The sequence below is a fragment of the Rattus norvegicus genome, chromosome 11 (genome assembly GCF_036323735.1).
Source record: "Rattus norvegicus strain BN/NHsdMcwi chromosome 11, GRCr8, whole genome shotgun sequence".
In the NCBI taxonomy this organism is placed as follows: domain Eukaryota; kingdom Metazoa; phylum Chordata; class Mammalia; order Rodentia; family Muridae; genus Rattus; species Rattus norvegicus.
The window spans coordinates 16,051,932-16,340,289 of record NC_086029.1 but is presented as its reverse complement, the minus strand read 5'-3'; the positions used below and the strand labels follow the sequence as shown (position 1 = coordinate 16,340,289).

The 288,358-nt window shown below is 38.9% G+C and overlaps 1 protein-coding gene, 1 long non-coding RNA gene and 2 other non-coding genes across 5 annotated transcripts; 3 read left to right on the top strand and 1 right to left on the bottom strand.

Moving 5' to 3' along the window:
- Positions 1-4,313: 4,313 nt before the first annotated feature.
- Positions 4,314-4,444, top strand: LOC120095754 (small nucleolar RNA SNORA17). The gene has a single exon (XR_005491545.1). It is a non-coding gene; the product is annotated as a small nucleolar RNA SNORA17 (small nucleolar RNA).
- A 61,525-nt stretch (positions 4,445-65,969) lies between these two features.
- On the top strand, positions 65,970-232,021 carry LOC120095588 (uncharacterized). Of its 2 annotated transcripts, none has more exons than XR_010055984.1 (3): positions 65,970-66,507; positions 107,236-107,343; positions 223,331-232,021. It is a non-coding gene; the product is annotated as an uncharacterized LOC120095588 (long non-coding RNA). The 2 variants fall into 2 exon arrangements; XR_005491119.2 differs by lacking the exon at positions 223,331-232,021 and adding an exon at positions 112,444-127,437 and having other exon boundaries at positions 65,974-66,507.
- LOC120095746 (small nucleolar RNA SNORA17) lies at positions 89,756-89,888 on the bottom strand. Its single transcript, XR_005491538.1, has one exon. It is a non-coding gene; the product is annotated as a small nucleolar RNA SNORA17 (small nucleolar RNA).
- Positions 232,022-249,624: 17,603 nt separating the features above from the next.
- Htr1f (5-hydroxytryptamine receptor 1F) lies at positions 249,625-251,024 on the top strand. The gene has a single exon (NM_021857.4). The coding sequence runs from the start codon at positions 249,666-249,668 to the stop codon at positions 250,764-250,766; it is 1,101 nt and encodes a 366-aa protein (NP_068629.2). The 5' UTR covers positions 249,625-249,665; the 3' UTR covers positions 250,767-251,024.
- Positions 251,025-288,358: the final 37,334 nt, after the last annotated feature.

Here is a 288,358-nt window from a genome sequence, read left to right as displayed (position 1 = left end):
AGATGCCTCAACATATAAAAGAGACACGTGCTCCACTATGTTCATCGCAGCCTTATTTATAATAGCCAGAAACTGGAAAGAGCCCAGATGCCCTTCAACAGAGGAATGGATACAGAAAATGTGGTACATCTACACAATGGAATATTACTCAGCTATCAAAAACAATGACTTTATGAAATTCGTAGGCAAATGGTTGGAACTGGAAAATATCATCCTGAGTGAGCTAACCCAATCACAGAAAGACATACATGGTATGCACTCATTGATAAGTGGCTATTAGCCCAAATGCTTGAATTACCCTAGATCCCTAGAACAAACGAAACTCAAGACGGATGATCAAAATGTGAATGCTTCACTCCTTCTTTAAATGAGGAAAAGGAATACCCTTGGCAGGGAAGGGAGAGGCAAAGATTAAAACAGAGACTGAAGGAACACCCATTCAGAGCCTGCCCCACATGTGGCCCATACATATACAGCCACCCAATTAGACAAGGTGGATGAAGCAAAGAAGTGCAGACTGACAGGAGCCGGATGTAGATTGCTCCTGAGAGACACAGCCAGAATACAGCAAATACAGAGGCGAATGCCAGCAGCAAACCACTGAACTGAGAATAGGACCCCGGTTGAAGGAATGAGAGAAAGAACTGGAAGAGCTTGAAGGGGCTCGAGACCCCATATGTACAACAATACCAAGCAACCAGAGCTTCCAGGGACTAAGCCACTACCTAAATACTATACATGGACTGACCCTGGACTCTGACCTCATAGGTAGCAATGAATATCCTAGTAAGAGCACCAGTGGAAGGGGAAGCCCTGGGTCCTGCTAAGACTGAACCCCCAGTGAACTAGACTGTGGGGGGGAGGGCGGCAATGGGGGGAGGGTTGGGAGGGGAACACCCATAAGGAAGGGGAGGGGGGAGGGGGATGTTTGCCCGGAAACCAGGAAAGGGAATAACACTCGAAATGTATATAAGAAATACTCAAGTTAATAAAAAAAAAAGAAAAAATATCTATGGAAAGATAAAATATTAAGGAATACTGATTACTTGCTTGCTTTCAAGTAAGCCAATTGACTTTTGGCAAAGCTGAGATGGTCTCCCCTGCCCCTCAGATAAGATCCTTATATCTAGGTTTCTTTTATTTTTTTCAATTTTCCTTTTTATAATCTTGAATGGAAACTATGTTAGTATTTTTTATTTTGTTTAATTATAAAAAGAAATTAAGGCATATGATTCTACATTATTGCTTATATTAAATGCTTCATATTTAAATGTATTTTCAGTGTTGTGGTCTTGCTTCAAAAATGTTATGAAATTTTTGATAATTCCTTAAAGCATTTACATGTATTTGGGCATCTTTAGGAAGAGTTAACATTTCTAACAGATACTTTCTTCCAAAGTCTTAAGAAGACTACAGAAAATTTCTTCTGCTTCTTACAGCTAGTCTTACAGCCAGCTCAGAGCAAACATTTGGGATTCTCCATCTTTGTATATCCACTAAATTTAATTGTATTTTTTATACAGTAACTATTTACCCATTTATTCTTATTTTCTCTCAAAATTTAACATTAAGTTTATCCTTAAGGTAAACATAGAAACAAACTGATACATTAAAAAAGATATTCTGATGCAAACACACACATACACACACACACACACACACACACACACACACACACACACACACACACACAGGAGCGCAGAACATGCCAAGACTCTTTCTCTCAAAACCACCACAGCTTTGCCAAAAGCAAGCAAGTAATTAGTTCTCCCTCTGATTTTATCTTTTCTATAGATATTTCGACAGTTCTGATATTTAGTTCTGATTCTCTACTGAACGAATACCAAGACAGCCTTGATAGGCCCCAAAATATGGTCATAGTCCTACATAGATATAATGTTAAGCCTTTGAACTGGTGGCACATAGTTTAAAGAAACCATCCAAGTCCCTAGAAACTGCAAAGATCTCCTTGCTTTCTTTAACAAAGGGAAGGTCTTACATGCAGAATCAGCTTGTTTCTACTCAGTGTTTTTCCAAAACATGGTTGAGTGGATTCACTGCCCCAGCCGTGCAGCTTTTGTTTCTTCCTGATAGATGTAATCCCAGAAGCTTCCAGTGCAGTGTCAATATAACCAACTTTCCACAGATATTAATAGTGGTAGAAGTAACTGTGCCCTCTGGAGAGAATAATCCAATCTATTTCTAGCACCTGGAGTCAGTTTTGGAAGACTCAGATTCATAGATAATCATTCTTTCCTCCCCATCTATTCATTTCCAGGAAAAGGGTTCTTTGGTTGGGATGGAGAGACAAAGTCTATAACACTAGCAATTATGTTAACTGCGAGTTGTCAATTCCCATCGTAGATACACAATTTTTGTTGCCAAAGGTAAGTTCTATTTACTGCAAATAAGTTATGATTACTATAAATATATGCAAAATGCATTTTCAGTCACAGTGCATAGTTTAAAATTTTTAAAAAAACATGTGAAGATACCAAAATCTTGAATTTCACTTTGCTTTCAGCACTCATTCTTAAATACTTTTATTAAAAAATAGTATGGGGCCATATGAACATTTTGAAAGTTTTAGATATTACTAAATTATAGTTTAAAAATTAATAGGTACAGCAAATATTTTAATTCACTCCCCTTTATTTTATAGTACAACCAGGTTTAATAAAAGGATGGGGGGTATTTTTATCATCATTCAATTGGAAGGAAGAGAAGAAAATTATGTCTAAGAATATAATGTATGTGGTGGCTTGGATACATATGACCCCCACATGCGTGATTCATGCGTTTGAATGCTTGCCCTTAGGAAATGGCACTATTAGGAGTTGTGAGGAGTTGTGGTCTTATTGAAGGAGGTATGGCCTTGTTAGAGAAAGTGTGTCACTGCTGAGGTGGGGGCCTTGTGTCGTAAATATTCAAGTTATGCCCAGTGTGACACACACATACACAAACATACACAGGGAGAGAGAGAAGAGAGAGAATGAGAGAGAAAAAGAGACAGAGACAGAGATATAGAGAGATAAAGAGAGAGAGAGAGAGAGTCCTCTTCTGCTACCTGCAGATCAAGATGTAAAACTCTCAGTTCCTCTAGCACTATGTCTGCCTGACTGTTGCCATGCTTCCTGTCATGGGATAATGGACTGAATTCCTAAATCTCTAAGCCAGCCCCAGTGAAAGCTTCCTTTGTAAGAATTGCCTTGGTCAAACCCAGACACTATTGCGGATGCCAAAAAGTGCATGCTGACAGGAGCCTGATATAGCTGTCTCCTGAGAGGCTCTGCCAGAGTCTGACAAATACAGAGGCAGAGGCTCACAGCCAACCATTGAACTGAGCACAAGGTCCCCAATGGAGGAGTTAGAGAAAGGACTAAAGGGGTTTGCAACCCATAGGAACAACAACAATACCAACCAACCAGATACCCTGAGCTCCCGGGGACTAAACCACCAACCAAAAAGCATATATGGAGGGACCCATAGCTCCAGCCACATATGGAGCAAAGGATGGCCTTGTTGGGCATCAACGGGAAGAGAGGCTCCTGGTCCTGTGAAGATGTGATGCCCCAGTGTAGGGGAATGCCAAGGCGGGGAGGCAGGCATGGGTGGTTGGGTGGGGGAGTACCCTCATAGAAACAACGGGGGATGAGATAGGGGTTTTCTGGAGGGGAAGCCAGGAAAGGGGATAACATTTGAAATGTAAATAAATAAAATATCCAATTTAAAGAAAAAGAATTGACTTGGTCACAATATCTCTTCACATCAATAAAAACTCCTAAATAGACAAAGTGTAATTTACAGAAAGAGAGAGCAAAAAAAGAAAATGAGATGGAAAAAAATAACCAAAGGAATTATCCCAAAATAAATATGGACATTCTTTTCAGAAGAACTCTATTTTAGTACACAAAGGAGACCATTGTTCCCCAAAAGACCCTGTTCCCACTATGTGACAGCCAGATCCTGATGGCCTTGTTTGGCCCAAAAAGGAAGTCTTCTTTTTCACTAGTGGAAGCTCTCAACACCCTCTGATCTACACCATATTAATTCACTTTGTAATTTCTATCCCACTGGTATTCTCCAGTTGGCAGAGTGATCAAAATTGACCACCTAATGATAATCATTTGCCTAGCATCAGGGACAAAGGAATCCTCTCAATATTCTATGATGTGTAACCCAAGAACCCTGGCTCTGTAACACCATCACTGCCGCTTTGACCACTGAGATGACAACTGATTAATCAGAGTATCATTGCCTCTTTCTGATCTCAGTGGCCTATAGAGAACAGTAAATCCTATGAAGATGTTTCTAATGTCCCTATAGGTGTTGTGGGTGTGCAAGCTCTGTCCCATACGCATCCATAGGTGGCAGAAGGAGAGAAGCTATGTTCATGCTTAGAGTTCTGACCTATGAACATTTGAATAATTAGTAGCTTAGAAGATGAACATCCCCTGAAAAGAGCAACTCCTGACCCAACCACCAGGGGGCCTGGAAAGGAAGCTAGCCTGAGCCAACCACCAGGGGTCCTGGAAAGGAAGCTAGCCTCAGACAACCACCAGGGGGCCTGGAAAGGAAACTAGCCTCAGACAACCACCAGTCTGGTGCCACAGAACCGGGAGCAAGGCAGAAAGACTAGAGGAACCATTCCTGGGACTGTGGACCAAGAGTTCGAGAATGACCCCGAGTTAGGCAACCCTCTCACACTTTGAAAAGCCAGGCAAGGAATGAGCCCTAGATGACTACCAGACTGCTGGTATGGGACTCTAACAGGGAGCTAGCCTGAGATGCCGGTCCGGTGCCATGCATGCCTATGGGGATGGGCAGACCATGCCTAAGATGACCCTTGCCTGAATCCATAATGCATGAGCGGGACATAGCACTCCTTAAACTACTCCTGAGAGACTCCAGGCACCACTAAGAAAGTAGTGGAGAAATGGAAACAGAAGGATGCGGGCACAATGAAGAGAGGCAGAACCGAAGCCCTGAGGGTAGTGAGAAACGCCTGATGTTAGTAGCTGGTGATGCCACCAGGGACCATGGTGGGTCTAGTATGTGCTGCAACCAGGAACCATGTCTGAGTCTGTGGTCCTGCATCAGCAGGGTTCTGTTACCAAAGGCCAGAGGATGTACTTGGTCTGGGCTGCCGGACTGGGGCATGTTGATGTCTGAGGGCTGGCACCACCCCTAGCCTAGGCATTCTGGGAGAGCTGGCTCTGAAAGTTTGAGAGCAGGAGAGCTGATCCTGCCATTAGCCAGCTGCGGTACTTGAGAGTATTGTACACGAGTGCTGAAGTTGTGGGTGAATCAGTTCCAAGCAAGGGGTGGTAGTGTGAACAAGGGAGAGATACCCTCCTCTCTACTCCCCCTTCACCCCCTGAGGAAGTCAGGAGACCTGGCCCTGGGATCATAAGTGCAGGAAAGCTGACCCTTGGCATCTCACCTGTGCAGCAGGGCAGTGCTGGCCCCGATTGCAAGGGTAGCGTGGGGGGTAGGGGGGCGTTGCTAGTGAACAACCCTGAGCTCAGGTACTTTTCAAGCCCAGATCCAGGGCTTTGAACTGACCAACCGCAAGACATACCTCATCAATGAACTGCTGGAGTGTATGAAGACGCAGGTCCCACAGATCCAAAAGTACAGGATATCTGAGAGAAGTCTCAGTGAAATTCTAGTATTGATAGAATAGCAGAAGCTAGAGTACTTGTACCAGATCAACAGGTCATTCCAATGAACATTTGCAAGCAAATGTGGACAAAAGGGTATATTGTGGGACATACTGTGACACACTACAGCTTCCACAATCAGCTCTTTTCCACTATGTTTGCAGTTAGGTTTTAGAGGTGGATGGAGAGTACAAGAGGGGGGAAGATGAGTGGGATTGGGGTACATGATGTGTAATTTACAAAGAACCAGTAAAAAGATTTTTAAAAAGAAAAAAAAAGATGTTTCTACTACTACTGGATCCTTATACATGCCATAGGGCATTAAAAAGGGGCCTTTCTTGGAACTGAATCATAACTTCTGATCTACTTGTGGAATAAGAATTTCCTTCTAGGACTTTACACTGTACAGACTTGCATAAGACTGCTAGAATTAGAAAGTCTGAAGACAAAGCACAGAATTTGTCAACTTTTCACTTTGCCAAGATAATTATTTTCTTAGATTTTGTATATTGCTATTTGTGTGTGTTTGTGTGTGTGTTTGTGTGTGTGTGTGTGTGTGTACACATATTCACACACATGCAGTGCCTGTACATGCTATTGCACACACATATACAATAGTGCTCTTCTGGAAGTCAGAAGACAACTTCTGAAAATCTGTTCTCTTCCTGCTTTGTTGACACAGGATATCTCTTGTTTCTGCACAGAATATTGCAGACTAACTGACTCTGGCTTCTTCCCAATCCCTTGTCTTACCACAGGATTCAAAAGAGTCATAGCATCTGACATTTTTATGGCAGTTCAGGGGTTGACTTCACTGAAGGTCACTGGGCTTGCTCAGCACATTCTTTACCCACCGAGCAATCTTGACAGCCCAATATTTTCTTCTTGAGAATTCAAATGGGTCACTTGATTCTTCTGTTTCAAGCTTTACTTAACAAGGCCCTGAATAATCTGGCATTTCATGTGCCTACCAAAACATCCCAAATCCATCACTTTTACTGTCTCCAGTTCTGCTCTGTGCACATTCTGAGAGCTTCGCCCAAACACATTCCTCCTGTCTCTCTTATTCACTTATTTCTGACACGTTCCCCCATGTCTAGTTTAAACATTTTCCTTTCACGTTCAGTGAAAGTGTCACCTCTATATAGACATCCCTTGATTGCTGTCCAGACTACACACCTATCACCACGAAATGTGCTAATTGCACAATTTGCTTGTCATTAATGGCAGTTAGCATAGCGTGGCCTGTTTTCTGTGCATGCATGAGACATGATTTGATAAATGCCTCTTACTTTATAGTTAAACTTCATGAGAGGAAAGTCAAAGCGAACACATCACATCGACTACTGCATTCTTTTTGTCTCAGGAATAACACCTATTTAATCAATACTAAAAATGATGGTTTGGGATGATTGGATGAAGGAATTATAGTTTTACCAACTGAACTTTGCTATGACTTTAAATTATTTATAAGAATAACTTTGGCACTAAAGAGAATGATTTAATTTTAGCACAGTGAATGTTTTAACACTAAAATTCACATCGATTGAAAAAAACTTAAAGCTTTTCACACATAAACTAAAAGTTCTTCATTACATACCTTAAATGAGTAAAATTTATCTTTTATCTGCACAGAATGATTGTCCCATAAATACAGCATATCCGTTTCACAAGAATATGCCTCCGACACCAGCTTGGAAATGAGCTGGAGTGGTTCTGAGATTGATTTTACATCTGGGAGCCCTGATTCCTGGAGCTGAGGACCACATGTTAAAGAAGCTTCCGAGTTTCAAACGGAGGCTGTCATACTTTAGAACTTATTCTGAACATGTCTGTTCCTACTCCCAAATTCTGCCTATAATTTTCTAGATTTATTTTGTTAGTTGACACTCAAACTTACTGTACTATGGGATGAACATTAGGAGATATATGTTAAGACCTGAGTGTGAATATTTGAAACAATATTTGGCATTTGCATGGAGCACACAAATAGGAAGTGACTAGCTGTATTCCCACGTAGAGGGTCCAAACAAGTAAAATATGTGTGTGTGTGTGTGTGTGTGTGTGTGTGTGTGTGTGTGTGTGTGTGTGTGTATTCCCTAAGACAGGCCCCAAAAGGAGTGGTTGGTGGGTGGTCGATTGTTAGTTGTTGGTTGCTGTTGGTCATAGCATGTTAAGTAGTCATTCACAAAGAAGAAATTAGATATCCTAATGGCAAAGATCAAGTTTGGCCCCAAGGAATTCAATGCTTCTAATCAGCAGGAAGCAGTCTAACAATAATGCTGCCTCTTTCTGACCCCTGGCTTTATTCAGGGATCTTTTTCCTTCCCTTTCTATCTTTCTTTCTGGATGACAGAAAAACAGTGAAGAAGGGTAGGAGAAAGAAGAACCTATAAAGGAACCAAAGATCAGCTACAGTGGTGGTCATTTTTATTATGTTTTATTATTATATTATTTTTATTATCCTAAACACATAAAAAGGCATAATTAAATAATATCTTCTCTGCAATAATTACTGTTCTCTGTTTAATCCTTTGAATGGACTCTAGCTTTGGACCTGGTGTTAATATTTTCAATTAATAATTTATAAATTTAGATACTGACTAAAAAGAATATTAAGAGTCTGCTCCTTATGGGTTTAGACATAACAACCTCCACAGTGTCAATCACTGAGGCTCAAGGAGAGTCAGGTTGGTTTGGAATTTTGAGCCATGTCCTCTCATCATGCTAATGATGAACAATATTTTTTAGTAGATGTGGTTCCATAGACACAAGAGCTGATTGTCATGACAGGCAAATGCCAACAGCCTGCTCTCAAGTTCATATTCTGAATTGTGACTGCACACATGATTTTCTTTTTGGGCATTTATGTTGAATTTTTGTTCTGGAATAGACTTCCCCGTAGATTTTTGCTTTTGTATCTGATTAATAGTCTATATAACCTAACTGTAGACAATTTCATAAACATAATCAAAACAGTTAGGAATGTTGATTTAACTGAAGTCTTTACAAATACTGCCTTAAATAGATACTGAGTGAAACAAACTGTATTCATTTATTGCTTGAATCCATTTTTTTATTTTTGCATTCTTGTATTCATATTATATGTCTTAGAATGTGTCTTAGATAGGGTTACCATTGCTGTGAAAAGACACCATGACCAAGGCAACTCTAATAAAGAGCAAAGCATAATTGGGGCTGGCCTACAGGTTCAGAGGTTCAGTACATTATCATCAAGGCAGGAAGCACGACAATGTCCAGACAGGCATGGTGCTGGGGGAGCTGAGAGTTCTACATCTTGTTCCAAAGCCAAAGATGAGAAGACTGTCTCCATATGTCTAGGAGGGGGTTCTCAAAGCCCACCCCCACAGTAACTCACTTCATCCAACAAGGTCACACCTCCTATTGGCACCAGTCTGGGCCTAGCATATTGAAACCAGCACAGAATATAAAGGGCTATATTAATATACAAATGAATTTCTTAGCCCTGTTGTTATAAGTAAAACACAGGAAAGGCAGATGCACACATTCTCTTCTGTGGTACCCTGCAGCTACTGGAAATTTGAACTATCTCTTTCTTCCAATAAAAATAAAAACAAAAAAGGACTTCAAGCATGGCAAGGATGTATACCGATGGAGTGGACGCTGTCCTGGAATGTTACAAGGACAAAGGTCTCTGTGTAGTTATTTAATGCTCTGAAGTTTACTTTGAAGTGTCTTATAATATGAAGTCCAGGACTCCTCCATTCCTGTGGTACACACTGAGCACAGTCTTTATAAAGAGAAACCTGGGCAGATTTGAAACTGACTGACAGGTCCTGTTTAAACTTTTTGATAATATAATATAATTACATGATTCCCCTTCCCTTTCCCAGTAGTTCTTCCCAATGCTGCAAGCCTTTAATACAGTTCCTCATATTGTGAGGTTAGTCCCAAATCATACCATCATTTTCTCTGCTGCTACATAACTATGATTTTGCTACTGCTATGAATCATAATGTAAATATTCTTGGAGATAGAAGTTTGACAAAGGGTTATGACCCTCTAGTTGAGAAGCAGTGGCACAGGATATCAACTTGGAACTGTTCTTACAGGGACAGCAGCCTCTCCCTACAGCAAACAGGCCATGTTTATCAAGTTCCCACGGAGAACCATTTCCATTTCTCAGCATGTCACTATTGTACAAGGAGAAGTTGGTAGAGAACACATGGAAAAGATTATTAGAGTTCCTGTTTCAATGTCTGCATCATTGGAGTATCTACTCAGTAGCCTTGAAGTCAGATTGAGTGCCTTTCAGCTCCAGTCTGCCCCGCTCTTGGTGAAAATAAAACTTAGGAAGCAAACTTTATAGAAGAGAGCTCAGCGAGGTCCTTTACGGCTGCAACTGTGAATAACTGGCTATGTAGTTCCGCCTATAGGTATTGTGAATGCATTTTCTATGGACATTCTAATCGAGCAAATGACATGTTAATGCTTACTAGGTGCTAGGATTTCTGCATACAAAGAATAAGAGGAAATAACAAACACATTTCTCTTTACACGAAGATCATATCTATTCGGGAAAATATTTTATTAACCAAATGACTTTGGTTATTCTTCCCATTAACCAATAGGAGTAAAAACACATGGTAGTACTAAATTAATTCACAACTTAAGAAAAGCAGACCAAGTAAATCATGAATACTAACTTGAAGACACAATATAATCATGTCAAGAACATAAACATAGGTTTTTTCATTTAATTTTAAATGACCAATCTTTTTTTTTCATCTTTATTAACTTGAGTATTTCTTATTTACATTTTGATTGTTATTCCCCTTCCCAGTTTCCAGGTCAACATCCCCCTAACCCCCCCCTTCCCTTCTCTATGGGTGTTCCCCTCCTCCCCCTCCCCCCCATTACCGCCCTCCCCCCAATAATCACGTTTGCTGGGGGTTCAGTCTTGGCAGGACCAAGGGCTTCCCCTTCCACTGGTGCTCTTAATAGACTATTCATTGCTACCTATGAGGTTGGAGCCCAGGGTCAGTCCATGTATAGTCTTTGGGTAGTGGCTTAGTCCCTGGAAGCTCTGGTTGGTTGGCATTGTTGTTCATATGGGGTCTCGAGCCCCTTCAAGCTCTTTCTCTTTTAATCTGCTAAAATACTTATTAGGTCTATCAGCTACGTTGCAAAAAACTGCATGTTTTAATTTAAATATGCTAACATTTAAGGACCTATATATTAAGGCAAATACTAACATTTCCATAACTTAAAATATACATCATGAATATTTAATTAATTTATACATTATAGTCCTAAAGAAACAGATACTTGAATTTAATGGTTAAAAAACACTGAAAATAAGATCAACAACATGCTTCAAAAAAGGAAAAGAAAAAAGGCTAAACATAAGCAACAGCATTGTGTCACATCATGCACTTCTAAGTTAAGAGAGTACAGAGAGTCGTGTGCGATGATACACATTTGGAAAGCTGAGACAGGAAGATTGAGAGTTCAGGTCATAGTGTGCTATACAGAGAGTTTGAAAGTAGCCAAGTCTATAAGCTAAAGCCTTACTTCCAAAGGAGATAAATAAAAACAATAAGAAGAAAGTAAATACAAACAATTTGTGAATAGCAATATTCCTGATGATAAACATAGAAATCATCTAACTATATTTAACCAAAAAATGAATACCTACAAATATGTAATAATGCATATGCTATGGGAAACCATTAGAGAATAAGGTATTAATTCAGTTTTGGGATACAAATAAGAAAACTTTGGAAGTATTTATTAAATAAAGGGAACTAAATTAAAATAATGTTTGTATGCTTCAGGATAACAACTCAAAGTATGGGACCCAAGATATTTAAGAATAAAGGTATCAGTAAAACACTCATAACAGAAAAATTTTCTAAAGAGCATTAACAATATGCTTCCATCCCTTAGAGGAGGCCTGTACTGGCTAGTTTTGTGTGTCAACTTGACACAAGTTGGAGTTATCACAGAAAAATGAGTCTCAGTTGAGGAAATGCCTCCATGAGACCCAGCTGTAAGGCATTTTCTCAACTAGTGATCAAGGGAGCAGAAACCCAGCCCATTGTGGGTGGTGCCGTCCCTGGGCTGGTGGTCTTGGATTCTATAAGAGAGCAAGCTGAGCAAGCCAAGGTAAGCAAGCCAGTAAGAAACATCCCTCCATGGCCTCTGCATCAGCTCCTGCTTCCTGACCTGCTTGAGTTCCAGTCCTGACTTCCTTGGGTGATGAACAGCGATGTGGAAGTATAAGCTGAATAAACCTTTCCTCCTCAACTTGCTTCTTGGTCATGGTGTTTGTGCAGGAATAGGAACCCTGACTAAGACAAGGCCCATATGTGCAGTCCAGCACTCATAGACCAGGGCAGGACTCCTGTGCAGTCAAGGCCAGCCTGTGCTACACAGGGAGTTTTAAGCCAACTGAGGCTTCAGAGTATGAGCCTGTCTGTGAAACGGCTCAAATCAAAAAGGAAAGAAAAAAAGAAAAGTTAATATAGCTCTAAAGCAAAAATAAAATAACACGACTACCTTTCTGCTTATTTTCAATGTTAATTTAATTGTAGAAAATAACACATGAATGTCGATTCTCCACCGAATACAGGAGCTTTTATATTGAGCTATTCTCATATGTCTGTCTCTAGAGCATGGTGATAAATTAATTATTAATATAGCTGTCTAGTATAAATATTACACATTGACTCCTTGTAGAAGCATTACTTAATGTACACCAATATCATTATTAGAGACCATATTAATTAAGCCCAGACTTAATTTCCAATAATACATAACAGAAAAACAAATTCAAACTCTTAAAGTAAAAAAAAAATCTGTGGAACAACCCAACATATACTAACACTCAAGAAAAATCAGAGCATTAATTATGGCTCTTAAGTACAAAATCATTTTTAAAATACTTTGTATTTTCTCTGTTCACAAAACCTGTCAAGACCTAATATTCAGAAAATTGCATTTATTTTTCTGTTCCTTCATAATCTCAACACACACACACACACACACACACACACACACACACAAACATATATATTCATAGTATCTACATATCTTTCCCTGTTTAAACTATTGTCATTCAAAATGTTCTCTAGGGATAATTCTGTGATTCTTTGGATTTGAAGCAGGTATTTTTTTAGAGGAATCATTGCATTTTAGTGTGAATATTTGGTTGTTATATTCAAATGTCAGAAATTCCCAAAATACTTTTCAGAATGTGACCTGACAGCCACTCAGAATTCATCTCTGTGAGTGCTCTCTTTCGGCAAAAAATAAAAGTAGATAATTGATTGTCTTCTGATATATGAATTGAAGAGAAAGTCTGTCCTGTTATGTTATATAATTTAAACAAATAGTTTGCCATAGATGTTAACTGTCATGTGATATGCAGACCAAACTCTTCAGCTAATGAATGGTACCTATAGCATATTCCTGAACAATAGATGAATTACTTAAGTGTCTAGCATTGAGATCCAAATGCAGTAAGACAAATGGCTCTCTGGGACAAGAAGGCCTTAATGTACAATATAGAAAACAAAATGTGTTAGCCTGTGGGTTGTGGCTTTCTTCCTGTTATGAGGGTGGTGCCAAGAGAGGGGCTCAATCTTCAGAAAGTCACACCTGTGATTTGAGCTACTGCGGGTCAGTGGCAGACACTGAAGCTATTACAAAAGGAATTACAGAAGCTGTAAAACTGTTGACAGCAGAACTCGATTCACGTCCAAGTGAATACGCAAGCGAAGGGTTAACCATTCACATCCCAGTCTGCAGAGACAGCAGGAACGTGAAGCCACAACGTTCTGGCACTTGTTTTGATTTGTATTGTCAATTTTTATTTGACTACTAAACAACCTTTTACTGCCAGGCACAAATGGAATGTTTATACCTCATTTACACGTCACAGGTGAAGTCCCGTCCATGTTTGCACAGTTGCTTGGGTAGGCCTGTTAAATTCAAACCCATGTATGCTATAACCCTTTGCCTAGAAAAGTAACCCCAGCAACAGTGACATCCATCGAGAGCTTGTCAGAAATTCAGAATTCAGACACCCCCATAGACATGTCAGGCAACTATTCTAACAGAGTTCTATAGGAATTGCATGTGTGTTCAATTCAGAAATGTTTTACACTGGGAAAAAAATCAAATGAAACACCACAAACCTCTCTCCTCTGTATGCAATGTATTTGTAAGCACACATGCTCAATTGCTGTGTTCATGCTTCATGTGTTCCCAAAAGGCAGCATCCTGGAAGCATGGCTAGGAACTGGAGGATATCATATTTGTTCTCACCATGAGTCAGGTGTTCCATAATGCCCAAGTCTCATCACCCTTGCTTCAGCAGCGGAGATAATTAATTATAGTGTCATATTTTACATAAAATCAAATGTATTTATCATCTTATTGTACCTTTATCCATTCAACCAATATTTTCTGAAGCTTACAAGAGCATTTTTCAAATGTTAGCTGCTGATAGAAGTAACTGGAGGGTGTGTGGGGCTTCCAACTACTGTGCCCCATTTCTCAACCCTTCTGATTTTTTTTTTATTAACTTGAGTATTTCTTATATACATTTCGAGTGTTATTCCCTTTCCCGGTTTCTGGGCAAACATCCCCCTAATCCCTCCCCCTCCCCTTCTTTATGGCTGTTCCCCTCCCCATCCTGCCCCCATTGCCACCCTCCCCCCAACAATCTAGTTCACTGGGGGTTCAGTCTTAGCAGGACCCAGGGCTTCACCTTCCACTGGTGCTCTTACTAGGATATTCATTGCTACCTATGAGGTCAGAGTCCAAGGTCAGTCCATGTATAGTCTTTAGGTAGTGGCTTAGTCCTTGGAAGCTCTGGTTGCTTGGCATTGTTGTACATATGGGGTCTCGAGCCCCTTCAAGCTCTTCCAGTTCTTTCTCTGATTCCTTCAACGGGGATCCTATTCTCAGTTCAGTGGTTTGCTGCTGGCATTCGCCTCTGTATTTGCTGTATTCTGGCTGTGTCTCTCAGGAGCGATCTACATCCGGCTCCTGTCGGCCTACACTTCTTTACTTCATCCATCTTGTCTAATTGGGTGGCTGCATATGTATGGGCCACATGTGGGGCAGGCTCTGAATGGGTGTTCCTTCTGTGTCTGTTTTAATCTTTGCCTCTCTAATCCCTGCCAAGGGTATTCTTGTTCCCTTTTTAAAGAAGGAGTGAAGCATTCCCATTTTGATCATCCATCTTGAGTTTCATTTGTTCTAGGCATCTAGGGTAATTCAAGCATTTGGGCTAATAGCCACTTATCAATGAGTGCATACCATGTGTGTTTTTCTGTGATTGGGTTACCTCACTCAGGATGATATTTTACATTTCCAACCATTTGCCTACGAATTTCATAAAGTCATTGTTTTTTTGGTTTTTTTTTTTTTTATTAACTTGAGTATTTCTTATATACATTTCGAGTGTTATTCCCTTTCCCGGTTTCCAGGCAAACATCCCCCTCCCCCCTCCCCTTCCTTATGGGTGTTCCCCTCCCAACCCTCCCCCCATTGCCGCCCTCCCCCCATAGACTAGTTCACTGGGGGTTCAGTCTTAGCAGGACCCAGGGCTTCCCCTTCCACTGGTGCTCTTACTAGGATATTCATTGCTACCTATGGGGTCAGAGTCCAGGGTCAGTCCATGTATAGTCTTTAGGTAGTGGCTTAGTCCCTGATAGCTGAGTAATATTCCATTGTGTAGATGTACCACATTTTCTGTATCCATTCCTCTGTTGAAGGGCATCTGGGTTCTTTCCAGTTTCTGGCTATTATAAATAAGGCTGCGATGAACATAGTGGAGCACGTGTCTTTTTTATATGATGGGGCATCTTGTGGGTATATGCCCAAGAGAGGTATAGCTGGGTCCTCAGGTAGTTCAATGTCCAATTTTCTGAGGAACCTCCAGACTGATTTCCAGAATGGTTGTACCAGTCTGCAATCCCACCAACAATGGAGGAGTGTTCCTCTTTCTCCACATCCTCACCAGCATCTGCTGTCACCTGAGTTTTTGATCTTAGCCATTCTCACTGGTGTGAGGTGAAATCTCAGGGTTGTTTTGATTTGCATTTCCCTTATGACTAAAGATGTTGAACATTTCTTTAGGTGTTTCTCAGCCATTCAGCATTCCTCAGCTGTGAATTCTTTGTTTAGCTCTGAACCCCATTTTTAATAGGGTTATTTGTCTCCCTGCGGTCTAACTTCTTGAGTTCTTTGTATATTTTGGATATAAGCTCTCTATCTGTTGTAGGATTGGTAAAGATCTTTTCCCAATCTGTTGGTTGCCGTTTTGTCCTAACCACAGTGTCCCTTGCCTTACAGAAGCTTTGCAGTTTTATGAGATCCCATTTGTCGATTCTTGATCTTAGAGCATAAGCCATTGGTGTTTTGATCAGGAAATTTTTTCCAGTGCTCATGTGTTCCAGATGCTTCCCTAGTTTTTCTCCTATTAGTTTGAGTGTATCTGGTTTGATGTGGAGGTCCTTGATCCACTTGGACTTAAGCTTTGTACAAACCCTTCTGATTCTTAAGGATTCGCAGGTACACAGACTCAGTGACGCTGCCAATCCACAGCCTGTACTTTAGACCCACTGCTCTGAAGGCATTGGGCAATACTGGATGCTCAGAAGATTAAAACTGTGGCTATGATACTATTTTTCTTTACAAACTTAAACACTTAGTGGGTATATATGATAATTACACTAACATGTTTAATATATCTATTACAATCAAGGAACAATGACAAAGGCAGAGGAGATGGCTCAGTGACTAAGGTACTTGCAAATGTAGGCGTAAGGACCTCAGCTCAACCACCATGAACACCACACACACACACACACACACACACACACACACACACACACACACACCGTACATGTAGAAAGCCAGTCATAAGGAAGAGCACTCCCATTGTCTGGAAGTTGGAGAATATTGTGTCATTTTGGCTCTCTGGCCAGCCAGTCCTAGCTGAATCAGGGAGGCCCAGTCCACTACGAAATCATTTTTCAAAAAACAAGAATGACATCTTCTGAACAACAATGCCAGAATTTGACTTCTGGCCCCCACATCCTCCCCACCTCTCTCTAGTACTGTATTTCTAGATAAAAATTGAAGTGGAGCTCAAGCAAAGACAAGGGTGCAGTTGCAGCAAAGTGAGTACAGAATACAGAGCATCAGAATTGTATAGAGAAGAATTTCTTAGAGTAAGATCTGTTATCATAAACTAATGTAGAAAAATATAAACCAGAGAAGGCCTGCTGACTCCAGCAGTTTACAGGAGAGAGAGAGAGAGAGAGAGAGAGAGAGAGAGAGAGAGAGAGAGAGAGAGAGAGAATAAGCTTGAAAATTTTGGTTATAGATAAATACTAGACTGAATTTCACTCTGATGAGTTTTTATTATAAAAATGAAGTTCTCAGTATCATAATAAAGTAAAGATAATACTGGTTCTGTATATTAAAAAGTTTAATCTGTGTTCTTGCACCAAAATATCTATAGCCAACGTGTTCCAGATATGACATTCGAAGCACAGGCTTCCTGGACTCAAAATTTGTTCATACGTCATACTGTAAGTATCAGGAACAGAAAGTCTCGCACAGTCAGCATGAGATCCACTGATGTCACACTCGGATTGTCTGCAAGGACCGCTTTGGCTCACCACACATCAATGGAGGCTGTTTGTGTTCAGGGAAATGTGGCAGACCCTGATTCCTCTCCTCTGCCTGGCTTTTCCCATCTCCGGTGATGATCTCAGAACTCAACACTATTACATACTTGGAGAGCTTGCTGCAACTCCTCCACATATTCCAGCACTCATTTGGATGTAAGTCAGAAAGAGGGTAAACCCAAATCACAGAAACTGTGCTTTTTAATTATCATTCAGATATATGATTAAACTTACCAGAATTCCCTTTGTATATTTCTAATTGGACAGACATGTTTTATGAAAACTTATACAGTGTACCTAATAGAGAAAATAGACAGAAACAGAAGTAAAGGTGGGGAGAGAGGAGAGGAAGAGAAGGGACTAAGAAGAATGGGACCCTTACAAGCAGAAAGGAAGCTGACAACACGTGAACCTGCACAAACAGGTGTCCTCATAAGACGTCCACTCAATCGCCTTAATTTACAACACACTGACATGAACTTTATCCCACTGTCCCTTGCACTCGAGCCTGGAATTTTAATGCTGAGATTTATCTGTTCTAAGTTTTAAAAATGGTTACATGGATCATGGAAAGGTTGATTAGGAACACCACATGCTTAATGTAGCCAGAAAATTCATTCTAAAGACTTACAGAGGAAAAGTGATAGCCATATAAAAAGAAAAAAAATCTGCCTGCAGAGCTGAACTGAGAAACTTTCTCCTAAGAAGCAGAACATAATCTTGTCTAACTCCAAGGCAAGTGGCTACAGTACTGAGAAAAGGCAGTAAAGAGAGGATGTTCTTAGTAAGCACAGAGGCGAGTCTACTCTGAAGTGTGCACTGAGTACTTTGCTCAGCTGACTGAACAAATCTCCTCTAGACTCCTTGATAAGACACTGGCGTTTACATTCAATTTGAATTTCTCCACCAAATACACGTACAATGTCACAGTCTCCTCAAAGTCCAGCGAATCTACAATTACAGGATCTTTTAACACATAACCTGAGAAGCACAGAGATCAGTAAAGGACAGGAGAGAACAAAAGAAACAGCAGATGGCCGGCCTGAGATATCTGAGAAAACAAATTATTTATTTATCAAGTTAAGAAAACTCATATAGTCTAGTTTCTACTGCAGAAGCTCAACAGTCCTAGGAACCTACAGCATTAGACATCTCTGTAACAAAGTAGGTGGGGAAGCAAAACTGTAGGAAGATGTGGGAATCAGTCTTGTCCTGGGTGAGTCCTCTGATAGCTTATCTAGTCCCAAGTAGCCAGCCCTAAACACTTAGAAGCAACTCCAAGTGGAATTAGCATGGTGTGTGTATACTTTCGCATACATATGAACATATCTAACAGCAACAAAGGAGGGGTCGTGAATTTGAGAAGGCACTGGGGAGATGTGGGAGGAATTGAAGGGATGAACCAGGATGTAAACTATGTGATTGAAAACCTCTGCTCTTGAAGGGGCTCGGGACCCCATATGTACAACAATGCCAAGCAACTAGAGCTTCCAGGGACTAAGCCACTACCTAAAGACTGTACATGGACTGACCCTGGACTCTAACCTCATAGGTAGCAATGAATATCCTAGTAAGAGCACCAGTGGAAGGGGAAGCTCTTGGTCCTGCTAAGACTGAACCTCCAGTGAACTAGATTGTTGGGGGGGAGGGCGGCAATCGGGGGAGGATGGGGAGGGGAACACCCATAAAGAAGGGGAGGGGGAGGGGTTAGGGGGATGTTTGCCCAGAAACCGGGAAAGGGAATAACATCCGAAATGTAAATAAGAAATACTCAAGTTAATAAAAAAAATATAAAATTAATACAGAATTGAAAGTTTAAAAAAAAGAAAACCTCTGCTCTGAGAGTCTCAAAGGAAAAATTTTAAACTTAATTAAAATAATAAAATCAATAAAAATTGTACATATAAAAGGAATCGCTATAATCATGCCAGTTAGGTTTACTATGAAGCAAAAAACAAACAAACAAAAACCAAACATGCTATAAAACAAACAGGCTGTAAAATCAGACTGTAGGCTGAATCTAAAAGATGAAGTCCAGCCACGAGTGCTGGTGGTGCACACCTTTGGTCATAGCGCCCAGAAGGCAGAGCCAGGTGGGTATAGGTGAGTTTGACATCAATTTCATCTGCACAGGGAGTTCTAGAACAGCCAGGACTACATAGAAAAACCGTGTTTCAAGGCAAACAAACAAAAAGCTGAATTCCAGTGCCAAACGGTCAGCCCCGAAACCATATGTACAAGAGACATACGGGTTCAACAAGTTATACTTTAGAATGTATATGTATATATAAATGTATATATGCATGCAGTAAGAATTAATGTAAAAAAGCTATGAATTTAAAAATATCAGAGAGGAGTATATTGAAGGGTTTAGAAGGAAAACAGGGAAGGGAGAAATGTTAATTAAATTATAATGTCAAAAAAATTAAGCAGTAAACGTATGTTTAGTATAAACAACCTATATTAAGCTATAATCAATGGTTGGAAATGAAAACAATTGACACAAATAAATAAAATATTAGCAATATTGTCATAATATAAACAATGACATTCCATTGGAGAAGACTGGCTTTCCTTATGAAGTTGAGTGGATAGAGAGGTGGGGAGGATCCAAGAGGAGTTGAAGAAGGGGAAAAACATGATCAAAGCTTATTATATGAAAGAAATACTATGAATAAAAACAGAAAGATGTATTATCAACAATAGAAAGATGTATTGTGTTGCCGCACTCTTCGGTGTGGGCTCCTTCACCCATAACACATGCTGCCAGTATTCTGGACTCAGAGCAGAGGGAACAGGTATGCAGCTGTCTTATGCTCTGGGCTTCTTGTAGAGATTCAGGCTCAGAAATGGCCTGGGGTTCTGGGGTAATGGGGTTCACACAGCTATGTTACACACTGATATCACCCAGCAAGGTTACTTCCTAGGGTACCCATTTGTTCAGGAGATGGAGCAGTTGAACGACCAACTCAAAGCTGACCAAAAGAATCTGCTACTGCCATCACAAAATACACATATTTTGAAACCATACAGAATAGTATGATAGTATTGGAAAGGTTGTTAAAACCGTACAGCAGGGAGAGAGTCTGAGTACTGCACTCATCAGCAGGAAAGCTACTGCTTTGAAGCATGTACGTCCCCTCAGTGAGGAAGAAACCTGTTTTAGAACTTCATTTCTTATCTAGGAATTTTAATAGGTTGATGAATTTGCACATGTTAAATATTTGCCTTAGAGGAAAACCTCAGAGTGATGTGGTAGGACATGTTTTATTAATATTAGTTAAACATGGCCGGATTTGTGTCTTAATCTATTCCACTTAGCTTTGAAGCCTTGCTGCCTGACAAGGTTGAGTGTTAGTATCGCTATGGAAGTGCATAGCAATGACACTTGATTGGAGCACGTGTGTTCAGAGGTTTTAAGGCCCAGCTGTCTAAGAAATAGCATTTAATTTCCCATAAAAAAAAATGGTGTTAAACATTAGCTGGTTAATCCGCAAAGTAATTGCTCTTGTCTTTTCTCAAAGACTTGATATTTCTTATTTCTTTTGCTTCAAACACATTTCAAGATAAGAAAGGGATGTATGTATATAGATACATGATACAGAAATGGTACAAAAAGAAACCAACCACTAAATGTACATGTGGTATATTCATAATATATATGTAATATATTACATATATACATATTTATTGTTAAACACTGTTAGCTATTAATTTTTCTAAATGCCTTAAAATTCCAGCTCATTAAAGTTGGAGAAGCATTTGCAGAATATACTTAATTCTGGTATATTTTTCATGGTCTTTTCTGTTAATGGTTTCTGACTATTTCTCTAATTGCTTTACCCTTTCAGAACAATTTTATGAAAATAATTTCATGCAACAGTAATATTTCTTATTAGAACAGGCTTGGGGTATTATAGTTACATTTCTGTTTGTTTAGGTAAAGGCATGATAATTGTGTGTTTTCCAAATTTATTTTTATTTTTGTGATTGGGCGTGTCTATGCAATTGTGTGCCAGTGTTGTTTCAGTACCTGCAGAGGGCAAAACACTGTAAGTTTCCTTGGAGCTAGACTGAGACGCAATTCTGAGTCACCTGAAATAGGAGCTCGTGTTTACTTCCCATGGAAGAGCAGCAAGTGCTCCTAACTGCTGAGCCATCTTTCCAAACTCCCATGACAATTCCTTAAAGGTCTTTTGTCATGAGTAATAACATCTCTGACATTGCATTTCCCCCTAGTAGTAATGGCAAAAAACAAAAATACTTTCTACGAAAAATGTTACCTTTGAATATTTTCAAAAGTACAAATTATGCAAGTAGGGGAATACTTCCCTTTTCTCACAGGAAAGGGATGAGAACAGTGAAGGCACACCTAGAGTCAGCAAGTGTTTTCAAATAATTTTTACATTGTACCTTGAAGCAGAGACAGTAACCTGTGATTTAGAGCAAATGCCACACGCAGACTTTCCCAATGACAACCCCAGCCAGCAACTCCCAAGCCTGAGACTTGTAAACATCCCACTGACAAAGCTGTCCAGTGAGGATTTAGGAAGTAATACAGACGGGTAGACGCCCTTTCCAACTGGAGGAGTTTGCATCAGGAATCAGAGGTTTGCTCTGCCAAGGCAATGAGCATGTGAAAATAACATACTTTCTACTTAATTTGACTTCTTCCATTGTTTAACGAAACAGTGACTGTGAAATGACTTGTTGTTGTGCCATAAACAGAGAGTGAAGAAAATACAGACCACAGCACAGCCTAAAAGCTCTAATTAACTATCCAACGGCATACTCTTGCTTTAACTGTGACTTTCCTATAGGATTATATTATTCACACATAATTCACGCTATGCTAATCATTAAAATCAAACCATCTAGGGAAGTTGCTAGAATAGGCATAGTAAGAAACCCCAAAATACAGCCACATAGTGAAAGAAAATTTAATTAAAAATAAGAAAAGTAAATACAGAGTCCAGCTTCCCAGGACAGTGGAGAGCAGCAACAGCTGTAAAAGCGGGTAAGGGTTTATAGCAGGTTAGGTTGTACAGCAGAGGGCGGGGCTGTTTGACCACCGGAAAGGCAAGGTTGTTAGGGGACTATTTTGGACCTGTTGAGGTTAGCAGCGTTCAGTCACCCTTTAAAAGATTCTGAGAAATGCTTTCGGTTTCTGTTTCCTGGGAGAAAAAAAATTAAGGTGGAGGCTAAGCTGTTATGGCCAACAGTACTGTCATTTGTGGGCTGGCCTTGTGACCTAACAGTCCCCGTGACTTGAATGCACTATCCCAAAATTTATATGTTGAATTTTAACACAGCAGTTATCGCATTAGGGCACAGAGTCCGGAGCCTGTCGGGAAGTAAAGAGATTATGAGTAGATAGAGCTTCATGATGTTACAGCCCTCATAAAACAGCCCCAAACAATTGCCCTGTCGTCTCTTCCAACTTGTAAGAACACAGTGAGATGTACCATCTGTGAGCCAAGGAGGGGTGCATAACCGGATGGAATTTCCCAGTAAGTTCAAGTTAGATTTCCCACCGCCAGAAAGAGTAAGAAATAAATTTCTGTATGAGCCACCAAGATTATAATGCTTGCTGGACCACCCTAAACCAGAGATTTACTAGGTGGAATAATATCTCCCTCAAAATTTATGTCCACTTAAAATACACAAATGTAGCCTTACTTGGAAATAAAGTCATACAGCTGTAATCAAGCTAAGATGATATCACACTTCCCTAAGCCCGTAGAAAAATCCGTTTCCATTAAAGGAATGGGGTATTTAGATGTGGAGACACAAAACAAGAAGAGAACTCCATATGAATGCAGAGGTAAACATTAAAAGTATGTAAAAGCCAAAAGTTAAATCATTTTAAGCAAAGATTGATTGCAGCTACCCAAAATGAGGAGGAAGGACTGTGTGAAATCTCTTATTCGCAAAGCATTCAGACAAACCAACCCCACTGATACCTCGACTTCAAGCTTCCACCCTCATGAAATAGGAAGGGGGAAGGAGTTATTCTGTTAACTACCCAGTTTATGAGCACCCCACAAAGCTTACACTGGTGAGGTGAGCAGCTTTGATGATGTTGACAAAGCCTCGCCTTTCATGCAAGAGTCAGATTCTCTTCTCTCACCCTCAGAAGAAAAGGCTGGCAGACTGTTCTGTTTTCCCTGTACCTTTCTGTTATTTTTGCTTATTCAGAAAAAAAAAGGATGGTATTAACATATACAAAATCCCCGGAAGTACAAACTAAACCCCATTTTCACCAACACTTCTTCAAATTCTTTCTGATGGGACGTTTTCTTACATTTCTGATAAATTATTTTGAATAGTAGGTAATGTAAACTTTAATGTCCGCACACTTTATAAGAAGATGTAGAATCTGTCATTGTATGTTACAAACTTACATATGTTCAGCTACAAAGGAAAAGATGCAAAAAACAAAAGATGCTTTGTTTTCTCATCACAGTAGATGCAGAAGACTTGCATCCTGGTTCTACCTCACCCACACTCTCCTAAATGCACCAAGGAGGTCAAGACTGAGCCAAGAACAAACAGAAGCTTACAGTATCTCTCCTTGAAAACCCAAACAGGCATCCATGATGCTTTGTAATTGTACTTCAGAGTTTATAGTGGGTGCTATGATATCTGATGAGCTGATATACACAGTCAGACTGGAAAAAGCCCTATGGCATTAGGAAAGGCACCCATTCTGATTGATGTTAATATTTACATTTTAGGGAAGAAACCTGAGGCACCATGGCTATTGTTATTAGATATACATAAAGATAGTTTACAGGCATGTATGTCTCAAATCCATAATTCATGAACCTGATAATAGTGCATTGATTCTCTTTTTAAACAAGTTCATTTCAAAAGGATTTGTATTAGCTCACGTTAACTGTCATCACACAGCTACCTAATAAAAGACTTTTTTAAAAGCTGTCTTATCGAGAAGACGTATAGACATAGGCAAACAATTTTCTTTCTATAGTTAATTTACGAGGGGAAAATACCGTTAACTTCTTAACAAATATCTGGGAACAGTGATGTACACCTTCAATCCCAGAACGTGGGAGACAGAGACAACTGTGTCTCTATAATTTCCAGGTCAGGATGCTATGTACAATGAGATGTAGGCCAGCCAAGGCTATACACGGTGAGACTGTTTTTCTGCCTAGGATGTAACTCCATCATCTAGCAATTGCTTACCAAATGCAAAGCCACGAGTCTGATCTCCAGCACCGTGAAAAATAATTATTTTCTACATATTCAAAATCACTGCTACTTTTATACCTAAGAATTTAAAAAACATAATAGATAACAAATAGCTTTAAAATAAGATTTATATTCTTATTAAATTCTACTCACACAACCTTTAAGCACTGAATATGACTTTCTTTTGTTCTACTTTAAAAGAGAATAAGGATATTAAACATTATTATACTTCTTTTAGATTTCAGGTCGAACATGGGTTCCAATTACACAATCTTAAGAAAGAAAACAGAGGGGTTATCTTATATTTAGGATCTAACTAAGCTAGAGAATTTCAAAATAAGTGATTAGCTGCATGGTTGGTAAGGTAACTTGTATTACAAGTAATAATCATCTCTCTCATCCTCCTCCTTTCTCTCTCTCTCTCTCTCTCTCTCTCTCTCTCTCTCTCTCTCTCTCCCTACTATTGGAGCCATCTCACTTTTGAAATTTAAGGTTAGACTGTGACTGTGTAGTTCACTGAACTCTGAGACCATTCATACCATCAGCGTTTTGCTGAAAAGATTCAGGAAACAGGAAAAAAATTATAAAAACCACCATCCTTGCAACACAGAAGAATAGAAGGATTCTAAGTAAAACCAGTGAAGATAAAGTATGCTTAGAACTCAAGCTTGAGTGTCCATAAATCCTTTGTTGGTGAAGTCCTATAGGAAGTTCTTCGTTGGTCCGTGGTGATAGGCACCAACCACAATGGCCAGCATCATGCCGGGCCATACTTGACCAACCCAAATATAACTCAATGGTAGTTTGGGAGATTTTTGTCTCATATTGCTCTATTTGGATGATTTTTTTCTTTTCCTTCCTCGTCCTTCATTTATATTTTATGGTTTCCAATTTTGTGCTTTTATAAAGAAAGAGAATGAGAGAGAGAGAGAGAGAGAGAGAGAGAGAGAGAGAGAGATTGATTCTCGTGGTTTCTGTTTGTTCTGCTTTGTTTTTTAGGTTTTTTTTTTTCATTTGCCTATTTGCTTTCTAAAGAGAAAATGAATCAAGGCATGGAGTTCATTGGGGAAACTGTGATTAGAAAATATTGTGTGAAAAAAGAGAAGAAACAATGATCAGAAAAAAATTGTTTTTAATAAAATGACTTTGCAGTCTACAGAAATAGCTGCAAGGGATTTGAAGCTCAATCCCTTCTCTGTATAACAGCAAGGAATCTGTGGCCCGGTCTCTCTGTAGTATTCCTTCCACCTCATTCTTCGCTGCCACAGCCCTCGTCAAAAAACCTGTAACTTAACAGTGTATCATTACAATTATTCAAGCGTATTTGGACAAGACGTTTATCCTGAAAAGATAAGTTACCCACAAGCTTTCCCAGTTTCTTTACTGATACTAAATAATTATCTCTTAAAAACGATAATGGTTACAACAGACATGGGTGGATATAGGCTTGGAAAACCCTTTCCAGAACCACAAGTATCCGCCACAATAATACATCCCGGATCGATTCATTAAATCACAATAAGCTGTAATAAACGGGAGTCTGGAGCCAGCCATTTAACAACGTTCTCCCAACTTATCCCTGCTCTACAAGTTTATTAATCCCTCAATTCCTTGCTTCCACTTGGAGTCCTGCAAAAGAAGCCTGGCTCCCTCCTGTGTTTGACACTCTGTGTTTGCCTCTCAAAGCCAGCACTAAAGCAGATAAGTCAGTTTTGTGCTTTGTTTGGGTAACAGAGGTTGGTCCGGCCTTAAAAGTTTTGTTTTCTTTCCTCCGACTGTAACATCCCTGTCTCCCACAGTGCTCCCCTGCGGCTCCATCTGTTCACTGGTACTAGGACCACCATTCGTCTATAGTTCTCCCTTCTCTTTCTCACACTGGTACTAGGACCACCGTTCGTCTATAGTTCTCTTTTCTCTTTCTCACACTGGTACTAGGACCACCGTTCATCTACAGTTCTCCCTTCTCTTTCTCACAGATTTGTAAATGGCCATCTCACAACTTGATCACTGGTGAACAACAACAACAACAACAGCAGCAAAAAGCCTCTTTATATTTTGGACACCATATTCCATAGCAGCCTGTATCTCTCTCTATTCTCATCTTCTCAGATCAATAAGTTTGGAAACCAGTATCCAAATACTTTTATTTTGCAAGATTTTTTTATTATCATTCAAGTAAATGTGCATTTGCCTTTTTAAATTCATTTCTGGTAAAAGAATGATCCTATCTTGGAATAATATAATACTTTGACTAATTTTTAATCAAATCGAATGTTTATTAAATAAAATCAAATATAATAAGCACTTAATGACATAGACATATATTTTAGAAAATATTTGCAAGAGTTTATCATTGAAATGAGAAGAAAAATCAGATTTGGTAGCCAAGTTCTGATTAAACTTTGCATTCCTTGAATTAGAGACCTAATTATGTCTTTGAGAAATAAACTTGGTAAATATGAGGGTGGTAGAGTTAATATTAAAACTATGAGGGAAGCAAAAGAGCTAACTGGAATGATCAAATTTATTCCTTGTTTTTAGAAATAATTAATACTTCCCACATCGTTCCCTTAGATGTAGACAAGAGGGTTTGTGTATGCACTTATGTGAATGCCAGAGGCTAGCCTCCTGCATTGTACATCAGGAGTCATCCACCTAGGTTTTTCAGTCAGACTCTCTCATTCGTCTAGAGCTCACTGAGTAACTGAGATGACTGGCCAGTGATACCCTGAGACATTCTCAACTCCAACTCTCCAACATTGGATTATGAGTAAGCACCACCATGTCTGCCACTTTTTGGCATAGATGCTGCAGATCAATTCAGGTTCTGTGCTTAGAGGCTGAGCACTTTCCTTAGTGAGAAGCCTCTTGAATCCACCAGGAGCCTACATTTTAAGCACGGAAACTTTCTACAAGTCATGAAATGAGTAAGGACACACTCAAAAGTGGAGATATTGGTAGCTCTTGGTCTAGAAGCAGCTGCTCAGCTCACTCTTCAACCTCCATCTTCAGCTCTCTGCCTTCACTCCAGACTTCACCATGTCCATCAGGGAGACTCAGAAATCCTTCAAGACGTCCACCTCCGGTCCCTGGCACTTCAGCAACCGCTCGTGTGAACCCAGTGCCCGCATCAGCTCTTCCACCTTTTCCCCGGGAAGCCTGGGCATCAGCATGGGACTGGTAGGCTTTGGGGGAGCTGGGGTCAGGGGCATCACATGGGTTACCGTGAACCAGAGCCTGCTGAGCCCCTTGAAGCTGGAGATAGACCCCAACATCCAGGCTGCACGCACTGAGGAGAAGGAGCAGATTAAATCCTTATACAACAAGTTCGTCTCCTTCATTGACAAGGTACGCTTCCTGGAGCAGTAGAACAAGATGCTGGAGACCAAAGGGAGGCTGCTGCAGCAGCAGAAGGCTTCGAGGAGCACCGTGGACAGCATGCTTGAGAGCTGTCTCCTTGGTATCAGCCATCTGCCTGGGTCTCACAACCCCCCTCTCATTCCACAGAGTTGCTGAGCCCTTAGGGGAGGGATTTGAAAATTTTGATCACTAGTTATTTGAGACTGTAAACATTTGTCTTTAAGAGAGAGGAAAAATGAAAATTTCTTCTCTGCTATGTGAATCTAAAACTCTAAAAATAAACCAAACCAGAGACTCTACAAACCTACACCAAAATTGGCATTGCATTATTCTTTTCAAAGCTTAAACCATTACTTGAATTTCTATATCAAAAAAAAACCAAAAACAAAAACTTAGGAGTTTGAACTAAGTGATCACTAATGTGCTGTAAATTTCTAAAAGAATAGATGTGCTTTTGAATACTATATGATACTCTAATAGTGTATTTTAAAGTATTGAGGTTATGATTGTGAGGATTTAGCAATGCCATCTTTTTATCATGTTTATTTATGTTCTGCTGCATGCACTCATGTGCATGTGAATGTCAGAGACCAGCTCTATTCTCTCCTACCCTCATTCCCAAGGACTGAACTCAGGTCATCAAGTCTCTTTATCTCCTTGAACCATCTCAATGACCCCAGCAATGCCCTCCTTTAGAAATGCATTGTCCATATTCTTGTTCCCTGAAGATATTCTGAATACATTTTAGTATTTAGTCATAAATCAAGATTAACATCATTCATTAATAGCCTACTGTTCCATAACACTGATCTAATACATGTGATGACTAATTTTGTTAACATGGTTTCATTTAAAAATGCTTAAAATATTAGTGAATCATACCCTTGGTGTGTCTGTGGGGACTGTTACAGACAAGATTAACTGAAGGGGAGCATCTGTCCTGAATGCTGGTGGCACTGTCCAATGGATGCCTGTCCCAGGCAGAAGGAAAGAGAAAATAGAGATGGCAGATGCGTGCTGGAATTTACCTTCCACTGCTTTCCCACCTGCCAAGAAAGCAGCCTTCACTCCTGTGGCCGTAGTCCCATGCTGCCCTTGCTACCATCATGCCCTCGAGTAATGAGCAACTTAAACCCCTAGCCCTTAGGTTGCTTTCTGTTGGGTGTTTGGATATAGAGAAGTAATTTCTACAATAGATCATTTTTTATTTAAAGCCCCAGAAGGATGTCAATACCTTTTCAAATCTAAAAAGTACAAATGTTTGTTTTTTCAAAAAAAAACCTGAGCTAAGCATAGTGTCTCCTGTCTGGTCTCTAAGCACTGAAGAAGCAAGAGATAGAAGTACGGTGAGAAGTCGAAAGTCAGTCCCAGGGTATGAGGCCAACCCCTGTCTCAAAAAATAAACATAAATTTGGAAATATACTTTCCCAAAACTTACCTCAATCATTGTTAAAGTTGTCCATCAGGAGATTGGAGACAGTGGTTAAGAGCACTGGCTGCTCTTAGAGGTTCAATTCCCAGACCCCACAGAGCATCTCAGGTCCCAGGGGATACAGCAACCTCCTTTGTTCTCCACAGGCACAAGGCATGCACATGGTACACAACACACATGCAAGCAAAACACTCATACACATCAAATTAATTAATTAACTTAATTAACTAAACTTACACAAATGACAGTGAGATTCTTGTTGATGGAGCACAAGGGCATCGCCATTTTAAGATCTGAAAAGCCGTGGCCAGGAGACTGAAGTGAGCATGCCTATGTACTCTCCCAGATCACTGTCTGCTCAGCCCCCTCCAAAGATGTGCACAAAATTGTGTGTCCGCAGAGTAAGTGCATTCCCTTGGCTCATTACTAGAATATAGAGCCAGGTTATAAAGTTAAAGGTCTAGAGTCTTCTTTTGGATCTTTGACAGAAAATGAAAGGAAGTAACAAATATTGTATGCTACTTCATTTAAGTCTGCTGGCTCATTATTTAATCATCTTTTCAGACTCATTCAAAGGAGGATAATCCTTCCTAGAACAACAGTTCTGTACACCACTGTCATGGTATCTGAGAGAAAGAGACAAAATATCTACCTAGCATTGATTTGGCAGTCTCTCTTTTTTTCTCACGTTCATTTTGTGTGGAACCCAGCCCACACGATGATGCCACCAGCATTTCACAGTGACCTAAACACTACCTTAGTTTCTACTTCGATGGCCTGTCATTGGAAAGATGAAGAGAACAGATTGGGGGTAGTAAAGAAATGATGCTTTGAATTGTCTGACCAGCATAAGAATGACATTTTCAGATGGAAAATCTCTGTTTTGAGAGTAGTAACTTAGAGTATTTTACTAAGTGTGCAAAACAAGACAGGCAGTTACTAATCTGTGTTTCCATGACATCCTTTTCATGGAATACAAGGTGCCCTCAATGCCTCCCTCAAGCAGGCATTGCTAAGGTCATTGAGATGGTTCAAGGAGATAAGGAGACTTGATGCCCCGAGTTCAATCCTTGGGTCTGAGGTGGTAGAAGGAGAGAACAGAGCTGGCCTCTGACATTCATATGCACATGAGTGCATGCAGCCAAATATAAATAAACATGATAAAAAGATGGCATTGCTAAATCCTCACAATCATAACCTCAATACTTTAAAATACACTATTAGAGTATTCAAAACACATTTATTATTTTAGAAATTTATAGCATGTTACTGATCACTTAGTTTAAACTCTATTCTTTTTAGATGTAGACATTTAAGTTATGTGTTGTTTAAGATTTGAAAAGAATGATGGAATGCCAATTTTTGTGAAGGTTTGTAGATTCTCTGGTTTAGTTTATTTTTAGAGTTTTGGGTAGGTAATGTCGATGAAAGAACCATCTATTTTCTGTCGTGGCTTTGGTTTTATTAACTGAGAATTATAAACAATCATTTAAAGCCTTTGGGTTGTGACTCTGAAGCAGTTTCATTAGAGTAATGGCTTTGCTTATCTGTGTACAATTAAAAAAAACATCAATAAGAACTTTAAAAAATGCTCTGGCCTTCCTACTACAACCCCCACGCACCTAGAACATGCTTTTAATATTTTCTCTGGGAACGAATTAAGGGATCAGCCTCTTAATATATGGAAGTCTCTTAATAAGCTGGAAGTTTTTGTAAAAAGTCATTAACTACCAATAAACGATCCATTACGTCCCCCACTTAAATCTGCCCTTCTATGTCCCCGCCAGCGGGGACCCAGTTATTCAGGGTCCCGAAGAGGCTTTCTACCTGTGAGCCAAAATGGGGGTGAAGAGAAGAAGGAGACCAAGCAAAAGTTCTGTTGTCAAGGTCTCATTTATTGGGATGAACGTTACAGCTTTTAAGGCTTTCAGGTAGGGGGAGTGACCTTTGTGAAATATGAAGGAGGGGGAGATGAGGGTATAGGCAGTGATAGCTGGAGGCAAAGAAGTCAGGCGATGAGGTCAGGTGGTGGAGACACTGGGTGTTGACTGAGTAGATAACTGGTATCTGCTCGAGCTGAGGCATCCCTTGAATGTTATCTTCCTGTGCCGTAAATTCATGGGAGAGGCTTTGTCCAACAATCTTAAGACTTATGGCAGTCATCTTAGGGATGAGTCTCTGTGGCCAAACAGCCCAGAGTCACCTAGCCACTTTGAGCCAAGCAGTTCAAAAAGCAGCTAGGCCCAAATCCAATATGGTTCCGTGCACTTCTAACGTCCTCACTACTTTCTCCTCTTAAACTATTTCTAAACTTCCTGCCATCTTATAACTTACTTCCCTGGAGGACTCCACGCTACTCTCACTAGCCCTTCATGGGATTGCATTTATCAAGCACAGAGAGGTATTTCTCCAGAAGAGTTGGTAGAACCCAAAGGTTTCTTGAATATCAGAGGCAAGGGAGAGGCAGTAGTCAGAAGTTAGCTACTGTTGGGAGTCTCGGTGGGATTTGTTCTTACCAGTGTGAGGCATTTGCCACACAGCTTCTTTATCGACACATTGCCGCCAGCCTAGGTTTTAGGATCAGACTTTTCCCACTTTCCTCAAATGCTAGAGAAACTGCAAGAGATAAATCAGAGTTTTCTAAATAATCCTTTTCAAATTGTCCATTTGTTTTTTTATGTTATTTGCCAATATAGTCCAAATTTTCATCTCATTTCTGATTCATTGTAAAAAGTCTTTTCTACCAGATATTGGTCATGCACTTAAAACTAGAATTGAAGCGTTTTCACTGGAAAATATAATCTTTTCTGTGTTTATGCTTAAAAATTATGCTGGCTGGTCCAACTTGCATCCTGTGGTAATGGATATTGCTTGTTAGCTATAAATGGAGCCCAAAATAAAACCTTAAAGTTGCTTAAAAGATTATGAGGGCCAGTGAGATAGTTCCAAGCTTGCCTGATTTGTAAACACAAGGTTACGAATTTGATGACCAGATGCCACATTTTTTTAAAAAGCCAACTATGATGGCATGTGCCTATCATCCCAACAACGGAAAACAGAAACAAATGGATCCTGGATCTCACTGGCCACCCAGCCTAGCCTATTTGGTGAGTTCTGGTCCTATGAGAAAACCAGCTTAAAAAATAATAAATAAATAAAATGAAAGATGAAACTATACCTCTAGCCTACACACACAAACACAAACACAGACACACAACTATGACACAACCACCAACACAACCACCACCACCAACAGCAACAACAAGCAGACAAAGCAAACAACCAAAAAAAGTATACATTTTTTAAAACAATAGTGATGGAATATAGTGTTACAATGTCAAAAGATTGGGTACACCTATTGAAGAGAAAAAGAGAAAATACTTTTTCTCAACCTTGAGTCTGATAAGCAATAATCTAGTATGATGCCAGAATGATACTAAGGACTGTGGGTTAGATCAGTGACCTCCAAAGAATTGTAGCATATAGGAAGGGATGCGATGCTAAGGCTTAAGCTTCCTGAATACATGCCTGCCCTCAAAAGAGACTCCAGGACTTATTTGTATTCTGTCTTCTCCTCCCCTTCCTACCTCCCCTTCCTCCTCTCCTTACCCATCTCCGTCTCCCTCTCTGTCCCTGTCTTGACACTTGCTCCAGCAGATTTTGTCACCACTCTCACCAAAGACCACCAAGCCAATAGTGCCACCCAATCTCAGAATTGAACCTACAAAGCCAGGATTCAAAGTTCTCTTTACTTCTTAAGTCAACTTTGCTCTCCGAAACTAATGCATTTAGGAATTTCTCAACTAAAGCAATTAGAGAAACGTTCCTGCCGTCAAGAGGTTCAAATTTCAAGCATACACACTGTAAATAAATGTTATTAAATATGGTAGATACATGCCTAAAGGAAAACAATTTTAATTAGTGATAAAGTAACAAATTCTACCTAAGGGAGGCACTGACTCCAAGGTAGTGATGGTCCTACCTATTTTTAATCAAAACACAGAAGTCTTCATGAGAGTTTAAAGATGCAAACAGATGCTATGTTCAGCAAATGTCCTTTACATCCATGTGTATAGAGAATACACATACACATACATATACATCCAACAGTATAGAGAATATCCTGCATATGATAAAAATGAGTAAAAAGTCAGGGATGCTGTGGTACATGCCTGTCATTTCAGCACTTAGACAGTAGAGGCAGAAGAAACAGGAATTCAAGGTATTCTCAATTAACAGCTTATTCAATGGGTACTACATGTGGCCTTGCATTGAATGTAAAGGGGGTTGCAGTATTTTGGTAAGATGACCTAGTCAATTTAGAAACAACTCTCAGCAAATACTGAGATATAGTACCCTCTAGGAGTCACATAAACGTTTCAGAGAAATATGTGATAATAATTCTATCATAGAAAATTTCCCAAACTATAAGAGTAGAAAGATTTTCAAAACGCCAAGACTGAAGAGAGGGCAAGCAGTTTAGAAGTGGCCACTTCCAGAACACATATTTTTAAGATAAGAAGGATGAGCATGCAAGATGGCTCAGTGGGTAAGGTTGCTGGTTACCAAGCCCGAAGACCTGCATTCAAACCCCACAAACTGGGCTGTAAAATGAGAAAACTGATTTTTGTGGATTGTTCCCTGACCTTCACATCTCTGCTGTGGTGCATGCGGACACATGTTCTCTCCACCATGCCCATACACACACAAATTTTTAATGCAAAATAAACAACTTTTAAAACAAGTACAAGCAAAACAAAATTGTAAAGCCTAAAAGCTCAGGAACAGTACGGAGGCTCTGCCTTTTTAAATCAGAGCAGCACCTGCCGCCTGTCCTAACTTTAACCATTCCAGGCTAATAATAAAAGCATTCCTGACTTGAAGGACCTCGTTCTAAAAGACACAAGGCCTCCAAATACTCCAGTTTGTTCTCAGTTTATTTCCACGAGGTACCAATGTTTTCTTTGCCATAAATAAAATTTTGAGCGTCCTTACAGCTCTATTGATTTTGCTCTCCATAATACCTGTAAATAACACATGAAAGCATCGCCGTATGTTTTCACCTTGCACTGACTACCACCATCTGCCGCCATTGAATACGCCCCCCAAGAATAAACTCCTCACTTTCAGTTAAATATCTTAAATTTATGAAGCGTGTTACAAGACCTCACAATTAACACAAGCAGATAAATTCCATACAATCTCCGTTTCCGGAGAACATAAATAATTATTTGGAAATCACATAGGCTCCTATCCATTGGTAAAATCAGAAGAAGAAAAACACATTCAAGCAAGCAAGGGTTCTTTTTTTCTAGTTAGTTATTTTGTTTATTTACATCCCAAATGTTGCCCCCAGTCTATCCCTCCCAGATCTCTGAAGCACCAAGTCTCTACAGGATAAGGCATATCTTTCCCACTGGCACCAGACAAGGCAGTCAGTCTTCTGTTACATATATGCCAGGGGCCTCGGACTAGCCCGTGTATGGTCTGGTAGGTGGCTTAGTTTCTGGGAGCTCTCTTGGGTTCAGGTTAGTTGACACTGTTTATCTTCCTATGGGGTTGCAATTCCCTTCAGCCCCTTCAATCCTTCCCATAATTCTTCCATAGAGCTCCTCTACCTCAGTCCAATGCTGCCTGTAAGTATCTGCATCTTTCTCAGTCAGCTGAAGGCAGAGCTTCTCAGAGGACAACCATGGCAGGCTCCTGCCTGCAGGCACATCATGGCATCTGTAATAGTGTCAGGGTCTGGAGCCCGCCCATGGGATAGATCCCAAGTTGGACCTGTCACTGGTCCTGCATTACTTCAGTCTCTGCTCCATTTTTGTTCCTGCATTTCTTTTAGACAAACAGAAGCAATTCTGGGCAAAAATTTAGAACATAGGCGGTATCCTTATTCCTCCACTGGGTACCTGTCAAACTCCTATAGGTGGTCTCTTCAGGTTCCCTCTCCCCACTGTTGGGCATTTTGGCTAAGGTCACCCACATTGAGTCCTGTGTGCCAATGTTTCATGAAGAAATTGCATAAATTATAAACTGAGTCTTTGCTTTTATGTAATTAAATCATGGCAGTCACAATTCTCACCCATTATTTTTTCTTCTATAATGTCCCATAATCATATATACAAAAATTACAGCTCATGATTCAATGAATACCAGTAAAATGTCTCAGTTTTTACATAGTATGCCAGAGAGGCCTTGAATCCCTTCAAAGTTCAAGGTTACTGAACTTTCCTCATAACAGATCAATATGTTTTATCTTTTAGGAAAATAACAAAGAAAAATGTCACTAAAGTGATTACAGCCTATTGAAAACAAATTATTCTCAGTGAAATAATGGTACCAGGTATGGGTGTCCTGTAAGTGAGACTCACATCCATTCAGAAAGTGCTTGCTTACTCCCATGATGGTTGTGTCACTACTCCCTGTCTTGCCAGCACAAATCATTTCTGTAGCTCTAAAGGTTCGCAATTGATGATCAGGTAGACGGATGCTTTTCTCCTCCAGTAGAATGCTTAGCAACTTCCAAAAATAAAAACTGGTACCAACTTAGTTTCTCCATGTTTTGTTTCTAGTAGGTGGTGCCCTCAGTAATAGGGTCTTACCATCAAATTCTTGACGGTAACCATGAGCATTGTCAATAGCCTAAACATTTAAGGATTTGGGGACTGAAATTCAAAAGAGGAAGCCTATTCTTCAAAGTGGGCTTTTCATATGCTAATCAATAGAATTAATCTGAATGGATACTCATTGTTCACCCAATATAGGATAACTCCATTTTATCTTTTTTAACAAGCATGTTTGTGTATGTGTGTTTATATATGTACATATTTATGAAAGTTTCTACAATATTAGGTTCCTAATGAAAGGTTTTTAGTGTTTTTTATCCCTTCCCATACTCCCTCCCCTACACTGTCCTCCTCCTACTACCCTAACAAACTATAAATATTTTGTAATACATTGCACATATAACTACAACCAGAACCTTTTATGGTACATCTCCCATTTAGCTTATGTGGTTGTTAAAATATAAACTGTACTCTAGAAAACTTTTTAATTTATGCTATCATAGTGTGTCCTCTACTGATATTCTAGTATGCATGTGTCTATTAGGAACAGACTGTACAATACACATAAGAAATCCATTTTGTAATGATGTCCAGTTAGTGAGACTTATTTTCTTACATGCTAAGTGTAAAACTGGAAATGACTGCAGTTCACAGTAGAAATAAAATATCATCAGAGAACTGCCTCTTTTACTTCCCACTATGCCTTCTTTAGCACATTAATTTACTTTATAAATACAATAACAATTTGTCCACAGATATTCTGTCTGCTTTAGACAAAGAGACAGGAAAAGGAGTTGGAAGGGATGCTGGTCACCACTCTGCTCTAGCCGAGAAGCAAAACTCCTGTATACATGATCATGATCATTGGTCCTCATTTGCAACACGGAAGATCAGAGCAAAGAACAGACATCTAGTATTGATTGGGCCTGCACCATTATTTCTCAGGTCTCTGTCAGTTTTTGCTTCAAAGAAAGAAAGAATAAAATTACAAAAAAAAAAAGATATAGAATTTGTGTAGGCAACAGTATCTGTACAAGACTTAAAGCATTCTCTACCATGACTCAAGACTTTTCTGGTTCACTTTTCTGGTTAAAAAGTTTAAGAAGTAGCAGCTTTTCTATAAATTCAAAATGAGGACTATGGTTCCCTTATACTTAGTTAAAACAGATTTTATATGTGTGTGTTTATATGTATACTTATGTGTAATGTGTATATACATAAATAATATTCACCAGTAAGCACTCTCAGATAACAATGGTGGAGAGTTGGTTAACTGAATAGCTGAGTGAATTCGTGTATACATTACTGACTTTCAAAATCAGGAATGCCACGGCACTCTCTGCTATTAATAATATTGAATAACAGATGATAGTTTATAACACACTGTGTAGCAATGATCCTCCTATTCTCTTAATCTTTGAAAAATCTACAAAAAATCAAAAGGTGGGCTCTTCTCTCATAAAGACTATCACAGAGACATTTGTACATATATGTTATTTTTAGCACTCCTCATAATAGTCAAGGTACAAGACCAGCCTAGATGTCACACACCAATAAATGGATAATGAATATATATATATATATATATATGGATGTGGGTGTGTATTATTTAGCAATAAAGAAGTATTCATGCTGCTATCAAGAAAATGTATGCAAATGGAGGTCAACATGTTACATAAAGTAAGCTAGGCCTAGTAGTGAATACACGTACATTCCTGTATAATGGACCCAAGTTAAGTTCCCAGTACCCATACTAAGCACCTCACAACTGCATATAACACCAGCACCAGTGTCACTAGTGTATCCAGTGCTGCCTTCTTTATTCTACTATTTTACTTATTTAGATGATAGACAGATAGATAGATAGACAGATAGATAGATAGACAGATAGAGGTAGATATTAACAAGTAGATATGACTATATATAATGTAATATATAACAAACACATATATAATATATGCATTATGTGTATATAATGAAAGAAGACAGAAAGGAAATGGCCTAAAGAGTAAACAAGAGGAGATAATAGTGGCTAAGAGAGCAAAATAAAACTTGTTTCCTCAAACACACATAGTGTGCACTCATTGATAAGTGGCTATTAGCTCAAATGCTCAAATTACCCTAAATGCACAGAACACATGAAACTCAAGACGGATGACCAAAATGTGGATGCTTTACTCCTTTAAAAGGGGAACAAGAATACCCTTGGCAGGGAATAGGGAGGCAAAGTTTAGAACAGAGACTGAAGGAACACCCATTCAGAGCCTGTCCCACATGTGGCCCATACATATACAGCCACCAAACCAGATAAGACGGATGAAGCAAAGAAGTGCAGGCCGACAGGAACTGGATGTAGATCTCTCCTGAGAGACACAGCCAGAATACAGCAAATACATAGGCGAATGCCATCATTAAACCACTGAACTGAGAACGGGACCCCTGTTAAAGGAATCAGAGAAAGGACTGAACGAGCTTGAAGGGGCTTGAGACCCCATATGAACAACAATGCCAAGCAACCAGAGCTTCCAGGGACTAAGCCACTACCTAAAGACTATACATGGACTGACCCTGGGCTCCAACTGCATACGTAGCAATGAATATCCTAGTAAGAGCACCAGTGGAAGGGGAAGCCTTTGGTCCTGCTAAGACTGAACCCCCAGTGAACGTGATTGTTGTGGGGAGGGTGGTAATGGGGGAGAGGATGGGGAGGGGAACACCCATATAGAACGGGAGGGGGAGGGGTTAGGGGGATGTTGACCTGGAAACCGGGAAAGGGAATAACATTGAAATGTAAATAAGAAATACCCAATGTAATAAAGATGAAGGAAAAAAACAACTTGTTTTCTCTCCTATGCAGATTGAAACACAAATTATGCATATACATGGTCAGCATTAAGAATACTTGAAGAAAGAAATAGGTGTGGGGGCAGAATTGCCAGAGAGTAAATATGAATAGTGTATTACAAAGTTTATTATTTTAATATTCCAGGTAAAATAATTAATGTTTTATAAATTGAAAATGAGTTAAAACTTGGGTAGAGCAATGAAAACCTACAACCTCGGTACTCAGAAGGGAGAAGAAGGAAGACCAAGAGTCCGGAAACATGCTCAGAACTGTGCAGTAAATCCAAGGTCAGCCCAGACTCAAGAAACATTGCCTCAAAACAAAACAAAGCCCCCCAAAAAAATAATCTAATGGCAGCAATAAAATAAAATAAAGGCAAAAGAATAGGCAAAAGAAAGGAAAAAAAATAAAATTCAAACTGTCAAAAGACTGCTAAGTTTGGAGTGTGAGATTAAAGTTTGAAAGAGAAATAAGCATCATCAAAATTCCTAAAGGGGAAAAACCCACATGGGTTCACTGAACTGAGTGTTCTAAAATCTATGAACAGAACCTGCTGGTAAGTGTGCAGACAACAATGTCTAGTGGGAAGGTTCTTAATTACATGGAAGGATAATGCCTGAATTAGACTACACCTTTTTAACCATATTAACTTGCACGAGGCAAGCCAATATTCTCTTTTCCTTATTAATCCTTTGCTTTTTTGCCCAACTCTCTCATTGTTTCATCTTCTGATAAGGGGGTAATTACTGCTTAGGCTGAGAAGAGGCTCCTAGAGTACAAAGCACGAAAATAAAAGATTCTCAGCAGGAAAAATTTCACCAGTTTTTGGAATCTCTGTGAGCCTCTGACATGCTAATAAGAATGCTTTCTTTATGGTAACAATTGCCTACACAACCTTGTAGACTGTGAACACGAAGAGGTTTATTTTGGAGGAGCTAATTTTCAGAGATTTTCATTTTTACATGAAAAACAATTAGAAAAGTTCCCCACCTCCTGTCTTAGTTGTAAGATCCATGAAAAGACGTGCTCATCTGATGGGATTATACTCTTCAAATGTCAGTGCAAGACAGACCTTAGGAGATAATCTAGTAATATCATATATTTGCAAATGCAAACCAGTAAGGCAATGGAAAATTCAATAAAATTATAAAACTTTAAAGGATGGCTGGACCTGAGTAAGCCAGTATCTAAAACTATATTCCCAAGTGGCACAGATGACAATTCACCGAGGTATTCAGTGGTAGGTGTTAATCCACTTTATTTTTACTGTGTATTTTTAGAAAATGCATATCTCTCTTGTCCGGGTTTAACATAATGATCAGTAGTTATGAGAACATAAAAAGTTAAGTCACTTCAAACGCCAGTTTGACTGATTTGCAATTACCTTAACTTGCCTAGTGGCTAACAGTACTATGAATTTTAAAAACGCCCACATTAAGGCAGAGTTGGTGGGGTTTATTGTGCATAAATTATTATTTGCATAAAATTTACATATGAAAGTTTACATAGTTGCTTATTAAATTGCAATGTGCATAATACAGACATTAAACTCATAAAAACTGTTGAAGTTAAGCTACAGCTGCTGACTATCAAAGATACGCCTCTTTGCCTCCACATTAATTGCAAATAACTTCTATCTGCAACTGGAGATTACTGTAGTTTCACAACCACTTAAAACTGGTCCAAATGGCATGTGTGGTTGCCACAGACTAGGTTAAAAAGTTAATATTTCCACTGAAATGTTACGTGCTAATCATCTGAAATTGTATATGATAATCACAAACATTCCTCTACCAATGCCAACTTCTCTAATTGAGCATTAACCCTTTTCTAAATTGTATGGTACTATACAAAGAATAGCACATTAGCGATAGCATGGATCTATGTAATTAGTGATTTACAATTTACTACAAATTAGGTAGACATTGTTTTACCTTTATTCTTTAGACAGATGCCTCTAAATATTTTATTTACAATATTAGCTGACTGCTATCATTTTGGACACATAAAACCGAGTCTGAAATAAGGTATTATTACAAAATCAGAACTGCTAGAGTTATGAAGTCACAGGCTTAGATATTTTTCTAAAAATTCAGTGTTAGATATTTCTCTATTACCGAGAGGGCCATTCTAAATTTTCTGATATAGTATCAAAAACAATAACTTCCTTATTTTAAAGCCTTTTTACTGCTTCAAAATATATTTGAAACAATAGGTTTAAGGAGGAGCAGAAACACATGCTCTCCACAAAGCTGCCTCCTTTGTGCAGGTGCCTCCTTTGTCAGGCAAGTAGGAAAGCAAAGCCACATCGCAGAGGTGCATTGTGTAGAACTAGGCATTGTTATCAGGAGAAAGACACAGTACATTGTAAGAGAGAAAAGCGGAAGTGTAGGGAAAAATCAAAGGTACCTAGAAAAGATCATGTCACCTCATCTCTACAGAGGACGTGAGCTCTGTGGCAAAGCACAGAGATTTCAGTCGTGGGAAGGGAAGAATGCAGGAGGTGAACGAGAAAGTGGTATACTAGGGACACTCACATCTCATAATGAAAACTTTCCTTTGTCTTTTGTGACTGATTAGTTAATATCAGTTTCTTGGTTTCTACTCAACAGTAGAGCCATAGAGGTGTCTGTAGAGAAGCTGGCCACAAGTTGTTCTTCATAAATGTATTGTGTGCAAATGTTTGGCGAAAGGAGTGAGTTTTTACTCACCACAGGAAGAAAGGTCATAGCCATGTTACCACACAAGATGTAGCTCCAGGGCAAGGAATGCTGTGGCCATCTTAATGTTAGCTAGCAATTTCAGGCATCATCCTAAACCAGCTGTTGTGAGTTAAACTGTGGCGTTCCCTGAAGACTGGGAGCTGAGTTACCTAAGCTTTGGGGAGATGGTTGGATGTCAAAAGCTGTGGCTCAGTCAGTGCACTAATGACTTCATAAAAGGCTGAGATTATTCTGGGAGGGAGGAAGCCGTTGATGACAAGGAAGGGAATCTTTGGTTCCCTCTCTATCTCTGCTGTCCACGGCTTCCATCACCCTGCTCTGCCTCACAAGCCCAACAATAAAGTTGAGAACTATGAGTTGAAATGTCTCAAACTGAAAGCCAAAATCTTTCCCTTCTAAACAAAGAGAGCAGAATCCACCTTTAAAAAAAAAATCCTCAAATGATCCTTGTGCATTTTAGTTTGTGAAACACTGGGCTAAATTTTGTCCTCTCCATTTTTGAAAGGCCAACTTATGAGTTCACTAAAAGTTATACACACAATTTGTTGGTGTAACAATCCTCTAGCAAGGATTATAACAAAAGGAAAAAGATGAGGATCACTAGGAAATGAAATGTTGATTGCACAAAAAATGCTTTTGATGAAAACAGGAATGTGGTTTTTAATAAAACAATGAACAAATGATTCTGGAGTTTCCTACATAGTAGACACTGTCCTCAGTTCTGCATATGAATTAATTTACTTAGCATTTATTAATTATTTAGCTTCATTAAGCTACTGCATTGGAAGGAATGCTATTTTAATTGAATAGTTTCAAGCACCAGGACACAAGAAGTTGAATAAATAGACCAAATTAAATCACAAGATGAATTGAGACTATTTTAAAAATCCAAGTTCAGGTAATGGCCTTTCCTACCAGTTCTAACACAAAGGAGCTGAGGTAATTGTTGCATTTTACAGTTCCTTGGCTAAAAATGACTCTTCTTCTAAAAAAAAAAAAAAGAAAAAGAAAAGCAAACAAAAACAAAACAGCAAGAACAAAATTATCCATTTCTTTTCTTCCATATAATTGAGTCTCAAAAAAAAATAAAAGTTAAAGAAAAAGAAAGTGGCTTAGAGATGAATAAATTAGTCACTTGTGTACAGACTAGTCATATCTACCGATGTTAAGACAATCTAAAATAAGAATTATAAATGATTATTTATGGAGCATTAAGGGGGAAAATTCCTGGAAAAAAAGAAAAATTACTTCATCTACAGAACTGTCTTTCACAGTCTTATTTCTATAGTTGCACTGTATGTTACTTTGCTCTTTAAAGAAATGAGCTAGCTCATATAGATCCCCATATTGTATTGGCTCCTCCTATTCCAAATATACTCAGGAGAGACTACAGACTACAGCATTAGCCACCCCAAAGTGTACAAGGTCAGAAATCTTGAGAGTGTAAAAGAGCCTTCCCAACCCACAGACTGCATAGTTAATGTGGTCAGCAAAGTATCCTAATACAATGAGAAGATAGCTTCTAGAAGGAAAAACGTCCCAAGGAATGTCTGGCATTTTGCAGCATCTGGTTCAGCAATGGCCTAAATAGAAACACAAGAGACCAGTTTCAACTTTCCTCCCCCACCTCCACCTGGCAGACTCCAATTTTAGAAAACCCAGAAATAAGCTGCTCGAACACTTCATCCTTTTTTTAGGGGGTGGGAGGGTCCTCGTGCCTTTTTTTTTTTCATGAATGAGCCAACAAAAGTAGTGTGTACACTAGGAATACCGCACATAAGATAAAAAAAGGTATCCAAAGGAGCAGATGCATGGAATGTGACACAAGAAAGCAAGATGATGAAAACAAAAGGAAAGAAATCTTGCTCAATTACTGAATCTAAAGTACTTCTGAAAATGATCAGTGACTTCAGAGAAAGCAAACAACTAGATGGATGAACTTAAAAAAAAAAAAAACATAGGAAGAGGGGGGAGTCCCAAACTCGAGGAACCCGGCCCGCAGCAGCTCTCTGCTCCCAGACCCCGTGGGAGAGAGACCTCACCGCCTGGTCAGGTGGGCACTCCTGAGGCTGCAGAGCGGAAGAGACCACCAACACTGCCCACCCCTGCCCATATCCCTGGCCCAAGAGGCAACTGTATAAGGCCTCTGGGTTCCCGTGGGGGAGGGCCCAAGAGCAGCAGGACCGGTACATTCTGGAAATCAGTCTGGAGGTTCCTCAGAAAATTGGACATTGAACTGCCTGAGGACCCAGCTATACCTCTCTTGGGTATATACCCAAAAGATGCCCCTTTTACTTTCACATTAGAAAGGATTAGAAAGTTTGATTTTGGAGACAGCTATATCAAACTCCTGTCAGCATGTACATCTTTGCCTCTCTATTCCCTGCCAAGGGTATTCTTGTTCCCCTTTTAAAGAAGGAGTGAAGCATTCACGTTTTGATCATCCGTCTTGAGTTTCATTTGTTCTAGGCATCTAGAGTAATTCAAGCATTTGGGCTAATAGCCACTTATCAATGAGTGCATACCATGTGTGTTTTTCTGTGATTGGGTTACATCACTCAGGATGATATTATCCAGTTCCCTCCACTTGCGTACGAATTTCATAAAGTCATTGTTTTTGATAGCTGAGTAATATTCCATTGTGCAGACGTACCACATTTTCTGTATCCATTCCTCTGTTGAAGGGCATCTGGGTTCTTTCCAGCTTCTGGCTATTATAAATAGGGCTGCGATGAACATAGTGGAGCTCGTGTCTGTTTGATATGTTGGGGCATCTTGTGGGTATATGCCCAAGAGAGGTATAGCTGGATCCTCAGGCAGTTCAATGGTTGTTCCAGAATGGTTGAACCAGTCTGCAATCCCACCAACATTGGAGGAGTGTTCCTCTTTCTCCACATCCTCACGAACATCTGCTGTCACCTGAGTTTTTGATCTTAGCCATTCTCACTGGTGTGAGGTGAAATCTCAGGGTTGTTTTGATTTGCATTTCCCTTATGACTAAAGATGTTGAACATTTCTTAAGGTGTTTCTCAGCCATTCGGCATTCCTCAGCTGTGATTTGTTTGTTTAGCTCTGAACCCCATTTTTAATAGGGTTATTTGTCTCCCTTTGGTCTAACTTCTTGAGTTCTTTGTATATTTTGGATATAAGGCCTCTATCTGTTGTAGGATTGGTAAAGATCTTTTCCCAATCTGTTGGTTGCCGTTTTGTCCTAACCACAGTGTCCTTTGCCTTACAGAAGCTTTGCAGTTTTATGAGATCCCATTTGTCGATTCTTGATCTTACAGCATAAGCCATTGGTGTTTTGTTCAGGAAATTTTTTCCAGTGCCCATGTGTTCGAGATGCTGCCCTAGTTTTTCTTCTATTAGTTTGAGTGTATCTGGTTTGATGTGGAGGTCCTTGATCCACTTGGACTTAAGCTTTGTACAGGGTGATAAGCATGGATTGATCTGCATTCTTCTACATGTTGATCTCCAGTTGAACCAGCACCATTTGCTGAAAATGCTATCTTTTTTCCATTGGATGGTTTTGGCTCCTTTGTCAAAAATCAAGTGCCCATAGGTGTGTGGGTTCATTTCTGGGTCCGCAATTCTGTTCCATTGGTCTGTCTGTCTGTCTCTGTACCAATACCATGGAGTTTTTATCACTATTGCTCTGTATTATTTGAGTTCAGGAATAGTGATTCCTCCTGAAATCCTTTTATTGTTGAGGATAATTTTAGCTATCCTGGGTTTTTTTGTTATTCCAGATGTATTTGCAAATTACTCTGTCTAACTCTTTGAAGAATTGGATTGGTATTTTGATGGGGATTGCATTGAATCTGTAGATCGCTTTTGGTAAAATGGCCATTTTTACTATATTAATCCTGCCAATCCATGAGCATGGGAGATCTTTCCATCTTCTGAGGTCTTCTTCAATTTCATTCTTCAGAGTCTTGAAGTTCTCATTGTACAGATGTTTTACTTGCTTGGTTAAAGTCACACCGAGGTACTTTATATTATTTGGGTCTATTATGAAGGGTGTCGTTTCCCTAATTTCTTTCTCAGCTTGTTTGTCTTTTGTGTAGAGGAAGGCTACTGCTTTATTTGAGTTAATTTTATACCCAGCCACTTTGCTGAAGTTGTTTATCAGCTTTAGTAGTTCTCTGGTGGAACTTTTGGGATCACTTAAATAAACTATCATATCATCTGCAGATAGTGATATTTTGACTTCTTCTTTTCTGATCTGTATCCCCTTGACCTCCTTTTGTTGTCTGATTGCTCTGGCTAGAACTTCAAGAACTATATTGAATAAGTAGGGAGAGAGTGGGCAGCCTTGTCTAGTCCCTGATTTTAGTGGGATTGCTTCAAGTTTCTCTCCATTTAGTTTAATGTTAGCAACTGGTTTGCTGTATATGACTTTTACTGTGTTTAGGTATGGGCCTTGAATTCCTATTCTTTCCAGGACTTTTATCATGAAGGGGTGTTGAATTTTGTCAAATGCTTTCTCAGGATCTAATGAAATGATCATGTGGTTTTGTTCTTTCAGTTTATTTATATAATGGATCACGTTGATGGTTTTCCGTATATTAAACCATCCCTGCATGCATGGGATGAAGCCTACTTGATCATGGTGGATGATTGTTTTGATGTGCTCTTGGATTCGGTTTGCCAGAATTTTATTGAGTATTTTTGCGTCGATATTCATAAGGGAAATTGGTCTGAAGTTCTCTTTCTTTGTTGGGTCTTTGTGTGGTTTAGGTATAAGAGTAATTGTGGCTTCGTAGAAGGAATTCGGTAGTGCTCCATCTGTTTCAATTTTGTGGAATAGTTTGGATAATATTGGTATGAGGTCTTCTATGAAGGTCTGATAGAATTCTGCACTAAACCCGTCTGGACCTGGGCTCTTTTTGGTTGGGAGATCTTTAATGACTGCTTCTATTTCCTTAGGAGTTATGGGGTTGTTTAACTGGTTTATCTGTTCCTGATTTAACTGTGGTACCTGGTATCTGGCTAGGAAATTGTCCAATTCCTGCAGAGTTTCAAGTTTTGTTGAATATAGGCTTTTAGAGTAAGATGTGATGATTTTTTTAATTTCCTCTGAATCTGTAGTTATGTTTCCCTTTTCATTTCTGATTTTGTTAATTTGGACACACTCTCTGGGTCCTCTCGTTAGTCTGGCTAAGGGTTTATCTATCTTGTTGATTTTCTCAAAGAACGAACTTTTGGTTCTGTTGATTCTTTCTATGGTCCTTTTTGTTTCTACTTGGTTGATTTCAGCTCTGAGTTTGATTATTTCCTGCCTTCTACTCCTCCTGAGTACATTTGCTTCCTTTTGTTCTAGAGCTTTTAGGTGTGCTGTCAAGCTGCTGACATATGCTCTTTCCTGTTTCTTTCTGCAGGCACTCAGAGCTATGAGTTTTCCTCTTAGCACAGCTTTCATTGTGTCCCATAAGTTTGGGTATGTTGTACCTTCATTTTCATTAAATTCTAAAAAGTTTTTAATTTCTTTCTTTATTTCTTCCTTGACCAGGTTATCATTGGGTAGAGCATTGTTCAATTTCCACGTGTATGTGGGCATTCTTCCCTTATTGTTATTGAAGACCAGTTTTAGGCCGTGGTGGTCTGATAGCACGCATGGGATTATTTCTATCTTTCTGTACCTGTTGAGGCCCGTTTTTCGACCAATTATATGGTCACTTTTGGAGAAAGTACCATGAGGAGCTGAGAAGAAGGTATAGCCTTTTGTTTTAGGATAGAAGGTTAAATATCTGTTAAGTCCATTTGGCTCATGACTTCTCTTAGTCTATGTCTCTGTTTAATTTCTGTTTCCATGATCTGTCCATTGATGAGAGTGGGGTGTTGAAATCTCCTACTATTACTGTGTGAGGTGCAATGTGTGTTTTGAGCTTTAGTAAGGTTTCTTTTACGTATGTAGGTGCCCTTGTATTTGGGGCATAGATATTTAGGATAGAGAGTTCATCTTGGTTGATTTTTCCTTTGATGAATATAAAGTGTCCTTCCTTAACTTTTTTGATGAATTTTAGTTGAAAATTGATTTTATTTGATATTAGAATGGCTACTCCATCTTGCTTCTTCTGACCATTTGCTTGGAAAGTTTTTTTCCAGCCCTTTACTCTGAGGTAGTGTCTGTCTTTGTCTCTGACGTGTGTTTCCTCTAGGCAGCAGAATGCAGGGTCCTCGTTGCGTATCCAGTTTGTTAATCTATGTTTCTTTATTGGGGAGTTGAGGCCATTGATGTTGACAGATATTAAGGAATAGTGATTATTGCTTCCTGTTATATTCATATTTGGATACGAGGTTATGTTTGTGTGCTTTTCTTCTCTTTGTTTTGTTGCGAAGATTAGTTTCTTCCTTCTTCTAGGGTATAGCTTGCCTCCTTATGTTGGGCTTTACATTTATTATCCTTTGTAGTGCTGGATTTGTAGAAAGATATTGTGTAAATTTGGTTTTGTCATGGAATATCTTGGTTTCTCCATTTGTGTTAATTGTGAGTTTTGCAGGATACAGTAACCTTGGCTGGCATTTGTGTTCTCTTAGAGTCTGTGTGACATCTGTCCAGGATCTTCTGGCCTTCATAGTTTCTGACGAAAAGTTTGGTGTGATTCTGATAGGTCTGCCTTTATATGTTACTTGACCTTTTTCCCTTACTGCTTTTAATATTCTTTCTTTATTTTGTGCGTTTGGTGTTTTGACTATTATGTGACGGGAGGTGTTTCTTTTCTGGTCCAATCTATTTGGAGTTCTGTAGGCTTCTTGTATGCCTATGGGTATCTCTTTTTTTAGGTTAGGGAAGTTTTCTTCTATGATTTTGTTGAAGATATTTACTGGTCCTTTGAGCTGGGAGTCTTCACTCTCTTCTATACCTATTATCCCTAGGTTTGATCTTCTCATTGAGTCCTGGATTTCCTGTATGTTTTGGACCAGTAGCTTTTTCTGCTTTACATTATCTTTGACAGTTGAGTCAATGATTTCCATGGAATCTTCTGCTCCTGAGATTTTCTCTTCCATCTCTTGTATTCTGTTGGTGAAGCTCGTATCTACAGCTCCTTGTCTCTTCTTTTGGTTTTCTATATCCAGGGTAGTTTCCATGTGTTTTTTTTCTTGATTGCTTCTATATCCATTTTTAATTCCTTCAACTGTTTGATTGTGTTTTCCTGGAATTCTTTCAGGGATTTTTGTGACTCCTCTCTATGGGCTTCTACTTGTTTATTTATGTTTTCCTGGAATTTTTTCAGGGATTTTTGCGATTCCTCTCTGTACACTTCTACTTTTTATTCATGTTTTCCTGTTTTTCTCTAAGGGAGTTCTTCACGTCTTTCTTGAAGTCCTCCAGCATCATGATCAAATGTGATTTTAAATCTAGGTCTTTCTTTTCTGGTGTGTTTGGATATTCAGTGTTTTGTTTGGTGGGAGAATTGGGCTCCGATGATGCCATGTAGTCTTTCTTGGTTTCTCTTGCTTGGGTTCCTGCGCTTGCCTCTCGCCATCATATTATCTCTAGTGTTACTTTGTTCTGCTATTTCTGGCAGTGGCTAGACTGTCCTAAAAGCCTGTGTTTCAGGAGTGCTGTAGACCTGTTTTCCTGTTTTCTTTCAACCAGTTATGGGGACAGAGTGTTCTGCTTTCGGGCGTGTAGTTTTTCCTATGTACAGGTCTTCAGCTGTTCCTGTGGGCCTGTGTCTGGAGTTCACCAGACAGGTCACTTGCAGCAGAAAAGTTGGTCTTACCTGTCCTGAGGCTCAAGTTTGCTCATGGGGTGTTGCTTATGAGCTCTCTGCGGCGGCAGCAACCAGGAAGATCTGCACTGCACTTTCCTGCTTCCGTGCACCAGGGTTCCAGATGGCGTTTGGTGTTTTCCTCTGGCTTCCGAGATGTGTGCAGAGTGCAGTCTCTTCTGGTTTCCCAGGCGTGTCTTCCTCTCTGAAGGTTTAGCTCTCCCTCCCAAGGGATTTGGGTGCAGAGAACTGTTTATCCCATAGATCACTTCAGGTTCTGGCGGTGCCTCAGATGCAGCGGTCCTGCTGCTCTTGGGCCCTCCTCTATGGGACCACAGAGGCCTTATACAGTTTCCTCTTCAGCCAGGGATGTGGGCAGGGGTGGGCAGTGTTGGTGGTCTCTTCTGCTCTGCAGCCTCAGGAGTGCCTACCTGACCAGGCAGTGAGGTCTCTCTGCCACGGGGTTTGGGAGCAGAGAGCTGCTGTGGGCCTGGATTTGCGGGTTTGGGACTTCCCGGATCCGCAGGTTTGGGACTCCCCCACATTGTTTTAAAGTGCATGATTTGTCCTGTTAGTCAAATTCTGTGTCCCACATTCTGGCTAAGCAATAAAGCATAAAAAGTGAGCATTGCTAATGTGCTCAAGAAAGAGGTTACATATTCTGGGAGGTATAATTATTGACTGAAAGAGTTTATGTTGACAAGACTTTATGTTGTTACTTGTGAAAATCAGCTCTAAAACCCATGGTTATGTACTGTGTCTTCAAGTAAGAAGTAAGGTTTAGTGTTTGTTTAATTACGGCAGGATAACTGAAACTATGATACTCTTCATTGTACATTTCCTCCAGTAAGACAGGTTGTCTTTTCCTCTTAATTCACGCATTTCCAGAACTCCTAGCAACTCAATTTATAATTAATAAATATGTTAAATGGCCAAATACATAATAAATAAGAAAGCAGTGTCCACATTCACATAAGAAAGTTTTCTGACTAATTCAGTGTACTCTAAGTCTGTACGCAAAGGTTTATTTAATAAGTAAACTGGTCTGTAGGCTCACTAAAATGTGTGCTCAAATTAAATACATATCTAGAGAAGGTATAAAAAAGTAAAAGCAAGGGACCATTTGTCCTCGCATGAGGAAGAACTGTTCAAAGCAAGGCCATTAGAATCCCAGCTTCAATTCAACTGGAGGTCAACATGTAGAAGAATGCAGATCAATCCATGCTTATCACCCTGTACAAAGCTTAAGTCCAAGTGGATCAAGGACCTCCACATCAAACCAGATACACTCAAACTAATAGAAGAAAAACTAGGGCAGCATCTGGAACACATGGGCACTGGAAAAAATTTCCTGAACAAAACACCAATGGCTTATGCTCTAAGATCAAGAATCGACAAATGGGATCTCATAAAACTGCAAAACTTCTGTAAGGCAGAGGACACTGTGGTTAGGACAAAACGGCAACCAACAGATTGGGAAAAGATCTTTCCCAATCCTACAACAGATAGAGGCCTTATATCCAAAATATAGAAAGAACTCAAGAAGTAAGACCGCAGGGAAACAAATAACCCTATTAAAAAATGGGGTTCAGAGCTAAACAAAAAATTCACAGCTGAGGAATGCCGAATGGCTGAGAAACACCTAAAGAAATGTTCAACATCTTTAGTCATAAGGGAAATGCAAATCAAAACAACCCTGAGATTTCACCTCACACCAGTGAGAATGGCTAAGATCAAAAACTCAGGTGACAGCAGATGCTGGCGAGGATGTGGAGAAAGAGGAACACTCCTCCATTGTTGGTGGGATTGCAGACTGGTAAAACCATTCTGGAAATCAGTCTGGAGGTTCCTCAGAAAATTGGACATTGAACTGCCTGAGGATCCAGCGATACCTCTCTTGGGCATATACCCAAAAGATGCCTCAACATATAAAAGAGACACGTGCTCCACTATGTTCATCGCAGCCTTATTTATAATAGCCAGAAACTGGAAAGAACCCAGATGCCCTTCAACAGAGGAATGGATACAGAAAATGTGGTACATCTACACAATGGAATATTACACAGCTATCAAAAACAACGAGTTTATGAAATTCGTAGGCAAATGGTTGGAACTGGAAAATATCATCCTGAGTGAGGTAACCCAATCACAGAAAGACATACATGGTATGCACTCATTGATAAGTGGCTATTAGCCCAAATGCTTGAATTACCCTAGATCCCTAGAACAAACGAAACTCAAGACGGATGATCAAAATGTGAATGCTTCACTCCTTCTTTAAATGAGGAAAAAGAATACCCTTGGCAGGGAAGGGAGAGGCAAAGATTAAAACAGAGACTGAAGGAACATCCATTCAGAGCCTGCCCCACATGTGGCCCATACATATACAGCCACCCAATTAGACAAGATGGATGAAGCAAAGAAGTGCAGACCGACAGGAGCCGGATGTAGATCTCTCCTGAGAGACACAGCCAGAATACAGCAAATACAGAGGCGAATGCCAGCAGCAAACCACTGAACTGAGAATAGGTCCCCCGTTGAAGGAATCAGAGAAAGAACTGGAAGAGCTTGAAGGTGCTCGAGACCCCAAAAGTACAACAATGTCAAGCAACCAGAGCTTCCAGGGACTAAGCCACTACCTGAAGACTATACATGGACTGACCCTGGACTCTAACCCCATAGGTAGCAATGAATATCCTAGTAAGAGCACCAGTGGAAGGGGAAGCCCTGGGTCCTGCTAAGACTGAACCCCCAGTGAACTAGACTATGGGGGGAGGGCGGCAATGGGGGGAGGGTTGGGAGGAGAACACCCATAAGGAAGGGGAGGGGGGAGGGGGATGTTTGTCCGGAAACGGGAAAGGGAATAACACTTGAAATGTATATAAGAAATACTCAAGTTAATAAAAAAAAAATACACCTCAAAAAAAAAAAAAAGAAATCCTCAAGTTAATAAAAAAAAAAAAAAAAGAAAGAATCCCAGCTTCAATTCAACTGGAGGACTGGAGGTCAACATGTAGAAGAATGCAGATCAATCTATGCTTATCACCCTGTACAAAGCTTAAGTCCAAGTGGATCAAGGACCTCCACATCAAACCAGATACACTCAAACTAAGAGAAGAAAAAGTGGGGAAGCACCTCGAACATATGGGCACTGGAGAAAATTTCCTGAACAAAACACCAATGGCTTATGCTCTAAGATCAAGAATCGACAAATGGGATCTCATAAAACTGCAAAGCTTCTGTAAGGCAAAGGACACTGTGGTTAGGACAAAACGGCAACCAACAGATTGGGAAAAGATCTTTCCCAATCCTACAATAGATAGAGGCCTTATATCCAAAATATACAAAGAACTCAAGAAGTTAGACCGCAGGGAAACAAATAACCCTATTAAAAAATGGGGTTCAGAGCTAAACAAAGAATTCACAGCTGAGGAATGCCGAATGGCTGAGAAACACCTAAAGAAATGTTCAACATCTTTAGTCATAAGGGAAATGCAAATCAAAACAACCCTGAGATTTCACCTCACACCAGTGAGAATGGCTAAGATCAAAAACTCAGGTGACAGCAGATGCTGGCGAGGATGTGGAGAACGAGGAACTCTCCTCCATTGTTGGTGGGATTGCAGACTGGTACAACCATTCTGGAAATCACTCTGGAGGTTCCTCCGAAAATTGGACATTGAACTACCTGAGGACCCAGCTATACCTCTCTTGGGCATATACCCAAAAGATGCCCCAACATATAAAAAAGACACGTGCTCCACTATGTTCATAGCAGCCTTATTTATAATAGCCAGAAGCTGGAAAGAACCCAGATGCCCTTCAACAGAGGAATGGATACAGAAAATATGGTACATCTACACAATGGAATACTACTGAGCCATCAAAAACAATGACTTTATGAAGTTCATAGGCAAATGGATGGAACTGGAAAATGTCATCCTGGGTGAGATAACCCAATCACAGAAAAACACACATGGTATGCCCTCATTGATAAGTGGCTATTAGCCCAAATGCTTGAATTACCCTAAATACACAGAACTCATAAAACTCAAGATGGACTATCAAAATGGGAATGCTTCACTCCTTCTTTAAAAGGGGAACAAGAATACCCTTGGCAGGGAATAGGGAGGCAAAGATTATAACAGCGGCAGAAGAAACACCCATTCAGAGCCTGCCCCACATGTGGCCCATACATATACAGCCACCCAATTAGACAAGATGGATGAAGCAAAGAAGTGCAGACCGACAGGAACCGGATGTAGATCTCTCTGGAGAGACACAGCCAGAATACAGCAAATACGTAGGTGAATGCCAACAGCAAACCACTGAACTGAGAATGGGACCCCCGTTGAAGGAATCAGAGAAAGGACTGGAAGAGCTTGAAGGGGCTGGAGACCCCATATGAACAACAATGCCAAGCAACCAGAACTTCTAGGGACTAAGCCACTACCTAAAGACTATGCATGGACTGACCCTGGACTCTGACCTCATAGGTAGCAATGAATATCCTAGTAAGAGCACCAGTGGAAGGGGAAGCCCTGGGTCCTGCTAAGACTGAACCCCCAGTGAACGTGATTGTTGCGGGGAGGGCGGTAATAGGGAGAGGATGGGGAGGGGAACACCCATATAGAACGGGAGAGGAAGGGGTTAGGGGGATTTTGGCCAGGAAACCGGGAAAGGGAATAACATTCAAAACGTAAATAAGAAATACTCACGTTAATAAAGAAAAAAAGAAAAAAATTGAACAATCTTATTGCACTGCAAAAAAAAAAAAAAGAATTCCAGCTTCATCCTAATGTTAGCTGTTTCTGTTCCCTGTGGATGGAAAAGACACAGATGCCTCAAGTTTAAAACAACGACCAAGAACAGAATGGTCTTCATTTAGAATGGACTTTATTAAAAGTAGCGGAGAACTTAAGACATGAAAATATTAAGGAATTAAGTTCAAAAGAATTAAAAGTCAAGAACAAGAGGCTAAGCTGATAGAAGTGACACTACAAAAAGAATTGAAGAGGTTGACAAACTGCTTTAAATGTCTTAGATATAGGTAGAAGGTATTACAGTCATCCATGGGTTTAGTATGCTTTCTTTATCTTGTCTTTGTGTTGCTTTGTCAGAGCTCATTTAAAATGGAAAAATGTTATTGGTCTTATGGACATACAAAAGCAGGCTAGAGGCTTAGGACAAAATTTTACCTGTAAGCAAATTTTCATATGTGCTTCTCCATTCTTTATATTGTGATGATTTTCTTGATTTACCTCTATGGAGAAAATTCTCACATAGACAAATGGTTGAAAGTGAAGAGTATTTGATAGCCCCTTGAGATAATTATAAGGTTATTTATAAGGATTTTAATATCCAAAATGTGGCAGAATGTAACAGATAAAACATCACAAGCCAAACAAAAGCCAGAGTGAATACACCAATATAAAATAGACCTTAAGCTAACAAATATAATAACACTCTAACTGAGTTTGCAGTGACTCTATTATATGGGTCAAGAAGAGAGCTCAGTGGGTAAAGTGATTTCTAAGCACACATGGAGTACTGGCTTCAAATTCCAACAACACATGTGAAAAGCCAGACACATAGCACAGTATGTGTGATTCTGGTACACCCAAGAATATGGGAAATGGAGATAGGAGAATCCCCAAAAGCTCCGAGCCTGTACAACACAGCATTCAGCAACAAAAAGACATTGTCTTAAAACCGTCTCTGACCTCCACACGTGCTGTGTATTCACAGTTGTACCCAGTGATACACACACATGCATTCAAACACCTTAGACATACACCTTCACACCAACCACATACACACAAGCCGAGAAAATACATAGACAATAGACAGACAGACATATAGAACACCTGTCATGTAATACATGAAGCAACTGGAGAACATTGTTCAACGTTGAAATAAGCTTCCCCAAAGTACAAATGTCAGTGTTCTCGCCCCCTATGTGAGGATACAACTAAACTGTCTGTTTCAGCGGAGAGAGGACAGACAATATCAGTTACTAGTCACTCAAACTCAGGAATGAGAGATGATTGCTAAATAATATAAAGCATCTGTTTGACAGAAGAAATAAATTTTAAGGGTTTTTTTTAAAGTCTATGACAAAGTTCGCAGTGCAATGAATATAGTTAGCAATATCGCATGATATATTTCCAAATTGCCAAAAGTAAATTTCCAAAACTGTCATCACAGGGAAAAAAGCGTTTGAGGTGATGAATATGTTAATTAACTTGATTTAATACTGCACGAAATTCATGAACTAACATTATTTTTACCATATACATTCTCAATTATAATTCTGCAATTGAAAATAAGCATGGCTTGTAAAGGACAGACCACAGCATTGGAAAAAAAAGTCTTTACAAATTGCATAGCCGATGAAACCCATGCCTAGACTGTATAAAAACTCTTAAAATTTTGTCAAAAGAAAAGAAATGGTACAATTGAAAGTGGGCTAAGGATTTGGACATTTCTCAATGGTTCAGATGTCCAAGTAGTACGTATGCCTTGTCCAAGATGCGGATGTCCAAGAAACAAATGCTCAGGGTCATGTGTCATCAGAGAAACACAAACCAAAACCCCAATGAAGCATCCTCCAAAATAGAGATTCAAAATACAAACAAGAGAGTCAGGTGTGGTGGCACATGTCTGTAATTCCAGCACTTCAGAGGCAGATAGGTTGGTCTCTGGGAGACAGCCTGATCCACAGAGTGAATCCCAGGACAGCCAAGGCTCTACAGAGAGAGCTTTTCTCAAAATAAAAAAAAATCAGACAAGAATGTTTACAAAGACATATAGAAATGAGAGCTTTCATAAAAAATTCAACATAGTACAAATGATTTAACCAAGCTTTGTTGGTTCCTAAACAGTCTAGATGTAGAGTTGTCATGTGAACAGAAATTTTAAATATGAAAACAGTTGATCATGCAAAAAAATGTACATAAGGTTTATTTATATACATTATATAAATATAGATATTTTATATATTACTAATTGAAATAAGAAGGTGAAAACATTTCTATGCCCTTCAACCTAAAATGGCTGAGTAATTTAGGTGTAACCATAGAGTGAAAAAATAAAATTATATAATAAAAAAGGAATGAAGAATGGATCCATGCCTCAAAGTGGATAAAACTAAAATGTGCTAGATGAAAGGAGCCAGTAGCAAAATGGATGATGCCATTCAGGTTATATAAATTGTATGTCATGCACCAACCAATAGAGATAGGAAATAGATTGTAACATCCTGGTACAAGAGAGTAAGGAAGGCATGATCCAGAGTGACTTAACAGTCACTGGATCTGGGATTTCATTGAGAAATGACAAAGATATTGTAAGATTGAGTGTGATGGTGGTTGTGTAACTCTGAGTATACTAAAATCTATTTAACTGTGAATTTTAAATAGGTGCATTTTAGAGTATATGAATTATGACCCAACATATCTGTTAAACAAAACAAAAACTATACCTGAGATACGAGTTTATTATATCAAAGAGCAAAGAAATATGAAATGTGTGAAGAAACAGCACAATTGGGGGTGGGAGTGAGCAACAAGAAATGTTGGCTGGTGATACTACTTTGGAAATTGTATAAGTACTGAAAAAGAAACTTTAATGATGCCTGAGAATATAGCACAGCAGTAGACTATTTGCCTAGCATTCATAAAGATCTGTGTTCGATTCCTGGTACTGAAAAAAATATAATAAAGTAGAAATAAAATAAAATATTGTGACACAGTATCATATACCTTCTCACAGGACTTTAAGTGATGGAGGGGCATGGGGAAATGATACAACTTGGAAATTACTTGCCAGAGAAGGGGAAAGACCTGAGTTAGTCCCCAGCATCCCTGGCATCCACATGCGTGCCGGCTGCAATCTCAGTGCTGAAGAGGCATAGACAGGGGCATCTCTGTCTTTCTCTGTGACGATGTCTGCCAGTGGGTTGTTTTTTATTGAACGTTCTACGGCAACCCGATAATACAATCCAAATTTGATCAGTTGAGCATTGTTTCCATCACTATGGAATGCAAACAGTGTTTATGTTTTGTATAAAATATTTAACAAAAAAGTGAACATTTCTCATTGTATGCAAAACCATGAAAAAAGTAAACATAAATATCTGGTCTTAAGAGCGACAATCAAGTTTGCCAGTGATAACAGCTCTAGCAGTAGTTTCACTACTAAGAAAACAAAATTCCAGAGTAAAGAAAAATAAAACAAGATGTATAGAAAATTCAGGGTTAATGGGAAAAAAGGTGAGGGAAATATCAGAAAATATGCTGTTGAAAGAAACTAATTCTTTGTTCTTCTGTCAGCTTTAAAATGGACACCAAAAAATGTGAATCTGACATACAAGCTGTGTATGTGGTAATGTCATATTATACCATATAATAACACATAATTAGGCTCCAACATTCATCTATTTTTACAGAGAGCTCCTCCCTTTACTTTGACAGGCTAATTAAATATTACATTTCTGTGCGTTTGTCCAGAACGTTCCTAATAAAATGGCAGTCAAGAAATAAAATGACATAAAGCATAAAGGAATGAACTAATACAGGAGTAGATATAACATACCCATATTTCCTGGGCTATGGGCAATGAAAGAAAAGAGATAAATAAGTGGTAGGCAAACTCTCGGTGCCCATGGGATGCTTGACACTAGAAGGTGCAAAGTATTTCAGCAGGCAGATGAAGTGTTTGACCAAATATGTACTAGAGTGATTGTACAAGGAATGAAAAAAGGTGGCTAGGCTTTGTCCATTTCTCGTAGGCAGGGGACAATTTCCTATCCTTACTCCAGTAGAACTTCCAGGAGCAAGCACAAAGTAACGGGATTACACTTTCCAAAGCTATATGATAATGAAGACTGGCGCCTGCAGTTTCCTTAGCCCTGACTATTCTCAGAAAGCTTCCAGAAAAGGTACTGGAAAAGCAAAACTCTGAAGTTAGTTCAGAAGTGAACAGCCCCAGAGTGGGTGTTCTTTCTCTCCATAGAATACCTATGTGGTGGAGTAATGTTTCAAGGCAAGTACACTTGTAGAAAGAAAAAAACTGGGGTTCTGTGCCCCCATTCTGGAGATTAATGGGCATCAAGGAGCACCAGACATCTTGAACACGTAAAGCAGAAAGTCTCCCTAGGGATAATGAGAAGAGGGCTATTTCACACAGTACCATTTAATGACACCAGAGATGGTAAACAGCTTCTAACACGAGATAAATATCATTTTTGAAGACTAGTAAATGCTAGATTTTATCCACTTTGCAATTTAAATATATGTATATTTACTCATGCATGTATCTCAACAATTATTTTGCATCATAATTAGGCAATTACTAAGGGTAAATAAAGTCATTTCTTGAAGCAGCTCAGAGTCTACAGGAAAAACAGTGAAGGCAGAGTCCCCTCCCGATACACAGCCTAATTACAGTGATATGATAAGTCACAGAGCAATAGAATGGATATAATATAAGTATTATTTAAGGAAAGGTTAAATGTCTGAAAGAGTCTATCTCCCAAAGCAGCTTCAAAATCTTTAAACGAAGTCACTAATACACATGCATGTGCACACGTATACTTTATAAAGCAAGAGAGAAAAATGTAATTAAAAACTGTGGAGAAATTATTTCTTTTTGTGAGTGAGTGTGTGTGTGTGTGTGTGTGTGTGTGTGTGTGTGTGTGTGTGTGTGTGTGTGAACCCCACATCCATACATCAAGCATTAATAGTAGAACTCTAGTTTTATCATTGGAGCTCATTCCTAGTAACCTCCAGTTGCAGTAGGCTCTGGGGCTGTTACTGGGAATGTACTTTAAGTATTTTGAATAGGAACCTCCATAGACTCTCATTTGAATGTTTGCCCATAACTGGACACTATCAGGTATGGCCTTGTTGTAAGAAGTGTGTCACTATTGAAGCTGCCTTTGAGATCTCATATGCTCAAGTTATGGTCTGTGTGGAGCAGTCTCTCTCTGCTGCCTGTGGATCAGAACTCTCAGCTTCTTCTCCAACACCATGTCTGCCTGCACACCTCCATATTTGCCTCCATGATGATAGTGAACTAAACCCCTGAAACTGTGACCCAGCCCCACTTAAATGTTTTATAAGAGTTGCCGCGGCCATGTTGTCTCTTCACAACAAAACTCTAAGACAGTGGTTAGAAATTAGTGACTGCTACAAGCAGCAAGGGGCTACATCTTGAGCAACTTTGCCAAGGCTACCGTTGATGCTCTCTCCAAGTCCTACAACTACCTAACCCCTGACCTCTGGAAATAGACTGTGTTCAAATCTCCTTATCAGGAATTCACTCATTATCATGGGAAAATCCACAGCAGGGTCTCTGTTTAGGGAACTCAGGGTCCAGTAGTGGCTACCACATAAGGGTCTTAACACAAGACATAAAGTAAATTAAGTCTGTTTCAAAAAGAAGGAGGAAGATGACAACAAGGAGGAAATAGAAGAGAAGGAGGAGGAGGAGGGGGAGGAGGGGGAGGAGGGGGAGGAGGAGGAGGGGAATTAGAATGGACATTTGAGCAAGTTTCAATAAAAGCCTTCAAGAATTGCACTTATTTAAGCAATAGCAATACATCAACAGCTTTATGAAGTTGTTAATTTGTCTCCTTTTACATTTATGAGCAGCATCTGTATAGAAATATAATAAACATTATTTTAAAATAACCACAGGTTATTTTTCAATCAAGGACATATATTAGTCTTTGAAATACTAAAGATTCTAAACAAATTAGTGCCATATTAAAGATCCAGAATCTCACTTTAAACCTGTTTTCACTCTAGTAAAATTCCATGACTAAACTCTCACTGTACTCAAGCTTATTTTACTACTTATGTTACTATGAGCTGGCAGTGAGTCAGCACCCAGTGTCTCATTTACCTCAACTGTTAGAATCAATTTGGTGTTTATTGGCCTGATCTGACCACATCAGTGTAAAAGCAGAAACTTATTAGCAAGTCGAGATGGAAAGGGAATCTGTGCATGTTAAGTACACATTTTTTATTTTTTATTATTTTTATTTCTCACCATACTCTAATTGATCAAGTACTTGCTGCTACAGATAGATGCATTAAATCCAGATAGATCCAGAGCCCTGCACTTGCTTGCACTGGACTTTCAAAGTTGCTTTTTATGGTGATATTGACAAAAGAAATTAGTGGCCTCAAAGATACATCATTAGCTATTAAAAATTTCTGATGTCATTGCTACTTTTCATCCACAAAAATCATATAGTGCAGTTCCTTACTCTGTATGACTCCATAAACTAGGAGTTACCAGAAATAGATACAATGATGGTAACTTTTGATGATTGAAATTTGAAGGTATTAAATCCCTTCTTTAAATCATCAAACATGTTAATGGATAGATGAAATTAAGAGCCAAATTCAAGTATTTTTTCTGCCATTTTTTTGTTCACAGGCTGATGAAAATAACCCACATAGGGTTCGCATTTAATATGTCAAGAGGACCAACCAAATTTTTTTTACCTCATTGTTTCAATCTCACACACACTTAGACTGGATGTCTCACTGAATCTGGTTAGTTAATTCCATTTTAGTGTGAGTTCCTTCAAGGCTGTTATGCTTAACTTTCTTAGGAATGTCAAAATACAATATAATAAAGGCAATATATAGGAAGCCCACCCCACAACATCGAACTAAATGGAGTAAAATACAAAGCATTTCTAATAAAACCAGAATAAAATAAGGATAACCACTCTCCCAACTACTGTTCGGCATAGTATTTAAATACTTAGGTAGGTGAGGAAGACAAGCAAGTAACACATAAAGGGGATGGAAGTAGCAAGAAAAAGATCAGAGTATCTTTATTTGAAGATGAAGTGACTCTATGTGATTCTATACATAAAGACTCTACATATCACCTTCTACAAATACATACCTTTAACAAAGTAGCAGCACATAAAATTAACATGCAAAAAGCATTCATATAGGCAAATGACAATACTTTAAGAAATAAGTCAAGAAAGCAATGGCATTTGCAATATCCTCCAAATTTTAAGTATACTGTAATAACTCTAAAAGATAAAGTGAAAAAATTATACAATGAAAATACTAAAACACTAAAAAATAAATCAAAGAAGATACCAGAAAATGGAAAGAACTACAATTCTCAGGGCCTGGAAGGATTAAAATTTTAAAAATGGCCATCCTATCAAAAGCATATACAGATTCAGTGCAATCTCCAAGACTATTTCAATGCAATTCTTCACAAAAATTGAAAAGAAATCTTAAATGTCATGTGAAAATAAAAATGACACAGAATAGTAAAAGAACAAACAAAAATCTTGAACAACAACAGAATGTTGAAGGTATCAGTACACCATATTTCAGATTATACAGATTATACAGAGCTAAAAGAAAATAACAGATCGCATCAGTCTGGCATTAAAAGAGTCATTGGTCAATGAAATATAATGTAGGATGCATAATCTTACAGCCACCTGGTTTTGAGAAAGGAGCCAACACTTTGAAGAGAAGATATCATCCTCATCGAAGTTGCTGTTCAAACTGATAACTCCATGTAGAAAGTGAAACAATTCTTATCTCTCACCCTGAATTTTCTTGGATTGAGGACCCCATTATGACACCTGATACTCTTGAGTCTGAGAGTAGAAAGCAAGGCATATGTATGAAATTACTGGCACAGTAAAGGACTTTTTGAGAAAGACTCTCTTAATGAGGACATTAAACACATTAACTAATAAATATAACTTCACAAAGCTAAAAGTTTTTTTCACAGTGGAAGACACTATCATGCAAGTGCAGAGACAGCCTACAGAAAGGGCAAAATTCCTAATCAGCTATGCATCTGTCAGAGGGTTAGTATTTAAACTATGTATGGAACCCAAGAAAATGAACTACTTAGTTTTAAAATGGGCCATAGAACTAAACAAAGAATTTTTAAAAATACGAAATACAAATGGCTGAGAGACATTCTTTTAAGGTCAAAGCCTTAGCCATTGAAGAAATGCAAAATAAAATAACTTGGAGATTTTAGCTCACCCCACTGACATGGCAAAGAGAAGAACAGGGGTAGGGGGAGAGGGAAGAGGAAGAAGTCGCAAATGCTGGAATACTTGTGGGGAGAGGAGAACACTCATCCTCTGCCAGTGGAAGTGAAAACTACTGCAGTCATTATGGGCATTGTTGGGAAAGTTTCTCAGAAAGCTCAATCTACTGACCTGCTTAGAATCAGAGCTGAGCTCCCCTGGCTTAGTTGACCACAATGAGATATGAGAGCATCCTACACATCTTACACTTCCTTTGTATCATATTGTTAATGTCTAGTAGAAGGCATTACTTTGCCTGCCATAGAAATTGTAAAGATTTACTGTAAGAACCAATCCAGCTCATAAACATGAAGTTTTGGTCAATTGTTTACATATAATATACTGAGGAGCATCCTCAGAAATTTTTTTCATGTTTGAGAAAATAAATATTTTATTATAAAGATTATTTCCAACCTAGTCCTCCCTATATTGTAGAAATGTTTATTTAACTGTGTCCAGAAGTCTCACATGTTTATCTTTTACTTTGTCATGGTTTAAATGGGTTTGACTCATAGATTCATGTGTCTGAATGCTTGACCTAAGGTCATGGCACTATGGGGAGATGTGGTCTTTTTGGAGAAAATGTGTCACCATGGGGATTAGCTTTGAGGTCTCCTCCTATGCTCAGGCTCCACATGACATGGACAAAACCTTCTTCTGGCTGCCTGGGGAGGACAGTCTCCTCCTGGTCACCTTCAGATCAAGATGTAGAACTCTAGGCTCCTCTAACACCATGCCTGCCTGCATTTTGGCATGCTTCCTGCCATGATGAAAATGGACTGAACCTCTGAAACTGTAAGCCAGCCCTAATTAAATGTTTTCTTTTATAAGAATCATGTTGGTCATGGTATCTCTTCACAGCAGTAAAACCCTAAGACAGCTTTCTTCTACAATAAAAAGAAGAAAGTAACCACCCAATGGATTTAATGGTATAAAACCATCATACAAACTGGTTTTTTTTTTGTCATAAACTTGGGGAACAGTTTTTTGTGGATTGCTTTTATGTTCATGATGAATTTTCATTTCACTCTACTTTCCCCAAAACAGAAAATGGCATTTAAAATAAACATCCCGAAATTGATCTTCTGATATTGTAGAATTAGTCCATTTATTTTAACTTGGGAGACACAGAAGTCAGGTAAATTTTTCTGCACTTAGGCAACTATAACTCAGGAAAATATTACCCATTCTAAAAAGGTTCCATCACTTATGCCCGCACTGTCTGTGCTAATCGTGCAGGATTTTACAATTATCTCATGGTTGCAGTCAGCTTAATTGAAAGGAATGACAGAGATTAAACTTAGCTTCAATTTGAGATCAATATTACTGAAATAGTGCATTCGGCCTTGGTGAAAATCTCCCTCTGGCAAAGATCAAAAAGCAGCGTGCTGCTCAAAAAGATACATGACCCTCACTTCTCATGTTTAAGATTAAAAATAAATTAATAGTGATGATTTTTGTAGGAGTTTGATACACAGTCTTACTGTGTCACCTAGGTTGTCTTCAAACTTATCTACCACTTACCGTCAACTCCTGAGTGCTAGGCTTAGAGACATGAATCTGCATGCCCTGCAAGTTACATTTATGGGGCTTTGGTCCTACAGAATCTAGGTCCTTGCACTCTGCCAGTGATATAGCTTGTTAGCCCTTGATTTGTTACATAAACCTTCAAGGGGAAAAAAAGTGCTTCCAGAGGCGGTGGCAGGGAGGTCACCATGTTACACGAAACAAGACTCAGAAATTCTGACAGATGTCACATATTTGCTCTGTGAATTAAAAAGATGGAACTCTGGGAAGTAGGAAGGATATGACTTGGAAAAGAGGAGGGATTCGTGAGAGGGCAGGATGGACAAGGTAATGGTGGACATGCGTACAATCAGAGCATTTTACAGACGTGTACAGAACATATGATAAATCCCATTATTTATAGGATTAGTATACAGCAGAAAAAGAACTTATAAAAAGAACTTGTTTGCAGTCCTTTAACCGGTCTTGAACTTAAAACCTGATTCTGATGACATTCTCACAGAGACGCAGGCCTCTCTCCTGTATCGTTCAATATCTGTTGAAGCCATCTAAGGTGCTCCTTCTACATTATCTTCCATTCACCCAGAGAAAACCTGCTGAGAGCTAGGATGATGTTCTCACTGCTAGCGTAAGTATGTGTGCACTGAATAGCAATTGAATCCCTCTAGGGCACAAGGTCCTACTGCAGTGTGCAAGGTGCGGCTTTCATCACAGAACCCAAGCAAATTCATTTCTTGCAGTCGCAGCATCTGAAAACTTAGATCCCTTTTGCATTATGGGTGTGGTCTTTCCTACAGCTTCACTTAATACAGTCTGTTCCAGTGGGCTTGTTATCGAATCCCTGTTTCCAGTTGCATGAGTCCAAGTCTATCATCTGAAAGTATGCTCAAACTTGAGGTCTGCGGCTTTTCACATTTCAAGCTGGTTTCTTTCACCTTCTTAAACTGAAGAAGAAAACCTATTTGATTTGTACATTTTCAGAATCTTTGTATCTCTTGAGGACAATGTCACTACAGAAACAGGAGCAGTTGGAGACATTCTTAACCTGCTTGTTGAGGTAATGTAACCTTGGACTTTATAGCTGTCACCCCCAGGATTTGTTGTACAGTGTGCTGGCAGTAAAGCTAAGATGGTCAATACAATGGCAAGCGAAATGGCTTCCGTCGGCAATGAGTGTTATAAATCTGAACTTCCTCTGGAATTCTTTCCCCCGGATTTCCTAAGTAAGTAGCCACATATTTATATTGACACATAATTATAAGGGACAGGGGCTAGAGCTGTGCGATTTGAAACACAGGGAAGTGAGTGGTAATGTGAAATAAATGCTAGTGTTGATCTGAAATCACCACAATTCAGCTAACATTTACTGAAGACCAGGCATTATGACTATATACAGCATCTCATTTAAATACAGGATGCCAGGGAACAAAGTTGGTGTCACCAACAGAAACAGGCTTGGTTTATAGGGCAGATTTCTAAAAATTCACTTTGGAGCATAGGAAGTGCTGGCATGTGAAAGACAGAAAGTATATCTCTGTGGTAGAGTTTTCCGGGAAAGATCAAGCTACAGTCAGCCCGAGGGTGCAACTCTATCATGATTGGGTCCACCATTGGACAGTGGGTATAGCTCTGCCCAAGAAAGACTGTCCTTATTTGCTCCCAATAGGCACCTGCTTAAATCCTGCAAAATGTCTACCTTACAGGAAACAGTCCTAGTCCAAGGTCAAGATAGGTTTTGGCAATTTCTGGCAGGCTAATGAAACCACCGTAAAGGGGTATGAAATACAAGTCTGAAGAGGAAGGAAGGAAGGAAGGAAGGAAGGGAGGAAGGAAGGAAGGAAGGAAGGAAGGAAGGAAGGGAGGAAGGAAGGAAGGAAGGAAGGAAGAAAGAAAAACAACAGCAAAACAGCAAAGGTCAAATAACCTTTCAAGGTCACATCCTAGGGAAAAGCAGTGGAGATATATTCCAAGGTGTCTCTGGCACAAACCACCTGCACTACTTTAAAAAGAAACTAAATCAACCTTGAACTCAGTACCTTACTTCCTGCCCTCCTTCCTTTGCCCTCAACTCCAATTATTTTCCAAGAAATGCCTACTTTGTGAAATTGTGAGTAAACAGATCTCAGGGGCCACCCAGTAAGGCACTCTCCAAAAACGGTTGCCTGAAATGCCTCCAGGTACCCCTCATCTGATCCCAGCTTTATTTCCACCCATCCATAGAGGTTTTTAAAACGCAAGTGAAGGAAGGAGTCTGTCCAAGGATGAAAAGTTAAGGGAAACAAGATCGTTTTCTTTAAGCTGTTTGCAGAAAGGTGGTTCTCGTCATTTCCAGATTCCCCGAACAGATAATCTCCAAGGTATCAGTGGAGTTAAACGGACGGGACTTTTTCCCTCCCCCTCCATTCTCCAAGCATCAGTCCAAGAGGAGGGAGGGGACGAAAGAAGGACTGGGAGGAGGAAAAGTGGAAGAAGCTAGAAGAGCAGGGTGCTGAGGGGAGCCCCGGGCGTCGGCCCTCGGGTGGACTGGCGGTCTGGAATCCGCCCTGAAGCTGCGCCCCAAGCTGCAGCGCGCATTCAGCTCGCCGCCCAAGAGCAGCCCAGACGCGCTGCTGTGGCCAGGCAGGACCGCGGCGGGCTAGGGACCAGAGCCCCACAGCTTCACTCCGGTAAGTACGCAGAGCTGCCCTGGGGCACTGGAGAGCGCGCGGAGGGCGGTGGGAGGCACCGGATGGAAAAGCCTGGCTAGCCCTAGGGTCGGGGCCCCGGAGGCGGAGGTGGAAGAAGTGGGGGGTATGGGGGTGGTAATGACAATTCCTTACCCCTGCTACTTTGATGGAACCGCACCAAACTGAAACTCGCTGTCTCTGCCGTCTCTGCTTCGCCAGGGCTAACTTTGGGGGAAAGGCAGGATCCTGGGTGGAGCAGGTGGTCTTCAGTGCATGAAGAAACCTGGTCCCAGACCCTGGGGAGAGATGTGGGTTCCAGACTGTGACGCCAACATCCTAGTTAGGGTGCAGGTATCCAGTGAGCTTGCTAAGGTTAGAAGCTAGGATATGCAGAAACCCAACTAGAGGTCATCCAATCCATCACTTGATCATATCTGGAGATGATCAAACACAAAATGGTAAGATTTGTGTAGGAGTTTCGAGAGGGTGTAGACAAGAAAGCATTGATAGTTTTCCAACTTTACTTTCCATGGGTCAGGATAGATGAGGTAAAGCTCCAAGCAGACCCTCACCTTGATCCACAAAGTCCCTAGCTGCTGCAGAGGCTTGCCTAGGAAAGATTTGTTGGTCTTTTCTTGTTTACAGGGAAGGGAAAGAAAGGGGTGGCAGAATGAGGGGCCATGCTCCTGTTCCTGGTGTTTGTATCCAAAGGGGCTAAAAGAACCTCAGCTGCAAGCCAAAGTGAAGGGATCAAAGAAAGGAGAGGAGCATGCATAGGCTCAGAGGTGGGCAGTTGGACTGCCTTCAGTGTAGAATCTGGTTTGGCCACTGGGTAGGAACAGGACTGAAAAGTACTGCCATGCATTTGAGGAAAACACTGAGGTAGAGACTTCGTTTTCTCCTCTAGCTAAATGGTTCGTGAGCACTGCAGTGATTACTAAGGGATGATGATGAGATGAAGGGTGGCAATTTAAGAAAACAGGTAGCCTGCCCAGACCTCAAGTTTTTCTGGAGGACCAAACTCATTGCCATTCACCTGCATTTTAAAGGTGCTGGTGCCCAGACAAAGGAAATAATAATGTTCTCAAATGAATTCTGTTTCTCTCCCGTTTACATATACATCTGAGCCTAGGTTTGGTGATCAACAATATGGTGATGTTCACACTTGATTTGCCCTAAATGTTTGTTTATAGGGAGACAGACTGAACTTGGCTGTCTTCCACTGAAGGAACAACAATCCCACACAGCTGAGGGAGGCTGAGGAAGCAGCTCCTCTCTGGTTTTCATTTACACCCCTGCCCCACTCTGTAAACTTAAGAGCAAACGCTAATATCTCTACTTCCAGCTTTCTCATAAGATGGAGTAGTCCTTGCCTTTGTCCATCTCATTCAAACCTATCTGCCCAAGGTCCCTTCCCTAAGGAAATCTGTTATCTGCTGAGTTCATTCAAAGGTGCTCTACTCATCTTTGTGACCAGTGTTCTTTATAAAGAACTGAGATGCTTCAGGACAAATGTCCTACCTGCCTGGTATTAGTCACAAGTTTCCAGATGTACCAAATAACTTAGTTTCTCATTATTATCAAAACAATTTTAGTAAAATTTCCCATGCACTCCTTAATGTGTCATTTGTTCCAGCTTCACCCATTTAGGCTTATTGCAGAGCTAATGGCTATGTGTGCTACAGAAGCTGCTCCACTCTGACAGATAACAGAGGGCTTTGTTTATTAGGATGGAGATGTAAAGAACAAAGCAGTGTTTGCCCCTTGCTTCCTCAGGGGGCCTATATGTAGCACACTGAACAGGCTCTTTTAATTCTTTAAGATAAATAAAAACACTCAACTGCTTTTACAGGAGTTCTTAGATACATTGTTCTTATACTTACCACCACAGAACTGATCATAACAGTTCATCTCTGTAAGGAAGTGCCTTGTTTTCACATAAATTTGGTGCATGTGATTCTTTCATAGACTTCCAGCATGATAACATCTTCATGGAAAGTACAGAGATATTGGAAGTTCTCTTCTAGTGAAAGTGGTCTCTTCTGAAATGGTTAGCTGTCACTGAAACAATTTCAAGGATGTTTGAAGGACACTCTATGACATTACCACAAAATAAACAATATAAAAATGGCAGACATTTTTTCATTTATTTTATGTGCATGGATGACTGCTCATAATGGGCATGTGGTACTCACAGAGGACTGGAGAGCATCAGTTCCCTGGGACTGGATTGACAGATGGTTGTGAGCTGCCATGTAGGTGTTAGGACTTGAACCTTAAGTCTGGAAGAGCAACCAATGCTCTCAACTGCTGAGCCATTCCTCGAGTCCCTGAACATAATATTTTTAAATCGATGACAGGATTCTCTTCTTCATTGTCAATTTCATGAGTGGGAGCGATGCTTACTGAGCAGAAAAAAAATGTGACACAATGATTGCTACCAGGTCATGTGATCCCTACGGAGGTATCTATAGTCATCCAACATAGACCCACATAGAACCTCGGTCCCTGTGCTAAAAGAGAAATGATGTAGCTACTTGAAAGCATAACAAGAAATGTTTCAGAGCCGTGGGTGGCACACAAGTTAGCCACAATGACATCAATGAGTACCCCTGGTATTTGAGAGCTGAGACTGTTTGGATCCAACAACCCCCCAATTCCTTCAGGGTCTTATCTTCTCAGTTGTGATTTGTAGCCTTTAACACACGGTATAGAATTTACCCTTCCTTTCTATATATGTGGAAAGAAATAAAGTTCTTGTTCTGCTTTGTTTTTCAGCAGAAGTGTTTTACCAGGATACCCTTACTATGACACAAAGCTCATCTGTGGGGAGCTAGAACCCTCACGGAGGTTGTCAGCATTGCTTAGTGTAGTCTTTAGCCAGTGGTAACAACAGACAGTGGTGACAAGCAGTGGGATTTTGGATGTATTCAGAGATGAAAGAATCAAGAATTGATTGACTAATACAGTTGGTAACAGAAGGAAAGGAATCAGAGTTCCTGCTTAGGGGTGTGGGCTCAGCCTCTGTGAGAATGCAGTTGCTGCTGAACCGCATGGGAGACTGGCAGGGACAAAGGAGTTTCTTGTGGTTTATAAGACGTCTTGACAGAGGATTCAAGGGGTAGTTGGGACAGAGCTCAGGGGAAGAGATAGAGTTTGAGATGAAAATGTGAATCACCCATACATAACTGACATCCAAAACACTGAGAATCTATGGGAAAACAAGAAAAGATATTTAGATGATCAAACAATCTAGAACAGTCCAAGACACTGAAGGCTGTAGGAGCAAGGCAAGGCAATTAGCGAGTAGCAATCAGAAGATTCAGGAGAATTTCAGAAATATGTGAGACCAGAGACATCAAAGAAGAAAAGAAAAGTATATTAAGAAGGAAGGAAGTCCAGCGTTGCAGAAGGGTTCAGTGATGTGAGGACAAAGAGTTATTTGAGAATTTAAATGACGCTCAGGTTAGTCAACTTTCCGTGACTTTATCAAAATAACTGAGAAAAATCAATTTTTAGAAGTTTTAGTCCCTGATAGCTGGGCTCTGTTGCTTTGGGTCTGTGATAGCATAGTGTGTTCATCACTGTGGTGGGAGCCCTTTTAGGAATGTGGAAACACGCATGGAAAGAGGCCGGCATCCAATATCCCACTCAAGGAAGGGCTTACCAGTCCTGACCTAATTCCTTCTCAGTCCTGACCTAATTCCTTCTCTGTCCAGTTCCTCAAGCTTGTGCTGCCTCCCAATAGCCCTCAACACATAGACATGTCTTGGGGGACATTCAAGATTAAAACTGTATCTCAGCCTAGCCCATAGAGAGCTTGAGATCAGGCTAGGATACACAGGAAGACTAGCTTTGAAAAAAGCTCTCACACTCTGATACTCTTTACTTTGTTTAATTTTTTTTGAAAATTTCATATATGTGTACTGTGTTTACATTATCCCCACCAATCTCTGTCCCCTTTCCACTTATAGCACTTATAGCAATCCTCATGAGTCATTTCAGTCAAAATTATAATGATTCAATATTGATTCATAACATTGAACAGAAGTTGTAAACCTACTAGCTCTAATTCCAGGAATTTTTCTTTGCATTAAGTTATGTTTAGTTAAATTAATATATTCTCAAAGTTAAGCAAACAATTGAAAAAACATAAGTACCTCTAAATTAAAAAAACCTAATAAATTATGAATATCTACTCCATGAAAAATATCCAACATTTAAAATTATTAAGTCAACTTTTCATGTATTTAAATAAATAGATCTTCCAAATATATTCAACATGAAGAAAAAATCAGACTTTGTGGATGATTACTAACAAAGAAAAATAAGGTTATACATGAAACCTTGTCAACAAATCAAGAGCCAGCAATGGTTTGGTACTTTGTAGGGAGGAAGGGGATGTTTGTGGAAGAATATAATGAAAAAGGGAATATCCGGGAAAGGGGGCTTTTATTTTGTTTTCTTTTGTTTTATTTGCTTTTGTTTTGGGGTTTTTTTTTTCTGTCTCACAAATGTTCAAATAAGTTCCATTTATTTTATGATTTTTTAAAAAAATTCTATCCATTTCAACAGCCCATGAACAGTTCCAGAGTGTGTGTTTTAGTCTCCCTACACTTGTAGTTTCTGTTGCACTCAACTTCTAGTCTTATTTCATTTTATATTGTTTACTTAGTATTTATTTACATCCCAAATGCTGCCCTCCCTCCAGGTCCCATCTCATAGAATCCCTCCCCCATCCCCCATCCCCCATCTCCCATCCCCATCAACCATCCCCTTCACCTAGCTGACTGAAACAGATGTAGATCTGAAACCCACAGCCAAATGTTAAACGGAGGTCAGGGACCATTATATAAGACTTGGAAGAAGGACCAAAGGTCCTGAAGGGAATTGCAGCCCACAGAATAGACAAACAATGTCAACTAACCTGAACTCCAGGGAGCTCCCAGAGCCCAAGCCACCAACTAGAGCATACGTGGCTGGACAGAGCCCCTTACTCCCACCCTAACCCCGGCACATAGGTTGCCTTGTGTGGCCTAGTGGGAGAAGATGCTCCTAACCCTGCAGTAACTTGGTGCTCCAGGTTGAGAAGGTACCCAAGGACTTTTGTTTAGTTCAGTTTTGTTTTCTTTTTGGTTTTGGGGAGTGAACACAGGAACTTGTGCTTGCTAGGCAACCATTCTGCCCCTGAGCACCACATCATGCCTCTGAATTATAGACACAGTTACCCATTCAAAACCCTAAATAAAATTTTATGCATAATTCTGAAACATGTCATTTAAAATAATAAGAGGAAAGAAAAGATGTGGTGGTGGAAAAAAATGAAAACTATATATAGCACAAATCTTTGAAGAGCTTTCAAAAAGTAGATTAAAGGTAGCTGGAGGGAGCCATGGAGGTTTGGTTTTAAAAATGGGAGTCATTAATGCCTAAATTAAATGACAACAGAAGGAATAACACTTTTAAAAATAATAAGAATGAAAAGGACAACGGCCAAGCCGATACCTTTAGCAGGCTGTAGGGGTGATATTCCAGGCATTTGTAAGAAAAAGAGCTACCAGAGCTACCATGGTTAGGAACCATGGTTGAGAGAGGCACCTTCTGGAGACCTGCAGATGTGGACTTGTGCTTTGGCCCGCAGGCCACATGGCCAATCTCACTGTAGCCCAGGTCGTTGGTATAAATTACTGTGATCAGACTCCATAAAGTCTCCACTTCTAATGACATTCCTCCATGAGCCTCTCATCAAGGCTTTTCTTACAGTGGTCAGCACTCCCCAGTGCTGCTGAGCAGCTGGTCAGCAGCTCGCAGGCTCATTAGAGATTTAGTTAGTTTACAAAGTCCTGTGTCCTTCACCCTCAGCAGGATGCTACTTCTGCTGACTGAGAGGACTGAGCTGCCTCAGGCGGCATCTCCTCCACTTCCAGTCCTTGACAGTTCATCTGCTAAGCTGTTTTCCTTCCTCTAAAGCTTCCCCTCTTTCTGTTCCAAGTCCCACAATAATCTTGGAGCAGGCTTCAACCCCCTCCAAACTTTATCCTCTGCTTTATTAGTGATCCCATTGTGTACGTGGATTATTCACATGGGATCTCTCCCATGCTTAAACCACTCAGATAAGCAGAGAAGCTTCACAGGATGCTAAGCCCTTCTTCAGCTACAAGCCTAGCCAGTCTTCTCTTTCTCAGCCAGCTTTGAACACAAGAATCTAATTCACACTGTGCCACCATCTTGCTATTAATTTCTTTCCCACCACTGGCTTACACTCCCACCACCCTCCACAAAACCTTGTCTCCTTGGACTTCTTAATGAAATTGAAGAAAGCTAACCATCAGAAGTTCTCCCACAGGCTCTTCTTGTCCAGCAGAAATGGCACATCTGGATCCACTTCCTACACTGCTTCTCTGCCTCAGTGGTCATGGACTGTAGCTGTCTTCTCTACTCAGTTCTTTTTCTCTTTTGATCAATGATCCTTAAGAATCAAGAGAGCAAACTTTTAAGAAAATCAAAAAGACACAAACAACTATCATTTCTCTTTCCAGAGAATAAAGCTCGCTTCAGGAAATTTCCAATGATGAAAAGGCTCTCTAAACCCATTCTATAGAATAAGAAGGAGTTCTCTCTGACACTGTCTCATTAAAAAATTCTACCAGCTACTACGATTTCACTCACTCTAAATAAAATGGTGATACTAATTATTCTGAATGTGAGAATGAACCCTGACTCAGCATTCCAATGCTGGGCTACGGACATGCATCACCATGTCTGATGTTGTTGTTGTTGTTGATGTTGTTGTTGTTGTTGTTGTTGTAGGTGGTGGTGGTGGTGGTGGTGGTGGTAGGGTGATGTTCAAGACAGGGGTTTCTCTGTGTAACATCCTTGGCTGTCCTGAAGCTTGCTCTGTAGACTAGACTGGCTTCAAACTGAGATATTCTCCTGCTGCTGCCTCTCAAATGCTGGGATTAAAGGTGTGTCCCACCACCACCCCTCTCGCCATGGCTATTTTTAATTGTATATTTCTATCTTTATTATTAATTAATTTTATTTATTTACCTTCCAGCCACCACCACCACCCCATCCCGGTATCCCTCCCACAGTTCCTCATTCCAGTCCTCTTCCCCCTTACTTCTGAGAGGGTGCTCTCCCCTGTCCCCATCCTCCTTCCCAGGGTCCTCGAGTCTCTTGAGGATTTAGGCACATCATTTCCTACTGAGACCAGACCAGGCAGTCCTCAGTAATAGTGTCAGGCCTTGGTACCTCCTCATGAGATGGATCCCAAGTTGGGCCAGTCACTGAGAGACTTTTCTTTAGACTCTTCTCCATTTTTGTCCCTGCAGTTCTTTTAGAAAGGAAAAATTCTGCATCATAAGTTCTGACTGTGGGTTGGTAGCCCTTTCCCTCCATTTGGGGCCCTATCCCCACTGTTGGATATTTTGACTAAGGTCATTCCCATTAAGTCCTGAGAGTCTCTTAAGTCACAGGTCACTGAGAATTCTAGAAGGTCTCCCCACCTCCCACCCCTGGAAGCTAAATATTTCCATCCATTCTCCTGGTCCTCTGGGCTTCTGTTCTGCTGGCCTCTAAACTTGAACCTGCCCCCATTATCCCACCCCTCCACTTTCCAGCTCAGGTACCTGCCTCCCTCTACCTGCCATGATTATTTTGTTTCTAAGTGGGATTCAGGCCTGAAAGGCCATCCTCTGCTGCAAATGCAGCTGGAGCCATCAATTGCTCCATGTGTACTCTTTGGTTGGTGGTTTAGTCCCTGGGAAATCTGGGGGTCTGTTTGGTTGATATTGTTCTTCCTATAGGGCTACAAACCCCTTCAGCTCCTTCAGTCCTTTCTCTAACTCCTCCATTGGGGATCTCGTTCTCAGTCCAATGGTTACCTGTGAGCATCCACCTCTGTATTTGTCAGGCTCTGGCAGAGCCTCTCAAGAGACATCCATATCAGGCTCCTGTCAGCATGTACTTCTTGGCATCCACAACAATGTCTGGGTTTGGTGTCTGTATATGGGCTTGATCCCCATATGTGGCAGTCTCTGGATGGCCTTGCTTCAGTCTCTGCTCCAGTTTGTCTCTATATTTTCTCCTGTGAATATTTTGTTCCCTATTCTAAGAAGGACTGAATAATTCACACTTTGGTCTTCCTTCTTCTAGAACTTCATGTGGTTTGTGAATTGTGTTTGAATATTCCCAGCTTTTGAGCTAATATACACTTATAAGTGAGTGGATACTATATGTGTCCTTTTGTGATAGGGTTACCTCACTCAGGATGATATTTTCTAGTTCCATCCATTTGCCTAAGAATTTCATAAAGTCATTGTTTTTAATAGCTGAGTAGTAGTCCGTTGTGTAAATGTACCATATTTTCTGTATCCATTCCTCTGTTGAAGGACATTTGAGTTGTTTCCACCTTCTGGCTATTATAAAGAAGGCTGCTATGAACATAGTGGAGCATGTGTCTTTGTTGTATGTTGGAGGATCTTTTGGGTATATGACCAGGAGTGATAAAGCTGGGTCCTCAGATAGTACTATGTCTAATTTTCTGAGGAACATCCAAAGTGGTTGTACCAAATTGCAATCAAGGAGTGTTCCTCTTCCTCCTCATCCTCACCAGCAGCTACTGTCACCTGAGTTTTTTTTTTCATGTTTTTTTTATTAACTTGAGTATTTCTTATATACATTTCGAATGTTATTCCCTTTCCCGGTTTCCGGGCAAACATCCCCCTCCCCCCTCCCCTTCCTTATGGGTGTTTTTGAACTTTGCCCTTCTGACTGGTATGAAGTAAAATCTCAGGACTGTTTTGATTTGCAGTTCCCTGACAACTAAGAATGTTGAACATTTCGGTAGGTGCTTTTCAGACATTTAATATTCTTTGGTTAAGAATTCTTTCTTTAGCACTGTACACCAATTTATTTGATTCTCAAGAGATGAATTTCTTGGTTCTTTTTACATATTTGTATATTAGCTTTCTATCAAATGTAGGATTAGTAAACATCTTTTCCCAATCTGTTGGTTGCTGTTTTGTCCTAATGGCAGTACCCTTTGCCTTACAAAAGCTTGGCAATTTTATGAGGTTCCATTTGTTGATTCTTGATTGAAAAGCACATGACATTGGTGTTTTGTTCAGGAAATTTTCCCCATGCCCATGTGTTCGAGGCTGTTCCCCACTTTCTCTTCTATTAGCTTGAGTGTATCTGGTTTTATATGGAGGTTCTTGATCCACTCGTACTTGAGCTTTGTACAAGGAGATAAGAATGGATTGATTTGCATTCTTCTACACGCTGAGTTCCAGTTTAACCAACACCATTTGTTGAAAATGCAGTCTTTTTTCCACTGGATGTTAAGATCAAGTGACCACAGGTGTGTGGATTCATTTCTGGGCCTTCAATTCAATTCCATTGATCTACCTGCCTGTCTCTGTATTAATACCATTTAGTTTTTATCACCATTGCTCTGTAATACTGCTTGAAGTCAGGGATGGTGATTCCCAGAGAAGTTCTTTTATTGTTGAGGATAGTTTTCACTATCCTGGGTTTTTTATCATTCCAAATGAATTTGCAAATTGCTCTTTCTAACTCTATAAAGAATTGAGTTGGAATTTTCATGGGGATTACATTGAATCTGTAGACTGCTTTTCACAAAATGGTCATTTTTACGATATTAATCCTGCCAATCCATGAGCATGGGAGATCTTTCCAACTTCTGAGATCTTCTTCAATTTCTTCAGAGACTTGAAGTTCTTGTTATACAGATCTTTTACTTGCTTGGTTAGTCACACTGAGGTATTTTATGTTATTTGGGGCTACTGTGAAGGATGTCATTTCTCTAATTTCTTTCTCAGTCTGTTTATCCTTTGAGCAGAGGAAGGCTACTGATCTGTTTGACTTAATTTTATACCCAGCCACTTTGCCAAACTTGTTCATTAGACTCAGTAGTTCTCTGGTAGAACTTTTGAGGTCACGTAAGTGTACTGTCCTATCATCTGCAAATAGTGATATTTTGACTTCTTCCTTTCCAATTTGTATCCCTTTGACCTTTTGTTGTCCAATTGCTCTGGCTAGGACTTCAAGTGAGATATTCAATAAGGAGGGAGAAAGTGGGCAGCATTGTCTAGGACTGAATTTTAGTGGAATTGCTTCAAGTTTCTCTCCATGTAGTTTGATGTTGGCTACTATTGGTTTGTTGTATAGTGCTCTTACTACGTCTAGGTATAGGCCTTGAATTCCTGAAATTTACAGGACCTTTACCAAGAAGGGGTGTTGAATTTTGTCAAATGCTTTTTCAGCATCTAATTAGATGATTTCGTGGCTTATTTCTTTGAGTTTGTTTGCATAGTGGATTACATTGATGGATTTTCTTATATTGAACCATGAAGTATACTTGATCATGGTGAATGATTGTTTTGATGTGTTCTTGAATTCAGTTTGCAAGAATTTTATCATCAATATTTATGAGGGAAATTTGTCTGGTTATCTTTCTTCATTGGGTCTTTGTGTGGTTTAGGTATAAGCATAATTATGGCTTCAAAGAACGGATTGGGTAGTTTTCCATCTGTTTCTATTTTGTAGAAGAGATTGAAGAGTATTAGTATAATATTTTCTTTGAAGGTCTGATAGAATTCTGCACTAAACTCATCTGGTCCTAGGCTTTTTTTTGGGGGGGGGGTTGGGAGACTTTTAATGTCTGCTTCTATTTCTTTAGGGGTTATGGGGCTTTTTAGATGGTTTATATGATCGTGCTTTAATTTTGGTACCTGGTATCTGTCTGGAAAATTGTCCATTTCCTCCAGATTTTCCAGTTTTGTTGAATATAGGCTTTCGTAGTAGGACCTGATAAGTTTTTGAATTTCTTCCAATTCTGTTGTTATTTATACCATTTCATTTCTGATTTTGTTAATTTAGATACTGTCTCTTGCTTTCTGGTTAGTCTGATTAAGGGTTTATCTATTTTGTTGATTTTCTCAAAGAACCATCCCCTTGTTTTCTTGATTCTTTGTATAGTTTTCTTTGCTTCTTCTTGGTTAGTTTCAGCCCTGAGTTTATTTCCTGCCATCTACTCCTTTTGGGTGTATTTGCTTCTTTTTGTTCTAGAGATTTCAGGTGTGCTGTCAAGTGGCTAGTGTGTACTCTCTCCAGTTTCTTTTTGGAGGCATACAGAGCTATGAGGGGTTTTGTTTGTTTGTTTGTTTTTGGTCTTCTGGTTTTGTTTTGTTTTTTGGTTTTTTTTTTTTTTTGCTTTCATTATGTCCCATATTTTTGGGTATGATGTACGTTCATTTTCATTAAATTCTAAAAAGTTTTCAATTTATTTCTTTATTTCTTCCTTAACCAAGTTATAATTGAGTAGAGCATTGTTCAGCTTCCATGAGCATGTGGGTTTTCTGTCATTTTTGTTGTCATTGAAGACCAGCCTTAGTCTGTGGTGATCTGATAGAATGCAAGCGATTATTTCAATCTTTTTGGATCTGCTGAGGTCATTTTGTGACCAATTATATGGTCAGTTTTGGAGAAGGTATCATGAGCTGCTGAGAAGAAGGTATATTGTTTTGTTTTAGGATAAAATGTTCTACAGATTTCTGTGAAATCCATTTGGTTCATAACTTCTGTTAGTTTCTCTATGTCTCAGTTTAGTTTCCCTTTCCATGATCTGTCCATTGCTGAAAGTGTGGTGTTGAAGTCTCCCACTATTATTGTGTGAGGTGCAATGTGTGCTTTGAGCTTTAATAATGTTTCTTTTATGAATGTAGATGCTGTTGCATGTGGAGCATAGATGTTGTTCAGAATTGAGAGTTCATCTTGGTAGATATTTCCTTTGATGAATATAAAGTGACCTTCCTCATCTTTTTTGATAACTTTTGATTGAAAGTCGATTTTGTTTGATATCAGAATGGCTATTCCAGCTTGTTTCTTGGGACAATTTGCTTGAAAAAAAATTTGCAGTCTTTTACTCTGAGGTGGGGTCTGACTTTGTCACTAAGGTGTGTTTACTGTATGCAGCAAAACACTGGGTCCTGTTTACATACCCAGTCTGCAGTCTATGTCTTTTTTTTCTGAAATTGAGTCCACTGATGTTAAGAGATATTAAGGAATATTGATTGTTGCTTCTTGTTATTTTTGTTGTTAAAGGTGGAATTAGGTTTGTATGACTATCTTTCTTTGGGTTAATTAATAGAAGATTAATTTCTTGCATTTTCGAAGATGTAGCTTCTCCCTGTGTTGGAGTTTTCCATTTATTATCCTTTGTAGAGCTGAATCTATGGAAACATATTGTGTAAATTTGGATTTGTCGTGCAACATCTTGGTTTCTCTGTGTTGATTGAGAGTTTTGCTGGATATAGTAGCCTGGGCTGGCATTTGTGTTCTCTTAGGGTCTGTTTGACATCTGCCTAGGATCTTCTAACTTTCATAGTCTCTGTTGAGAATTCTGGTGTAATTCTGATAGGTCTGCCTTTATCTGTTACTTTACCTTTACTTCTCCATACTGCTTTTAATATTCTTTCTTTGTTTCATGAGTTTGGTGTTTTGACTATCATGTGATGGGAGGGATTTTTTTCTAATCCTATCTATTTGGAGTTCTATAGGCTTCTTGTATGGTTATGGGCATCTCTTTCTTTAGGTTAGGGAAGTTTTCTTCTATAATTTTATTGAAGATATTTACTGGTACTTTAATTGGGAATCTTTGTTCTCTTCTAAACCTATTATCTTTAGGTTCAGTCTTCTCATTGTGTCCTGGATTTCCTGGATGTTTTGGGTTAGGAGTTTTTGTATTTTGTATTTTCTTTGACTATTGTGTCAATGTTTTCTATGGTATTCCCTACACTTGGGATTCTTTCTTCTATATCTTGTATTCTGTTGATGCTTGTGTTTATGACTCCTGATCTCTTTCCTAGGTTTTCTATCTCTAGGGTTGTTTCCCATTATGATTTCTTTATCATTTCTATTTTTATTTTTTGATCCTGGATGGTTTTGTCCTTCACCTGTTTGGTTGTGTTTTTCTTTAATTCTTTAAGGGATTTTTGTGTTTCTCTTCAAGTGCTTCTACTTGTTTACCTGCATTCTCCTTTTTTTCTTAAAGTCCTCTATCATCGTCATTAGATGTGATTTCAAATCTGCATCTTGCTTTTCTGGTGTGTTGGGGTATCCAGGGCTTGCTGTGGTGGGAGAACTGGGTCTGATGATGCTAAGGGGCCTTGGTTTCTATTGCTTATGTTTTTGCACTTGCCTCTTGCCATCTGTTTATCTCTGGTGTTAGCTGGTCTTGCTGTCTCTAACTGTGGCTGTAAGGCTGTGTTTCAGCACTCCTGGGTCACCAGCTCTCTCCCCATAGGATCTGGGTTCAGAGAACTGTGGCACAGGATCAGCTTCAGAGTGCAGACAGAAAGCAGAAGGATCCTGTCCCAGGTTGCTCCTTGGTTCCTGTGCCTGAGGGCTCTGGGCAGGTCCCTCGGAGCAGAAGTGGTGGTCTTACCTGTGCTCTCAGATGTGTCAGCACTCCTGGGAGACCAGCTCTCCCATGGGGATTTGGATATGAAGAGCTTGGCACAGGGTCAGCTCCAGGTGCAGATGGAAATCCTACACCATTTTTTAATTGGATTATTTGGTTTTTTGGAGGTTACCTTCTTGAGTTCCTTATATAATTTGGATATTAGCTCTCTATAGGATGTAGGGTTAGTAAATATTTTTTAACCAATCTGTAGGTTGTTGATTTGTCTTATTGACTATATATCCTTTCCCTTACAGAAGCTTTTCAATTTCATGAGGTCCCATTTATCAACTCTTGATCTTAGAGCATGAGCCATTGGAGTTCTGTTTAAGAAATCTCCCCTCTATGCCAATGAGTTCAAGGCTCTTTCTCACTTTCTCTTCTATTAGCTTCTATTATATTCAGTGTATCTGGTTTTATGTTGAGGTCTTTGATCCACTTGGACGTAAGCTTTGTGCAAAGTGATAAATATTGATCTATTTCATTCTTTTATATGCAGACCTCCAGTATACCAGCACCATTTATTGAAGATGCATTCTTTTTTCCACTGTATGTTATTGGCTTCTTTGTCAGAGATCATGTTTCCATAAGTATGTGGGTTTATTTCTGGATCTTTGATTCCATTCCATTGATTGACTTGTGTGTCTCTGTATCAATACTATTCAGCTTTTATGCAATCTGTAGTGCAGCTTGAGGCTGGGATGGTGAATCCCCCATAATAATTTTATATTTCTGATAAAGGTATCTCAAGTGCTGATAGAAACTGGTTTATAAGTTTTCATATCTGAGTCTTTCATTGATTATTCTTAATTTCTCCTTAAGCTTAGTAATCTTTTGATATATAAATAAAAATAATATCCCTACCATTGTCATTAATGGAAAACTAATACTACTGAGGATAAAGCATAATAAGAAAAAAAGATATATTACTTCTGTTGGTTTTCTTCATATATTTATTATCGATTAAAAGTCTTGAAATTAAACTTGACTCCTTTTTAGCCTTTAAAAGAAAGATTAACAGAAGAAAAAAACGTTTCACCAAACTGGAAGTGTAGTACAAAAATTAAGAAAATTCAAAAGAGAGTAAGTTCCCAGGTTTCCAACACTGTCCGTGCTGTGACAAGTATTTACACTGAGTAGCACCAAGAGTACATATCTTACATTTGAGTAAAGTGTTCTATCTTCTGTCTTTCTAACAAAGCTCATTAAGTTAAAACCACTGGATATCAAAATATGGACAGACCGATGACCTTCAAGTCCAGCCTATAGGTTCATAATTATACTTCCCTGACTTGTTCAAGCATTTTAGCCACTTATATCTCATAAAAGAGACTCCCAGTTCCCCTCCCTCATTTCCCCATAAATTCATTCACTATTCTACCTCTATGCCCTCTGAATGTGCTCTATTCTCCTAAGCACCCATTACTGAATTTAACTTAGCGTGCCTCGATGCTTTTACCACTGTTTACAGCCACTTTCCTGATTTGTGCCTAGTCCCTTTGAGTTATTTTTCCCATTTCCCCCAAATGAATTTTAGGATTAATTTTGATCCATGCTTATAATATTTATCTGCACTGACTTGCCTGCCTGTCAAGTGTATCTTAAAGACAGCATTCCTCTGCCCTGTAGGGCCCCCTCCATCCCTCCCTCAACTCCATTGCCAATCATGCCAATCTTTTAGTCATTTGCAAGAACTAAGTTGTCTTTTTTCCCTTCCATGAGCACTTCCTTCATCAGCCTTCTGTCTGTGAATCCCTCAAGAGCGTCTGTGCTGTGCTGTTTATATTTTATTGACTTGTGTCTCTTCTCTCCAGCTTGGCCAGTGTGTTCCTGTAGGGAAAGCCTTTTGATCTTAGTGTCTGATGGAATGATTCACTGAGCTTTGCATGAAGAGTGTCAAAGAAAACCTCCTCAGGGATCTATCAACAAATGATGTCACTGACTGTGTCACAGCCACCCTAGGGTGGAAGTGAGTTCTAGAAACCTTCTCACATTTTCTCTTTCTCTGTGCAGTGGAGACGTTATGACATTTCAGCTCTCACAAACTTGTTCATAAAATTAAGAGAAAAAAACCTCAGAAGCTTTGTCACACAATCTTCTGTGCCTAGCATTTCCAAGCCAGATGGCTAGTTCTTTTATATAACAAAACTTTAAGGGAAGGAAATTTCATAAACTCTCAATAACCCATTTTACTATTTGACAGTCTCTATTTCATATATATATATGAAATATATTTATTTTTTATTTCATATATATTGAATGCATTTAATTTTATTTCATATATATGAAATACATTTATTCTTATTTCATATATATGAAGCTGAGATTGTTATAGCAATTCTAATTTTTTATTCTAGTCTTTTTAAAACAGGAATATAAGGTTACTGTTTATTCATGCCCCTCCCCCTCCCCTTCCTTATGGGTGTTGCCCTCCCCATCCTCCCCCCATTGCCGCCCTCACTCCAACAGTCTAGTTCACTGGGGGTTCAGTCTTAGCAGGACCCAGGGCTTCCCCTTCCACTGGTGCTCTTACTAGGATATTCATTGCTACCTATGAGGTCAGAGTCCAGGGTCAGTCCATGTATAGTCTGTGGGTAGTGGCTTAGTCCCTGGAAGCTCTGTTTGCTTGGCATTGTTGTACATATGGGGTCTCGAGCCCCTTCAAGCTCTTCCAGTTCTTTCTCTGATTCCTTCAACGGGGATCCTATTCTCAGTTCAGTGGTTTGTTGCTGGCATTCGCCTCTTGTTTGCTGTATTCTGACTGTGTCTCTCAGGAGCAATCTACATCCGGCTCCTGTCTGCCTGCACTTCTTGGCTTCATCCATCTTGTCTAATTGGGTGGCTGTATATGTATGGGCCACATGTGGGGCAGGCTCTGAATGGGTGTTCCTTCAGTCTCTGTTTTAATCTTTGCCTCTCCTTTCCCTGCCAAGGGTATTCTTGTTCCCCTTTTAAAGAAGGAGTGAAGCATTCACATTTTGATCATCCGTCTTGAGTTTCATTTGTTCTAGGCATCTAGGGCAATTCAAGCATTTGGACTAATAGCCACTTATCAATGAGTGCATACCATGTGTGTCTTTCTGTGATTGGGTTACCTCACTCAGGATGATATTTTCCAGTTCCAACCATTTGCCTACGAATTTCATAAGGTCATTGTTTTTGATAGCTGAGTAATATTCCATTGTGTAGATGTACCACATTTTCTGTATCCATTTCTCTGTTGAAGGGCATCTGGGTTCTTTCCAGCTTCTGGCTATTATAAATAAGACTGCTATGAACATAATGGAGCACGTGTCTTTTTTATATGTTGGGGCATCTTGTGGGTATATGCCCAAGAGAGATATAGCTGGGTCCTCAGGTAGTTCAATGTCCAATTTTCTGAGGAACCTCCAGACTGATTTCCAGAATGGTTTTACCAGTCTGCAATCCCACCAACAATGGAGGAGTGTTCCTCTTTCTCCGCATCCTCGCCAGCATCTGCTGTCACCTGAGTTTTTGATCTTAGCCATTCTCACCAGTGTGAGGTGAAATCTCAGGGTTGTTTTGATTTGTATTTCCCTTATGACTAAAGATGTTGAAAATTTCTTTAGGTGTTTCTCAGCCATTCGACATTCCTCAGCTGTGAATTCTTTGTTTACCTCTGAACCCCATTTTTAATAGGGTTATTTGTCTCCCTGCGGTCTAACTTCTTGAGTTCTTTGTATATTTTGGATATAAGCTCTCTATCTGTTGTAGGATTGGGAAAGATCTTTTCCCAATCTGTTGGTTGCCGTTTTGTCCTAACCACAGTGTCCTTTGCCTTACAGAAGCTTTGCAGTTTTATGAGATCCCATTTGTCGATTCTTGATCTTACAGCATAAGCTATTGGTGTTTTGTTCAGGAAATTTTTTCCAGTGCCCATGTGTTCCAGATGCTTCCCTAGTTTTTCTTCTATTAGTTTGAGTGTATCTGGTTTGATGTGGAGGTCCTTGATCCACTTGGACTTAAGCTTTGTACAGGGTGATAAGCATGGATCGATCTGCTTTCTTCTACATGTTGACCTCCAGTTGAACCAGCACCATTTGCTGAAAATGCTATCTTTTTTCCATTTGATGGTTTTGGCTCCTTTGTCAAAAATCAAGTGCCCATAGGTGTGTGGGTTCATTTCTGGGTCTTCAATTCTGTTCCATTAGTCTGTCTGTCTGTCTCTGTACCAATAGCATGCAGTTTTTATCACTATTGCTCTGTAATACTGCTTGAGTTCAGGGATAGTGATTCCCCCTGAAGTCCTTTTATTGTTGAGGATAGTTTTAGCTATCCTGGATTTTTTGTTATTCCAGATGAATTTGCAAATTGTTCTGTCTAACTCTTTGAAGAATTGGATTGGTATTTTGATGGGGATTGCATTGAATCTGTAGATCGCTTTTGGTAAAATGGCCATTTTTACTATATTAATCCTGCCAATTCATGAGCATGGGAGATCTTTCCATCTTCTGAGGTCTTCTTCAATTTCATTCTTCAGAGTCTTGAAGTTCTTATTGTACAAATCTTTTACTTGCTTGGTTAAAGTCACACCGAGGTACTTTATATTATTTGGGTCTATTATGAAGGGTGTCGTTTCCCTAATTTCTTTCTTGGCTTGTTTCTCTTCTGTGTAGAGGAAGGCTACTGATTTATTTGAGTTAATTTTATACCCAGCCACTTTGCTGAAGTTGTTTATCAGCTTTAGTAGTTCTCTGGTGGAACTTTTGGGATCACTTAAATATACTATCATATCATCTGCAAATGGTGATATTTTGACTTCTTTTCCGATCTGTATCCCCTTGACCTCCTTTTGTTGTCTGATTGCTCTGGCTAGAACTTCAAGAACTATATTGAATAAGTAGGGAGAGAGTGGGCAGCCTTGTCTAGTCCCTGATTTTAGTGGGATTGCTTCGAGTTTCTCTCCATTTAGTTTAATGTTAGCAACTGGTTTGCTGTATATGGCTTTTACTATGTTCAGGTATGGGCCTTGAATTCCTATTCTTTCCAGGACTTTTATCATGAAGGGGTGTTGAATTTTGTCAAATGCTTTCTCAGCGTCTAATGAAATGATCATGTGGTTTTGTTCTTTCAGTTTGTTTATATAATGGATCACGTTGATGGTTTTCCGTATATTAAACCATCCCTGCATGCCTGGGATGAAGCCTACTTGGTCATGGTGGATGATTGTTTTGATGTGCTCTTGGATTCGATTTGCCAGAATTTTATTGAGTATTTTTGCGTCGATATTCATAAGGGAAATTGGTCTGAAGTTCTCTTTCTTTGTTGGGTCTTTGTGTGGTTTAGGTATAAGAGTAATTGTGGCTTCATAGAAGGAATTCGGTAGTGCTACATCTGTTTCAATTTTGTGGAATAGTTTGGATAATATTGGTATGAGGTCTTCTATGAAGGTCTGATAGAATTCTGCACTAAACCCGTCTGGACCTGGGCTCTTTTTGGTTGGGAGATCTTTAATGATTGCTTCTATTTCCTTAGGAGTTATGGGGTTGTTTAACTGGTTTATCTGTTCCTGATTTAACTTTGGTACCTGGTATCTGTCTAGGAAATTGTCCATTTCCTGCAGAGTTTCAAGTTTTGTTGAATATAAGCTTTTATAGTAAGATCTGATGATTTTTTGAATTTCCTCTGAATCTGTAGTTATGTCTCGCTTTTCATTTCTGATTTTGTTAATTTTGACACACTCTCTGTGTCCTCTCATTAGTCTTGCTAAGGGTTTATCTATCTTGTTGTTTTTCTCAAAGAACCAACTTTTGGTTCTGTTGATTCTTTCTATGGTCCTTTTTGTTTCTTCTTGGTTGATTTCAGCTCTGAGTTTGATTATTTCCTGCCTTCTACTCCTCCTGGGTGTATTTCCTTCTTTTTATTCTAGAGCTTTTAGGTGTGCTGTCAAGCTGCTGACATATGCTCTCTCCTGTTTCTTTCTGCAGGCACTCAGAGCTATGAGTTTTCCTCTTAGCACAGCTTTTTATTGTGTCCCATAAGTTTGGGTATGTTCTACCTTCATTTTCATTAAATTCTAAAAAGTCTTTAATTTCTTTCTTTATTTCTTCCTTGACCAGGTTATCATTGAGTAGAGCATTGTTCAATTTCCACGTATATGTGGGCATTCTTCCCTTATTGTTATTGAAGACCAGTTTTAGGCCGTGGTGGTCCAATAGCACGCATGGGATTATTTCTATCTTTCTGTAACTGTTGAGGCCTGTTTTTTGACCAATTATATGGTCAATTTTGGAGAAAGTACCATGAGGAGCTGAGAAGAAGGTATATCCTTTTGCTTTAGGATAGAATGTTCTATAAATATCTGTTAAGTTCATTTGGCTCATGACTTCTCTTAGTCTGTCTACGTCTCTGTTTAATTTCTGTTTCCATGATCTGTCCATTGATGAGAATGGGGTGTTGAAATCTCCTACTATTATTGTGTGAGGTGCAATGTGTGTTTTGAGCTTTAGTAAGGTTTCTTTTACGTATGTAGGTGCCCTTGTATTTGGGGCATAGATATTTAGGATTGAGAGTTCATCTTGGTGGATTTTTCCTTTGATGAATATGAAGTGTCCTTCCTTATCTTTTTTGATGAGTTTTAGTTGGAAATTGATTTTATTTGATATTAGAATGGCTACTCCAGCTTGCTTCTTCTGACCATTTGCTTGGAAAGCTGTTTTCCAGCCTTTCACTCTGAGGTAGTGTCTGTCTTTGTCTCTGAGGTGTGTTTCCTGTAGGCAGCAGAATGCAGGGTCCTCATTGTGTATCCAGTTTGTTAATCTATGTCTTTTTATTGGGGAGTTGAGGCCATTGATGTTGAGAGATATTAAAGAATAGTGATTATTGCTTCCTGTTATATTCATATTTGGATACGAGGTTATGTTTGTGTGCTTTTCTTCTCTTTGTTTTGTTGCCAAGATGATTAGTTTCTTGCATTTTCTAGGGTATAGCTTGCCTCCTTATGTTGGGCTTTACCATTTATTATCCTTTGGAGTGCTGGATTTGTATAAAGATATTGTGTAAATTTGGTTTTGTCATGGAATATCTTGGTTTCTCCATCTATGTTAATTGAGAGTTTTGCAGGATACAGTAACCTGGGCTGGCATTTGTGTTCTCTTAGGGTCTGTGTGACATCTGTCCAGGATCTTCTGGCTTTCATAGCTTCTGGTGAAAAGTCTGGTGTGATTCTGATAGGTCTGCCTTTATGTTACTTGACCTTTTTCCCTTACTGCTTTTAATATTCTTTCTTTATTTTGTGCGTTTTGTGTTTTGACTATTATGTGACGGGAGGTGGTCCAAACTATTTGGAGTTTTGTAGGCTTCTTGTATGCCTATGGGTATCTCTTTTTTTAGGTTAGGGAAGTTTTCTTCTATGATTTTGTTGAAGATATTTACTGGTCCTTTGAGCTGGGAGTCTTTATTCTCTTCTATACCTATTATCCTTAGGTTTGATTTTCTCATTGAGTCCTGGATTTCCTGTATGTTTTGGACCAGTAGCTTTTTCTGCTTTACATTATCTTTGACAGTTGAGTCAATGATTTGTATGGAATCTTCTGCTCCTGAGATTCTCTCTTCCATCTCTTGTATTCTGTTGGTGAAGCTCATATCTACAGCTCCTTGTCTCTTCTTTTGGTTTTCTATATCCAGGGTTGTTTCCATGTGTTCTTTCTTGATTGCGTCTATTTCCATTTTTAATTCCTTCAACTGTTTGATTGTGTTTTCCTGGAATTCTTTCAGGGATTTTTGCGATTCCTCTCTGTAGTCTTCTACTTGTTCTCCAAGGGAGTTCTTCATGTCTTTCTTGAAGTCCTCCAGCATCATGATCAAATATGATTTTGAAACTAGATCTTGCTTTTATGGTGTGTTTAGATATTCCGTGTTTGCTTTGGTGGGAGAATTGGGCTCCGATGATGATAAGGCTACTTTTTTAACAACAATATTTCATCTGTTTGGAAATAATTTTCAACAATATTAAACAACATTTTTCTATTAAGGAACTATTAATATACTTCTTTTACAAATATTTTTCAATGTCACCCAGAAATCTCTGCCAATAGTTAAGTTTGTTTATTGCTTTTTTTGTTTTTATTTGGGTCTATGTTAATTTCACATCATGCACTCCTATCCTACTCATCTCCCGCTCCCCTCATACTATCCTCTACCCTTGCCACCTCCCCCTAACAAATTAAAAAATAGTTGTGTGGAAGAGGCAATGTGTCCCACAGTATATACCCTTCTGTCCATACTTCTCTGTTTGCAGATATTCATTGCAATGACCTGTAGGTGTGGTACCAAGCCTCTTGCTTCTGCTACACTATCAATATTGGACCCTCACTGGGACTCTTCTCAGTTATCCTGTTGCTGCCCTGTGTCATGGAAATCCTATAGTTTTGGATCTGTAGAACCAGCCCCTTCATACACTGCTTAAGTTCATCCAAGGGGCAAGTGTTGGAATATGCCAATTTAAATGCCTGGATCTGGGCCTGCGTGGTATCTGAGCTGGTTAACCTCGCACCTCTCACCCACACATCTTCAGGGCTAGCTCATCGCCAACCCCGGCAACCAGAGCCAGCTCTACCGTGCTGCCCAGGGAAAGGTCATGACCCAATCTTCCGTGTGTTGCAATCAGTGAGGGACAGGGTCAGTTTTTCCACTCTCATGACCCCATGGCAAGTGCTCACACATGCCATAGATGGCCAGGGTGAAGGAGAGGAGAAGGGCCTCTCTCATTCCTTTGTACCACTGCCCAACAGACAAGATCCCTGTGCTCAGGCCTCAGGGCTGGCTCATCTCCAAACCCCACCTCCAGCACTAGCTATGTTGCCCTGTGAGGTAGAGGATCTACTCTCTCAAATACTGCAATAGGTAAGGGGCAGGACCAGCTCTCATGTTCTCATGACTTCCTTCAGGGTCAACTCTTCCCCCTGCCACTGGTACTGAGGGCAAAAACTACGGGAGGATTTCTATACATATACATATACATATACATACACATACACATACACATACACATACACATACACATACACATACACATACATATATACATATACATATGTTATCATGCCACACAGCAGACAAGAGTGCTGCAACTGATAAGAGGCAAGACTAACTCTCTTGTTCTCATGACGGCAAATCTGGGCCTCCTGCCTGCCACAGGTGGTGAGTAGGGAGGAGGATATCTCTATTTCATCCATGCCACCACACAGGAGGTGAGTGGTAAGGGCAGCTCTCCCATGCTTGTATCCTCATTGCCAGTTTATTTTCAACTCCTGCAGTGTGCAAGGGACCCGATCTCCTGAGTACTACCACTGCTTAGGGGTCCCCAGGCAGTAACCCAGACCAGTAATATCCCCTGGCCTTTGGCAGTAATAGACCCCTGGTGCTGTAGGGCCACTGACCCAGATGTGTTCCCTCATGGAAGCCTGGGCCAGGTCCCCACTGTGCTCTGAGATAGCATCAGGCCGTTCCTCGCTACCCTTGAGTCTCCAGTTCTGCCTCTCTTCATTGTACCCACATCCTTCTCTTTCTCTTTCTTTTCCATTTCTCCACCACCCTCTTAGTGGTGCCCAGGACCTCTGAGTGTCTAGGGTCATCTCAGAAATGGCCTCAGCAGTAATTTTGACCCCAGGCAGACCATCTCAGCTGCGGTGTACACCATCAGGCCTATGAAGTGTCAGACTAGTGCTCATCTCAGGCTACTTCTCTGTTAGGTAACCCTGGCACTAGACTAGTGATTGTCTCAGACTAGCTTTTCCATGAAATGTTAGGCTACTAAGCATTCAGTTTGTCACAGATCAGAACACTTGAGTGTAGAAATAACCTCTTTCCTCTCTGCCACCTACTGACACACATGTGACACAGCAGCCACACCTGCAGTGCCTCCACGGGCAAATATTTATTGTTTTTTAATCTTGTAAATAATGTATTAGTGTAGTAGCACACATACTGAGAAATTAATAGAATAAAGGCTGAAGAGAGTACTTTATGTCAGTGGGGATTAGTATATGCACATTTAAAAAAAGACAAGGCTTGTGTGCCACCAATTTATATTTAAATTTATAGTTTATGTTTAAAATGTTCCTTAGAGAATACTATACATATGTTTCGATCTAATACTTTGATATTCGAAGCATTATTAATACATTATAAAATATATAATACATGACTTTGTTTTCTAGTTAACATTGTAAGGGTGATTCCTAAGCACTGTCTTAATAGCTAAGACTTTGGAGGAGACTTACACTCCTGAATACGTTTAAAGCAGTAATAAGGAATGAGCTACTTGCGTCTTCTTGAGACCTTTCTTCAAGCTTTCAGTAATAAACTATAGGTCTGGACCAGTGAGTGCTCTGCCAGCCTCCAGTGCAGTAGCTACAACACAGCGCAAATCATGCAAGCATCATTCTGCTCTTCTTAGGCAGCTGTGCCCGTCAAGCAAAGAACCGTTCAATCTTTATCACTCTGCCTGAAGTGAAAGAAGTGGCTCTTTATCACTCTGCCTGAAGTGAAAGAAGTGGCGTCTTCTCCTTTCCCTTTTGTAACTGGGTCTGGGTTGCCTGTGATAGGGGGTTTCTATTTTTTTGACAAGAGAAGTCCAGAATTCATGTGGTCAAAGAACCATTCTCTGAAACTCATCTGTGGCTCGCTCTTCTTTAATTCCTGACTTCATTCAAACACTCACCATCAACTCTGTGAGATGTTAGAGGACATTAATTTTTGTTTTGCAGTTGTAATCCTAGAAAGGCCCTTTGAATGAAGGCTCAAAATCTGAACAAAAAATTGTACAAAAGAAATTTACCAAGACTAAGCTAATTCTATGTGTTTCCTTTCCTCCCAGTAACTTCCAACATTAAAACTAAATACAAATTCTTATTGAATACCATCACGACCCTGTATCCCTAAAGATATAGAGAAGAATCTGTTTAAAGTGTTGTATTATCTTAAAAGCACAAATTAATCATGACGTTTTTAAATTGTAAATAAGCAATACTATAGAGACAAAAGAAGCTTGTATTAAACCAATGTCACATTCAGGAGTATGATGTCTGGAAACAGCTCATCTGTTGTAATATATGAATATTGTAACACATATATGAATATATAAAATTCATATTGAAAGGTAAGGAAGTATGTGCTTTGTGAGAAAGTAAGCTTCAGTTTATCTGTGGAATGCAAAAGTCATATCAGATCCCTGCAGGATGAAATTTAAAAGTGCAGTTTTTCTAACCCAGCTAGTCCCAAATAATTGAAATGGAGATCTATTGATTTATTGAACAAGCTTCAAGCACAATAGCTCTGCAGATATTCCTAATCCTCTCAGTACCTAGCTAATTCCAAGCCCTGAGTTACTTGCACTCTGTCTCTCTTTAGCTCTCTTCACGGAGAATGAATTCCCTTCATGATTCTCCCTCATGCCTGATCTCATGGTAATCATCTTCTTCTTCCTCTACCCCATGGCCTTCTCCTGGACCCTCACCTGTGTCTTTTCTCTTGGCTCTCCTCCTGCAGTCCCTTGACTGGGATTGGAAGTCCAGACGTTTTGTCCACTTTGTCCAGTCATTGGCTGTTTAGCCTTTTATTAATTTAATCAAAACTAATAAGGGAAGATTCTTTACACCACACTGATCCAGGAGATCCTTCACTATTCATCACAATGCCCATCCATGGACTGTGACTAGATCTTGAAGTACAGAAATCAGCATCTGAATACACAGTGCATAAGACCAATCTCCAGAAAATTCCCCACCACATAAATGGGAAGGCAGCCCCTGACCTGAACACAAACTAACTGAATAACTACAAGAAGAATTTGGAATATTCTATCTGTGAAGCCAGAGTAAAATCATAGTATTGTGAGAAAATCATGTTTGATGGGTTTCAAAGCTGCATTTAAATATACTGTTACACTTTATCATCCCAGTAGGATAGGGTCAATCATGTTCATTTTGCAGAAGGATGTGATTCCAAAAAGATTAAATGGTACACTTAGAAGGTGAAGACTAACAACTGGTTAAACTTGGTGCAAAATTTATCACTTTAACTTGATCCACTAACATTTTTAACTATAGATCTATGTTACAGCCTTTGAAACTAGGAAATGCATCCTCCTCTCTTTACTATGTACTTCATCAGCTCAACTGTCACATGTAAGGTAATGAGACATTAGGAAGATGTTTCACTCAGTAACTTTACGTTACAGTCATGCAAACCTTGGTCCCATTCACAGAACTCAGGCTTCTTGTGTGTTTTGTTTTATTTTGTTTGTTTTGCTCTACAGTGTGGTGGAATAGTTTGTAGTACCAGCAGTGGGCATGGAAGAGACTAGAAGATCCCTGGGGCTTGCTAGATAGCTACTCTAGCCTGTTTGGTGAGCTCCTGATCAAGGAGATATGGTCAGAAAGAAAGGAAGAAAGAGAGAAAGGAAGGAAGAGAGGAAGGAAGGGAGGAAGGGAGGGAGGGAGGGAGGGAGGGAGGGAGGGAGAAAGGAAGGGTGGGGACAGAGGGAGGGAGGGAGGGAGAGAGGGAGAAAGGAAGGGTGGGGACAGAGGGAGGGAGGGAGGAGGAAGGAAGGAAGGAAGAGGAGGGGAGGAAAGGAGATTAATACTACATTACACACACACACATACACACACACACATACACACACACACACACACACACACACACACACACCCCAAGTAATAGAGAGGGGGAGGAGAGAAGAGAGAAAAAGATTGCAAGATTTATACTTAAAATAATTTATACAAAAATAATAAGAATTTCTTGTATGTTTGTCATTTTACATGCCTCCAGTATATGAAAATATGATTTTATTCTAACATTTGCAAGAACATGAATACACGTTTTAAAGGAGATAATTAAAATCTTCATAGTTCTGTATGAATATCCTCATAGATGTGCCTAGCCCTGCAAAGACTTGATGTGCCAGGGTGGAAGGGTACCCAAAGGAGAACTTTCTCCCTGTCAAAGGAAACAGGAAGGAGGTATGGGGGAGGGACTGTGTCAGTGGGCACAGGGGGTCAGCAACTGGGATGTAAAGTGAATAAATTAATTAATGGAAAAAGAGTATCTTTATGGAAATTGAATAGTCTATCCTTTTGAAATGTTTTGCTGGTGCTAAAAATTACATTCTTCTGAGACTACTGTTAACATTTTTACTGGATTACTGTTAAGGTTGAGAGCACTTTTATGATCATTTCAATATCTCCAGTTTGAATTGTGTAGCAGATTTGGTTTGGTTGGACACTTTTTGTTGGTATTACTCTAGATTTTCATGTTTCCTCAAACTCTGATACACGGTTGCTCCATTTGTTGAACTCACTCCTTCAAATATAGCGAAAGGACCTAAGCTTAAATGATGTCATTTTACTTTGTTTTTACTTTAGCTTAATTTTATAAACATTGATTAGATTTTTATGATATTTATTTCTATATTGCATAATACAATTAATTCCTTTTTTAACATTTTTGTTGGAGGCAAGCTCTCATCCATCCCAAGCTGCCTCAGACTTGCTGTGAAGCTATATTCCTCGGGAAGGTACAGAACTGGTTGAATATATAAATATAGATAAACATATATTGAATATATAAACATATATATTGGATATATATTTATATATTTCAGAAGTTGTTCAGTCCATAAGGCTGTATGTTTCAGCTGGTATTCAGTATATGCTGGAATGCAGAAATACACTCTAATGTCAGTGCTTGGTTCCAACAGTGATTTTGAATACACTAATTTTAAGGATTTGCTTATTTTTCTTTGCTGTGTTTGAATGTTTGCCTGTGTGTACATATGTGGACAGTGTGTGTGTGTGTGTGTGTGTGTGTGTGTGTGTGTGTGTGTGTGTGTGTGTGGTGCCTTCATAGACAAGAACAGGGCATCAGATTCCCTGGAACTAAGCTACAGAGGGCTGTGAGTCTCCATGTGGATACTTGGAACCCAGACTGCGTCCTCTGTAAGAGCAGAAAGAGCTCTTCACCACTAAGCTATTTCTCCAGGCCAGGGACTGTTGTTTTCTGCTTATATATTTCAGTTATTGTTTATTCTTAAAACATTTGACTAGCATAATTCTGAGATGCACTTCTAAGATTTCTCTTGTACTCACACATGGATATTTTTTATAAGGTTCCATTACACAGCTGCAAGGCAGTGACACAGATACTGAACTGTAACACTGAAGTCCAGCATCCCACTCAATACCCCTCATCTTATTTTACATGGTTGAGCTATAGATGCACCATGTATATGAAAATCACTTTCTGCAATTGTTCTTTCCTATTTTCCATTGGACCTATTTATTCAATTTACAGCCAATTATCTACTATGATATTGATACTCTGGCATTTAAAATTCATGATACAACTTCCTATGTGAAATTTACTTCTTATCCAAAATTCCTTAAGTCTAAGATTAGCTTAAATTAGTTTATAGCCTTCCTTTCTTTAGGATTGCCTAATATTTGTTGGCCTGAATTGCTCTATTTTTCACTTTTTCTTACATCCAAGATGGCATTAAATTTTGTTTTTACCCAATCTGGATGTAAAATTTGAATATTTTCCATCTGACTAAGTCAACTCAACTTTCCTTTTTGACCAGTCACTATAGGTGTCAGATCCCATTTCACCCAGACCAAGCAACTTCGCAATTTTTTTAAGTGGGAGGAGAAATGTGATTTCTTTATTCTCTTGGGAAAAAATCCATTTTGAAAATTTGTATGTAGGATCAAATAAGATTTATACAGTGTCTCTTAGACATGAGTTCATTTCCTTCCATTTTAATTCTGTGGTTTCTGGACCCCCATAGCCTATCAAGACATTGAAAGAACAAAGAGCTGCAAACGCATCTTTCTTGGCACAATGCCTTCATCAGTTGCGTGTCTTGTGGTCATCTGTCCCACATCTCACGCACCATGACAAGTCTGTGTGACTCCAGACCACACATTTCTTTCTAGCAGCTTTGTGAGGCTCCAGCCAGGCAGCAGGCCTAGAACTAGTGCTCCATTCCCCCAGTTAACTTGGAGCTATGGTGTCAGCAGTCCACAGAAGTGCCTGGTTGGGCTGCTAGAGTGGTTATCACTTACATCCCACAGTTCAACCTTTCGAAGAAGATGAATTTAAAACTGTCAAATTTCTACCTCTGCACTAAACTTGCCCATAATATTCTGAGCAAAGATTCCTGAAAACTTGGTCAAGAAGCTATCAAACCTAATTTCTTTGAGAGCTCAAGTCATTTCCTTCTCTGTTGATTTATAAGTTACTTCCATATATAATTAGATGAATGACATACTGTATACAACTTTGGAAAGCCCCTGGATTGCAGCTTTTAACCCAGTTCTACTACAAGGAGAAGGGAAAGTGGAAACTTCACACAGGAGATATTATTTGAGAATTTGAGCCAGAATGTGTGTATACTGAACTCATGTAAAGTAAGTATTTTACTAGGTCAGTCTTAATCTTAGAACATTAAAATATGCTCTTGCTCTCTTCCAAATATAACAACATCTTTCTTTTTAATTTTTTATTAGATATATTTATTTACTTAAATTTCAAATGTTATTCCCTTTCCCGGTTTCCTGTCCATAAGCTCCCATCCCCTCCCCCTGCCCCATATGGGTATTCCCCTGCACTGGGAGTCCAACCTTGGCAAGACCAAGGGCTTCCCCTTCCACTGGTGCCTCAACAAGACTATTCTCTGCTACATATACAGTTAGAGCCCTGGGTCAGTCCGTGTATAGACTTTCGGTAGTGGTTTAGTCCCTGGAAGCTCTAGTTGGTTGACATTGTTGTTCTTATGGGGTTGCAAGCTCCTTCAACTCTTTCAATCTTTCCTCTAATTCCCCCAAAGGGGGTCCTGTTCTCAGTTCAGTGTTTTGCTGCTAGCATTGACCTTTGTATTGGACATGATTTGAATGTGTCTCTCAGGAGAGGTCTATATCCAGTCCCTTTCTTTTTAAAATATTATTTTCTATTTTCTTTTTAAGATTAGTATATGATTACATAATCTTCCTCTTTCTTTTTTCTCACACAAACCATCCTGTATATCACTCCTTGCTCCTGTTCAAATTCCTGTCCCTTAATTGTTGTTACATGCATATACATATATTTTCCTAAATATAAACCACTTAGTCTGTACAATATAATACCTTTAAGTAAATGATGACTTTGTATCTATACTTTAGATGCCCTTTGAAAATTAGTTCTGTTTCTCTTTCTGTTGAATCCCTCTTTAAGGGCTTAATTAAAAGACATGTAGGAGACAATTTATGTGTTGAAGAAATTTATGTTCATGGGTATCTAGGTTTTTTGTTTGTTTGTTTGTCTATCTTGCCAAAAATTTGGATATCCTATCTTCCACTAAATGTTCTTGTTCAGAAAACTCTCCCATACTAAAAAAAGAAAACAAAAAGAAATTGTTTTTTGGAGCAGTAGTTCAGAAATTCTCAGTCCTTTCCTAGCTCTGTGCTCCTTAAATCATAATCCCTGGTAAAATGTCTTTTTTCAAAGCAACTAGAAGCATAACATAATTAGAAATGGGAAATGTACTGACCATTCACTTTGCCAGCACAGGTCCAAAATTGTTCCCTGGAAAGTCTTAGGCCAGAATCATTTGAAATTAAAAAAAAATTACACTTCCAAAAGACAATTATGTGGCTCAGTCCGGAGGCAGTTGCTAGGAAGCAGGAGAACTTGAGTTCATTCTCCAAAAGCTACCCAAAAAAGCCAGGTGCAGGTGTGTTCTTGGAATGCAGGCACCGGGGAGGCGCAGGTAGGTGAAATGGGAGACTTGCAGGCCAGCCAAGTGAACTAGTTCTCAACCTTCTCTGTTTCAAAATAAAAAAAAAAAACACATGATGTGTAGCACCTGTGAAATGAGACCTGAGGTTGTCTATCAGCCTTCACATGCACCCATACACACATATGCACCTGCACATATACCCAGAAAAAGAAAGCAACATATTATGTACACTCTTATATAATGCCCACTGTGTGGTATGGAATCAATTCACATGTGAAGCACACTAATATTTTCCACAGAAATACATGTGTATTCACATTAAATAAGACTGTGATAGACTTGAAGCATGCATAGAGTTCAACCTCCCAGAAGGAGCTAAAGGGGTTTGCAACCTCCTAAGAACAATACCAACCAACCATACCTCCTAGGGACTAAACCACCATCCAAACTGTACACATGGACAAACCCATGGTTCGAGCTACATATGTAGGAGAGGATGACCTTGTTGGGCACCAAAGGGAGGAGAAACCCTTGGTCCTGCCAAGGCTTGGTCCCCCAGTATAGGGGAACATCAGAGTGGGGAGGCGGGAATGGGTAGGCAGATGGGGGAACACCCTCATAGAAGAAGGGAGAGGATGGAATAGGGGGTTATGGACAGGAAATCGAGAAACGGAATAACATGTGGTCCAGAAACTTTCAAATATGGAGTGGAGAAAACTCAGTTCTGAAAGATAGACAAAAGTAAAGTTTTAACATTTAACTCTGAAGAGAAGTTAAATTCTGAATGTAAGCCCTTTGACTGGTGATATTCTGCTGAATGTGTAAATAGTAGAGAGAAAGGAAAAGCTCCTCTTTCAGTGTAAATACTTTCATTGTAGATAGTTTTTTGTTTGTTTTTGTTTTGTTTTGATATTTTCTTTATTTACATATTAAATGTTATCCCCTTTCCTGGTTTACCCTCTGGAAACTCCCTATCCCAACACCCTCCCCCACCAACCCACCCACTCCCTACCATCTCTCTGCCCTGGCATTCCCCTATACTGGGGCTCTCAAAGGACCAAGGGCCTCTCCTCCCATTGATGCTGGACAAGGCCGTCCTCCACTACATACACTGCTAGAGCCATGGGTCCCTCCATGTGCACTCTTTGGCTGGTGGTTTATTTCCTGGGAACCCTGGGGGGTTTGGTTAGTTGATAATATTGTTCTTCCTATGGAGTTGCAAACCCCTTCAGTTACTTCAGTCCTTTAACTCCTCCATTGGTAACCCCATTCTATGTCCAATGGTTGATGGCAAGCATCCACCTCCATATTTGTCAGGCTCTGGCAGAGCCTCTCAGGAAACAGCTATATCAGGCTCCTGTCAGCATGCACTTCTTGGCATCTGCATAATGTCTGGGTTTAGTGACTGTATGTGCAATGGATTCTCAGTGTGGCAGTCAGTCTCTGGATGGCCTTTTTCAGCCTCTGCTCCACACTTTGTCTCCTCCTGTGAGTATTTTGTTCCCACTTCTAAGAAGGACTGGAGCACCCACACTTCGGTTGTCCTTCTTCTTGAGATTTATGTGGTCTGTAAATTGTATATTGACTATTCCAAGATTTTGGGCTAATGTCCACTTATTAGTTGGTGCATATTATGTGTGTTCTTTTGTGATTTGATTAACTCACTCAGGATGATATGTTCTAGTTCCGTCCATTTGCTTAATAATCTCACCAGTGAGAATGGCTAAGATCAAAAAATTCAGGTGACAGCAGATGCTGGCGAGGTTGTGGAGAAACACCTCAATTGTTGGTGGGATTGCAAACTGGTACAACCACTCTGGAAATCAGTCCAACAGTTCCTCAGAAAATTGAAAATAGCTCTACCTGAGGACCCAACTATACCACTTCTGGGAATATTCTTAAAAGATGCTCCAACTATGCTCATAGCAGCCTTATTTATAATAGCCATATGTCCTTCAACAGAGGAATGGATACAGAAAATGTGTTACATTTACACTATGGCTATCAAAAAACAATGACTTCATGTAGCCAGTTTCAAACTGGACTGTAAAGTTGCTGAATGGGCTCAGGTTGAGACCTCCCAGTGACAGTCATTAACCAGTTAGATCCAGCCCCAGAAAACAACTGTCAAAATCATGTTGTCCTTTATGGCTACCCAGTTGTATGAGAGCAATCTGAAGCTGATAAAAGATGACTTGTGATTAGAAGGATGCACTTTTGTGCTTAAAATAACAAATGTGCCAGTGTGCGATGAGTTTCTCATTTTTACATAGGGGTCCAAGGACAACCTTTGGGAGTTGGTTCTCTCCTTCCACCATACTCATGTCAAAAATTAAATTCAGATATGGCAGAACTATCCTGCCAACCCAACTTTCACTTTTAAAATGACTTGAGAAACTATAGGATCAGAAACCGATTTCTTTAAAACCCAGTACTATGACCTACTGTATGCCTTTGGCAAGGGTACTTTGTCTATTTTTTTTCTTGGTGGTAAAAATTATAAATGTTTGAAATGTAGAACATGTTTTGAGATATGCATTTAAGTTACTAAGCAAATCTAGCTACTATATGAATTACCTCAGGTAATTATTGAGGGTGAGAATATTTAAAATCTAGCCATTATCAAATTACTACAGTATTATCTGCTCTAGTCGCCATGCTGTAAGGTAAGTAGTTCTTTGGAATTTACTACTTCTGTCTCATGGAAATTCTCTGTCCTTGGACAGATCACTTTATTAGTCCTCCCTACTCTCTTTGCAATCATTATTCTACTCTGTTTTTATGACTCCCACATTCTCAGTCCTAATTGATTTATTGGTAAGACTCTAAAATATCAGAAGCATTTAGCAAACACCAGGTAAAGATTTAAAATATAAAAAAATGAGCATATTTGGCATATAAACAAACTATAAATTATTTTTTTGTTTTGGCTTCTGTATTACTCACTTCTTTCTTCCTGTCCTTACTCCTCAGAAATTTGCAATGAAGTCAGAATGTGGAGCACAGAGATTACTAATCGTTCAGTATTTATACTCCTGTACACCTGCACGGCTCCATTATGTAGAAGGGTCAGTTCCAGAGGAATGCAGATTGGGAGAAATGTTATTCCAACATTTGCTTTCTTTTCTATTGAAGTATTAAAATAAGAAAAAAGTATTGAAACACTCTGACCATGGCACATTCAGCCAGCTTCATGACTTGATTTTACCACATCATCCTGCAGCCTCCAAGACTGAGGAAAATGAAGTCGGGGATTGTGGAAGGGGCATGGAATGATCTGGCTTCTGCTATTGCCCCATGAATACACTTCTATAAAAGGTAGAAATAATGGGCTATAGGAGTCCATGCATCGAAACAGCTTTTGGTCCATAGGAAACAAGGAAAGTATAGGAGGCTAAATTTTAAGGTATACAAGCCTGACATTTCACATTGTGTTTGAAGTATTTGGGGGAAATAATCATATTTAAAGACATTTTTTAACAAATTCTTTATGATTTTTTTTAATTAAGAGGTAATTGTAGTTTTATCAACACACACACACACACACACACACACACACACTAAAATTGTTGGACACCACTAACAAATGAAATTGTGTTGTCTAGTGTTTTCTTTCTAGTTATCACATTTGAAGATGCATACACTGTAGTAGTTGCTTTGCAGACAGACCCAAACCAACAGTGAACAGGAAGCATGGTCCTTATTTGTAGAAGATAAATTCAATGAGTGATTATATATGGATGATGTAAATTATACAAATTGCCACTCAAGACATTTAAACCATTGGTCAAAAGGAATAATATAAAAATAGTTGTACTTTCCTACAGTTATGACTTTTGTTAATTCAAATTCGAAACTTATTTGGTGCCACAGCAAAAGTAGAAATCATTAAAAACCTACAGACACCAAAGAGCTGTCCATCTTGTTGCATGTTCGGGGCCTTTATTAAAGCAAGAGTGATACCTTCAATATTTGATTCTCCTATTTTCTTTTTTTATTGGATATTTTTTACTTACATTTCAAATGTTATTCCCTTTCCCAGTTTCCCATCCATAAACTCCTAATCCCATCCCCCTCCCCTTTCTTCTATGAGGGTGTTCCCCCTCCCCAAACAGCACTCCCTTCCCGCCTTGACATTCCCCTACACTGGGGCATTAAGATTCTCCTATTTTCAATGATATGGAAAAAGCATACTGCCCTTCATAATATACAAAACATAAAATAATCATTTCAACTTTTCATTAAAAATAATGTAACCTACTAAGTGCTATGAAATACATTACTCTGAATCATTTTCTCAGTCTCATTTGCAGATAAACTGGTGGAATCTTAGTCATGACAGGAAGGTATGATTAAGAAAACATAAATTTGCCAACAAACAGTTATAATGAAGAAAGGGGGTGTAACTGGAGTGAATGGGGAAATATCATTCCCCTCTAGTGGATATTATTAAAATTACCAGTGTCCCTCAAACAATCATTAACTCCTATCCTACCTTTTCCCTTGTAAAAGTAACTTTTATTGGCCTGATATAGTTATTGTTTCAGAGGTTTGCTGGTGAATAAGCTCACTCGTTCTAGCTTTTTCTGACTCTGGTTGACTGGTTCAAGTCAGCTGTTCTGGGCCAAACTTCTCTCCAAATTGATTGATTCTAACTGGCTTCTCTCAGCTTTCAACTGAATTGTTCTGCTTGGCCTTAAACTAACTCTGGCAATCTGTTCTAATCGCTTGGCTCATTTTCTGTTTTGTTCTGTCTTCATCTGCAACCTGTCTCTGTAAAATTGTATGGGTAAAACTTTTCTCTCCCTCTCCCTCTCCCTCTCCCTCTCCCTCTCCCTCTCCCTCTCCCTCTCCATCTCCCTCTCCCTCTCTCTCTCCCTCTCCCTCTCCCTCTATCTCTCCCTCTCCCTCTCCCTCTCCCTCTATCTCTCCCTCTCCCTCTCCCTCTCCCTCTCCCTCTATCTCTCCCTCTATCTCTCCCTCTATCTCTCTCCCTTTCCTCCTTCTCCCCTCTCCCCCTCCCCCTACCTTTCTCTCTCTTCTCTTTCCTGTCTGCACTTATGAGAATTGAGTGTATCATAACTCTGACTCATTCTGCCAAATCGTTCTCTGAGTTTTCACTTTTTCTTCCCCTCAATTAGATGTTGCTTTTAAATATGGATGCTTCCTTCTACAAATTAACCTTACCTACATTATTTGGGATTAATGTATGTGTTCCAGCCTGAACATACAAGAGTTGGAAGGTCTCTGGATTGGATCCCTTGCCAGAGCAGCCATATTACTGGGTTCAAATTCCTCTATAATCCCTGGGCACCTTTTGACTATAATGTCCTCAAATAATCTTGTCAGTTTTTTTTAATTACTTATTATTATAAAGCTCTCTTGATCATTCAGACATTTAAACTCTTCTCTTCATAATTTGCTTTCGTATGTTCCTTGGAGGCCAATGGGGTGTGACAGAGCATTAGGATAGAAGACTGGTGAAGTCAAATCTCCTTAACCTAATGTTGGAACTCTTCACCATCCAGTTCTTTCTCCATTTCCAACTTCATATCTAGGTTCATTTGTGATTCTGGTTTTCTCAGTGCAGAACTTCTTAGCAATCATATTCTAAACAAAATCTTTTTAGTCTTTTTTAAATGTGTGTTTCTATGGCCCTTATTTGTACACTTATGGTTGAATTTACTAAAAACATGTATCTATCATGCATGAAAATATCTTCCCATTTTCACTATGTCATGAGCTTCTGAATGGCAAAGAAAATACCTATGATCCTATGTATTTAGTGAATAAAATAAACTTTAAAAGTCAGCAAATGCACATTTAATCACTAAAAACAAGTAAGAAATGCTGACTAATTCTTAGTAGTGCCTTGATAAGTCTCTAGGTTTCTCTGTGTGTGTTGGTAACAGCAAGTTTAATAATACTCATTTTAATCACATAGCATTTTATAATGTAGAAGTGTTCTGATGGTTCAGCAGGAGTTTGGGTTTCTAGATGAATCACAGCTAAAAATAGTAAAAACAAAGGAACAACTAACATATTGGTTCTGAATTATTTTCTTACAAACCAGGGACAAGGAGACGGAACACTAGGGAACGTTACAGATTAGGTAACACTGTGTTATGGCAAGTTATTTCTTTTCTGTAAGGATTAAAACTGAAAGGACTTCATTATCATGCCATGGAGCTGGCCTGTTTGGGAAATATAGCCCTCATCTTTGTTATCCTGATTTCTCAGGAGCTCAGATAAACAGCTTAGTATCTGCTTTGCTTTGTGGAGTAGAACATGGACAACTCCACCTTTATTTGTAATCTAATCCTTTGGAGCACCATGTATAAGCTTAGTCTAAAACAACGGTGCCCTTAATTTTTGTTAAACAATTTATCTTGAAAGGGAAGATAATTTTTACAATATCTTTCCACTTAAAATCATATAATTTTTGCTTTACAACAAAAGAAAATTGATTGCAAAATTATTTTCTAAGTGTAAGATTTTATGTGCATTAAATAGACCAATTAGGTCTTATGGGTCTGTTGCTTTACTGAAATTTCAAATAGCCAAACCACACACATGTACACACACACACACACACACACACACACACACACACACACACACACCAAATAGAATGAAATGAAGTGCAAGTAATTAAACCAAATGCTTCTGGGTTTTGACTTTTATTAATTTCTACATTTCCCAACAGATAAGAAAAATATCCTTACTAATTTGGTGGTCACATGTTCAAGTAGTATCAAGGACAGGATTACTCTATTTAATGTGGTAGCATTGTAAATCATTCATTCTATTTCATTATTATTCAATTCAGTTTTACAATCCTGAAAGCTGAGATATAATTCTTTATATATGATAGAGTCACTAAAAAAAACTTTGGCATTGACAGAGACTTATTGACTGCTTATTAACAAAACAGTAAGAAATAGAAAATGCATATGTATAAAACAATCAATCATTTCAGAATTCCTCCACACAAGGATTTGCATGTTAACTAGCAAAGCTTTATGAATCCCCAGTGCTGTGCCATTTCAGAAGGCTTCACTTGCTACAGTATTGAAGGCTCTGGTTCTGAGCTAAGCAATGCTTTTTGTGGTGGTCTTCACACTGAAAGTCATTACAGAGAGTGTGTGGCCAGAGCATGGCTTGTTCTCTGTGGCTAGTGATTTTTCCAGTGATCTTACTCTCAGTAAGCTTAAACATAAAAAGTTAAAATAAAGGTAAAGTCACCAATGTGCTTTAAATGTGTGCCACAGATCTCATCACTCACTGACTTTGCAGAGGCTTCCTTGGTACTATTGCTCTGGTTGCAGATGCTTGCTAAATAAAGCACAGCTCTGTCAAATTCAAGAGAGTTGAGAGAAAGGTATTCATCCTCAGAGATGGAACTGTCAAGCATGAACTCATCTGAAACTTCAGAAATGGCACTCTACTTCTCCAGGATTCTAAAAAGTCAGCATTAAAGGGTACGAGAAGACTGCTTCTGGTTTATTCTTGGTTGTGCTAGAGAAATCCACAAGTGTAGTGAAGCTCTTAGACCATTGCATATACTAGTTGCTGCTCTTTTGAAGAGCTCTCAAAGTGAGACACTGAAGAAAATTCCAAACATCCCAATGAATGAGTAATATCCTGTGAAGAACTGCACTTAATATATCTGATAAATCTTCAGGCATGTTTTTTAATTAACATTATTGATAGAACTAACCAGTGAGCTATTGGTAGGAACATTCAAAGTAGTTTTCCCTCTGTAGTTATTTGTTTATTTTAACTAGGTTTAAGCAACCACATCAACAACATTCATGGAAAAGGTGGTTATATTATATACTCACAGCCTCTTTTCTTGTCATGTCATAAAAATAACTGCTTACAGTGTAACAGTTATTTCTATAACATTATATATAAAAATGATAGAGTAGATGGATAGAGATATACATAGAGGTAATAAAGATGATAGATTGATGATAAATGGGTGATAGATGATAGAGAGATAAATAGGTGGTAAATGTAAATATGATATATGATGTATAGATATAAGTAGATAGACTGATAGATATTTAATAGAAAGATGATCAAGAGACAGAGAAAAACGGAAAAATAGATGATACACAGTACGAGGCACTGTAATTTAGAGGTAATTTTAAGTACACAGCAAGAAGTGCATAGGTTATAGACAAACGTGGCACTAGTTTAAATAAATAACTTGAGTATTTATGGATTATGCTATGCACTCCAGGTATTTTAACAAATCTCCTTGGATACAGGAAATAAGTGTAATCCTTCCACACTGGAGTATCGTAACAGAAGAGAGGCAACTGGGGCACTTCAGAGCCTCAGTTTAACATAGCAAGGTTGCCCATTTCCTATGCATGTGGAAAACCTAGAAATAAACCCATATTTGACCCTCCAGGCAAGTACGTACAAAGGGAGGAGGCTGCTCCAACAACAGGGGAATTGTGGGCGAAGAGAAAAGCAGAGGGTTTTGTTGCCTCAGGTCTAAGTGTCTTCCTAGAGACGTTAGTCCACAGACTGATCCTCTGAGTGACAGCATTTTCAGGTTCCTCTGATGCCACGTCTTACTTCTCCATACATCTTCCCATGCCCACTTCTATGTTACTGTGCTTCTCTGTCCATGAGTCCCACAGGCACTATTGTCTACTGTCTACAGGTAAATCTGAGTCCAGTGGGAATAAAGCCTATAGAAAATGTCAGGAAACTTTTACTCTCTTGGCAGTACCAGGGCCTCTGTGAACTTTTCCCTTAGGCCATGAGTTTTCATTGCTTTCAGCAGGGATCAGCAGGCAAAAAGGAATGGTACACAGAGGCAAACTTACAACCCACCTCTTAAGCGCTTCAGGAAATTGACCAACTTCAACAGCTAACACTACTTGGGAAGGCATAAATCTGTGTATTGGCTACTCTTATTTTGTAAACTTGGGTCTGAAAGTCCAGGAAATTATCCTCTTACTCGTGAAACAATAAATAGAGTTCACTTCCACATTTGACTACTGTACAGAGATTAGTGGATTCTCTTAGGTACATAGTGTTTTATTTTATTAACTTATTCTATACAAGAAAGAATAGTGTTCTCAGTAGTCAAATGACATGAAACTGTTGGGAATAAATTGCATACTAAGAAGTCTCCTTTAAACTTTAATGTGTATGGTTTTCCTCATTTTCCTGAACCTAGTATACCTACAAGCATTTGAACCTCAATCTAACTGGTACAAAATGTAATCACGCTTGGCCTATTTCTTGAATCTCTCTCTACTTATACCAATAATACTATTTCCTTTGCTCTTTTATAATCAAACCCTGTGTAGATAGACCTTTATTCACAGAAGAATTCCTCATACAGTGAACATTAAAAGTGTTTCCCCAAACCAAAAAAAAAAAAAAGTCTAGAAGAACTTTTGGTTAACTGTATCGTGATAATTATTCTGGCTTTGTCTTTTCTTCGTCATTCATTCAGCATATATGTCATTATGATGCAATTTTTATTCATATTATATTTATATTAGTATTTCACACTGTCCCCCATCCATTTCCCCTGGTGCCCTTCAATCTTCCTCAACTTCATGATTTCTTCTTCCTTTTTACTGAGATTTACACGTATACACATATATTTATAAAAATACAACCTGCTGAGTCTATTTACGGAGTTTTCCTGTATATATATGCATATCGTATATCTATATCTATATACGTGTGTGTGTGTGTGTGTGTGTGTGTGTGTGTGTGTCTTAGTTAGGGCTTTATGGCTGTGAACAGATACCATGACCAAGGCAACTCGTATAAGGACAACATGGAATTAGAGCTGACTTACAGGTTCAGAGGTTTAGTCCATTATCATCAAGGTGGGAACATGTCAGCATACAAGCAGACATGCTGCAGGAGGAGCTAAGAGTGCTACATCTTCATCTTTAGGTCTTTAGGAGAAGACTGGCTCCCATATGGTTAGAAGGAGGGTCTTAAAGCCCATGCCCACAGTGACACACTTCCTCCAACAAGGCCATTTATCCAAATAGTGCCACTCCCTGGGCCAACCATATTCAAACTATCACAGTGAATTTAGGAATGATAACATGGGATTGGATAAACTACAAAGAGGAAAGGTTTATAGACTTGCATTTATTATTCTACTATTGCATTTATTATTCAACTTAGGTACTGTGAACTTTGTTTACATATTAACTAAGATTACTTTAATTTAAATTTTATTCAAATTATAGGAAGTGTGACTAATCCAAAATACATAGTATGCATTTATGACTGTATAAAATTATTTTATTTTATTTATTTATTTTATATTTGAAGATAATAGCCATGTGATTCTTTTCTTTTTTGACATCTCAATTTGATATATGTTTCATTGTAAAGAGTGTTTATTAGTGAGAACAAAAAAGGGCAACAATTTATTGTGGGTGGAAAATTTTCAGAGGAATCAAAAGAAAACTATTTCCTTTATTATTTGCTTGTTTGTTTTTAGGGGAAGCCAAGTTGAGATGGAATTGGACTGTGAACAGCTGACTAATTTCTCACAAGATCAGGAGGTGAAGTGAGGATGAAAACCAACAGTTGAATGTGCCACACCACGGTGAGCATTCTCAGAACTAAATCAGGAAGAAAAGAATCTGTTAGGAATTAATGAAAAATGAAAAATCCATTCTAGCAGATAAAGAAATTGGAGCAGAATGACAGGAAGGGTGTGGGAAGTGCTCTGAGTCCTGCACACAGTGACAAACAGTGCTCTTTACTTATAGGTTCTGTTAAAATAAAATAACACATTGAAGAAAATATAAATAGTTTATTCTGGGTCAAATATGAGTTACCAAAGATTCAAGTTATACTGAATGACATATTCCACTGTTGATGATGGTCTGCGAACTTGTTTTTTAAAAAATCCTAGACCAAAACAAAGTCATAATTCAATATTTTATCAACCACATTGGTGGGAGCCTCAAGTAGGCAGGCTGCTGCAAAATGGAGTCTCTTTTATAGGTCTCAGATGTTGTATTTGGCTCCTTATACTCTTAGTTAGGGTGATGTTGTCTATAGGCCATCTAGGCTTAGTGTTACATTTCAGGAATATTATATACTATTCATGAGAATGTTAATTTATACATAAAAGGTAAGATATACAGCTAGTAGGACATTTAACAATGAACTAAATTGTTTTGAATCCGTACTTACAACATTTCTTCTCTTCATAGAGATGATGTTCTGGTTATCCAAAGTTAATCAGTCAGAAGGGTCTTTAATATAAATGCAAGGGACTAGGCATGTAGCTCAATGAGAGAGGGCTTTCCTAGGATGTAAAACCCTGAATTCTAACCCAAGCATAGCAAGAAAGTAAAAATAGATAAGTCATTCCATTAAAATTTACAAATGGGCTGGAAAGACGGCGCTACAGCTAAGTGTCTGCTGCTCTTACAGAAGACAATTTTTGTTCCCTGCACTCACATCAGTTGGCTCAAAATTGCCTGCAACTCCAGATCCAGGATATTGGAGGCCTTTATACCTGTACACATATGGCACACACACACACACACACACACACACACACACACACACACACACACACACATTTTTAAAATAATAAAATGTGTTTTATGTAAGAATGATGGCTCCTATCTGTAATCCCAGGACTTGAGATGTTGACATAAGAGGACTGTCTTGAGTTTAAAACCAACAGGGACTACACGGTGATTCCAACTCCAGATGAGCCTGAGCTACAGAGGGAGTCCCTGCCTCAAACACAAAGAAAATGGGCCTCCTTCTAAGAAGCTCATCAATGTTAGTAGTCTTTAATGGTAAACAAAAACATGTTTGCTGGAATCTACTAGAAGAAAGCAGCAGAGAAACTTGGGGATGTGGTTATGAGAATATTTGGGTGCTTATACATAACTTAAGGTATGTATTTCATGAAATGTTTATAGAAGATGAAAAGCCACATCGCACACAGTGTTAGAGAAAGTCTATAGAATTTAAGTTTAAGAACGTCCTCAATACTAGTCCTCTTTTAGAAAATCTACCATGTCATTATTTCAAAAGAAAACAGTAAGCTTTGGTGGAATGAAAACTTGATTATAGTTCATATCTTCCCATGATTTCCCCAAGTGCTATGAGAAGCACAACCATTGCATTCCTTGCTCGGGTTGTCTAAAGCACATAGTAAAGACATGGTTTAGAGCATATCTGTGTGGTTTACAGCCAGTGAGACCTGTTTGCATTGTCTGTGATTCTAAATGTGCTTAGGAAGTCATGGTACCTCCTTAGCTTGGGAACGAGTACAGGTTAGAAAGCCTACTGTTCTTGCTCAGGTATCAAAACAGGTCTATTAGACCCACTAGATGATGTTATTCAAATCAACTTAGCTGTTCAATATTGTATTAGCAAAATGGTGAAAATAATATTCACCTATGAAACCACACATAGTTGTCTTGATACACTGAGGAATTCTGTAAAGAAAGTTCTATATGCATGTATTTTGCTGTTATTTATATCATGGTGTTTGAGACGAGATCTCATAATATAGCTCAGGATAGCCTAGAACTCAATATGTCGCCAAAGCTGACCTGGGGGGTTGGGATTAGAGGTTTGTGCCACCATAGCCTGATTTAGGCACACTTTTTTTTTAATTTAAAATGGAAGAGTAAGGAAATCAATATATACACATACTCTTATTATTTAAAAAAAATAGTGCAATCTAATTCAAGGGTTGCAAATGGTCCTGGTTAAAGTAAATGTGTTCCCAAATAAAACCGAAATCATACGTCTCAGAAAGTAGTTGCTAGCAAAAGGGGGAGGGTGGGTTGTAGAGCTGGGTGGGAGACAGGACTGGGCAAAGTAAAGACTAATCAAAATACATTATATGCTTATATAAATTTGTCAAATAAAAATTAATGAAAAATTAGTGCAACCATAGAATAATCATGCTGTCCTATACATACATATACATGATATATGCTATATCATGCAAGTTCCTGTAGCAGGTGAATAATATTAATCCATCTAAATGGATGGCCATATTGTATTGTCTGTGGCAAAAAAAATGTTGAGCATTTTCCACTGTCACAGTTGTCTGTATTAGACTTGGAGAAGCCGAGTGACCTCATTCTCCTCGGAAGCGTTTACAGATGGTTTCCTTTTCATACAGTGTTGCTCCTTATTGTGGTAGAGGATGTCGTTTCTGACTCTAGATTTCTCCTGTTCAGTCGACCTCTTGGCTTATCTCCTTTCTAAAGATATCTGCATATTAGATACTTCATTTTTCACTGTCTGCCCTCATTCTCAACACTAAGGTTTTCCTAATTGAACTTACAGTTAAAAAATAAAAATGGAGACATCCATTAGATTTATATCTGAGCCCTTAATCTGCCAAATTTTCTGGACTTAGGTATTAAAATATACACAGCTATACAGATCCTTTTGTATATCTAACCAACATATCAAAATAAATATGTATCTAATCAACTTCTCAAACTTCCCCTCAACTCTACTTCCTAAATACAATCACAATTTTTGCAACCTGTTTCTCTGTTTCCTGGACCTTCAGCTCATTAGCACATCCTATCGGTGTTGTACCAGTGAATATTCCTCCACATTGTTATAGACTAACCCTTGAATCTCTAGCCACTATTTCAGTTACATCTTATAAAACATATATCTGTTTCCTTGTATACCATATCCCTTTGGTAAATCACATTTATCTTTTAATCTATTATCACTCTCTTCCTACTAATGAATTGGTCTAGGTTCTATTTTCAGATCCATATCTAGATAAGTATAAATATACATTGAAAACACTCAGTAACAGTAGGAAATGAGTGAATGTATAGCTTTCATAAAATTTCTTGAGAGACAAGCCTTTAATCTGTTAGGAATCAGACTGGAAATTGTGTGTCACCATTAGTGGGCCAGCTGAGGTGATGTTTACAGTTTATATATATATATATATATATATATATATATATATATATATATATATATATTCCTTATTTGTAAAATGCATTATTTGCCATTTCTTTTCACTACAACTGCACTGTTATTTTGATTTAAATAAGCCATTCTGCCTGTTATCAACTAAAGTCAGCTGTATTAAATGCTTTGCTCAGCAGAGCAAGGCAATGCCTTTTTTTTTCCTTCTGCTTTGAGCTGCCTACATCTCTAAACATCTTACACATCAGAAATCTTACACCCAGAAATATTTTTATATTCTCCCCACAGTGTAACAACAATGGTCAGGCCCATGATCGTGATAATAAGTACCATTACCTCAAAGTATTTCAAAGTGTGTCAAAGGAGAGCTGGCGAAAATCTATCTGTCCCAGTAGTAGATCTCTGCCTACATCATCCTTTTCTTTTCTTTTTGCCAAAAACACCTCTTTGACAACAGGCATAGTAAAAGGACTCTCCAGTGTAATTTGAATCTCTTACCAAAAAAGTTGAATCTCTTTCAGAAGGTAAAATGTTGTTCAATACATTTAAATGATTTTAAATTTTAATTCTCATAGATGTTCTGGCCATACAAATCATGAATCTGTAGCCCACTGTGTTACTTGGTCCAATAATAAGTTAGTGAAACACAAAAAAAGTGCTACAGTAATAATTCAGCTTCTCTGTGCTGCATCTAATAATTACCAAAATGCATTATATTATTTCCAGATGAGACTTATTCTCATGGCAGTTGCTCCTCCTCTCCTATTTTCAATGCTGTTGACAGTTCCTCTTTGGTATCCATCCTTTCATGCCAGAAGAGTCATCCCTTTTTTTTTTTTATTAACTTGAGTATTTCTTATATACATTTCGAGTGTTATTCCCTTTCCCGGTATCCGGGTAAACATCCCCCTCCCCCCTCCCCTTCCTTATGGGTGTTCCCCTCCCAACCCTCCCCCCATTGCCGCCCTCCCCCCCCCCCGATGTGGAGAAAGAGGAACACTCCTCCATTGTTGGTGGGATTGCAGACTGGTAAAACCATTCTGGAACTCAGTCTGGAGGTTCCTCAGAAAATTGGACATTGAACTGCCCGAGGATCCAGCTATACCTCTCTTGGGCATATACCCAAAAGATGCCTCAACATATAAAAGAGACACGTGCTCCACTTTGTTCATCGCAGAAGAGTCATCCCTTAATGCTTGCTTTGCTTCATGTCATATATCCAGTGAGTCACTTCATCTCAGTTCTGCATACAAGGTGTTCCTGGCACCTAATCTCCTTGCTTTAGCATCATAACCTCTCTTGCAGATTGAGGAGCTTTAGCTTCAAAGAGATATATCCATGTGGCTTCTGACCACACCTTCCACTGCATTAAACCAAAGAAGGGTCAGCCCAGAAATAGGTGCCAAAGCCTTGTGTCTGAAAGGTGACAGGAACTGGAAATGGTGGTCTTGCTTGCTTGTATACTGGGCCACAGAGGAGTTACTTGTGGTAAGAGAAACAAGCAAAAGAGAATTAGCTGTGATGACAGACAAGCAGAGCTTCAGATTTCTCCTTGGTTTCTGCCAGCAGCATGACCCTATGGGACTCACCTTTCTAGAACTAAAGGTACAGCATCTTTGACTTTGGGGTAATAATTCAAATGGCAGAAAGTGGTGATGAGACTAACTAAGGTCATGTACCCTGAAAGATGATAGCTGACCTGTTTGAATGCTCACCAGAACATAGTGTCCTTCTTATATTCTCTTACCACTTCTAGGCATCATCAAATGCAACTCAGAACCCTGTATGTTCTCCTAGACCTCTGGTGTTGCCGTTATGTGGGAACCAAGAATTTATTTCCTCAAACAATTCAAGGTTTTGCTGCAGAAGATTTATGCTGTGTCTTAAGGTAGCCATTTGTCTCAATAGTTCTCCAGATCTAATTTTTCTTTTTTAAATAATAATAAAAATTAAAGATAACTTATTATTTTGTCTTTTGTTTTCTTGGAGCTGAGGGAGGACCAACCCAGGACCTTGTGTTTGCTAGGCAAGCGCTCTACCACTGAGCTAAATCCTCAACCCTCTAATTTTTCAATACTGTAATATGCTTTGCTTCATGTTATTTTTATTCAACAACTCCCCTTGGGTCATAACTAAAATTTTTTATGATAATAGTGACCTTTTTCTCACTTACCTTTTCTATCCCTGTTCTTCTCATTCTCTTATGAAATCAGCTACACATTGAGGTGAGGTAGATAGATAGATAGATAGATAGATAGATAGATAGATAGATAGATAGATAGATAGATAGATATGGTATATGGCTACTGAAACAAAGATACTTATCTTTTTCTACTTCATGCTTCCTTGGTCTTCTCATAAAGTTCCCAATGCCCTTCCTGTATAATCTCTTTAATTAGAATGCCTTTTTCTGCCTGCAATTCCAGTAAGTTCTCAGTATTTCTAAAAGAAGTACTCTATAGAAACTGCAAAACTTGCCTTCCTCTCCAGAAGCCTGTTTCTTGCCTGAGTGTTCCCAGTGCATACTGGTGACATATCATCTATGACATATCTATAAGCATGCATCTTGTCTTTGTGCATCTGTCTTAGTATCTGCCACACAAATCCCATGACTGGGTAAGAGTGTGCTTGAAGGTCCATAAGTAATAAATCATGGATGGTGTCATCATTATCCTTTTGTCCTTAACTATTTTTCCTTCTCTAGACAGTCACAGTCCTATCTGAATTGTCTTTGTCACACTGTGTTGTTGCTTTGTATTCTGTATCATAAATGAATTTGATTTTTATGCAAGCACTATTTTCACATAATCCTGAACACCAAGAATTAAAGCCTGGGTGAATACTTGATTAAGCATACTCTTATTTGCAAAAAAAACTGGGTGAATACTTGAGTATATATTCTCACATTTGCATAAAATCCTGGGTGAATATTTGCGTATACATACTCTCATTTGTGCAAAAATAGCATTCTGTAATTGATATTTCAAAGTTGAAAATTTTCAAAGTCCTTGTAGAAAGAAAGGCCTTAGTTAAATTAATCATATTTTGCCAGTTTGTTGAATAAGCTGGAAAAAAATCAATTGTAGTTTGAACAACTTTCAAAATAAACATTTATAATTCCTTCCCAAGCAATGTTCTTTTGTATCTTAAGACCAAATTAAGTAAATAAGTAAAAATAAATAGGTCCTTCCATGATGGCCCTGAGAGAGATGCCGCATTTGAAAAACCATGAGGGGTCTAAACATATTTGGCGTCTGGTTGATGCCAGGAGCCAGCCTGACCTGGAATAGTTTGAAGCGGGACACAGGTTGCTTTAAAGACTGATGGTCTTCAAACAAAGTTTTAAAAACTAATCATCTCTGGCCTTCTAACTCCCTAACTATACTGAATGCTTGCTGATAAAGTCTTAAAAATAATCCTAAACACTTTCTTGCTATTCCATGGTTAAAAACCACTGGCTTGGGCAATTAACATCAATTGTCTAGCAAGTGGGGGATTAAGTAAAAAATGTATTGCTAGGGCTCCTTTATCTGGCCAAGCAGCCAAAAGCCTTTCAGTGGCCTGACTAGTTAAAGTTTTGTGAACCAGAGAAAAAGGAAAGGAAAAGAATTAAGGTGCTTTATGCAGGCAAATACTCATACATGCATTTACATTTTCATTCACATTCTCATTTACATATTAACACATTCACAATTTTTGGGGGGCTAACCATATGTCTTACTCCACAAGTATTCATGTATACTTACATATATGCACATACCTACATACATCATATAGAAAAACAGACATATACATTTAGATGGATGGATGCATGGATGCATGGATGGATGGACAGATTGATGGGGAAGAGCCCCTCAAGCTAAACTATCCAACCACTATCTATGTTAGTTTTGTTTTGTTTTTTGGAGCTGCGGACCAAACCCAGGGCCTTGTTCCTGCTAGGCAAGCGCTCTACCACCTAGCTAAATCCCCAATCCCTCCAACCACTAATTTTATTTCCTTTCTCTGACCTTTTTATACTTTCTTAGACAAAAAAAAAGTTCTTTAGAAAATTACCTCAGAGATAAAATGTTACATAAAATGGGAATTACGGAAGGATGTTGATATTACATTCAAAACAGTGTTTCATTCTATATGCTCATTATAACTTCAAAGCAACCGTTTTTGCATGGCCTTGCCTTATCATAGTTCACACCTGTGGTTTTATCCTTGGACCTAAATGTTTTTCTTGAACACAAATTTGTCCCAAGTCTATTTCTTTTTAGTGTGATTATGAAAGTTCACTGTATTTCTTATTATGCAACCTTTACTCTATGAGGAATGGGCACATTCTATTCTTGATTCTAACTTTATTATATCTTTAGCAAAACAACTAAGACCATCTTGTAAAACTGTCTTCCTAAAATTATTTGAATCAAATAGCAATTCTATAAAATTCTTAATTCATCTGAACAGTCTTGATTCATGAAAGTTCATCTTTATATTGATCTGCAGGAAATCTGATCAGTAGGGTGAGCTAATGCCTTGGGATTATTATATTAATTTAATAATGACAGGAAACATATATCAGCTGCAAGAAGAAACCTAAAATGAAGTGTCTTTGGGTCTTGCTGTCAAGCTCACCCATGGCAGACCATTCGAAAATGGTGGGTGGCCTCCCGGAAGACTATCTGCTAGCCTTAGCCTATCCTAGATGACTCCAGACAGGCTGATTTGTGGTATTTAACTTTTTTACAACCAGTCAAAAGGTAGTACACATTCAATTCACTTTCCTCTCCTAGCACAATGCTACTACAGTCTACACAGGATCCAGTTCTCTGAGATAAGGCCAGAGATAGGACAGCAGACAGCACCTAGCTAGTTGACTGATTCCAACAGTTCTGTCTGGGGAAAGGACAGTAAGTGCCTGTTTTCCTTCCTGGATTGTGATATACCTTCATTGTTCAAATTATTAGGACAGCATCATAATTTGTGTCATTCTGTAAATAATCTGGTGGTATGGATTAGGCCTTTTCATCTAGTGACTTATATATGACCTTTCAAAGTCCAACCTTGTTTTTTTAAAAAATGACAAAATAGAGAACTTGTACTTCCTGACAACTTGAGCTGGAAATGTCATTCAGGTTCTATTAACTAAGCATAAAAATATATTACTATCATGCCCTAGGGAAGATAAGGGTATTTTTAGCCTCCTTCCATTGCTTTAAAAGAAGAATTTTCTAAAAAATTCAGATTAGAGATAAATATCTCTCTTAATTATCTATAACAATGGAGAATAGAAAATTAGGATCCACAGATAATCCACAATTCTATCTTAGGAGCATATTAAACATTTGTTCTGAATGACCTTCTTTGCTTAGCGTGGAAAATTCATTTGAATTTTTTCTGTGACGTGTATTTATGACTCTTCCTTTAGTGATCACCAATGAAGGAGACACTAACAAATATCTGAAAGCACATCACCAAGAGTCAAAAACTCGCATCACACGTAAGCAAGTCTTCTTTTGGGTTTTTACCATACACATAGCCTCCCTAAAATAGAGTGAAAGACAAAGCATTTTGTGTATTCTGTGATTGAATCCATAATTGCCTTAATTAGGGTTTTACTGTTGTGAACAGACACCATGATCAAGGCAACTCTTATAAAGAACAGCATTTAATTGGGGCGGGCTTACAGGTTCAGAGGTTCCATCCACTATCATTAAGGCAGGACCTTGGGAGTGTCCAGGAAGGCATGGTAACAGGAGAAGCTGAGAGTTCTACATCTTCATCTGGAGGCTGCTAGGAGGAGATTAGCTTCCAGGCAGCTAGGATGAGTATATTAAATCCCACATCCAGAGTGACACACCTACTTCAACAAAACCACACCGACTAATGGCGTCACACCCTAGGCCTAGCCATCCTAATAATAAAGGCAAGATAGCATTGCCTCTCTGCAAGAATCAGGCTGCATCTTTGTCAACCCTATTTCACAACCGGCACAATCTAGTACCCATATTAATAAAATTGTGCTATTTGAAAGATAGAGTTGGGGAGATGGCTCAGGGAGTAAAGTGCTTGCTCTATATATGTGCATGCCTGTGTTGAGAAGCCACACTCCTGTGTGGAAGAACAAGTCCAATTGTAGCAACATATAGCTGTAATCCCAGAATAAGGAGGCAAAACCAGGAGAGTATAGGGGACAGAGGTAAGCTCACTATGCAGCTAGTCTAGCCAATCTGTGAATTCCAGGTTCAAGAAGAGATCCTGTCTCAAAAAAAAAAAAAAACCAACAATAATATACATGAGAATAGCGATGGTGATGATGGTAATGATGGTGATGTTGGTAATGATGGTGATGATGATGATGATGGTGATGATGATGATGATGTTTATGACAATGGTGATAAGGTAGAATAATAGAGGAAGACACATGGCAATGACCTGAGAGTGAAAAGGTTACAGGAGAGGTTACTAGGGTAACTGATACCCTAGTAATAATGATACTTTCTATGCTTGTATAATATCATGAATTGCATTATGTGCTAAATGGGCTAATCACTCTGTGCTGATAAAGCTTCAGAAACTAAAAACCCTTCCAGATTCAGGGTGAACAGAGCAAAAGTTTCTTGTTTGTTTTGCTACATTCAAACTTCTGTGTCTGGGTTCAGTGTCTGAAAACCATTTCCTTATTCAAAGGTTCTTTATGCTGTGAGGTCTCAGCAGCCACGGCCCTTCCACCTGTCCAGGAACAATCACATACATGGATTCAGATATGTGGATTTGGGTCTCTTATTTAGAATTCTTAAGCAGAAGGGGGAACCATTTGTCATTGTCTGCAATCTTCTTTTCTGTCCCCAAGTCTGCTTGTAATTTGACTGCAGTTTCCACTAGCAACATGCTTCCATAGAGGGTTGTTTTCAGTGAAGGCTTATAGGCCAGGGGCTCTTGCCACCCTTAAGTACTTAGACTGTTCTCAAACCAAAAGTGGAAAAAACAAAATCTTTAACTGCTTTCTTCATGAAGCAATTTTACAAGTGCTGCCCCTAAGCCTCCCACATCAAAATAACCTAATCTACTTGTTCCAGAAACACAGAATTCTTAGCCTTGCTTCCAAGCTGGAACCAGGAAAACAGTATTTCAGCAAGCAATTCAAATGATTCCTTACTTATCATAAAGCATTTTTAAACAGAAACTTCTTTGAGTTTTTATATAACTGATACTCAGACCCTGATTCTTAATGTTACACTCTGAAGAAAGCATGTATTTCCATTTCAATGAATAAGTTTGAGATTTACATGTTTAGTTCTTATTATTGATGAAGAAAAAATTATTTTTCTCTTCTAACTCTACACGTTGGCTGGTTACTTGAGAGTATTATTTTGTTTTATATATGCCAAAAAAACTGTGTTAAAAGTAAAATGAATATGCTAATTGTTGCAATGTACCTGAAAGCCACCTTCCTCATTTATTTTAGGTGAAATTCTAAAACAAATACAATCTATGGTCAAATCGATAGGTTCTACATCTGGGAATCAAACTGTAAACTGAAAATAACTTCTTAAAAATTATATCTGAAAAAATATATCTGTACCCAGGCATGGCGGCATAAGCCTTTAATCATAGCACCCAGGAGTCAAGAGTCAGAAGCAGTTGGATCTCTGTGAGTTCTAGGCCAACCTGGTGAGCTCCAGGACAGCCAGAGCAAACTGTGACACCTTGTCAAAAATAAAAGTGTCTATACACACTTCTTGTCATTTTATGAAGTCTTGTAAGTAGTCTAAAGATGATTAATGCATAGGAAGATGCGTGCAGATTATATACAAATATAAGTTCATATACATAAAAGACTGGAGCATCCAAGAATTTTGGTATCTACTGCAGTACTGGACCTGACCATCTACTTTTACCATAGGATAGCTGTATTTGAATTTACAGCTCAATTTGGGATTCTTCTTCAAATGTTATTGCCTATTCAGAATTGTGAGATGTCCTATGTGTCTATGTACATGCATGTACACTTATATACCAGGTTATGTTCAGTAGGTATTTAAGTGTTCCTCCCCAGCAAAGGGCAGCAGCAAACAAGAAGGGAGAGGCAAGCAATGAAGAAAAACTAGATCCCCAACTGCCTGACTCAAACTGCCCATGGAACTCCATTAACACTATAAATGTAAAGACAGAATACCCAAGAACCTTAGGACAGCAACCACAGAGCAATCATTCCAAACTGTAAGGCTTCTCTGAGTTCGACGGCACTGGCTGTCCTTCCTAGGCAGCCTGCCCTGACCATGATGTTATGGAATGATGTACATCGATTCAACCCAGCCCCTGCTTACACAGATATACATGGAGACTAGTAATGTCTGCCTCAGACAACTTTCAGCTGGAAGGATGCACATCCAAGTAAGTGAATTAAGTCAGGCTCAGAAAGACAAATATTTTCACTGTTTGTAGATGTGCTAGTGATACATCGAATTGTGCATGTATGTGTGCCTGGCATGGAACCAAAAGTCAAATGGGAAGAAAGGGAACTAAAGAGAGGGAAAAGGAGAAAAGGAGAAAAGGATAGCAACAGGAGCAAAGAGAGAAACATGGTCAAAGTGTAGTTCATAGTCAAGTGTAAACATTGCTATGAAACTCAGTACCATGTACTATGAATATATACCAATTAAAAAGAAAGACATTGGGGTTGGGGATTTAGCTCAGTGGTAGAGCGCTTGCCTAGCAAGCGCAAGGCCCTGGGTTCGGTCCCCAGCTCCAAAAAATAGAAAAGAAAAAAAAAAGAAAGACATTTTTGAAGTCTCTAAACAACAAAACAAGTTGTCAAATTCCAGTAGACCTTGCAAATGTAACAGTTTTCAGTGTTCATCCCTCCAGGACTGAGTCAGGCAATGCTCTTCCTATCATAAAAGAATAAATACCGTGTTTAAATTGAACATGAATTGAGCCACCAGACATAGTTATTTTGGTTCCTTGAGAACCAGAGCACACTATAGCTAGCCTGCAAACTCCGACTCTGTGCTTTGCAGAAATAAAAACAATACTCAGGCTGTTTTCACGGGCTCATATTTCTTGTTGTATTACCTATGCAAAGGACTTTGGCTGGATAATTTCATGACTCAAACACTAATCCTACACCAAATATACACAGAAACTTCTTAGACGAGGAGGGCAACCCTGTAGAAGAACCATAAGTCTCAATTTAACCTGGATCCCCGAGATCTCTCACACACTGGGTCACCTACCAGGCAGCATACACCAGATGATATGAGGACCCCAACACATATACAGCAAAGGACTACGGGGATCTGGGTTCAGTCCGTGAAGATGCATCTGTTTCTGTTTAACTGATATAGTGATGGAATGGGTGTTGAGTATATCATATGCTTTATAAATTGTAGAATGGTAATAATTGTACTCAATTTATATATAAGTGAAAAGGCTTTTTAACTGGACAAAAAGGGGGAAAGGTTGTGGTTTGCCCTGAAGTTATCTGTATTTTGATGCTAATTCCACTGCCCTGAGGACAGCTGCCTAGTCTCTTACCCAGGAATCAGGTGACTTCTCCAGAACCTCCTCATTGAATTTGTAAAGTACAGGTGAGGGGCAGGTACAGGATAGAAGGAGGCCTGTCATTGGAGAAGGAAGGATGAGCGGGAGAGAAGTTTGAAGGAACAGGAGGAAACAAAAGAAAGGAGAAGAGAGAGGAGGGAAAGAGAAGCCATGGCAGGTGATGTTAAGATTCTGCTGTGTATTTACAGGTTGTTATTAATGTTCCTAAGGGATGGATGGTACCGGGCTTTGCATGTTTAAGTGGGCAATTATATCTTATCAATTGGATCTAAGATTATTGTGTTGTGTGTTCTTTTATGTGAGGGTTCGAGTGTAGCAAAGTGTGCAGCTGGGATGTGTTTCCGCCAAGATATCTAGCAGATATCTTGGGGCACCATGGTGCAGGACCTAGCAGGGTAAAAGACCATTATACTTTTCTTTATTTTTTATCTTTTTACAACAACATCTAACCCTCAAGAGACTGGAGACCCCAGGGAGTTTCGAGGTCTGGTGAGGTGGGTAGGGTGGCACATCCTTGTGAAGATAGGGGCGGAGCTGGATGGAGATAGGGGATGTGGAACAGTGAGAGGGTGGATTGGAAGGAGAATAATATCTGGAGTTTAAAAATAATTTTCTTTAAAAAGTGATATTCCTAGAGGTCATTCTCCAGGATTCTATCTGCAGTAAAGGCAGTATCCTCTATTCCCATCACTCGAGGAAAGATTCTGCCATATGCATTCCCTGAAACGGAAACACTGACCACTTTCTCAAGTATTTAATAACTGTGTTCAACTTCCGTGGAGGGGAGTTGTAATTCTGGGCAACCACTTCACAGTTTCAATAGAGAAGTCAATAACTTTACTCTGGTAATATAACTAAGAATGAAAAATGAATGTTAAGTAATCGGAACTCCTATTGAGAGCTTAGATTTTACTCAATGAGATCGTGACTGTTTGTAATTTGAGGATGAGATTTCTGCTTTTGCATTTTGATTTAAGAGTTGCATAATAATGGATCTTGATAAATAATGATCTCCCAGAAAATTTCATTTTCTGCACCATTTTATTATCTACAAGAGGTTTGATTTTTTTATATTAATAAACCCTGTCATTTGTTGTAAAAAAAATAGAAATAAAGAAAATAGAAGCAAGTGTTTAACATGATCATGCAGAATCCTATAATATTTTACATTTAATTATTTCACAACTTATTAAGGGCTGGTATTTAAAAGGACTACCACCATCTCCTATCAAATTATTACTCCAAGTTCTCTCAGTGAGAGCCCTATCCCAAAGAAGATAACAGCTATGCTGAAGGAATCTTATGATCTTCTAGATACTTCCCTGAAATAAACAATTTCAATACGTGAATGAACTCTATCCTATTCCTTCTATAACTAAAGGCTAAAGGACCTCAACTAGTTGCCAGAGGAAAATGGAGCAAAACAAAGCCTTATAGCTCATTTATGCTTTTGTACTTCAGGATCTTCTCATCCCTTTTCTCAATTCTATATTTATAAAATAATGATGCCAATTTATAGGGTGTGTTTGTTGGTTGCTTGGTTAGGTTTTTTTGAAACAAGGTCTCTCTACATACATCTGGCTGTCCTAGAACTCACTATGAACACCAAGCTGGACAGTACTAAAAGAGATCCACCTGCCTCTGCCATCCAAGAGCTAGGATTAAAGGCATGTAAAAAACATGCCCCAATTAGCTTTTACATTGTTAATGCAGAATCGCTACAATAATAGAATTCTTACTACACAAAAGTCATAACAAATCGGTAGTATTTTGGGACTAAGCTTATTTCATAATAAAAAATAATTCCAGGTTTGTTGTGTTTATGAAGAATACAGAATGACATTAGCTCCTTAGCATAGACTACAAGTCTATAGTAATTTAAATTCACTTCCAGCAATATTAATAGCAATAGTATTTGTCTTAGTTAGGGTTTCATTGCTGTGAAGAGATACTATGACCAAGGAAACTCTTATAAAGACAATATTTAATTGAGACAGGCTTACAGGTTCAGAGGTTCAGTCCATTATCATGATGGTAGGAAACATGGTAGCATTCAGGCAGACATGGTGCTGGAGAGGGAGCGAAGAGTTCTACATCTTGATCTCAAGGCAGTCAGGAGAAGAGTCAGCAGCTAGAAGGAGGGTCTCAAAGCCTATCCCCACAGTGACACAGGTCTTCTAACACGGCCACAGCTACTAATAGTGCCATTCCTTGGGCCAAGCGTATTCCAACCACTATAATATTTTAGTTATAAATTCCAGACCATCAAATTATCTTATATAATTGAACAAGAGTTTCCAAGTCTGTGACTGGAAAGAAAGAAAGTTCAGAGAGCAAGAGAGGGGAGGAGAGGGCAGTCGTGGCTAATGCAATCACAGTGCATTAAATATCTTAGGAAATTATCAAAAAATAAATCAATTTTTAAAAGAGTTTCCAAATGTCACAGTCTTTTATCTCTGCTTCTTTGTCAGCTTCATAATCAAACTTTCATTATCTTTGTAGAAATGAGGCACTTCCCAGGAAGTCATCCTTTTATAACATCCCCCATCAAATCACAGTAAGGAATCAGGTGTTCTTGTCATCCCCCCATCAAATGATAACCCCTAGTTATTTTGGAACTACGGTTTAGTGATGCCAAGAGAATAAAAACTTCTTTCCCAACAAAGAAAACAAAAACCCATCAACAGAGCCTCATTAGATCTACCTGTTGTTCAACCTAAGGCCAAAACCTGTTGTTCACCACCTAGAAGCCCCCCCCAAAAAATGAAAGGCCAGTGTCTGAGGGAATGAGATGGAGAGGAGGCAGCTCTCTGGAGGTAATTTGAGTGAAAAGCAGGGAGAGAGGAAAATGAAGTGTACCTGGGAGTTGGCCTCTGAAATTTAACAGTAGAAAATTATTTCTCTAAAAGGACCCAAACCTATCTAGATAACTTAGTTATTAATTAGATTATTATTATTTTAAATTATTATTTCTTGTTGAAAGCATGTTACATGTTATATAACAATTTTATTGTCTTTTGGAAATACTGCATATCCTTCAATTAAATGATACTTAGGTTAGCTTTTATTAAATTACACTGAATAATTTCATCTCTGTGACTTATAGTAGATTAGGTATTATTTTATGACATAGTTATCAGGATTAGAAAATACTTTTATCTCTAAATCATAATTAGCTCTGCATTTCTATTTGATTATTAATATTTTTACAAAATTGATTCTGCCTGTGTAAATACTACCTGGAAATAATTTTTTTTGAAATTATTAGACATCTCCCAGGAAAGTAAGTATGCTCACTTGAGATCTCAGGATTCAAACTTCCAAAAAGGTTTACTCAGTAAAGAATGATGCTATACCTGGCCTTCACTGAAAGAATTAATAAATAAAATCTGATTTATATACACAATGGAGTAGTGTTTTAGCCCTAAAAGGAATGAAAAATGAAGTTATTTTCAGAAAAGAAATGTATTCAATAGGGGATATTCATATTAATTGTATTAAGTCACTCTCAGAAAGACAACTATCATGTTATCCATCCTAGATTTTTTGATTAATTATAATATTTCTCCCTTCCTTTTCCTACCTCCAAGGACTCCCATTGACCATCCACCCTTCTCTCTGTCAGATTCATAGCCTTTCTTTTCTTCAATTGTTTTTGTATGCACTTATGTCCCTGTATGTAGATTGATATTCTCAAATACAACCTCTCAGTCTGTACAATGTTACTTGTATGGGGGTTTGAATATGCTTTGCCCAGAGAGTGGCACTATTAGGAAGTGTGTCCTTGTTGGATTATGTGTGGCCTTGTTGGAGAAAGTTTGTCACTGTGAGAATGGACTTTGAAACTTTCCTCCTATCTGCCTCAAAGAGCATAGTCTCCTTTCTCCCTTAGGAGTAGGATGTAGAACTCTCAGTTCCTCCAGCGTCATGCCTACCTGGATGCTGCCTTGCTGTTTGCCATAATAATATTAGACCCAACCTCAGAACCAGTAAGCCAGACTCAATTAAATGTTATCCTTTATAAGAGTTGCCTTGGTCATTGTCATGGTTTGAATATGCTTGGCCCAAGGAATTGCACTATTTGGAGGTGTGGCCTTGTTGGAATAGGTATGTCATTGTGAGCTTGAGCATTAAGACTCTCATCTCAGCTGGCTGGAAGTCAGTATTTTGTTAGCAGCCTTCAGATGAAGATACAGAACTCTCAGCTCTGCCTGCACCATTCCTGCCTGGACACTGCCATGCTCCTCCTGCCTTGATGATAATGGACTGAACCTTGGAACCTGTAAGCCAGCCCCCAATTAAATGTTGTCCTTATAAGAATTGCCTTGGTCATGGTGTCTGTTCACAGCAGTAAAACCCTAAGACAGAAGTTGGTACCAGGGAGTGTGGTATTGCTATGATAGGTTTGACCACACTTTTCTTTGGAAGAATGTGGTTATGGGATTTTGGATTTGGAAAGCAATGAAATGCTTTAAATGGGGTTTAATGGGCTATCCCAGTAGAAACCTGGAAGATTTTGTTACTGAAAGTGATTTGAATTTTGCAGACCTGGTCCAAGAGGTTTCAGTGGAGAATTTCAATATGTGGCCTAGAGACTGTTTTTATAGTATTTTGGTGAAGAATATGGCTACTTTTTTGCCTTTGTTTGAATAATCTCCCTGAGGCTAAGGTAAAGAGACTCAGACTAATCACACTGACAAAGGAAGTCTCAGAAACACCCATCATAGACTTGTTCTCTGGTTAGGTTTCATGAAGAGCATTTTAAACAAGCACAGCAAAGCTTTGAAAGGAAAAATATAAAATAAATAGTTTGAGTATTAAAGAGACCCAAGAAGTGAAATGGAGCTGAATCCTGTGTTCAATGATGTTAAATTGAATTAAGGGAGTAATGACCTAGGGGCAAGATCCCACCCAGCTAAGTTTAGGTCCAGGCATAGTAGTATAAGCCTTTAATCCCAGTAGGCAAAGCCAAACATATCTTTGAATTCAAGACCAGCCTAGGAAAAAACAGGTTCTGAGTGAAGAAATCTTAAATCCAGGCATGGTGGTATACCCCCATTAATCCCAGCATTACAATAGACAGCCATGCAAATCTCTGAATTCAAGGTCGATCTACATAGCAAGTTCCAGGACAGCCAAGCTTAGGCAGTGAAGGAGTTAGAAAACAGAAAGCTGATGATAATAAAATAGAACAAGGGGGCCATGTTCCAGCCCCAGCAAACACTGGAATTTAACAGCTTTGGCCACATGACACTGGTTTTAGAGTCCAGAATAGAAAAGACTACTGGGACAATTGATTCTGGTTAGCTGGAGCTAAGAAATTGTGATTAAGAAAAGACCAGCGACCCAAATCCCGTGGGAGGGAGAGCTAAACCTTCAGAGAGGCAGATACTCCTGGGAAGCCAAAAGAGACTACACTCTGCCCACATTTCTGACTCCAGAGGAAAACACCAAACACCATCTGGGAGCCTGGTGCACTGGGGCTCCTGAAAAAGGCTGTGCAGGTCCTCCTGATTTCTGCCCTCGCTGAGAGCTCAAAAGCAACAATCACAAGGAAACTTGAGCCGCGGGACCGCAGGTAATACCAACTTTTCTGCTCCAAGCGACCTTCCTGGTAGACTCAGGATACAGGCCCACAGGAACAGTTGAAGACCTGTAGACAGGAAAAACTACATGCCTGAAAGCAGAACACTCTGTTCACACAACTGGCTGAAAGAAAACAGGAAAACAGGTCTACAGCACTCCGGACACACAGGCCTATAGGACAGTCTAGCCACTGTCAGAAATAGCAACTGAGATAATCTGATGGTGAGAGGCAAGCGCAGGAACCCAAGCAACAGAAACCAAGACTACATGGCATCAGAGCCCAATTCTCCCACCAAAACAAACACTGAATATCCAAACACACCAAAAAAGCAAGATCTAGATTTAAAATCATATTTGATCATGATGCTGGAGGACTTCAAGAAAGACATGAAGAACTCCCTTAGAGAAACACAGGAAAACATAAATAAACAAGTAGAAACCTAAAGAGAGGAATCACAGAAATGCCTGAAAGAATTCCAGGAAAACACAATCAAACAGTTGAAGGAATTAAAAATGGAAATAGAAGCAATGAAGAAAGAGCACAGGGAAACAACCCTGGATACAGAAAACCGAAGGAAGAGACAAGGAACCGTAGATACAAGCATCACCAACAGAATACAAGAGATAGAAGAGAGAATCTCAGGAGCAGAAGATTCCATAGAAATCATTGACACAATTGTCAAAGATAATGTAAAGCAGAAAAAGCTACTGGTCCAAAACAGGATATCCAGGACTCAATGAGAAGATCAAACCGAAGGATAATAGATATAGAAGAGAGTGAAGACTCCCACCCAAAGGACCAGTAAGTATCTTCAACAAAATCATAGAAAAAAACTTCCCTAACGTAAAGAAAGAGGTGCCCATAAGCATACAAGAAGCCAACATAACTCAAAATAGATTGGACCAGAAAAGAAACTCCTCCCGTCACATAATAGTCAAAACACCAAAAGCACAAAATAAAGAAAGAGTATTGAAAGCAGTAAGGGGAAAAGGTCAAGTAACATATAATGACAGACCTATCAGAATCACACCAGACTTCTTGCCTGAGAGAAAAAGCCAGAAGATTCTGGACACATAACATACATAACCTAAGAGAACACAAATGCCAGCCCAGGTTAGTGTATCCTGCAAAACTCTCAATTAACATAGATGGAGAAACCAAGATATTCCAAAAAACCAAATTTACACAATATCTTTCTACAAATCCAGCACTACAAAGGATAATAAATGGTAAAGCCCAACATAAGGAGGCAAGCTACACCCTAGAAGAAGCAAGAAACTAATAGTGTTGGCAACAAAACAAAAAGAAGAAACGCACACAAACATAACCTCACATCCAAATATGAATATAACAGGAAGTAATAATCACTATTCCTTAATATCTCTCAACATCAATGGCCTCAACTCCCCAATAAAAAGACATAGATTAACAAACTGGATACGCAAAGAGGCTCCTGCATTCTGCTGCCTACAGGAAACACACCTCAGAGACAAAGACAGACACTACCTCAGAGTGAAAGGCTGGAAAACAACTTTCCAAGCAAATGGTCAGAAGAATCAAGCTGGAGTAGTCATTCTAATATCGAATAAAATCAATTTTCAACTAAAAGTCATCAAAAAAGATAAGGAAGGACACTTCATATTCATCAAAGGAAAAATCCACCAAGATGAACTCTCAATCCTAAATATCTATGGTCTAAACACAAGCCCACCTACATACATAAAAGAAACCTTACTAAAGCTCAAAACACACATTGCACCTCACACAATAATAGTAGGAGATTTCAACACCCCACTCTCATCAATGGACAGATCATGGAAACAGAAATTAAACAGAGACGTAGACAGAATAAGAGAAGTCATGAGCCAAATGGACTTAACGGATATTTATAGAACATTCTATCCTAAAGCAAAAGGATATACCTTCTTCTCAGCTCCTCATGGTACTTTCTCCAAAATTGACCATATAATTGGTCAAAAAACAGGCCTCAGCAGATACAGAAAGATAGAAATAATCCCATTCGTCATATCAGATCACCACGGGCTAAAGCTGGTCTTCAATAACAATAAGGGAAGAACGACCACATATTCGTGGAAGTTGAACAATGTTTGACTCAATGATAACCTGGTCAAGGAAGAAAGAAAGAAAGAAATTAAAGACTTCTTAGAATTTAATGATAATGAAGGTACAACATACCCAAACTTATGGGACACAATAAAAAGCTGTGCTAAGAGGAAAACTCATACCTCTGAGTACCTGCAGAAAGAAACAGGAGAGAGCATATGTCACCAGCTTCACAGCACACCTAAAAGCTCTAAAACAAAAAGAAGCAAATACACACAGGAGGAGTAGAAGGCAGGAAATGATGAAACTCAGAGCTAGAATCAACCAAGTAGAAACAAAAAGGACCATAGAAAGAATCAACAGAACCAAAAGTTGGTTCTTTGAGAAAATCAATATAGATAAACCCTTAGCCAGACTAATGAGAGAACTCAGGGAGTATGTCCAAATCAACAAAATCAGAAATGAAAAGGGAAACATAACTACAGAATCAGAGGAAATTCAAAAAATCTTCAGATCCTACTATAAAAACCTATATTCAACAAAACTTGAAAATCTACAGGAAATGGACAATTTCCTAGACAGATACCAGGGACCGAAGTTAAATCAGGAACAGATAAACCATTTGAACAACCCCATACCTCCTAAAGAAATAGAAGCAGTCATTAAAGAACTCCCAACCAAAAAGTGCCCAGGTCCAGATGGGTTTAGTGCAGAATTCTATCAGACCTTCATAGAAGACCTCATGCCAATACTACCCAAACTATTCCACAAAACTGAAACAGATGGAGCACTACCGAATTCCTCTTTGAAGCCAAAATTACTCTTATACCTAAACCACACAAAGTCCCAATAATGAAAGAGAACTTCAGACCAATTTCCCTTATGAATATCGACACAAAAATACTCAATAAAATTCTGGCAAAACGAATCCAAGAGCACGTCAAAACAATCATCCACCATGACCAAGTAGGCTTCATCCCAGGCATGCAGGGATGGTTTAATATAAGGAAAATCATCAATGTGATCCATTATATAAACAAACTGAAAGAACAAAACCACATGATCATTTCATTAGATGCTGAGAAAGCATTTGACAAAATTCAACACCCCTTCATGATAAAAGTCCTGGAAAGAATAGGAATTCAAGGCCCATACCTAAACATAGTAAAAGCCATATACAGCAAACCAGTTGCTAACATTAAATTAAATGGAGAGAAACTTGAAGCAATCCCACTAAAATCAGAGACTAGACAAGGCTGCCCACTCTCTCCCTACTTATTCAATATAGTTCTTGAAGTTCTAGCCAGAGCAATCAGAAAACAAAAGGACATCAAGGGGATACAGATTGGAAAAGAAGAAGTCAAAATATCACTGTTTGCAGATGATATGTTAGTATATTTAAGTGATCCCAAAAGTTCCACCAGAGAACTACTAAAGCTGATAAACAACTTCAGCAACGTGGCTGGGCATAAAATCAACTCAAATAAATAAGTAGCCTTCCTCTACACAAAAGAGAAACAAACAGAGAAATAAATTAGGGAAACGACACCCTTCATAATAATCCCAAATAATATAAGTACCTCGGTGTGACTTTAACCAAGCAAGTAAAAGATCTGTACAGTAAGAACTTCAAGACACTGAAGAAAGAAATTGAAGAAGACCTCAGAAATGGAAAGATCTCCCATGCTAATGGATTAGCAGGATTAATATAGTAAAAATGGCCATTTTACCAAAACCGATCTACAGATTCAATGCAATTCCCATCAAAATACCAATCCAATTCTTCAAAGAGTTAGACAGAACAATTTGTAAATTCATCTGGAGTAACAAAAAACCCAGGATAGCTAAAACCATCCTCAACAATAAAAATGACTTCGAAACCCAACCGCCTGGTCAGGTGGGCACTCCTGAGGCTGCAGAGCGGAAGAGACCACCAACAATGCTCACCCCTGCCCACATCCCTGGCCCAAGAGGAAACTGTATAAGGCCTCTGGGCTCCCGTGGGGGAGGGCCCAGGAGCGGCAGAACCCCTGCCTGAGACACCGCCAGAACCTGAAGGAAACAGACCGGATAAACAGTTCTCTGCAACCAAATCCCGTGGGAGGGAGAGCTAAACCTTCAGAGAGGCAGACAAGCCTGGGAAACCAGAAGAGACTGCTCTCTGTACATACATCTCGGACGCCAGAGGAAAACACCAAAGGCCATCTGGAACCCTGGTGCACTGAAGCTCCCGGAAGGGGCGGCACAGGTCTCCCTGGTTGCTGCCGCCTCAGAGAGCCCGTGGGCAGCACCCAACGAGAGAACTTGAGCTTCGGGACCACAGGTAAGACCAACTTTTCTGCTGCAAGAAAGCTGCCTGGTGAACTCAAGACACAGGCCCAGAGGAACAGCTGAAGACCTGTAGAGAGGAAAAACTACACCCCCGAAAGCAGAACACTCTGTACCCATAACGGACTGAAAGAGAGGAAAACAGGTCTACAGCACTCCTGACACACAGGCTTATAGGACAGTCTAGCCACTGTCAGAAATAGCAGAACAAAGTAACACTAGAGATAATCTGATGGCGAGAGGCAAGCGCAGGAACCCAAGCAACAGAAACCAAGACTACTTGGCATCATCGGAGCCCAATTCTCCCACCAAAACAAACATGGAATATCCATACACACCAGAAAAGCAAGATCTAGTTTCAAAATCATATTTGATCATGATGCTGGAGGACTTCAAGAAAGACGTGAAGAACTCCCTTAGGGAAACACAGGAAAACATTAATAAACAAGTAGAAGCCTACAGAGAGGAATCGCAAAAATCCCTGAAAGAATTTCAGGAAAACACAATCAAACAGTTGAAGGAATTAAAAATGGAAAGAGAAGCAATCAAGAAAGAACACATGGAAACAACCCTGGATATAGAAAACCAAAAGAAGAGACAAAAAGCTGGAGATACAAGCTTCACCAACAGAATACAAGAGATGGAAGAGAGAATCTCAGGAGCAGAAGATTCCATAGAAATCATTGACTCAACTGTTAAAGATAATGTAAAGCGGAAAAAGCTACTGGTCCAAAACATACAGGAAATCCAGGACTCAATGAGAAGATCAAACCTAAGGATAATAGGTATAGAAGAGAGTGAAGACTCCCAGCTCAAAGGACCAGTAAATATCTTCAACAAAAATCATAGAAGAAAACTTCCCTAACCTAAAAAAAGAGATACCCATAGGCATACAAGAAGTCTACAAAACTCCAAATAGATTGGACCAGAAAAGAAACACCTCCCGTCACTAATAGTCAAAACACCAAACGCACAAAATAAATAAAGAATATTAAAAGCAGTAAGGGAAAAATGTCAAGTAACATATAAAGGCAGACCTATCAGAATCACACCAGACTTCTCGCCAGGAACTATGAAGGCCAGAAGATCCTGGACTGATGTCATACAGACCCTAAGAGAACACAAATGCCAGCCCGGGTTACTGTATCCTGCAAAACTCTCAATTAACATAGATGGAGAAACCAAGATATTCCATGACAAAACCAAATTTACACAATATCTTTCTACAAATCCAGCACTACAAAGGATAATAAATGGTAAAGCCCAACATAAGGAGGCAAGCTATGACCTAGAAGAAGCAAGAAACTAATCGTCTTGGCAACAGAACAAAGAGAATGAAAGCACACAAACATAACCTCACATCCAAATATGAATATAACGGGAAGCAATAATCACTATTCCTTAATATCTCTCAACATCAATGGACTCAACTCCCCAATAAAAAGACATAGATTAACAAACTGGATACGCAACGAGGACCCTGCATTCTGCTGCCTACAGGAAACACACCTCAGAGAAAAAAGACAGACATTACCTCAGAGTGAAAGGCTGGAAAACAATTTTCCAAGCAAATGGTCAGAAGAAGCAAGCTCGACTAGCCATTCTAATATGAAATAAAATCAATTTTCAATTAAAAGTCATCAAATAGATAAGGAAGGACACTTCATATTCATCAAAGGAAAAATCCACCAAGATGAACTCTCAATCCTAAATATCTATGCCCCAAATACAAGGGCACCTACATATGTAAAAGAAACCTTACTAAAGCTCAAAACACACATTGCACCTCACACAATAATAGTGGGAGATTTCAACACCCCACTCTCATCAATGGACAGATCATGGAAACAGAAATTGAACAGAGATGTAGACAGACTAAGAGAAGTCATGAGCCAAATGGACTTAACGGACATTTATAGAACATTCTATCCTAAAGCAAAAGGATATACCTTCTTCTCAGCTCCTCATGGTACTTTCTCCAAAATTGACCATATAATTGGTCAAAAAACGGGCCTCAACAGGTACAGAAAGATAGAAATAATCCCATGCGTGCTATCGGACCACCACGGCCTAAAACTGGTCTTCAATAACAATCAAGGAAGAATGCCCACATATACTTGGAAATTGAACAATGCTCTACTCAATGATAACCTGGTCAAGGAAGAAATAAAGAAAGAAATTAAAAACTTTTTAGAATTTAATGAAAATGAAGGTACAACATACCCAAACTTATGGGACACAATGAAAGCTGTGCTAAGAGGAAAACTCATAGCGCTGAGTGCCTGCAGAAAGAAAGAGGAAAAAGCATATGTCACCAGCTTGACAGCACACCTAAAAGCCCAGGAACAGAAAGAAGCAAATACACCAGGAGGAGTAGAAGGCAGGAAATAATCAAACTCAGAGCTGAAATCAACCAAGTAGAAACAAAAAGGACCATAGAAATAATCAACAGAACCAAAAGTTGTTTCTTGGAGAAAATCAACAAGATAGATAAACCCTTAGCCAGACTAACGAGAGGACACAGAGAGTGCATCCAAATTAACAAAATCAGAAATGAAAAGGGAGATATAACAACAGATTCAGAGGAAATTCAAAAAATCATCAGATCTTACTATAAAAACCTATATTCAACAAAACTTGAAAATCTTCAGGAAATGGACAATTTCCTAGACAGATACCAGGTACCGAAGTTAAATCAGGAACAGATAAACCAGTTAAACAACCCCATAACTCCTAAGGAAATAGAAGCAGTCATTATAGGTCTCCCAACCAAAAAGAGCCCAGGTCCAGACGGGTTTAGTGCAGAATTCTACCAAACCTTCAGAGAAGACCTCATACCAATATTATCCAAACTATTCGACAAAATTGAAACAGATGGATCACTACCGAATACCTTCTACGAAGCCACAATTACTCTTATACCTAAACCACACAAAGACACAACAAAGAAAGAGAACTTCAGACCAATTTCCCTTATGAATATCGACGCAAAAATACTCAACAAAATTCTGGCAAACCGAATCTAAGAGCACATCAAAACAATCATCCACCATGATCAAGTAGGCTTCATCCCAGGCATGCAGGGATGGTTTAATATACGGAAAACCATCAACGTGATCCATTATATAAACAAAGTGAAAGAACAAAACCACATGATCATTTCATTAGACGCTGAGAAAGCATTTGACAAAATTCAACACCCCTGCATGATAAAAGTCCTGGAATGAATAGGAATTCAAGGCCCATACCTGAACATAGTAAAAGCCATATACAGCAAACCAGTTGCTAACCTTAAACTAAATGGAGAGAAACTTGAAGCAATCCCACTAAAATCAGGGACTAGACAAGGCTGCCCACTCTCCCTACTTAGTCAATATAGTTTTGAAGTTCTAGCCAGAGCAATCAGATGACAAAAGGAGGTCAAGTGGATACAGATCGAAAAAGAAGAAGTCAAAATATCACTGTTTGCAGATGATATGATAGTATATTTAAGTGATCCCAAAAGTTCCACCAGAGAACTACTAAAGCTGATAAACAACTTCAGCAAAGTGGCTGGGTATAAAATTAACTCAAATAAATCAGTAGCCTTCCCCTACACAAAAAAGAAACAAGCCGAGAAAGAAATTAGGGAAACGACACCCTTCATAATAGACCCAAATAACATAAAGTACCTCGGTGTGACTTTAACCAAGCAAGTAAAAGATCTGTACAGTAAGAACTTCAAGACACTGAAGAAGGAAATTGAAGAAGACCTCAGAAGATGGAAAGATCTCCCATGCTCATGGATTGGCAGGATTAATATAGTAAAAATGGCCATTTTACCAAAAGCAATCTACAGATTCAATGCAATCCCCATCAAAATACCAATCCAATTCTTCAAAGGGTTAGACAGAACAATTTGCAAATTCATCTGGAATAGCAAAAAAACCCAGGATAGCTAAAGCTATCCTCAACAATAAAAGGACTTCAGGGGGAATCACTATCCCTGAACTCAAGCAGTATTACAGAGCAATAGTCATAAAAACTGCATGGTATTGGTACAGAGACAGACAGATGGACCAATGGAATAGAATTGAAGACCCAGAAATGAACCCACATACCTTTGGTCACTTGATTTTTGACAAAGGAGCCAAAACCATCCAATGGAAAAAAGATAGCATTTTCAGCAAATGGTGCTGGTTCAACTGGAGGTCAACATGTAGAAGAATGCAGATCGATCCATGCTTATCACCCTGTACAAAGCTTAAGTCCAAGTGGATCAAGGACCTCCACATCAAACCAGATATACTCAAACTAATAGAAGAAAAACTAGGGAAGCATCTGGAACACATGGGCACTGGAAAAAATTTCCTGAACAAAACTCCAATGGCTTATGCTCTAAGATCAAGAATCGACAAGTGGGATCTCATAAAACTGCAAAGCTTCTGTAAGGCAAAGGACACTGTGGTTAGGACAAAACGGCAACCAACAGATTGGGAAAAGATCTTTACCAATCCTACAACAGATAGAGGCCTTATATCCAAAATATACAAAGAACTCAAGAAGTTAGACCGCAGGGAGACAAATAACCTTATTAAAAAATGGGGTTCAGAGCTAAACAAAGAATTCACAGCTGAGGAATGCCGAATGGCTGAGAAACACCTAAAGAAATGTTCAACATCTTTAGTCATAAGGAAATGCAAATCAAAACAACCCTGAGTTTTCACCTCACACCAGTGAGAATGGCTAAGATCAAAAACTCAGGGGACAACAGATGCTGGCGAGGATGTGGAGGAAGAGGAATACTCCTCCATTGTTGGTGGGATTGCAAACTGGTACAACCATTCTAGAAATCAGTCTGGAGAATCCTCAGAAAATTGGACATTGAACTGCCTGAGGATCCAGCTATACCTCTCTTGGGCATATACCCAAAAGATGCCCCAACATATAAAAAAAGACACGTGCTCCACTATGTTCATTGCAGCCTTATTTATAATAGCCAGAAGCTGGAAAGAACCCAGATGCCCTTCAACAGAGGAATGGATACAGAAAATGTGGTACATCTACACAATGGAATATTACTCAGCTATCAAAAACAACGACTTTATGAAATTCATAGGCAAATGGAGGGAACTGGAAAACATCATCCTGAGTGAGCTAACCCAATCACAGAAAGACATACATGGTATGCACTCATTGATAAGTGGCTATTAGCCCAAATGCTTGAATTACCCTAGATGCCTAGAACAAATGAAACTCAAGACGGATGATCAAAATGTGAATGCTTCACTCCTTCTTTAAAAGGGGAACAAGAATAGCCTTGGCAGGGAAGAGAGAGGCAAAGATTAAAACAGAGACTGAAGGAACACCCATTCAGAGTCTGCCCCACATGTGGCCCATACATATATAGCCACCCAATTAGACAAGATGGATGAAGCAAAGAAGTGCAGACCGACAGGAGCCGGATGTAGATCGCTCCTGAGAGACACAGCCAGAATACAGCAAATACAGAGGCGAATGCCAGCAGCAAACCACCGAACTGAGAATAGGACCCCCTTTGAAGGAATTAGAGAAAGAACTGGAAGAGCTTGAAGGGGCTCGAGACCCCATATGTACAACAATGCCAAGCAACCAGAGCTTCCAGGGACTAAGCCACTACCCAAAGACTATACATGGACTGACCCTGGACTCTGACCTCATAGGTAGCAATGCATATCCTAGTAAGAGCACCAGTGGAAGGTGAAGCCCTGGGTCCTGCTAAGACTGAACCCCCAGTGAACTAGACTGGTGGGGGGAGGGCGGCAATGGGGGGAGGGTTGGGAGGGGAACACCCATAAGGAAGGAGAGGGGGAGGGGGATGTTTGCTCGGATACCGGGAAAGGGAATAACACTCGAAATGTATATAAGAAATACTCAAGTTAATAAAATAAATAAATAAATAAATAAAAATGACTTCAGGGGGAGTCACTATCCCTGAACTCAAGCAGTATTACAGAGCAATAGTAATAAAAACTGCATGGTATTGGTACAGAGACAGACAGATAGACCAATGGAACAGAATTGAAGACCCAGAAATGAACCCACACGCCTATGGTCACTTGATTTTTGACAAAGGGGCCAAAACCACCCAATTGTAAAAAACATAGCATTTTCAGCAAATGGTGTTGGTTCAACTGGAGGTCAAAATGTAGAAGAATGCAGATCGATCCATGCTTATCACCCTGTACAAAGCTTAAGTCCAAGTGGATCAAGGACCTCCACATCAAACCAGACACACTCAAACTAATAGAAGAAAAACTAGGGAAGCATCTGGAACACATGGGCACTGGAAAAAATTTCCTGAACAAAACACCAATGGCTTATGCTCTAAGATCAAGAATCGACAAATGGGATCTCATAAAACTGCAAAGCTTCTGTAAGGCAAAGGACACTGTGGTTAGGACAAAACGGCAACCAACAGATTGGAAAAAGATCTTTACCAATCCTACAACAGATAGAGGCCTTATATCCAAAATATACAAAGAACTCAAGAAGTTAGACTGCAGGGAGACAAATAACCCTATTATTAAATGGGGTTCAGAGCTAAACAAAGAATTCACAGCTGAGGAATGCCGAATGGCTGAGAAACACCTAAAGAAATGTTCAACATCTTTAGTCATAAGGAAATGCAAATCAAAACAACCCTGAGATTTCACCTCACACCAGTGAGAATGGCTAAGATCAAAAACACAGGTGACAGCAAATGCTGGCGAGGATGTGGAGAACGAGGAACACTCCTCCATTGTTGGTGGGATTGCAGACTTGTACAACCATTCTGGAAATCACTCTGGCGGTTCCTCCGAAAATTGGACATTTAACTACCTGAGGTTCTCTTGGGCATATACCCAAAAGATGCCCCAACGTATAACAAAGACACGTGCTCCACTATGTTCATAGCAGCCTTATTTATAATAGCCAGAAGCTGGAAAGAACCTAGATGTCCTTCAATAGAGGAATGGATACAGAAAACGTGGTACACCTACACAATGGAATGTTACTCAGCTATCAAAAACAATGACTTTATGAAATTCATAGGCAAATGGAGGGAACTGGAAAATATCATCCTGAGTGAGGTAACCCAATCACAGAAAAACACACATGGTATGCACTCATTGATAAGTGGCTATTAGCCCAAATGCTTGAATTACCCTAGATGCGCAGAACACATGAATCTCAAGAAGGATGACCAAAATGCAAATGCTTCACTCCTTCTTTAAAAGGGGAATAAGAATACCTTTGGGAGGAAATAGGGAGGCAAAGATTAGAACAGAGACAGAAGGAACACCCATTCAGAGCCTGCCCCACATGTGGCCCATACATGTACAGCCACCCAATTAGATAAGATGGATGAAGCAAAGAAGTGCAGGCTGACAGGAACCGGATGTAGATCTCTCCTGAGAGATCTACACAGATCTCAGAGCGTATGCCAGCAGCAAACACATAGGCGAATGCCAGCAAATACATAGGCGAATGCCAGCAGCAAACCACTGAACTGAGAACGGGACCCCCGTTGAAGGAATCTTAGAAAGGCCTGAAAGAGCTTTAAGGGGCTTGAGACCCCATATGAACAACAATGCCAACCAACCAGAGCTTCCAGGACTAAGCCACTGCCCAAAGATTATACATGGACTGACCCTGGGCTCCAACCTCATAGGTAGCAATCAATAGCCTAGTAAGAGCACCAGTGGAAGGGGAAGCTCTTGGTCCTGCTAAGACTGAACCCCCAGTGAACTTGATTGTTGGGGGGAGGGCGGTAATGGGGGGAGGATGGGGAGGGGAACACCCATATAGAAGTGGAGGGGGAGAGGTTAGGGGGATGTTGGCCTGGAAACGGGGAAAGGGAATAACAATCGAAATGTAAATAAGAAATACTCAAGTTAATAAAGAAAAGAAAAGGAAAGACCAGCATTACTGAGGTGAAATCTTCTGGAACATGTTTTCTGAGAGCACAGAGAACCTGTGTTCTGCAGACAGCCAAGGTTGTACCTGGTGCTGCAGCTGTACTTGGTAATTTGTAAGAGTCACCCAGATAGTACTGGTTTTGAAGGCATGAAGGGGTCATGAAAAGCAGCTGAGGCTTGGCGTGGTGAAAAGCCAGGGAATACTGTTGGTGAAGGTGTAGCCTCAGTTGTACTTAATGGCCCAGAACTAAAGAAGTCATACAAAGAATTTGAGGCTTGGCACCATGAAGAGAACCTATGAGAAACCAGCTAGCTGCAACAAAAGACCCCAGTGTATTAGAGATGCCAGTACTATGGTATCATCACTAAGAACAGCAGTGGCAATGGAGTGGATCCACCTGAGCTTAGAGTGCTACAGAGGGCAGAGCTGGAGAAGTGGCACCAGCTCTTTGGAGGAGACCAGAAGATCATGTGTGGGTCCCAGATATTGAAACAAGAATATGTAACATTCAGATTACCTTGGAGACTCCAAAGTTTTCAAGATGCCAGAGCCATATGACATCTCCTGAGGAATGCTGCTAACAGAGAGTGGAACCATCCCTGGAAAAAAAGTTTGTTGCTGTCAACAAAGGTGAAAAAGGAGCTGGAGATCTGGAAAGTACTTTGGCCTCTGACATGGGGATGCAGAGTTTGGAGTTTGCCCAGCTGGTTTCCTGTCTTGATTCAAGGATTATAGTTAAGTGATTGGACAGAGTTTAGAAGAGACTTTGAACTTTGGACTTTTAACATTGTTGATACTGCCATAGACTATGGGGACTTTGGAAATTGGACTAAATGTATTTTGCATTACACTCATGTGTTTGAGCAAACCTATGGGACCAGGGTGTGGAATGCCATGGTTTAAAGATGCTTGGCCCAAGGAATGGCACAATTTAGAGGCCTTGTTAGGATAGGTGTGTCACTGTGGGCTTGGGCTTTAAGATTCTCATCCTAGCTGCCTGGAAGTCAATATTCTGTTAGCAGCCTTCAGATGAAGATGTAGAATTCAGCTTTGCCTGTGCCATGACTGCCTGGATGCTGCCATGCTCCAGCCTTGTTGATAATGGACTGAACCTATGAACCTGTAAGCGAACTCTAATTAAATGTTGTTCTTTATAAGAATTGCCTTGATCACGGTGCCTTGATCACACTCATGGTTTCTCTTTACAGCAAATCAAAACCCTAAGAGAGAATGTTTTCATGGCTGAACATTTGCACAGGACAACCAACTAATGTGCCACTCCATGGGCAAGACTACCTCCCTGGGGCACTCCCAGTTTTATCCAGTTTCCTCTTGTGCTTAGTACACAATCATAGACTTGTTCCCCATGCAATGTGGCAAGTTTGCTAATGTCCTCCCTGTTCAACTCATATTTAGGCAATCATGTTCGTGGGATGTTACTAAGAGAAAATCTCACATTCTTTGCTTCTTACAACTAGATTTTATGAAATACACAAAATTACATATGTGCACAGGGCATGAAAGTTGAAGAAAAATTATCTAAGGGATCAAAGGAGACTAATGGATACAAGGGGTGAAAAGTGTTGTGGAGAGTACATAATATACCCTCATGAAAATGGCCTTATGTGACCCAGTTTAATAAATACAAAGGGAGAAAGGTTCTTAGTGATATAATAATTCCTAATCAGCCTTCCCATTCAGGGAGAATGGCTGAGTTAGCCAGACTAAATGATGGATTAAGACACTTCTAGTCAAAACACCATCTCTCCAGTTTTCTATTTCCCTCAGAAACCCGTGCAGTGATTTTAGATTTGAAGTCCGACTCTTCTGGCTACATCAGCCCCTTGATCTTCCTCTTACCCTCATCTCTGCATTCATTCTCTCTCCATATATTTTCCTTGCTGCTCAAAACTATTGTTTTGATTCTTATCACTTTTTATTTAAATAAAGGTACACAGAGTGAATAACACAGGATATAAACTTTGAGATGGGTGTTTTTAATTCAATGCAATGCCCATTAGAGCATCCCAGCTATCGTTCATGCTTGTGCTTTCCTCTCTGCTGTTATAGTGACTATCTTCTGGTTGAATTGCTGTACCTTTACATTTTTAGAATATCACTCAATGGTGGGCTCTGATGAACTCTACATGCATTGTACATATGAAAGGCGAGAATAGATTAAATTTGTCTAACTTGTTTTTATTACTGAATCTTGGTTGGCCTGGAACTCACTCTGGCCTCCACTGTAGTGATCCTCCTGCCTTTGCTTACCCAGTGCTCAGATTAAAGGTACATTCCACCATACTTGGCTTTGTCTAAATTCTGCCCAATGTGTCTCCTTTCATTGGCATCTATAATCGTAAGTATGGCTTACCATGCTATAATTTACTTTTTTATCTTTCAATTAATGCTAAGTAGTTATCAGTATAGGTCAGTCTTTATCAAAATTACAGCTATGATTACAAATTACAAATTTGCCTGTGGCTGCACATGCTGAGTCTGTGTACCATTTCAACTTTTCAGACATATAGTTTTTAGTGTTTGTTACTGATATATTTTAATACAAAAACTTGGCATATATGCTGTGCATAGTAATGTGTTTCACCAAGACATTTTACACCATTTGTTATATTTTAACGTGTACTTTGGTCACATTCATTCCCATCCTATTATTTCTCCTTTTTGCATCATATTATTCTTTGTTTATTATCCCCTTTTCTCTCATTTCTCTTTTTACATCCTACATACCAATACGATTTTATGGAACTACATGAAATCTAAGACCCACAAATGAGATGAACCATGATACTTGCTTAATATGATTCTCTCCAGTTACATTCAATTTTCTACAAATGGCATGGTTTCATTTCTTATGGCTGACATAAACTCCACTGTGTACATATATTGCATTTTCTTAATCCATTCATGTATTTTTGTTACTGATTTCCATAGAGATAGCCTTACTAACTCTAATGCCATGTGATATGTTTTATGTACTGATACCCTCCAACCACTCTAAATGGATTTCTATGGGACATGTCCAACTGAATTTCCCATTTAAGCACATCATACAGACAGAGGCTGAGCACAGATTTGCTCATCCAGGATGGATGCTGCTCTATTATATCATCTACCAAAAAAACTGTTATCACATTTGTCATTGTGCAGCTTTAGTCTGTACAGAGTCACTAAAATGAAAGCTCTATTATGCTGGTCCTGACATAGGGATATTCGTGGCTGAGCAGGAAATCCAGTAAAAGTCATAACATAACTGTGATCTTTTCCTTCCTTCCTGTTCTCACACTTCCTCATAAAACACTAACTGGTACACTTGTTACAATCAACTTTATGCATTCAATGTCTTTCTTTTAACATTTTTAATTTTTCATTTGTTACTAGAATATAGTAAATATGAGAGGTCACTGAACATTGAAGTTTTTATGAAAGAAAACTACAAGACTTCTTTGGGTTTATTTGATGTCTTTAATAAGTGACAGAATCTGTACCAAACAAACAAAAACAAAACAAAACAACAACAAAAAATAAACTACCCTAAAATGGCATTCACTGGAGACATTTCCTTGTGAAGAAAAGACACTGATATTTTTTGGGTTTTTTTTTATTATTAACTTGAGTATTTCTTTTTTTTTTAATTAACTTGAGTATTTCTTCTATACATTTCGAGTGTTATTCCCTTTCCCGGTTTCCGGGCAAACATCCCCCTCCCCCCTCCCCTTCCTTATGGGTGTTCCCCTGCCCACCCTCCCCCCATTGCTGCCCTCCCCCCAACAGTCTAGTTCACTGGGGGTTCAGTCTTAGCAGGACCCAGGGCTTCCCCTTCCACTGGTGCTTTCCATTTGTCTGCACAATTCAGTAGGTGATTTTCACCTAGAATTGGAAACCACTTTTCAGCAGCATCATGAACTCCTATTGGGCATAACGTTTGTGGACATGATCTTATTATAATTCAAACTCTTTAAGAATAATAATCATATCTTGATTATATAATGAGATATATGGCTTTTCCAAGAAATGTCCATGGTTATCTGGCTCAACTCTAATTTTAAAGTAATTGTATAGGAATTTCTAACAGATGATGAAAAGTTATTTTATATTACCAATAGCTTTGCTTTGCTTCTATGTTGTAATTAAATTTAAAATGACTTGTTAGTTGTTATATTTAAAAATGTCAATATTTCAAATAAATGTTATATTCCTTCTTTAGAATACAGAGGACAAAAAAAAAAAAACAAAACAATAACAACAAGCCCAGTATTTGTTTAAATACAAAATGGAGAGAACATGAGAATGTAAAATAGGTAAAATAGTATAAGTCATTTAATTTGTAAAATATTCAAAATGTCAACCAAAATCAAAATTCACAGATTAATAAGTATTTTTGTATAGCCTTTTAAATTAGGAGAAATTTAAAGATGGAAATATTGAATTGAGACAGCTACTTTGATCTTGTAGTTCTAGTTATAAGTTAATTATTTAACATATATTTAGCATAAATTTATTAGATTTTTAGTTTTCAATACATATTCAAGTATCTTTAAATGTCTATAGGTTGGAATGAAGACTTACTTCCAGAAGTGTATTTTTAGGAGAAAAAAATCTATGTGAAATTAAAGCTATATTATAATTTGTTGAGTATTTCTGTTTTTATTTTGGATTGTTAGTATTCAAAGATTCCCCATTTTCCATAAGCAAGTGTATATACTATAACCTGAATAGAACAGAGAATATCTTTCCTAATTTCAGTGTAGCAGGTACTGATGCTGCCTTATAGCACAAGAAAGAGTACTTTTTCTGGACCAATTAGAAGGCAAGAAAAAATTATTGAGGAGACCCACTGATACTCAGGAATCAGGATTCTTCGAGTTCTTAATTGCATTAATTTCCAAAAGGAAAAAAGATGGGAAAACTGCAAAGGTCAGCCACACTGAGGTATGCTCTCATATGGGATGGGGTAGGGATGGGGAGTTTTAGAAGAAAATGGATGCCCAGAGTACTGAGGAAGGCATGCTTAGACTTTGGGTAGCATTCAAAAAAAAAAAAAGACAGAGGAGGAAACAAAAGGGTGTGGGGGTAGCCTTGACTAAGAAGGATGGACAGCTCACAGGGACTATGCTAGGGCAGAGCTCTAGGAGGGAAGGTAGATTATTTAAAATGAATCCAATTGTCCTAGAGGGAGAGGGTCCCTTACCTGGGCCCTTGACCTTACATACCTTAGGAAAATCCTGATTACTCATGGTGTGATTTATTTTGTAAACTTTTGGATTCTGAACATGTTATCTTTTTCCTTTAAAGTTTATAATGTGAACATTTGTTTAATAGTGTCCCACCTGTCTTAAATGATTTCTTAATTCTTTTCAATTCTTTCTGGTTTTTTTTTAAAAGAAACCCAGGATAGATGTTAGTTTGTTTGTTTGTTTGTTTGTTTGTTTGTTTGTTTGTTTCAAAAAAGCTGACTTCAAGCTTATCAATTTTAACTGAATTGATTTTATTTCTGAGGCTCCCAATGGAACTTATTCTTTCATTTACAGAGATTGATAGTTTGCTTCCCACTTATGAACTCCATTTTGTTGTTGTTGTTATTGTTGTTGTTGAATTTCTCATCTTGGTCATAAATTTCCCTTCTAATTTTATTAACTGCCTGGGTGTTAACTTTTACCTCATTAACCTTGCTTAAAATCATTTGTGGACATTCCATTTCTTTGGAGTCAATCCTTAGAGAGTGACTATAGTACCTTGATGAAACATTCTACCCCTGGGCTTGTTTTTCTGCTCTTCATGCTTCCTATCCCTTTGTGTTACTACTAATCCTTTTTCTTATTGGATGTTTTCTTTACTTACATTTCAAATGTTATCCCCTTTGCCAGATTTCCACTCTGGAACCCCCCATTCCATCTGCCCAACCCTGCTTCTATGAGGGTGCTCCCCCACCCACCCACTCACATCTCACCGCCTTGGCATTTCCCTACATTGGGCAACGAGCCTTCACAGGACCAAGAGCCTCTCCTCCTATTGATACTAGAAAATGCCATCCTATGATACATATGTTGTTGGAGGCATGGGTCCCTCCATGTGTACTCTTTGGTTGATGGTTTAGTCCCTCAGAGCTCTGGGGTGTCTGGGTTGGTTGATATTGTTGTTCTTCCTATGAGGTTGCAAACCCCTTCAGTTCTTTGAGTCTTTTCTCTAACTCCTCCAATGGAAACCTTACTCTCAGTCCAATGGTTGGCTGTGAGCATCCATCCTCTGTATTTGTCAGGTTCTGGCAGAGCTTCTCAGGAGACAGCTATATCAGGCTCTCAAGCACTTCTTCGCATCAGCGTTAGTGTCTGAGTTTGATGTCTGTACAAGGGGAAGGGGGCTGTGCTCTACTCTTTGTCCCTGTATTTCTTTAAACAAGAACAATTCTTTTTTTGTTTTTTCATCTTTATTAACTTGAGTGTTTCTTTTTTTTTTTGGTGTTTATGAGTTTAAAAAAGAAACATTGTTGTAAAAAGAGCAATAAGAACATTAACAAAAATCACTGTTGTTATACTACTCAAAGCCATCTATAGATTCAAAGTAGTTTCTACTAAAATATCAATTATAACTTTCTTAAAGCTAGAAAAAAAATCACTCTATATGAAACTACAAAAATCCCCCCAAATCACCAAAATAAATCATATAAAAGAGTAACAGTATTTATCATTCTATATTTGCTGAATTTGGACAAGGGGCAACCATCAGAAAGACTCTGTCTCTTTGCCTCCTGTAATATATATCTCTTCTTCTCTACTACCCCATGTTTTATTTGTTAAAGAAGGCAGATACCTCTTGTACAAATTCATTTTGTCATAGTCTATACTTTTATTTTTTTTTCTTTTTTTTTTCATTTTTATTTTTTATTTATTTATTTTATTTTTTTATTAACTTGAGTATTTCTTATATACATTTCGAGTGTTATTCCCTTTCCCGGTTTCCGGGCAAACATCCCCCTCCCCCCTCCCCTTCCTTATGGGTGTTCCCTTCCCAACCCTCCCCCCATTGCCGCCCTCCCCCCATAGACTAGTTCACTGGGGGTTCAGTCTTAGCAGGACCCAGGGCTTCCCCTTCCACTGGTGCTCTTACTAGGATATTCATTGCTACCTATGGGGTCAGAGTCCAGGGTCAGTCCATGTATAGTCTTTAGGTAGTGGCTTAGTCCCTGGAAGCTCTGGTTGCTTGGCATTGTTGTTCATATGAGGTCTCGAGCCCCTTCAAGCTCTTCCAGTTCTTTCTCTGATTCCTTCAATAGGGGACCTATTCTCAGTTCAGTGGTTTGCTGCTGGCATTCGCCTCTATATTTGCTGTATTCTGGCTGTGTCTCTCAGGAGCGATCTACATCCGGCTCCTGTCGGTCTGCACTTCTTTGCTTCATCCATCTTGTCTAATTGGGTGGCTGTATATGTATGGGCCACATGTGGGGCAGGCTCTGAATGGGTGTTCCTTCAGTCTCTGTTTTAATCTTTGCCTCTCCCTTCCCTGCCAAGGGTATTCTTTTTCCTCATTTAAAGAAGGAGTGTATTTCTTATATACATTTCGAGTGTTATTCCCTTTCCCGGTTTCCGGGCAAACATCCCCCTAATCCCTTCCCCTCCCCTTCTTTATGGGTGTTCCCCTCCTCATCCTCCCCCCATTGCCGCCCTCCCCCCAACAATCTAGTTCACTGGGGGTTCAGTCTTAGCAGGACCAAGAGCTTCCCCTTCCACTGGTGCTCTTACTAGGATATGCATTGCTACCTATGAGGTCAGAGTCCAGGGTCAGTCTATGTATAGTCTTTAGGTAGTGGCTTAGTCCCTGGAAGCTCTGGTTGCTTGGCATTGTTGTATATATGGGGTCTCGAGCCCCTTCAAGCTCTTCCAGTTCTTTCTCTGATTCCTTCAGCGGGGGTCCTATTCTCAGTTCAGTGGTTTGCTGCTGGCATTCGCCTCTGTATTTGCTGTATTCTGACTGTGTCTCTCAGGAGCGATCTACATCCGGCTCCTGTCGGCCTGCATTTCTTTGTTTCATCCATCTTGTCTAATTGGATGGCTGTATACGTATGGGCCACATGTGGGGCAGGCTCTGAATGGGTGTTCCTTCTGTGTCTGTTTTAATCTTTGCCTCTCTATTCAACTTGGGTGTTTCTTATATACATTTCTATTGTTATTCCCTTCCCCAGTTTCCAGGCCAACATCCCCCTAACCTCTCCCCTTCCCCTTCTCTATGGCTGTTCCCCTCCCCATTCTCCCCCCATTACCAATCTCCCCCAATAATCACGTTCACTGTGGGTTCAGTCTTGGCAGAACCAAGGGCTTCCCCTTCCACTGGTGCTCTTACTAGGCTATTCATTGCTACCTATGAGGTTGGAGCCCAGGGTCAGTCCATGTATAGTCTTTGGGTAGTGGCTTAGTCCCTGGAAGCTCTGGTTGGTTGGCATTGTTGTTCATATGGGGTCTCAAGCCCCTTCAAGCTCGTTCAGTCCTTTCTCTGATTCCTTCAACAGGGGTCCCGTTCTCAGTTCAGTGGTTTGCTGCTGGCATTCGCCTATGTATTTGCCATATTCTGGCAGTGTCTCTCAGGAGAGATCTACATCTGGTTCCTGTCAGCCTGCACTTCTTTGCTTCATCCATCTTATCTAGTTTGGTGGCTGTATATGTATGGGCAACATGTGGGGCAGGCTCTGAATGGGTGTTCCTTCTGCCTCTGTTCTAATCTTTGCCTCCCTATTTCCTCCCAAGGATATTCTTGTTCCCCTTTTAATGAAGGAGTGAAGCATTTGCATTTTGGTCATCCTTCTTGAGTTTCATGTGTTCTGTGGATCTGGAGTAATTTGAGCATTTGGGCTAATATCCATTTATCAATGAGTGCATAACATGTGTGTTTTTCTGTGATTGGGTTACCTCACTCAGGATGATATTTTCCAGTTCCCTCCATTTGCCTATGAATTTCATAAAGTCGTTGTTTTTGATAGCTGAGTAATATTCCATTGTGTAGATGTACCACATTTTCTGTATCCATTCCTCTGTTGAAGGGCATCTGGGTTCTTTTCAGCTTCTGGCTATTATAAATAAGGCTGCTATAAACATAGTGGAGCACGTGTCTTTGTTATATGTTGGGGCATCTTTTGGGTATATGCCTAAGAGAGGTATAGCTGGGTCCTCAGGTAGTTCAATGTCCAATTTTCTGAGGAACCTCCAGACTGATTTCCAGAATGGTTGTACCAGTCTGCAATCCCACCAAAAATGGGGGTGTTTTTCTCTTTCTCCACATCTTCGCCTGCATCTGCTGTCACCTGAGTTTTTGATCTTAGCCATTCTCACTGGTGTGAGGTGAAATCTCAGAGTAAACAAGAGAAATTCTGACTTAAAATTTTAGAGATGATTTTAGAGATAGGTAGGTGGCCCCACCCCTCAACCCAGAGGCCATGTCTAAAATCTGGATATGGTCTCAACAGGTTGTCCCTCCCTTTTGTGGGGTATTTCAGCTAACACCATCCCAGTGGGATCCTGGGAGGGTCTTGCTTTCCTGGCATCTGGAACTTTCTGGTTGCTAACACCAGTTCTTCATTCCTCATTGCTACACACCTCTGTTCAATATCTTGACCCTCTGTACTTCTCCTCCCATACCTGATTCTGCCCTTCTTCCCCTCCCCTGCCTCTCTTCCTCCCAAATCCTTCCCATCCTCTATGCCCCTTGATTATTTTGTTCCCTCTTCTAAGTAGGACTGAAGCATCCACTCTTTGGTCTTCCTTCCTCTTGAGGTTCATGTGGTTCATGAGTTGTGAGTATTCCAAGCTCTTTGCCTAGTATCCACTTATCAGTGAGTACATACCATGTGTATTCTTTTGGGACTGTGTACTATAATCAGGATGATATTTTCTAGTTCCATTTGCCTAGGAATTTCACAAAGTCTTAGGGTATTTTTTCATTTTTATTTAATATTTCCTTTATATACATTTAGATTATTATTCCTCTTCCCTGTTCTTCTCCAGAAAGCCCCTATTCCATCTCCCCACCCCCTGCTTCCATGAGGGTTCTCCCATACCCACCCACCCACTCTGTCCTACCCCCTCGCCCTGGCATTCCCCTACACTGGGTCATCAAACCTTCACAGGACCAAGGGCCTCTCATCTCATTGATGCCCAACAAGGCCACCCTCTGCTACATATGCAACTGGAGCCATGGGTCACTCCAGGTATACTCTTTAGTTTGTGGTTTAGTCTCTGAGAGTTTTGGAGTGTCAAGTTAGTGTATATTGTTGTTCTTCCTATGGAGTTACAAACCCCCTCAGCTACCTCAATCCTTTCTCTACCTCCTCCATTGAAGATACCGTTCTTAGTTGGCTGCCAACATCTGCCTCTGTATTTGTCAGGCTCTGGCAGAACCTCTCAGGAGATAGCTATATTAGGCTCATTTCAGCATGCACTTCTTGGCATCCCCAATGTTGCATTCAATTTTTTAAAAAAGATTTCTTTTAACCTGCACTAGTGCTGGCACGATATGGCTACATTACATCTGTGGGATATTTTCATCTCAATCAACAAACCATCTCACCCGCTATGTCCCATCCTATATCACACTGCCAATGGCTACTCTCTGAGTCTAGCAACAATCTCTCTACCCATCTAGGTTCCAAGGCAGCTTGCCACCATGCCAGATATACACATCCCAATTCCCTGGTGGCTCAGTGTGTCCAGCCACCACACACTCTCTTGAACTTAATTAAATTGCCACATGAAAGAACACACAACACAATAACCTCTGATCCAATTGATAAGATATAATTGCCCACCTAGATAACATAGTTTGCTCATCTAGATACACAAAATCCTGTACACATCCATCCCTTAAGAATATTCATAACAACCTGTAGCCCTTAAGAATATTCATAACAACCTGTAGATGTTCAGAGAGCAATCTTAACATCTGCTGCCATGTTCTCTCTCAACTGCTTTCTCTCTCTTGCTCTGGTCTCCTCTCTGTAACTTTTCTACCACCCATCCTTGGTTTCTGCTGCTTAGGTTCATGTGCTTTCCTCTCTCCATCTGGTTATCTCTGGCGTTAGTTGGTCTTCCTGTCTCTGACTTGAGCTTGTCCCTCCTGTTGACCTGTGAGCCTTTGATCTTAGGTGTATCAGTACTCCTAGGAGGCCAGCTCTCTCTGGGCAGGATTTGAGTATGGAGGGCTATGGGACAGTCTTAGCTCCTGGGTGTAGACAGAGACCCCTACTTATGCTTTTGATAGGTCAATGTTTCTGACAATTTCTTAAAACATCCGGAACTTACTTTTTCCATAATGTGAAGTAGTAGGAAAGCTAGATATCTTACTAGTATAATAATCAAATATCTTTATTTAAAAAGCCATATTTTCTCCCCATCAAATTGATGTTTCAATATATTATATATTTGTGTATTATTGTATCTATAGGACTGTTATTGTTCAATTGATCTATTTCTTAATCTTATAACACAATTGATTTTTTTATAAAAAGAGCTAGTTGTTTTTTTTTTTTTTATTAACTTGAGTATTTCTTATATACATTTCGAGTGTTATTCCCTTTCCCGGTTTCCGGGCAAACATCCCCCTCCCCCCTCCCCTTCCTTATGGGTGTTCCCCTCCCAACCCTCCCCCCATTGCCGCCCTCCCCCCATAGACTAGTTCACTGTGGGTTCAGTCTTAGCAGGACCAAGAGCTTCCCCTTCCACTGGTGCTCTTACTAGGATATGCATTGCTACCTATGGGGTCAGAGTCCAGGGTCAGTCCATGTATAGTCTTTAGGTAGTGGCTTAGTCCCTGGAAGCTCTGGTTGCTTGGCATTGTTGTACTTTTGGGGTCTCGAGCCCCTTCAAGCTCTTCCAGTTCTTTCTCTGATTCCTTCAATAGGGGACCTATTCTCAGTTCAGTGGTTTGCTGCTGGCATTCGCCTCTGTATTTGCTGTATTCTGGCTGTGTCTCTCAGGAGCGATCTACATCCGGCTCCTGTCGGTCTGCACTTCTTTGCTTCATCCATCTTGTCTAATTGGGTGGCTGTATATGTATGGGCCACATGTGGGGCAGGCTCTGAATGGGTGTTCCTTCAGTCTCTGTTTTAATCTTTGCCTCTCCCTTCCCTGCCAAGGGTATTCTTTTTCCTCATTTAAAGAAGGAGTGAAGCATTCACATTTTGATCATCCGTCTTGAGTTTCGTTTGTTCTAGGGATCTAGGGTAATTCAAGCATTTGGGCTAATAGCCACTTATCAATGAGTGCATACTATGTATGTCTTTCTGTGATTGGGTTAGCTCACTCAGGATGATATTTTCCAGTTCCAACCATTTGCCTACGAATTTCATAAACTCGTTGTTTTTGATAGCTGAGTAATATTCCATTGTGTAGATGTACCACATTTTCTGTATCCATTCCTCTGTTGAAGGGCATCTGGGTTCTTTCCATTTTCTGGCTATTATAAATAAGGCTGCTATGAACATAGTGGAGCACGTGTCTCTTTTATATGTTGAGGCATCTTTTGGGTATATGCCCAAGAGAGGTATAGCTGGATCCTCAGGCAGTTCAATGTCCAATTTTCTGAGGAACCTCCAGACTGATTTCCAGAATGGTTTTACCAGTCTGCAATCCCACCAACAATGGAGGAGTGTTCCTCTTTCTCCACATCCTCGCCAGCATCTGCTGTCACCTGAGTTTTTGATCTTAGCCAATCGCACTGGTGTGAGGTGAAATCTCAGGGTTGTTTTGATTTGCATTTCCCTTATGACTAAAGATGTTGAACATTTCTTTAGGTGTTTCTCAGCCATTCGGCATTCCTCAGCTGTGAATTCTTTGTTTAGCTCTGAACCCCATTTTTTAATAGGGTTATTTGTTTCCCTGCGGTCTAACTTCTTGAGTTCTTTGTATATTTTGGAAATAAGGCCTCTATCTGTTGTAGGATTGCTAAAGATCTTTTCCCAATCTGTTGGTTGCTGTTTTGTCCTAACCACAGTGTCCTTTGCCTTACAGAAGCTTTGCAGTTTTATGAGATCCCATTTGTCGATTCTTGATCTTAGAGCATAAGCCATTGGTGTTTTGTTCAGGAAATTTTTTCCAGTGCCCATGTGTTCCAGATGCTTCCCTAGTTTTTCTTCTATTAGTTTGAGTGTGTCTGGTTTGATGTGGAGGTCCTTGATCCACTTGGACTTAAGCTTTGTACAGGGTGATAAGGATGGATTGATCTGCATTCTTCTACATGTTGCCCTCCAGTTGAACCAGCACCATTTGCTGAAAATGCTATCTTTTTTTCCATTGGATGGTTTTGGCTCCTAAAAAGAGCTAGTTGTTAAAGAAATCTTTCTTTAATAATTTCATTTTGTATATTCACTTCCTGGTTGGTAGACTTTTGGTCCAAATTGGAATTTCCTTCAAAAATGCATTATTTAATTGTTTATATTTTTATTAACTTCATTGGTCTAATTTTTCCACATTATGGAATGATTTGAACAATATTCTAATGTCTCTTTCCTTAGACATATTTATTAATATTTTATGTACTTTATTTTTACTTTTATTTTACTTTTAAGAGTCTCATTTAAAATTCATTTATAATGGCTTTATATTCTCTTCCTTTTTTTTTCCGGAGCTGGGGACTGAACCCAGGGCCTTGAGCTTGCTAGGCAAGCGCTCTACCACTGAGCTAAATCCTCAACCCTTATATTCTCTTCTAAATACAATTTTGTTTCACTTTGTTTTCAATCATGGCTTTTAAATTTTGTTTTAGTTTTATGTAATGGTTAAGTATACATTTTTAAAAATATTCACAATATACAATTAACCATATTTTCCCTAAATATGGGCACTATAAACATTTGTATTTAGACAGATGTTATATGGTAGAAAATGACCCATCCCTCCAAGAATAGAATAGAAGTCCCATAACCTGCTCTTGTGGAATTCAATCTGTATGTCTCCATGTTAGCTTTTACCCTGAAAAGGTCTCCAAATGCAGTAGTAAGCTGAGTCAGTTTCTGTGGATCCTGACTCTAGTAAAGGTACAGTCTATGTTACCCTCGAGTCTCTCCACAGTCATTAGCATTTTTATGTCTTAGCCTATTTTGCATGATATTGCTCTATTGGGAACTATTTTGTAAAATGAAGCAATTATTTCCCCATGCTAACTCTTATTTCTTTTAGAGAACAATTAATATTAGTCAGACAAGAGACAAGAGGAAAAAATTGTGGATTATGAGAGGAAAAAACAGCAAATCACTTGATGTTGTGCCAAATTAAAATGTTTTCCAGTAAAGGGAGAAAGCCCAAGAAAAATTTTCTGATTATGGAAAAGAATGGCTACAGATGACTAAGCCACTGTAATTCTTGTTACAAATGCTGACAGCAGTGGGTAGCATAAGTGCAGTGTTTTAAATTGATATTTCCCTAGCAAAAATCAGAAAGAAAAACAAAGCAGGTCATTACATAGGCTAAATACTTTCTAAAAGGAAGACTGACCCTAATGCTGGGGTTTTTTTTCATAATAATATATCAGAAACAAAAGTGTAGAGTCCTTTCAAAGAAAGAATTTTGATATCCTAAATGTTCATGATATCTATCCCATTCCAAAGACACCATTTCTTGAAACCTTCCAGGCATTAAACAGGGTAAGAGTTAAATACACAATTCTAGAGATGAGAGCTCTACAGACTTTGCTGTAAATCTTGATGCCTGTGTCTGAAGGTTTGTCAACTGCTCACCCTCTACTCCATTGTCCCTGGAATGGTCTTCCTCTGGGTTCCCTCACAAGCACCTCATTGCCTTATTTGCCAGAGACTTCCAAAACGTACCCTCAAAGTCTAGTATGTTTTGAGTCCAAAATAGAATTGACAAGTGATGACTCAGCATTCTCAAAGAAAAATATTCACCTGAGTCTGGAAAGATGGTACAGCACAGTTACACAAACACATGGACACACACACATGCACGCACACACACACACACACACACACACAGAAGCACATGCATACCCACAGAAAGATACACATATATATAAATTAAGATACATCTTTTAAAGATTATTTTTACTTATATATTTTATGTATATGGGTATTTTGCCTACATGTGTGCATACCAGAAGAGGTCATTGTATCCCGTGGGACTATAAACAGATGGTTGTGAGCCTCCATGTAGATGCTGGGAATTGAACTCAGGATCTCAGGAAGAACTGCCAGTGCTTCTAACCAATGATCCCAAGATGTCTCCAGCCCAAGATAAATGTTTCTTAAAAACCATTCATCTGTATGCATTTCGTTTACTAATGCCACATTATTTTTCCTATAATATTTTATAGTAAGCATGGTGGTCAGTTACTATTGTGCCTTCAATGTCACTCTTCTGCACTATTCTGTTAGCTCTTTTGTGCCTTTTGAAAACTGACAAACACTTTAAAAGCAGTTCATCAGTCACCACAGATACTATTTCCTGGGTGTGTCAATTGGAATTGTATTGACTTCATAAATAATTCAGAATGAACTGAAATTTGTCAATACAGTCTTCTTATTCATGAGCATAAATATATCATTATTATTTCGCCAGGGTTTTGTAGTTTGAGTCATATATAACACATGGATATTCTGTTAGAATTATATCAAAACTATTCAAATTAGGATGACATTAATATAAACCTCACTGTACTTTACAATTTGAATTTAGCTAGTTTATTACTCTTGTGCAGGAAAGCTATTAATTTGTGTAAATCAACCTATGCCTTACAACCTTTTTACATTGCTTAGACTTTCTTTTCATATTATCTGCATGAGTAAATATGACATCTGTGGACAGTCAGTAACTTTTTGTTACTTTGCTTTGTCTTCTTGGTTTATCACATGTTCAAGGCATTTCTTTACCAGAAAAATGCAATGGCACTGAGAAGAAACTGTTTTTCAATTCATTTGAAATATAGCACTGCATATTATAGATTATAGAGTACTAATTTTATAGAGTGATGAATAAATGAATTGGTAAATAAAAGTTAAACAAATAACCAACATATATTCTTCATCTTTAAATTGTAGACCTTCATATATATCTTATAGGATTATAAAAAGGTCAGAATAAAGGGTATAGTCAAGAAAATACAATTTTAGAGGCAGGGAAGGTTGCTCAGAATCTAAGAGCACTTGTTGCTCTCGTCCTGAACCTAAGTTTTACTCCCAATACACAGAGCCAGCTAACAACCATCTGTTGCTCTAGTACCAGGAGATCCAGCAGTCTCTTCAAATCTCCTCAGGCACCAAGCACTCATGTTGTATGTATACTTACATTTACACAAACACACATGAAATAAAAACAAGTATCTTTAAAGAAAGTATAATTTTGGAAGCCATATAAAAGTATTATCTTTTTAGACTATCTATGGAACAGAACACTCTTTTTTTTTTTTGTATGCAACAACAAAGAGTGTTTATTCTGCAGAGAACCAGCATGCTGGGGTTTACCACACATTAAAATGCAAGACAGAGGTGTGTGTTTTGCAGGCTCAATTAGTCTTTGGTTGTTATTGCTAAAGACTCAGCAGGTTCGGGTTCACTAAGCTAAAGTAGTGGTATTTGGAGCTGTTTTCCCTCCGAAGCTTCTAGGAGAGGCCATACGTCCATCTTTTTGCCCTCTTCACCTTCTAAAAGCCATCCACACTCTGCTTCCTGTATTCTTCCTGGAACTAAAAGGCGGCAGTGTTCTCTCCACACTTACCTTGCTCGTCCCCCTTTCTCTCTCATCCTTATGACTTAATGACACCAGCACCAAAACTATCCACTTTGTGGATCTGGCCAATTTAGGTAACCTGTCATAATCATCCAATCGCAAGATCTATAACTTACACAAATATCGCATCCCTTATGCAAATCTCTTATGTCATACACGTCAATATACAGACCTGTCATTGGATAAAAGGTGTTACACGGTTACCACAAGGTACGTTTACAAAGGCCGTGACCACTGAGCTTCAACTTAACTTGGTCAGGGTAGTCCACAGCTTGATGAATCCAACCAATGCTCCATTAGTTTAAGATAATTCAACTGCTACTCAAATTCCAGTAATACTATCACTATTGTTCTTATTATCCATATAAATTTCTTTACTGAACTAATGATGTGAAATAAAATAACAGCAATAACAATGACAAACAATGAAATGTCTAATCGATCTAATCTCTCCATTGGTATGAAGTTGTAAATGAGAAAGGGAAATGGAATCTACCCTGTCCCCACCTGCTCCTAACTCAGACCATATTCTAATTACTTTGGGGAGACACAATGACATTTTGTGTGTCTGCAGAGGCCTACTTGCCTATAGGGGTCAATAGAAACTTTAGTCTCACTCAGAAAATTATAGTTTTGACCAATGATTTTCTGCTTCATCATCTTGTCTTTTTATCATCTTCATAGATCTTCGCTATAATTCACTATATGACTTATCTAATGTAAAAGTAATGTAATGATGAGAAGGAAGGGGGTCATAAATATATATGATGGTGTGTAATTGTTTCTGGAAGATTCACACCAGTACCATTCACCCCATGAACTCTTTGTTGAACAGTACTACATACATCTTCAAATTCCAGATCATATTACCATATTTGTAGATGTGATTTCATTCTTGCAAGTATTTGGAATTACATCTGCAGTTAATTTTTATCTGAGAAATACAGACATCTCGTGGTTTTCTCAATAGTGGTTTTGAGTAGTTTTCATTCATAGCCTTTTTTCTTAATAAAATTAAACTTGCTAGGTAACTGTATCTAGTTCCTTTGCCTGAACTGCCAAAAAATCGCAGATCTGAAACAAGCAATTACAAAATAGATCTTGGTAAACTTCCCCCTCCAACAATGCATTTCCTTCATTCACTTCAAGAAATTTTGGCACAAGAGTTTATTACCATTGCTCATCACAGTAGCCCATTAGTCTTGACTAAATGGTCAATCAGTCTAAAAGGATACTGCACACTACTAAATTAGCTTGAATCAGATTTCTGGAGAGAGGCCAGTCAGGCCAGATGGTTTCTTAGTCTGCAGGATGTCACTTCACAGACACCAATATGAGTGAGATACTAACAGAATGCTGCTTCTGCAGAAGAACCACAAAATCTCTCCTTTACAGCCACATGACAGTGATTGGTTGTTTGTAGACAAAACCCTAAGGAATCACTGGTGTTACAAATTCAAGGGTAAAAGCATTTCCCTGTATTGAGCAGGTGAGACAAGATTTCCCCTGCTGTTTTGTTTTATTTTTACTTTTATTTAAAATAAAGTTATTTTTATACAACATATTCTGATTATGGTTTCCTTTCCTTCATCTCTTCCCAAAACCTCTCCTCCTCTCTACCCTCCCAACTCCATACCTTTTTTCTCTTAAGAAAATTAACAGGCAAATAAAGAGGATTGAACAAGAATGAAGCAAAATGAATAAACTAGCAAACAAACAAACAAAAAATTAAGAGCATGAGAAATTCATGCACACACAAACACACGTGCACACACACACAACCCATAAAACTACAAAATTGAAAACCATAATATACAAGCAAAAGACAAATTTTTAAAAAAGCAGTATGAGACAAAAAATATCTTATAGTTTTACTGTTGTGATGAAACAGCATCAGCACAGCAACTCTCATAAAGGAAACATTTAATTGGGGTTGGTTTACATTTCAGAGGTTCAATTCATTACCTTCATGGCAGGAAGAATGATGGCATGCAGGCAGAGGATACTGGGAGGTAGCTGAGAATTCTTCATGTTGATTGGCAGACAGCAGGAAGAGAGTGAGACACAATTCCTCCAACAAGGAAGCTATTAGGTCCGCCTAATATCACCACTCCCTATAAATCTATGGGAGCAGTTTTCTTTCAAACCACTACAAAAATTAAAGGTAAAATCTACAAACACCCTTTGAGCATAGTTTGTACTGACCATCTGCGGGGTAAGGGGCTATCTCTTAAGTATTATTTATATACCCAGTGATAATCCCCTGAAAAAAACTAATTTTTCATTTATGAGTGATTTAATTGGAGATAGTTTCTTTTTTGGGGACAGGAGCTCATGTCTACTTCCTGATCTCAGTGCTGACTATGTCTGTTGGCTGTAGGCTTGCTGTCACATGTGAGTTCATATGTGCATCAGTCCTGTTGTATGTGGAAGACACTGTTTCCTAGGTATCATCCATACCTGGGCACTTCGGATCTTTCTGCCTCTTCTACCACAGAGTTCCTTGAACCCTTAGGAGAGGGATTTGATAGTGGCTTCCTATTTAGTTCTGAATGTTCCAAGATCACTCACTCTCTACACATAGCTCACTCTGTATGAGTTCATATCTACTAAAGAATAAAAGGTTTCTCATAATGTCTAAGTGAGATACTGATGGATGGGTACAGACGAATGTCATTGGAAGTCATTTTGTTGCTACTTTCCTTTAGCAGAATAAAAACATTTGGTTTTCCCTTATGGCCTACCTAGTCTCAAAATTCTTGCCCACTGAGAAGTGTCAGGCATAGATAGGTTCCATCTCATGGAGTAGGCTTTATATCCAATCAGATAGTAGCTCATTATTCCCACCATATCCCCCACTATCCCCAGCATATCATTAACAGAAGGTCATCACTGTAAATCAGAGTTGTATCAGGTTGGTGTTTACCTTCTTCCTCTGGCCATCTGAAGATACCTTCCTCTACTGTGAACCCTAGCTAGTAGGTCATTTCCACTTTCATATTTATCTCTAGAGGAAAAGTTTCTACTTAAAACATCATCAATATTCTAGACACAATGTGAAGTCTGGGGAGAGTGGCCTGCAGAGGAGTTGCTCACAGTGTGGGTCCTACATCACTGATATCACTTGGAATTCTTTAGACCTGAGATCTCTGCAGCAACCCAGATCTACTAAATCAGAATCTGTGTTATCACAAGATTCCCAGGAATTCTGGTATAATTAAGCTAACCTAATATAAAGAAATGATATATTGAGATGTCAGATATGCAGTTTTTCTAATCTGATTATCATGTGCCTACACACACACACACACACACACACACACACACACACACACACACACTGAAATTTCACATTGAACTCCATAAATATATGCAATTAACCATGTGCAAATTAAAAACTGATGAACTGAATTGGAATATCTGGGCAGGCTGTTCTACTAGACAAAACAAGCTTTGTGTCACTTGAGACTTGTCCCAAAGAAAACACCTTTTTTTAAGTTCTTTTTTTAAAGTAATTTGTGCACAATTCATTTTTTAAGTCCTTGCATGCTATTCTACTCTTTCTACTTATTTCATATATCCGTGTTAATTGTACCTGAGATAATGTCACAAAGATATTATATAAATTATGTTAGTTATATAGTAATTAATGAGTTACACAGTTGTTAATGAGATATCTACACATGAAGCTGGATTTATACAGATTTTAAATTCTGCTGTAACTAGCATTTTTCTCTTTTTAAAAGGTTTTATCATTCTATGTGTGTGTGCATATGTGCTCATGCACACACATGAACACACATGCATGTGTGCATGTCTCTGCACACACATGCATGCACATGGCACATCCTCTGTGGCTGTCAGAAAACAACTTTGAGGAATTGTTCTCCCACATCACTCTTATGTGCATCATGGTAATTGAGCTTCAGTCTCCCACCAGACGTGACAGGAATTATTTTTACATGCTATTCCATCTTGCTGGTTGTGTAGCTAAGCATATTAAGTCTGCCTTGTATAATGGTTTTCATTTCACAGCTCGTTAGGAGGGACTTCAATATCCTTCATCTTTAAGTACTCCTCATGCTTTGATCATAGTAAGGACCTTAATATATGCCAACTCTAATTTGTATTATCATACAATGAAAACCTGTTTAGGGAAAAAACTGTAAGCATTTCAGAAGAAGAGTTTGCCATCTTTGTACACAGGGTACATCCTGAAACAGTCTGGCATATGGTTTGTGATTCAGCATACTAAAGAGGTGACACCTACAGTGTAGCAAAATACAGTGTGCAGCAGAGCAGGCTGGCTCCCCCACTGGACATCTGCCTCCCCCTCACATCTTTACACAGGCACGCACCACTGAACATCCATTCCGCCCATATCCTGATGAATACAGATGAATACAGATGAATACAAACAGTTGCTGGATTGTGACTGAGATAGACTCAATTCAGATTCCATGTCCGGTCCTCAGGGTGGGGGTTGGAAATAAATATTTCACTCTGTGTGTTCTCACCCAGCAATCAAAATTGTGAATATTGAGGCCATCTCCTATATTGCTGTGTCATCAGAAAGCCAAGAGATTCTAGACCAAAACTCCAAAAATGACAATAAAAGAAAGAATATGAATATTTAAATATCAATAAAAAATGTGATCCTTGAAGATGTAATCTTTCAAAAGTGCCTGCTTAGGCGTAGTAAACACATAAAATAACTTCAAAATGTTCAAATTTATTGCATAGAACTTTGTTAAGAATTGTGTATCTTAACAATTGATCTTAATATTATTTTTAGCATTAATAATATTTAGATAACTTGTTTTCATTACAATTTAAAGTGGAAAGATGCAATGGAGTTTACCATTCTCTTGCATAGATTAACACTATAGCCACACTTTTTAATTTATTTTATCACTTAATATGTGTAAGGATGCCTAAAATGTATAAAAGCACAGGTAACATGGAAGACAAGGTTATTTTTTCTGTTCTTTAAGTGGGGCATAACAAATGCAGGCTGCGTCAAACTCTGGAAAAAGAAGTATATTTAAGAGTTCTTCCACTGTCCTTTGTGACCTTTTTTTAATTCCAAAATCAAACCATGTGTATAGTCAGACATGGCAACATTTCTACATTTGAAGGTAAAAACCAAGAGATTTATTTCTATTTAAGTTTTCTTATTCTAGCTTCATTTATCCAGAACTTTTTCTCATTTTAGCCTATAATCTGTAAGTTTAAAAAAACTATTTACTTGTAATTAAAATACTCAATATAAGGACTCCTAAAGCAAATGTGAACAATTAACCCTCTTTGAATGCAGAGGTAATGATTCCAGAAAGCTCCACATATCCCTATGTTCTCAAGCACTCAAGCTTCTTATATTATTTTTCTTACTGGCAATTGATACTTTTGTTTACTTTCTGTTTTCTGAGGTAAAACTTTCCCCAGTGAAACTATCACAAAATGGTTGGCATTTCTGAAGGTAAACATATATACATTGTAGAACATGACTAAGTAAAATGAAACTCCAAAATTGTCTTACCAAAAAAGTAAAGAAAAATATTTTTGGTGATTAAACAAAAATGTTCTTATCAGTAGTCTCTATTTTATATAACAAAGAGTTCCATTCAATGCTTTTAAGGAGGTAGCATTGTTTATGGTTTGCTGTAGAACACTGAATATCAACACAAATTTACTTACAATGAGGATCTTGCCTGGTTATCTAGATATCATGAGCTTGAAGTATACTAAAATATTGTGCTAGATATGAATTTAGTACTTCAAAAATAATTTTAAAATTATTTCAAAATAAGCTGTCTCCTAGACCAATTGACATGAGTATTATATTGAGAGCTCAGTACCATACACTAGATGACAGATGGCACATGGTATACAATTAAAAGATATAGTTTAAATGGTGTTACACAATTATGAAGAACAAACTAAGTTAAATTAAGAAAGAAAATAGCAAATATTAGAATAGACCTAAGCAAAATAAAAAATAGGGAAAGAGATGGAAAAAATCTATATTGTTACATTGTGTTCTTTTTGCAAAAATCAACTAAACTAACAATCCCATAGCTAGACCAAATGAGAAAAAACTAACAGAAGTAACAACATTACAATGAAAATCAATACCTAGAAGTGAATGAGAATACAGTACAGTGGCCTGGAGTGGATGTGTGAGAGGGGATTCTAAGGAAGAATTGTGAAATGTGTATGTCAAACATTGGAACCTAGGAAAACTGAACAAATTTCTATAAGCATAAAACTTATTAAGAACCAAGAAAAATAAAAAATCTGATAGGTTTATTTGCATTGGTCTCACTAAAAAAGAGAAGTAGACATTCTCTTGGAGTGTTTTATACCAAGGCAAGTAAACTATAAGCATGCTGAATACATGGTAGAATAGCAGTTGAGGACATAGTGTTAAATGATCTCAAAGCATATTATTAACTGGGTGGCAAGTCTGGCAAAATTTCAGTCTCTTCAAATACAAGGCTTTTTTGGTTTTGTTTTGTAGCTTGTTTTATTTTGGTTGGTTTGGCTGGCATGGTTTGGTTTGGTTTTTTTACAGTCACTACATAGCTCTAACCTTTCAGAAACCCTCCATGCAGAGGCTGTCTTCAATCTCACAGAGTTCTTGTGTCTGTGTTAAAAGCATATACCACTGCACATGGTTTATTTTCACAGAAAGATATTACCACACTTGCAATTAGTTGGAAGATTAGAGTAATGATGAAACTTCAGAAAAGAAAAAAACCTTCAGATACATTTGCTGGATAATTTTTATCAAACTTCTAACATAAAACACAATACTGGAGTGGGGGAGGGGAGGGAGGATGGAGAGATGGCTCAGCTGTTAAGAGCACTGTCGCTCTTCCAAAGGTTCTGAGTTCAATCCCCAACAACCACATGGTGACTCACAACTATCTGTAATGGGATCCTTTGCCCACTTCTGGTGTGTCTGAAGACAGCTACAGTGTACTCGCTCTAAATTAATTAATTAATTAATTAATTAATTAATTAATATTTTAAAAGCATAATACTGGGACTAGAGTAAGAACTCATTTGGTAAGTTCTTGGCTTACAAGCACAAGAACCTGAGTTCAATCCTCAGAGAACGCATATTTGAAAACAAAATGAAATGTGATGTTATATACTTGTAATCCCAGTACTTGGAGCAGAGATGGCAGACCCATCAGGCTCACTGTTCAGCCCATGTGACCTACTTGGCAAGTCCTAGTCTTTTGAGAGTCCCTGCCTCAAAAAGAAAATTGGTCATCAACTGAGGAATAACCTCTGAGGTTACCATCTGGCCTTCACACACATAAATGTATATACCTATGCACCTGTATATACACGAGCATGGATAAGAAAAAAATAAGAACCAATTATTCTCACATTCTTATAAAATAGTGGAAGGGGAGAAATATTAAAAAGCCATTTTATGATGTAATCATAACCCTGATAGCCACCAAGATTCAAAGAAAGAAAGAAAGAAAGAAAGAGAGAAAGAAAGAAAGAAAGAAAGAAAGAAAGAAAGAAAGAAAGAAAGAAAGAAAGATTATAGACCAACATCTCTGATGAGTATTGAGTTCAAATGCTCCAAAGAATTAGCTGGCATAATTATAAAAATCAAGAAAGTTCTATGATCTGCAAGCTACAGAGCTAAGGAATCCCCTAGCACAAGTGAGTCCAATTCCACAGGTCTGAGCAATGTGGAAATGATGATGAATAATATATTCTGACAATGATCTGAGAACTGAAACCACCAATACATGAGAACATGAAATTATGAATGACTCACATCAAACAGGAAGCAAATTCTCCTTCCTTCATCTTTGTGTCTCTTTCAACCATGAATGAATTGTGCCCACCTCCATTGAATAAAGCAATTTACTACAGTCAGTTCCTTGGTTTAAATGTTCATTGTCCCATATTCATCCTCACAGAAATACTGAGACATAGTATTTTACTAACTATGTGAGCATCCTTTATTCCATCAAGTTGACACATAAAAATTGATTATCACAAATATTGATGCAAAAAAATCAACATACTAGCAAGCTGTATTTACCCGTACCACATACCATCTCAAGTTGGCTTTTATCCTAGAATGCAAGGATGATTCAACACAAATATTAACTAATGTGATACATAATGCTAAGGGAAAAAATATGTCAGACAGAGAAAGTGCATGTGACAAACTTCAATAATCTTTCATTATAAAAACACTGACCAAGTTCGAAAGCTATTTCCTGAATATTGTGTTCAGTGCATGCTATATGTACTCCTGCTACTTTTACTCAGTATGAAACTAGAATTATAAGGCTGAGCAAATTGGAAAGGAAGATATAACATAGTTTCTTTTTATAGATAATATGATTATATATGTATAAGACTTAAAATATTCCATTTAAAAAACAACCTGTTTTTTTTAATTCATCAAAGTTATGAGATACAGATTCTACATACAAAAAATCCAACAATACTACCAATTTGAAGTTAAAATTAATAAAATAGCATCACAAAGAATAAAATACAGTGGAACAAGCATAAGAAGGTGACACACTTGTAGAATGAAAGCTACAAAAATCTTCAAAATATAATTAAGAGTTGTAAATATGGAAAGATGTCTAATCCCAAGAATTAGAGGCTATATGAATACTGTTGAGCTCCCTATAATGCCTAAGAAATATACCATCTTGAATCAAAATTTTGCCACACAGAAGTTCTATAGCATCAATAAAATGACATCACATTTCCAAGGCAGTTCATTGTTGCAGTTATTGATGATGATGTCACTTTAGATTTATAATACATGGCATATTATGCATTCCACGTGGGATGAGGTCTCTGGGTTACTTCACCTGATCATAGACAATATTTGTTCTTTTTCCCATCAATTTGCTAAATGTTGACTGCATTTACATGATGTATGGTACAAGAAAGCCACTTCAAAACTCTTAACATGGGGCTGGGGATTTAGCTCAGTGGTAGAGCGCTTACCTAGGAAGCGCAAGGCCCTGGGTTTGGTCCACAGCTCCGAAAAAAAGAAACAAAAAAAAAACAAAACAAAACAAAACAAAAAAACTCTTAACATGATTTTTTTAATTACATGGCAAAGTGTTTAAAAATATCAATGTAATATAGAACGTAATAGTGATTGAATTATTACAATGTGCTGTGCATGTCATGTGTGTCATATGCTTATTATGTTGATAATACATAGACATGAGAAGAGCATCATTGCTTTTGGTGGACAGCGACAAAGGAAATGGAAAAACAGCAAGGCTCCTTTTTTCCCTTTATACTGATAAATTTTCATCTGGTTTCAGAATATTAATCATTTTTATCATTTTTCTCTCAATTTTAATACCTTAATAATTTGAAAGATGTTATCAATAGTTAGCAAGCATGGGCTTGAGTTACTGATATAGCTTTATTGAAGAATGGAAATGAACTGAGAAATGGCTGGAATTTAACTAGGCTGAATGTAAGGGTGGGCTCAAAGGTAGACAGAAGAGAAAGAATTGCTTTGTGAATACTAATAAAATTAGACTTTCTAGAGCAGAGGTTTTGCTTTGAAATATTAAATTGAAAAATAGAAAGACTCCAGCATACAAATTTAGATCACTCATAACTTAGATCATTAACTGTCAATTCTCCTTGAGGAAGAATAGACAGTGCTTAAGAATCTAATCCAACCTTCAAGTTCCTGAGCAACAGTCTCAGAAAGACCATAAAGGATCTGGGAAATAGATGATAAATCATGTGACCTATGTGTGAGATATGGAGATGTACATAGTCACGATAATTATTTCCACCAGAAAAGGGATAACAAGAATAATTTTTGTGCCCCTCAACTAAGTCCTTCTACTTTCTCCTTATTGTTATTTTACTTCTAAGCATAGCATGTGACAGAAGTATGTTTTAATCATGCCCTAACGTTTCTGTGGTTTCAGGCTTACTGGTCAGCTGCCCACTTTGGTTTGTGTTTGTACCTACAGACTCCATTGTACAAACACACACACAGAGAGAGCAAGAGTGAGTGAGAGAGAGAGAGAGAGAGAGAGAGAGACAGACAGACAGACAGACAGACAGAGTCAGACAGAGACAGAGACAGAGGGGAGAGAAGGAAAGATGGAGAAAGGAGAAGGAAAGGGGTAGGAGAAGGAGAAGGAGAAGGAGGAGACAGAGATAAGGACAGAAACAAAGAGGTTGAGACAGACAAACATAATGACAGAAGGAGAGGAGAGGAGAGGAGAGAGAGGAGAGACAGATAGGCAGACACACTCAGAAAGAGAAAACAAGAGAGAAGAGGGGGATAGAAACAGCCTTTGATCCTCATAATGGGCATGATTGAATTGTTTTTAAAATGTCAAAGAAACTATTGTTAGACATTAAAAGCTAGCTGTTTATTGCTACTGGGTTTATGTCTTCCCCTAGACCTCTGCTTGAATTGGAGTTTAATTAAAAGCCTATTTCTTTAGATGTCAGACTGAACTTAGGAAAAACCATACTAATTTCTAAATGGTCAGATACTAGTGAGAACTGTGGGACTTTTCTAAGTTTGAAATATATAACTCAATTAATACAACAAAATAAGTATTACCTATATGTAAATTTAGATACATAGCTATAAGTATTTTAAGTTAAAAGAAAAAAATTTAATAAACATTCATGTCATCATCATACAGAAGCTTTTAAAATAGGATATACGGCCTGGGACAGGCCCCTTCCAGTCTCCATCTGCACCCAGAGCTGGGGCTGTTCCACAGCCCTCAGACAAAAAACCTGCCTGCAGAAAGACAGTCTGCCAGAAGGACTGTCCCTTCTAAGGCACCTCCCAGACAGGTGGGATACCACTTTCTCTCTAATGACTACCCAAGGAGAGATATAGCATGGGAGCCTTAGGGCAGCTAGTACAGGACCCTTCCAGTCCACATTCATGCCAAGAGCAGGGACTGTCCGACAGCCCTCCAGACCCAAAACCTGGCCAGAGAGGGCTGATCTCCCAGGAACACTCTCAATCCTAAGATCACAGGCTCACAGGCACACAGAATGGAGAAGCTCCAGTCAGAGACAGCAAGACCAACTAAAACCAGAGATAACCAGATAGCGAGAGGCAAGTACAAGGACCTAAGCAACAGAAACCAAGACTACTTGGCATAATCAGAGCCCAGTTCTCCCACCACAGCAAATACGGGATATCCCAACATACTGGAAAAGCAAGGTTTGGATTTAAAATCACATCTCATGATGATAGAGAACTTTAAGAAGGACATAAATAATGCCCTTAAAGAAATACAGGAGAACACAGGTAAACAAGTAGAAGCCCTTAAAGAGGAAGCACAAAAATGCCTTAAAGAGTTATAGGAAAACATAACCAAACAGGTGAAGGAATTGAACAAGATCATTCAGGATCTAAAAATGGAAATAGGAACATAAAGAAATAACAAGGGGAGACAACCCTGGAGGTAGAAAACCTAGGAAAGCTATCAGGACTCATAGACGCAAGCATCACTAACAGAATACAAGAGATTGAAGAGAGAAGCTCAGGGATAGAAGATACCATAGAAAATATTGACACAATAGCCAAAGAAAAGGCAAAGCAAAAAACTCCTAACAAAAAACATGCAGGAAATCCAGGGCACAATGAGAAGACCAAACCTAAGAATCATAGGTATAGAGGAGAGCAAAGATTCCCAACTTACTGGGCCAGTAAATATCTTCAACAAAATTATAGAAGAAAACTTCCTTAAGCTAAAGAAAGAGATGCCCATGAATGTAAAAGAAGATTACTGAACTCCAAACAGATTAAACCAGAAAAGAAATTCTTCCTGTCAAATAATAGACAAAACACCAAATACACAAAACAAAGAAAGAATAGTAAAAGCACTAAAGGAGAAAGGTCAAGTAACATATAAAGACAGATCTATCAGAATTACAACAGACTTTACAACAGTGGCTATGAAAGTCAGAAGATCCTGGGAAGATTTCATACAGACTCTAAGAGAACAAAACTGCCAGCCCAGGCTACTATATCCAGCAAAACTGTCAATGAACATAGATGAGAAACCAAGTTATTCCATGACAAAACCAAATTTACAGAATATCTTTCCACAAATCTAGCCCTATAACAGATAATAGATAGAAAATTCCAACACAAGAAGGGAAACTACATCCTAGAAAAGGCAAGAAAGTAATCTTTTTGCAAAGACACTAAAAGAACATAGCACAGAAACATAATTCAACTTCTAACAACAACAATAACAGGAAACAACAATCACTATTCCTTACTATCTCTTAACATCAATGGACTTGACTCCCCAATAAAAGGACATAGACTAACAGACTGGATACATAAAGAGAACCCAGCATTTTGCAATATCCAGGAAACACATTTCAGTGAAAAGGAAAGACACTGCTGAAGAGTACAAGGCTGGGAAAATTTTTCCAAGCAAATGGTCCGAAGAAACAAGCTGGTGTAGCCCATTCTAATATCAAAGAAAATCAACTTTCAACCAAAAGCTATTGAAAAAAAAGGAAGGATTCTTCATACTCATTAAAGGAAAAGATGAACTCTCAATTCTGAACATCTCTACTTCAAATGTAAGGGCACCCACATTCATAAAAGAAACTTCACTAAAGCTCAAAGCGTACATTGCAACACACACAATAATAGTGGGAGACTTCAACACCACTCTCAGCAATGGACAGTTCATGGAAGGAGAAAGTAAACAAAGACACAGGGAAACTAACAGAAGTCATGAACAAATTGATTTAACAGATATCTATAGAACATTTCATCCTAAACAAAAGGATATAACTTCTTCTCAGGATATCATGGTGCCTTCTCCAAAACTGACCATATAATTGGTCATAAAACAGGCCTCAACAGATACAAGGAGATAGAAATAATCGCATGCATCCAATCAGATCACCATGGACTAAGGCTGGTCTTCAATAACAATAAAAACGACAGAAAGTCCACATATGCATGGAAGCTGAACAACACTCTACTCAATGATAACTTGGTCAAGAAAGCAATAAAGAAAGGAATTAAAGACTTTTTAGAATGTAATGAAAATGAAGAAACAACATAACCAAACTTATGGACTAGAATGGAGGAAGGGCCAAGAGGAAAACTCATAGCTCTGAGTGCCTCCAAAAATAAACTAGAGAGAGCCTATACTAACAGCTTGACACCACACATGAAAGCTCTAGAACAAAAAGAAGCATATTCATCCAAGAGGACTAACAGGACAGGAAATAAGCAAACTCAGAGCTGAAATCAACCAAGTAGAAACAAAAAGAACTTACAAAACCAGGAGCTGATTCTTTGAGAAAAATCAACAAGATACTTAAACCCTTAGCCAGACTAACCAGATGACAGAGTGTGTATCCAAATAAATAAAGTCAGAAATGAAAAGGGAGACATAACAACAGAAATGAGGAAATTCAAAAGATTATCCGATCCTAATATAAAGGCCTATAGTCAACACAACTAAAAAATCTGGAGAAAATAAACAATTTTCTAGAGAAGTACCAGGTACCAAAGTTAAATCAGGAGCAGAGAGACAATCTAAACAGTTGCATAACCCCTAAAGAAATAGAAGCAGTGATTAAAAGTCTCCCAACTCAAAAAAGCCCAGGAAAAGATGGGTTTAGAACAGAAATCCATGAGATCTTCAAAGAAGAACTAATAACAATATTCTTTAAATTATTACACAAAATATACACAGAAGGAACACTATCCAATTCGTTCTTTGAAGCCACAACTACGTTTTTACCTAAACCACACAAATACCCTACAAAGAAAGGTAACTTCAGACCACTTTCCCTCATGAATATCAGGGCAAAAATACTCAATAAAAAGCTCGCAAACCAAATCCAAGCACGCATCAAAACAATCATTCACCATGATCAAGTAGGCTTCATCCAAGGGATGCAGGGATGGTTCAATATACAGAAATCCATCAACCTGATCCACTATATAAAAACAAATTCAAAGGAAAAAGCCACATGATCATCTCATTAGATATCAAAAAACCATTTAACAAAATGCAACACCCCTTAGTGATAAAAGACCCCTTGGAAAGATCAGGAATTCAAGGCCCATACCTAAACATAGTAAAAGCCATATACAGCAAACCAGTAGCCAACATCTAACTATATGGAGAGAAACTTGAAGCAATCTCACTAAAATCAGCAACTAGACAAGGCTTCCTACTATCTCCCTGCCTATTCAATAGAGTACAGAAAGTCCTAGCAAGAGCTTTTAGACAACAAAAAGAGTTCAAAAGGATACAAATTGGAAAGGAGGACATCAAAATATCACTATTTGCAGATGATATGATAGTATACTTAAGTGACCCCAAAAGTTCCACCAGAGAACTACTAAGCCTGATAAACAAGTTCAGCAAAGTGTCAGGATATAAAATTAACTCAAACAAATCAGTAGCCTTCCTCTATTCAAAGAATAAACAGACTGAGAAAGGAATTAGGGAAATGACACCCTTCACAATAGTCATAAATAATATAAAATATCTCAGTGTGACTCTAACCAAGCAAGTAAAAGGTCTGTATGGCAAGAACTTCAAGTCTCTAAAGAAAGAAATTAAAGAAAATCTCAGAAGATGGAAAGATCTCTCATGCTCCTGGATTGACAGGATTAATATAGTAAAAATGGCCATTTTGCCAAAAGCAATCTACAGATTCAATACAATCCTATCAAAATCCCAACTCGATTTTTCATAGAGTTAGAAAGAACAATTTGCAAAAACAAAAAATCCAGGATAATGAAAATTATCCTCAACAATAAAAGAACTTCTGGGGAAATCACCATCCCTGACTTCAAGCAGTATTACAGAGCAATATTGATAAAAACTGTATGGTATTGGTACAGAGAAAGGCGAGTAGATCAATGGAGTAGAAATGAAGACCCAGAAATGAACCCACACACCTACGGTCACTTGATCTTTGACAAAGGAGCTAAAACTATTCAGTAGAAAAAAAAAGACAGCATTTTCAGCAAATGGTGCTGGTTCAACTGAAGGTCAGCATGTAAAAGAATGCAAATCAATCCATTCTTGTTACCCTGAACAAAGCTCGAGTCCAAGTGGATCTTGGGCATCCACATAAAACCAGATACTCTCAAAACTAATAGAAGAAAAGATAGGGAAGAGTCTTGAACACATGGACACTGGGGAAAATTTCCTGCACAGAACACCAATGGCTTATGCTGTAAGATCAAGAATTGACAAATGTGACTTCATATAATTGCAAAGCTTCCGTAAGGCAAAAGACACTCTCATTAGGACAAAATGGCAACCAAAGGATTGGGGAAAGATCTTTACCAATCCTACATCCAATAGAGGGCTAATATTCAATATATACAAGGAACTCCAGAAGTTAGACCACAGAATCAAATAACCAACCCTATTAGAAAAATGGGGTACAGAGCAAAACAAAGAATTCTCAACTGAGAATACTGAATAGATGAGAAGAACCTAAAGAAAGGTTCAACATCCTTAGTCATCGGGGAATTTGCAAATTAAAAACAACCTTGAGATTCCATCTCACCCCATTCAGAATGCCTAAGATTAAAAAAAACTCAGGTGACAATAGATGCTGGCCAGGATGTGGAGAAAGAGGAATACTCCTCCATTGTTGGTGGGATTGCAAACTGGTTCAACTACTCTGGAAATCAGTCTGGAGGTTCCTCAGAAAATTGGACATTGAACTACCTGAGGACCCAGGTATACCTCTCTTGGGGTTATACCCAAAAGATGCCCCAACATATAACAAAGACACGTGCTCCACTATGTCCATAGCAACCTTATTTATAATAGCCAGAAGCTGGAAAGAAGCCAGATGCCCTTCAACAGAGGAATGGATACAGGAAATGTGGTACATCTACACAATGGAGTACTACTCAGCTATCAAAAACAATGACTACATGCAATTCTTAGGTAAATGAATAGAACTAGGAAATATCATTCTGAGTGAGGTGAGCCAATCAGAAAAAAAAATGCTCTGCACCCACTGATAAATAGATATTAGCCCAAAAGCTTGGAATATCTAAGAAAAAAATCACAGATCATATTAAGCTCAAGAAGAAGAAAGACCAAAATGTGAATGTTCCATTCCTTCTTATAGGCGAGAACAAAATACTCATGAGAGGAAATACAGGGAAAATGTGGGGCAGGGACTGAAGAAACGGTTATTCAGAAACTGCCCCACTTGGGGATCTATCTCATATGCATCCACCAAACCCAGTCACTATTGCAGATACCTGAAGTGCTTGCTGACAGGAGTCAGATATGGGTGTCTCCTGAGAGGCTCTGCCTGAGCCCTACTGATACAGATGAGAATGGTTGCAGCTAATCATGGACTGAATAAGGAGACCCCAATGGAGGAGTTAGAGAAAAGACTGAAGGAGCTGAAGGGCTTTGCAACACCATAGGGAAGAACAACATTATCAACCAACCAGACCCCACTAGAGTTCCCAGAGACTAAACCACCAACACATGGAGGGGACCCATGACTCCAGCCACAAATGTAGCAGAGGATATCATTGTCTAGCATCAACAGTAGGAAAAGTCATTGGTCCTGGAAATGCAATGGTCATTTCCCCACTGTAGAGTAATGCTAGGGCTTTGAGGTTCGAATGCACGGATGAAGTGGGACCATCCTCATAGAAGCAGAGTTAGAGGGAGGGGGTGTGGGAGGGGGTAAAGGGTATGACATTTGAAATGTAAATACATGAAATATTCAAGAAAAATAAAATTAAAAAAATAAATATAAGATATGATAGATCCATAGATTTATTCCTGATTATATTTAAAATCAACAATGTAATTTTTATCATTTAAAGTATTGCTTTAAGTTATAAGTGGTTACATCTACAGTCTAATTAAATTATGGAAACAAAATTAAAATTTGATTTTTCACAATAAAAATTTTTCAAATTCTCAAATAAAATATTGACCCCAAGAATGTAATGCATCCATCACTTTTCAGTTGTACAATATAATTCTTTTTCTGATTTTAGCAATGCTGAAAGACAATTCAGGTTTTCTGTTGTTCTTGTCTTGTTCTGTCCTGTCCTGACCTGTTCTGTCCTGTTTTGCTTTGCCTTGCCTTGCCTCGATTCTCTTCGCTTTATTTTAATTTTTTTTGAGACAGGGTTTCCCTGTGAAATCATGACTCACGTGGAACTAGAACTCACTCTGTAGACCAGGCAGGCCTACAATGCAAACATCAGCCTGCCTCTTCCTCCCTGCAATTAAAGGAGTGTCCTCACCACGGCCAGATCAAACAATTCAGCCTTTAACTCTGTTGCATGTAAAGATATTAAATGACATTTTCACCCCCATTCACACAAACACACACAGAGATACTTTGGGGTGGCATTCTTAAATACATCTACTACATCAGTATAAGAACAACACTCTAGTATATGTAGAATTAGAATTGTCCATTAAACAAATATGCAGGTTCCCAAGATTTTAAATATTTTATTCAAGAAAGAGATCACCCCAAGCATTATTGCAATATATTATAACTTATCACCAATATTTGCATAATAATTGCTCAATTCCTATAGGTCATAACACACATTAACTTGTAAATGCTGTTTATTAGATAAGGAAGCTTTGTTTAACCTCTAGACATACACTATGATTCTGTCTTATTTTTTTTTACAACTAATAATATACAATATTTATTGCAAGATTTGTCTTAGTAAGAGATTCTGTTGCTGTAATAAAACACCATGAACAAAAGCAATCAAGGGAGGCAAAGGTTTGTTTCAGCTAATACCTCTCAGATCATATTTTATCACAGTGGGAAGTCAGAGTAGGAACTCAAGGCAGGAACTGGGAGACAACATCTGGCGTAAAAGCCATGGGTGGCAAGGGGTGGGACAGCACTTACTGACTTGCTTGACCTGCCTTGGGGTGGGACCACTTATGGTGGGATGGGTCCTCCCACATTGGTCATTAATCAAGAAATTGCACACATGGAACCTTTTATCAAAATAAATCAAATTTTTAAACAATATAAAAGACAAAAAGACAAGGAATTGTTTAATATGAAAATGGAATTCAGGGGTTGGAAACCTGACAAAAATTAATTAGTTACTAGTTTATTAAGAATAACCTCAACAAAAAAGTAGCTTATTTGTTAGTACCTAAAATTACAGCCTGTCTTAGATATTTCAGGTGTAAAAAATACCCGTGTGCACCCATACATATTGTAGAAGACAGCAGAGGAGACACATAGGAAGAGGTGGAGAAACCATGGAGGAAGAGAGCAGAGACAAACAGAAAGATGAATCCAGCTTCTACAGATTTGCAATTGATAAGACTACCATTTCTATTTTAGTTTTGAAATTTTCAAAAACAAGTTGGGGGAAATTTTAAGCAGAGACACAAATTTGAAGAGAAAAGCTACTGAGATTGAATTGCCTGGGGGACAGTAACACTCACGTGAGAACAGACTTTACAACTCATTAGAATAGAAGAGTGCTATGCCCTACCAATAAGGAGAAAACAGTACAAGGAAAGAATGTGAATTCAGTGAGTTGTCAAGAATTACATCTAATCTCAAATTTTTCCATAGCAGGAAGTCTGATTTCTGATATTTTAGAAGCAAACCACATAAATGTAACTGGGAGAATGGGCTTGGCATATCCCCTCATAGCCCTGCTGACCAACATTAGTCTCAAGTGTACTTTATGTAAAATAGGAAGACTAAAAGTACTTAGGCTTCAAAGTTGTCATAAAGATGAAAGAAGACAATGAGCTTTAAGTCCCTAGGACAGGACTTCTTCAAAACAAACACTCAAGACAAGCACTGAAATTATTATTTTCAGAATAGCAGAAGAACGTAAATCATAAAAGGTAGAGGACTGATTTTACAAAAAAAAATCACATTTCCTTCTTTCAACCTGCCATTTCTTAATTATAATCGAAGGCTGGTTGGTGGAGTTAAGTGTACTCATAGAGAAGCTCAGGTTTCTGAAACACAAAAGATCTAATTTTATCTCCCTAAGTGTAAGCTTTTCTTTTTCTGCCAAATTAGGGGAAGTCTTCACTAAGATTTGAAGGTTTTAAAAAAAATCTTATCTATCGAAGTTTGAGATGCTCCAATAAATAAATAAAAACAAATTCAAATGAAGACTGCACTGTCTCACCATCCAGACTACCAAAAAAATTGTATTGTCTTCCTTAAGCGAACCATGTTGAGCTTGGCATTTACCATCTGGCAATTTAATAACCAAAATTATTCTTCTCTGTGTAATTGCTAACTTGCCATCTGACAAGGAAAAACAAACTCAGCAATTTAACAATGATTCAGACATGGTAACTTTTGCATTCCAATTACAAATCATACAATTTTACTGCAAAGATCTTTTGTGTTTTGATAAAATATTATACCCAATCTTGTCATAAAATACTATATAAATGTCATAAAATTTCATATAAGATTTTTCCTGGTATCAAATTCTCAAATCCAGAAAAAAAAAGTTACAAATTTCTTTAAACTATATTTCTTAGCTTATTACTTTTCCAGTACAGGGAGTGCTTGGCAGATGACCTCTCTGAATACAGACTGAACTGTATGTATTTAACAATAAAAGGGATAAATACCGAAAGGAAATCGCCTTTATACAAGAGAGAAATTCCCCAAAATAACTAAAAATAATCATGCTAGTACCCACACCTGGGGGATATCTTGTGACTGTTAAAGCGATGAGAGAGGTATTTTCTCAGAAAATGTGGTACATCTACACAATGGAATATTACTCAGCTATCAAAAACAATGACTTTATGAAATTCGTAGTCAAATGGTTGGAACTGGAAAATATCATCCTAAGTGAGGTAACCCAATCACAGAAAAACACACATGGTATGCACTCATTGATAAGTGGCTATTAGTCCAAATGCTTGAATTACCCTAGATGCCTAGAACAAATGAAACTCAAGACGGATGATCAAAATGTGAATGCTTCACCTTCTTTAAAAGGGGAATAAGAATACCCGTGGCAGGGAATAGAGAGGCAAAGATTAAAACAGACTCAGAAGGAACACCCATTCAGAGCCTGCCCCACATGTGGCCCACACATATACAGCCACCCAATTAGACAAGATGGATGAAGCAAAGAAGTGCAGGCCGACAGGAGCCGGATGTACATCGCTCCTGAGAGACACAGCCAGAATACAGCAAATACAGAGGCGAATGCCAGCAGCAAACGACTGAACTGAGAATAGGACCCCCGTTGAAGGAATCAGAGAAAGAACTGGAAGAGCTTGAAGGGGCTCGAGACCTCATATGTACAACAATGCCAAGCAACCAGAGCTTCCAGGGACTAAGCCACTACCTAAAGACTATACATGGACTGACCCTGGACTCTGACCCCATAGGTAGCAATGAATATCCTAGTAAGAGCACCAGTGGAAGGGGAAGCCCTGGGTCCTGCTAAGACTGAACCCCCAGTGAACTAGACTGTTGGGGGGAGGGCGGCAATGGGGGAGGGTTGGGAGGGGAACACCCATAAGGAAGGGGAGGGGGGAGGGGGATGTTTGCCCGGAAACCGGGAAAGGGAATAACACTCGAAATGTATATAAGAAATACTCAAGTTAATAAAAAAAAAAAAGAAAAAAAATAAGAGAGGTATTTTCTCTGTGCTGTGCAGTTGGCCCACTGGTTACAGGAACATCTGCTGAATACCAGAGACTGATTACATGGAGGTGCATCACATTCCTGAGCAGTAAGCATACACATGGTGCATAGACATACAAGAAGAAAAATACTCATAAACATAAAGTAATAAAAATAATTTTTAAAAAAGAGAAAGATATTTCTCACCACTCAAATTTATTACAAAATTAAATTGATTTTTAAAGACACATATAGCTCACTGACCTACTCGGGTATGAAGGGGAGGCAAGAGGCAGGAGAGGAGTCCTGGTCGTGGCACTGGGGTAGGAGAGCTGGCCCTTCCCCTCCCCAGCTACTATATAACTCTTCTCAGTTGAAGGCTTCTGTCCCAGATACAGGCGGAGGAGGACTCATCTGCCCTAGATAGGCTGCCCACAAAGAATTTGATCATGTTCCAGAGAGTATATGAATAACACAAAATCAATTTGCTTTTTCCTTTTGAGGGGTGCTGTGGAGGAAGGCATGGGGTAGTGGGGCAGACATCATACATCAGAAAACTGGGAGGTAAGTGTGTAAGTGTGATCTGCGTACATAATATGAAATTCCCAAATAATGAATTAATAATAAATTTTAAAAAAGACATATATAGGGACTGAAAAGACAGCTCTGCAGTTAAGAACACTATTTGCCCTTCCTATGGATCCCTGTTTGGTTTCCAGAAAACAAATGACAGCTTACAAACTCCTGTAGCCACAGTTGCAAGGAACCACCAGTCTCTCTCTTCTAGACTCTGAGGGCACCAAGCATACATACGGTGCCCACACAGGTGTACACACACACACACACACACACACACACACACACACACACACACACCACAGCATTCTTAAAAATAATAAGACATCTTACAATACACATACAGTAGTAGGTCCTTGGAGATGGTTCAGTGGGTTCGTTCTAAAAGAACGATTAGAGTTTGAATGCCACATTAGAACCTAAACAAAGCCATGTCTGTAATCCCTGTGCTGAGGGGAAAATGACAAGCAGATCCCTGGGGGATTGCTAAACATCCAGTCTAAATTAAATGACCATTCTAGTGTTGAGAGAAAACACTATCTTTGTGGTGATCAATAGAGGAAAACTATCACGAGCATCCTCTGGCAACTACATGTGCACAGATGAGCTAAATAAGGAATCTGCAAACACATATACACAACATCTATAACACATGCATCTACGACACAACACACATACACACACTTTTTTTTAAACATGTACTTACATTGATGGGCTACACTTTCAGCAAAAATCTCCCAAATCTGATTCAATTTTTTTTTAATTTCCAAGAACAACATTTTGGATGTTTACATACATACACACATAGAGACAAACACACACACACAAGAATGTCTAGTTATTGATATTTTAATTTGTCAAAATTATACTTTCATTCTCAAATATTCAAAGAAATTCTATGCAATCGATGTCTATCTAGTCTAATATTTTGTTGAAATACAAAAATTTACGTCTTTCATCTTGGATTAGGTCCTCAATTGACTTATAATTTTGACAGATTAATTTCCCCCAAACATTTACCACCACCTCTAAACCCAATTATTCAATTCCCTTAGACACTTTAAATTACAACTGCAAATTTTAGCACAATCTAATTCCTCAAGCATTTCAAATACCTACTATGAATAATTTACAAATCTAATAAACAGGCCATTAAACAGTCAAGCAAATACTTATGAGCCTGAAAGGGCTGATTCCAGAGTGTTAAAGGATTATTTCAAGTCATCTTGTGACACAGAAATAACCTTTCCTTTTTTAAGTCATCTACTTACACATCACTAGAAAACACATCACTGTATCATTTCATTTTAAAGTCACAATATCAACATCAAATAATCTTGAACATCCTTAAAGCATCCAAGTTTAATGTCGACTGCCTAACTGTCTAACGTTTACAGTGATAAATCCAACATGATAAACTCTTGTCAAATTACTTGAAGCATCTACAAATTTAGTACCGCAAACACACCTGGGTGATCATAAGGATGATGGAGTCTATTTCTAAAGATAGCACATTTTATTCCTGGTTTCCATACTTTCTCTTAACGATATGACTTGGGGAGCAAAATGGCACCTCAGACAAGACAAAGAGTGACTAAAGGCACGAGCATGGCAGAATGTGAGTTCATTCTTCAAGACCATTTAGTTAGAATATGTTTATGAATCATTTCTTATACTAGAGAAGCTTCCTCAAACTGTCCTTTTCTTTCAAAAGCTTTGCATGACTTTTAAATCTGAGTAGAATTTGAGGTTCATATCCTTACACACATTAAAAACATTCAGTTTTTTACCTAGTTGGTTTCTGAATTCCTTCTGTATACTACTCTCTGGTAGGTTTATATTTTTAAAAAACTACTTTAGTAAGGGTTCTTAAATGCTTTAACCTCCCATACAGTCCAACAACCAAAGATATGGGAGGAAGATGGCTAATAGGACAAGTGGGGTGTGGACCTGTTTAGGAGTAGTTCTTTGAGATGATTCCAATCTTCGTTGTCAGCAGTCCAGTCCACTAGCAAGACACAAAACCAATCAGCAGGAGCAGCTTGTCCAGAAGAAACCATGAGACTCTGAGACTTCACCTACCAGTACAAGTCAGCTAAAGCGGCAAGAAGCAGCTGGTGTACCATACACCACCAGAAGCTCTTTGGTGCATTTCTCTCTCTAAGGTCATGACAAGAAAGATCAGCAAAGAACAGCAAGGTGAACCAATGCCAAAGGTTGTCCACTGCCTGTTAGTTTATACTTATACTTTTCACAAATATCATGTGTCTTCTCAAGCATTCCAGCAAAAGATCACATGCCCTTACACCAGGCAACTTCCAGAAAATACCATATGTCTGTTCTGAGAAAACATCCTCTCATGTGTCTGCTTCAGCAAAAATATCCTTTTATAGGACAGTTTCCAGAAAAACATCACACAACACAACTGAGTCTCCAACAAAACCATAAATTCCCACTTCACTCTCTTCTGTCAGACTTGTCATCGGTTAGGTGATTTAAACAGTATCTTGATATTTCTCAACTTGTCTCATTCTTTAGACCTTTCTCATGAAACAATGATCATAAAATTAGCTGTTCTATTCTCCAATTAGTCATTTCTTCCATGAATGTCAAATTCTTTGTTCTGTTCATTCGGACATAATTATTTCAGGGTTGTTTTCCAACTCAGTAGTCAACTTTACAATTCTGATTACAATCAATCTCTCTGACTATTGTAAAATACCTGGGTGGGGAGGATTCAAGGGCAGGAAGAGATCATTTAAGTCAAACCCACATTCCTGTCAGCTAGCACATATTTTTAGTATCCCACATAATATCTTCTTTTCTTCCTAATTCTTACAAAATTTGGAAGAGGAAGAATCACATTGAACTCACATTGGTGTTTCAAGTAATTCATTGACATCAGAATTCATCAATAGATCTGTGATGTCAGCTTTTATTATTGATGATTGGAAAGGAGTTATCTGATAAAGTTGTATTTAACTACTAGTAAGCCAAAGTCTATAATCAGGGAAAATATTAAAGTACAGGAAAATTGTTGGTGAAAAATGGTAATATATATGGATGATGTAGTAGAATATGCTGTAAAGAGCCAAACTTTATCTCATTTTGTTATGAGTACTTTTCCTAGAAAATTAAGCACGCAACTACTATAATGTAGCATTTTTAATTCCAATGATCTGTAGAAGTTCTTATTTCAATAGCTAGAATGACTTTAAAATTTGTTTGCTTCAGTGATTAATTCAAAAACGATGTGCCATGATGGAAAGAACAAGAGTCAAGGAACCTGAATTTAAATTTCAGATGGTTATACTTCACCTCTCCATCTTTCTGTTTTCTCATGATTAATAAAATAAAATATATCTTGAAATGCTCTATCGGTAAAGCTTCCTCATAGAAGGACTAGTTCAGAGTAGCTGTTTCATAGTCATTATTAATTTTTTATATTGCTATATTTTAGTTTGTATTTACTTCAGTGTAATTATGTACAAAATGTTGCATATGCTAATGGAACATTAGTAAATGAATAAAATTGAATTATAGGATCCCACTCAGCTTTACTGTGTCTTTGTTTATACTGAAATTAAGAGCAGTGATTTTGAATTTGAATCTCTGAGAAACAGTATTTTATAAAAATTAGTATTCAATATATATATGTGATATAGCTAGTATCAAAATTCTTTGATAAAAAAGTTTGCTACCATTAACTGTCAGAAGCATTTTGTTAGTTATTAAGAATATTGGATTAAATTCCTAAAATGAAACTAGTCAGAAACATCAGACACAGGCACACACCCACACACACATGTATACACACACAGGCATGAGCTTCTCCATATCGGCAGACCTTCCCACAGATATCTGCATCATCAAGTTTTCAAGTCCTTTGTGTATAACATTGTAAACTACATATGCATCCCCTCTCACATACTTTCAGTCTTTTCTAGAATACTCACCAATGTACCACAAGCCTTATATAAACACTTCTCATACTCCACTATGTAAAGATGAATGACAGGCAAAAAGACTGACATGTTCAGTACAGATGCAGTGTTTTCTCCCCCATATTCTTCATCCACTGGTGGAGATAACACATACAGAAAGAGCCAATTGCAGTTATATAGATAGAAAGAAAGAAAGAAAGAAAGAAAGAAAGAAAGAATGATAGATAGATAGATAGGTACATAGGTAGGTAGATAGATAGATAGATAGATAGATAGATAATTAAAGATAGAGACTTATGTCTGTATAATTAATGTGTATATATACATATATATGTATACATATATATACATATTTACTATATATACATAGATGTATATATCTTTAGTATATATATTTTCACATATAAAGTACCTATATACATAAGTATATATAAGCATATTAGTATATTAGTACATAAATATAATAAATATATATTTAAATGTCTCTTCCCACTCACCACAAAAGAACAAACACCACAATCAGAGATAGGTCAGTCTTTTCAATACTAAGCCACACAACCTTGATAAAAATACTTTCCTCAGACTAGAACTGTGCTGATCAGTGGCATACCTTTTAATTCTAGCTCTTATTAAGTCTGAATGTTCTCTTTTTAGTATTCATGTATGCAAGAACACAAATCAAGCCTTGAATAATTTCAGGTTTGTCCATAATTTGGTTTGATTTTTAAAAACATTCTTTCCTAACTTGTTCAGACAGCACACAACAAAGACAACAATGTAAAGTGCTAATTGAGTTGAAAGTAGCTCCCCACTTCCTCATTTTTATTTAAAAATAATAAAAATAATGAGCCTCAGAAGACATCCCCTCCTGTGAACAGTGAGTGGTGCTTCACACCATTTGGTTCAAGTCCTCTGGTAACAGCTAAACACTACAGTGAGCATATAAGTCAAATCTGCCACCCTGCCTGCCCTCCTTAGACTGTTCAAAGCACCCACAACATTGGCTGAGAGACCAGGGGAGGGCACAGGTTCCCTGGAACTGGAGTTACAGACTGTTTTCAGCCTCCTTAGAGTTGCTGGAAATCAAGCATGGAAAAGAAACAGTGCTCTTAACTGCTGAAACATTCCTCCAGCCCCAACCTTCATTTTCCTTAACTATTATTGAAATTATTTCCAATCAAATAGAGACTGGTTTTCCTATTACTGATGTCCAACAAGGCCATCCTCTACTACATATGTGGCTGCAGCCATGGGTCCCTCCTAGTGTACTCTTTGGTTGATGGTTTAATCCCTGGGAGCTCTGGGGTTCTGGTTGGTTGCTATTGTTCTTCCTATGGGGTTGCAAACCCCTTCAGCTCCTTCAGTCCTTCCTCTAACTCCTCCATTGGGTGAGACTTGAAACTTTTAAAATGTTTTATCTAGCGAACTTTCATAGGACTTTTTTTTTTATTAACTTGAGTATTTCTTATATACATTTCAAGTGTTATTCCCTTTCCCGGTATCCGGGCAAACATCCCCCACCCCCTCCCCTTCCTTATGGGTGTTCCCCTCCCAACCCTCCCCCCATTGCCGCCCTCCCCCCACCAGTCTAGTTCACTAGGGGTTCAGTCTTAGCAGGACCCAGGGCTTCTCCTTCCACTGGTGCTCTTACTAGGATATTCATTGTTACCTATGAGGTCAGAGTCCAGGGTCAGTCCATGTAAAGTCTTTAGGTAGTGGCTTAGTCCCTGGAAGCTCTGGTTGCTTAGCATTGTTGTACATATGGGGTCTCGAGCCCCTTCAAGATCTTCCAGTTCTTTCTCTGATTCCTTCAACGGGGGTCCAATTCTCAGTTCAGTGGTTTGCTGCTGGCATTCGCCTCTGTATTTGCTGTATTCTGGCTGTGTCTCTCAGGAGCGATCTACATCCGGCTCCTGTCGGTCTGCACTTCATTGCTTCATCCATCTTGTCTAATTGGGTGGCTGTATATGTATGGGCCACATGTGGGGCAGGCTCTGAATGGGTGTTCCTTCATTCTCTGTTTTAATCTTTGCCTCTCTCTTCCCTGCCAAGGGTATTCTTGTTCCCCTTTTAAAGAAGGAGTGAAGCATTCACATTTTGATCATCCGTCTTGAGTTTCATTTGTTCTAGGTATCTAGGGTAATTCAAGCATTTGGGCTAATAGCCACTTATCAATGAGTGCATACCATGTATGTATTTCTGTGATTGGGTTAGCTCACTCAGGATGATATTTTCCAGTTCCAACCATTTGCCTCCGAATTTCATAAAGTCGTTGTTTTTGATAGCTGAGTAATATTCCATTGTGTAGATGTACCACATTTTCTGTATCCATTCCTCTGTTGAAGGGCATCTGGCTTCTTTCCAGCGTCTGGCTATTATAAATAAGGCTGCAATGAACATAGTGGAGCACGTGTCTTTTTTATATGTTGGGGCATCTTTTGGGTATATGCCCAAGAGAGGTATAGCTGGATCCTCAGGCAGTTCAATGTCCAATTTTCTGAGGAACCTCCAGACTGATTTCCAGAATGGTTGTACCAGTTTGCAATCCCACCAACAATGGAGGAGTGTTCCTCTTTCTCCACATCCTCGCCAGCATCTGTTGGCCCCTGAGTTTTTGATCATAGCCATTCTCACTGGTGTGAGGTGAAATCTCAGGGTTGTTTTGATTTGCATTTCCCTTATGACTAAAGATGTTGAACATTTCTTTAGGTGTTTCTCAGCCATTTGGCATTCCTCAGCTGTGAATTCTTTGTTTAGCTCTGAACCCCATTTTTTAATAGGGTTATTTGTTTCCCTGCGGTCTAACTTCTTGAGTTCTTTGTATATTTTGGATATAAGGCCTCTATCTGTTGTAGGATTGGTAAAGATCTTTTCCCAATCTGTTGGTTGCCGTTTTGTCCTAACCACAGTGTCCTTTGCCTTACAGAAGCTTTGCAGTTTTATGAGATCCCGTTTGTCGATTCTTGATCTTAGAGCGTAAGCCATTGGTGTTTTGTTTAGGAAATTTTTTCCAGTGCCCATGTGTTCCAGATGCTTCCCTAGTTTTTCTTCTATTAGTTTGAGTGTGTCTGGTTTGATGTGGAGGTCCTTGATCCACTTGGACTTAAGCTTTGTACAGGGTGATAAGCATGGATCGATCTGCATTCTTCTACATGTTGACCTCCAGTTGAACCAGCACCATTTGCTGAAAATGCTATCTTTTTTCCATTGGATGGTTTTGGCTCCTTTGTCAAAAATCAAGTGACCATAGGTCTGTGGGTTCATTTCTGGGTCTTCAATTCTATTCCATTGGTCTATCTGTCTGTCTCTGTACCAATACCATGCAGTTTTTATCACTATTGCTCTGTAATACTGCTTGAGTTCAGGGATAGTGATTCCCCCAGAAGTCCTTTTATTGTTGAGGATAGCTTTAGCTATCCTGGTTTTTTTGTTATTCCAGATGAATTTGCAAATTGTTCTGTCTAACTCTGTGAAGAATTGGATTGGTATTTTGATGGGGATTGCATTGAATCTGTAGATCGCTTTTGGTAAAATGGCCATTTTTACTATATTAATCCTGCCAATCCATGAGCATGGGAGATCTTTCCATCTTCTGAGGTCTTCTTCAATTTCCTTCTTCAGTGTCTTGAAGTTCTTATTGTACAGATCTTTTACTTGCTTTGTTAAAGTAACACCGAGATACTTTATATTATTTGGGTCTATTATGAAGGGTGTCGTTTCCCTAATTTCTTTCTCGGCTTGTTTCTCTTTTGTATAGAGGAAGGCAACTGATTTATTTCAGTTAATTTTATACCCAGCCACTTTGCTGAAGTTGTCTATTAGCTTTAGTAGTTCTCTGGTGGAACGTTTGGGATCACTTAAATATACTATCATATCATCTGCAAACAGTGATATTTTGACTTCTTCTTTTCCGATCTGTATCCACTTGACCTCCATTTGTTGTCTGATTGCTCTGACTACAACTTCAAGAACTATATTGAATAAGTAGGGAGAGAGTGGGCAGCCTTGTCTAGTCCCTGATTTTAGTGGGATTGCTTCAAGTTTCTCTCCATTTAGTTTAATGTTAGCAACTGGTTTGCTGTATATGGCTTTTACTATGTTCAGGTATGGGCCTTGAATTCCTATTCTTTCCAGGACTTTTATCATGAAGGGGTGTTGAATTTTGTCAAATGCTTTCTCAGCGTCTAATGAAATGATCATGTGGTTTTGTTCTTTCAGTTTGTTTATATAATGGATCACGTTGATGGTTTTCCGTATATTAAACCAACCCTGCATGCCTGGGATGAAGCATACTTGGTCATGGTGGATGATTGTTTTGATGTGCTCTTGGATTCGGTTTGCCAGAATTTTGTTGAGTATTTTTGCGTCGATATTCATAAGGGAAATTGGTCTGAAGTTCTCTTTCTTTGTTGGGTCTTTGTGTGGTTTAGGTATAAGAGTAATCGTGGCTTCGTAGAAGGTATTCGGTAGTGATCCATCTGTTTCAATTTTGTGGAATAGTTTGGATAATATTGGTATGAGGTCTTCTATGAAGGTTTGATAGAATTCTGCACTAAACCCGTCTGGACCTGGGCTCTTTTTGGTTGGGAGACCTTTAATGACTGCTTCTATCCTTAGGAGTTATGGGGTTGTTTAACTGGTTTATCTGTTCCTGATTTAACTTCGGTAACTGGTATCTGTCTAGGAAATTGTCCATTTCCTGAAGATTTTCAAGTTTTGTTGAATATAGGTTTTTATAGTAAGATCTGATGATTTTTTGAATTTCCTCTGAATCTGTTGTTATGTCTCCCTTTTCATTTCTGACTTTGTTAATTTGGACACACTCTCTGTGTCCTCTCGTTAGTCTGGCTAAGGGTTTATCTATCTTGTTGATTTTCTCAAAGAACCAACTTTTGGTTCTGTTGATTCTTTCTATGGTCCTTTTTGTTTCTACTTGGTTGACTTCAGCTCTGACTTTGATTATTTCCTGCCTTCTACTCCTCCTGGGTGTATTTGCTTCTTTTTGTTCTAGAGCTTTTTGGTGTGCTGTCAAGCTGCTGACATATGCTCTTTCCTGTTTCTTTCTGCAGGCACTCAGCACTATGAGTTTTCCTCTTAGCACAGCTTTCATTGTGTCCCATAAGTTTGGGTGTGTTGTACCTTCATTTTCATTAAATTCTAAAAAGTTTTTAATTTCTTTCTTTATTTCTTCCTTGACCAGGTTATCATTGAGTAGAGCATTGTTCAGTTTCCAAGTATATGTGGGCATTCTTCCTTGATTGTTATTGAAGACCAGTTTTAGGCCGTGGTGGTCCGATAGCACGCATGGGATTATTTCTATCTTTCTGTACCTGTTGAGGCCCGTTTTTTGACCAATTATATGGTCAATTTTGGAGAAAATACCATGAGGAGCTGAGAAGAAGGTATATCCTTTTGCTTTAGGATAGAATGTTCTATAAATATCTGTTAAGTCCATTTGGCTCATGACTTCTCTTAGTCTGTCTACATCTCTGTTTATTTCTGTTTCCATGATCTGTCCATTGATGAGATTGGGGTGTTGAAATCTCCCACTATTATTGTGTGAGGTGCAATGTGTGTTTTGAGCTTTAGTAAGGTTTCTTTTACATATGTAGGTGCCCTTGTATTTGGGGCATAGATATTTAGGATTGAGAGTTCATCTTGGTGGATTTTTCCTTTGATGAATATGAAGTGTCCTTCCTTACCTTTTTTGATGACTTTTAGTTGGAAATTGATTTTATTTGATATTAGAATGGCTACTCCAGCTTGATTCTTCTGACCATTTGCTTGGAAAATTGTTTTCTAGCCTTTCACTCTGAGGTAGTGTCTGTCTTTGTCTCTGAGGTGTGTTTCCTGTAGGCAGCAGAATGCAGGGTCCTCGTTGCGTATCCAGTTTGTTAATCTATGTCTTTTTATTGGGGAGTTAAGGCCATTGATGTTGAGAGATATTAAGGAATAGTGATTATTGCTTCCCGTTATATTCATATTTGGATGTGAGGTTATGTTTGTGTGCTTTCATTCTCTTTGTTTTGTTGCCAAGACGATTATTTTCTTGCTTCTTCTGGGGTATAGCTTGCCTCCTTATGTTGGGCTTTACCATTTATTATCCTTTGTAGTGCTGGATTTGTAGAAAGATATTGTGTAAATTTGGTTTTGTCATGGAATATCTTGGTTTCTCCATCTATGTTAATTGAGAGTTTTGCAGGATACAGTAACCTGGGCTGGCATTTGTGTTCTCTTAGGGTCTGTATGACATCAGTCCAGGATCTTCTGGCCTTCATAGTTTCTGGCGAGAAATCTGGTGTGATTCTGATAGGTCTGCCTTTATATGTTACTTGACCTTTTTCCCTTACTGCTTTTAATATTCTTTCTTTATTTTGTGCGTTTGGTGTTTTGACAATTATGTGACGGGAGGTGTTTCTTTTCTGGTCCAATCTATTTGGAGTTCTGTAGGCTTCTGGTATGCCTATGGGTATCTCATTTTTAGGTTAGGGAAGTTTTCTTCTAAGATTTTGTTGAAGATATTTACTGGTCCTTTGAGCTGGGAGTCTTCACTCTCTTCTATACCTATTATCCTTAGGTTTGATCTTCTCTTTGAGTCCTGGATTTCCTGTATGTTTTGGACCAGTAGCTTTTTCCGCTTTACATTATCTTTGACAGTTGAGTCAATGATTTCTATGGAATCTTCTGCTCCTGAGATTCTCTCTTCCATCTCTTGTATTCTGTTGGTGATGCTTGTATCTATGGCTCCTTGTCTCTTCCTTTGGTTTTCTATATCCAGGGTTGTTTCCATGTGTTCTTTCTTGATTGCTTCTATTTCCATTTTTAATTCCTTCAACTGTTTGATTGTGTTTTCCTGGAATTCTTTCAGGGATATTTGCGATTCCTCTCTGTAGGCTTCTACTTGTTCTCTAAGGGAGTTCTTCACGTCTTTCTTGAAGTCCTCCAGCATCATGATCAAATATGATTTTGAAAATAGATCTTGCTTTTCTGGTGTGTTTGGATATTCCATGTTTGTTTTGATGGGAGAATTGGGCTCCGATGATGACATGTAGTCTTGGTTTCTGTTGCTTGGGTTCCTGCGCTTGCCTCTCGCCATCAGATTATCTCTAGTGTTACTTTCTTCTGCTATTTCTGACAGTGGCTAGACTGTCCTATAAGCCTGTGTGTCAGGAGTGCTGTAGACCTGTTTTCCTCTCTTTCAGTCCGTTATGGGGACAGAGTGTTCTGCTTTCGGGCGTGTAGTTTTTCCTCTCTGCAGGTCTTCAGCTGTTCCGGTGGGCCTGTGTCTTGAGTTCACCAGGCGGGGTGCTGCCCAAGGGCTCTCTGTGGCGGCAGCAACCAGGAAGACCTGTGCCGCCCCTTCCAGGAGCTTCAGTGCACCAGGGTTCCAGATGGCCTTTGGTGTTTTCCTCTGGCGTCCGAGATGTATGTACAGAGAGCAGTCTTTTCTGGTTTCCCAGGCTTGTCTGCCTCTCTGAAGGTTCAGCTCTCCCTCCCACGGGATTTGGGTGCAGAGAACTGTTTATCCGGTCTGTTTCCCTCAGGTTAGGGCGGTGTCTCAGGCAGGGGTCCTGCTGCTCCTGGGCCCTCCCCCACGGGGGCCCAGAGGCCTTATACAGTTTCCTCTTGGGCCAGGGATGTGGGCAGGGGTGGGCAGTGTTGGTGGTCTCTTCCGCTCTGCAGCCTCAGGAGCGCCCACCTGACCAGGCGGTGAGGTCTCTTTCCCACGGGTTCTGGGAGCAGAGAGCTGCTGCGGGCCGGGATCCACGGGCGTGGGACCTCCGGCAAACACAGGACGTGCCCGGTCCTTGATGAACTCTGCCTCTGTGTGTCGCAATCTCACCAGGCAGCTCTCTTGCAGCAGACAAGTTGGTCTTACCTGTGTCCTGAGGTTCAAGTTTGCTCGCGGGGTACTGCCCAAGGGCTCTCTCACCCTTACAAATCTGTAGTACAACTAACCCAACCATGGGCAGCTGTGAATGGGAAATCAGTCTAGTAGTCGCTCAGTCCCACGAGGCTAGTTGTTTCAGCTGCTCTTCCATAGAAGCTGGAATCCTGAAAAAGTAGATTCCAACAGACGTGCTGGCAAGTAAGTGCAAGCAGGCGAAGAAGAGTCAGGACTTTTTTTAAGGTTCTTTTTTTTTTTTTTTTATTAACTTGAGTATTTCTTATATACATTTCGAGTGTTATTCCCTTTCCCGGTATCCGGGCAAACATCCCCCTCCCCCCTGCCCTTCCTTATGGGTGCTCCCCTCCCAACCCTCCCCCCATTGCCGCCCTCCCCCCACCAGTCTAGTTCACTGGGGGTTCAGTCTTAGCAGGACCCAGGGCTTCTCCTTCCACTGGTGCTCTTACTAGGATATTCATTGCTACCTATGAGGTCAGAGTCCAGGGTCAGTCCATGTATAGTCTTTAGGTAGTGGCTTAGTCCCTGGAAGCTCTGGTTGCTTAGCATTGTTGTACATATGGGGTCTCAAGCCCCTTCAAGATCTTCCAGTTCTTTCTCTGATTCCTTCAAAGGGGGTCCTATTCTCAGTTCAGTGGTTTGCTGCTGGCATTCGCCTCTGTATTTGCTGTATTCTGCCTGTGTCTCTCAGGAGCGATCTACATCCGGCTCCTGTCGGTCTGCACTTCTTTGCTTCATCCATCTTGTCTAATTGGGTGGCTGTATATGTGTGGGCCACATGTGGGGCAGGCTCTGAATGGATGTTCCTTCAGTCTCTGTTTTAATCTTTGCCTCTCTCTTCCCTGCCAAGGGTATTCTTGTTCCCCTTTTAAAGAAGGAGTGAAGCATTCACATTTTGATCATCCGTCTTGAGTTTCATTTGTTCTAGGCATCTAGGGTAATTCAAGCATTTGGGCTAATAGCCACTTATCAATGAGTACATACCATGTATGTCTTTCTGTGATTGGGTTAGCTCACTCAGGATGATGTTTTCCAGTTCCAACCATTTGCCTACGAATTTCATAAACTCATTGTTTTTGATAGCTGAGTAATATTCCATTGTGTAGATGTACCACATTTTCTGTATCCATTCCTCTGTTGAAGGGCATCTGGCTTCTTTCCAGCTTCTGGCTATTATAAATAAGGCTGCAATGAACATAGTGGAGCACGTGTCTTTTTTATATGTTGGGGTTCTTTATAAAAAAAATTGACATTGGTGACTTTTTGATATCTTTCAAACAATTCCAACCTCTGATACAAGTAAGATAAGGGTTAAGTGTGCTGGCTGCAAGGACGACTAGGAGAGAGAAACACTGTCAGGTGGTATAACAAGTAAGTGAATTATGGTGGTAATGAATTGAAGCCCTTCCAAAAATAAATTTATAAGGAGAGTGTTTTAAAATGTCACCTATATTGCTAAATTATGAATACTTATAAAAATAAAACAGGACAGAGAAACTACTGAAATTGCCAATTTCCTTTACGGTAGGACAATGACATTGCTGGAAACAATAGATGTTCTCCTGTCTGAGAACACCCCTATCCTGCCCTCTGCTATTCCCCAGTCAATAGCACTTCCAGGATGTAAACTGCAAGCCCCTTTGCCTGTTAAATGCATATGTTAGGAGCAAAGGCAGCAGCAGCCTTGACACACTTCTGAAGAGCTGGGCAGCCTTGACACACTTCTGAAGAGCCCATCTGCTCTGTCACTTGAGTGTCTCCCGTATGTCAGGTGCTATGAGAGGCATTTGTCTTCATATCATTCTATCACACTGCCTGAGATAGAACATCCCCTGCATCTTTATCCAGGTAACTGAATGAATACAAGTTATTTACATTTAAAGTCTGACATCTCTGTCCTTCACAGGGATTGCTTAGATATGGCAAGAGTTCAGGCTAAAACAGCAAGGTTTAATAAAAAGGTGACATTAAAGTAAAGTCACCCTGACAAGTCAATCAAGCAATGAACAAAATGTAGGCCTACTGGCTGAGATAAATGTTTGCTAGCAACATTATCTGATAAAGGATTAGTACCAAAATGTATAAAGAATTCATAAACACAAAATTGAGTTAATACACAGTGCAATTAAAGCATAAACAAAGGATGTGGATAGGCATCTATTGAAAGATGCTATGAAAGTGGCCAAGGGATATATGAAAATAACCTCATAGTTCATCATCGGAGAAATGTAAGTCAAAATCACCATATCACCTCACAAGCAAAATGGTGGCTGTCACCACACAGAAAATAAGAGAGATGTGTTGGTGAAATACAGAGAACAGGGTCCTGTGGACAGTACTGGTGGGGATTAGACAGAGACAAACATGATGGGAAGCAGAGCAGAAGTTCCTCAAGAAATTAAAACTCCTGCCCAATAATGATTCACAATAAGGCAATGGAGTCAGTTATCTGGAAGCAGTAACTCTCCTCCTCAGCTCATTACAGCCTGACTCACAATAGTCAAGATAAAGTCTATAAGTAGATGAATAAACTATGAGGGGAGAGACAGACACACAGAAAGAATATACTGGAATATTATTCAGGGACTTAAAAAAGAAAAGCAAGAAAATGAATAGTAGATGTGCCAATCAAAAGGTCTGCAAGAAGAACATTATTCCAGGTGCAATTGAAGACCAAAGCTAGCATGATCATAATGATACCTGAAATCTGAAAAAGTAAAACAAATAAAAAGAACCAGTACACAGATAGATGGTAGCACACTTGAGGAACTGGGACAATGTGGACCAAATGATACAAAGTAGCAGATATACAGGATAAAATCCAAAGGACCTTGGGACAGACTGAGTACTAGATTTTAGGGCAGCATTGTGTGCTCACAGTTTCTGTGACAGGAGTAAATTATAACTGTTCCAGACAGTAATGCAACAAAGAGGTAACCATGTGACATAATGCATGTATTGGTTCATTCCATTAAATGAGCACCTACTTGGTATTTACCCCTGCATCCTCTTGTACATCTTAAGTATATCCAATGAAGTTTATTTTTTATATGATACTGTTGTGAAAATGGGAGCATATCTACCCATCTTCATTTTGGGGGTACATAGAAACTCTGTGGCCTGAAAATTGTAAGGATAAAATGTAACATGTCCCCCGCTCCATTACATGTCTAGGTTAGGACAACCTATGGCAGAAAGGACTGTTCATTTGCAAAGGATTTAAATGGCAGCCTGTGTTCCATGAAAGAAACAAGAGCTTTGCTTAAATTGCTTTTGTCTGTGCTTGTAATATCACTGACTACTTATAACCATCATTTAATTACGTTAAGGATTCGCGTTACGCTGTTAGATTCCCAAGTTCTTATCTCTGTGGCTAATAACACTAAATATTCTCCACAGTGAATGTTAATGAATTTGCTTCAGCCCAGCTCTAGTGCAAAGAAAAATCCTCCTGGACACAATGAAGCTGAAACTTAGGAAAGCTATGAGGATCTCAGCAGGCAGGAGAGTCACTTTCTTTAAAATTTGGATAAGTTGGCATTTCTAAGTTTAGCATACTCCTTTGTAGATTATTGTGCACGATTATTTTCTTTAAGATTTTCTTTAAAATGGAAATATTTTTAATTTCTTTGATTATATAAATCAAGATTACAGTACATAGGCATAAAATATGAGTGCTATATAAATGTGCATATACAAATATGTGACTGCCCCTTTAGAGTCCACTCCAAGAGAAATAAGCATTGTAAATGAATTTTTACTTAATATTCACAAATTTCTATCAGTTAAATCTTTCAATTTAGTATGTGAATTGTATTTTAAATAAATTTTGAATTATTATGTCACATATCAATGACATTATTTCAGACAAGTTTTGTTTAAAAATAAAAGCACAGAGCTGGAGGGATAGCAACATGGTTAAGAGCACACACATACTGTTCTTCCAGTGTTCCCAAGTCCAGTTCCCAGTACCCATGTTGGACAGCTCATAACAGTCTGTAACTCTAGATCTGGGGGATCCAACACCTCTGGCCTCCTTGGACACCTATACTCACACACTCACATTTAAAATAATGACCTGGAAAGTTGAGAAAACCTTAATGTCTTTTTGTTTCTTGGTTGTATAGGGGGAATACCCATATTGGGGAGGGGGGGAGGGAATGGGGACTTATGGACAGGAAACCGGGAAGGGGAATAACATTTGAAATATAAGTAAAGAAATATATCTAATAAAAATGTTTAAAAAATCAACAAAAAAAGAAATTTTAACTTAACTCTTAATCAGAGAAACCTTTTTCCAGTAGACAGTGAATTAAGACACTCCCAGCTGCATCACAAGGTGCTAAGAATAAGTGAGGAATGTCTGTGCACCCCCAACAAGACATTTACACCACCCCCTCTAAAACTTGAGTAAGGTTGCAGTAGAAGGGGTAGAATGTTAAGAGCTATGACATCAAATTAAATGTCATCCTCTGCATATGACACAGCCATTGATATCACAAACTCACAGCAGAAAAAATATGTCTCAGCTTAGGTAAAATTGTTATAGAGCACAAATGGGTTAATAGGTTTGAAGGTAAAGAGTGAATATTTAAAAAATATTTCACTGTTCAAAAAGTTCATGCATGTATTTAATAATGCATAGCATAACAATTTTACCTAAGCTTACACATATTTCATATAATAGATAGAACCATTTATGAAACAAGTTTCCAAGCCTCATTTTTATGACCTCTGTCACCCTAATCTCTTTCAAGGCACACAGCGGAACTTACCAGAAGCAAGCATGTTTCCTTCCCCACTCCTTGTGATCTCCCACTCTAAGCATGTGTCATGTTGCTTCATACACTCCATGTTTTCATTCTGCTTTGCACCATGCTGACACTCTTCCTTGTGGAAAATGTCCCCATCTTTTCCACAAACCAACTTTGCCGTTTGTATAATTATAGGACACTTTTGTGACTTATCTTAGTGGGTTGTAATGGGATTGCATATTCTCTTCATCACTGCAAGCCTGAAGCAGATTAAAGGCTTAGTAATGAGCTGAAGAATGAATGAGTAGATGGGATAGATCAGTAGATGATGGGTGGGCAGTTAGATAGATGAAAATAGATGCACAGGTGACTAGCTTGTCGGTGGGTGTTTAGCTAAGGCAAAGTAGAGGTTGTATAAAATTCTACCTTGGGAACAGAAAAAGTGTTAAATACAGTAAGACTACAAACTACTGTTCTGTGTGACAAGGACTTTGACTGAAAATACTACAAATCTGCACCAGTTGATTTTTGGGGTACCATCTCAAGTTTCGGAATGACAAAGCAGGGTCTCCTGTTTACAGATCTATACCACTTTGTTTGTGGGTATAGTCTCAGGGTTGTGAAGTGTTGAGGCAGTGACTAATGTTAGTTCTTCTAGTTCTAGCCTCACATGGTATTGGTACAGGAAATGAGGCACAAGAGTATAAAATGACCAGAGGCATTAGTTGAGTTGTGTGACCTTTACAGCCTTCACTTCAATCTGATGTTTTTCCTATAAGCACAGAAGGAGTGAGCATAAGTAAGTTGGCATATGTCTTGAAATTCAATCATAATTTCTATCACGTGAGATTGTTGTAAAGATGAGAGTAGGATGTTGTTACAGTATGACTCATTTCTCAACATTGCAGTTATCGGAAAAGGGGTATTTGATATTCAAAAATAGTTTTGTTTAAAAAACTATTTAAAGTTGGTACTTAACTAAATGAAAGGCTTGCTAATATATGGTAGCTGACCAGCATTTGTTAAAGGCTATTTCTGTTTACTTGGTTGTATTTTTTAATTTGTAGTTTATTTTATGGGTACATGTGTACCTCTGCAGTACCTACTGCTGACAGAGGCCAGAAGAGGACAAGAAACCATAGGATACCTTGAAGTTGTGAGGCATCATATGAGTGTCAGACATCAAACCCTGGTCCTCTGGTAGATTAGACAGTTCTTTTAACCACTGAGCAATCTCTCCAACCTTCTATTCACCTTTGATTTTCATGATGATGACAGTTCCTTGTCTTCTGAAATGATTCCCATAAGAAAAGTTGCTTAGTCTAGGTAAGGTAACACATGGAAGAAATCCTAGCACTTTTCTTAGGAAAAAAACAGGGAAATCAGAGGCCATAGGAAGCTCAAGGTTAACATAAGGAAAACTTGCTGTGATCCTTCCATAACTCCCTCCACACACACAAAATGAAAGAGAGGGAGTGATAGAAGAAGAAAGGGGAAGAAAAAGGGGGAGGGGAGGTGGATGGAGGAGAAGGGGAAGAAAATCGAGGGAAGGAAAGGAGAGGAGAAGGGAAGGGACTGGAAGGGAGGGGAGGGAGAAAAGAAGAAAAGTTGATTGCTAATATCTCAAGAAAATTCTGATTCTATTTTTAAAATAGATGCTTGAGTATTAGAAGTCAGATTTAGAATTTAATTCTGAGGCATAACATTTACTTTTGTGTATGTTTTTCTGCCCTAAGAAATCTAGTCAGGCTATTCACAAGGGAGCTGTTTCCCATTTTGCTCTGAAGCTGTAGCAACATTCTGCTATAAGAAACAAACCATTGGATATATTTACCATGCTCCAGGAAATGAGCACTGACATTAAGTTTTCTGTTACAGAACTAATTTGTATCTTCTGTGGCCTGATTTCGGCTTTCTGAATTTTTCATTTCTCTAAATTAATATAAATAGCTGGCAAATGCTGCCCTTTGGCAGCACCAAGCAAGCCAAATATGTTATGCAAGCAAAGCAATTCATCTCCTGAGTCTCAGACACAAAGGGGAAATGCCTTCAGTGCCTCTGTGTCATCAAAGTTGTCGGTATACCATGGCGTGCCTTAGCCTTCTTTCCTTCTTCAGAACTCTGCCATCGAATGTTCACACTTAGCTAATTGTGGCCATCTGTTTCTCAACATTTGGTCTACTTCTCATTGTGTGGATGACCAGTAACCTCTAATTTATTTTGAATTTTAATTTATGTTTATAAAATGTAAAGATATATTACATATGTATACTACTGTATTACATATATGGTATTGAAGTACTTAATCCATCAGTAAAATGGAAATAACAATTTTACCTTTCTGTACTTGTCAGTGTGGAGGACTCTGAGATGGGCATTGAATGCAGAGTAGAAGTTCAGTTATAAAGTGCTGAATTTTTAAAGAAAAATGTCCTCCACAGGCACATGTATTTGAGCATCAGGGAAGGTTATTAGAACCTTTAGGAGTTAGAGCCTAACTGGAGAAGTATGTCACTGATGAAGAGCTTTGAGGGTTTATATCTTTACCTCATGTCCTGTCCTCTCACTGTCTCCTGTATGGATAAAAAATGTGATCAGCCAGCTTTTTGCCTGTGGCTTCACATGATGGCTTCTATGACAGACTGTTCCAAACCTTTTAATTACTATGGTGGTTTGAATGAAATGGCCCCCATAGACTCATTGTCACTGAGTGGTGTCATTGGAGATATGGCCTTGTTGAAGTATGTGTGGCCTTGCTAGAGGAAGCTCTGGTACACTTTGAAGTTTCAGAAGCTCAAGCTAAGCCCAATCTCGCTCTCCCTTTCCCTCTTCCTCTTCCTCTCCCTCTCCTTCTCCTTCGCCCTCTCCCTCTCCCTTCCCTCACCTTCCCTTTCCCATCCCCTCCCTCTCTGTCTCTCCAGCACCATTTCTCCCTGTGTGGTGTCATCATGCTGTCAATAATAATAATAATAATAATAATAATAATAATAATAATAATAATAGACTTAACCTCTGAATCTGTAAGACATTCATTCATAAGAGTTGCCATGGTTATGGTGTCTCTTCACAGTAATAAAACACTAAGACAACCTCCCTACATTACTTTTTAGCATGGTATTTTATCACAGCAACAAAAATGTAGCTAATACATCCAGAAAAGCCACAGGATAGGTCAGACTCCCCAAGTGCTAGTCACTGAGGAGTATTGGTAGTGGAGCAGGTAACTTGGTAAGGAATTGAAGCTGATAAGGAAAATGTCAAGAGACGCCATGGCTGGTTTCTGAGCAGAACCATTCTCAGCCTGAAGTTAGCTTACCATATTTTTTTACAGATTTGCTCTTTTTTTAAAAGATTTATCTATTTATTATATACAAGTACACCATAGCTGTCTTCAGACACACCAGAAAAGGGCATCGGATGCCATTACAGATGATTGTGAGCCACCATGTGGTTGCTGGGAATTGAACTCAGGACCTCTGGAAGAGCAGTCAGTGCTCTTAATCTCTGAGCCATCTCTCCAGCCCAGCTTACCATATTTGCTCTACTGTATTTTTCATGGGTTCTACTGGGAAATTCAACAAAGTCGAGGAAAATCAACATCAATATTGAGATATGTGATTGGGTCCAGAACTAAAACCTGTCTTCTTAATGCTGTCTAAATGTTGCTTTGGTTAACTGTCAATGAGGGGGCTGAGGGTATATGGAAGAGAATGGGGGACAAGAGACACAAAGAAGGACGGCGAGACAAGAATCTGATCAAGGCGACAATTTATTTTTTCCAAGGCTGAATTTATACCATAACATGAATAACAGAGGGAAGGGGGAAGTGTGATCCAAGGCAAAGCTTTCAGATTCTGCTAGTGCCTGCTTCAGACAGGGTCACTAGTTAACCTGGAGTCCTTCATACACATGTGTAATGAACTGTTAGCAGCAGCTAGACTGGAAAATGGGAGCACAGGGAAGGGCATCTCTCCTTGGGAAGGAGGCTCAAGAGAGAAAGATAAAACTCCCTGGCAGAAAACAATTTCTCTCAAGCAAATTATTTCCGAGTTAAGCACCAAGAGGACCAAGTAACACTCTTTGACAAACAGAACAAACAGTTTCATGTGAGCTCCCCTCATCAGCAGTGGTGTCAGGGCATTCTTTCTGATAGATTTATTGACCTATTGACCAAGTCCCCAAGCTCAGATTCTGTAGGTTTAATAAAATATGATGACCTTTTCTAATGACCTCTTGTATATTTAATGTCATTATAGAACAAAGATACAAGTAGAAGCTGGTCACAGCTAGGGGTCAAAGCAATTCCTGTAGCATCTCAGAAGGCCTAAAGCTTCTAGTCCTCACATGATGAGTCAACTTTCCAAATTCCCTACCACCGGTGCCACTGTCATCTTCCTGTAAGAGCCCCACACAGCATCTTACTAGTCTTGTCTCTAGACTCCAGAGTCATAAATGTATAGGTTTTTTAACATTTCCTGCAGGAATACAAGCTACAGAGACATCTATATCATAATTATGTCATTAGTTTCCAACAAGTATCTAGTAACTTGAATGTATTTAGAGAGTATAATATAGTTGCTGTATTCAGAATAAAATTATAGATTGAGAAAGGATTTTAGAAGTGTTTAGAGGACTGACTGGTTCTGTTTAATTCCTTCTGCCTGTGCCTTGACTTCAGTAAGTCTCATCTAAATGGCATTTAGCAGATGTACCATCAGTGTTTGCAGGAGAGAGCATGTATAAACGTGTGTGGGTGTTCATGAATCTTTAAATTTGAGTGCATGTCTCTTCAAGCAGAGACTTATTTCTCAAGTAAAATACCTTTTACCTGCTAAGAAGAGATTAGTCTGCTTAAAACTGTCATCAGGAAATGTTTTATTTTGTCCTTTTGGAAGGAAAGCATTGCTAAAGAAACAAAATTAATTAATGTGGAAATTCATAATCAAAAAGTGAAAACATTACCATGCTTTGAAATTTTTCACATAGATTGTTACAATTTAGCAACATAGTTGGTATCAGTTCTCTCTAATACCTTGTTCCCTTCTGCTTCTGTGAACAAAACAAGGTCTAATTTCCCATCCTTGGAGCACATGCTGATCATGTAACTAGTCTTTGTAAATAGAGTGTAAGCAGTTCATGTCTAAAACTGTAAGCAGTTCAAGGTAAAGAAATTGGCATGTGGTATGAAACCATTACACAGAAATGAACCTTTGTTAACATGTGTTAAATGTGTTCATAGAACAAATAATAAATTCTAACTCGTTATGGTATTGAGATTTTGATGCTGTCTGTTGCCATAGTATAACCTCCTCTACATGCTTCTGTATGCATCTGACCAGATGCTATTTACAAAATCTGCAAAACTGCACTGACTCTCACTAACAATGGGAAAAGGAATAGCTAGGTGAATGCTCACAGTATGATTTATTTGTGTAGCATTTAAGTGGAACAATTCATTGATACATGCTTGAATGCACACCAAATCAGACTTCTGCTTTCCCTTTGCTTTTTGAGGCTTACTAGCTACATTTGAAACTACAAGGGCCCTAGGGATACAGAATTGATTGGAAGCAAGTTCATCTGTATAAAACAATAGCATTTCCTTAAACCTGGTAGAAGCTTGGTTTACTCTAAAGAATTTGAGTTTAAAACAAAGGGCTAATATGTTCTCTCCCCAGCATCTTCAGAAGTCTATGTCTTTCTGTCTGTTCTTCCTTCCATAGTTCATTATTTTATCCTTAGAATTGTTAGGTTGGTCAAAATAGCTTCTGTCAGTTCAGCCATTCTTTATTAGCACCCAAGGCCATAGAACAAGAAGAAAATCCCCAAGAGAGAATTAAACAAACTCTGTACTTCCTCTGGAAAGTTCCGTTAATATTTCATTGCTAGAACTTGGCCTCACATATCTGCAAATGTGCTTTAGAAAAGTTGTCTTTCAGAAGCTAGAATATTTTAAGGGAGATGAACATAGAGGCAAAGATATTCTTTTCCACACTCCCTTCCAAGGCTACTACCCTATGCTGCTTGCTAACTTCTAGCACAAGTGTCCTTTAAATTCATTTGAAAATTAAAGTCTATCTCTTCTCATTCCCTAAGTACATATGGTCATCACTAAAATATACACATCTTAAAATATACACATTTCTCTTTACTTGATCATTTTTATGATTCTTTTCTGATGTAAATCATTTTAATAACAATAACTTTACATTTATCCACAAGGAAATGATACTACCCACTTGCTTCTTCTCTTCCTTTGTGCTTTGTGCTTTAATTTACTATCCTACTCTCTTCCTTGAACTCCTCCAAAGATTCATACTTGGTCTTTGGTGTAATCACTGAGTTTTAATTATTAATGAAAAAGAGAGTTTATACCTCATAGTGTGGTGGTTTGAATATGTTTGGGCTGGAAACAGCACTATATATAGGAGTGGCCTTGTTGGAGTTGGTGTGGCCTTGCTGGAGGAAGTATGTCAGTGTAGAAGTGGACATTGAGGCCTTTCTCCTTTCTCCTTTCTCCTTTCTGCTTTCTGCTTTTGAATAAAGATGTAGAACTCTCAGGTCCTCCAGCTCCATGTCTGTCTGGTGCTGCCGTGATCCTACCTGAACCTCTGAACCTGTAAGTCAACCCCAATTTAATGTTGCCCTTTATAAGAATTACCTTGGTCATGGTATCTGCTTATAGCAGTAAAACCCTAAGACACATTGCTTTAAAAAGATATATAAATAGATGTCCATTCATGGGAAAAGAACAAGAATAATTAAAGTTCCTAGTTTATCATATATTAACATTTGGTTTATTGTGTTATATACTAGTTTCTTTTCTGTTGCTGTGATAAAAAACACATGATCAAGGCGACTTATAGAAGAAAAGTTTTGTTTGGGCTTATGGTACTAGAGCAATAATACTGCATCATTGTGGGGAAGCATGTCAGCAAGCAGCAGGCACAGGAAGCTGAAAACTCACATCCTCAACTACAAGCATGAAGCAAAGAAAGCAAATTCAAATTTGTGCAAGGCTTTAAATCCTAAAGCCTCCTTCCAGTGACATCTCTTCCAGCAAGGTTGAACCTCCTAAACCTGTCCAGACAGCACCACCAACTGGGAACAAGTAGTCAAATATTGGAGTCTATGGACAAGATGCTTCTTCAAGTTACTACTTCAAGTTAGCAACTTATATGTAACAAAAAAAAATCATGTTTGGTGAGATTGTAGAGACAAAGAAATCTGTGCCACTCTTACTGGGAATGTCAACTAGTACAGTCATCATAATAAACAATATAGGGTCACTGAAGACATTAAATATAACAGCCATGTTATTTAGTAATAGCACTCAGACAAATGGCAGAAGTGAAATCAACATCAGACAGACAGTTCGATTCCCTGATCACTGAAGTATTATCTGGTACACAGGAGGCTAAAGGAAAGGAAAGTACAATACTTTGTTAGTTGTGGAAAGATACTTATGTGCCTTGTTCCTATATGGGAAAACAGCTTGTTGAACATTTTTTTTTTGCTGAGTAGTGTTTTTAAACAAGATACAAACCAGAGTCACCTGGGAAAAGCAAACCCTAACTGAGAAACTGGCTGCACCAGGTTGGTCTGTGGGCATGCCTGTGGGACATTTCTTTTTTATTCATGATTGATGTAAAGGGACTCAACCCACTGTGGGTGGTGCCACCCCAAGGCAGGTGGTCCTGTGGTGTTTAAGAAAGTAGGCTGAACAGGCCATGGAGAGCAAGCCAGTCAACAGAGTTTCTACACCATTTCTGCTTCAGTTCCTGCCTTAAGTTTCCAGATTTGAATTCCTGTGTTAGCTTCCCTCCATAATGAACTGTAAGCTATATGTTGAAAAATACCTTTGGCCCCCAAGTTGCTTTTTGGTCATGGTATTTAATCACAGCAAAAAGCTAATTAGAGCATATTATGTGTCCCTTAGAATTGCAAAGGCAAAAGCATGTTTATAGCATATAGAAGCCCCAAATGATATCTATGCTGCTTGGAATCCCCAAATAGTATATTTCCAGAACTATCTGATCCTTTGTTGGTTTTGGTTTTAGTTTTGGTTTTGAGATAGTGTCTCTTTATGTATCCCTGGATATCCTGGAACTTACTCTGTAGATCAAGCTGGCCTTGGACTCACAGAAAACCCTTCGCCTCTGCCTCCCTAATGCTGGTATTAAATGTGTATGCCACCATCACCTGCCAAAGTATCTGTTCTTTTAATAGTGAAAGAAAAAGGAATGCAAATTTGTACTATTAGGATTTATTCTGATTTTCCTTTATAATAACTTACGCATTTCTGACATAAAAGTCAAGGGTTTTACATACTTCAACAACTATTCATTTACGCCTACCTCACAAAAGCATAAGGACAAATACTAAAGATGCTCACTAAGGTATTTACAATATAAAGTATACACGATCATTGCTCACATAAAGAATAGTATATTCCATTGAAAATATGTACATGTTATTGCATCAGTTAAATAATTATAGGGTGATAGTTATTACAGTGAGGTAATGTAATTTAAATTCTTGCTTTGAAAGCTTACATCACAGATTATCATGAAATGTATAAATATTTTCTACTAGTTCCTTAATAAATCACTCTATAATTCATAATGTGTGCCTTACATTATGTGTACAAGTATCAGTAGTTTGTTAACATTTAATTGAAAAGCACATAAACGTTTTTATCAATATACTAAACATTGTGTACCAGAGATGCTCTATTGGGGGAATTCGTTATTCTAAGGTAATAACATAGATGGATTAAGATAACTTGCTCATCTATTATTTGATATCTTTTTATTTCATGACCAAAATATTTTATCTTCACCCCCAAAATGACTATTGTCACTTGAAATGATACAGAGTCACTCTGTGGAATGACAGAGTCATGACAGAAACAAAGGCAGTTTTGCCACTGTATGTTTTCCTCACCACCAGTAGGAATGCTGCTTCAGTAAAACATACCCACAACTTCCAGTGCCCACAGCTTCCAGTGCCCACAGCTTCCGGTGCCCACAGCTTCCAGTACCCATAGCCTCCCGTGCCCACAGCTTCCAGTGCCCACAGCTTCCAGTGCCCATAGCTTCCAGTGCCCATAGCTTCCAGTGCCCACAGCTTCCAGTGCCCATAGCTTCCAGTGCCCATAGCTTCCAGTGCCCATAGCTTCCAGTGCCCATAGCCTCCCGTGCCCAATAGCCTCCTCCATGCCCACAGCTTCTGACCCTCTTCTCTTGATTGATATTATTTTTCAATATTTCATTCTTCTTTTTGCCATTTTATCTTTTTATCATCTATTTTTTCTCCTATAAAAGAATAACTAAGTCATAATAAGGACTTATACTTACAAAGGCAGATATAGAGGAAATCAGGAGGTAGGAGCAGCAAAATCAAAGTTATCCTCAGGTACCCAGGGAGTTAGAATTTTAGTTTGAGCTATATAAGACACTGTCTCCAAAAAATGCTTGAATTACAGAGTAATTTAGGAACAAACAAGCTGCCATTTCATTTATTTTCCATTTTCCTTTTTTTTAATATGCCCAAAACAATGAGAAATCTTATTAAATACTTTATGCTCATACTTAATTTCTAGGCCCGATGTGAAACATTTTAGATAAAGAAATTACTGTTTTTGAGCAAACTATGTTTCCTTGGACTTCTCATGTTTCATTTTGTATTGTCAAGAACCACTATTGTATTCTCTAAGTGATTTATTACTGTTTGGATGAGTTTTGCACCATTTAAAATGGTTTGTAGAACCATTTTAAAATATAGTTATAGATGAAATATACCACAGCTAAGTTTCTTCTCATAGCTTTTTAAATGTTTATTTATTTATTTGTATGTTTGTTTGTTATGTGTACAGTATTCTGCCTGAATGTACACCTGCAGGCCAAAACATCGCACCAGATTACATTATAGATGGTTATGAGCCACCATGAGGTTTCTGGGAGTTGAACTCAGGACTTCTGGAAGACCAGCCAGTGCTCTTAACCTTTGATCCACCTCTCCAGCCCTGTCAAATAGCTTTTAATATAAAAAATGTAACTAAGTAAAAAATAAATTAATAGGCCAGTTCAAGGTTACATAGTAACACACTAACTCAAACAGCAACAATAATATGCAAATAGCATAAAATACACTGAATTTTGGAGTTTCTCTTCATTTAAAAAAAATCACCCATTCTGGAAATCAGTCTGGAGGTTCCTCAGAAAATTGGACATTGAACTGCCTGAGGATCCAGCTATACCTCTCTTGGGCATATACCCACAAGATGCCCTAACATATAAAAAAGACACATGCTCCACTGTGTTCATAGCAACCTTATTTATAATAGCCAGAAGCTGGAAAGAACCCAGATGCCCTTCAACAGAGGAATGGATACAGAAAATGTGGTACATCTACACAATGGAATATTACTCAGCTATCAAAAACAATGACTTTATGAAATTCGTAGGCAAATGGTTGGAACTGGAAAATATCATCCTGAGTGAGGTAACCCAATCACAAAGAAACACACATGGTATGCCCTCATTGATAAGTGGCTATTAGCCCAAATGCTTGAATTACCCTAGATGCCTAGAACACATGAAACTCAAGACGGATGATCAAAATGTGAATGCTTCACTCCTTCTTTAAAAGGGGAACAAGAATACCCTTGGCAGGGAAGAGAGAGGCAAAGATTAAAACAGAGACTGAAGGAACACCCATTCAGAGCCTGCCCCACATGTGGCCCATACATATACAGCCACCCAATTAGACAAGATGGATGAAGCAAAGAAGTGCAGGCAGACAAGAACCGCATGTAGATCTCTCCTGAGAGACACAGCAAGAATACAACAAATGCAGAGGCGAATGCCAGCAGCAAACCACTGAACTGCGAACAGGACCCCCGTTGAAGGAATCAGAGAAAGAACTGGAAGAGCTTGAAGGGGCTCGAGACCCCTTATGAACAACAATGCCAAGCAACCAGAGCTTCCAGGGACTAAGCCACTACCTAAAGACTATACATGGACTGACCCTGGACTCTGACCTCATAGGTAGCATTGAATATCCTAGTAAGATCATCAGTGTTAGGGGAAGCCCTGGGTCCTGCTAAGACTGAACGTGATTTTTGGGGGGAGGGCGGCAATGGGGGGAGGATGGGGAGGGGAACACCCATAAAGAAGGGGAGGAGGATGTTGGCCCGTAAACCGGGAAAGGAAATAACACTCAAAATGTAAATAAGAAATACTCAAGTTAAAAAATAAAATAAAATAAAATAAAGCTGAAAAGATTAAGATCACACGTTGATTGACAAGTATTAATCGAGCTATTAAAGATGTTTTTAAAGAAAAAAAATCACATATTCTGTAATGTGACCATAAATGCAATAGGATTTATTTCACAATAAATTAATTTTATTATCTTTTTTCTGTTTAAAAATGTTAGTAAGATTCTAATCACAAACTGGAGTTAGAATCTGTAATGGTAAATGGTTCTGTCTGATGTTGCCACAAGATTTCCCAAAGTAAGTTACAAAGCACTGTGCAAAACAAAGAAGACCCAGGGGAAATCTCAGAACAGAATGAATGTGTAGGTGGACTGAATGCATGCAGGGACCACAGAGGTAAAGAGTGGAACTAACTTCCATCTACCAGAGCACACAATCCATCTGCCCAACTGAAATATGTCATGTAACAAAACATGGTGTTGGTTACATAGTTATATTTCTTCTAGTGACCTCAGGTTTTCATAGTTTTACAATAAGTATTTTTAATACTTATTAACTGTAAAAATGTTTCAAAAATAGAAACTATGCCTTTAAAAGGTCTTATTGCATGTTTATTAGTATTTGGGGCAATATTAATACACATAAATTATGAAGATATTGACACTTTAATAAAAGTTAGTTGTATATGGAAAATGAAATTTATAATTAGCCTCAGTGGAGTTCAGGGCATTATCATCAATCCAATATAATAAATAATCTGTTCTAATGTCTTAGAATTTTGAATGCCTCTGGCTATTATTATAGACATGTTATTTACTAAAAGGATGATATTTCACTTATCCATTGTTTTTTATCGTTTTTAATGTAAGTCCCAAGAAAAACATTTAAGGACTAAAGAGTACCAGCAAATAAAGAGATTGTAACTTTGTCATCCAATGACTATAACAGAGAAATAATCAAAAGGGGTTGGTTATTGTCTAATAAGAATAAATATAAGTCTGTTTCATTTTTCTAAGACTGGGTATTAATACATGCTGTGGAGTAAAAGTTGAATGTACCTTGTCTTTGTCACTGTTATATTACTGAGGAGAGACACCATGACCAAGGCAACTATTGTAAACAAAGGCATTAAATCAGGAGCTTGCTTACAATTTCAGAGGCTTAGTCTGTTATCCTCACAGTGGAGAGCATGGCATGGGAGTCATGGGGGAGAACTACATCCTGATCTTCAGGGAGAGAGATATAGGGTCTGGCATGGACTTTTGAAATCACAAAGCCCACCCCAAGCAATGCACTTCCTCCAAGAAGGCTGCACCTACTCCAGCAAGACCACATCTCCTAATCCTTTCCAAGTAGTGCCACTCCCTAATCTAAGCATGTATTCAAATATATGAGCCTATGGAGTCATTCTTATTAAAACTGCCACATACCTGCTATGTGAAAAGATAAGATAGAATTTACATATATACATGTAAACTTATATATGTGTATCACATGTAACATGTAACACACATACAAATGAACATTCATGTGGATAGAGAAACAAATTCATTTGTAAAAGAAACAAACAATTCTTTCCCTAAATACTATTATAAAATTGATAATTTTACTGAATAAGTAGCTATGTTGAAAATAATCATGATTATTTATGCCTAGGGGCATGTTTTACCTTTGTTTGCAAACATTTTTCTAAGTACTTCTTAACAGTTTAGAAAAAAACCAAATCAGTGTGCTTAAGTTGGCAGTTTACATAGTAATAGATAATCCCAAGATGACTGTTGGGGATTCCGTGCTGCTGTTACTTTACTTTACAACTGTAACAACATGATCCACATTCACTAGGAAACCTACCCCAAATTTAGGATTCTGATCTTTGCACATCTACATACAATACTCTCTGTGACACTAGAGGGTAGAGGCAAGCTACCACTCCCAATAAGCTGCACAGTCGTAGGTGAAACAGCCAATCAGCAGTGCTTGACTACAGAAACATTCAGTAGGTATACAAAGGCATTTTTGTAGTATTTTCAACTTGATAAACTACTATTATTATTAGCATATGTTTATTAGCATATGTTTCCATTGGAAATCAAGAGGCAGTCATATATATATATATATATATACATACATATATATATATATACATATATATGTATTAATTTATATATTTTTCCCTTTCTCTTAAGTTGCTGAGGATAAAGCCAGAGCCTTGGACAAGCTAGCCTAAGACTGAGAGCAGCTCCACCCTTCATGGTTACCTCTACATTTACAGTGATGCAAATGTCATCATGTTGTCTCCACGTCATTCACTGGGATTAATCTGAAATTTTAACTACAGGAAGGACCATGATAAATGAAGATATTTCACTCTCAAATTGTCTTTAAAATAATGGGAGAGTGATGGTTCCAGTATATACCCTGAGATAACACAATGGTATGCAAATTTCTCAGATGACTTATGTTATTAACAAATGAATCTATTCTATGAGAGTCTTAAGTCATAATTGCAAAGCTAAGAGGAAATGTTCAATTTTCTTTCTGTTTTCTTTCATTTTACTTTCTTTTGTTTGTTTGTGCATTTGTTTGTGTTAGAACAGAGGTTGAGACAGGGTCTCTCTATGTAGTCTTGACTGAACTGAAATTTACTATGTAGACCATTCTGACCTCAAACTCACAGAATTCGGTCTGTCTCTTCAAATCCACAGTTTATTTACAATTACCTTCTATTCAGTGAAGTGTAACAATATCCAGAGATGCTACTGTATAAAATAATTTTAAAACAAGAAATATTTGTGTTAGCATAACCATATGGTGAAAAGAATAAACATTATATTTTTTAAGAAAAGACTTTAGAGCATAGCATTTAAAAACTAAATTTAAGGTGCTAGAGAAATGAATCACTAGTTAAGAGGACTGGTTGCTCTTCCCAGAGAACTTGGGATCAATTTCCAGCAACCACAAGGTAACTCACCTGCCTGTAACTCAAATCCCAGAGGATTCGGTGTCCTCTTCTGGCCTGAGTATACAGGCATGCACATAATGCACAGCCATGCATGCCAAGGAAAAATACATGTATTCACTCATATATATGAGTGTATACATTAAATAATTCTAAATTTTTTACCTTAACTTTTGGGGTGGATAAAATAGCCCATTGGACCAGGAGACTTTCCGCCAAGCCTGACAACTTGAATTTGATCTCTAGAACCAACATCATAGAAAAAGAGAACCAGCTTCCTAAACTTATCTTGGACCTCTGCACCATTGCCACTGTGGTGCTCTTGTGCCTGTGCATCTGTATAATTTACCTTTCATTCCCCTCTTCTTCTACTAAGTAATTCTAATCTTAGAATTTTGATATCAAGTCTCATATTTGGTCTCACCAGTTGTCCTAACTGACTGGTACTGTTGTCTCAGAACCATCAACTGCACAGTACCCACTCGATTTTTAACAAAAGCAATTAACCTGTTTGTCATGCAGGGTCCAAAAACTAAAACCAAGAAAATTATTAGTAATGGCCCAGCCATATAGCAGAGAGTAGGGTAGTCATCCAGGGAGACCGAGTGAACCAAGACTCAAACCAACCTTGTTGAGCATGTCTATCTTTTTGTAGGAGTCAAACCTATTAACTCGTTTCTTTAACACACATGGACCTATAATCAGAAGCAGAAGCAAAACTAAGAAGGGTCGCATAAGGAAAGATATCAGAGTAGTAATGCAAGGAGATCTACTAAACCAGCTCTCGAACCATCCCTGATGCGCTTCTCTGTCTCTCTGTCTTTTGTCTAACCTTTCTCTAAGTTTTTTCATGGAGTCTTTAATTACTCCTGAATGGTCTGCATAGAAGCAACATTCTTCTTTCAGTGTAGCACAGAGAGTCCTTTAAGGAATATCAGGTCTAATCTTCTCCTATTCTGAAGGACTACCTCTGAGAGGGAGGTTAGGTATTCTTGGAGGTCAGCTAAAAAGTCTTTCACTCTTTTTATATCTGAGTCAATGGCAGTTCTGAATTCTCTATAAGCCTTGCATTGCAGGGCAATGGCAGATGCCCTTGTGCTGCCCTTGCAGCACCTAGATAGCCTTAAGTAATTCTCAACCCTTTTTTTGTCTTACTAAGTCTTTAGCATCAGGACTCCAATCTGGATACTATCTAAACCTACACACCAAGGTCATGACTAGCTTTTAGAACTTCTAAACTTATACAGATTGTGATCCCTGAGGCACAATCCCAAGAAGTGTTAGGAGTACTAACATATGCAATGTTACATCATTTGTAATAGAAATCAAGCCTATCCCCACACCTATCTTGATATAACCCAGGGCAAACATGAAATTAAGTCTAGGGAGCTTTTTGAAGATCTGAGTTTCCCTCTAGGTCCCAGCTCTCAGCCCCAACAGCTAGTACACGGCTGGTGAGGGCTGAGAATTGATGGCTGTCAGGGTGGTCAGCAGCACCTGGTATGGTCCTTTCCAGTGAGGCTCGAGTATCTGGGTTTGGTGCCATTGTATGTAGCTGAGTCTCCAACCTGGAACTGATGAGATGTCTCGGGGGTCCCCGGGGCATAGACTGCTGCCAGCTGTGACCAGACTTATTTCTGTATCACCTGTAGGTCTTTTAGCCTGGCATACAAATCATTATTACTATGACATGTTGGTTTAGTAACATCATCTAATACAGTCAGAGGAGCTGAGGCCCCATATAAGATCTCAAAGGGGGTAAGGCTGAATCTGGAAGGGGTATTTCTTGCTCTGAAGAGAGCAAGAGGGAAGGAGTGCCACCAAGTCTGCGCCAGTCTCCATGGTCAATTTGGTCAGGGTCTCTTTTAGAGTTTTATTTATTTACTCTATCTGTCCTGAACTTTGAGGTCTGTAAATACAACGTAATTTCTAATCGACCTCTAAATACTTGGCCACAGCCTGGCTTACCTTGGCAACAAGGGTAGGGCCGTTGTCTGACCAGATTACCTTGGGCATTCCAGACCTGGGGAAGATTTCTTCCAGTATCTTCTTGATGATTTCAGAGGCCATCTCTCATTTGGTGAGGAAAGCGTCTATCTATTTCTGAAAAAGTATCTACAAGCACTAGGAGATACTTGTGATCATATTTTTCTGGTTTTATCTCAGTGAAGTTCACTTCAACTTTTCACTAAACTCTCTAGGTCTCTTTGCCCTGTTTGCTTGCTAAGCATTCACTTATTGACATACCTTATACTTTTTACTGCCTCTCTGGCTAAAATCTTAAAGTCTATTCCATACACTTAACTACTTGGACAAACTTTTTATCTCCTAAATGAGTCCATTTCTGTATTTGGCAAAGTGAGTCTTTTCTTTGTTCTCTGAGGAATATAGTTTTCCCTCAAGTGTGCCATTGTCTTTTTTTTTTTTTTTTTTTACGCAATTTGGGCCTTTTCTTCTGTTGTACATTCTAAGTGAGGCCATCCCTTGGTCCAATCCCAGTTCCCAGTGGCTGTCTCTTGCAGGCCTGTAACCAGGATAGGCTCCTACATAGCCATTTCCCGAGCCACTTTATCTGCTTTGTTACTGCCCCATGCCACTGAATCTCTTCCCTCCTGATATCCTGAGCAATGAATAGTACTCACAGTTGTTGGCTTCACCAGGGCATCCAAGAGATGGCAAAGGCATCTGCGGCACTGATGTGCTGGGGGGCTGAGGTTCAGCCATCCCAGATGACATTGTGTTGTCCACCATGGCAGCACCCACTTATCTCTGACCTTCATGAAGAGAACTGTTCCCGTCTGTAGACAAGGTAGCCTCGGCTTTCAGCAGGGGTCAATCAACCAGTTGCAGAGGTCTTTTCTCCACCCATGGGCTTCTGCCAGTGCTTGACACTCGTGTTGCAGTGGCTCCAGGTCAGGATTAGGCAGCAAGGTGACCAGATTGTCCCCAACCAGTGGAGAATCTAGTCCATCGCAGCTGACCAGTGGTTCCATCTTTTGGGACATTCTATTCAAAGGCAAAACATCAGCCACTCTATCACAGTTTAAATCCTGGATTGGGTGATAATTGTCTGTGCCCGGCTGGCAGGAACGGTGTGTTCCAGGCAGAACGGCACTAAGCCACACATCTCCCAGCATCAGGTACTGGTGTACTGAGACAGGTCTTAAGCCCCACGTACACAGTCTGCAGATATGCATACACATGGCCTCACCCTTCAGCCCATGCAAGCCATTTTGGAAAGCAAATTTCTCATGGGCAAGGGATGGGGGCAGTCAGGGATGACCATGAACTAGTGGGTTACCTGGCCCACGCCAAGGTCCACTGTTCTTCGGGCAGTCCATAAGTATTGTTTGTTGTCAGTAGCCCCTTGTACTCAAGGTCTTTGGATACTGGCCCACTGGAGCATAGGAGCACAGAGCGTTGGGCCCCCCGCAGGCACACAACAACTGGGAAGGCTTTCCTTCTATCTTTGTGCATAGCCAGCACTCTAGGACCAAGACGCTTGCCTTTGGAGCCACTGGAGAGGCCCCTCTTGTTCTTCCTGGGACAGTCCCTGACCCAATGTCCTTTTTTTTTTTTTTTTTTTTTTTGGTATTAGGTACACCGATCTTTAGCCAGGAATTCTCTCCTGTTGACAGGTACTGTCTTCCTAGGTTTTCTAACTACTGTGGCCAGTATATGTTCCTCTCTTGTCTTTTATCTCTCTTTAGCTTTTTAACTTCTTTTTGTCTCTTTTTCCCTAGCTTCCTGCTCTTTTTACCTTCTTTTCTCTTTCAACCTTACTTTCTCTACAACTTATACTAACTCTCAGCAACTTAGCTTAACCCTTCAAATTTCTGTAACTTTCTCTTCATATCCTTTCCTTATCTTAGCCAGATTGGTGGGGCATTTTCCAGCCCCTAGGAGACCCACCCTTGGAGCCTGGGGGCAGACCCGAAGCACTCCCTACCTTCAGGGGTATTGAAGTCAACAGTCAGGAGTGAGGGCCTTCCATCCATGTCTGGAACATTCTTTCTGGCCTCGAGTAGGATTCTGTCTTTCCCCAGTGGTAAAGAAGGCCTGTAACAGTTACTAACAAGCATCTCAAGTGGGATGGTGAGAAAACAAGAAGGGAATCTAGAGAATAGAGGTCCACTGAAGAGGACAAATAGCATTTAGTCACACAACTAAACCAGGAGGCCTTTTTTGGACAAAAAGGCCATTGTAAAAATAAGCACAAGCTTTGTCTATGAAACAGAAAGGTGAGCAGAGAGGCAGTCTATCTGTTACCGGCTGTCTCTCTGGACTTAGATTTTCCCTTAAGGAGTACCTCTCTTCAGTGTCAGCTTGGTGGTTGTTTATTTTTTTAATTAAATGTTGAAGCTAGGAAAGCCAATACTTGCTACCTCCTACTTAAAGATGTGTATGTCTGTCCAACACAAACAGATAACATCTACACACTCTATTACTTTCTCTCGGCTGTGAGAAAACTCCTGATAAAGGCAGGCATGGCAATTGGAGCATGAGCCAACTCATCACATTGTGTCTTCAGGCAGAAAGCCAAAGACATGAATGCTGGCGTGCAACCTACTCTCTCCTTTGTTCCTTTATTCAGTGCAGGCCCAGCCCATGGGATGGTGCTGTTCACGTCAAGGGTGAGTCTACCTTCCTTAATTAAATCTCTCTGGGAATGTCCCCACAGACAAGGCCAAAGGTATGTCTCCAAGGAGATTCCAAATCCAGTTGACAATGAAGATTAATCACCACACGACTACCTAGAATTTTGAAAAAGATTGATTAAGCTAATATACATGAAAATTAAACTTTGGTATCAAGTAACTGTTCAAAAACATCTCACAAAAACTTGTATTAGCATCATTATTAAATTATCAGTAAGTATAGGTACTGTTGTATTTGATTAACAAAATGCTAATACCTGCCTCCAATAAATCCATACAAATAAAATTGATGAAAACAAATAACAAATGAAAACTGGCTTAGTGTGAGATTTGAGAATATCAAAATCAAATGTGATATTTTGATAAAGATATATTTGTTTCCTTATTTCCGTGTGTGTGTGTGTGTGTGTGTGCGTGCGCGCGCGCGCTGTGTGGATGCACATACCACAGAGTGCAATGTGGCAGTCAGGGGACAGCACTGTGCAGTTGGTTCTCTCCTTTCATATCTGAGTCCCAGAAGGTGTACTCAGATCACTAGTCCTAGACAGCCAATGTCTTCACCTGCTGAGCTGTCTTGCAGGCTATTTGTAAACAGTAAAAACTTACAGTCATGCAAACGTAAGGTTTTCCCAAAGTGAAGATTTCTACCTGCTATCAATTATTATTTGTAGATCTTTATTCAATGAAAACTCACACTTGTGTGGGGCTGAGGAGAGAGATCAGTTGTTAGTTGTGTTTGTAGCCTAACACAATGGCTCACAACCGTCTGTGACTCTAGTTCCAGGAATTCCAAAACCCTCTTCTGACCTCCATGAGTGCCAGACACACATGTGGTATGCCACATGCATGTAAGCCAAATACTTATACATGTAGTAAGACTTTTAAAATTAGGGGAAATTTCACATAAAAATGAAACATTTTTATCTAAACATCCTAGAGTAGAGAGAGAGCAAATCTAGGTGATGTTCCAATTTTCTAACAATTTTATATATTTTATGTCCTTTCATTTTTTATGTACTGGTGTTTTGACTGCATTATGTCTATGTGCCACAACATGCTTAGTGCCTTTATAGGCCAAAAGGGGACATTGATGCCTTGGAACTGGAGTTACAAGTGTTTGTTAGCTGCCTCGTGAGTGCTAGGAATCAAATCCAGATCTTTTGGAAGACAGACAAGTGGTCTTGACCACTGAACCATCTCTCCAGCTCTGACCTTCCATTCTATTTATTTTATGTACATGAGTGCACTGTAGCTGTCTTTAGACAAACCAGAAGAGGGTATCTGATCCCATTACAGATGTTTGTGAGATGGTTGCTGGGGATTGAACTCAGGACCTCTGGAAGAGCAGTCAGTGCTCTTAACCACTGAGCCATCTCTCCAGTCCCATGACCTTCCATTTTAAAGTTTCCAAATGTCAAGGTTAAGTTTTTGAGAGCCCAGATTCACTAATTCACTCATTTTTAGCATTTCTGCCTCCAATTTCCAGAGTTGTATGGTTGGTGGTTATGAGACTTGCTGTAATTCAAATGAAGTTGAAAGGTCAAAAAGTAGCTTGATGCTTCCTTAGTAAGGAACTTGTCACTAAAATGATCCAGGATATTGTGTTCTAACCTAGAATCTGTGTCTTTGTCCAAATTACTTATTCATTACATGTATTTATGCATAAATTATAATACCCAAGGAAAGCGTGAATTTAAAGAAGTTGTATTTTCATTCCCTTGGAAGCCAGTATCATATATATATATTTCTTTTCATATTACTATTTGGGTACTATTACAAAAAGATTTAAATTTTTAATATTGTGTGTGCTTGTCAGTAGCAGTACCAATAGTCAGACTTCAGACTTTGCCTGAATAATTACTAAACCAACCACAATATCAACCCCTTCAGTGCTGTTAGACACTAAAACTTAACACTGAGTATATTTACTAAAATCTGTAAAAGAAAACATTTTTTTCATTTCAAGACTATCTGTCTCCACCACACAACTTAGGTTTGGAAAACAGCAATTTTCAAAGAAAATTTTTAAGTCAGATTCCCAGCTTAATAGAATGTATGAATATATTTGTCCTTCAGAGACAAAAATTTAAAAAAAACGAAAACAAAAAACTTTTAAGGATACACACACACACACACACACACACACACACACACACACACGATTGATCACACCCCATGGAGACTAAATATCTTTTATAGGGCCATTATTAACACTGCCCCACAAATAATTCCATTCTAATTACTTAGGGGACAATTCATCACTTAAGTGCCTCTACTTCTGACAGCTCAATCAGTTACTAATAGCAGCTTCAAAGGATGAGTCTAAGTCTTGAGAAGAGAAGGTCATTTGGGGATATAATTCCAGGCTTCAGGAAAGGACTCCTTCAGGAAGATCTCCTCTGTGAAGGACTGCCACGTTCCTTCAAGGCTATTATAGATTCTCAGGGAACAAATTGACATTGGGAGGGGGAAAGAGCCTCAAGACAGGTTATAGAGGCCCATGAGAGCTATAGGCATCTCTCTTCTGTGACTCATGCATCCTGGAATGCCATATTCCCTATGTCCACATCGAGACTTTATTCTCACACTGTGACTTCAAATCTCCTTCCTTGAAACCCATACCACCTGATTCAGCTTTCCTGAAGATCAGTATTGCAATTTGTGATACTGTTTGGTGGTCAGGTTCTTTTTCTTTATTTTTAAGAATTTCACACATGTATACAAAGAAGTATAACCCGATTCCCAATTCCAACTTTCTCTATAACACTTCAACATGCCTCTCTATATATATAAGAAAAAAAGAAAACACATGCCCCAACATGAAATATTTTTGTCTTTTAAAAAAATAATTCAGTAACTTTGTTTAGTATTGTCCAAATGTGGATAAATGTAGGGTCATCCACTGAGGCTTAGGAAACCTACCAGTGGTCAAATTCTCAAAAACAGAATGATTCTTTTTCTCCCTGCAGCTATGCACTGCCAGTAACTTCTAGTCTATTGTGGACTTTTGACTGGCTTGATCTTGTGCAGGTCTTATGTAGGAAACTACACCTACTCTAACTTCATGTCTGTGACAGCCATGCTGTGTCCAGTAGACAGTATTTCATAGCATTCCTTACCATCCTTCAACTCTTATAATCTTTCCTTTTGTCCTACCACAATGCACCCCGAATCATGTAGGGAAGGAAACAGTATCAATGCAGATGCCATCTGGGGCTAAGCACTCAGTCTTTTGTACTCAGCCCTGTGGGCAGTTATCCATCTTTCCATTGGTTGCTACACACTGCAAAGGAAGTTCCTGCAACCAAGGCTAAAAGCAGCTTAAGTTTGCTGGGATAAGGATAAACATTTAGAAGGCAACTTAATAGCATTGAGCAAATAACAGTCACATGTTCTACCATAGTGAAGGGTCACAGACTTTAAAGTGGGACTTTTCTCCTTTTTAGTCAAAGTCCTTTAGTTTTCGAAATATAAGGCACCCCAACCTCATAGTGCCCAACAGGAACAATGCTTGTTTGATTTCTTGAGATCATCCTCACAAATCCTTCCACACATTTCACTTTTCATATTCATCCAATCCAATCCCTTAGAAATGCTAATTCCAATAGCTGGTGCCCTGACCCCCTTTCCTCTTTTCATTCATAAATAACCTATTCTTAGTTTTCAGTTCATCAAGATGCCTCTGATTTCACTTTCTTCCAGAGGGACTCTTCGGTCATATAAGTTATACTTTCATAAACCCCCATTGTTTTCAGCTCCTGTTTACCAGGGAAGCCCTGATCTGGAAAAAATCTATATTCTATGTATTGTCTATATTCCTCTCTATTACTATTGACTCAGTTCACACAACAGTCTCCTGATTTTAGACTACAAACATCACAGATAACTTTTATCTAAGGCTGACGACTTAGAGCCTAAGTCATATTATTTATATCATCAAGAAAAACAACATTTTGAAGTTTGAGCTGGGCTAAGGCACTCTACTATTAAGATGTGTTGCTTTAGCTAATCCTCCAACATCCCTCTATGGTAGAGCTAGAGTTGTTGTTTTCAATGGGCTGGGCAGAAGAAGCATAGGCTTATATTCTAAAATGACTCTTTTCTTGAGACTCAGACTCATACTTTGTAGTTGCTATTACTAATAGTATTTTCTTAGTTGTATGTGGGGGTGGGGTAGGGGTGGGTGTCTGTGCATGTGTACATCCATGTTCATATGTGGGAGGCTGTGTGCATGTATGCATGGGAATGTGCTGGAGCATGTACACGTGAGCTCATGAGTAGCAGAATAGGACTTTGGTTGTCTTCCTCTATTGCCCTCTGATTTCTTGCCTTGACACAGGGGCTTTCTAAAGCAGAAGCTCACCATTTAAGTTAGACAGCATGATCACAATGCTCTCAGAATTGACCTGCCTTCAACTCCAATGCTGGGGTTATGTACACTCACCCATGTCCAGATTTTTAATGGGTGCTGCAGATTTTAATTTGGATCTGTATGTTTGCAGACTATAAACTCTTACTGAGCCATCTCTCTAGCTCTACTAATATTTCCAAATAAACTTTCTTTCATATACTTTGCATTTTTCATGCATTCTCTGATGAACAGCTTTAAAAAAATAAGTATGACATGGAAAAGAGTCAGTTACCAAGAATTGCTTTTGAAACTTATGATCAACATAAGCAAACAGGAAAGTGAAAATGGATAATCATCACATCTCTTCTCAATCCCAGTTACTTTCTTCAGAGTCAAGCATTATATAATAGTTTTAATTGTCAAGTTGCCACACCACCAAGAATCAATACCCAAAAAGAGAGTCTTAATGAAGGACTGTCTACATTGGATTAGCCTGTGAGTATACCTGTTCAGGACCTTAATTAGGTTAATTGGTGTGAGAAGACCCAGTCCACAGTGAGTGACACCATTTCTAGGCATGGGGTCCTGACTGTTATAAGAGTGGAGAAATGAAGCAGGGGACAAGCAAACAGACAGGTTGTATTCATTTACCATCGGCTCTTGACTGTGGGTGTGACCAGGTCCCTCAAATTCCTGCCACCTCAATGTCTCCACATATAGCCTGGATTGTCAACTAAAATTAACCCATTCTACCCTAAGTTACTGTTGGTCAGGATGTTTTATCACAGAAAGAGAAATGAAAGTAGGATATACCACTTCTCTCTCTCTCTCTCTCTCTCTCTCTCTCTCTCTCTCTCTCTCTCTCTCTCTGTGTGTGTGTGTGTGTGTGTGTGTGTGTGTGTGTGTGTTTGCATTTGCACTGTAGAATTGGACATTATATATCCCATACCCATGGATTCAATCAATACACAGGAAAAAATCAAATCTGTACCAAACATGTACAGACTTTTTTCTTATTTTTACTCTAAACAATTCAATGTAATAACTATTCCATAGCATTATATCGCCCTATGTACAGAAAGAATAGAGCAATGCTGTTCAAGTTGATGGAAGAATGTGCTTGGGTTATTGGCAAACACTTATTTGAGCATCTTCAAAATTTGCCAACCATTCCCTGCAAATACCAAGAGGATATTTCTAGTTATACATAAAAATTGCCTCTTGAATGTATTTCCTTATTATTTACATATATTCTCCACAAAAATTAGCAGTTACTTATATGCAAATACAGGTTCTCAGAAACCATACAGCTAAGCCTTAGAGGCAGTTACTGGAAGACCCATAGTAACAATTTACAGCAAACTTAAAGAACAAATATTCCCAATTGGAGTAAGTAGATGTGTAATTCATAGTTTTTTCATTGCAAGAACAAAATGACTAAGACACAAGAACTCAGTTAGATAGATATGTCCCAAAACATAAAGTTATCATATAATAAATTCTGTAAGCAAAGCATAGGGAATTCAGTTTAGAAGAAAAACTGAAACTAAAAAGGAAAAGAAAGAAAAGAAGGAAAACTTCATGCACACCATGTCAGTTGGTAATGCAAAAAGATATTTTCACAGTCACAATTGTTGGTTTGATTTACAGCTTTTAAAATCAACCTACTCTTGCCTAGCATGGTGTGCATGTCTTTAATGATAACACTCTGGAAGCAGAGGCAGGCAGATTTCTGAGTTGGAGGATAGCCTGTTCTACAGAGCTATTTCCAGGACTGTACAATGAAACCCAATAGATAGATAGATAGATAGATAGATAGATAGATAGATAGATAGATGAAGAAATAGATAAACAGATAATTAAATAAAAATCAACTTAGTCTAGTGAAATTAATAATTTTAAACTGAGTCAAAATTTTATCAAGCTCAATAATATGATAGCAGAAATTCAGAAGCACGGGGCAGGAGAAATCTAAGTACTCAGGAGCCGAAAATGTTCATCTTTCCCGCAGTAGAGTGTCAACAATATTTGTTTATTTTAATGATATTGATATTCTATTATAAAAATAAGCAATGGGTGTGTTAAAAGAACATTTTGAACACTGATATAGATACATAGGAAACCTTGAACTTAGAGACTGAGAAAATTGAATGTACAACCTTAAGTCATCTATCATTGAAAGAAGATTCAAAATCTTTAAAGCCATTACATAGAGCATGGTCTGTGAACAGTAAGGCCCTGGGCAATTAGGATGTCTCAAAAATATTCGGCTTATCACACACATTCCTTATAATGCTATGCCAAGATAAAAGTTAAGCAGACATCTCACTAAGTGGGAATCAGTGAATCCTCATTGAGGATACTTGATGAGCATGCTGCAGAACTTCCATGCTTGATCCATGTCCACTGTGAAGTCCTTCAGCTGTGACAGGCTTTAAGGATGACACCGATGAAGGCCCAGAAAGCCCTTGACAGCCGTGGCTATCAGCTACCACTGAAAAACAGGACAGTGAACCCAGCAACAGTGCTGAAAGTCCAACAGTCACTGAAGCCAGGGCCACAGTCTCAAGACTTTCTGTTTGTGGGTATCAACACAGAGGCTAGGGAAGCCATGTCTTGGGAGCATGAGTGTGTGAGATTCTGGAGTCCATTCCCAAAGTTCCAAATTCTGAATCATTTTATTAGGATTGGCTTTACACTAATGGGGCTCACAGTGTGGGGCTGGTTTACTAGCTCCATGAACACCACCTTGGGGTTCGTTAACCAGTATAGCAAAGGCCTGCCCTGGGGTCAGCTCCTGTCTAAGCTGCCGGGTGTCTTATGTGCAACTTGCTTCCGAGGTCTGTTATCAAAGCTGTCTGTTGGCAAACTCAGATGTCACCTTTTTCTATGTTAAACAAACTGTTTTTTTTAATCATACAAGAATTATGTTCCCAAGTGCAGTGAAAGATTGTTGTTTTAGACTCAATTCCACACTACATCTGGTATTTTTAGATCTTCAATCTCTCAAGATTTTCTGAGAGATTTCTTGTTTTTGTTTTTCTGGATGATTCTACTGGGTTGTGATTCCTCTACTTTGGCTCAGTTATTAGCATATGCCTTTCTAAGTGTTAAGAGAGGATTTGTCTCATCTATTTTATCAAGGAATAAATTGAATAGGGCATAGTGATCTAAAATGCAAAAATCTTTGGTTTTTGGTTGTGCATAACCAGGATCAAAAGACCCATGCCATGAAAACCCATTTCTCATGTTTCCTTCATCTTTGTCCCCATACCCAGGCAGCAGCCTTTCTGCGCTGTGACACCTAAATGAGTTGGCATTTTGTACCAAAATTATAAGACAAAATACCCACCTTATGCCTGGAGTCTTTTATTCGACAATGATTTTTGAAATTCATCCATGTTGCAGGTATCTGCTTGCTATTGTTTATTGATGAGTGGCATTCAACTCTATGAGTGACAGACCAGGTTTATCCATTTGTCTATGGACACATATCTTGGCTACTTGTAACCTGAGGTGATCATGAGTAAAGTAGATTTAGAATACAATATATGTGACTCTCTGTCAGCATGCATTTCTATTTCTCATTCGAAAAGGACTAGAAATTAAAAGGTTGGGTCTCATGAGGTGCTTCAAATCCCAGCAACCACATGGTAGCTCATAGATGGTGATCTGTAATGAGATCTGATCCCCTCTTCTGGTATGTCTGAAGACAGCTACAGTGTATTTATACAAAATAAATAGATAGATAGATAGATAGATAGATAGATAGATAGATAGATAGATAGATAGATAATTCTTTTTAAAAATGTTGTTCATCTTTTGACTTGTGGAGACCAGCACCCACTCTAGCTAAAAATACTCTATCATTAATATGCCATTTAAGGATTGTCTCCTATTCTGTAGCTTGGCCTCTTTTATCTTAATAGTATTTTTTTCTGAAATCAAAGGATGAAATCTTTGATGAAATTAAATTCAATGTCCTCATTTTCCCCTTCTGTGACTTATAACTTTTATCTTGAGGAAGCTCTGCTTTGCCTGAAGTGACTAGGACTTTCCTCTCTGTTTTATATAAGATGTATTGTAGTTTGGTCTTGTTTTCACACCTGTCATTCATATGACAAGTATCTAGTTTAATGTCTTGTACAAGCATCTAATGACCAATAAACACAATTTAAAAAGTCTTATCTGAGGACGCTAATAACATAAAGTAGTTGGAAATTAATGTGAGAAAACATATGCAGACCATCTGCTTAGAAAATTATAGAACATGCTAGAGAGGAATTTAAAGAAAACCTAAAAAAATGGAGAGACATGTTTTTGAAGACTGAGTGAAAGATTAAGATGTCAGTTATTTCTAGTGTCAATATAGTCCCAGGCAAGATATAAGAGAGATTATTTTTAGAAATTGGCAAGTTGGCTCTGAAACTTAAAAGAAGAGACAAACCTACTTTGAAAGAACATAGCTTCAAAATGTGCAGCTTGAGTCTTAAGACTTGCCCTAGAGTTATTTCAATGAAGGCACTATGGCACTGGTGAGAGCACAAATATGTGAACTATGCTTTATAGCTGGATTAGAGACATATACGTGGTTATTTTAGAGAGTCTAGAAGTACAGCCATTTTTGTTCTCCTTTTAGATTTTGAAGATGTTAAGGTAATCTGCAATGGACTAGAGAGCCTTTCAAATGCCTATATATCCATGTGAAAGTGTGAGAGTTGGCTCTTGAGGTACATATGAGAAGAACACTGAGTCCCCAAGTAGGATTGTTCTCATTTTAAAATATACTGAATGGCCCATAGGAAGCATTTAAAAAACAATACTTCCTCTAAACACTTTTCATTACATAGTGAGATCACACAGACTTTATCTCAGCCCAAACATACTATTAAAGTCATTTCTAGGAAGACTATTAATGGCTTCCTAGTAGCCAGGTCCATCACCTCTTCACTAATACCATAGTGTATTGCATCTCTGCTGTAACTGACTCTGCTAATCAAGATTTAACACTTTTTCTTCCATAGGTTTCAGCGACATTGTTTCTGTTGAATTACTTTCTCTCTCTGTTTAATCAGATAGTGCACCTATCTGCTTCACAGATAGGTGTATGCATAGTACATAGTGTTAAAACTTCTTGCTTTTTATTTCCTCCTTCATTTTAGCTATCATGACTTTGCACCCTCTCCATGGATTTGATATCCAACTCTGAAATTTCTCCAGAATCTCAGGTTCATATTCTGCTTGATGAATATTTCCTCTAGCTAATTCTAATTTACCAAATGAGCTATCTAAGACACCTCACACTGAGTATTGACTTGATATATATGGGATGTATGTCTCTGTGTGTGTATATGTCTTCATACATAACCATGCTCTTAGTAACTCAAACTGAAAATGTTACCATTACAAAGAAAGCAATGGCATATCCTGGTTACTACTGGACCTCTGCATTCTGATCTGGCCAAATTTTTAATGCCTGAAATCTGCTAATTTTTCATCTATGTGGGTAAAGTAGGAAAAGCAATGGTGCCTAAGCTCTTTGTAATAGGAGGACTCAGCAGGACTGCCACTGTGTACTAAAGGTGTTGCTAAGGTTTGCAAGCTCCACCACGCCTAAGTGCATCTTGGCTTCTGCATCCTTTCAGTGCTGACACCTGACAACTTGGTTATAGCCTATACCCACTATACCCACTGATACTTTCTCCTCTGTCACTTTAATGTTTTCTTTTAAAGCAAGATTACAATATATTGTTTCTAGAATAAATCTAGCAAAGTCTTTTTTCCTTCTACTTTTCATGTTTCAGAAAGTTGATTTCCAAAATTAAAGAATATTGCAGTTGCATTTAGAGACTGCTAAGATTTACTTTGTGAGACTTCAACAGGGTTAGGGACAGGAGAAGCAAATATAAAAGGGTTTTCTTTTAAATATTAACAAAAGGATTTAAGATATTGGTTTGAGGATAGTTCATGCTGTTTTGATAATGTGGTTTTCTCGTAGAATAATTATATTTGTTTGGGAATGTGATATGAGACCACCACAGTTTCTACAAGGATTATGAGTTTTCCATATTAAATAGGAAAGATTCAGTAACTAATGAAATAAGTACATGTTTACAACACAATATCCTGACTAATTGCAAACATTCTTTAAATAGGAGACATGAGCAAGTTTTAACTTGTTCAGGTTCCATCTGAAAAAAAATTCTTGATTCAGCAGCTATTTTCACAAAGTAAATTCACCAATTAAATAACTAGCACCGACTCACCTGTGTTACTTCTCTATGCAAATATTTATGTGTCCACTTTACATGTTCCTAGCATGGCTATGCATAAAAACCACTTAAGGTAGAACCAAAACTCTCAGTGCCCTTGCCATGCCCCAGATGAGTTATATCAGAATTTATAGAATTGGGAAGCAGACAACAACATTTTAAAAGGCCTCCAGGGAGTGCTAGTGTTAGGCAGCAAACTGAGAACAGCTGTCCACCCTTTCTTAGATTCCTCTACCCTTGTGGCTGGTAACCAATTGATAGTTTGGAACACATCCTAGGTGCGTGACAGAAAGTAGTCATTCAAGTATCAAGAAACAGTAGGTATCCCTGTGTGAAATAAAGAAAGAATCATTACTGGTTTGGAGAGGTAAAGAAACTGATTTTAAATGGTTTCTTCTGAATAAGGAATATGCTTTGGGTTGGAAGCCTGCCAGCCACCAGCACTGAATCTCAGTTGTGCTACCCTAACTGGGTATGACACAATAAGTGGATTTCAAGACCCTCTGAGCCTCTCTTTCCTCAGCTTTAAAGGATATAATAACGTTTATTATGGGGATTATGAAGAAGGCATATGAATAATTTTTATAAATCCTTTATGTGATTTCTCTCACCATTCTAGTGCACCACATGACAGGTTATTTCCAGTCTTCCCTTCTCTGTTTGTTCCTGAATTTTATTAAATTTAATTAACATATGCATAAAGAGAGTGGATCATTTGAAATCTGTGCTTCTGCTGTGGCGTGATTGATACTGGAGTAGGTAGTTCCTATTACCAGGAGAATGCTTCTAGTAAACATAATGTATCTGGGACCTTTGTAGCATCCCTAAAATTTATTTTCCACACTGTGTCTCACAAAAGCAACTGGTATTACAAATGTGTATAGTCTCACCAATTAGAGAAAGGCTGTGACCCCTCTGGGAGGAAAAAAAACAGAAAAATAATATGTTATAGCTGTTACCATGGAAATGGGGGACCCATCTTGGAGTCCATAGTCTCTCATTAGTAAATGAGTTTAAAAATGGATTCAAATGGAAACTCAAATATTAAGCCTGACCTACTCATCCCCTGGAACTGGTTGGAGGGAGAGAATGAGATGGGACTCCTCCAGACCTGTAAAGGTATCCTCCCACAGGTGAAAATTTCTGAAGACCTGAAAAATACAGAGAAATTACAAGTGCAGACACAGCTGTTGGAATCCCTGTCCCACGGGACTCTCCAGGCAAGTAATCAAGGCTCACTCAAGGTAAAGAATATGTTATCTTTACACATCACCGAAATCATATTTATGTCTCCTACTTGTATAAGCTTAGGACCAAATGGATGCTTCAGTCCACAGCTGAAAAGTACCACTAGAGTCAAGAGAAAGGAATGTTCATACTTGAGGAAGGTATGAAGCCCTAGAACTAGCCCAGAAGATGGAATGAAGCCTCTTTCCAGTCCGTGCATCTGCAACATAAACAGAGGAATTAGCTATGGCCAATGTTGAAGTAGTTCTGGCTTGATTTATTTGTTATGTTAAGGCACCATGGTAAACTCCCAAGAGACCACCATATAGATACTCTTAAAGTACAGAAAGGCTTCATTTGCTGACCAGTAAGTAGCTGCATGAGGAACTAACTCAAATCCTCAGCCTGAAGTCTTATAGCTCTTGATTTTCTATACACAGAAACCACATCCTTGTTGACCTACTTGACTAGGAAAGATAGTTATCAGGAAATAGAACTACAGAAGCCAAAAGCAAGGTTAGTACATTTAGGGACTTTTTATTCCAGGACTTTCCCAGCCATATCCTGGAATCTTTGGCCTAGCCTTTGTCCCCATTTTGGCATTTTGCCTACCTATTGGATTACAAGGCCTATTTGGTGCTTCTATCATAGAGTCAGTTATGCTAAGATCTGGATGCCTATTAAAGTCCAGGAACTTGTTACAATATATCCTTTATATTCTGAGAACTTAAACAAAAACTAAACATTTCTGGGTCCACACCTTATAGTGAGATTTGATGTGAGTATGTCTATCCAATGTTACTAACTAAAGGATAAAATTTTAAAGTTTTTTTAAAAATTTTTAAAAGAAACTCAAGGGCAATTTTATTAAGAGTTTAAAAGAAAAGGTCCAAAACAGACAAACTGAAGTAAATCTAAGCCGCTGTCCAGAAGGAGACAAGGTAGGAAAGAAGAGAAAACCCACATCCTTTGAGTTAGCTTACAAGAGGGTTAGCTGTGTAGTGAACAAACAGCCACAGGGCAAGGAAGGGAACTTCAGTAAAATAATAAGGAAGAAAAAAGTGTTACAAAAAGTATGCTTAAATGGGAGACTTTAAAATTAACAAATAAATAAATAAGGAAAGGAAAAGCTCCACTGTTTTTGAGCAATTCTCAAAATGAGGCAGCTGCTAGGCTGAGGCTCTCTGAGCTAACTGTACTGGGGGCAGGAATTGTGGGAAGGAAATGTATATTGCCACACTAAAGAGAAAATCATTCTTCCTATCTCATTAGCATGGTTCAAGGTAGTCATGCCTTCCTCTGGCAAGAGTCTTACCTTACTGGCCTTTCCCTGACTCTGCAATAGGAGTTCTGCCACTAAGGAATAGCTTCAGCTCAGCTTTTCTCATTGTATTTGAATACCACTCACCTACAAAGGCCTCCCAACTAATAGTTCAAATAGCCCAAATCTGAGAATCAGAGAAATTCTGATAAATGACATCATTAGTGACTCTTGTGTTTGTTAGAAAGATGGCTTTAAAAAGGATGTTTGGAGGCACTCAGTTTTAGAAGATCTCAGCCCACCTTTCCAGAGAAGCCATGGAGGGCAGCTCCATTCATGATACCTAGTCTATAGAGAAGGCTTTCCTTAGCCAAGCAAGCAGATGTAACCAGATGAGACACAGCTGGGGATATGCACTGTGACCCATCTATTGAGATCCTGCCAAAAATTCCCACAGTCTTCCAAAGGAGCTCTACCAGCTGGAGACCAAGCATTCAAAATATAAATCTGCAAGGGATACTTCCGATTCAGAACTTAACAATAATGTTCTCAATAGCTAGCCAAAATTAGCTGGGTGGTAGCAACACAAACTTTTATTCCCAGCAGAGACAGGTAGACCTGTGGAAGCTTGAGACCAGCCTGGTCAACAGAGTACACTCCAGCACAGATGTAGCTATACAGAGAAACCCTGTCTTGAGAAAAAAATAGAAAAAATATAGAGAGAAGATCAAACTAGTCCAAATTTGATTTGCTCTTCTTACCTCTAGAAATTCAGTTACATTGTAAGTTCCAAGAGAGTTTGAGCTATAGAATTAAACCTTGTTTCAACAAAATAAAATATAGTAAATAAGCAACAACAAAATACTTGGGTTTTTTTTTATTCCTAGTAGAAAGCCTGACTCCAGGCACATTCTCATCGATAGAGAGAACCTAAAAGCCAACACAGAGATTTTAAAGAAATTCTGGGATGAAATGATCAAATTAGAAAGTTATTTTAATTAAACAGTAAGGGTGATATGTAGGTTGATGTCAAGGCCATATATGATTGGACAGTAAAAAGTGGAACTGGGACAAAATTTTTGTAAGGCGGGAAAAAGGCAAGATCAAGATGGAGGCTACAGAGGAGGACGGTTCAGACTTAAGTGAACCAGATAGATTTTTATCTTCTCTAGGTGAGTGGTTTATATCATTATCAATTGGCAGTGAATTTACTGTGTGGGTAAATTATTGATTGAGAATTTCACATGTAAATCTAATTGCTAAATTAAAAAAAGAAAATTATGGAGAATGACAACATAACTGTGACTGCTTAGGCTTAGGAATATTTTATTATATAATTTAATGTTCATACATTCGCCAGAGTGTTATGAGAAGAAAAATGTTCTCTGCACTTCAAAGAATTATATAAATAGAGACACCTCCCAGATCTGAAGGGACCTGATCAAAAGATACCTACACCCAAATCCCATGGGATGGAGAGTTAAACTTTCAGAGGGGCAGACGCGCCTGGGAACCCAGAAGAGACTACACTCTGCCCACATTTCTGACACCAGAGGAAAACACCTAATGCCATCTGTGACCCCGGTGCCCGGGAACCCTGGGAAAAACGGGCACAGGCCCTCCTGGTTGCCGCCCTCACCGAGAACTCAAAAGGAGTCCCCCAGGAGCAACTTCAGCAGGACCACAGGTAAGACCAACTTGTCTACTCGAAGCGACCTGCCTGGTGGACACACACCCACAGGAACAGCTGAAGACCAGTAGACAGGAAAGACTACACTCCTGAAAGCAGAACACTCTGTTCATATAACTGGCTGAAAGAAAACAGGAAAACAGGTCTACAGCACTCTGGACACACAGGCCTATAGGACAGTCCAGCCCATTTCAGAAATAGTAGAACAAGGTAACAACAAATACAACCTGATGGCCAGAGTCAAGCGCAGGAACCCAAGCAACAGAAACCAAGAATACATGGCATCATCGGAGCCCAATTCTCCCACCAAAGCAAACACTGAATATCCAAACACACCAGAAAAGCAAAATCTAGATTTAAAATCACATTTGATCATGATGCTGGAGGACTTCAAGAAAGACATGAAGAACTCCCTTAGAGAAACAAAGGAAAACATAAATAAATAGAAGCCTATAGAGAGGAAACACAAAAATCCCTGAAAGAATTCTAGGAAAACACAATCAAACAGGTGAAAGAATTAAAAATGGAAATAAAGGCAATAAAGAAAGCACAAAGGGAGACAACCCTGGATATAGAAAACCAAAGGAAGAGGCATGGAGCCATAGATACAAGCATCACCAACAAAATATAAGAGATAGAAGAATCTCAGGAGCAGAAGATTCCATAGAAATCATCAACACAACTGTCAAAGATAATGTAAAATGGAAAAAGCTACTGGTCCAAAAGATACAGGACATCCAGGACTCAATGAGAAGATCAAACCTAAGGATAATAGGTATAGAAGAGAATGAAGACTCGCAACTCAAAGGACCAGTAAATATCTTCAACAAAATCATAGAAGAAAACTTCCCTAACCTAAAGAAAGAGAAGCCCATAAACATACAAGTAGCCTACAGAACTCCAAATAGATTGGACCAGAAAAAATCTCCTGACATCACATAATAGTCAAAACACCAAATGCACAAAACAAAGAAAGAATATTAAAAGCAGTAAGGGGAAAAGGTCAAGTAACATATAAAGGCAGACCTATCAGAATCACACCAGACTTTTCGCCAGAAACTATGAAGGCCAGAAGATCCTGGACAGATGTCATACAGACCCTAAGAGAACACAAATGCCAGCCCAGCTTACTGTATCCTGCAAAACTCTCAATTAACATAGATGGAGAAACCAAGATAATCCATGACAAAACCAAATTTACACAATATCTTTCTATAAACCAAGCCTTACAAAGAATAATAAATGGTAAAGCCCAACATAAGGAGGCAAGCTATACCCTAGAAAATGCAAAAAACTAATCATCTTGGCAACAAAACACTGAGAAGAAAACCACACAAACATAATCTCACATCCAAATACGAATATAACAGGAAGCAGCAATCACTATTCCTTAATGTCTCTCAACATCAATGGACTCAACTCCCCAATAAAAAGATATAGATTAACAAACTGGATATGCAATGAGGACCCTGCAATCTCCTGCCTACAGGAAACACACCTCAGAGACAAAGGAAGATACTAACTCAGAGTGAAAGGCTAGAAAACAACTTTCCAAGCAAATGGTCTGAAGAAGCAAGTTGGAGTAACCATTCTAATATCGAATCAAACCAATTTTCAACTAAAAGTCATCAAAAAAGATAAGGAAGGACACTTCATATTCATCAAAGAAAAAATCCACCAAGATGAACTCTCAATCCTAAATATCTATGCTCCAAATACAAGGGCACCTACATACATAAAAGAAACCTTACTAAAGCTCAAAGCACACATTGCACCTCACACAATAATAGGAGATTTCAACACCCCACTCTCATCAATGGAGAGATCATGGAAACAGAAATTAAACAGAGACATAGACAGATTAAGAGAAGTCATGAACCAAATGGACTTAACAGATATTTATAGAATAGTCTATCCGTCTCCAAAATTGCCATATAATTGGTCATAAAACAGGCCTCCACAGATACAGAAGGATAGAAACAATCACATGTATCATATCCGACCACCACGGGCTAAAGCTACTCTTCAATAACAATAAGGGAAGAACACCTACATATACATGGAAGGTGAACAATGCTCTACTCAATGATCACTTGGTCAAGGAAAAAATAAAGAAATTAAAGAACTCTTAGAATTTAATGAAAATGAAGATACAACCCAAACTTATGGGACACAATGAAAGCTGTGCTAAGAGAAAAACTCATAGCTCAAAATGCCTGCAGAAAGAAACAGGAGAGAGCATGTATCAGCAGCTTGACAGCACACCTAAAAGCTCTAAAACAAAAAGAAGCAAATATACCCAGGAAGAGTAGAAGGCAGGAAATAATCAAACTCAGAGCTGGAATCAACCAAGTAGAAACAAAAAGGACTACAGAAAGAATCAACAGAAGCAAAAGTTGGTTCTTTGAGAAAATTATCAAGATAGATAAACCCTTAGCCAGACTAAAAAGAGGTCACAGAGAATGTGTACAAATTAACAAAATCAGAAATGAAAAGGGAGACATAACTACAGATTCAGAGGAAGTTCAAAAAATCATCAGATCCTACTACAATAGCCTATATTCAGCAAAACTTGAAAATCTGCAGGAAATGGACAATTTCCTAGACAGATACCAGGTAACAAAGCCAAATCAGGAACAGATAAACTATTTAAACAACCCCATAACAAGTAACGAAATAGAAGCACTCATTAAAGGTCTCCCAACTAAAAAGAGCCCAGGTCCAGATGGGTTCAGTGCAGAATTCTATCAGACCTTCATAGAAGACCTCATACCAATACTATCCAAACAATTTCACAAAATTGAAACAGATGGAGCACAAACGAATTCCTTCTATGAAGCCACGATTACTCTTATACCTAAATCACACAAAGACCCAACAAAGAAAGAGAACTTCAGACCAATATCCCTTATGAATATTGATGCAAAAATACTCAATAAACTTCTGGCAAACGAAATCCAAAAGCACATCAAAACAATCATCCACCATGATCAAGTAGGCTTCATCCCAGGCATGAGGGATGGTTTAATATGGGGAAAACCATATCATTTTACATAGTTATCCACTATATAAAAAACTGAAAGAACAAAATCACAAGATCCTTTCATTACATGCTGAGAAAGCATTTGACAAAATTCAACACCCCTTCATGATAAAAGTCCTGGAAATAATAGGAATTCAAGGTCTATACCTAAACATAGTAAGAGCCATATACAGCAAACCAGTAGCTAACATTAAACTAAATGGAGAGAAACTTGAAGCAAGGCCACTGAAATGAGGGACTAGATAAGGCTGCCCACTCTCTCCCTACTTATTCAATATAGTTCTTGAAATTCTAGCCAGATCAATCAGAAAACAAAAGAAGATCAAGGGGATACAGATTGGAAAAGAACAAGTCAAAATATCACTATTTGCAGATGATATGATAGTATATTTGAGCGATCCCAAAAGTTCCGCCAGAGAACTACTAAAGCTGATGAACACCTTCATCAAAGTGGCTGGGTATAAAATTAACTCAAATAAATCAGTAGCCTTCCTCTACACAAAAGAGAAACAAGCCGAGAAAGAAATTAGGGAAATGACACCCTTCATAATAGTCCCAAATAATATAAAGTAACTCGGAGTGACTTTAACCAAGCAAGGAAAAGATCTGTACAATAAGAACTTCAAGCCTCTGAAGAAAGAAATTGAAGAAGACCTCAGAAGATGGAAAGATCTCGCATGCTCATGGACTGGCAGGATTAACATAGTAAAAATGGCCATTCTACCAAAACAATCTACAGATTCAATGCAATCCCCATCAAAATACCAATCCAGTTCTTCAGAGAGTTAGACAGAACAATTTGCAAATTCATCTGGAATAACAAAAAACTCAGGATAGCTAAAACTATCCTCAAGAATAAAAGGACTTCTGGGGGAATCACTATCCCTGAACTCAAGCAGTATTACAGAGCAATAGTGATAAAAACTGCATGGTATTGGTACAGAGACAGACAGGTAGACCAATGGAACAGAATTGAAGACCCAGAAATGAACCCACACACCTATGGTCACTTGATTTTTGACAAAGGAGCCAAAACCATCCAATGGAAAAAAATAGTATTTTCAGCAAATGGTGCTGGTTCAACTGGAGGTCAACATGTAGAAGAATGCAGATCGATCCATGCTTATCACCCTGTACAAAGCTTAAGTCCAAGTGGATCAAGGACTTCCACATCAAACCAGATACACTCAAACTAATAGAAGAAAAAGTGGGGAAGCATCTTGAACACATGGGCATTGGAGAAAATTTCCTGAACTAAACACCAATGGCTTATGCACTAAGATCAAGAATCGACAAACGGGATCTCATAAAACTGCAAAGCTTCTGTAAGGCAAAGGACACTGTTGTTAGGACAAAACAACAACCAACAGATTGGGAAAAGATCTTTACTAATCCTACAACTGATAGAGGGCTTATATCCAAAATACACAAAGAACGCAAGAAGTTAGACTGCAGAGAGACAAATAACCCTATTAAAAAATGGGGTTCAGAGCTAAACAAAGAATTCACAGCTGAGGAATGCCAAATGGCTTAGAAACACCTAAAGCAATGTTGAACATCTTTAGTCATAAGGGAAATGCAAATCAAAGAAACCCTGAGATTTCACCTCACACCAGTGAGAATGGCTAAGATCAAAAACTCAGGTGACAGCAAATGCTTCAAGGATGTGGAGAAAGAGGAACACTCCTCCTTTGTTGGTGAGATTGCAGACTGGTACAACCATTCTGGAAATTAGTCTGGTGGTTCCTAAGAAAATTGGACATTGAACTACTTGAGGACCCAGCTATACCTCTCTTGGGCATATACCCAAAAGATGCCCCAACATATAACACAGACACATGCTCCACTATGTTCATAGCAGCCTTATTTATAATAGCCAGAAGCTGGAAAGAACCCAGATGCCCTTCAACAGAGGAATGGATACAGAGAATGTGGTACATCTACACAATGGAATATTACTCAGCTATCAAAAACAATGACTTTATGAAATTCATAGGCAAATGGTTGGAACTGGAAAATATCATCCTGAATGAAGTTACCCAATCACAGAAAAACACACATATTATGCACTCATTGATGAGTGGTTATTAGCCCAAATGCTCAAATTACCCTAGATGTACAGAACACATGAAACTCAAAAGGGATGACCAAGATGGGAATGCCTCACTCCTTCTGTAAAAGGGGAACAACAATACCCTTGGGAGGAAATAGGGAGGCAAAATTTAGAACAGAGGCAGAAGGAACACCCATTCAGAGCCTGACCCACATGTGGCCCATATATATACAGCCACCAAACTAGATAAGATGGATGAAGCAAAGAAGTGCAGGCTGACAGGAACCGGATATAGATCTCTCCTGAGAGACACAGCCAGAATACAGCAAATACATAGGCAAATGCCATCATTAAACCCCTGAACTGAGAATGGGACCCCCATTGAAGGAATCAGAGAAAGGACTGAAAGAGCTTTAAGGGGCTTGAGACCCCATATGAACAACAATGCCAACCAACCAGAGCTTCCAGGGACTAAGCCACTACCCACAGACTATACATGAACTGACCCTGGGCTCCATCCTCATAGGTAGCAATGAATGGCCTTGTAAGAGCACCAGTGGAAGGGGAAGCCCTTGGTCCTGCCAAGACTGAACCCCCAATGAACATGATTTTTGGGGGGAGGGCGGTAATGGGGGGAGGATGGGGAGGGGAACACCCATACAAAGGGGGAGGGGCAGGGATGGGGGGTATGGTGGCTCAGAAACCGGGAAGCAGAATAACAAATGAATTGTAAATAAGAAATACTCAGTTAGTAAAGATGAAAAAATAGAATTATATAAATAAATACACTATTGCTTGTGTCTTAGTTGTAAAATGGGGAAAAAGGAAATTGCGAAACAAGGAGATAAGCCATAGAAGGAATGTAAAATTTACCAAATCCTACCAATTATGGTTATATACATTAGGCCTGACAGATTTAAAAAAAATATATACCAAGTTAACCTTGAATTTCTTATTAGAAATATTTCTTTTTCTTAGTATAGTCACTGCTTACGCAATCATTTTCATAAAGCACAACACAGTTCATTGTTTACCCAAAATTCAGTTTTAACTTAATATTCTGAAGAATTTTAGCTTCTTACATATGGTAAACTCAATCTGCTAAGTATACAAATTGCATCTTTTTTTCTTTTTTTTTTTCTTTTTTCATTTTTTCGGAGCTGGGGACGGAACCCAGGGCCTTGCGCTTGCTCTACCACTGAGCTAAATCCCCAACCACAAATTGCATCTTTTTTTTTTTTTTCAATGTTGCTATCTTTATTTAGTTACCACTGTGAACATTATATTTTGTTTATTAGACTTTCTTTTTTTTTTTTTTGAAATTTTTTTTTTTTTTTATTAACTTGAGTATTTCTTATATACATTTCGAATGTTATTCCCTTTCCCGGTTTCCGGGCAAACATCCCCCTCCCCCCTCCCCTTCCTTATGGGTGTTCCCCTCCCAACCCTCCCCCCATTGCCGCCCTCCCCCCATAGACTAGTTCACTGGGGGTTCAGTCTTAGCAGGACCCAGGGCTTCCCCTTCCACTGGTGCTCTTACTAGGATATTCATTGCTACCTATGGGGTCAGAGTCCAGGGTCAGTCCATGTATAGTCTTTAGGTAGTGGCTTAGTCCCTGGAAGCTCTGGTTGCTTGGCATTGTTGTACTTTTGGGGTCTCGAGCCCCTTCAAGCTCTTCCAGTTCTTTCTCTGATTCCTTCAATAGGGGACCTATTCTCAGTTCAGTGGTTTGCTGCTGGCATTCGCCTCTATATTTGCTGTATTCTGGCTGTGTCTCTCAGGAGCGATCTACATCCGGCTCCTGTCGGTCTGCACTTCTTTGCTTCATCCATCTTGTCTAATTGGGTGGCTGTATATGTATGGGCCACATGTGGGGCAGGCTCTGAATGGGTGTTCCTTCAGTCTCTGTTTTAATCTTTGCCTCTCCCTTCCCTGCCAAGGGTATTCTTTTTCCTCATTTAAAGAAGGAGTGAAGCATTCACATTTTGATCATCCGTCTTGAGTTTCGTTTGTTCTAGGGATCTAGGGTAATTCAAGCATTTGGGCTAATAGCCACTTATCAATGAGTGCATACCATGTATGTCTTTCTGTGATTGGGTTAGCTCACTCAGGATGATATTTTCCAGTTCCAACCATTTGCCTACGAATTTCATAAACTCGTTGTTTTTGATAGCTGAGTAATATTCCATTGTGTAGATGTACCACATTTTCTGTATCCATTCCTCTGTTGAAGGGCATCTGGGTTCTTTCCAGCTTCTGGCTATTATAAATAAGGCTGCGATGAACATAGTGGAGCACGTGTCTCTTTTATATGTTGAGGCATCTTTTGGGTATATGCCCAAGAGAGGTATAGCTGGATCATCAGGCAGTTCAATGTCCAATTTTCTGAGGAACCTCCAGACTGATTTCCAGAATGGTTTTACCAGTCTGCAATCCCACCAACAATGGAGGAGTGTTCCTCTTTCTCCACATCCTCGCCAGCATCTGCTGTCACCTGAGTTTTTGATCTTAGCCAATCGCACTGGTGTGAGGTGAAATCTCAGGGTTGTTTTGATTTGCATTTCCCTTATGACTAAAGATGTTGAACATTTCTTTAGGTGTTTCTCAGCCATTCGGCATTCCTCAGCTGTGAATTCTTTGTTTAGCTCTGAACCCCATTTTTTAATAGGGTTATTTGTTTCCCTGCGGTCTAACTTCTTGAGTTCTTTGTATATTTTGGAAATAAGGCCTCTATCTGTTGTAGGATTGGTAAAGATCTTTTCCCAATCTGTTGGTTGCTGTTTTGTCCTAACCACAGTGTCCTTTGCCTTACAGAAGCTTTGCAGTTTTATGAGATCCCATTTGTCGATTCTTGATCTTAGAGCATAAGCCATTGGTGTTTTGTTCAGGAAATTTTTTCCAGTGCCCATGTGTTCCAGATGCTTCCCTAGTTTTTCTTCTATTAGTTTGAGTGTGTCTGGTTTGATGTGGAGGTCCTTGACCACTTGGACTTAAGCTTTGTACAGGGTGATAAGGATGGATCGATCTGCATTCTTCTACATGTTGACCTCCAGTTGAACCAGCACCATTTGCTGAAAATACTATCTTTTTTCCATTGGATGGTTTTGGCTCCTTTGTCAAAAATCAAGTGACCATAGGTGTGTGGGTTCATTTCTGGGTCTTCAATTCTATTCCATTGGTCTATCTGTCTGTCTCTGTACCAATACCATGCAGTTTTTATCACTATTGCTCTGTAATACTGCTTGAGTTCAGGGATAGTGATTCCCCCTGAAGTCCTTTTATTGTTGAGGATAGCTTTAGCTATCCTGGGTTTTTTGTTATTCCAGATGAATTTGCAAATTGTTCTGTCTAACTCTTTGAAGAATTGGATTGGTATTTTGATGGGGATTGCATTGAATCTGTAGATTGCTTTTGGTAAAATGGCCATTTTTACCATATTAATCCTGCCAATCCATGAGCATGGGAGATCTTTCCATCTTCTGAGGTCTTCTTCAATTTCTTTCCTCAGTGTCTTGAAGTTCTTATTGTACAGATCTTTTACTTGCTTGGTTAAAGTCACACCGAGGTACTTTATATTATTTGGGTCTATTATGAAGGGTGTCGTTTCCCTAATTTCTTTCTCGGCTTGTTTCTCTTTTGTATAGAGGAAGGCAACTGATTTATTTGAGTTAATTTTATACCCAGCCACTTTGCTGAAGTTGTTTATCAGCTTTAGTAGTTCTCTGGTGGAACTTTTGGGATCACTTAAATATACTATCATGTCATCTGCAAATAGTGATATTTTGACCTCTTCTTTTCCGATCTGTATCCCTTTGATCTCCTTTTGTTGTCTGATTGCTCTGGCTAGAACTTCAAGAACTATATTGAATAAGTAGGGAGAGAGTGGGCAGCCTTGTCTAGTCCCTGATTTTAGTGGGATTGCTTCAAGTTTCTCTCCATTTAGTTTAATGTTAGCAACTGGTTTGCTGTATATGGCTTTTACTATGTTTAGGTATGGGCCTTGAATTCCTATTCTTTCCAGGACTTTTATCATGAAGGGGTGTTGAATTTTGTCAAATGCTTTCTCAGCATCTAATGAAATGATCATGTGGTTCTGTTCTTTCAGTTTGTTTATATAATGGATCACGTTGATGGTTTTCCGTATATTAAACCATCCCTGCATGCCTGGGATGAAGCCTACTTGATCATGGTGGATGATTGTTTTGATGTGCTCTTGAATTCGGTTTGCCAGAATTTTATTGAGTATTTTTGCGTCGATATTCATAAGGGAAATTGGTCTGAAGTTCTCTTTCTTTGTTGTGTCTTTGTGTGGTTTAGGTATAAGAGTAATTGTGGCTTCGTAGAAGGAATTCGGTAGGGCTCCATCTGTTTCAATTTTGTGGAATAGTTTGGATAATATTGGTATGAGGTCTTCTATGAAGGTTTGATAGAATTCTGCACTAAACCCGTCTGGACCTGGGTTTTTTTTTGGTTGGGAGACCTTTAATGACTGCTTCTATTTCCTTAGGAGTTATGGGGTTGTTTAACTGGTTTATCTGTTCCTGATTTAACTTCGATACCTGGTATCTGTCTAGGAAATTGTCCATTTCCTGAAGATTTTCAAATTTTGTTGAATATAGGTTTTTATAGTAAGATTTGATGATTTTTTGAATTTCCTCCGAATCTGTAGTTATGTCTCCGTTTTCATTTCTGATTTTGTTAATTTGGACACACTCTCTGTGTCCTCTCGTTAGTCTGGCTAAGGGTTTATCTATCTTGTTGATTTTCTCAAAGAACCAACTTTTGGTTCTGTTGATTCTTTCTATGGTCCTTTTTGTTTCTACTTGGTTGATTTCAGCTCTGAGTTTGATTATTTCCTGCCTTCTACTCCTCCTGGGTGTATTTGCTTCTTTTTGTTCTAGAGCTTTTAGGTGTGCTGTCAAGCTGCTGATATATGCTCTTTCCTGTTTCTTTCTGCAGGCACTCAGCGCTATGAGTTTTCCTCTTAGCACAGCTTTCATTGTGTCCCATAAGTTTGAGTATGTTGTATCTTCATTTTCATTAAATTCTAAAAAGTTTTTAATTTCTTTCTTTATTTCTTCCTTGACCAGGTTATCATTGAGTAGAGCATTGTTCAATTTCCACGTATATGTGGGCATTCTTCCCTTATTGTTATTGAAGACCAGTTTTAGGCCGTGGTGGTCCGATAGCACGCATGGGATTATTTCTATCTTTCTGTACCTGTTGAGGCCCGTTTTTTGACCAATTATATGGTCAATTTTGGAGAAAGTACCATGAGGAGCTGAGAAGAAGGTATATCCTTTTGCTTTAGGATAGAATGTTCTATAAATATCCGTTAAGTCCATTTGGCTCATGACTTCTCTTAGTCTGTCTACATCACTGTTTAATTTCTGTTTCCATGATCTGTCCATTGATGAGAGTGGGGTGTTGAAATCTCCCACTATTATTGTGTGAGGTGCAATGTGTGTTTTGAGCTTTAGTAAGGTTTCTTTTACATATGTAGGTGCCCTTGTATTTGGGGCATAGATATTTAGGATTGAGAGTTCATCTTGGTTGATTTTTCCTTTGATGAATATGAAGTGTCCTTCCTTATCTTTTTTGATGACTTTTAGTTGGAAATTGATTTTATTTGATATTAGAATGGCTACTCCAGCTTGCTTCTTCTGACCATTTGCTTGGAAAGTTGTTTTCCAGCCTTTCACTCTGAGGTAGTGTCTGTCTTTGTCTCTGAGGTGTGTTTCCTGTAGGCAGCAGAATGCAGGGTCCTCGTTGCGTATCCAGTTTGTTAATCTATGTCTTTTTATTGGGGAGTTGAGGCCATTGATATTGAGAGATATTAAGGAATAGTGATTATTGCTTCCCGTTATATTCATATTTGATGTGAGGTTATGTTTGTGTGCTTTCATTCTCTTTGTTTTGTTGCCAAGACGATTAGTTTCTTGCTTCTTCTAGGGTATAGCTTGCCTCCTTATGTTGGGCTTTACCATTTATTATCCTTTGTAGTGCTGGATTTGTAGAAAGATATTGTGTAAATTTGGTTTTGTCATGGAATATCTTGGTTTCTCCATCAATGTTAATTGAGAGTTTTGCTGGATACAGTAATCTGGGCTGGCATTTGTGTTCTCTTAGGGTCTGTATAACATCAGTCCAGGATCTTCTGGCCTTCATAGTTTCTGGCGAGAAGTCTGGTGTGATTCTGATAGGTCTCCCTTTATATGTTACTTGACCTTTTTCCCTTACTGCTTTTAATATTCTTTCTTTATTTTGTGCGTTTGGTGTTTTGACAATTATGTGACGGGAGGTGTTTCTTTTCTGGTCCAATCTATTTGGAGTTCTGTAGGCTTCTTGTATGTCTATGGGTATCTCTTTTTTTAGGTTAGGGAAGTTTTCTTCTATGATTTTGTTGAAGATATTTACTGGTCCTTTGAGCTGGGAGTCTTCACTCTCTTCTATACCTATTATCCTTAGGTTTGATCTTCTCATTGAGTCCTGGATTTCCTGTATGTTTTGGACCAGTAGCTTTTTCCGCTTTACATTATCTTTGACAGTTGAGTCAATGATTTCTATGGAATCTTCTGCTCCTGAGATTCTCTCTTCCATCTCTTGTATTCTGTTGGTGAAGCTTGTATCTACAGCTCCTTGTCTCTTCTTTTGGTTTTCTATATCCAGGGTTGTTTCCATGTGTTCTTTCTTGATTGCTTCTATTTCCATTTTTAATTCCTTCAACTGTTTGATTGTGTTTTCCTGGAATTCTTTCAGGGATTTTTGCGATTCCTCTCTGTAGGCTTTTACTTGTTTATTAATGTTTTCCTGTGCTTCCCTAAGTGTGTTCAGGTCTTTCCTGAAGTCCTCCAGCATCCTGATCAAATATGATTTTGGAACTAGATCTTGCTTTTCTGGTATGTTTGGATATTCCATGTTTGTTTTGGTGGGAGAATTGGGCTCCGATGATGGCATGTAGTCTTGGTTTCTGTTGCTTGGGTTCCTGCGCTTGCCTCTCGCCATCAGATTATCTCTAGTGTTACCTTGTTCTGCTATTTCTGACAGTGGCTAGACTGTCCTATAAGCCTGTGTGTCAGGAGTGCTGTAGACCTGTTTTCCTCTCTTTCAGTCAGTTATGGGGACAGAGTGTTCTGCTTTCGGGCGTGTAGTTTTTCCTCTCTACAGGTCTTCAGCTGTTCCTGTGGGCCTGTGTCTTGAGTTCACCAGGCAGCCCTCTTGCAGCAGAAAACCTGGTCCCACCTTGGTCCCGAGGCTCAGGTTTGCCCGTGGGGTGCTGTCCAGGGGCTCTCTGCAGCGGCAGCAACCAGGAAGACCTGTGCCGCCCCCTCCGGGAGCTTCAGTGCACCAGGGTTCCAGATGGTCTTTGGCTTTTTCCTCTGGCGTCCGAGATGTGTGTGCAGGGAGCAGTCTCCTCTGGTCTCCCAGGCCTGTCTGCCTCCCCGAAGGTTTAGCTCTCCCTCCCACGGGATTTGGGTGCAGAGAACTGTTTATCCGGTCTGTTTCCTTCAGGGTCCGGCGGTGTCTCCGGCAGGGGTCCTGCCGCTCCTGGGCCCTCCCCCACGGGAGCCCAGAGGCCTTATACAGTTTCCTCTTGGGCCAGGGATGTGGGCAGGGGTGAGCAGTGTTGGTGGTCTCTTCCGCTCTGCAGCCTCAGGAGTGCCCACCTGACCAGGCGGTTGGGTCTCTCTCTCACCGGGTCTGGGAGCAGAGAGCTGCTGCGGGCCGGGATCCGCGGGTGTGGGACTTCCGGTAAACACAGAACGTGCCCGGTTCTAGAGAAATTCTGCTTCCGTGTGTCCCAAGCTCACCAGGCAGCTTTCTTGCAGCAGAAAATTTGGTCTTACCTGTGGTCCCGAGGCTCAAGTTCGCTCGTGGGGTGCTGCCCAGGGGCTCTCTGCAGCGGCAGCAACCAGGAAGACCTGTGCCGCCCCTTCCGGGAGCTTCAGTGCACCAGGGTTCCAGATGGTCTTTGGCTTTTTCCTCTGGCGTCCGAGATGTGTGTGCAGGGAGCAGTCTCTTCTGGTTTCCCAGGCCTGTCTGCCTCTCTGAAGGTTTAGCTCTCCCTCCCACGGGATTTGGGTGCAGAGAACTGTTTATCCGGTCTGTTTCCTTCAGGGTCCGGCGGTGTCTCCGGCAGGGGTCCTGCCGCTCCTGGGCCCTCCCCCACGGGAGCCCAGAGGCCTTATACAGTTTCCTCTTGGGTCAGGGATGTGGGCAGGGGTGAGCAGTGTTGGTGGTCTCTTCCGCTCTGCAGCCTCAGGAGTGCCCACCTGACCAGGCGGTTGGGTCTCTCTCTCACCGGGTCTGGGAGCAGAGAGCTGCTGCGGGCCGGGATCCGAGGGTGTGGGCCACAAATTGCATCTTAAAAAGACATACATTCAATATAAGTATGAATGGTGATATTTTTCCCTTTCAGATATTAACGTGCCATGGGGACAAAAAGGAAAAGAAAAGGGTCATCAGAGGCATTTTCTCTCATTTGTTTACAAATCTTTCCTGTTATTTGTAACCTGTTGGTGTTTTTGTAAACAGATAAAAATTAGAACCTGTCTGGGAAGTCATAACATTGGTAGCTTCTTAGGTTAGTGGCATTCAGGGATAACATGCAGATCCAATAAGAATGCAAACCTAATAAAGAGGCCTCCTTACACTTTGCATTAACTACCAAGGAAAATGAAGATGGATAGAACTCAAACAGCCTCCACATTATTTTAAACTGCAGTTTTCTTTTTAAGCTACAAAACCACAAACAGCTTTGTTTTCAAACAAATGTAAACTTTCTCTGCCATAAAACTAATGATGATCCAAGAATAAAATTCATGACCTAAAAGAAAATATAAATGACATTGTATTTATCAAAATTGCAGTCAGGGGGCTCTTTCCAAAAACAGAAGAGAAACTTAAAGCTCATGCTGTCTTGCCATATCATCCTTACTTCCCTTTTCAAAGCTATAACAGATTTTTTTTAATTCTCTTTCATAAGCAAAGGAAACTCCAATCACTACATGTTAAATACGTGATTTTTAAAAAAATAATTTTCCATGATTTTTATGTAAAACACAAAAGGCTTATCTTCACATAACTTTTAAGAGAATCCCTCCTTCTCTACTGAGCACGTCAAAATGCAGCTGTGTTTGACAGAGCAAAGATCTAAACAATAATGAGTAAGCTCTTTACCACATCCCATTCTCAAACATGCTGAAAAAAAATTACATTAAACTGTCTGCAAGTAAATGTACTATTTATTCCACCTCAAGCCTGTTCATTACAGAAAAAAAAAGTTTTGCCATGATGTTTACTCAAGAAAATAATAACTATTGACACTCTTTTTAAAAGTGGACCTTGTTCAAGCTGATACTTTATTTCCTAGATTAAATATTTACTAGTTTGTTAATGATTAGTCCTAGAATTTTTTAAAACATTCTTCATATGTGCATTTAGTTAAATAACAACTTTCAAACACAGTCTAGAAAAGCTATGCCCCCTCAGACTCTGAGTACATAAGATGCCCTTCACGCCTTCGTTGTCCTCGGTGAACTGTCTGCCTTGTCAAGCAGTCAAAGAGGATGAGTTAAACATGCAGGGGATGAGGCCATGACTATGTTCTTTCAACATTTCCATCTCCAACTTCCCCAGTGTGTGGTAATTTCCATTTTTCCTCAGCTGCTGTGAAAATATATCACTTCTCATCCATGGAAATTGTACATTATTGTATTCCACCTCCTTGCATACAATATTAAGTAATGATAATAAAAATAATGAGGACTGATGTCAATTAAATAATACTGTTTACCCTGTTAAGCTTCATGACATCATCGTTACAATGCATACCACAATTCTAAAGGTAAGAGTTTCTACCCTTAGACTACATAGTTTATACATAAAATTTACTAAGGGAGTAAATCCTAAAGGATTTATAATAAATCCTTAGCAACACTTCTTACAGTGACTTTTATTATCTCTGCATTAAAATAATGAAACTTGGCCTTTGAAAGCTGATGTAACTTTCCTGAGTTCATAGTAATAAATGAGGAAATGAGATGTTTAAGGATGTTCTGTTGGATCATGCATTCATCTCCCAGTGTTGTACTTCATATTGGTATGGTTTGAATGAATCTCACAAAGTTTCTATTTTAGAAACTTAATTCCCAGTGTAATAATACTGGGAGGTGGGGCCTACAGAAAAGTGTGTTAGTTATTATTTCTCTGCTCTCGTGAAAGAATGAATGCCCTTTCGGGGGGGTATTTCATTAAGTGAATTTTGCACACTTACTGTTTTTTGTTTTTCTATCTTCTGCCATGGGTAATAAAAGACTCTTCAAAAATAACAGCCCCTTTATCTTGGACTTCCCAGATGTCAGATAGATAGATGGATAGATAGATAGATAGATAGATAGATAGATAGATAGATAGATAGATAGATAGACAGAGAGATAAACAGAGAGATATGTAAATAGATGATAGATAGATACATACATACATACATACATACATACATACATACATTGATGGATGGGTGTAGAGAGATGATAGATACATAGAGAGATAGAGAGATGATTGGTAGGTGATGATGATGACAGAGAGAGAGAGAGAGGGGGGGGCAGACAGAGAGATAGATAATAGGTAGGTAGTTAGATAGATATAAATGATATAGACCTAAACATAGAACCATTTAAAATAACCTAGTTTGCAGCATTCTGTTAAAAGAGCACAAAACAGACTACAACTGCTGACAGCTGAAGTCCCAGTCTCAGATATAAACATAGGCTCTTATTGTCCTCACACCCCTACTTCTGCCATAACTTCCTCCTTCTCCTCCACACTCCCACATGCTTGGCATCCTCCTCATCTGAGTCTCAGCAAGAGTCAAAGACAGTACACATTGTACTGTATGGAAACATGCCTGTTTGCCTCCTTTCCTGCAGCAAGTGCTTCCCATAGTGTATAATCTTATTGATGTTTTCCATATGGTTGCAGTTTAATCCCCCTTCCCTGCCAACCAGGCTACTAAGCCACTGTCCCTTGAAAATAACAATCAGAACATTTGAGCAATGTAATGTGCATATATGTAAATGCCCCTTAAAATCACCATTAGCATCTTCAATATAACAGATGGTGAAATGGCTCAACAGTTCAAAGTACCTGCCATGAAGCCTGGTGACCTGAGTTCACAGCCTGACACCCATGAGGTAGAAGTAGAGAACCTGCTCCCACACGTTGTCTACCTACCATCCACATGCACAGCCTGGATTGTGTGTGTGTGTGTGTATGCATACATACATATATACATACAAATAAATAATTAAATAAATGTCTCTAAAATTTGGCTTAATCTGTCTGATGAATCAACAAATTGGTGCCAATGACCAGCAGAGAATAGCGGTGTTCTCAAAGAACAGTCTTAGTGCCGGCATGTTTATTAGGTGGAGAGTCATTGTTAAATGACTAATCATGACTCATTTGCCTCTTGACACGTACAGAAAACTTTTCCATATGGAACAGAGCCATTGCTGCAGTTGATTACATAAATCCTCCTCAAACATCATCATCTTTTCTCTAATAATAAGGCACAAAGAGAAAAGAAGGATGAAGAGTTCATTTCACATAAGCACTCCAAGCATGCTCACTTGAATCAGGGACTGGTTAGGATTGAATCACTGAGAATACCATTGGAATAAAATGGTTTAATTAAGATGTTAAAGCTAAAAACAATTTCTAAGCTAAAATCTAAAGAATAGGGAAGTTAAAACATATGTTCAATTTGCCACCTAAAGTCAAGGAAGCACACTTGGGCGATCTTTCCCCCAGACCCCCAAAGTAGGTCCTCCCCAGAAAGTAGAATGAAACGATGCTGTGGTTCTCACACACATTGCTAAGCTGCACATATGACTACACTTCTGCCATGTCTACCTCCTCTTCAGCTTTTCAGTCCTGTACAATGCAGAATATTGGACCTCATACATTGGCTTGGGGGAGCAGGTAGCATGAGAAGATTGGAAATGTGTGTATGTATGTGTGTGTATGTACATATATGTACATGTTCATATAAATGCATATACATATACATATTTGAAGCATATAGTGTGGTACCAATGTACAGTGGACCTTTATCCAGCTCAAAGAAAAATGAAATCAAGAATTTTGCAGATAGATGGATGGAATGGGAAAACATACTGATTGAAATGACTCAGACCCAGTAAAACAAACACTGAATGTTCTCACTCACGTGTATGTTAGCATCAAATCTATGTACAGTTGAATTGTGCATTTGATTTGGCATATCTGTAGAATCCAGGAATCTACAAAGGGATTATTGGTTTGGGGGAAAGGACAGAGATGTTAAAGGAGGAAAAACAATAAAATGCAGCTGCTAGGGAGGTAAAGGGAGAATGGTAGGAGGGAGATTTAAGTAGAGAGGGGAATGGGAGCATAGGACAGAGGTAGTCGAGAGAAGAATAAGTAACATTGAAGATGTTTGAAAAAGCCATATTAAACTCTACTACTCTATAAATGTCCTAAATGTGTGAATTGTACATATTTATATTTATATGTGTTTTAGTTAGGGTTTTACTGCTCTGAACAGACACTGTGACCAAGGAAAGTATTATAAGAACAACATTTAATTGGGGCTGGCTTACAGGTTCAGAAATTTAGTCCAGTATCATCAAAGCAGGAGTAGAGTAGCATCCAGGCAGGCATGGTGTAGGCAGAGTTCTACATCTTCATCTGAAGGCTGCCAGGGAAGCTCACTCCCAGGCAGCTAGGACTAAAGTATCAGAGCCCACACCCATGGTGACACACCTACTCCAACAAGGACATACCTCCTAGTAGTGCCACTCCCTGGGCCGAGCATATACAAAGCATCACTATATATACATATATATGTTTATATATATACATATATATATATATATACGTGTGTGTGTGTGTGTGTGTGTGTGTGTGTGTGTGTGTGTGTGTAGTTTAGTGTGTTTAATCGGGAATTTTTTTACAGCTATTATACTAACCACCATGTAGAACCAACAAATGGTTCTTAAAGGAATAAGTAGGAACAGATAAGTAAATAAATGTATGGGTTCAGAGTTGTGCTGCCAGTGAAAGATTCTAGAAGGCAGCCTGAGTACTTGCAGCACTCCGCACAGCAGCATCCATGCAGCATCCATGTAGACCTGGTCACGCTATAGCACACAGCATCCATGTAGACCTGGCCATGCTATAGTATAAATACTCATCCTGTGGAATACTCCCTTCCATTTGAAGACACATCTGATACATCACAAAAGCTTTATTTCATCGAAATGCATTTTAACGAGCCTGTGACTGGCATAGAGCTCTGAAGGAATTCCTGTCTCTTGGAGAGAATGGTGGTTAAGAACATGTTTGCTCCCCCTCCTTTAATATTTCTCTCCCCTTCCCCAAACCAATAATTCCTGGATTCTGCAGATATTCGGAATCAAATGTACATATCAAAAGTTAGCTGTGTTTTTAATTTAGGGGTATTTGTGATGTTTCTGTGCCTCTGTTTTTTTAATCTATGAGAAGACATAGTGACAGCTTTTATCTCAGGAATAAATGCCTTGAGACATGTAAAATAATATAGCACCTACAAAACAAAGACTCGGAAACAATATTGTTATTGTCTTAGTCAGGGTTTCTATTCCTGCACAAAACCTCATGACCAAGAAGCAAGTTGGGGAGGAAAGGGTTTTTTCAGCTCACACTTCCTCATTGCTGTTCATCACCAAAGGAAGTCAGGACTGAAACTCACACAGGGCAGGAAGCAGGAGCTGATGCAGAGGCCGTGGAGGGATGTTACTTACTGGCTTGCTTCCCCTGGCTTGCTCAGCTTGCTCTCTTATAGAATCCAAGACCACCAGCCCAGGGACAGCACCACCACAATGGGCTGGGTCATCCCGGCTTGATCACTAGTTAAGAAAAATGACTTACAACTGGGTCTCATGAAGGCATTTCCACAACTGAGGCTCCTTTCTCTGTGATAATTTCATCTTGTGTCAAGTTGACACATCAAACCAGCCAGTACAGTTATTATTAACCTAATTTAAATATCCAATATGTAGGTTTTCATAAAGTCTTGATAGAATTGAAGTTACAATCTTGTCTATTTATAATGCTATTATGCAAACTATTTGTGTATAGTCTCATTAACTATTCACAGAAGAAAATAAATTAAACTATTTCCCTAAGAGCTGATAGTTTAGCCTGAGGACAATAAAGTTAGAAACCACGAACAAGCAAACTGTAGAATGTAAATAACTATTAGATTTAAAAAGAATGTGTAATTAGGTTTTTAATGCGTCATCTGACTAGATCATCAACCTGTCAAATTTTTATGCTGACTGAAGTGTGAGAAGCTTTTGGTTTTTGGCTGATGAGACTGCAAGTCTTCATAGACTAATCTACCCCAGTAAAGATATTTGAAATACAGAAAGAAGCCGGTGTTGTGCGGCAGAAATGGCATCTGTGGTGAGCTCCATGTCAGGTAACCATTCAATGTCCCTAGTGATACAAGGACATACAGTGGAAACCTGAATAAGAGTGAGGGTGAGAGCCTAGTGAAAGGCTATTTTTAAATTGGACAAAGTAAATGGTTTGTTGAACTTCTATTTATAGGTGGCAGGAAAAAATAGTCATAAAGGAAATTAATACCCAACTATGGTTGGCTCCACTTGTTTTCCTGTCTTTTTTTATTGTCTATGAATATCACTGTAGAAGATTTATTAGTTTTCTAGATTTATTAATAGAGAGGGTTCTGGTAAACTGCAATATAATTTGCTTGACATATTTATAATTCATATTTATATGTCATATAATGATAAAATATGACCAAGGTTTAAACGGAGTTTCTGGCATTAAGTGCCATTTTGTTAAGTAAATTCTACAGGGTGACACAGAGAGAGATCAGTTGACTTATCCAATAATGCCCCTAGTTTTTCACTGGTCCTCTTTCCTATGGCATTCATTTATAAAAGCCTATGTAGCTATTTCCAGAGAGCTTGTCTCACCTTATTTTCTTCTCAAAATGGAGTTTCAGAATAATTTCTCATGCCAAAATTGTGTATCAGGCAAACTAAAATGGAAAGATATTTTTGCTTATAATACAGTAGATGTTAGTACCTTTAATTCTATTCTCATAGTGCTAAGTATTCTCATAAACAGCATGGCACAAAAATTAATTTAAGGGGCTGGAGAGATGGCTCAGTGGTTGAGAGCACTGCCTGCTCTTCCAGAGGTCCTGAGTTCAAATCCCAGCAACCACATGGTGGCTCACAACTATCTGTAATGGGATCAGATGCCCTCTTCTGGTGTGTCTGAAGTCAGCGACTGTGTGTACTCCCATACATGGAATAAATAAATTTTAAAAATTAATTTAAAAGCTATTCAGAAGGTCAGTGGGTAAGATCACTTGCTGTGGAAGCATGAAGACCTGGGTTCAAGTCTGGGCATACTGTGAGATATGCAGACAGATAGACAGACAGACAGACAGACACACACACACACACACACACACACACACACACACACGCACACACACACACATGAGAGAGAGATTTTAATTGAATCTATAATATGAAATATGTGAAGAGAGAAAAAAGAAATTAATTAATTTGTCACATTTCCCAAATGTGCCACTGGCTTTGGAGTAAGCTTCTCATAAAAGATCACAGACCTTTCTAAAACTCTTTGCAGGGAGAATACATAAGAACTGACAGGGAGGGCCAGCAAGATGGCTTGGCAAGTAAAGGCTCTTGCCAATATTCCTGTCACCAGAGTTTAATCTCTGAAACTCTTGTAGTGGAAGGAGAGAGAACTGACCCCTCAAAGTTGACCACCATATGTGTGCCATGATATGCATGATCACTCACAAACAGAAACACGCACACATGTACACACACGCACACACACACACACACACACACACACACACACACACACCAAACAAATGTGAAAAATAAAATTTTTGAACAGTTTAAAAATGGCATTTACCCAGAGAGAGGGGGAGGGTGGGAGGGAAGGAGGGAGGAAAGGAAGGGGCTGCTGAGAGAAAAGGTGGGTAGGAGTAGAAGGTCCTGTGTTATTAAAAACCACATACGAGGTCTTTGTGACTATTCTGGTATCTGTGAATTCTCTACATCTCAGACAATCTGACCCAACATTCTCTCAGAAGAGAATGGAAAGCATGGAAAATATGTGAAAGGAGAAGACTTATATCCCTAAACAGGAAGAAATGCACCTAGCCGGCAATGTAAGTAGAAACAGTCATTGAAAAATTAGTGAGAGGTCGTTTATTTGAGCGTCCCCAGTATATAAGAATGTATGTCAGAAAGAACCATGTTGAAGAAATTTTGAAATACTGTGGACACTATCATTTGAGAGAAAGTTATAGATGCTATATCTCAGTGGGGGTGGGGTGGCGGTGAGGTAGAGAATTGCCAGAAGCAGCCAGGATAATTAAACCAAGAGAACAGACTCCGATGCGCTAGTGTCAGTATCACCTGGAAGAGTGTCAGCAATGTATATTTTAGAGCCTCACACCAGACTTACTGAATCACAAACTCCAAAGTTTGGACCCTGGAATATGGCTTAACAAGCCTTCATTGTGATTCTGAGAGTCATTGAGTTTAAGAAATTATAGTTTAGAATCTCTAGAGACAGGAAGGTTTATATTCCACTGTTTCCCTTAATGTGTCTTAGTTGCCCTGTACATGTAAGTACTATGTAGATACAGGGCATCTTAGTTGTTCTTTATGGATGGACATTATGTAGATATGAGACAATTTCTCAACTATACAATGGACAATCACTTATACAGATGGTGGCTATTCATGTATTTTCTGGCATTCAATTTGCTTAGCAGCAATTGGCTCAGTGAACACCTGAAAAGCAAAATTAAATTTTGTGCTGGCATCCAAACACAGGTAGATAGAAAACTGCATGACAAATGTAGGCTTATTTGCATCCTCATGAAATACTAAACATATAAATATTAAGGTTTTAAATAGTATGTTTTAAATAATAGAAGTAAATATAATGCCAAAATATGCTTGTGAGGTAGCAATTATAACTAAGAATAGAAATATCAGGGTTCTAATTCCTGTCCATCCATCACTGAGATCCAAGCAGTCACTAAAAGTTATGAAAGCAAAAGGAAAGTAATGAAGAAACAGTTTGTAAAACAATATTACTCGTACTTGAGTTGAGTACACTCCAATTACTGTTCTTTGACTCTTTCTGTACTGATATTCAAACCCAGGGCCTTACATGCTAGGAAAGTGTTCTACCCCTGAGCTACGTCTATTCCCAGCTCTTATTTGACTTCCAATTAAATAACAAACTAAAGTAACAATGATAAACCATGGATATAGGGTCCTCCGTGAGCAGCAATGCAATGTCATCAATGCAACAGTGACTTACAAAGAAAACATTACTGTCATGGTAACTGCTTTTGTGAGCTCTCCTAACTGGCAGTTCACTTGGTAAGAGGGCCATTTGGTCATGTATGCTATTATTATAATGGATAATGTAGGGTTATATGACTCCAACTAATCTTTTTTTGTCGTTTCAAATCAAATTAGCTGCTACATTCCCAAAGACTACAAACATTTTTCTAATTTTATAAAATGCCACATATAGTATTTTTTCTTCTTTCTCTCTATGCAGTCTCTACATTATGGTGTCAAATACATTATAAGTATCCATTATAATGTTATCATGTAACTCAATTAAATATAAATATATTTACCATTTTTAAATGCTGTCTTTAATGTTCTCATGCTATATTACAAAATATTAACATGTACTTTTCAACATAGCTTCTGCTATAGAAAAAGGAAAAACAGCCAGAGCTAATATACTATTTAAAACAATTTCATAGCCATGGGGAATTTATTGAATAAATGGTTAGTTTACTCATAGAAATTGCTTTATGTGAGAAAAGTTTAATAAATGTTTTTAAAAAATACTCTTTGTTACTTTTCTCATTGGCTTTCTTAGAAAAATATGAACTCCAATTTTTAGTCCATAGAATGCTCTAGAAAAACATGCACATATTTTTTTAAAATGTTCTAAAAATAGAAGAGAACAATACTTGAAACCTTCTCTGAACTATGTTTCCCCCTCCTTTGTTACAGGTATTCATTTCTTCAACTATGTAAACCTTTTAAACAAAAAAATGGATTTTCTAAACTCATCAGACCAAAATTTAACCTCAGAGGAACTGTTAAACCGAATGCCATCCAAAATTCTGGTATCCCTCACTCTGTCTGGCCTGGCCTTGATGACAACCACCATCAACTCCCTCGTGATCACTGCAATCATTGTGACTCGGAAGCTGCACCACCCAGCCAACTATTTAATCTGTTCCTTGGCAGTTACAGACTTTCTTGTTGCTGTCCTGGTTATGCCCTTTAGCATCGTGTACATTGTGAGCGAGAGTTGGATTATGGGACAAGGACTCTGTGACCTTTGGCTGAGTGTTGACATCATCTGCTGTAGCTGCTCCATCTTGCACCTGTCGGCTATAGCGTTGGATAGGTACCGAGCAATCACAGACGCAGTCGAGTATGCCAGGAAGAGGACTCCCAGGCATGCTGGCATCACGATTACAACAGTGTGGGTTATATCTGTGTTCATCTCCATGCCTCCTCTCTTCTGGAGGCACCAAGGAAATAGCCGTGATGATCAGTGTATCATCAAACATGACCATATTGTTTCCACAATTTACTCCACGTTTGGAGCCTTCTACATCCCACTTGTGTTGATATTGATCCTCTACTACAAAATATACAGAGCAGCAAGGACACTATACCACAAGAGACAAGCAAGTCGGATGATAAAGGAGGAACTGAATGGCCAAGTCCTTTTGGAGAGTGGTGAGAAGAGCATTAAACTGGTCTCCACATCCTACATGTTAGAAAAATCCTTATCTGATCCATCAACAGACTTTGATAGAATTCACAGCACAGTGAAAAGTCCCAGATCTGAGCTGAAGCACGAGAAATCTTGGAGAAGACAGAAAATCTCAGGCACTCGAGAACGCAAAGCAGCCACTACCCTGGGATTGATCTTGGGCGCATTTGTAATATGTTGGTTGCCCTTTTTTGTAAAGGAATTGGTTGTTAATATCTGTGAAAAATGTAAAATTTCTGAAGAAATGTCAAATTTTTTGGCATGGCTTGGTTACCTGAATTCTCTTATAAACCCACTGATTTATACCATCTTTAATGAAGACTTTAAGAAAGCCTTCCAAAAACTTGTACGATGTCGAAATTAGGATTTAAAAAAAAGCCTATTTTTAAAGGGTAGAGGCTGTATTTCTTGGGGGGGGGAGGGATAACTAAATGAATGTAAAGTAATAAAAGATTGAAATTTTTAGAGAAAATATATAAAGACTGCTAAAATTATAAGAGGATAAATTTATTTTTAATAGTACCAAGAAAATAAGATATACTAATTTGGCCATCATTTTAATGTTCTCAAAATTAGGAAATAATTTAGGCAGCTCAGCTCATAATATTTTTTCTATGCAATATACCTAAGAAACTAACTAGAAATACACACACACACACATATATATACATGCTATCAATTACAATGTTTTCCAGGTCTCTATGTTACATCGACTAGAGGAACTTTAACTGGCATCTTTCCATTGGTAATTTCTATATCACCTCATTGTTTAACCACTAATTTATAGAAAAACTATTCACTGCAGTACCACTGTGCCCCGTCTCCATCTTATCCTCTACAAAGGCACATATACAGCAACAGCAGCTGTTACTTAGTTGAGAAAATATGAATTTCAGTGGCTTTGATACTGCCCTCATATTTGGACAGCAAAAAAAAAATCATCCAGTGAGCTAAATGTGGAAAAATATTGCAATATCCTGAACTTTCTGCCCATTTGCAATCTTTATTTAATATCAAGTTCTAGAATAATATTTTCTTAATCATATGTCATTATTTGAAATCAAAGCCCCAAGGTTAGAGGGAAGGTTTATTTCACAATTATTATATAATTGTTATATACATTGCCCTCTGTTTAGGAATCAAACTTTAAACACTAGGTACCTTAACTAACACACCATAACTAACACTTCTAGTATGAAGTTTATTTCCTCTCCACTAGTGTTATTAAGTCCAGTTTTTATAATTCATCTCCATATCTTAAGATCTGAACATCATTTCCTTTTCTAATATAGACAATATAATAAAAAATATTAAAACTTTGCTTTGACTTTACAAAAAAATCTACTTCTCCTTTTATGACTAGGACACTTTTCATAAATCAAGACCATTTGGAAAACAACATAATTGAAAACAACGTACCTCTTTAAGTCACAACATTGTGTGCAATATAAAATATTCTTTCTTTGTGGAAAGCGTTCATTGTGTCACTTTTTATATATCTATGAGACATTACCCTTGGCTTAACAGATATCTAGAGATGTGAGTTTGTATATGCCAATGAGGCATGTCGTAGATAGAAAATACAGGAAATAAAATGCAAATGCTGTCATCAATGTATTTATAATCTAAAAGAAGAAAAAATGCAGAGCTATACTAGAAGAAAATAAACAAGAATCTACCAAGTGAGTTATTTACATAGTTGTAATGGTATAGAGACAAACTGATCACATCTGGTTGAAGAAGAATATTGGAACATTTTCATAACAATATATAAAATGTGTGTCAAATAAAGCAGAATTTGAGCATGTGAATGAAAGGGTATAGGGTGACAACTTAAAGAATTCAGGCTTCTTCATTCAAGGATTGTAGGATATGCCAAGAGTTGCTAGCCATTTAAAGCAACAAAGGAAGTCAGATTAAACATTGAACTTTGAGACTGGCTTCAACCTTGTTACTACCTATTGAGTTATCAGTGATGATTTTCACAGATAATACAAGCTTAGGGCAAATCTGAAATAAAGGGGGTAGGGAGGAAAAGCTTTTCTGAATAGATCTGGGAAGAAAAGGGAATACTGGAGATATTGTCTTCTTGCTAGAAATCAAACCAATAGGAGAGGTGATGAAGTGCTAAGCTTGATTCTGGCAGTGAAAACAAAGGGAAAAAACAGGAAGAGGTGATATAAAGGAATATCCATACATTACATACAGCCTGAGTGTCATTAAGACAGCAGGATGGGCTGAGTCCTTCAATCTGCCCGAAACAAGGAGATTAACCACAGGATCTCTTAGTAAACGATGACTTTTTCAGAAGCATAGAAAGCACAGATGTGCCCAAGCTCACAGGTACTACTGATCGCTTCTGGACTAAGCAAAACTGTTACCCGAGTTCTGACCTCACAACTGTTGGACGTGAGGTCAGAACTCATCTAACAGTTGATGAGGTCCCCAGCCACATGCTCTGTCCCCACAGCACCCTGCCTCTGCTCTCATGCCTCATGTCTTCCCTCACATTTTCTTTCTTCTCTTTTACCTTCTCACTTACCAACACTTGATCCTGTCTGTGATCTATTCAACCAAAGACCTTTCCACTGCCTGCCTCTCCACCACTGCATGACTGGGAAAACTCATGAGGCACAAACCACTAACCATTTTGAGCAAAACAAACCCAAGTAAAAATAGATCCCTTAAATGTAAGTTAGAGCAAGCCTCAGATGGAGAAAAATTAACATCATAAGTAACAAAGAAGTTGCAGTTAACTCCCTTGAAAGGTCAGGAGAAAATCCAATTCATTTTTTTTTTACATTGTAGAATCATCATTTCATTCAAAGAGACTGCATCACACAGTATCAATTCATCAGCATTTACCCTAGAAGGTGATATTACAGGCTAATGAATAAATAAATATGCACTAATGAATAAGTATCAGATATACCTCTTCAATATCTTTAAATGTTAGTAATGGAGGGGGCTTGAAATCGCCAATTTACATTTTCTTTAAAATATTTGCAGTTGACCAGTCCAGTTAACAAGATGGACTTCTCAGAATATAAACACGTAATCCTTTGAATGAAAATTTGCTAAGTAGCTAAAAGCTGTCAAAAAGGAAAAATAATGCAATATAGTAGCTTCCTTTCTAACAAACAAGGCAGAGGGTGGAAACGTAAATATCATCAAAGGTTATTAAATGCAAGATAAAAGTTTAGTTCCTAGTAGAACCGTAATATATCAGCACTGTAAAATCCATCAAAGGCTTTATTTTATTAAGTGGTCTTCTAAATCTCTTCAAATGAAAGATGTATTAAAAATAAATACATGACACCAAAGAAATAAGAAAATTAAATGGTTGGGTATCAAAATTAGTCCAATATGTTAGTACACATATCTGCATACAGACTATATTTAAAATGTCACATGCTTAAGAATATGAACTGCCTGGTCCATGTGTTTTGGTTTGTTTTATATTATTCTTTTATTTTGGTTTATAAGACCTGTCACAAATATCCAGTTAGTGGAAAGTGATGAGCCCATCTTTAAGAACAAACAACCTTACAAATTTAGAAAACTGTTCTTATTGTTGCTTCACTGATGAGTTTGATTCCCTGGCTGTCTGCACTTGACCTAACTAGGGTATGCATCTTCCTTGCTGCATCACTGTGCCAGTAACAAGTTCATCTCCTTGTTGTAGCCTAAACCCCATAGCCACACCCTCCATTTTAATCTTGTGCCTTTTACCTACACTTTCTAATAGAAATAAGCAGGAAAGCATTTTAAATCCAATTGCTGTGAAATGTATTTATTCGTACCCCCAAATATTATGAAGATAGACGTGTCATAAACTCATTGCTGATAGGCTTGCCTCTGCTTCACGAATAAGACTGTTTTCTCATGCATTTATAGACTATTTCTGACTTCTAGGTCAGAGAGTCGGGTTTCTTAAACTGTGCAGTAGAAACATGAAAGATTTTTTTTGTAATCATTTCAAAAGTAATTCTGTTTACTTTAAAAAGCAGTACAATTAAAGTAACTTGTTCCAGGTATGTGGCTCTCATATCTTCCTGATAACAGAATCCATCAAGCTTAGACCTTTAACTTGCCATAAAATATCTCTAAAACCAAATTAATATTTTTGTCGTGAATAAAGTAAATATTTTATAATGACTTGTCTTGGTCCTTCGAATCAGTTGATTTTTTCAATTATTTAAGTGGAACTTGTCACCTAGAGAAAGATCACTTAACATAATCTCTGACTATTGATATGGAAGACTTTCTCCAAAACACAGCGGTATCAAAACTCCACCTAGAAAGAGTAGCATTAAAGTAGTAGTAGTAGTAGTAGTAGTAGTAGTAGTAGTAGTAGTAGTAGTAGTAATAGTAACAACAACAACAACAGAACCTTTGACCAGGATAGAAATCATAAAAATTCCTCTGTAAGAAAAATATACAAGGTCTGGAAGGATGACTCAGTAGTTGAGAACACTGACTGTTCTTCCAGAGGTCCTGAGTTCAATTCTCAGCAACCACATGGTGGCTCACAACCATCTATAAAGGAATTTGATCCTCTCTTCCAGTGTGCATGAAAACAGAGCATTTGTATACATAAAATAAATTGAAAAGAAATAAAAATATATTGTTGTTTTATCAAGAGGAATGACACATCATAACCAAGTAGTTTTCTGTTAAACTTTATGTTTAATATAAGTTCTAGTTTTTCCCATGGACTGTCCCACTTCTGTAGGAACATTAAAGTCATCTTCCTGGGTTATTCATCCCCAATATCTTCATGTTAGATTCATATTCCTAAAACACACACATTCAATATGTGTGCCAAAAATCAAATACAATTATTATATAGTTAAGCTCTGTGGCTGACGCTGCTAACATGACGTCTCCCACTTTAATAAAGTTAATAAAAGAAAACTGCAGTCGGAGTTGGGGATTAAGTTCAGTGCAAGGCCCTGGGTCCTCAGCTCCGGGGGTGAAAAAAAAAAAAGAAAACTGCAGTCATTCCCCTCCCTCTACGTGCACATATCATCTCTTCCTCTCCTTCTGTGTACTGACATAATAACTATTACATTGTTATATAATAACTATATACATATACCTATTATAGGGATAACTGTTGAGCTTGGCTGTGAGTCAACTCTAATCCTAGTAGAGAGGACACGAATGTGCAAATATGTGTCAGTTTGTCTTTCTGCAAAGTAAGGGGATGCTAAGAATACATGAGCTAGGGAAAAGAACCATCTTAACTAAGTCACCATTGAGTTTGAAGATGAAGTAGAAAGAGAATTTCTTTCAAGCAAATGATGACTTCAGGTTTTTAAAAACTATGAATAAAAATCACTTTTGGTGCTTGTTACAAAGATGGGCATGTCAGTCTGTGAACTCAGGCCTAATCAAGACCTATCTTAGATTACTCCAGTGAAGCCTGGGGCTTCAGTTCTGGACAGCAGAGCTTTAAAAGACCCCCAGCTAGTAAAGTGTGGGACTGCGACTACAGGAAGAGAAAAAGAAATTAGTCCATAATGTTAGTAAAAGACTGACTCAGAACCCAGAAAGTGACCTTACCACTATCACAAATGCAAAACTACAGAAGTTGAGATCAAAGCCAAATACATTGTAAATGATAATACATTTAGTTAAAAGTAAATAGCATAAAATATACTCTCTTATCAGTGAGGAAGTTATTTAAATTCTCTAGAACATAGCATAAATTCTTTATGACACAACAAACAGCTTTTTGAATATAGGATGCCTACAATTAAAATCTAAAAAGGCTAAATTGGATTCCCAATTCTAACCATTAACCTAATACTAGGCAGCTCTCCTTCCGTAGGAGTAGAGTTGAAAGAACAAGATGATAGTGAGAGAAGACAAACTCATTCAGAGACTAAAGGGCCACAAAGCTGAGAGTTACAGTTCTTATTCTTTAGCACGGTAAGTCTGGAATGAGTGACCCTCAGTGGGCGCCTGGGAGCCTGGAAAGAAACAAGACAACAGCACTGGGCTAACTCATTCTCCTGGAAGCTCGGTACCCAGCAATGCACAAAGGCCCAGCAGCTTTACCAAGCTACACGAAGGCCACTCCTGAAGGCTCTCACCAGCCTTTCTCCTTTCAACATTCTGCCACCCACATTGCTACAACCTTGGCACCATCTAACCCATTTATCTTTGAAAACCATAACCACATGGACACTGGAATTATTTCTCACTGTTGATGATCACAGAGATGAGTTCCCCTATGTTCCAGGATTATGGTTTTGGTTTTATCCATTAAATGGTTAAAAGAAGTTTTTATTTGAAATGAGAATTCTGATGATTAAAGCAAAAACGGGGAGCCTAGATTTTAGCTTTATAAAGGTTAAAATACTAGAAAATTATATAAGTATATTAATTTTTGAAGAAAGTAGTATTGTCTTTCCATTGCTCCTTCCAGTACATATAAACTCTGCTGTGGCTTTTAGCCTTGGTATTAATAAGAAGAGAACACTTAGAAAATCTCATCTCTTACTACCCAACCGTGGCCCTAATGGATGCTATCCACTCTGTTCTGGTTCCTCTCTCCTGTGCCCTTACATTGTAAACATTGCTTTTGAGCCTTTCTTTTCCTTCTCAAATACCTTCCACTTCCTTGCAAATGTTAAACAATGTGCCCATCAAAGGACAGATCAAATTCCACCATTTGAAACCTACTTCCTACAGTACTTAGAGTCAGTGACACAAGACATTTTCATTTACTCCTTATTTGCTTTGAATACTCCAATTTTCTTCATGAACATTTGATTTTCATAATAACTAAAATGGCCATTTCAAGTTACTTAAAAGACTTGTTTTTGTTTCTTTGTAAGTTTTTGGGAAAGTTTTTGGTTTGTTTGCTCTCTTAGGCTTCAGACTCACAGAGATCCTCCTGCCTTTGACTCCTTCCACCTCTGCCACCTGAGTACTTGGATTAAAGGCATGCACAGATACTTTCTAGCTGCCCCTTTGCTCTTTGAGACAAACTCTATGTAGCCCTGAATGTTCTGGACTTTACTGTGTAGACCAAGTTGGCCTCAAACACACAGAGATCCTCTGACCTCTGCCTTCTCAGGGCTAAGAAAAAAGGCGTGTACCACCATACTTGAGCCATCACACTTAGCTTGTGATTTTGGTTGGAACATGATCTCCCTATAAAAATCTAGTCAGCCTCAAGTTGGTGATCCTCCTGCCTGGACTTCCTGTGTGTTGGTATTGTAGGTTTTGCCTATATCCACGTGGTCTCAAACCTATTTCAATGACAACCTCCCTTCTAAGTAAGCCTATCGCACGTCACGATGTTCTAGGAACTGACGTTAATTGCCGGTTTGACTTTACATTTGTGTTTAATGGATGTATGTTACTACAAGGAAGAGGCTAAAGGTTGACTAACATTAGAAAAGGAGTCCTTATTTTCAGTTATTAGGGAAAGGAAATACATAAATTATTATAGTTATTGACAAGGAAATACATAAAATTCAAAGGACAATAACTTTCCAGAAATGTCTGTACATGATGATGAATGTCAATGTTATTTATTACTCATCACTATGGTTCATTATTAATAATATATGCATTATTAACAATCTGTAAATACAAACTGCCTATTTCTAAAGGTAATTTTTTATTCCTATTTGAAATGGATGTAAAAAGAAAAACTAGGTATGCTTGGTAGTCTCAAAATTAAGTTATTGACATCCAGCCCAACTAACCTGAACTTACTCCCCCTCTTGCTTCCTTGCTGCACCCAGGCCCCTTCTCTTCCTTGATTTATGTTCAGTTGATAAGGTAATGGTATCCCTGCAGTAGGGAAGAAGATATCATGAGTTATTCAGTTACAAAGGGAACAAGTCTATCCTGGGGAATTCTAGATGTGACATCACTGGTTTTAAAGCTTGAGGAAGGAAGAGCTTCATCGGTTTTACTTAGCTCAACCATCTTAACAGAGAAAATACATGAGGCCCACAGCCACTTCCCCATCCTACATAATCCGACATGATTATGACTCATGTAATACAGAGCTGCGCAAACATAAAAATAGCAATGTTCAAAAGCTGCCCTTCTCTTCCAGAGCATCTGTCCAATCTCGGGAAAAGTATGTTTTAACAATGGTTACCAAGTCGCTTTCTTCTTGTTCTGCAGATGCCCTGGCTGTCCATTAGCCCTAAAACCCAAGTTTTAATTGTGTGCCCCTTAAAAATTGAGGAAAAGATAAAGTACAAGTTAATATTCTACTGTGTTTCTAGGTTAACCTGTGTTAGAAATATGAAACAACTCGACTGTAGCATTTTTGTATTAAGCTTTCTTTTCTTTTCTATCTTCTTTGTAAATTTATAAGGTTTAAATATCTACTCCATTTATCATACTTACATTTTAAAAAGCCATGGTCATAAATACATGCAAACATAGGAATATTATGTTCCTGGCTTCATTAGTATGTCATATGCAAAACATCTAAAGGCTCAGGTTGGATAATTCACTTGTCTTATCTGTATTTTCTATTGAGTAATTTCTGGAATACAGGTCTAAGTGAGCCATTAAGCTTATGTTAAAATTTAAGTTCTTTTTCTTTATCAAAATCTTCCCACTGGTGAAAGAAATATGCAATGACTATTTTGACATTTGAAGAGACATGAAAATGTTACATTATTATAATAATTTTAATATAAATTGATAATATTATATAAAAGTTCAAACATTACTTTGTAACAGCATTCCAAATACAAAACTATACTGATTTGCTGCTGCCATTAGAAAAGGGATAAATAAATATATGCTGGTGTTTGCTGCTGCTCAGCCTAAAACAAAAGATAAAATGTGAAATAAATAATATTCTTTAAAATTTCACTGTTGGATTTCACTTAATGATTTCAAAATATCCTATAGCATTCTACTATGAAATCTAAAGTGGAGGATGGAGATCACTCGGTCAGCAAAGTGCTTGCTGCAAAAGCCTCAGGACCTGTGTTCAAATCTTAGTACTCACACAGTCAGGCATGGAAACACCCATTTGTAATCTTCATGCTGAGGAGGTGGAAACGAGGCATCTCTGAGGCTTTCTGGAAAGATAGTCCAGACAAGACTATGAATCCCAGGTTCTGGTGAGAGATTCTGTCTTGAAAATCAACGTAAATAGATCCTAAGAAACTGACCTCTGGCATCTATACACATACATACATGTTGAAGTACACATGTGGTCCTGTACATACACACACATATAGGTAGATATGTTTTAAAAATAAGTGTAGACCAGCAAGATGGCTCAGGAGGTAAAGGGATTTGATGGCCAATACTGCAGCCCTGCTGATAGGAGTTTCATCTGTGAACCAATGAAAATGTAGAAGACATCAAACTCCACATGTGTCCTGTGTCACATATACCTCCCCCCACAAACACATGCGCAAACACAAACACACACACACACACACACACACACACACACACACATCCCTCACATCACATATGTCCATGTACACAGTAAACATAACATTACTATATAAAACTGAAAAGCTTTAAAAATTAGAATAGCTCCTCCAGTGCCATTCCTACCTGGATGCTGCCAAGCTCCCACCTTGATGATAATGAACTTAACCTCTGAACCTGTAAGCCAGCCCCAGTTAAATATTATCCTCTATAAAAGTTGCCTTGGTCATAGTATCTGTTCACAGCAGTAAAACCCTAAGACATCCATAGAAGTATCCTTACCATGTTTGATAGAGAAAAACAAACAAACAAACCCAGCCCATATACAGCCACCAAACCCAGACAATATTGCTGATGCCAAGAAGTGCAAGCTGACAGGAGCCTGATATGGATGTCTCCCTAGAGGCTCTGCCAGAGCATAACAAATACAGAGGTGGACACTTGAACTGAGAACAGGGTCCCCATTGGGGGAGTTAGAGAAAGGATTCAAGGAGCTAAAGGGGTTTACAACCTCATAGGAAGAACAATACTAGCCAACCAGAGCTCCCAGGGACTAAACCACCAACCAAAGAGTAGACATGGACAGACCTATGGCTCCAGCTGCATATGTAGTAGAGGATGGCCTTGTTGGTCACCAATGGGAGGAGAAGCCCTTGATCCTGCCAAGCCTGGATCCCATAGTGTAGGGGAATGTCAGGGCAGGGAGGCAGGAAGGGGCAAGTGGTTAGGTGGGGGAACACCATCATAGAAGGGGAAGGGGGATGGGATCGGGAGTTTATGGATGGGAAGCCAGGAAGGGGATAACATTTTGAAATGTAAATAAAAAATATCCAATAAAAATTTTAAAAAAGAAAAAAGAAATAGCCCTATAGCCTGCCTTATATCAAGATCTTATGGAGGCTTTTTTTTCCTTAGTAGAGATGCTCTCCTTTCTGATGACTTTTGAAAAGCTTATGTTAAGTTGACATAAAAGCTTCCAGCACAGATACCAATCAAAGTAGAATCTTTCTAATTGAACCCACTCCCAAGAAATTTTTATTTGGGAATAGGATACATAGGATGGATGTTTCTTATGCTTTTCCAACTATTGGAGGAAGAAAAAAAGTATTTCTCACCAGAAAAGCAAGAAATGGGATTTAAGATCCAGGAGAGCCAAAGCTACACAGAGAAACCCAGTCTCAAAACAAAACATAACAACAAAAAAAAAACAAACAAAAAAGAAATGGGATTTGGATAATTTTCTTCTCTAAAAAAATACCATCGAACCTTCAAGATGTTTTCATTTTTTAATTATTTGCAATTGAAGTATGGTGGATGTGAAATTTTCTTTATTGTCCTTAGTTGGAAATGTAGCTCAGTTGGTAGCATGCTCAAATAGCATGCAGAAAAACTTGGTTTTAGTTCTCAGTCCCCAGAGTGTCTGGACCAGTCCTTGGTGTTCTAAGCTCACATACTCTAAGAAATTATAGAGAAACACTTTTAAAAAGCACTTTTGCCCCTGCCAGGCAAGGTGGTGCCTGCCTTTAATTCTAGCACCCGAGAGGCAGAGGCAGGATGATCTTTGTAAGTTGGAAGCCAACCTGGTCTACATGGTGAGCTTCAGGACAACCAGAGCTATGCAGTGAGACCCTATCTCATAACCAAAGGGAAAACAAAGACAAAAGCAAAGCTTTGATTTGGAATCATAGGCTTTTTGAGCACTCGGATCTGGCTAGTACTTCCTTTACACCACACCTGTTCTTCCTTCTGCATTCATGATGCTGGTCCCCAGCCTTGGCCATTTTATCGTAATGTATTTTATCTCTTGGTGTTTTGGACGTCACAATTTACTTACCACTTCTACAGCTCTGTGTTCTCCAATTGTGATTATTTTAAGATTTATTTATTTGGGGAGGGGGAAAAGATTTATTTATTTATTATATATAAGTACACTACAGCTGTCTTCAGACACACCAGAAGAGGGCATCGGATTCCATTATAGATGGTTGTGAGCCACCATGTGGTTGCTAGGATTTGAACTCAGGACCTCCAGAAGAACAGTTAGTGCTCTTAACCACTGAACCATCTCTCCAACCCTCTGATTTCTGAAATATCCTTTTAACATGTCAATTCTAATTCATTTTAATTATATTGTTTTTAGGGTTTTTATTGAATTTTTTTATATTATTTCATAACAGAGTTCACAAGGACTCTTTTTCTAGACATTGAATAATACTAACTTTACAAATTCTTTCTCCCTACTGTGTTTTCTTCTTTCTCTTCTCATTTCTACCTTTTTTCTTCTATTCTTTCCTTTATTCCATCATACATTCTTTTCCTCTTTCCTCCACTGCTGCTTCTTCCCTTGACTGTAGGTCTATACATGGCATCATTTACTTTCCCTGGGCAGTGTTTATCTCCAGGTATCGCTGCTCAACATGGTAAAGCTAAATTTTCATTGCCTCCCTTTTTATCATATTTATAGCTATCTGATCTTTCCTTCCAGTGCTGAAGTCCTGTCGTGGTGAAGTGCTAGCTTAGCTGGAGACCTCACCCCTGAGTTCTGAGATGAGCTCATAAGGTTAGATGGATCATCAGTGCAGGATGGCAAAGTCCCAGCAAAGCGTGTACAACTGTTTTGTTCTTCTGAGGAATTCACAGGTGTCGTTGCGGTTGTACTTCTGAAAGTCTTGCTCTGCTTTGCTCTGGACTCTTTACAATTTACAAGACTCTAAACCAGATGACAAGAATGAGTACCTTCTACATAAAAAGAAAAAGAGAAAAGAGAGGAAGGAGAGAAGGAAAGAAGGAAGGAAGGAAGGAAGGAAGGAGAGAAGGAAGGAAGGAAGGAAGGAAGGAAGGAAGGAAGGGAGGGAGGGAGGGAGGGAGGAAGGGAGGGAGGGAAGAAAAAAAAGTACAGGTGGAGGTAGGGAAGTACAATCCAGTGTGAAGATACAATTAGCTGCTTATTTGATGTCATTCTTTTTCTCCTTTGGTAGTACTCCTTTGTGAACTTTGTTTTGCAGATGTGTTTCCCCCTTTCTCTCTTTGTAAGTTTTTGTAATCATCAGTCATTTGTTTCAGTATTGGGAAATATGGTATATTGCACCGTGTTAGTCAAGGTTCTCTACAAGAACAGAACTGATAACTTGAATCTAAATATATTAAATGTAAGTTTACTGGAGTGGTTTATATACTGTGGTTCATATAGTCCAATAAGTCTATCAGGTTGTCTCCTGATAGAAAGTACAAGAATCCAATAGCTGTTCAGTCCATGAGGATAGATGTCTCACCTGGTCTTCAGTGTATGCTAGAATAGCAAAGAAGTACACCTTAACACCAGAGAAAGAATTCCTCCACAGCAGAGTAGACGAACTTACCAGGGGGTTGGGGTGAAGCAGAAAAAAACAGCTGCTTCCTTCTTCCAAGTCCTTTTACATAGACTGCACCAAAAGGGCAGACTTAGAGTAGGTCTTCCCCCTGCAAATGATCCAATCCAGAAAAGAACACTCACAGGTAGGCATGCCCAGCTGCTTAGGTTTTAGTTGAATCCAGATATAGTCGAGGTAACAACCAAGATTAATCATCTAATGCACAATCTTTTCTTAAATAAAATTTGCTTTAAAAAAATACCATCTTACTACACTGGATCTACACAAAAATGGGCCATCAACAGCTGGACAGAAACTCAGCATAGACTTAGGGGTCTTGCTCCTTTACCACTCAACTATTTTCTGTGGATGGATTCTGGAGGGAAAAGGAGAAGTCACTGTTTTAGTGATGTACCCATTGGTGTCCCCTCCGGACTTCAACAGATAGCCCCAATCCAGAGGTTAGTAGATAGACATAATTTAATTAAACAAGCCACACAACAAAATTGGAAGTCATGACTCTGGGAAAAGGACAATTAGGCACAAGCAGAGGTTCATATGGGGGGGGGGTACAAAAGAACCGGAAGGAAAAGCTGTCAAAATGTGTTGCATGTGTATATGAAACTGTGAACTGCCTAAGAATAAAATTAATCAAAAAGAAATGATAAATGCCTTAACATGAATGAATGTTATAATATTGTCAACAATGGAAAAAGTCCATCTCTCACGTTCATGTGTTGCATAATTTAATTTTAAAAAAAAAACCTGTGTAAAGGAAAGCATTCATATAGACATAAAGTAAGTAGGAGGTGAGTAATCAGGTTGAGCAAGAGTGAAACTGGAGAGCTCACAGGTAGAGGTTTCTTTCTGAAAGGAAAGACACAATCTAAGGTTGCACAAAAGTGCATATTGTACAACCATTACATTTTTCATGATTTTATGAGGTGATAAAGAATTATCATCCTGCCTTCCAGTGTAGTGAAACATGCCTTAATCCTAGCCCTGGGAGTCTGAGGCAGGGCAAGGCTAACCTGGGCTGCATAGTGAGTTCAAGGCCACCCTGGGCTACCCAACCAGAACCTGACTCTCGAAATCAAAACCAAGGAAACAAAATGAACCATCCTACTACAGAAATTACCCTCCTTCACAGGCAGCTTGATTTTAGGTAATTATGACTCAGTTACTCTATTTGTGGAGGATAAAGTAACCATGGCAAATACAGCTATTGTTTAAATTATCACAATTTGAGGAAGAGAACAGAAGTAGGAACTCAGAAAGCTGAGTAACTGTTTTCCCCAGGGAAGAATATAATTGTGAGTGTTGAACTAATGTGACAGTCCACGAGGAGAACCAGATTGTCTCGTCCTCAGAGGCAGCAGGTTCTATTCTCTGCAAGAAAGCTCTAGAAGATTCAGGAAAAACAAAGTTTAGTTACTTTATTTTCCCTGTCAGTCTCACACTTATTTTTATCTACGACAAAAAACAGCCACACCAAGAAGAAAAAGAAAAGAAAAAAAACCTTTATGTTAAGGAAATCTTTCTTTTTGATTTAGGATAATGGGAACATTAAGGTTTAGGCATTGAGTGGAGAATTAAGCTGCTGTTTGCCGCCCTCTACAGACGAATCTAAAATTCACAGTGAGAGTCAAAAAAACAAAAATTCTGAATCTATGAAGACATGCACTCTTTGTTTAACAGAGAGGAAATGATCTAAGTAAAATATGAACCATATGAACCATTTCATCACAAAGCTATCAGAATGCATGTTAACATACCTCAGTGGTAAATCCTACTGCACACATAAGCTATGTGGTAGAGCCTATTGCTTTTAAACTACAAAACATGCACAGTGTGAGAACTATAGGCAACTGTAACCCAATGATAAGTTGCCATCTAAACATGTCTAAACATAGAAAGGTACAGTCTGTTCACTGTCATTCGGGAATAAGAATGTCTCTATTGTAATGCTATGGAGACACCTTTGAATGTGTGGCCCATTGCTGACAGGAATGTGAGGCCCGTGCCCTCCTCCTGTGGCACGAGCTCCTGTTAAAATCCAGATATGTATGTCTGAAGACAGCTACAGTGTACTCATTTATAATAAATAAATAAATAAATCTTTTAAAATTTTTTTATTAGGTTGTGATTTTTTTAAGTTTTATTAATGTATTTTATGTAAGTACATAACCTAGAGCTTATCCATTCAATAGACTGCACCCCTAGCAAGATCTAGGGATCCTTCTATCTCTGCTTCTTCTTTTTTTAAGGTTTATTTATTTATTTTGTGCACATGAGTACACTGCAGCTGTCTTCAGACACCAGAAGTGAGCATCAGTTCCCATTACAGATGGCCGTGAGCCACCATGTGGTTGCTGGGATTTGAACTCTGGAAGAGCGGTCAGTGCTCTAACCGCTGAGCCACCTCTCCAGCCCTGGTTGTAACTTTTAAATAACAATTTGATACATTATACAATCTAATTCTCCTCTTCATCACCACCTCATTCCATTTTCATCTTTCAGTCAAGGGAATTTCCACAGAATAATTGCAAACATTAATGTAAACATTTTCTTTTTAAGTTTTAAAATAAAAAAAATGATATTACCAGAATAACAGAAGAAATGCAAAGGAATATTTCTCATTCAAATTCTTCAAAAACTGGGCAGTAGAGATTGAAATGCAGATGGAAAACTCCAGAAGGGATTGCAGAGCATGAAAATGGAGTTTCTGAACCTTTTTTTAATCTGAGACCCTTAGCATCTAAGAAACTTGTAATATACCGAATTTTCTATTTAGGAAGAATGTGAAGGCTGAACGATAGCTGTGTGGTGTGATAAAAGTAGACAAAACCTGATGCGGCCCCAGTGAGTCTTCTGGCCTACAACAGCATGCAAGGGTGCAGAGGTCAAAGCAGGAGCCAGACTGAGGGGGTGAGGGGCACACACAGTAGCTGCCCTGGAAGAGTCATTCAAGATACAAGGAAAAGCCACTGCATTAGGTCACATCCTGGGTGCAACTACACCTTGAGACTGATGTCAGGATGAAAAGAGAATCTCTGGGCACCAGAGGAAATGAACTTCCTTTCAAAGATTACCCTATACTGAAGCAGGTCAGATAATAAAACACGAGCCTTTTCCCAAATCTAGAATGAAAAAGTTTTAGGGAAAGTAGATCTAGTAGAATTCCTAGAAGAACAAAGTTTATCAAAAAAATAATAACTTTTGCCTTCAGACATAAATAAAAGTGTCACCCAGATGCAAGAAAAGCATGCTATTATAAGGACAACATAAACCCCATATGTCTCTACTTAAAGACCCCGTTTATCTTCATTTTAGGACCAGGCCTGATTTTGAAGAAAGAAAAAAGGCCATAAGGCACTAGTTTCAGGAACAGACCATAAATTCCAGAAAATAGGCCACAAGACACCAGCCCAAGAGACAGACCATAAAATCAAGAACAAGATTATTCCCTTCCCAAAGAACAGCCTGGATTTCCCCACAAAAATGGGGAAATACCTTATCTCAGAATGGGCCATCTGTGCTGGGCAGCCCATCTCATCCTATGGTTAAATGTGTATGACATAGGAATGCAGACCACTGACCACCTGTGACACCCACCTCCCAGCACCCACTAATGAAATTTTAGATTACCTAATCCTTCTAGAGAGTTCCCCTGGTTCCCTATAAAAAGGCCTGCATGCCTTTGTCTGTGGTTACCATTTCAAAGAATGGTTGACCTCATATCCTGGTTGTTTCCGCAGAATAAACACTTCGCTTTTATATTCTAAGTCTGGGGATCTGTTTTCCACAGTACTCCTTGCAGAAAACAAAACAAAACAAAAACAAGCAAACAAACAAAAAAAAAAAAAAACAAGGAAAGACTCAGAAGTTTCTGGAGACATCTTGCCAAAGCTAGACATCATCTACCCATCTGCTCACTGAGCTTACTCTATTCATTCTTAGTGTCACAATGTCTCTTTTGCTCTAATACAAAGCGTTGTTCTCTATATGTTTCCCTGTCTATAAACTAGCACCAGGCAACAGTATTGTATTGATTTTGGTTCCCAGTGGGAAGTCTATATATACTCATCAACCTGAAACAAAATGAAAGTTAGACAGCTAATGTTCAAATGGGAAACCAGTGTTTTAAAAGAAATGTAATCTGGGGGCCAAGTGCATTTGTCAACTGTTCTTTACTGTAACAGATTCTAGCTGACTTTAATGATACTCACAATGTGGCACCCACTAAGACCCAACTTAGAAACTCTAAATCATCATTTGTCGACACAAGGTCTTGCCCCATTTACTGTGTTGCATTTTTTAAGTATTTTCATATATTCCTTTCCCCTTAAATATTGTTCTCATTCTCAATAGTGCTGGCTTTAACATCACTAGGAAAACTAACCCCAAAAAAGGGGGGAGTCAGGAAAATTGCAGGCACATTGCGTTGCATAAAGGAAGTAAAAAAAAAAAAGAGGGGAAAGGAGAGGACAGAGCGAGGAAGATGGGGAAGGGGAAACAGGGAAAGAAGTATTAGAGTACTGAAGTCGTACTTTTCTTCTTCAAGCAAACACTGTTATTTGCTGCCCCTTGCTGGTAAAATAATAAAACTGCTAAATCAAACATTCAAAGGCTAGTTCTTAGTACTAAAATCCCACATTAAAGGAAATAAATCATTGACCACCATGAGAATCATAAAAGATCATCTCAATTCCATAAAAGATCACCATCTAGGAAAGGTCCCTCAGGAGAGGCCCTGACCTTCCAACCCCTGACCAGATAACCTTACAGAAAATTTGTTAGAAAAGCACTAAAAGACAGGACCCATGAAGGGCTCCTGGCCCCTCTTCTTCAAAAGAGTAGAACTTCGTATTGGCAATAAACATTGACAATTACAGTTCTTGGCATGACAAGCTTGTCTTGTTCATCTCTGAGCAACTGCCAGCCAGATACTCCCATCTGAGGAATCATGGCATGGTTGCCAGTCACACTGTCAAGTACAAACTGTGATATACAAAGCAGGTAGTTACAACTCAAACACAAGGCTGAGTGATTTTTTTAAAGATAACCACCAAGCTATCTATTATTCAGCAAAGGAGTTCTATATCCACTTTCAGAGCACAAAGCATCAGAATAACCACGCTGCTTCTGAGGAAAGTTCCCGGAATTAGGTTAGTTGCAGCATGAATGGACAACTAGAACATCTTCAGTGGGCTCTGGGTTTGGGAATTCTGGCTAGCAACTGCCAATTCTCTTCCTCTCTCTCCCAGGTGAAATGGCGAAGGAAGGCATAAATTTGGGCATGAAATGGCCACAGTTTTACCCAAAGAGTGATACAGAGCTGTGAGTAAACACCATGGACTTTGCTTTGGTGTTGGATCAGTGAACAAGGCATATTCTAGGCTTTTCTGTTAAACACCATGAGGTAGTTTAAAGAGCCCAATTTTTACTTAAGAAGCAGAGAAGATTGAAAACATTTTTTTAATGGTGAAAATCTAGAAAGAAAGAAAAGATTGAAATGGAAGTGAGCTATGAAATAAAAACAAGGGAGAGCAGAAAGCAGGTAAGACAAACAATGGAGGAAACTGTACAGGGAAAACTTACAGCAGGGACAAGAGACTTTGAAGTTCTGGGTGATGGCTCCCTAAAGGAGCTGCTCAGCATTTAAAAGAACAAGAAGAAAGGACTTGCTTGATGATCTATCCCTTGATCTCCCTCTCCTTTTAGCATTGTACATCTATTGTTGCTTAAGAACCCAGAGGGCTCCTACCACTTCTTTGTCCCTTCACAAAAAGTGAAAATATATCGCCTCAGCTGAGTAATGGTGGCAGCAGGCTTTTAATCTTGGCACTGATTGGGGGAGACAGAAGCAGGCAGATCTCTGTGAGTTAAAGGCCAGCCTAGCCTACAGAATGAGTTCCAGGGCAACCAAGACTGTTACACAAAGAAACCCTGTCTTGAAAAATCCCTATCTTGAATAATAGATAGATAGATAGATAGATAGATAGATAGATAGATAGATAGATAGACAGACAGATAGATACATAGATAGATCTCTAATTTCATCCATACCCCGCTGAAAGCAGAAAAGGTAATCGGTGGCTTCCTAGACCAAAAATGTCATAAACTAAATTATTTGAAGCCTTATGCTACTACTCCATTTCCACTGAGACTTGTCTTTGTCTTCAACAGCCCTATCCTAAGAGCATAGCATCCTGCCCACACTAACTGAAATAGCCAATGTTATTCTGTAACTTTCCCCAACATTATCTCTCTGGGGTTTCTATTACAGAGCCAGCAGTGCTGCCACCCATGCTCACACAAACCCGGAAATAGTATTGTCCCCAGAAGCCATACTAGAAAAGCCATAACACAATAAAAACCAGGAGTACTACAAACAAGGCTCTTGTTTCAACAATAGGGATTATCCAACACTCCCCAAAACTCTGAGCTGCTATGAGATCCTCTGAAAGCTTAAATTTAAGAACAGGAGGGCCAAACTCTTTTTCAAAAAACATAAAACTCAGAACCTAGTTGAGAAAATGTTTATAGGATTGTAGAAGCATCCAACACCCAGAGAAGTAAAGTGAACCCACGCTTTACTTCATGATCAGGCATGGGACGAAGCAGAAGGAATAGCGTGATGTGGAAAAACCATGTACTCAGTCGAAAGCATTAAAGAGCAAACAAGTTCAAATTAATAAGCAAGATCACTTTACAAAATGTAACTGAGTTCCGTACTGTAGAGACATGAAGAATACGGAAAAGAGCTACCTGAAGGTTTTAGAGCTTAAAACTAGTACGAGAAATGAACGCACTGAGTAAAATTATAGAAAGAGTTCTTAATATTCTGAACAAGAAATTAGAAGATACACAGAGACAAGAGTGAATGTTCTAGGTGTGTGAGTGTGTGTGTGTGTGTATGTGTGCATGTGTGTGTATGTTTGTGTTTATGTGTGTACATGCATGTGTGTGTATGTGTGTGTGTGGTAGTGGTAGTAGTAGCAGTAGTAGCAGTAGTAGTACTAGTAATAGTAGTAGTAGTTGTAGTTGTAGTAGTTACAGTAATAGTATCACGGAAGCCAGAAGAGGGCCGTGTACCCACTAGAGTGTAGAGGCAATTGGGAGACAGCCAGGCATGGGTGCAATGAGTGCTCCTAACTGCTCAGCCACTTCTCCAGCCCCAGAGAACTTTTTAAGTGAACAAATCTCTCAACTGTTGCTCAGGGAACACAGGTTAATGTGGACATACTTTTAAGCCACTGAAGGAAGAGGAAGGGGGAACAAAAATTGTTTAAAGAAATATTGTTGATTTTGTGTTCCAGACTGGATAGAAAGCCCCAATCTAGGAAGCTCAACAGACTCAAATACAAGAAACAGAATGAAATCTATACTGAGGTACATGAGTCAATGAGCTCCTGGCTAGGGAAATCTTTAAGTGAGTTGACAAAAAAGACACACTCATAACTGGATATGGTGAAAAGTGCCTGTGACAGGTTGAATGCTAGCCTGGTCTATTGAGAACTTCGGGCCAACTCACGCTACCCACAGAGACTTGTCCCCCGAAAAAATATATAAATATATTTACAGAGGTAGAAAATTTCATAACGGCAAGATCAAGCCAAATTGGAAATCAAAAGAACAACAATTTTAAAGCTTTGAGGGAACAAAAAAAAGTAATTCTTGCTAAATAAAATATTATTAAAATAAGGTTAAATACATCTTTAAACATTCAAAAGCTGGAAGATGTTAACATAACCACACCATCAGGGTTATTAAAAGAAAGCTTTTGGTTAGAACAGAAATATAGCAGTGAGCTCTGCACCAAGACCGGAAGAACCCTGGAAAGAACAAGTGTGTAGGAGACATGTGTGTTTTTCTATCATTTTAAATGTTTAAGCTAAATGGTTTTAAACAAAAATAGTCACAGCACAGTCGAGAATGTATGAAAAAATAAAATTTCACAGCAATAGAAAGGTCAAGAAAAGATGCTATAATGCGTAAAACCACGAGGGTTTATGCTATACTTGAAATAACATAATGTTACATGACAATGTAAAGATGCCCTTTGGAAACCTGAACAGATCCACCACAATGAAAAACAGACATGTAATAATTGAAAGAGGGGAGCTAGAAGAAAAATCATTCAGATCCTAAACCAAATGAAGGGAGGAAAAAATAAGGAAAACAGAACAAATAAAATAGAAGACACAAAGGTTAAATAGAAATAAATAATAAGATGACATATTTGAGCAGAGTAGTGTCCATGTCTCATGCATGCGCTTAGCCTTGTTAGTAAACATATTCAATTTGTTTTTCAAGTTATCTAAGAAAAAAAATTGTCAGGTTGGATTAAACAAATCACGACCCACCAGGAGGTGGTGACACATACCTTTAGTCCCAGTACTCCAGATCAGAGGCAGGCAGATCCCTGATTTTGAGGCTAGCCTGGTCTACAGAGTGAGTTACAGAATAGCCAGAGTTACAGAGAAACCCTGTCTTGAATTTAAAAAAAAATCCCAGAATAATAGTAAAAAATAAAATAAATTAAGACCCAAATCTATGTTACCATGCAAAAAGAAGTTTAAATATAAAGACATAAATGGATTACATGGTAAAGGATGACCAGGTATTGTGGCTCATGTCTTTCATTCCTATTGTTGTGAGGCAGGGAAAGGTGAATTTCTATGATTTAAGACCAGCCTGGTCTACACAGCAAATTCCAGGCTGATCAAAGTTACATAGAAATATCTTGTTGAATGAATGAATGAATGAATGAATGAATAGCAAGAACAGAAAAACATTGTTGTTTGAATGTGAAGTATCTCTCAGAGGCACAAGTTGTTTCCAGTTGGTGCCACTGTTTTGGAAGTTTGTGAAATCTTTGGGAAGTAGAGCCTTGCTGAAGGAGGTGAGTCAATGAGAACTGGACTTCAGATTTGATAACTTGGCCCAAATGTCTGTCCAACCCTGCCTAAGAGCTCACTGTGACTAGCCACCTACCATTCACACTCTTTACCAGGCCTCCCCCTCCAGGACAGTGCATGCTCTTAGATTGTAACATACAGAGTCTTTCTTGCTTCAAGTTGCCTTCTGTACGACATTTGTTCATAGCAACAATGGAGGTAATTAATCACAAGGACTGTCTTGTTATCACTCCACATCAAAAGACAGTTGAGATGGTTGCTCTAACATCACTTAGGCTTGCAAGTAAAGAAATCTTCTACAATAAAGAATGACATCTCACAATGGTCACTATATCCAGGTTAGTGAACATACTTGTTCTACACGATCAATTATCTAATGACAAAAATTCCAAATGTCTGAGGCCAAATTCACAGAACCACACAAAGATTCCCTGGGGTTTATTCACATATCTCAATGCTATTTGCTAGCATTGCTCTCTCAGTCAGTAAGGAATTAGAGCAGGGATCAGCCAACTACAGGAGAAAGCTAAATCTATCCTTCTGCATTGCCCACCTGTCTTTGTAAATATTTTATTGAAGCAGAGAGAAGCAGGTCTGCTTAGATAACATCTCTGAGTGCTTGCACGCGGCTACCAGAAGAGCTCAGAGGAGAAACTGGCAGTGCTGTGAACCAGCTTTTACTGAATGAAGACAAGAGCAAACACATCAAATGTGAAATAGCCCTGAAGCAGAACTCAACAGAAAATTTAAGAGAACAAAATCTCTAATACTTCTGCCTTAAAAGCTGTATAATAATTACAGAGTTGCTGTGGCCCTAAAAGCATGCAGTTTTTCTGTTTCAAATTTGCTGATACATGATACAGGGAAGAGTGGTATAACCAGTTTGAAGTATAGATGCAGAACTTCACCTTCAGTACTAGCATAATTCGTAGCTCTGCTAAACACACATGGAATCCTTAGCCATATTCCAAACAGTAAATGAGTCACAGTTGATCCAATTGTATTAATATTTATACATAGAGAGTTACACAGTAAAACAAAAAAATCCATGTCAAAGATTATTTTAAAGATCCCCAAGTACTTAGAAACTAATTGGTGAGTGTCTGAATAATTCATGAGTCAAAGAAACCTGAAGAAAAGCCAACAAATATTTTGTGCTGAATATGTATCTTATTTCTTTATGAATACATATTTGAGGTATGTTAGACTTTTAACATTCAAATTGTAATCAATAGCCATTTTGATAAACTAAAAAGAAAAGCTGTATTATCTCAATAGACATAGAAAAACTATTTAACAAACACCTACTCTCAATTCAAAACAAAAACCAAAAGCTTTTGGTAAAATGGAAGTGGGGAATCTTCAGTCAACAATAGAGATTTATGAAAAACCTACAGTTAGCAGGGTGAATGGTTGAGTGGCAGCCATCTAGGATAAGAAAATAAAATAGAAGAACTTCTATTGACCATTGTGCAAAAAGTTCTAGCTAATTCAAATAGAAAAGAGAAGACTAAATAGACGGAACATGACTTGAAAACAAAACACAATTTTCTCAATTAGCCATTGAGTAATAATCTAGATAGTAATCGAACAAAACCTACAGGACAAAAGGATAAAACAAACATATCAATCAACTAAATTTATATTATGATAGGCACTCAAGTGACTGGTAAAACAAGAAATAAAGTTTTCATTCCCTGTCCACAGCTCTGCCTGCAATTGTAGACTGATAGATATATGACTCCCATATAAAGAACAGGTCATGTGAAGCAAGAGGACAACAGTCCCACTGCTGTTATGACGATGGCACCCAGTGCCCTCTTACCATCTCCCAAGTCTAAAATTTCATCTTCTCTGGTTTGCTCTTTCTCCTTCAGTTTCATCTAAATGCAGTCTATCCTCCACAACTACTGCTGAAGTTACCTTTTAAACTTAAATATATTTCAGTCTCTCTCTGGCTTATATCATGTATCAGCTTTCCTTGCCTGGGAGGCATGCACACTGTTTGCTAAGCAAGGGATGCTAGCCCTGCTTTGCTCTCCAACTTCATCCCATGTGTCAAAATAAGCTCCTGAACTTAGTATTCTAGTCAGTTAACTTTTCAAAAATCCCTGATCAATTTTTGTTGTCGTCTTGGACTCTGCTTGAGTGAGACACACTGTATAATTCCCTTCCGGCTTCCTCGGGATGCTCCTCTTCTATACTCTGCTTTTCCCTCCCACACAGATCTCCGATGACGCTTCATCTTCTCTAAACTTCTTTACTCCTTTATATTATGTTGTATGCGTACTATTTAGTTTCTATCAACTTGGCCCAAGCTAAAGCAAATGGGACGAAGGAGCCTTAAATGAAAAATGTGCTGCATCTGGTTGGCCTGAGAGTATTGAGGGAGAGCATTTTCTTGATTTCTAATCGATGCACTGTAAGTGGTACCATCCTTAGGCAGGGAATCCTGGGATGTTTAAAAAAGTTAGCCAAGCAAGTTATGGTGAGTAAGCTAATAAAGAGCATTTCTCCATGTTCTCTGGCTTCCGGTTCTGCCTCTAGGCTCCTCTCTTGGCTTCCCTCAATGGATATGTAAGCCAAGCAAACCCTTTCTCCCAAGTTTCTTTTGGTCATGGTGCTTATCACAACAACAGAAACCAAAGCAGCACAGTATGCCACGTTTTCCCTATCTCTTTCTCTTTCCTTATCTTGCAACCTACCATAGTTCTAAAACAAACACTGTACGGAATAACTGGGAAAGCATTCTGTTTCATTAGCATACTATATGGAAACAATAGTATAGAAATATCTATATTTCCTCCTTTGGGGTAGGGGTTGAGCAAGGCACAGAGAGAGTTAAAATCTAGTCACATTTGAGTTAGATCACCAATCTAGATAAATCACACTAGAACTACAAATGATAATTCTGGAAAGATTAGAAGGTCTAGACTCATCTAATATATTGGTCATTTGAGATAAAAGGACCACGGCCTTCACTCACAATTGCGCTCATCATCTGAATGCTTAACATCAAGAGTTTTTCCAGAAAAGAAGAAAAGTGAGGAAGGAAAGTGTGAGGGCCCCAGGAGGAAGAGAAAGGGGAGAAAAAGGAGGAGAAGGAAGAAGTGGAAGAAGAGAAAGAGAGGAAGGGGAAGAAGAGGAAGGAAGACATTTAGGTTGGAGTTAATAATCTACAGATTCCAAGAGATTCAATCATTAATGAAAACATAATAAATTTAAACTGTTTGAAATATATTCATGTTTACTCCTATTTTCAACGTTTAACAGGTTTTCTTGGGAACAATGCTCTAATTTCTAACAGTTATTGAATTCTAAATTGAAAATTAAAACCAATGATACTATGTATTGTAGTCAAGGAACTTCCAATAAGTCTGCAAGGGTTGTTCCCCAACCATACACACACACACACACACACACACACACACACACACACACACACACAAAGCATGCATACACATACATATGTACACACACATGCACATACCAGAAACAGATAGTGCAGTATACTTTTCTTATAAGAAAAGCTTCAAAATGAGTGTTGTATACATACAGCCCAGTGTAACGGCAGGTGTGACTTTGAGGGAGCATTGTAGAATGCAGCCATTATGCAATGCTTCCGAAATCTGTGGTTTTGGTTAAGGAAAAAAAAAATCCTGGGCTGGAGGAATGGCTCAGTGGTTAAGAGTACTTACTGCTCTTCCAGAGGTCCTGAGTTCAAATTCCAGCAACCACATGGTGACTTACAACCATCCGTAATGAGATCTGATGCCCTCTTCTCATGTGTCTGAAGACAGCTACAATGTACTTATATATAATAAATAAATAAATCTTAAAATAAATAAATCTTTTTTTAAAAAAGAAAAGAAAAAAACAAAATGTGAGTTCAGAAAGTACCCCCACAGTAGTCTATTTTAAATTAGCACTTAGAGCCAAGTCTTCAGTGCTAACCACTGAGTGAAAACATCAGTGTTCATATCTACATACCATGACCATTATGATGTAGCGATGGAGAAATTGCTGTTCTAGCCTAGGACCCAAACTCTGTTCTCAGCACCATGAGGTTGCAGGGTAGAAGAGATGGGATGGACATACAACCTCTTGTAACTCCAGCTCCAGAGAATACAATGCCTCATTCTGGCTTCAGCAGAAAGCACACAGATAAATAAAATTAAGAATGAAAAATGAATCTTTGAAAAATATATATGCTTGTGGGACATTGGTAGCTCACATTCTTAATCCCAGCACTTGTGAGTCAGAAGCAGGGGGATCTCTGAGTTTGAAGCCAGCCTGGTCTATACTAGAGTGATCTTAGCCAGGGCTAAGATCGTGTGTGTGTGTGTGTGTGTGTGTGTGTGTGTGTGTGTGTGTGCGCGCGCGCAATCCTTTTTCTTTTTAACTTGATTTTAGTATCTGGAAACATAGTCTGAATTACCTCTGTCTGAATTAAGCTTTAATGTATTGCAGAGCACAGAATGCAGAAGGGGAAAAAAAACATTAATTGAGTTCTCTGCACCCAAATCCCGTGGGAGGGAGAGCTAAACCTTCAGAGAGGCAGACACGCCTGGGAAACCAGAAGAGACTGCACTCTCCACACATTACTGATTCCAGAGGAAAACACCTAATGCCATCTGGAACCCTGGTGCACTGAAGCTCCCGGAAAGGGCGGCGCAGATCTTCCTGGTTGCTGCCGCCTCAGAGAGCTCGGGGGCAGCACCCGACGAGCGAACTTGAGCCTCGGGACCACAGGTAAGACCAAATTTTCTGCTGCAAGTGACCTGCCTGGTGAATTCAAGACACAGGCCCACAGGAACAGCTGAAGACCTGTAGAGAGGAAAAACTACAGGCCCGAAAGCAGAACACTCTGTCCCCATAACAGGCTGAAAGAAAACAGGAAAACAGGTCTACAGCACTCCTGACACACAGGCTTATAGGACAGTCTAGCCACTGTCAGAAATAGCAGAACAAAGTAACACTAGAGATAATCTGATGGCGAGAGGCAAGCGCAGGAACCCAAGCAACAGAAACCAAGAATACATGACACCATCAGAGCCCAATTCTCCCATCAAAACAAACATGGAATACCCAAACACACCAGAAAAGCAAGATCTAGTTTCAAAATCATATTTGATCATGATGCTGGAGGACTTCAAGAAAGACGTGACGAACTCCCTTAGAGAAACACAGGAAAACATTAATAAACAAGTAGAAGCCTACAGAGAGGAATCGCAAAAATCCCTGAAAGAATTCCAGGAAAACAAAATCAAACAGTTGAAGGAATTAAAAATGGAAATAGAAGCAATCAAGAAAGAACACATGGAAACAACCCTGGATATAGAAAACCAAAAGAAGAGACAAGGAGCTGTAGATACAAGCTTCAACAACAGAATACAAGAGATGGAAGAGAGAATCTCAGGAGCAGAAGATTCCATAGAAATCATTGACTCAACTGTCAAAGATAATGTAAAGCAGAAAAAGCTACTGGTCCAAAACATACAGGAAATCCAGGACTCAATGAGAAGATCAAACCTAAGGATAATAGGTATAGAAGAGAGTGAAGACTCCCAGATCAAAGGACCAGTAAAAATCTTCAACAAAATCATACAAGAAAACTTCCCTAACCTAAAAAAAGAGATACCCATAGGCATACAAGAAGCCTACAGAACTCCAAATAGATTGGACCAGAAAAGAAACACCTCCCGTCACATAATAGTCAAAACACCAAACGCACAAAATAAAGAAAGAATATTAAAAGCAGTAAGGGAAAAAGCTCAAGTAACATATAAAGGCAGACCTATCAGAATCACACCACACTTCTCGCCAGAAACTATGAAGGCCAGAAGATCCTGGACTGATGTCATACAGACCCTAAGAGAACACAAATGCCAGCCCAGGTTACTGTATTCTGCAAAACTCTCAATTAACATAGATGGAGAAACCAAGATATTCCATGACAAAACCAAATTTACACGATATCGTTCTACAAATCCAGCACTACAAAGGATAATAAATGGTAAAGCCCAACATAAGGAGGCAAGCTATACCCTAGAAGAAGTAAGAAACTAATCGTCTTGGCAACAAAACAAAGAGAAGAAAAGCACACAAACGTAACCTCACATCCAAATATTAATATAACAGGAAGCAATAATCACTATTCCTTAATATCTCTCGACATCAATGGCCTCAACTCCCCAATAAAAAGACATAGATTAACAAACTGGATACGCAACGAGGACCCTGCATTCTGCTGCCTACAGGAAACACACCTCAGAGACAAAGACAGACACTACCTCAGAGTGAAAGGCTGGAAAACAACTTTCCAAGCAAATGGTCAGAAGACGGAAGCTGGAGTACCCATTCTAATATCAAATAAAATCAATTTTCAACTAAAAGTCGTCAAAAAAGATAAGGAAGGACACTTCATATTCATCAAAGGAAAAATCCACCAAGATGAACTCTCAATCCTAAATATCTATGCCCAAATACAAGGGCACCTACATACGTAAAAGAAACCTTACTAAAGCTCAAAACACACATTGTACCTCACACAATAATAGTGGGAGATTTCAACACCCCACTCTCATCAATGGACAGATCATGGAAACAGAAATTAAACAGAGACGTAGACAGACTAAGAGAAGTCATGAGCCAAATGGACTTAACAGATATTTATAGAACATTCTATCCTAAAGCAAAAGGATATACCTTCTTCTCAGCTCCTCATGGTACTTTCTCCAAAATTGACCATATAATTGGTCAAAAAACGGGCCTCAACAGGTACAGAAAGATAGAAATAATCCCATGCGTGCTATCGGACCACCACGGCCTAAAACTGGTCTTCAATAACTTTAAGGGAAGAATGCCCACATATATGTGGAAATTGAACAATGCTCTACTCAATGTTAACCTGGTCAAGGAAGAAATAAAGAAAGATTAAAAACTTTTTAGAATTTAATGAAAATGAAGGTACAACATACCCAAACTTATGGGACACAATGAAAGCTGTGCTAAGAGGAAAACTCATAGCGCTGAGTGCCTGCAGAAAGAAAGGGGAAAGAGCATATGTCACCAGCTTGACAGCACACCTAAAAGCCCTAGAACAAAAAGAAGCAAATACACCCAGGAAGAGTAGAAGGGAGGAAATAATCAAACTCAGAGCTGAAATCAACCAAGTAGAAACAAAAAGGACCATAGAAAGAATCAACAGAACCAAAAGTCGGTTCTTTGAGAAAATCAACAAGATAGATAAACCCTTGGCCAGACTGACAAGAGGACACAGAGAGTGTGTCCAAATTAACAAAATCAGAAATGAAAAGGGAGACATAACTACAGATTCAGAGGAAATTCAAAAAATCATCAGATCTCAATATAAAAGCCTATATTCAACAAAACTTGAAAATCTGCAGGAAATGGACAATTTCCTAGACAGATACCAGGTACCGAAGTTAAATCAGGAACAGATAAACCAGTTAAACAACCCCATAACTCCTAAGGAAATAGAAGCAGTCATTAAAGGTCTCCCAACCAAAAAGAGCCCAGGTCCAGACGGGTTTAGTGCAGAATTCTATCAGACCTTCATAGAAGACCTCATACCAATATTATCCAAACTATTCCACAAAATTGAAACAGATGGAGCACTACCGAATTCCTTCTATGAAGCCACAGTTACTCATATACCTAAACCACACAGATACCCAACAAAGAAACAGAACTTCAGACCAATTTCCCTTATGAATATCGACGCAAAAATACTCAATAAAATTCTGGCAAACCGAATCCAAGAGCACATCAAAACAATCATCTACCATGATCAAGTAGGCTTCATCCCAGGCATGCAGGGATGGTTTAATATACGGAAAACCATCAACGTGATCCATTATATAAACAAACTGAAAGAACAAAACCACATGATCATTTCATTAGATGCTGAGAAAGCATTTGACAAAATTCAACATCCCTACATGATAAAAGTCCTGGAAAGAATAGGAATTCAAGGCCCATACCTGAACATAGTAAAAGCCATATACAGCAAACCAGTTGCTAACATTAAACTAAATGGAGAGAAACTTGAAGCAATCCCACTAAAATCAGGGACTAGACAAGGCTGCCCACTCTCTCCCTACTTATTCAATATAGTTCTTGAAGTTCTATACAGAGCAATCAGACAACAAAAGGAGGTCAAGGGGATACAGATCGGAAAAGAAGAGGTCAAAATATCACTATCTGCAGATGATATGATAGTATATTTAAGTGATTCCAAAAGTTCCACCAGAGAACTACTAAAGCTGATAAACAACTTCAGCAAAGTGGCTGGGTATAAAATTAACTCAAATAAATCAGTTGCCTTCCTCTACACAAAAGAGAAACAAGCCGAGAAAGAAATTAAGGAATTAACACCCTTCATAATAGATCCAAATAATATAACGTACCTCAGTGTGACTTTAACCAAGCAAGTAAAAGATTTGTACAATAAGAACTTCAAGACTCTGAAGAAAGAAATTGAAGAAGACCTCAGAAGATGGAAAGATCTCCCATGCTCATGGATTGGCAGGATTAATATAGTAAAAATGGCCATTTTACCAAAAGCGATCTACAGATTCAATGCAATCCCCATCAAAATACCAATCCAATTCTTCAAAGAGTTAGACAGAACAATTTGCAAATTCATCTGGAATAACAAAAAACCCAGGATAGCTAAAACTATCCTCAACAATAAAAGGACTTCAGGGGGAATCACTATCCCTGTACTCAAGCAGTATTACAGAGCAATAGTGATAAAAACTGCATGGTATTGGTACAGAGACAGACAGATAGACCAATGGAATAGAATTGAAGACCCAGAAATGAACCCACACACCTATGGGCACTTGATTTTTGACAAAGGAGCCAAAACCATTCAATGGAAAAAAGATAGCATTTTCAGCAAATGGTGCTGGTTTAACTGGAGGTCAACATGTAGAAAAATGCAGATCGATCCATGCTTATCACCCTGTACAAAGCTTAAGTCCAAGTGGATCAAGGACCTCCACATCAAACCAGACACACTCAAACTAATAGAAGAAAAACTAGGGAAGCATCTGGAACACATGGGCACTGGAAAAATTTTCCTGAACAAAACACCAATGGCTTATGCTCTAAGATCAAGAATTGACAAATGGGATCTCATAAAACTGCAAAGCTTCTGTAAGGCAAAAGACACTATGGTTAGGACAAAATGGAAACCAACAGATTGGGAAAAGATATTCACCAATCCTACAACAGATAGAGGCCTTATATCCAAAATATACAAAGAACTCAAGAAGTTAGACCGCAGGGAGACAAATAACCCTATTAAAAAATGGGTTTCAGAGCTAAACAAACAATTCACAGCTGAGGAATGCCGAATGGCTGAGAAACACCTAAAGAAATGTTCAACATCTTTAATCATAAGGGAAATGCAAATCAAAACAACCCTGAGATTTCACTTCACACCAGTGAAAATGGCTAAGATCAAAAACTCAGGTGACAGCAGATGCTGGAGAGGATGCGGAGAAAGAGGAACACTCCTCCATTGTTGGTGGGGTTGCAGACTGGTACAACCATTCTGGAAATCAGTCTGGAGGTTCCTCAGAAAATTGGACATTGAACTACCTGAGGACCCAGCTATACCTCTCTTGGGCATATACCCAAAAGATGCCCCAACATATAAAAAAGACACGTGCTCCACTGTGTTCATCGCAGCCTTATTTATAATAGCCAGAAGCTGGAAAGAACCCAGATGCCCTTCAACAGAGGAATGGATACAGAAAATGTGGTACATCTACACAATGGAATATTACTCAGCTATCAAAAACAATGACTTTATGAAATTCGTAGGCAAATGGTTGGAACTGGAAAATATCATCCTGAGTGAGCTAACCCAATCACAGAAAGACACACATGGTATGCACTCTTTGATAAGTGGCTATTAGCCAAAATGCTTGAATTACCCTAGATGCCTAGAACAATTGAAACTCAAGACGGATGATCAAAATGTGAATGCTTCACTCCTTCTTTAAAAGGGGAACAAGAATAGCCTTGGCAGGGAAGAGAGAGGCAAAGATTAAAACAGAGACTGAAGGAACACCCATTCAGAGCCTGCCCCACATGTGGCCCATACATATACAGCCACCCAATTAGACAAGATGGATGAAGCAAAGAAGTGCAGACCGACAGGAGCCGAATGTAGATCACTCCTGAGAAACATAGCCAGAATACAGCAAATACAGAGGTGAATGCCAGCAGCAAACCACTGAACTGAGAATAGGACCCCTGTTGAAGGAATCAGCGAAAGAACTGGAAGAGCTTGAAGGGCTCGAGACCCCATATGTACAACAATGCCAAGCAACCAGAGCTTCCAGGGACTAAGCCACTACCTAAAGACTATACATGGACTGACCCTGGACTCTGACCTCATAGGTAGCAATGAATATCCTAGTAAGAGCACCAGTGGAAGGGGAGCCCTGGGTCCTGCTAAGACTGAACCCCCAGTGAACTAGACTGTTGGGGGGAGGGCGGCAATGGGGGGAGGGTGGGGAGGGTATCACCCATAAGGAAGGGGGATGTTTGCTCAGATACTGGGAAAGGGAATAACACTCGAAATGTATATAAGAAATACTCAAGTTAATAATAAAAAAAAAAACCATTAATTCTGCACAAGTCTGAACCACTTGTTACTTGAAGTTAAGGCAGTAAATAGGAATGGCATCATAAGCACTGCTGACCAATATCCTACTTGTTATCTACCGTGACCAACTGGCTTGTTTAGTAAACTATGAATGGATCTAAAAGATGATCCTAAGCACTTACATCTTTATAGTATGAATGTGAAGTATGCCATAGCGAAGCCGCAAAGGAAAAGCTATTATTGTAAAAGGAAATTGTGGTGAATACATATTCATGTGTGTATATATGTATATGATATTTGTGGATATATAAATATAAATGTCTTTACACACACACACATACACACACACACACACACACACACACACACACACACACACACACACACACTTCATTTCACAGCAAATCCTGTTGAGTTTTAGAAAAATTGGAGTAGAGGATCCTAATGACAGAGATCCACCAAACCCACAGCATGATGTAGGGAAACAATCAGATTATAATTTTTCTGCACCACGCTCTTTATTTAAATAATTGTTTGAGTGAAACGGAGTGCACGTGCTTATTCTGATAAGTCTCAGACATCGCAGAAGCAGACACCATGATACAGCTAAAAACCCAAGCATGCATTAGAGGCAGGGGAGCAGGAAGAGTAAGCACTCGTGGCTAATAGACCAACACCTGAGAAAGGGAAGAAGGAGGAAAGGTTGTGGAAGGAGAGCCCCAGACAAGGGTTCAGCACCAAGAGCTGTCATCACAATACAGAACTCAAGTTTCATAAAAGAGTTTGAATTTGGATAGGCACATGTTGTGTCTAGTTCTCTTCTTGTACTTCATCTAACCCCTGCTGTAGACAGTCTCTCCTGGAAGCTAATGACAGAGACTTCCAGATGGTCTGTTCCCTACTCTGCTTATGTGAAGTTCTCCCTCGATGAAACACCAAAGTAGCATCCTAGTTCTGTGGCTGCCTTTCTTCCAGTCCAAATTATAGTGTCCCTTGAAGCTTTCTGTCTCAGTAATAACAAACCATTTGGTGAGAGCTGATGTAGATTAAACCCAGAGTTTTGCACATTCTAGGAAACTCTACTCATGAGTTATATGTAACACCGCCATAGCAAAGCTTTCGATTATCAAATATAATGTGTACTCTTTTGGCAATATGTTATATTAACAATTTGATATTGCAGTTAACGTGAAAACTATGTATGAGAGGGGAAAATATTCTAGGAAGAATCAATATGACTCTCCACAGTAAAACAAGGATTTGTTTGCTTGTTTTCTTTCTTTTGTTTTTTTAAAACTTACTCATTTTATTTATATGAGTACATTGTAGCTGTCTTCAAACACACCGGAAGAAGGCATCAGGTCTCATTATAATAGTTGTGAGCCACCATTTACTTGCTGGCAATTGGACTCAAGACCTCTGGAAGAGCAGTCAGTGCTCTTAACCACTGAGCTACCTCTCCAGACCTTTTGTTTTTCAAGACAGGATTTCTCCACGTTGCTCTGGTCATCCTGGAACTTACTGTGTAGATCAGGTTGGCCTTGAACTCACAGACAACTGCCTGCACTTGCCTCCAAACCTGTGTGTGTGTGTGTGTGTGTGTGTGTGTGTGTGTGTGTGTGTGTGTGTGTGTGTAAGAAGTAGAAAAAAGAATCCAGTATTATTTTTTCAAATGACCACATTGGGAAGGTTAAAAAAGACATCCAACGGTTCTTCAAGGTCATCTTCTTGGGCCTTGTAAGGATAGGACTTAAATAGAAAGCAAGAAATATACATATCTATAGGCAGTACTGCTCCTTGCTGTACCCTGCCTACTATGAATGGGGTCTAGTTTTCTCATTCAAGGTCATTCTGCAACTGCAAGATCATCTGACTGGCTCTAAGTATTTCTGCAGAAAGTTCAGGTTTACTTTTCTCTTAGGTACCCCACCTAAGGCTTCAACCATTTCCTTTCCAAACAGGAGATTCCTGGGGAAAGTCTAATTTCTTACAGTCTATTTTTTTCAACAGTCCGATAGTCTAAGAGGGAACTTTGTGTCTTTAGCATAAAGTCATTCCAGCTTAGAGCTTAGCCGGCAGGTGGTGGCAGCAGCAAAACATGTCTTTAATATCTGTGAGTTCGAGGCCAGTTAGGGCATAATCCAAATATGTCGAGAACAAGGGCATGAGAGAGGCGAAAAGGAAGCCTCAGACTCAGGTCAGGTTATAAGATATAGTTATTTTATTTGCACAATAGACAGCAAAATGGGATCGCGTTCACACAACACTCATTCCTCTCTAAGCTCCAATCTGGCCTGTAGTTGTATCCAGTATCTGAGCACCAGGTAAGCCTCTTCTGCTGCTGGATCTCAGCCTACTGTGTGGCTTGTCTCAGTCTGCAAGGGGTCTGAGTCAGTGAGCTCAGACTGAAAGACCCACCCCATGAGTCTTAACTCAGAGCTGCAACAGGCTTGAACGAGCCCAGGCACGCCCAGATACCTAGGGCCGAGTCACCGTTAAAACTAACAGACCATAAAAGGAAAGGAATACAGAACAGACTAGGAGTACCGGATCTGGCAGGAAGGGATAAGTCCCTAGCCCCCCGACATTCAGGACGTCCTAGCCCGCACGTACTCTTACCATGTTACAACCTCATTCGAATATGATTCAAACCTGCCAATGTGTGTAGCTATACCTTATTACCTCATCTTGTGAAATAACCAATCATATGTGAACATGTCTATATGCCTCGTTTAAATCCACCAATCCCCGTAACTATGCATCTGCTTCTGTATGCCCGCTTCTGCTTCCCCAAACCCTATAAAAGCCCCATGCTGGAGCTGCTGGGTGCGCAAGTCCTCCGAAGAAACTGTGTGCCCGCAGGTACCTGTGTTTTCCAATAAACCCTCTTGCTGATTGCATCCGAGTGGCCTCGGCTCGGTCATTGGGCGCTTGGGGGTCTCCTCCTGAGGGAAAGGTCCTCTCCGGAGGTCTTTTCAAGACTTTAGTGAATGAGTCATCTCCAGTGGCCAGACTGGGGTTTTTAAGCTGCTTTTAGCCAATCATATTTGATGGGTATACATTACTTCATTAGGGTGTATCCTTATCAGGCACAAACACACACACACACACACACACACACACACACAGGTCCCTTATGCAGGGCATTTCTTAAAGGCTTATTTTACATTTTATTTTTCATTGTATTCCTTACAAAATACCAGTAGGAACCAAGGTTAAAACACATTCTGTTAGTAAGCTGTAAGTAAGTAAACTTGCATAGAACTATCACTTTTTTTTTTAAGATTTATTTATTTCATTTATATAAGTATAGTGCAGCTGTCTTCAGACACATCAGAAGAAGACATCAGATCCCATTCAGGTGATTGTGAGCTACAATGTGGTTGTTGGGAATTGAACTCAGGACCTCTGGAAGAGCAAGCAGCTAGTGCTCTTAGCCACTGGGCTATCTCTCCAGTCTAGAACCATCACTCTTAATTTCTCTGGGGACAGATGGCACAAGAAATTCCTTCTTGTTTTAAGACAGGTTCTCTCCATGAAGCCTAGATTGGCCTCAGACTTAGGATCCCCTTGCTACAGCTTCCCAAATAGGAGAATAACAGGCAAATGCTACCATGCCCCACATGACTTCATCTAAATTATGATAACTCCTCCTGGGCTATGTAAGTTATTTTCTAAAGACTTCATGAAGTGTCTTGCTCTCCACTTTCCTTCATAGCCAGGACTACATCAGTCCTGGCTGGTCTGATACTATCTCACTAGGTGGGTAAGAGACACATAAGAATGAGTTAATGACATTAAACCCTTTAAGCCAGGAGTTCTCAACCAATGACTCCTTAGGATTTCAAGGTATCCTGCATATTTACAGTACAACTCATTAACAGTCAGAAAATTACACCTATGAAGAAGCAACAAAAGTAGTCTTTTGGGGGGTCATCATAGCACGAGGAACTGTATTAAAAGATTCCATCATTGGGAAAGCTGAGAACCATTGCTTCAGGCCCAATTTTAAGCAAGTGATAGAAGGGGTGGCTCCTGTGCCTCACATCCCTGAAGTCCATTCTGCTTGTCCTGTGAGTAATGTTTTAGCATGGCCAAAGTATGTTCCCTTTCTCAAAGGTGCTACAAACTGTTGACAAACTGTATCGAGGGTTCACAAAAATAGTTATTAAGTAACAATATGAGATTAGTAATTGTCCAATATCTAGTACCTAGCAATGCTTATAAGGTTTAAACAGTATCATGCACAGCATACATATATGAGCCAGCAACAATTAATCCCACTATACAGAGCTATACAAATATCTTTTATTATCTTTTAGCTTCTACTTCTAAAGCAAAATTTACAATCTTTGGCTTAGTAGCATAAATCTATAGCATTGACAATCAAGATTCTAAATCTCTTACAGATTCAGAAACAGGATTGGTTATCACAGACATTGTATGTACAAGTGCATGGAATAGCATGTATGCTACAAAATGTACCTCTTACAGACTTCAAAATACACCTGGGGGAAACCTGCCAACAGAACAGCCTTGGGGTTTGAAACTCTGGTATGTCTATTTGCTTGACAAAAGAGTCCCTTTCTTTTTTTAAAAACTGTACAAGGAACTTCAGGTTAGAATTTTAAATTAGGGTAATTTAACTGTTCACAAGCATAAAAAGTCTGAAAAGTTTAATCACATACTACTATTATTTAAAAAGACTTTCAGACAATTCTTTAGGTCACAGAAGCCTGGGACAAATGGCTAACTGCGGTGCTATTCGAATATCAAAGTAGAAACTGGCCACCTGTTCCAAGCTAATCCCTATGTGTGTCTCCTCCCACCCTGCCCCCTACCCTAAGGACTCCCTCCCAAGGGCTGACCTTCAGCTTCTGTCCCCTAGCCAGATCCTGTAAAATTCAGCCTTTTTGGCCTCACAGCTCTCTTAGTCTCTTGGGCCGGGCTGCTTCCCTGGGCCAGTGGCTCCTTCCCTCCCTCCCCGTCTTTCCTCTCGTAGTCCAATTTAGTCTGCTGCCTGTCATGTTCAGCCTGGACTCTTCCCTCTGCCTGCTTTCTCCCTTAGATCTACAATAAAAATCTTCTACATACTTTCAGAGTAGTCATTTCCTCCTTTTATTTTATTTTTTTCATCCCACAATGAAGAGAAGGAAGTAAGTAATATTTACTGTTTTATATAAACAATATCAAAGGCGGAAGTGTAAAGGAATGGTATTGGCTCAGGATCCCAAATGATGGTTTTATAAAGATAAAAGGGCAAACCCTGAGTTAGGAGGAGGTGTTTAATTTTAATTTGGCATGTTAATTGAGCGAGCCAACTGGAGCTTTTGATTGCTAGACATTATTATGTTGGTAGCTGGACCTTAGTAGTCAGCTCCAAGAGGAGGAAGTGGCCAAATAAGGGAACAGACCTTGGTGGTTAGCTTTAGGGATGTAATCTAATGGATTTTAGCAAGGCGGAGGGAATGGGGGAGAAGGGCAAAGCCTGGCAGAGCCAAGTTTGCTGTGCTGGGGCTGGTGAGAGTTCCTAGGGGAAGGGCATTAAAACGTTGAAATAGTGACAGTAATGTTTCTAAGGCAGACTAACTACAGT

What these genes read in the sequence shown, in the direction of transcription:
- Htr1f (NM_021857.4), top strand. Translation starts at nt 249,666, where the DNA reads ATGGATTTTCTAAACTCATCAGACCAAAATTTAACCTCAGAGGAACTG.